The sequence below is a fragment of the Pseudophryne corroboree genome, chromosome 2 (genome assembly GCF_028390025.1).
Source record: "Pseudophryne corroboree isolate aPseCor3 chromosome 2, aPseCor3.hap2, whole genome shotgun sequence".
In the NCBI taxonomy this organism is placed as follows: domain Eukaryota; kingdom Metazoa; phylum Chordata; class Amphibia; order Anura; family Myobatrachidae; genus Pseudophryne; species Pseudophryne corroboree.
Genome location: NC_086445.1, coordinates 266,001,073 through 266,289,430, shown reverse-complemented (window position 1 = coordinate 266,289,430; position 288,358 = coordinate 266,001,073). Strand labels below are relative to the sequence as shown.

The following is a 288,358-nucleotide window of genomic DNA, read 5'->3' as shown; positions in this document are numbered from 1 at the left end:
CCATCTGACAGACCCATGGAGTCATCAGAGCATCTACTGCCACTGCCTGTGGGACTCTCAACCTGGAACAATACCGCTTGAGCTTCTTGTTGAGACGAGAGGCCATCATGTTGATTTGTGGATATCCCCACCGACTTGTCAAGCACCTGAACACTTCCGGGTGAAGGCCCCACTCCCCCGGGGTGCAGGTCGTGCCAGTTGTCTACTCCCGGAATGAAGACTGCTGACAACGCCACAGCATTTTTTTCTGCCCAGAGGAGAATTCTTGAAACCTCTGACATCGCTGCTCTGCTTTTTGTACTGCCCTGTTGGTTTATGTACGTTACTGCCATCACATTTTCCGACTGGACCTGAATGGCCCGATTGGGAAGAAGATATGAGGCCTGCAGAAGGGCGTTGTACATGGCCCTGAGTTCCAGAATGTTGATTGGAAGGATGAATTCCTGAATTTACCATCTTCCTTGAAACTGCACCCCCTGGGTGACTGCTCCCAAACCTCTGAGGCTTGTGTCCGTGATTAACAGGATCCAGTCCTGAAATCCGAACCTCCAACCCTCGACGAGGTGAGAAATCTGTAGCCACCACAGAAGGGAGATCCTGGCTTTCGGCGACAGACGGATCCTCTGGTGCATGTGAAGATGCGATCCGGACCATTTGTCCAACAGATCGAGCTGGAAGGGTATTGAAGCGCCTCGTAAAAGGCCACCATTTTCCCCAGAAGGCGAATGTATAGATGCACTGATATCCGGGTTGGCTTCAGGACATCCCGAAACATCGAAGGGATGCTCAATGCCTTTTCCAACGGAAGGAGCACTTTCTGCGATTCCATACCCAGAATCATTCCCAGGAATGGGAGCCTCCGTGTTGGCTCTAGGTGAGATTTCAGAAGGTTCAGAATCCACCTGTGATCCTGGAGAAGTTTGGTTGAGAGACCAATGCTGTCCAGCAACCTCTTCCTGGACGGCGCCTTTATCAGAAGATCGTCCAGGTATGGAATTATATTAACTCCCTGTTTGCGGAATATAAACATCATCTCTGCCATCACTTTGATGAATACCCTTGGTGCCGTGGAGAGACCAAATGGCAGGGCCTGGAACTGGTAGTAACAGTCCTGCAGTGCAAACTGTAGATAAGCCTGATGAGGCGGCCAGATCGGGATGTGGAGGTACGCATCCTTGATATCCAGAGACACTAGGAATTCCCCTTCCTCCAGACCTGAGATCAATTGCTTTCAGAGACTCCATCTTGAATTTGAACACTCTTCAAGGACTTGAGGTTCAAAATCAGTCGTACCGAACCGTCCGGTTTCGGTACTACAAACAAGTTCGAATAATACCCCTTGTTGTGCACATGAAGTGGAACTGGAACAATGATTTGAGTCTGTATCAGTTTTTGGATGGCATGCTGTAAAGTTATACTTGCCTCTTGTGAAGCTGTCAAGCCTGATTTGAAGAATCTGTGAGGTGAGAGCTCTTGGAACTCCAGTCTGCAGCCCTGGGAAATAAGATCTGTAACCCAGGGATCCAGGCACGAACTTGACCAGATGTGACTGAAGAATTTTTGTCGGACTCCCACCTGACAATCCTCTAGGCGTTGCGCTCCACCGTCATGCTGAAGGTTTTGAGGAAGCAGAGCCTGAGCTCTTTTCCTGAGTACCTGCAGTTGCTGGTTTGCGTGGTTTACCTCTTGCACCTCTGAATTTGCCCTTGGTCGTCCGAAAGGACTGTAAATTAGAAGCTGAATAAGCTTTCCTGGCTGGGGGAGCTGCGGAAGGAAGATGCGTAGACTTACCCGCAGTAGCTTTGGAGATACATTTGTCTAGTTCGTCTCCAAACAAGGCCTCTCCTGTGAATGGTAGGCTTTCCACGCCTTTCCTGGAGTCCACATCAGCAGTCCACTGGTGTAGCCACAAGCCCCTGCGTGCTGACACTGCATAGCGGTGGTGCGTGCATTAAGCAAACCAATCACTTTTATAGCTTCCACATGCAATAGTGGGTCTCTGGGCCACCCCAGCAGCTGTGTACAATGACTTGAGTGTAGTCTCAATTTTACTATCAGCCGTGTCTTTTAGGGAGGCTGCACCAGGAACAGGCAATACAATTTTTCGTGACAGCCTAGAGACTGATGCGTCCACTATCGGTGGATGAGAGCAATCTTTTACGGATTTGGAATTTCTTATCAGGATTAACCCATGGTTCTTCAAACAGGGTATTCAATTCCTTTGACGCAGGAAAAGTGACTGAGCACTTATTTTTTACATTAAAATAAGATTCCTCACACTGCTCTGACAGCTTTTCAGGAATTTGCAGAACATCTCTGATAGCCTCTATAAGAGCCTGTATTCCCTGTGACAGAGTAGTATCCCCCCCCCCCCTCCAAATCCACCTCACCCTCCTCTATGTCTGACCCGTCAGCGTCAGAGTCAGACTGCAGGATATGGGCCAGAGATCGTTTTTGCGGACAAATGGGAGGGGATTGAGACACTGGTTTGGGGACTGAGTCTCTATTCATAAACTCATCCACAGTCTGTCTTAAGTATTGCGTCTCTTTCTCATTGCGGGACAATTTTGTAGAAATATTTGAGATCATTCCCTTAATGGAATTAACCCACTCCGGTTCAGCTCCGCTATTCTGGGAAGGTGCACTGCCCTGAGTACCCAGTAGTGAGCCCCCTGGTGAAGAGGAACATTCCGCTGTACAAGAAACACACTCTTTGCCTGACAACGTAAATGTGACTACACACACACACACACACACACACACACGCATGCAAAGGTTAAGCACAATTAACCCACAAAGAGCCCTTCAGGGAGACACAGAGTTATTTGGAGCCAGCCCCCACTGCGCCCTTATCGCTAATGCCAAGCTTAATTTACTTTGGGCACCCCTCTTCCTCCTTATCCCAAGTTCACAATATGCCACATGGCTATCTGTGACAGGAGAGGCAGTGGGTGACGGAAAGGAGGATAAGGTGACCGGGACAGGCAGACAAGGACAGGGACAGGCAGAAAATGATGGGGAGGGGTGACAGATAAAGGGAGAGGGTTACAAGGAACGGCAGTGGATGATGGAAACAGTGACCTAGGCAGTAGGAAATAGGGAGAGGGTGACAAGGACTGGCAGCGGGTGACAAGGATAGGCAGAGGATTATGGGGAGTGGGTGACAGGTATAGGCAATGGATGACAAGCAGTGGGTGACAGGTAGAGGGTGAGAGGAGGAGGGATATAGTTACCATCCTAGCGGTCGGGATCCCGGCAGTCAGCATACCGATGCCAGGATCCCGACCACCAGAATGCTGACAGGTGGCCGAGGGCTATTCCTACTCATGGGTGTCCACGACACCCATAGAGTGGGAATAGAACCTGTGGCGAGTGCAGCGAGCTACCAAGAATGCAAGGGGCTTCGTTGCGCTCATCCGCCTGCCGGCATTCAGGTGGCCGGGATCCCGGCATCGATATGCTGACCGCCGGGATCCCAGCCGCCGGTCAGCCGTACCCAATGTGAGAAAGAGGGTGACAGGGAGAGGCAGTGGATGATGGTGGGAGTGACGTAGGCAGTAGGAAACAGGGAGAGGGTGCGGGTGACAGGGAGAGGGTTATAGGTATAGACAACGGGAGACAGGGAGAGGGTGACAGGTATACACAGTGGGTGACAGGAAGTGGGTGACAGGTATAGACAATGGGAGACAGGGAGACGGTGACAGGTATAGGCAGTGGGTGACAGGAAGAGGATGACAGGTATAGGCAGTGGGTGACAGGAAGCGGGTGACAGGTACAGTATATGGTAGTTGGTGACAGTTATAGGCAGTGGGTGACAGGGAGAGGGTTACAGATATAGACAATGGGAGACAGGTAGAGGGTGACAGGTATAGGCAGTGGGTGACAGGAAGAGGGTGACAGGTATAGGCAGTGGGTGACAGGAAGCGGGTGACAGGTACAGTACATGGTAGTTGGTGACAGTTATAGGCAGTGGGTGACAGGTAGAGGGTGACCGGTATAGACAATGGGAGACAGGGAGAGGGTGACAGGTATAGGCAGTGGGTGACAGGAAGAGGGTGACAGGTGTAGGCAGTGGGTGACAGGAAGAGGGTGACAGGTATAGGCAGTGTGTGACAGGAACTGGGTGACAGGTATAGGGAGTGGGTGACAGGAAGCGGGTGACAGGTACAGTACATGGTAGTTGGTGACAGTTATAGGCAGTGGGTGACAGGGAGAGGGTTACAGGTATAGACAATGGGAGACAGGTAGAGGGTGACAGGTATAGGCAGTGGGTGACAGGAAGAGGGTGACAGGTACAGGCAGTGGGTGACAGGAAGAGGGTGACAGGTATAGGCAGTGGGTGACAGGAAGCGGGTGACAGGTACAGTACATGGTAGTTGGTGACAGTTATAGGCAGTGGGTGACAGGGAGAGGGTTACAGGTATAGACAATGGGAGACAGGTAGAGGGTGACAGGTATAGGCAGTGGGTGACAGGAAGAGGGTGACAGGTATAGGCAGTGGGTGACAGGAAGAGGGTGACAGGTATAGGCAGTGGGTGACAGGAAGCGGGTGACAGGTACAGTACATGGTAGTTGGTGACAGTTATAGGCAGTGGGTGACAGGGAGAGGGTGACCGGTATAGACAATGGGAGACAGGGAGAGGGTGATAGGTATAGGCAGTGTGTGACAGGAAGTGGGTGACATGAAGAGGGTGACAGGTACAGTACATGGTAGTTGGTGACAGTTATAGGCAGTGGGTGACAGGGATAGGGTTACAGGTATAGACAATGGGAGACAGGTAGAGGGTGACAGGTATAGGCAGTGGGTGACAGGAAGAGGGTGACAGGTATAGGCAGTGGGTGACAGGAAGTGGGTGACAGGTATAGGCAGTGGGTGACAGGAAGAGGGTGACAGGTACAGTACATGGTAGTTGGTGACAGTTATAGGCAGTGGGTGACAGGGAGAGGGTGACCGGTATAGACAATGGGAGACAGGGAGAGGGTGACAGGTATAGGCAGTGGGTGACAGGAAGTGGATGACAGGTACAGGCAGTGTGTGACAGGAAGTGGGTGACAGGTATAGGCAGTGGGTGACAGGAGGCGGGTGACAGGTACAGTACATGGTAGTTGGTGACAGTTATAGGCAGTGGGTGACAGGGAGAGGGTTACAGGTATAGACAATGGGAGGCAGGAAGAGGGTGACAGGTATAGGCAGTGGGTGACAGGAAGAGGGTGACAGGTATAGGCAGTGGGTCACAGGAAGAGGGTGACAGGTACAGTACATGGTAGTTGGTGACAGTTATAGGCAATGGGAGACAGGGAGAGGGTCACCGGTAAACTACACACCTGTGTTGGCTTCAGCAACCAGCTGACAGATTTTCTCTATGGCTCCGCTCTCCGGTGATGTCACTGGTGAGCAGTGAAAACCGTACTGTCACAGCCTGACCCCGTTCTCTGCAGTAGCTCTATATGTGGCCGGATGCTCTCGGTGGTAGGTAAGGGTGTGTGTGTGTGTGTGTGTGTGTGTGTGTGTGGGGGGGGGGGGTGACGTAGGCAGCTTCAACTGCTTTCAGCTTCCGCTGCTCCAGAAGCCTAACAGGCGCTGGGCTCTCTGCAGCAGATGGCTGCTCCGCCTCTTCCCGGCTCTGTCGCTCCTTACCTCCAAAGACCCCAGCGCCCGCTCCATTCCTAGGGCTCCTTCCTCCCCTGTGGCAGCAAGCCTCAGATAGGAAGAGCCGGACTGGTCGGGAGGAAAGGGGAGGATTGGGAAGAGAGGGGATTGGCGCCCTTCCTCCTCTGGCCAGACTGTGGATCTCATCTTTCCACAGAAGCAGGCTCAATCTGTACTAGGACTGGGACGTACAGGAAGCGCGATGCAGCAACGCCAGATTATAAAGATTACTCATTATAATGGTGCCGGCTTCAGGTCCCTTAATTGCTGTGGGCCTCTGTGCTATGCAGCGTGTGCAACGGCGGAAGTTCTGTCTCTGACATACACATAGATACACACACACACACACACACACACACACACACACACACACACACACACGGGCCCTCATTCTGAGTTGATCGCTCGCTAGCTACTTTTAGCAGCCGTGCAAACGCATAGTCACCGCCCACTGGGAAGTGTATTTTCACTTTGCAAGTGTGCGAACGCCTGTGCAGCCGAGCTGTGCAAAAACATTTTGTGCAGTTTCTGAGTAGGTCTGGATTTACTCAGCCCTTGCGATCACTTCAGTCTTTTTGGTGCCGGAATTGACGTCAGACACCCACCCTGCAAACGCATGGACACGCCTGTGTTTTTCCAAACACTCCCAGAAAACGGTCAGTTGCCACCCACAAACGCCCTCTTCCTGTCAATCTCCTTGCGATCGCCCGTGTGAATGGATTTTTCATTAAATCCATAGCTCAGCAAAGATCCACTGTGTAACCGTACGACGCGCATGCACATTGCAGTGCATACGCAGTAGTGACCTGATCGCTGCGCTGTGAAAAACAGCAGCGAGCGATCAACTCGGAATGACCCCCATAGATACACACACATACAGACACACACACACACACGTACACAGACACACACACACACACACACACACACACACACACACACACACACACACACACACACTTTCTCACTCACTATCCCCCAATTTACCACCTGGCAGGCGGGATCTGTAGCAGTTTCTGTCTGTCCTCCTCTGCAGCCTGGTCCCGTGTAGCTCCGCCCGTGGGCGCCGGGTAGTCCCGGCCCCTTTTTGTGCTGTCAGGGGAAGGAGGAGACTTTGCTGAGCGGGTAGCGCCAGGCCTGCACACAACAGAAAGAGCTTCAGTTTGCGTTTGCTGCCGTTGCAGCAATCGGGTCTGAATTAGGCCATTAATTAGTACCTCAGTAAAGGTGCATACACACGGAGAGATTCGGGCTAGAAGATAGTCAAAATTGACTTGCCTGCACAGTCTATGTAGGCATGCGATGCCGACCGTGTGGGACCGCGCATCGGCATCGCATCGGGATCGCAAGGTGACTTTCACCTTGCGATCTGCACTAACTTTCTTTCGATTTTGACTATATAGTCAAAATTGCAAAGAAATATCTCACCGTGTGTACACTAGACTGCAAGGGCACAACATAGGGAAGACATCTTGTACCCTCAGAGAAAGGATGACCCAACACCGATCGGCCATACGGATGGCACTGGAAGGGAAGGCCATAGATCAGCCAGTGGCCCGACATTTCAAGGAAATGAAGCATTCGCTATCATCTTTAGTGTATAAATTAATTGACCATGTACCTGCCTCCATCCGTGGTGGTGACCGAGACAAAAAACTACTCCAGTTGGAGGCTAGGTGGATCCACAGAATGAACTCGGTCACACCGCATGGACTGAATGAGATGTTGTCTTTTTCCTGCTTTTTATAGTTTTGATATCTTTTGAGATTCCTGGACATCATTGAATCACACACGTATCATCTGTCAGTAAGATTATAGCGCAAGCTCAGGCGTTAGGTCCCTTAATTGTACCTGTCTAAAATCCACAGGAAATTATACCTCAAGAGTGTGGTTTTGGATTATTGTAGGTTTTTGAAGCACAGGATTGTAGACATTTGACAATCTGTGCTGCAGCAGTATTTTTCTGCATTAATCATATTTACACCCAGTGCTCCAGCATTAGTTTCATTTATCCAACTAATTAATTTAAAAAAATGTTTGCGTTCTAGCTTTTGCTAGTACATAATCTGATTACTTTAACAGTAAGTAGCACCAGGATTCGTGTATCTTTACATGACCTTTTTAATCACACTTTATTACATTCCCTCACCTGGCAGCGAGCTGCCGTTTTTTACCTTTTTCCTTTTTTCCATCATACCATTACAGGTGCGTTTATGTATATTTGGCCCGCTGTATCTTACATTGCTCGGTTGGTAGATTTCAATCACAACACTTCTACTTCCACATTTGCCCTTTTGTACGATTTAATGTTGTTAACATACGAGATTTATGCACTTGCATTGTATTTGAGCATGTCATGTTTAAATGTGTTGTTATTTTCCGTTTACAGGTCACCATAGTTACCACCAGGTTTCCTCTATCCTTCCAGATGGTGGGTCACGTGCTGCGTTTCAGGCAGCCAGCGCCGGAAGTGGTCACTAGGAGTGAGGAGGTCAGGTGACCGGGCTGAAGGCGGTGGTTAGCAAAAGTGACCAGCACGGTGACATCATCGGATGGGGACTCGAGGTGACCGGAAGGCGGGCATGGCGGCCTGGACGGCATTCACTACTTAAGGTAAGATTGCACATGTTGTTTTTTGTTCTTGAAAAAAGTCCATTAGACTGAAACGTTGAAACACAGACGCTGTCCGTCTCTTCATTCTTCTATTGAAAGTCTTGCGAGTGCCGCCTTCGTGGGTAGTATATTGGAGTCTATTTGACTTAAGGAGGGCACCGGAGCATTTTTGTGGGACAGTTAGTGAGTGCCGACCCATTTCTGCATATATATATATATATATATATATATATATATATTATATATACAGGTCTCCTCAAAAAAGCAGCGGCACTCAGAGATGTATTCAGTAGTAAAAATGCAAAAAAGTGCTGTCTATTTCATCACTACAACCCAAAGTGCCGCTGCTTGTTTGAGGAGACCCGTCTATTATCCACCAGAGGGCACCGGAGCAATTAACGTGGGACTTATGAGTGCCGAAGCATCCGGAAAGTATTCACAGCTCTTCACTTTTTCCACATTTTGTTATGTTACAGCCTTATTCCAAACTGGAATAAATACATTTTTCCCACAAAATTCTACACACAATGGGGGTCATTCCGACCTGATCGCTCACTGCAGTTTATCGCAGCGCAGCGATCAGGTTGGAATTGGGCATGCGCCGGCGAATGCCGGACGGCCAAAGGCCGTCATTTCCCTGCGATCGCCTCTGCCTGATTGGCAGGCAGAGGCAGTCGGTGGGCGGCACGGCGGCATTTGGGCGCGGTCCGGCCAATGCAGGCGTGGCCGGACCGTGCGGGGGGGGGGGGGCGTGCCACAGCTGCTGCGTGATGTCACATGCAGCAGCTCTGGGCCGGGGAGCGACGAATAGCTCCCGGCCAGCATGCTAAAGCTGTGCTGGCCGGGAGCTACTCCTAAAGTGCAAAAGCATCGCCTCTGTGTGATGCTTTCGCACTTCTGCGGGGGGAAGCCGGCACTGACATGCGGGGTGGGATAGCCCTGTGCTGGGCGCCCCCCCCCCCCCTGCATGTCTGTTGCCATGATCGTAGCCCTGCAAAATTTTGCAGGGCTACGATCAACTTGGAATGACCCCCAATACCCCATAATGACATGAAAAACAGGTTTTTTTGAGATTTTTGCTAATTTATTAAAAATAAAAAACTGAGAAAAAACATATACATAAGTATTCACAGCCTTTGCTCAATACTTTGTTGATGCACCTTTGGCAGCAACGACAGCCTCAAGTCTTTTTGAATATGAAGCTTGGCACACTTATCTTTGGGCAGTTTCGCCCTTTACTCTTTGCAGCACCTCTCAAGCTCCATCAGGTTGGATAAGATGCATCGGTGCACAGCCATTTTCAGATCTCTCCAGAGATGTTCAATCGGATTCAAGTCTGGGCTCTGGCTGGGCCACTCAAGGACATTCACAGAGTTGTCCTGAAGCCACTCCTTTGATATCTTGGCTGTGTGTTTTGGGTCGTTGTCCTGCTGAAAGATGAACTGTCACCCCAGTCTGAGGTCAAGAGCACTCTGGAGCAGGTTTTCATTCAGGATGTCTCTGTACATTGCTGCATTCATCTTTCCCTCTATCCTGACTAGTCTCCTAGTTCCCGACGCTGAAAAACATCCCCACAGCATGATGCTGCCACCACCATGCTTCACTGTAGGGATGGTATTGGCCTGGTGATGAGCGGTGCCTGGTTTCCTCCAAAGAGGACGCCTGGCATTCACACCAAAAAGTTCAATCTTTGTCTCATCAGACAAGAGAATTTTGTTTCTCATGGTCTGAGAGTCCTTCAGGTGCATTTTGGCAAACTCCAGGCGGGCTGCAATGTGCTTTTTTACTAAGGAGTGGCTTCCATCTGGCCACTCTACCATACAGGACTTATTGGTGGATTGCTGCAGAGATGGTTGTCCTTCTGGAAGGTTCTCCTCTCTCCACAGAGGAATGCTGTAGCTCTGACAGAGTGACCATTGGGTTCTTGGTCACCTCCCTGACTAGGGCCCTTCTCTCCCGATCGCTCAGTTTAGACGGACGTCCAGCTCTAGGAAGAGTCCTGGTGGATCTGAATTCTTCCATTTATGGATGATGGTGGCCACCTTGCTCATTGGCACCTTCAAAGCAGCAGATATTTTTCTGTACCCTTCCCAGATTTGTGCATCGAGACAATCCTTTCTTGTAGGTCTACAGGCAATTCCTTTGATTTCATGCTTCATGTCCAGTCAACTGAATTCACCACAGGTAGACTCCAATTAAGCTGTAGGAACATCTCAAAGATGGTCTGTGGAAACAGGATGCACCTGAGCTCAATTTTGAGCTTCATGACAAAGGCTGTGAATACTTATGTACATGTGATTTCTTAGTTTTTATTTTTAATAAATTAGCAAAAATCACAAAAAAAAAACTTTTTTCACATCACAAAATTTTTTATTCCATTTTGGAATAAGGCTGTAACATAGCAAAATGTGGAAAAAGAGAAGCGCTGTGAATACTTTCCGGATGCACTGTATCTCTAAAATGGAATTGTGCTTCAGCTTTGTGTATAGAAATATCAGTATGTATAAAAGATTTGAATAGGTTTTGTAATAAAATGTAATTACCATAATCTTTATGGATTTTAGTAATGTATATTTGACATTTCAATAAATGAAAAGTAATTGTAATACACATCCAGAATGAATACCTTGATTATAGTAGCTGAAGAATGTGTATGGAATTAAAGATTATTTTATTATGAGGGGGGATCGTTTATGAAGCAAACCTGAACTGAGTTTTACAGAATTGTGCCCTGTTATATTTCCACACATACCACAGAAGATAGTGGAAGATGCACTGATGCGTTGCAATAAATTGACACAATCGTTAATGGATTAAAGGATGGATGGGACAGGATGGGTGCATGAGGTGTATGAGTGCTATTGTGAAAGTACCAGTGTCCAAGACAGTATGGGTGTAGTAGGGTATGCCGGCGGCCGGGCTCCCGGCGACCAGCATACCGCCACCGGAAGCCCGACCGTTGGCATACCGACAGCGCGGTGAGCGCAAATGAGCCCCTTGCGGGCACGATGGCGCGCTATGTGCGCCACGCTGTTTATTCTCCCTCCAGGGGGGTCGTGGACCCCCAAGAGGGAGAAAAAGTGTCGGTATGCCGGCTGTCGGGATTCCGGCGCCAGTATACTGTGCGCCCGGATCCCGACAGCCGGCAACCTGAAGACCACCCAGACAATCTTCATTTCCTATCAGGATGATCGACGGCTGGTCTTAAGTAGGAAACTGGCAGTACTTGCCCAGCTGCTGACCAAATAACAAGAGTTGCCGAATTTCTGCCTGCCCCCCGTTGGAGAGGTCAGCACAGCATGGAGCAGTGTGTGTGTGTGTGTGTGTGTGGGGGGGGGCATGCGGAGTCATAGTGGGCAGGGCGGGGGCATGGCAAGTCAAAAGATGCTGTGCTGGAGGTGTGGTTTCTACAATCGCATCGTCATGGCCACCCTCCCCTAACTATACAATGCTGAAATTACGCCATTGCACACTAGGGTTTGTGGCTACCAGGGTAAGTGGTCGGGGCAGCCAGGTTCTTGGAGACTTCCCCACTTTTCCGGATGGACAGGAGGGCTACCTGAATATAGGAGCCTCCTGCCCGTTCTGGGAGCAGGCAAGTATGCCAAACCACAAATAAACTTTTCAGATCCATTCCTCTGAAAATGTCTCCTCCATAAATCAAAGGTTCATATTTTCTTAGTCTGTATTTTTATATGGGGGGAATTCAAATTTCTCTGGCTGGGTCCACAGGATTATCCACAGGATAACATTGGATATTGTCGAGCGACAGCGAAAATGGCACCAACACGGTCACAAGCTTTCTGGCCTCCCAGGATGCATTGGGGCCTCCACTATATAGTCCCGCCCACTGACTCAGTCAGATCAGTTTTTTGCTTGGTGCGGCAGGAAGCCACATGGTCACAGGGCTGCTGAGAAAGCAGCCTCAAGTTTTCATTACTTTATTTTTATAGACTTACTGTTTTGGTTTTTGAGCGACTTCTCTTAACAGCGTTTTAAACGCATATTAGAAAGAGTCGCTCCAACAACTCCCCACCGGGTCGCAACAACGCTTACCTTCGCGGTACAGTGCTGTCTCGACGGGCGTCTGTGTCGGATGTTCTAGCAGGTCCAGCAGACGTTACCAGGCTGTGGCCGGAGCATGGGGAGACGGTGAGTCTATGGACTTCCTCTTACTAGAGGGGTCAGGACACAGCTACACTGATTTGGTGGAGACTGCAAGCAGTGTGTTGATGCGCCGAACATCTCGAGTGTGACAGCGCTACGCTCTGGGGATCATAGGTGCCAGGACTAGGTGAGGCCGCGATCCTGGGAGTTTAAGTCAACAGGGGGTTTCAGACGCTCTCCTGGCCGTCCCTCCTCCGAGTTCATGGCCAGTTCCCGCGTGTCTCTCGTTTCATGAACTGAATGACCTCACTTCCGGTCAGACGCTACCACGAGGGTACTCGGTCGCAGCTTAGACGCTGCGGTTGTGTACACTGGATATAAACCCGCCCAGACCGAGTCGCAGGCCTTTAGCGTCTGCATGTACGTGGAGTCGCTCAGCGTCTGTGTCCGTTGGTGAGCATCCGTGTCCGTTATCAGTTACCAAAAGCGGCAGTGTACACCAGTAGCGTCTGAATCCACTCAGCGTCTTACGAGCGTCTTTGCTTGGATATGGAAGTGTGGTGAGTCTCCCTGTATCCCGCTCTCTGGAGGCAGGGAATACAGTACTAAAAATTCCTTCTACTTCTTAGTGTGCATTGTTAATTTTTAGTACCTATTGCATATGAGACCTGTATATTACTGTGTTTTCTGCATGTTATGTTGAAAAAAGAACCAGTTAAACAGAAGTACAATTTTCCTACTTATGTATAAGTTATTATGGAGGTTGTATTCTCATATGACAATGTCTAATGCTTTAACATGTGACTGACTGCTAGTATGCGTGCTGACTTTTCTGTGTAATGCCAGTCCTGTTCTGACCCTCAAATCAGGTGCACTGTGGTCAGATTGATTTCACCTCTATATACTGATTATAGGGTGTTTTTCAGTCACAAAATTGTGTAGTCAATATCAGAAAAAATATCTGTGAGCGGCAAAAGTGATGAGGAGAATTTGTCAAGCACTCCCATAGCCCTAACATGCTTATCTTGTAAGTCAGGGGTAATTGATATGAATCAATTGGTCACTTATGAGGGTTTGTGTGCAAACTGTTTCGCTTTTCAGCGAAGTAAAAAACAGGAGTTAGTTCAACCTCCAGTAGAGCCACCATGGAATATGTTCGCAAAGACTCTGTCTTCAATAGCGGACAGGTTAGCTCCAGTAGCACCACCTCAAGGGTTAGGTTACACTATGAACCCATACATGCAGTTCCCTTCCTATGGTTTGGTAGCCTCTACAAGCAACCAAGGGGCAGGTAAGACTAAGACAGATACATCTGTATGGCAGACTACACAAGAGGATACATCGGATGATGATGCGGAAACAATAGATTCAACTCCGTATGATGATCAGTCGCAGAGCTTTAGTTCAGATGATGTAGCTGAACTCATTAATGCAGTAAAGGCTGTGCTTTCTCTGGAAGAACCAGCCAAGACAGCGTTAAAAGCAAAAGCACCTGTATTCAAACGAACAAAGTCAGTGAAAGCTGAATTTCCAGAGTCAGAGGAGTTGACGGAAATGATGGATGAGTCTTGGGCAGCGCCCGGTAAAATATAAGATTCCTAGGAGATGGGATTCTTATTATCCATTTCCTACTGGAGATTGTTCGAAGAGAGAAGTTCCTCCAAAAGTAGATGCACATGTTCTGCGACTCGTGCATAAATCTGCTTTGCCACTGTCATCTACCTCTTTGAATGATGTCACAGACAGGAGGGTAGAGAGCCTATTGAAAAAAAATTTTTCTCTTGTGGGTGCAGTGGTAAGACCTGCTATGGCTTCGGCCTGGGTAGCAAAGGCAATGGGCGAATGGATAGAGGAACTAGAGAATGACATCCCCTCTCCTACTAGGGAGCAAGAGGATCGTCTTTGCCATTTAAGACAATCTGCCCAGTATTTAGAAGAAGCAGCCATTGATAGTAGGCACTGTTGCTTCTAAAGCTTCAGCCCTGGCAGTAGTCGCTCGCAGAGCAGTCTGGCTACGGATCTGGAAGGCAGATGCGGAGTCCAAGAAGGAATTGGAAGCATTGCCTTTCGTGGGTAATATATTATTTGGAAAACCTTTATCGGATATCCTAGAGTCAGAGGCTGAATTGAAGAAGGTCAGATTTCCGGCTACCTATAACCCTAAATCCAAGGGTTTAAAATTTTGCTCATTTCGCTGGCAAGGCAAAGCGAAAGGTAAAGAGGAGCCTAAACAACCCCAGTTTAAATCCAGGGGTAGGAAGCAGTGGGCTAGCAAAAAGCCAGCTTCCAAACCTGAACAGAAACCCTCAGCCTGAAGAGACGGGCCTCCGCCTGGAGGATTCCAGGGTTGGGGGCCGACTCCTGCAATTTGCACACATATGGCAACAGTCAACAGCAGATGCCTGGGTGCAGAAGGTAGTATCTCAGGGGTATGGGTTCCCATTCAGGAGGCAGCTTCCTCAAAGATTTTTTTGCACCAGCCCGTCTCGTATAGAGTCGAAGGCCAATGCCCTGCAAGAAGCAGTCCAAAAATTACTGCAGTCAGGTGTGATTGTCCCAGTACCTCCATCACAAAAGGGACAGGGGTATTACTCCAATCTGTTTCTAATCCAGAAACCAAATGGGTCATATCGACCAATTCTAAATCTGAAGATGTTGAACAACTACATATGGATCCCGAAGTTCCACATTGGAGACGTTACGCTCCATAATGTTGGCTATGGAACCGGGGGACTATATGGTATCTCTGGATGTACGGGATGCTTACCTGCATGTACCTATAGCACTATCACATCAGTGTTACCTCAGGTTTGCCATCCTCAAGGAACACTTCCAGTTCCAAGCTCTGCCCTTCGGGCTAGCTACAGCACCCAGGGTGTTTACCAAGATCATGGTGGTTATGGCAGCTTGTCTGCGCAAACAAGGGATAAGAATATTCCCATACCTAGACGACCTATTAATCTTAGCACAGTCGCAAGATTTACTGTTGAGCCATCTCCAACAGACGATAGTTTGTTTACAGAGACACGGGTGGCTCATAAATTGGGAGAAGTCGTCCCTGAATCCGTCACAGCGGATGGTTCATTTGGGAGCCATATTGGATTCAGACCTACAGAGAGTTCTCTTACCAGAGAAGAAAATAGTCAAGGTGCAGGTCATGGCTCAGGAAGCGTTGCAAGCCCAGACAATGTCAGTCCATGCAGCAATGCGACTGTTGGGTCTGATGGTATCAACGTTCGACATGGTGGAATATGCGCAATTCCACTCCAGACCGTTGCAGCATCTCATTTTGACCAAATGGAACGGAAATCATCAAACAATAAAGAAGCAGATGATAAAGATTCCAGTAAATGTAAAAAGGTCTCTAGCATGGTGGCTACAGACAGACCATTTAAACAAGGGGAGACCCTTTTGGATAAAAGAGTGGCAAGTCCTGACGACAGATGCCAGCCTACAAGGCTGGGTGGCGGTACTCGGAAGCCTATGGTTCCAGGGAAAATGGACCGCAAGGGAAAGTCGCCTGCCGATAAATCTGTTAGAAATAAGAGCCATTTACTTGGCCCTAGTTCAGGCAAAGGACAATTTACAAGGAAGACCAGTCCAGATCCGCTCAGACAATGCGACGGCAGTAGCATACCTCAATCATCAAGGAGGAACTCACAGAAAGAGTCTGATGGAGGAAGTAACTCCCATTCTAAAATGGGCGGAACTCCATCTCCCAGCATTGTCAGCAGTATTTGTCCCGGGTGTACTAAATTGGGAAGCGGATTTTCTCAGTTGGCACACCATTCAGGAAACCGAATGGGCACTACACCCAGAAGTGTTTCAGACACTGGTGAACAGATGGGGTCTACCGGAGATAGACCTTATGGCGTCACGTCTAAACAACAAAGTTCCGAGGTACGGATCAAGAACAAGGGACCCAGGAGCGATCCTGGTAGACGCACTGTCAGTAGAATGTAGGTTTCGGCTGGCATATCTGTTCCCTCCAATATCTCTGTTACCCAGAGTAGTGAGAAAGGTAAAACAGGCAAAAGGAGCAATCATTCTAATAGCTCCAGCTTGGCCAAGAAGGCACTGGTACACAGATCTGTTGAGAATGTCCGTGGAAGCACAGATACTGCTCCCTCAACATCCAGATCTGTTAATGCAGGGTCCTTGTTGTCACAGTCATCTGGATCGCCTGTCTTTGACGGCGTGGCTGTTGAAACCTCTATCTTAGAGGCTAAAGGATTTTCAAAGCAGGTAATCCAAACCATGCTTAGAGCAAGAAAGCCTTCTTCGGCCCGTGTATATCATAGAATATGGCAAGCCTATATTCATTGGTGTTCTGGAAAAAATTACAATCCGAGATCTTTTAAAGTAGCTAGAATTTTGGATTTTCTGCAGGCAGGATTGGATAAAGGGTTGAAGGTTGCTTCCTTGAGGGTGCAAGTCTCAGCGTTGACTGTATGGTTTCAGCAGAAGATTGCTGACCTACAGGATGTACGTACATTTTTCCAAGGAGTAGTACATATTCAACCTCCATTTGTTCCTCCTGCAGCTCCCTGGGATTTGAATTTAGTTCTTAAATTTCTCCAGGGTCCTTTGTTTGAACCACTTGAGAGCGGATCTTAAGTGGTTAACGGTTAAAGTTCTTTTTTTACTGGCAATGGCATCAGCCAGAAGAGTGTCAGATTTAGGAGCATTATCATGTAAGTCTCCTTTCCTAAGTTTTTTTCCAGACAGAGCAGTTCTCAGAACGAGATCTAGTTATCTTCCAAAGGTGGTGTCAAAGTTTCACCTGAATGAAGAGATGGTAGTCCCAGCTTTTCAGGTATCGGGACTATCTGCGGGAGATGCGTCACTGGACGTGGTCCGGGCTTTAAAAATCTACATAGATCGTACTAGTGCCATCAGGAAAACAGATTCCCTCTTCATCCTCTACGGATTCCATAGGAGAGGTTGGCCTGCTAGTAAACAGACGCTGGCGAGATGGCTCCGAATGGTAATATCAGAAGCTTATTCTCATGCAGATCTCCCTATTCCGGCTAATGTCTCTGCACACTCTACACGTAAGGTAGGTCCTTCTTGGGCAGCACAACAGGGTGCATCAGCAGAACAGATATGTAGGGCAGCCACATGGTCTTCCATAAACACATTTATCAGACATTATGCTTTGGATACTTTTGCCTCTCATGACGCAGACTTCGGGCGAAAGGTCCTCCTGTGCAATCAGGAGCGTCCCCACCACTAAAATGGCTTTGGGAATCCCAATGTTATCCTGTGGATAATCCTGTGGACCCAGCCAGAGAAATAAACGTTATGGTAAGAACTTACCGTTGATAACGTGATTTCTCTTATGTCCACAGGTATCCACAGGGATCCCACCCTGACGCATCTGATTTGAGGATCTAGACAAACACTAAAAACCTCTTCCTTCTTGTATGGAAGGGGCTGCATGTGTGTTCTTATCGCCTGTACAGGTCTCTACCTAATGTTCCTGCCTAAAATCGCTGTGGAAAGAACTGATCTGACTGAGTCAGTGGGCGGGACTATATAGTGGAGGCCCCAATGCATCCTGGGAGGCCAGAAAGCTCGTGACCGTGTTGGTGCCATTTTCGCTGTCGCTCGACTATATCCAATGTTATCCTGTGAATACCTGTGGACATAAGAGAAATTACGTTATCAAATGCAACAAGTTCTTACCATAACGTTTATTTTGAAAAGTCAGTTGGGTGTCTGTTTTTTCCTGTCTATTAGATAGGAAAAAACAGACACCCAACAGACTTTTCAAACATTTGAATTCCGCCCCTATTTGTTTTCTATTTAAAGTGTATTTTGTTGCATTTGTTTCCTTCCCAAAAACCTAAACAAAATACAAGTTGAGTATCCCTTATCCAAAATGCTTGGGACCAGAGGTATTTTGGATATGGGATTTTTCCGTATTTTGGAATAATTGCATACCATAATGAGATATCATGGTGATGGGACCTAAATCTAAGCACAGAATGCATTTATGTTACATATACACCTTATACACACAGCCTGAAGGTAATTTTGCCAATATTTTTTATAACTTTGTGCATTAAACAAAGTGTGTCTACATTCACACAATTCATTTATGTTTCATATACACCTTATACACACAGTCTGAAGGTCATTTAATACAATATTTTTAATAACTTTGTGTATTAAACAAAGTTTGTGTATATTGAGCCATCAAAAAACAAAGGTTTCACTATCTCACTATCACTCAAAAAAGTCCGTATTTCGGAATATTCCGTATTTCGGAATATTTGGATATGGGATACTCGACCTGTAATTTAATTCAAAGTACTATCTATCACTTTTTGGTAATTAGTAACACATTTTTTCCTCCTTAATATACTGCTTGTTGCAGTCTTCATTGTGTCTTAATATAGACATGTGAGTAAGGGAACTACAGGACTTACTTTACTTCGGGTTGGGTACGAAATCCCGGCAGTTTGGATCCCAACAGTCAGGAGACCGACAGCAAGAATACCGACACATGCCGGTATGTATTTTCTCCCTGCACCTAACCCATCCCTCCTGCAGCTTAACCCTAACCTCCCCATCCCCTGCAGCCTAACACTAACCATAGTGCCCTACCCTAAACACCCATACTTACCTCCCAATGTGTCGGGATTCTGGCCATCGGAATCCCGACTGCCAGCATTTTGACTACATCCCTTTATTTTACGTGTACTATTTAATGCATTGATTACAATGGGTTCTTAGTGAACAGAAATGAGCTTTTCTGTGTAATATTGCAGTGCTGTACATGCTTTCCAATCAATGTGTCCTGGTCTCTACCCATTTTTTTGTCCAGGTCAAAATTTGTACTCCCCTAAGGGGATGAAAAGGGGGTTGACATAATGACATCATTACCAGTGCTTGGCTTGCATTGGACAATTGGATCAAAATTTGGATTGCACCTCCCAGTATGTAGAATTTAATAAACTACAAAAATGATCCTGATACTTTTTACCGTATCTGCTACGGGTGCTCCTCGGGTAACGCCAAGAAACATGGATTAATATTTACTTACATTAAGACATCTCAAATTTACATCTCTATAGATTTACCAAATTTGTAACACTCATTTACAGTTGTGCTCATACGTTTACATACCCTAGCAGAATTTGTGATTTTCTGGCCATTTGTCAGAGAATATTAATGATAACTCACAAATGGTTAGTGGTTGGGTGAAGCCATTTATTGTCAAACAACTGTGTTTACTCTTTTTAAATCATAATGACAACAGAAACTACCCAAATGACCCTGATCAAAAGTTTACATACCCCAGTTCTTAATACCGTGTATTGCCCCCTTTAACATCAATGACAGCTTGAAGTCTTTTGTGGTAGTTGTGGATGAGGCTCTTGATTTTCTCAGATGGTAAAGCTGCCCATTCTTCTTGGCAAAAAGCGTCCAGTTCCTGTAAATTCTTGGGCTGTCTTGCATGAACTGCACGTTTGAGATCTCCGCAGAGTGGCTCAATGATATTGAGGTCAAGAGACTGAGATGGCACTCCAGAACCTTCACTTTATTCTGCTATAGCCAATGACAGGTCGACTTGGCCTTGCGTTTTGGCTCATTGTCATGTTGGAACATCCAAGTATGTCCCATGCGCAGCTTCCGGGCTGATGAGTGCAAATTTTCATCCAGTATTTTCTGATAACTTGCTGCATTCATCTTGCCATCAATTTTGACCAAGTTTTCAGTGCTTTTGTAGCTCACACATCCCCAAAACATCAGCGATCCACCTCCGTGTTTCACAGTAGAAATGGTGTACCTTCCATCATAGGTCTTGTTGACTCCTCTCCAAATGTAACGTTTATGGTTGTGGCCATAAAGTTACATTTTGGTCTCATCACTCCAAATGACTTTGTTCCAGAAGTTTTGAGGCTTGTCTCTGTGCTGTTTGGAGTATTGTAAGCGGGATGCTTTGTGGCATTTGCGTAGTAATGACTTTCTTCTGGCGACTCAACCATGCAGCCCATTTTTCTTCAAATGCCTCCTTATTGTGCATCTTGAAACAACCACACCACTTTTTTTCAGAGTCCTGTATTTCAGCTGAAGTTATTTGTGGATTTCTCTTACGTCCTAGAGGATGCTGGGGACTCCGTAAGGACCATGGGGTATAGACGGGCTCCGCAGGATAGGGCACCTAAAAGAACTTTGACTATGGGTGTGCACTGGCTCCTCCCTCTATGCCCCTCCTCCAGACCTCAGTTAGATTCTGTGCCCAGAGGAGAAAGGGTACAAAGCAGTGAGCTCTCAAGAGTTTGCTGTTTTAAAGAATTTTGTTAGGTTTTTTATTTTCAGGGAGTCCTGTTGGCAACAGGCTCCCTGCATCATGGGACTGAGGAGAGAGAAGCAGAGCTGGCTTGTAGGGTTGGGCACTGCTTCTAGGCTACTGGACATCATTAGCTCCAGAGGGAGTCGGAACACAGGCCTCACCTGGGGTTTGTCCCGGAGCCGCGCCGCCGTCCTCCTCACAGATGCCGAAGATAGAAGCCGGGTGAGTATTGAGGAAAAGACTTCAGGCGGCAGAAGACATAGGATCTTCATGAGGTAAGCTGCGCGCCATTGCTCCCAGTCACACACACACAAGAGGCACTGTAGGGTGCAGGGCGCAGGGGGGGCGCCTTGGGCAGCAATAAACCTCTATTTGGGCATAAATATGTTGGATTAGGCTGTGGGACAGTAAATCCACGGACCCCCGCCATTTTCTTACAATATCATGAGGGGACCGAAGCCCGCCGTCGGGTGGACAGGGCTTGATCCTCGGCACTAACCAGCGCCATTTTCTCCACAGAGGCTGCATGAGAAAACGCTGGCTCCCTGTTCTCGCCCCTGCTGAGCTTCACAGGCTGGAAAAAAGAGGAGGGGGGCACATTGGCGACGCAGTGAGTGGAGATTAACATTATAAATATATAAAAGCGCTATCTGGTCATATATTCCAGTGTTTGGGCGCTGGGTGTGTGCTGGCATTCTCTCTCTCTGTCTCCCGTAAGGGCCTGGTTGGGGTTTTGTCCCCTTATAGGTAACTCCCTGTGTGTGTGGGGTGTCGGTAAGTGTGTGTCGACATGTCTGAAGCGGAAGGCTTCTCCAAGGAGGAGGTGGAGCAAATGAGTGGTGTGTCCCCGTCGCTGGTGCCGACTCAGGATTGGATGAGCATGTGGCATAGGTTTAAATGCAAGTGTGACATCTTTACATGAGAGGCTTGATAAGGCTGAATTAAGGGGAACATCAGGGGGTCAATCCTCGGATTGGACCGATTCACAGGACCCGTCGGGGTCTCAAAAAGTCCCTTAGCACAAGACACTACTACCGACACGGACTCTGATTCCAGTGTCGATTATGACGAAGTAAAATTGCACCCTAGGGTGACTAAAACCATTCAGTGTATGATTGTGGCAATTAGGGATGTCTTGCATATTGTGGATGAACCCTCGGTCCCCGACACAAGGGTACACATGTTTAAGGAAAAGAAACAGATTATAAATTTTCCCACATCTCATGAATTAAATTAATTCTTTTTAAAAGCTTGGGAGACTCCGGAGAAGAGGCCGCAGATCCCCAAAAGAATTTATATGGCATACCCCTTCCCTAAACAGGACAGGGAGAGTTGGGAATCACCTCCCACTGTGGACAAGGCCCTGACGCGCTTGTCTAAGAAGGTGGCGCTACCGTCTCCTGATACAGCTGCCCTTAAGGACCCTGCAGATCGCAGGCAAGAAACTACCTTAAAGGGTATTTATTCTCATACGGGTGCTGTACTATGACCGACGATTGCGTCGGCATGGGTGTGTAGCGCAGTTGCAGCTTGGGCAGATGAGCTGACAGATAATTTTGATAGTATGGATAAGGATACTATATTCTTAACTATAGCCCATATAAAAGACGCAGTCTTATTTATGAGGGATGCTCAAAGAGACATTGGATTGCTGGCCTCTAGGGCCAATGCCATGTCGATCTCAGCGAGACGATCCTTATGGACTCGCCAATGGACGGGTGATGCGGATTCCAAAAAGCATATGGAAGTACTACCCTATAAGGGTGATGTATTGTTTGGGGATGGACTGACGGACCTGGTTTCCACAGCTACAGCAGGTAAATCAAATTTTTTACCATATATTCCCCAACAGCAAAAGAAAATGCCACCCTATCAGATGCAGTCCTTTCGGTCGCACAAGTCACGAAGAGGTCGGGATCCTCCTTCCTTGCCAGAGGTAAGGGCAGAGGCAAAAGAGCACCTGCTTCGGCAGGCGCCCAGGAACAAAAGTCCTCCCCGGCTACTCCAAAACCCACAGCATGACGCCGGGACTCCTCTGAGGGAGTCCGCACCGGTGGGCACATGTCTTCGACTTGAAAAATCGGCGCGGGGGCACCTCTTCGAATTCCAGTTTGTAACCCTGGGAAACTATTTCTAACATCCAGGGATTCAGGTCTGAGCTGACCCAGACCTGAATCCCTGGGTGTTAGAAATAGTTTCCCAGGGTTACAAACTGGAATTCGAAGAGGTGCCCCCGCGCCGATTTTTCAAGTCGGCCCTACCAGTTTCCACGTCGGAATGGGATGTAGTGTTAGCTGCAATTCAAACGCTGTGTATACAGCATGTGATAATCAGGGTTCCCATGAACCAGCAGGGAAGAGGTCATTACTCAACCCTCTTTGTGGTCCCGAAACCGGACGGTTCGGTCATACCTATCTTGAATCTGAAATCCCTAAATCTGTACATAAAAAGATTCAAATTCAAAATGGAATCGCTCAGAGCGATAATAGCCAATATGGAGGAGGGGGAGTTTATGGTGTCTCTGGATATAAAGGATGCGTACCTTCATGTCTCCATATATCCCCCCCATCAAGAATTCCTGAGATTCGCTGTACAGGATTGTCATTACCAATTTCAGACGTTGCCGTTTGGACTTTCCACGGCCCGAGGATTTTCACCAAGATAATGGCGGAAATGATGGTGGTCCTGCGCAAGCATGGAGTCACAATTATCCCATACTTGGACGATCTCCTGATAAAAGCGAGATCAAGGGAGAAATTGCTGAGCAGTGTGGCGCTCTCTCTGAGAGTGCTCCAGCAACACGGTTGAATTCTAAATCTACCGAAGTCACAGTTGATTCCGACAACTCGATTACCGTTCCTAGGTATGATACTGGATACGGAACAAATGAAGGTCTTCCTTCCAATGGAGAAAGCCCAGGACATCCAGAACATGGTCAGAAACCTGCTGAAACCGAAAAGGGTGTCTGTTCACCAGTGCACTCGAGTTCTGGCAAAGATGGTGACGGCCTACGAGGCCATTCCATTCGGAAGGTTCCATGCAAGGACTTTTCAATGGGACCTTCTGGACAAGTGGTCCGGGTACCATCTACACTTACATCGAAAAATAACTGTCCCCAGGGGCCAGGGTGTCTCTCCTGTGGTGGTTGCAAAGTGCTCACCTACTGGAGGGTCGCAGATTCGGAATTCAGGATTGGATCCTGGTTACCACGGACGCGAGCCTCCGAGGATGGGGAGCAGTCACACAAGGAAGAAATTTTCAGACTTTGGTCAGACCAGGAGTCATGTCTACACATCAATGTGTTGGAACTCAGGGCCATATACAACGGCCTTCGACAAGCGGAGAGTCTTCTTCGAAACCTACCGGTTCTGATTCAGTCAGACAATGTCACAGCAGTGGCTCATGTGAACCGCCAAGGCGGGACAAGAAGCAGAGTCGCGATGGCGGAAGCCACCAGGATTCTTTGCTGGGCGGAAAATCACGTGAGCGCTCTGTCGGCTGTCTTCATTCCGGGAGTGGACAACTGGGAAGCAGACTTCCTCAGCAGACACGATCTCCATCCACTAGAGTGGGGACTTCATCAAGAAGTCTTTGCAGACATAATACGTCTTTGGGGAACTCCTCAAATAGACATGATGGCGTCACGCCTCAACAAAAAACTTCGGAGGTATTGTGCCAGGTCTTGGGACCCTCAGGCAGTAGCAGTAGACGCTCTGATAACACCGTGGGTGTTCAAGTTGGTCTACGTGTTTCCTCCTCTTCCTCTCATCACAAAAGTGTTGAGGATCATAAGACGAAGAAGAGTACAGACGATACTCGTTGTCCCAGAAGGGCCTGGTACTCAGATCTACAAGAGATGCTCACGGGAGATCCCTGGCCTCTTCCGCTGAGGGAAGACCTGTTGCAACAGGGGCCCTGTGTATTTCAAGACTTACCGCGGTTACGTTTGACGGCATGGCGGTTGAACGCCAAATCCTAGCAAAAAAGGGGATTCCGGAAGAGGTCATCCCTACTTTAATAAAGGCTAGGAAGGAGGTGACGGTTAAGCATTATCACTGTATCTGGCGAAAGTATGTGTCTTGGTGTGAGACTAAGAATGCACCTACGGAAGATTTTCATCTGGGTCGTTTTCTCCACTTCCTACAGACAGGAGTGGATATGGGCCTGAAATTAGGCTCTGTTAAGGTTCAGATTTCGTCCCTCTCGATTTTCTTTCAGAAGGAATTGGCTTCTCTTCCAGAAGTCCAGACATTTGTAAAGGGAGTGCTGCACATCCAGCCCCCTTTTGTGCCTCCAGTGGCACCATGGGACCTCAACGTGGTGTTGCAGTTCCTAAAATCACACTGGTTTGAACCGCTTAACAAGGTTGAGTTGAAATTTCTTACTTGGAAGGTGGTCATGTTGTTGGCCTTGGCATCGGCAAGGCGAGTATCAGAATTGGCGGCTTTGTCACACAAAAGCCCCTACTTGATTTTTCATGTGGATCGAGCTGAATTGACACGTCCGCAATTTTTGCCTAAGGTGGTTTCTTCATTCCATGTGAATCAACCTATTGTGGTGCCTGTGGCTACAAGTGACCTGGAGGATTCCAGATCCCTGGACGTAGTCAGGGCCTTAAAGAATTATGTAGCCAGGACGGCTAGAATTAGGAAAACAGAGGCCCTGTTTGTCCTGTATGCGGCCAATAAGATTGGCGCACCTGCTTCGAAGCAGACTATTGCTCGCTGGATCTGTAATACGATTCAGCAGGCTCGCTCTACGGCTGGATTGCCGGTGCCAAATTCGGTTAAGGCCCATTCCACTAGGAAGGTGGGCTCTTCTTGGGCGGCTGCCCGAGGCGTCTCGGCATTACAACTTTGCCGAGCGGCGACTTGGTCGGGGTCAAACACTTTTGCTAAATTCTACAAGTTTGATACCCTTGCTGATGAGGACCTAGCGTTTGCTCAGTCGGTGCTGCAGAGTCATACGCACTCTCCCGCCCGATTGGATGCTTTGGTATAAACCCCATGGTCCTTACGGAGTCCCCAGCATCCTCTAGGACGTAAGAGAAAATAAGATTTTAAACCTACCGGTAAATCTATTTCTCCTAGTCCGTAGAGGATGCTGGGCGCCCGTCCCAGTGCGGAAACTCTGCAAGACTTGTATATAGTTGTTGATTACATAACGGTTATGTTACAGTTGGAATAGGTCTTGGACCGTTGCTGTTTTTTGTTCATACGGTTAACTGGTTATGTATGATCCAGGTTACATGGTATGGTTGGTGTGGGCTGGTATGAATCTTGCCCTTGGATTTCTAAATCCTGCCTTGTAGTGTCCATCTCTTCTGGGCACAGTTCTCTAACTGAGGTCTGGAGGAGGGGCATAGAGGGAGGAGCCAGTGCACACCCATAGTCAAAGTTCTTTTAGGTGCCCTATCTCCTGCGGAGCCCGTCTATACCCCATGGTCCTTATGGAGTCCCCAGCATCCTCTACGGACTAGGAGAAATAGATTTACCGGTAGGTTTAAAATCTTATTTTTTCTTTGCATCCCGGACAATTTTCCTGGCAGTTGTGGCTGAAATTTTTGTTGGTCTACCTGACCGTGATTTGGTTTCCACAGAATCCCTCATTTTCCACTTACCGTATATACTCGAGTATAAGACGACTTTTTCTGCACTTTTTTTTGTGCTGAAAAAGCCACCTCGGCTTATACTCGAGTCAGCGTTAGGAGGGACACGGAGAGCACAGCGCGTGGCTCTCCTGTGTCCCTCCTGCATCTCCGGCGGCAGCGGCGTGTGTGTGTTAAAGGAAGAGCATGAACCGGCACTTCCTTTAACACACGCCGCCGCTGCCGCCAGAGACGCAGGAGGGACACAGGAGAGCCGCGCTGTGCTCTCCGTGTCCCTCCTTCAGAAGACAGCGTGGGAGCGACGGAGGGTAAGTATCTAGCACTGTGGGGCATATCTGGCACACCTGGCACTGTGGGGCACATCTGGCACTATGAGGTCTGTGTACGGGTAGAGCTGCATTTCCCACCCTAGGCTTTTACTCGAGTCAATAAGTTTTCCAGGTTTTTGTGGTAAAATTAGGTGCCTCGGCTTATATTCGGGTCGACTTATACTCGAGTATATACGGTAATTAGAGTTTGAACACTGCTGATTGGCATTCTCAATTGCTTGGATATCTTTTTATATCCCTTTCCTGTTTTATACAGTTTAATTACCTTTTCCCACAGATCCTTTGACAATTCTTTTGCTTTCCCCATGACTCAGAATCCAGACACGTCAGTGCAGCACTGGATGAAAGATGCAAGGGTCTTTCAGGAGTCCAGAAACTCACTGACCTTTTATACACACACACTGCTTACAAGCAAACAGATCACAGGTGAGGATGGTTACCTTTAGTAGCCATTCAAACCCGTTTGTGTCAACTTGTGTGCATGTTATCAGGCCAAAATCTCCAGGGTATGTAAACTTTTGATCAAGGTCATTTGGGTAGTTTCTGTTGTCATTATGATTTAAAAAGAGTAAACACAGTTGTTTGACAATAAATTGCTTCACCCAACCACTAACCATGAGTGAAATAAAAGTTTGTGAGTTATCATTCATATTCTCTGACAAATGGACAGAAAATAACAAATTCTGCTAGGGTATGTAAACGTATGAGCACAACTGTTTATCTACAACCGTGAAAATCAGAAACTCCAGTGCAATGAACAGGTATAACAGCTAGTACATAATATGAAAGTCAACAAAACATAGTGCATGAAAAAAATACAAAGCTTAGATGATAATTTTAGAAGGGAAATTGTATCCTGATCACAAATAAAATCTGCTGTAATTAGAAAATAAATCTAATAAATTGAAATACTAATTGGCTATAGCCTTAAATTTACATTTATCTTCAGGACCTCAAGGATCAAATAGATTTGTCTGCTTATTGGGCCTCACAGATTTGCCATTTAAGATACTCCCATGTTAACTTCTTCCACTTCCCTAGTCCAAAAATGGGCCAAGTTCAACAGATTGTTTCCTTCAATATACTAAAGCTGCTGGACCTGCAATAATACCCTGTTGCCTTAGCTGACAGGTTACAGATTTTGGGCAATTAGCAGGCAGTAACGGATCTAGACTTTACTTTTAGGGGGCGGCTTAAGAATGAATATAGACTCCTCCTCTTTTTTTGTCAATATACAAAACACAGGGTCCCCCAAACACATTGTCTGCCACACAGTTGGCACAGATGGTTAAATCAAATTGACAGAGGTACTAATTAAGTCACCTGTTGCCAAGCCTGGATATACTTAAAACCTGGACAGCTAGGGTGCCTTGAGGAGTGTGTTTGAGAACCTCTGTACAATATAAGTTGGTCAACTTTTGCAATCCATGATGGATCGCACTGACCATAGTATAGTGTGTATCCTCAACTGCACCCAATTCGGGGTCGCATCTTCCCATTTGATGTGCTGCACATGACATGGGACAATGCCGCAGACGACATGGTGTAGTTACATTAAGCATGCAACAATATATTGCATCATTGTATGGTGGACCGTGAAGTGTGTACAGTGATGCAATATACTAATACATTACACTGACGTGTTGCTGGGAGGTGTGTACCCAGCTTTACAGTGGTACAAGTAATAGGAAATGTACTCTTCCCATCAACCAAACTGTGTTTTATTTAGTATTCTCTGCATGTACTAGGGTAATAGTTATATTATTTGTACCCATTATATACCTATATTGTTTATTTACCTGTTACGTTACTTATACAATTTTCAATAAAAAGTTAAACACAAACTCAATGTTTGGAGGATACACATGCACAATACGAATGCTAATATTCTATGTTATGTGGTTATGAAATGCAAAAAGTGTAAAATCACAATGCAATAATTTTTTTGTAACCTCACACTCCCACTTTAATACAATCGACTCATCTGTTGGAATTATATGTCTGCAGGAAATCACATTTCAAAGGTTACTTTTACTAATGTTCTAAAAAAAATAAAAACCTTAAAAATATAAAAAAATAAGAATTTACTCACCGGTAATTCTATTTCTCGTAGTCCGTAGTGGATGCTGGGACTCCGTAAGGACCATGGGGAATAGCGGCTCCTCAGGAGACTGGGCACAACTATAAAGAAAGCTTTAGGTCTAACTGGTGTGCACTGGCTCCTCCCACTATGACCCTCCTCCAGACTTCAGTTAGGATACTGTGCCCGGAAGAGCTGACACAAGAAGGAAGGATTTTGAATCCCGGGTAAGACTCATACCAGCCACACCAATCACACCGTATAACTCGTGATACAATACCCAGTTAACAGTATGATAACAACTGAGCCTCTCAACAGATGGCTCAACAATAACCCTTTAGTTAAGCAATAACTATATACAAGTATTGCAGACAATCCGCACTTGGGATGGGCGCCCAGCATCCACTACGGACTACGAGAAATAGAATTACCGGTGAGTAAATTCTTATTTTCTCTGCCGTCCTAAGTGGATGCTGGGACTCCGTAAGGACCATGGGGATTATACCAAAGCTCCCAAACGGGCGGGAGAGTGCGGATGACTCTGCAGCACCGAATGGGCAAACTCTAGGTCCTCCTCAGCCAGGGTGTCAAACTTGTAAAATTTAGCAAACGTGTTTGACCCCGACCAAGTAGCTGCTCGGCAAAGTTGAAGAGCCGAGACCCCTCGGGCAGCCGCCCAAGAAGAGCCCACCTTCCTCGTGGAATGGGCTTTCACTGATATAGGATGCGGCAGTCCAGCCGCAGAATGTGCAAGCTGAATCGTACTACAGATCCAGCGAGCAATAGTCTGCTTTGAAGCAGGTGCACCCAACTTGTTGGGCGCATACAGGATAAATAGCGAATCAGTCTTTCCGACTCCAGCTGTCCTGGAAACATATATTTTCAGGGCCCTGACTACGTCCAACAACTTGGAAGCCTCCAAGTCTTTTGTAGCCGCAGGCACCACAATAGGTTGGTTCAGATGAAACGCTGATACCACTTTAGGAAGAAACTGGGGACGAGTCCTCAATTCTGCCCTATCCATATGGAAAATCAGATAAGGGCTTTTACATGACAAAGCTGCAATTCTGATACACGCCTGGCCGAAGCCAAGGCCAACAACATGACCACTTTCCACGTGAGATATTTCAAATCCACGGTTTTCAGTGGCTCAAACCAATGTGACTTTAGGAAATCCAACACCACGTTGAGATCCCAAGGTGCCACTGGAGGCACAAAAGGGGGCTGAATATGCAGCACTCCCTTAACAAAAGTCTGAACTTCAGGTAGTGAAGCCAGTTCTCTCTGGAAGAAAATCGATAGAGCCGAAATCTGGACCTTAATGGAACCCAATTTTAGGCCCATAGTCATCCCTGACTGTAGGAAGTGCAGGAAACGGCCCAGCTGAAATTCCTCCGTTGGGGCCTTCCTGGCCTCACACCACGCAACATATTTTCGCCATATGCGGTGATAATGGTTTGCGGTTACTTCTTTCCTAGCCTTAATCAGCGTAGGAATGACTTCCTCCGGAATGCCCTTTTCCTTCAGGATCCGGTGTTCAACCGCCATGCCGTCAAACGCAGCCGCGGTAAGTCTTGGAACAGACAGGGCCCCTGCAGCAGCAGGTCTTGTCTGAGCGGTAGAGGCCATGGGTCCTCTGAGATCATTTCTTGAAGTTCCGGGTACCAAGCTCTTCTTGGCCAATCTGGAACAATGAGTATAGTTCTTACTCCTCTTCTCCGTATTATCCTCAGTACCTTTGGTATGAGAGGAAGAGGAGGGAACACATAAACCGACCGGTACACCCACGGTGTCACTAGAGCGTCCACAGCTATCGCCTGCGGGTCTCTTGACCTGGCGCAATACTTTTCTAGCTTTTTGTTTAGGTGGGACGCCATCATGTCCACCTGTGGCCTTTCCCAACGGTTTACAATCATTTGGAAGACTTCTGGATGAAGTCCCCACTCTCCCGGGTGGAGGTCGTGCCTGCTGAGGAAGTCTGCTTCCCAGTTGTCCACTCCCGGAATGAACACTGCTGACAGTGCTAACACGTGATTTTCCGCCCATCGGAGAATCCTTGTGGCTTCTGCCATTGCCGTCCTGCTTCTCGTGCCGCCCTGTCGGTTTACATGGGCGACCGCCGTGATGTTGTCTGACTGGATCAGTACCGGCTGGTTTTGAAGCAGGGGTTTTGCCTGACTTAGGGCATTGTAAATGGCCCTTAGTTCCAGAATATTTATGTGCAGGGAAGTCTCCTGACTTGACCATGGTCCTTGGAAGTTTCTTCCCTGTGTGACTGCCCCCCAGCCTCGAAGGCTGGCATCCGTGGTCACCAGGACCCAGTCCTGTATGCCGAATCTGCGGCCCTCTTGAAGATGAGCACTCTGCAGCCACCGCAGCAGAGACACCCTTGTCCTTGGAGACAGGGTTATCAGTCGATGCATCTGAAGATGCAATCCGGACCACTTGTCCAACCGGTCCCACTGAAAGGTTCTTGCATGAAACCTGCCGAATGGAATCGCTTCGTAGGAAGCTACCATTTTTCCCAGGATCCGCGTGCAGTGATGCACCGACACCTGTTTTGGTTTTAGGAGGCCTCTGACTAGAGATGACAGCTCCTTGGCCTTCTCCTCCGGGAGAAACACTTTTTTCTGTTCTGTGTCCAGAACCATCCCCAGGAACAGTAGACGTGTCGTAGGGACCAACTGTGACTTTGGAATGTTTAGAATCCAGCCGTGCTGTTGTAGCACTTCCCGAGATAGTGCTACCCCGACCAACAACTGCTCTCTGGACCTCGCCTTTATCAGGAGATCGTCCAAGTACGGGATAATTAAAACTCCCTTCTTTCGAAGGAGTATCATCATTTCGGCCATTACCTTGGTAAAGACCCTCGGAGCCGTGGATAGAACGAACGGCAACGTCTGGAATTGGTAATGACAATCCTGTACCACAAATCTGAAGTACTCCTGGTGAGGATGGTAAATGGGGACATGCAGGTAAGCATCCTTGATGTCCAGTGATACCATGTAATCCCCCTCGTCCCGGCTTGCAATAACCGCCCTGAGCGATTCCATCTTGAACTTGAATTTTTTTATATATGTGTTCAAGGATTTCAAATTTAAAATGGGTCTCACCGAACCGTCCGGTTTCGGTACCACAAACATTGTGGAATAGTAACCCCGTCCTTGTTGAAGTAGGGGTACCTTTACTATCACCTGTTGTGAATACAGCTTGTGAATTGCCTGTAACACTGCCTCCCTGCCTGAGGGAGTGGTTGGCAAGACAGATTTGATGAAACGGCGGGGAGGAGACGTCTCGAATTCCAGCTTGTACCCCTGAGATACGATCTGAAAAATCCAGGGATCCACCCGTGAGCGAGCTCACTGATTGCTGAAATATTTGAGACGGGCCCCCACCGTACCTGGCTCCGCCTGTGGAGCCCCAGCGTCATGCTGTGGACTTAGAGGAAGCGGGGGAGGACTTTTGCTCCTGGGAACTGGCTGTATGCTGCAGCTTCTTTCCCCTACCTTGGGCCGAAAGGACTGTACCTGATAATACGGTGCTTTCTTTGGTTGTGAGGGAACATGGGGTAAAAATGTAGACTTCCCAGCTGTTGCTGTGGAAACGAGGTCCGAGAGACCATCCCCGAACAACTCCTCACCCTTATAAGGCAGAACTTCCATGTGTCTTTTGGAATCTGCATCTCCTGTCCACTGCCGAGTCCATAACCCTCTCCTGGCAGAAATGGACATTGCACTAATTTTGGATGCCAGCCGGCAAATATCCCTCTGTGCATCCCTCATGTATAAAAGTGCGTCTTTTATATGCTCTACGGTTAGCAATATAGTGTCCCTGTCTAGGGTATCTATATTTTCTGACAGGGAATCTGACCATGCAGCAGCAGCACTGCACATCCAGGCTGAAGCAATAGCCGGTCTCAGTATAACACCTGTGTGTGTATATATAGATTTCAGGATAGCCTCCTGCTTTCTATCAGCAGATTCCTTCAGGGCGGCCGTATCCGGAGACGGTAGTGCCACCTTCTTTGACAAGCGTGTGAGCGCTTTATCCACCCTAGGGGATGTTTCCCAGCGTGACCTATCCTCTGGCGGGAAAGGGTACGCCATTAGTAACCTCTTAGAAATTACCAGGTTTTTATCAGGGGAAGCCCACGCTTCTTCACACACTTCATTTAACTCCTCAGATGGAGGAAAAGCTACTGGTAGTTTTTTCTCTTTTTTGTGGTACCGGGGGTAACATCAGAAATGTGCAACACATTTTTCATTGCCTCAATCATGTAACGTGTGGCGCTACTGGAAGTTACATTAGTCTCATCGTCGTCGACACTGGAGTCAGTATCGGTGTCGACATCTGTGTCTGCCATCTGAGGTAGCGGGCGTTTTAGAACCCCTGATGGCTTTTGAGACGCCTGGGCAGGCACAGGCTGAGAAGCCGGCTGTCCCACATTAGGTATGTCGTCAAACCTTTTATGCAAGGAGTCGACACTGTCACGTAATTCCTTCCACAGCACCATCCACTCAGGTGTCTACCCCGCAGGGGGTGACGTTACATTTACAGGCATCTGCTCCGCCTCCACATAAGCCTCCTCATCAAACATGTCGACACAGCCGTACCGACACACCGCAAACAGGGCCGGTTCAAGGGCGCAGAGCGCCCCGGGCAGGAAAGGGGCGTGGCCTAATACAGGGGGCGTGGTGAGTCACGCCCCCTGTACATTGAAAGCGCTGCTTGAATGCTGAGCGGTGCGCGATGACGTCATCGCGCACCGCACAGCAAAAGGTCCTCTCCACGAAGAGAAACTAGACGCTATGCGTCTAGTTCCCTTAGTGGAGAGGACCTTTGCTGTGCGGTGCGCGATGACGTCATCGCGCACCGCTCAGCAGTTACTCTCCACGAAGGGAAACTAGACGCATAGCGTCTAGTTCCCTTCACAGGAGGCGCCGAGGACGGGGACGGCAGCGGAGGCGGACGGGGGACACAGCGGGCAGCCGTGGCGGATCTTGCCACGGTGCGGCGCCCTCCGGATGGCGCCAGCGCCCTCCGGAAGGCGGCGCCCCGGGCAAAAGTCCTGCTTGCCCGTGGCAAGAACCGCCACTGACCGCAAACACACAGGGAATGCTCTGACAGAGGAAAGGACCCCACAAAGCCCTTTGGGGAGACAGAGAGAGAGTATGCCAGCACACACCAGAGCGCTATATAACACAGGGATCCCACTATAAAATATACTTTCTTTCTAGGAGCTCAGGAGAGCCCCTAGTGTGCATCCAACTCAGCCGCGCACAAGATTCTAACTGAAGTCTGGAGGAGGGTCATAGTGGGAGGAGCCAGTGCACACCAGTTAGACCTAAAGCTTTCTTTATAGTTGTGCCCAGTCTCCTGCGGAGCCGCTATTCCCCATGGTCCTTACGGAGTCCCAGCATCCACTTAGGACGTCAGAGAAAATACATGTGGGTGATACAAGTGGGTGAATATAAAGTCCTGTGCATCAAACGCTTTTAATTTTTTTTTCTTTTAAACTAATCTGTTAAGAAATTGTTGTTACATGAAAACTTAATTGGTTAGTAGGAATGCCTTACCCTATAACTTAAGACCCACTAAAATCTTGATATTTTGGGGAAGTTTGTTGTTTGAATTTGTGTAGCTGTCCCGTACATCACGGAAAATCGCCCATGGAAGACTGCCACAGTGTGCACTCAATCCTATGATTACTTTAAAATACAATTGAGGCTAAACCTATCCCTAAATTAGCAACAAAATGGAAAAGCTGAAATGAATAAATAGGGTGGCCCTACAGTGATAGTACTGCAGGTTGTTGTGTTTTTTATGTTTCCCTTTTGCAAATTTTCTTAAACATCTGCTAAAGCGGTAGTTTCCAAACAGTGAGCCACAGGGGCGCCAACGATGGGTGGTCTGTTCTCAGGTTTTCTGAGCCGAAACTTTGAAGATTTAGCTATGTGCTACCTGTAGTCTAGGGCTGGGTACACATCAGGTCGATATGTGTTCTGAGCCAAACCAGAAGACCCATAGAACGATATCATGCACGATCACATGTACAACAGTGCGATATCATCATAACCCAACTTCATCAAGCACATCTGACGTGCAGCACATCAGATGGGACGGCCCAATATTACCTTGAAAAAACGGATGAAGGTTTAGGGGATGTACCTTTAATGTGGTTGGCAGATAAGGAAACACATCTGCACACAGAAAGAAACAGTGTGGTTTTGTAGTGTTTGTAGTTTGTAAATAACAGTTGTGGTTTATGTATTGCTTTGCAAGTGTTAAAGCTAATCATTATTACCATTTATCAAAGCTCTGAGAGCTGCGACAACAATGGCTTTTCTCAGAATAAATGCAACTCAACATAAAAAAAAAAATGCCGTCGCACAATGTGATCTGTTGATAACAAGTATTGTAAAATAATATTTGTTGAAGGGAAAAAAAACAATCCTCCAAAATGTTCTGCAATATTTGCATTTGTTCTCTACAAGACACATACATAAGAAAAAATAAGATTTTACTCACCGGTAAATCTATTTCCCGTAGTCCGTAGTGGATGCTGGGACTCCGTAAGGACCATGGGGATTAGCGGCTCCGCAGGAGACTGGGCACAACTAAAGAAAGCTTTAGGACTACCTGGTGTGCACTGGCTCCTCCCACTAAGACCCTCCTCCAGACCTCAGTTAGGATACTGTGCCCGGAAGAGCTGACACAATAAGGAAGGATTTTGAATCCCGGGTAAGACTCATACCAGCCACACCAATCACACCATATAACTCGTGATACTATACCCAGTTAACAGCATGATAACAACTGAGCCTCTCAACAGATGGCTCAACAATAACCCTTTAGTTAGGCAATAACTATATACAAGTTTTGCAGACAATCCGCACTTGGGATGGGCGCCCAGCATCCACTACGGACTACGAGAAATAGATTTACCGGTGAGTAAAATCTTATTTTCTCTAACGTCCTAAGTGGATGCTGGGACTCCGTAAGGACCATGGGGATTATACCAAAGCTCCCAAACGGGCGGGAGAGTGCGGATTACTCTGCAGCACCGAATGAGCAAACTCTAGGTCCTCCTCAGCCAGGGTATCAAACTTGTAGACTCTTGCAAGAGTGTTTTAACCCGACCAAGTAACAGCTCGGCAAATTTGTAAAGCCGAGACCCCTCGGGTAGCCGCCCAAGAAGAGCCCACTTTCCTCGTGGAATGGGCTTTCACAGATTTAGGGTGCGGCATTCCAGCCGCAGAATGTGCAAGTTGAATCGTGCTACAGATCCAGCGAGCAATAGTCTGCTTAGAAGCAGGAGCACCCAGCTTGTTGGGTGCATACAGGATAAATAGCGAGTCAGTTTTCCTGACTCCAGCCGTCCTGGAAACATATACTTTTCAGGGCCCTGACTATGTCCAGAAAACTTGGAATCCTCCAAGTCCCAAGTAGCCGCAGGCACCACAATAGTTCACATGAAAAACTGATACCACCTTAGGAAGGAATTGGGAACGAGTCCTCAATTCCGTCTTATCCATATAGAATACAGATAAGGGCATTTGTATGACAAAGCCGCCAATTCTGATACACGCCTGGCCGACGCCACGGCCCACAGCATGACCACTTTCCACGTGAGGTATTGTAGCTCCACGGATTTAAGTGGCTCAACTCAATGCGACTTCAGGAAATCCAACACTACGTTGAGATCCCACGGTGCCACTGGAGGCACAAACGGGGGTTGACTATGCAGCACTCCCTTAACAAAAGTCTGAACTTCAGGCAGTGAAGCCAGTTCTATTTTGGAAGAAAATCGATAGAGCCGAAATCTGGACCTTAATGGAACCCAATTTTAGGCCCATAGTCACCTCTGACTTGTAGGAAGTGCAGAAAACGACCTAGCTGAAATTCCTCCTTTGGGGCCATACTGGCCTCACAGCACGCAACATATTTCCGCCATATGCGGTGATAATGGTTGCGTTCACTTCTTTCCTAGCCTTAAATAGCGTAGGGATAACTTCCTCCGGAATGCCCTTTTCCTTCAGGATCCGGCGTTCAACCGCCATGCCGTCAAACGCAGCCGCGGTACGTCTTGGAACAGACAGGCCCCCTGCTGCAGCAGGTCCTGTGAGCGGCAGAGGCCATGGGTCCTCTGAGATCATTTCTTGGAGTTCTGGGTACCAAGCTCTTCTTGGCCACCCGGAACAATGAGTATAGTTCTTACTCCTCTCCTTCTTATTATTCTCATTACCCTGGGTATGAGAGGCAGAGAAGGGAACACATACACCGACTGGTACACCCACGGTGTTACCAGAGCGTCCACAGCTATCGCCTGAGGGTCCCTTGACCTGGCGCAATATCTTTGTAGCTTTTTGTTGAGGCGGGACGCCATCCTGTCCACCTGTGGCCTTTCCCCACGGTGTACCATCATTTGGAAGACTTCTGGATGAAGTCCCCACTCTCTCGGGTGGAGGTCGTGTCTGCTGAGAAAGTCTGCTTCTCAGTTGTCCACTCCGGGAATGAACACTGCTGACAGTGCTAACACATGATTTTCCGCCCATCGGAGAATCCTTGTGGCTTCTGCCATCGCCATCCTGCTTCTTGTGCCGCCCTGTCGGTTTACATGAGCGACCGCCGTGATGTTGTCTGACTGGATCAGCACCGGCCGGTGTTGAAGCAGGGGTCTAGCCTGACTTAGGGCATTGTAAATGGCCCAAAGTTCCAGAACATTTATGTGTAGGGAAGTCTCCTGACTTTTCCATAGGCCTTGGAAGTTTCTTCCCTGTGTGACTGCCCCCCAGCCTTGAAGGCTGGCATCCGTGGTCACCAGGACCCAGTCCTGTATGCCGAATCTGCGGCCCCCTAGAAGATGTGCAGTCACCACCACAGCGACACCCTGGCCCTTGGAGACAGGGTTATCCGCCGATGCATCTGAGAATGCGACCCGGACCACTTGTCCAACAGATCCCACTGGAAGATCCTTGCATGGGACTTGGCGAATGGAAATTCTTCGTAAGAAGCTACCATCTTTCCCAAGGTTTGCGTGCATAGATGCACCGATACCTGTATTTGTATTAGGAGGTCTCCGTCTAGAGACGCCAACTCCTTGGACTTCTCCTCCGGGAGAAACCCTTTTTATCCTGTTCTGTGTCCAGAACCATACCCAGGAACAGCAGACGCGTCGTAGGAACCAGCTGTGACTTTGGAATATTCAGAATCCAGCCGTGCTGTTGTAGCACTTCCCGAGATAGTGCTACTCCGACGAACAACTGCTCCCTGGACCTCGCCTTTATAAGGAGATCGTCCAAGTACGGGATAAGTACTTCGGCCATTACCTTGGTAAATACCCTCGGTGCCGGGGACAGACCAACGGCAACGTCTGGAATTGGTAATGACAATCCTGTACCACAATTTTGAGGTACACCTGGTGACGAGGGTAAATAGGGACATGCAGGTAAGTATCCTTGATGTCCAGTGATACCCTGAAATTTTTCAGGCTTGCAATAATCGCCCTGAGCGATTCCATTTTGAACTTGAACCTTCGTATATAAGTGTTCAAGGATTTCAATTTTAGAATGGGTCTCACCGAACCGTCTGGTTTCGGTACCACAACATTTTGGAATAGTAACCCCGGCCTTGTTGAAAGAGGGGTACCTTGATTTCACCTGCTGGAAGTACAGCTTGTGAATTGCCGCCAGTACTACCTTTCTCCGAGGGCAGCAGGCAAGGCTGATGTGAGGCAACGGCGAGGGGGAGTCGTCTCGAACTCCAGCCTGTATCCCTGTGATACTACTTGCAGAACCTAGGGATCCACCTGTGGGCAAGCCCACTGATCCCTGCAGTTCCCGAGACGCGCCCCCACCGCACCTGTCTCCACCTGTGGAGCCCCAGCGTCATGCGGTGGACTCAGAGGAAGCGAGGGAAGATATTTGATCCTGGAACTGGCTGACTGGTGCAGCTTTTTCCTTCTTCCCTTGTCTCTGTGCAGAAAGGAAGCGCCTTTGACCCGCTTGCTTTTCTGAAGCCGAAAGGACTGTACCTGAAAATACGGTGCTTTCTTTAGGCTTTTGTGAGGAAACCTGAGGTAAAAATTTTTCTTCCCAGCTGTTGCTGTGGATACGAGGTCCCAGAGACCATCCCCAAACAGTTCCTCACCCTTATAAGGCAGACTCTCCATGTGCCTTTTAAATGCAGCATCACCTGTCCACTGCCGGGTTTCTACTACCCTCCTGGCAGAATGGACATTGCATTAATTCTGGATGCCAGCCGGCAAATATCCCTCTGTACATCCTTTATATATAAGACAACGTCTTAAATATGCTCAATGTTAGCAAATATTATTATCCCTGTCTTAGCGTTTATGCTGAGGCAATTGCAGGTTTCAGTATATAACCTGAGTGTGTAAATACAGACTTCAGGATCGCCTCCTGCTTTTTATCAGCAGGTTCCTTCAAGGTGGCCGTATCCTAAGACGGCAGTGCCACCTTTTGACAAACGTGTGAGCGCCTTATCCACCCTAAGGGATATCTCCCAACGTGACCTATCCTCTGGCGGGAAAGGGTACGCCATCAGTAACTTTTTAGAAATAACCAGTTTCTTATCGGGGGAAACCACGCTTCTTTACACACTTCATTCATTCATCTGATGGAGGAACAAAACAGTGGCTGTTTTTTCTCCCCAAAAATAAAACCCCTTTTATGTGGTACTTGGGTTTATGTCAGAAAATGCGTAACACATTTTTTATTGCCGAGATCATGTTACGGATGTTCCTAGTGGATTGTGTATATGTCTCAACCTCGTCGACACTGGAGTCAGACTCCGTGTCGACATCTGTGTCTGCCATCTGAGGTAACGGGCGTTGTTTTGAGCCCCTGATGGCCTTTGAGACGCCTGGGCAGACGCGGGCTGAGAAGCCGGCTGTCCCACAGCTGTTACGTCATCCAGCCTTTTATGTAAGGAGTTGACACTGTCGGTTAATACCTTCCACCTATCCATCCACTCTGGTGTCGGCCCCACAGGGGGCGACATCCCATTTATCGGCCTCTGCTCCGCCTCCACGTAACCTTCCTCATCCAACATGTCGACATAGCCGTACCGACACACACAGGGAATGCTCTGACTGAGGACAGGTCCCCACAAAGTCCTTTGGGGAGACCGAGAGAGAGTATGCCAGCACACACCAGAGCGCTATATAATGCAGGGATTAACACTATAACTGAGTGATTTTTCCCCAAATAGCTGCTTGTATACATATATTGCGCCTAAATTTAGTGCCCCCCCTCTCTTTTTAACCCTTTGAGCCTGAAAACTACAGGGGAGAGCCTGGGTAGCTGTCTTCCAGCTGCACTGTGAAGAGAAAATGGCGCCAGTGTGCTGAGGGAGAAGCCCCGCCCCCTTTTCGGTGGACTTTCTCCCGCTTTTTCTGTGATACTGGCAGGGGTAATTTTACATCTATATAGCCTCTGGGACTATATATGATGTATATTTTGCCAGCCAAGGTGTTATTTATTGCCCTCAGGGCGCCCCCCCCCCCCAGCGCCCTGCACCCATCAGTGACCGAAGTGTGAGGTGTACATGAGGAGCAATGGCGCACAGCTGCAGTGCTGTGCGCTACCTTGGTGAAGACCGAAGTCTTCTGCCGCCGATTTTCCGGACCTTCTTCGTGCTTCTGGCTCTGTAAGGGGGACGGCGGCGCGGCTCCGGGAACGAACACCAAGGTCGGGTCCTGTGGTCGATCCCTCTGGAGCTAATGGTGTCCAGTAGCCTAAGAAGCCCAAACTACCACCTGTTAGGTAGGTTCGCTTCTTCTCCCCTTAGTCCCTCGCTGCAGTGAGTCTGTTGCCAGCAGATCTCACTGAAAATAAAAAACCTAAATATACTTTCTTTCTAGGGGCTCAGGAGAGCCCCTAGTGTGCATCCAGCTCAGCCGGGCACAGAAATCTAACTGAGGTCTGGAGGAGGGTCTTAGTGGGAGGAGCCAGTGCACACCAGGTAGTCCTAAAGCTTTCTTTAGTTGTGCCCAGTCTCCTGCGGAGCCGCTAATCCCCATGGTCCTTACGGAGTCCCAGCATCCACTTAGGACGTTAGAGAAATGGGGATTGCCTTTTTGAATAAAGTTTTTCAAGTGTTTTCCTCAGGGCACACCAACAGTGCAGGTTTTAGTGATATCCAGGCTGCAGCACATATGGTTAAATCAAAATAACTGAGCTGCTAATTAAGGCACCTGTGCTGAAGCCTGGCTATCACTAATACCAGGACTGTTATAGGCCCTACACACTGGCCGATATTCCTCAAAGATATGAACGATATCGTTCATTATTGAACGAGATAACGTTCATATCTTTGCGTGTGGAGGCACCAGCGATGAACGATGCGCGGCCCCGCGCTCGTTAATCGCTGGTGCCCCATCGGCTGTACATGCAGGCCAATATGGACGATCTCGTCCATATTTGCTTGCACTTCAATGGAGCCGGGTGACGGGGGGAGTGAAGAGCATGTGTAATGCCCTTTAGTGCCTTGAGCATGTGTAATGCCCTTTAGTGTGCCTTGAGGGCCGTGGTTGGGAATGCCTGCTCTAGGGGTCTAGGCTTCTCCTATATGATTATATAATATATACACTAAATATAGAGTAGGATGCATTCCAAAATAATTGCCCTCAGATTATTAAAAAACAGGTGATTTATTTCCGCAACTCATTACTCACTGTGCCCTATGCGTGAGCCAAGGTTACTTAATGGACAATAACATTTGTTTCAATCTCACGCAAAACATTGATTTCTATTGTTAAATATGATTTAATTCGTTTCCCTTACACTTGAAAAAATAGGATTTTAATACCTACCGGTAAATCCTTTTCTCCTAGTCCGTAGAGGATGCTGGGGACTCCAAAAGGACCATGGGGTATAGACGGGATCCGCAGGAGCTTGGGCACACTAAAAAGGCTTTGACTGGGTGTGAACTGGCTTCTCCCCCAGACCTCAGTTATAGGAACTGTGCCCAGGAGAGACGGACATTTCGAGGAAAGGATTTTTGTTAAAAACATACCAGCCCACACCACAAACATACCGTACAACTGGAGTAGCATGAAACCAGATAACAGTATGAACTAACAATAGCAACAAGCTGAACATAACTGATACACAAACCACGTGTAACCGAAAATAACCAGGATCAACCTAACTGCAAGGAACAGTGCGCACTGGGATGGGCGCCCAGCATCCTCTACGGACTAGGAGAAAAGGATTTACCGGTAGGTATTCAAATCCTATTTTCTCTTACGTCCTAAAGGATGCTGGGGACTCCAAAAGGACCATGGGGTCTATACCAAAGCTCCAGACCGGGCGGGAGAGTGCGGACGACTCTGCAGCACCGATTTAGCAAACATGAGGTCCTTATCAGCCAGGTTATCAAACTTGTAGAACTTAGCAAAAGTGTTTGAACCCGACCACGTAGCTGCTCAGCAAAGTTGAAGTGCCGAGACCCCTCGGGCAGCCACCCAAGATGAGCCCACTTTCCTGGTAGAATGGGCCTTTACTGACTTCGGCAACGGTAGCCCAGCCGAAGAATGAGCTTGCTGAATCGTAGTACAAATCCAGTGTGCAATAGTTTGCTTAGAAGCAGGATTTCCGATCTTGTTGGAAGCATACAGGACAAATAGAGCCTCTGTCTTCCTTGTAAGAGACGTCCTGGCGACGTAAATTTTCAAAGCTCTTACAACATCAAGAGATTTTGGGACCGCCACAGCACAACAATAGGTTTTGGGACAGGCACAACAATAGGTTGGTTAATGTGAAACGAAGAAACCACCTTCGGCAGAAATTGTTGACCTGAAAATGTAGTCCTCAATTCCTCTCTATCCGAATGGAAAATCAAATATGGGCTCTTGTGAGACAATGCCGCCAACTCAGACACTCGCCTGGCAGACGCCAGAGCCAAAAGCATGACCACTTTCCAAGTGAGAAACTTTAACTCAACCTTACGCAAAGGCTCAAACCAGTGAGACATAAGAAACTGCAACACCACTTCCAGATCCCACGGCGCCACGGGTGGCACAAATAGAGGATGAATATGCAGCACTCCCTTCACGAAAGTCTGAACCTCAGGAAGGACGGCCAATTCCTTTTGAAAGAAAATAGATAAGGCCGAAATCTGCACTTTGATGGAACCCAATTTCAGGCCTGCATCCACGCCTGCCTGCAAAAAATGGAGGAACGACCCAAGTGAAACTCCTCCGCAGGAGCTGCTTTGGATTCACACCACGACACATTTTCTCCAAATACGGTGATAATGTTTCGCCGTGACCTCCTTCCTAGCCTTAAGGAGAGTGGGGATGACTTCCCCGGGAATACCCTTCCGAGCTAAAATCTGGCGTTCAACTTCCACGCCGTCAAACGCAGCCATGGTAAGCCTGGAAACAGGCAGGGCCCCTGCAGAAACAGGTCCTCTTAGAGGAAGCGACCAGGGATCTTCCACTAGTAATTCCTGAAGATCCGGATACCAGGCCCTCCGTGGCCAATCTGGAGCGACAAGTATTGCCTGAACCCTTGTTCGTCTTACGATCCTCAGCACCTTCAGAATGAGAGGAAGCGGAGGGAAACATACACCGACTGAAACACCCACGGAGTTATCAGGGCGCCCACCGCACAGGCTTGGGGATCCCTTGACCTGGAACAATACTTCGGAAGTTTCTTGTTGAGGCGAGACGCCATCATGTCTATCAGAGGAGTTCCCCAACGCCTTGTCACTTCTACAAATACTTCTTGATGAAGAGCACACTCTCCTGGATGGAGATAGTGTCTGCTGAGAAAGTCTGCTTCTCAGTTGTCCACGCCCGGGAGGAAGACTGCTGACAGAGTGCTCACGTGCTGTTCCGCCCAGCTGAGAATTCTTGTGGCTTCCGTCATTGCCGCCCTGCTCCTTGTTCCGCCTTGGCGGTTTACGTATGCCACCGCTGTGATGTTGTCCGACTGGATCAGGACAGGGAGACCCTGAAGAAAACTCTTTGCTTGTAGGAGGCCGTTGTAAATGGCTCTTAACTCGAGAACATTTTTGTGGAGAGAAGATTCCTGGCTTGACTATTTTCCCTGGAAACTTCTTCCCTGCGCGACTGCGCCCCAGCCTCGGAGACTTGCATCTGTGGTCAGCAGGACCCAGTCCTGGATTCCGAAACGGCATCCCTCTAGGAGGTGAGAGCTTTGCAGCCACCACAGGAGAGAGATCCTGGCCCTGGAAGATAGACTTATTTTCCGGTGCATGTGTAGGTGAGACCCGGACCATTTGTCCAACAGGTCCCACTGAAACACCCTGGCATGAAACCTGCCAAATGGAATGGCCTCGTAAGCCGCCACCATCTTCCCTAGCACTCGAGTGCATTGATGAATCGACACTCGTCGGTCTCAAAAGCTCCCTGACCATGGTCTGTATTTCTAGAGCTTTGTCCTCCGGAAGAAACACTCTCTGTGTCTAGGATCATGCCCAGGAAGGGCAGCCGCGTCGTCGGAATTAACTGAGACTTTGGCAAATTTAAAATGCAACCGTGATGTTGCAGAACTGTCAGGGAGAGTTCAACATTCTTTAACAATTGTTCCTTTGACCTCGCCTTTATCAGAAGATCGTCCAAGTACGGGATAATTGTGACCCCTCGCTTGCGAAGGAGTACCATCATTTCTGCCATAACCTTGGTGAAAACCCTCGGGGCCGTGGAAATCCCAAACGGCAACGTCTGAAATTGGTAATGACAATCCTGCACCGCAAATCTCAGGAAGGCCTGATGCGGAGGATAAATCGGGACGTGTAAGTAGGCATCCTTTATGACGACTGACGCCATAAAATCCCCCCCTTCTAGGCTGGAGATCACAGCTCGAAGAGATTCCATCTTGAACTTTAAAGTTTTCAAGTATGGATTGAGAGATTTTAGGTTCAGAATCGGTCTGACCGAACCGTCCGGCTTCGGTACGACAAAGAGGCTCGAATAGAACCCTTCCCCCCGTTGGGACGGGGGAACGGGAACAATGACCATCTGTTGACACAACTTTTGTATCGCAGCATTTACTACTTCTCTTTCTGGAAGAGAAACTGGCAAAGCCGATATGAAAAAGCGGCGGTGGGGGGGGGGGGGATCTCCGCGGAAACTCCAGCTTGTACCCTTGGGACACTATGTCTAAGACCCAAGGATCCAGGGCTGATTGAACCCAGACCTGACTGAAGATCCGAAGACGGCCCCCTCACCGGCACGGACTTCCGCAGGGGAGCCCCAGTGTCATGCGGTGGACTTGGTAGAGGCTGGGGGAGGACTTTTGGTCCTGGGTGCCTGATCCTGCAGGCGACTTCTTTCCCCTTCCTCTACCCTTTGAAGCGAGGAAGGACGAGCCTTTACCTCGTTTGTATTTATTAGGTCGAAAGGACTGCATCTGTTGATGGGGTGCCTTTTTCTGTTGTGTGGGAACATAAGGAAGAAAAAATGACTTACCCGCAGTAGCGGTAGACACCAGGTCACCCAGGCCGTCACCAAACAAGACACTACCTTTGAAGGGGAGAGCTTCCATATTTTTCTTGGAGTCGGCATCAGCATTCCATTGATGGATCCACAGCGCCCTCCTGGCTGAGACCGCCATGGCATTGGCTCTTGATCCCAAGAGGCCAACATCTCTCGCCGCATCCTTTAGGTAATCTGCAGCATCCTTGATATAACCAAGAGTCAAAAGAATATTATCTTTATCAAGGGTATCCATATCAGAAGCTAAATTATCAGCCCATTTAGCAATAGCACTACTCACCCATACCGACGCCACAGCAGGTCTGAGCAATGCACCAGTATTAACGAAAATGGCCTTCAAAGACGTCTCCAGCTTGCGATCCGCCAAATCCTTGAGAGCAGCCGTGTCAGGGGACGGAAGCGCCACCTTCTTGGACAAACGGGATAGAGCCTTGTCAACATTTGGAGACGACTCCCATTTCTCCCTGTCGTCAGAGGGGAAAGGATACGCCATAAAAATTCTCTTGGGAATCTGCCACCTCTTGTCCGGCGACTCCCAAGCTTTTTCACAAAGAGCATTCATTTCATGAGAGGGGGGAAACTTCACCTCAGTTTTTTTCCCTTTAAATAGGCAAATCCTTGTTTCCTGAACAGCAGGTTCGTCAGAGATACGCAAAACATCTTTAATAGCCACAATCATGTACTGAATACTCTTAACTACCCTTGGGTGTAAAGTAGCCTCATTAAAATCGACAACGGAATCAGTCCGTGTCGGCATCTGTATCTACCATCTGGGTAAATGAACGTTTTTGTGACCCTGAGGGGGTCTGCACCTGAGCCAAAGCATCCTCCATGGATTTTCTCCATGTTTGTGTCTGAGAATCAGATTTATCAAGCCTCTTAGACAACAAAGCCACATTGGCATTACGTGTATTCAACATAGCAACCCAATCAGCAGTCCCAATCAGTAGTCGGCCGTGCCGACAGAGCCATTTCCAGCTCCTTTTCTGCGCCCCCCAGTAACTTCCTCCGGGGAGGAACACTCAGCCTCAGACATGCCGACACGAAGTACCGACAACCAACACACACACTGGCCAAATAAAGGGGACAGCCTACAGGGAAACCTGGAGAGAGAAACACAGAGGGAGTATGCCAGCTCACACCCCAGCGCCCATATACTACACAACAATAATATATGTCAGCAGCGCTGTAATAAATAAGAATTTACTTACCGATAATTCTATTTCTTGTAGTCCGTAGTGGATGCTGGGAACTCCGTAAGGACCATGGGGAATAGCGGCTCCGCAGGAGACTGGGCACAAAAGTAAAGCTTTAGGACTACCTGGTGTGCACTGGCTCCTCCCCCTATGACCCTTCTCCAAGCCTCAGTTAGGATACTGTGCCCGGACGAGCGTACACAATAAGGAAGGATTTATGAATCCCGGGTAAGACTCATACCAGCCACACCAATCACACCGTACAACTTGTGATCTGAACCCAGTTAACAGCATGATAACAGAGGAGCCTCTGGATAGATGGCTCACAACAATAACCCGATTTAGTTAACAATAACTATGTACAAGTATTGCAGACAATCCGCACTTGGGATGGGCGCCCAGCATCCACTACGGACTACGAGAAATAGAATTATCGGTAAGTAAATTCTTATTTTCTCTGACGTCCTAGTGGATGCTGGGAACTCCGTAAGGACCATGGGGATTATACCAAAGCTCCCAAACGGGCGGGAGAGTGCGGATGACTCTGCAGCACCGAATGAGAGAACTCCAGGTCCTCCTCAGCCAGGGTATCAAATTTGTAGAATTTAGCAAACGTGTTTTCCCCTGACCAAGTAGCTGCTCGGCAAAGTTGTAAAGCCGAGACCCCTCGGGCAGCCGCCCAAGATGAGCCCACCTTCCTTGTGGAATGGGCTTTTACAGATTTTGGCTGTGGCAGGCCTGCCACAGAATGTGCAAGCTGAATTGTATTACAAATCCAACGAGCAATAGTCTGCTTAGAAGCAGGAGCACCCAGCTTGTTGGGTGCATACAGGATAAACAGCGAGTCAGATTTTCTGACTCCAGCCGTCCTGGAAACATATATTTTCAAGGCCCTGACTACGTCCAACAACTTGGAGTCCTCCAAGTCACTAGTAGCCGCAGGTACCACAATAGGTTGGTTCAGATGAAACACTGAAACCACCTTAGGGAGAAAATGAGGACGAGTCCTCAATTCCGCCCTGTCTGAATGGAAGATCAGATAAGGGCTTTTACAGGATAAAGCCCGCCAATTCTGACACGCGCCTGGCCGAGGCCAGGGCCAACAACATGACCACTTTCCATGTGAGATATTTTAACTCCACAGATTCAAGTGGTTCAAACCAATGTGACTTTAGGAACCCCAAAACTACATTGAGATCCCAAAGTGCCACTGGAGGCACAAAAGGAGGCTGTATATGCAGTACCCCTTTTACAAACGTCTGAACTTCAGGAACTGAAGCTAGTTCTTTCTGGAAGAAAATTGACAGGGCCGAAATTTGAACCTTAATGGACCCCAATTTTAGGCCCATAGACACTCCTGTTTACAGGAAATGCAGGAATCGACCTAGTTGAAATTCCTCCATCGGGGCCTTACTGGCCTCGCACCACGCAACATATTTTCGCCAAATGCGGTGATAATGTTTTGCGGTTACATCCTTCCTGGCTTGATCAGGGTAGGGATGACTTCATCCGGAATGCCTTTTTCCTTCAGGATCCGGCGTTCAACCACCCTGCCGTCAAACGCAGCCGCGGTAAGTCTTGGAATAGACAGGGTCATTGCTGGAGCAGGTCCCTTCTTAGAGGTAGAGGCCACGGGTCCTCCGTGAGCATCTCTTGAAGTTCCGGGTACCAAGTCCTTCTTGGCCAATCCGGAGCCACGAGTATAGTTCTTACTCCCCTCCGTCTTATAATTCTCAGTACTTTTGGTATGAGAGGAAGAGGAGGGAACACATACACTGACTGGTACACCCACGGTGTTACCAGAGCGTCCACAGCTATTGCCTGAGGGTCCCTTGACCTGGCGCAATACCTGTCCAATTTTTTGTTTAGGCGGGACGCCATCATGTCCACCTTTGGTTTTTCCCAACGGTTTACAATCATGTGGAAGACTTCTGGGTGAAGTCCCCACTCTCCCGGGTGGAGGTCGTGCCTGCTGAGGAAGTCTGCTTCCCAGTTGTCCACTCCCGGAATGAACACTGCTGACAATGCGATCACATGATTTTCCGCCCAGCGAAAAATCCTTGCAGCTTCTGCCATTGCCCTCCTGCTTCTTGTGCCGCCCTGTCTGTTTACGTGGGCGACTGCCGTGATGTTGTCCGACTGGATCAGCACCGGCTGACCTTGAAGCAGAGGTCTTGCTTGGCTTAGGGCATTGTAAATGGCCCTTAGCTCCAAAATATTTATGTGAAGTGATGTCTCCAGGCTTGACCACAAGCCCTGGAAATTTCTTCCCTGTGTGACTGCTCCCCAGCCTCGCAGGCTGGCATCCGTGGTCACCAGGACCCAGTCCTGAATGCCGAATCTGTGGCCCTCTAGAAGATGAGCACTCTGCAACCACCACAGGAGAGACACCCTTGTCTTTGGTGACAGGGTTATCCGCTGATGCATCTGAAGATGCGATCCGGACCATTTGTCCAGCAGGTCCCACTGGAAAGTTCTTGCGTGGAATCTGCCGAATGGAATTGCTTCGTAGGAAGCCACCATTTTTCCCAGGACCCTTGTGCACTGATGCACTGACACTTGGCCTGGTTTTAGGAGGTTTCTGACTAGTTCGGATAACTCCCTGGCTTTCTCCTCCGGGAGAAACACCTTTTTCTGGACTGTGTCCAGGATCATCCCTAGGAATAGAAGACGTGTCGTCGGGATCAGCTGCGATTTTGGAATATTGAGAATCCAACCGTGCTGCCGCAACACTACTTGAGATAGTGCTACCCCGACTACCAACTGTTCCCTGGATCTTGCCCTTATCAGGAGATCGTCCAAGTAAGGGATAACTAAAACTCCCTTCCTTCGAAGGAGTATCATCATTTCGGCCATTACTTTGGTAAAGACCCGGGGTGCCGTGGACAAACCAAACGGCAGCGTCTGAAACTGATAGTGACAGTTCTGTACCACAAACCTGAGGTACCCTTGGTGAGAAGGGTAAATTGGGACATGGAGATAAGCATCCTTGATGTCCAGAGACACCATATAATCCCCTTCTTCCAGGTTCGCAATCACCGCTCTGAGTGACTCCATCTTGAATTTGAACCTTTGTATGTAAGTGTTCAAGGATTTCAGATTTAAAATAAGTCTCACCGAGCCGTCCGGCTTCGGTACCACAAACAGCGTGGAATAATACCCCTTTCCCTGTTGTAGGAGGGGTACCTTGATTATCACCTGCTGGGAATACAGCTTGTGAATGGCTTCTGCTGCAGCCTTTTTCCTCTCCCTCTGCCACGGGGCAGAAATGAGGAGTCTTTTGCCCGCTTGCCCTTATGGGGCCTAAAGGACTGCGCCTGATAATACGGCGTCTTCTTATGTTGAGAGGCTACCTGGGGTAAAAATGTGGATTTCCCAGCCGTTGCCGTGGCCACCAGGTCTGTTAGACCTACCCCAAATAACTCCTCCCTTTTATAAGGCGATACTTCCATATGCCTTTTGGAATCAGCATCACCTGACCACTGTCTTGTCCATAACCCTCTTCTGGCAGAAATGGACAGCGCACTTACTCTTGATGCCAGTCGGCAAATATCCCTCTGTGCATCACGCATATATAGAAATGCATCTTTTAAATGCTCTATAGTCAGTAATATACTGTCCCTATCTAGGGTATCAATATTGTCAGTCAGGGAATCCGACCAAGCCACCCCAGCACTGCACATCCAGGCTCAGGCGATTGCTGGTCGCAGTATCACACCCGTGTGAGTGTATATACATTTTTAGGATATTTTCCTGCTTTCTGTCAGCAGGTTCCTTAAGGGCGGCCGTATCCGGGGACGGTAGTGCCACCTGTTTAGACAAGCGTGTGAGCGCTTTATCCACCCTAGGGGGTGTTTCCCAACGTGCCCTATCCTCTGGCGGGAAGGGGTATGATGCTAATAACTTTTTAGGAATTAACAGTTTTTATCGGGGGAAACCCACGCATCATCACACACTTCATTTAATTCCTCAGATGCAGGAAAAACTACCGGCAGTTTTTTCTCACCCAACAAAACCCTTTTTAGTGGTACTGGTATTATCAGAAATATGTAAAACATTTTCCATAGCCTCAATCATGTAACGTGTGGCCCTACTGGAAGTCACATTCGTCTCTTAATCGTAGACACTGGAGTCAGTATCCGTGTCGGCGTCTGTATCTGCCATCTGAGGTAACGGGCGTTTTAGAGCCCCTGATGGCTTTTGAGACACCTGGACAGGCACAGGCTGAGTAGCCGGCTGTCTCATGTCATCAATCTTTTGTAAAGAGCTGACACTGTCACGTAATTCCTTCCATAAGCTCAGCCACTCAGGTGTCGACTCCCTAGGGGGTGACATCTCCATTACAGGCAATTGCTCCGCCTCCACACCATTTTCCTCCTCATACATGTCAACACAATCGTACCGACACACAGCACACACACAGGGAATGCTCTGATAGAGGACAGGACCCCACTAGCCCTTTGGGGAGACAGAGGGAGAGTATGCCAGCACACACCAGAGCGCTATATATATATACAGGGATAACCTTATAGAAGTGTTTTTCCCCTTATAGCTGCTGTTTTATTAATACTGCGCCTAATTAGTGCCCCCCTCTCTTTTTTAACCCCTTTCTGTAGTGTAGTAACTGCAGGGGAGAGCCAGGGAGCTTCCCTCCAACGGAGCTGTGAGAGAAAATGGCGCCAGTGTGCTGAGGAGATAGGCTCCGCCCCTTTTTCGCTGACTTTTCTCCCGCATTTTTATGGATTCTGGCAGGGGTTAAAATACATCCATATAGCCCTGGGGGTTATATGTGATGTATGTTTGCCAGCCAAGGTGTTTTTATTGCTGCTCAGGGCGCCCCCCCCCCCCAGCGCCCTGCACCCTCAGTGACTGCAGTGTGAGGTGTGTATGAGGAGCAATGGCGCACAGCTGCAGTGCTGTGCGCTACCTTGGTGAAGACTGATGTCTTCTGCCGCCGATTTTCCGGACCTCTTCTTGCTTCTGGCTTTGTAAGGGGGCCGGCGGCGCGGCTCTGGGACCAGACTCCGAGGCTGGGCCTGTGTTCGGTCCCTCTGGAGCTAATGGTGTCCAGTAGCCAAGAAGCCCAAGCTGGCTGCAAGCAGGCAGGTTCGCTTCTTCTCCCCTTAGTCCCTCGATGCAGTGAGCCTGTTGCCAGCAGGTCTCACTGAAAATAAAAAACCTAGGGGGTCATTCCGAGTTGTTCGCTCGCAAGCTGCTTTTAGCAGCTTTGCACACGCTAAGCCGCCGCCTACTGGGAGTGAATCTTAGCTTAGCAAAATTGCGAACGAAAGATTCGCAATATTGCGAAAAGACTTCTCTGTGCAGTTTCTGAGTAGCTCGAGACTTACTCTGCCAGTGCGATCAGTTCAGTGCTTGTCGTTCCTGGTTTGACGTCACAAACACACCCAGCGTTCGCCCAGACACTCCTCTGTTTCTCCAGCCCCTCCCGCGTTTTTCCCAGAAACGGTAGCGTTTTTTCACACACTCCCATAAAACGGCCAGTTTCCGCCCAGAAACACCCACTTCCTGTCAATCACATTACGATCACCAGAACGAAGAAAAAACCTCGTAATGCCGTGAGTAAAATACCTACCTGCATAGCAAATTTACTTGGCGCAGTCGCACTGCGGACATTGCGCATGCGCATTAGCGACTAATCGCTCCGTTGCGAGAAAAAAATAACGAGCGAACAACTCGGAATGACCCCCACTGTACGCCCACTTTCACGCCCATGTCGGAGCATTGCGAAGTCTCGCCTCCGCCACGCCCACGCCACTCCTCGTTTTCGTTTGCCAGTTACGGCTTTTTTTTTTCAGAGTAATTTTGCACAGTTGTCGTACGTATGTACTCGCGCATGCGTAATCACGCATTTGCGCATGCGCAGATACTTACATTTCGTACATTTGCGTTGCGATGACTCTTAGCGATCAACTCGGAATGAGGGCCCTAAAACTAAACTTTCACTAAGAAGCTCAGGAGAGCCCCTAGTGTGCACCCTTCTCGGCCGGGCACAAAAATCTAACTGAGGCTTGGAGGAGGGTCATAGGGGGAGGAGCCAGTGCACACCAGGTAGTCCTAAAGCTTTACTTTTGTGCCCAGTCTCCTGCGGAGCCGCTATTCCCCATGGTCCTTACGGATTTCCCAGCATCCACTAGGACGTCAGAGAAATAAAAGCACCAAATTATTTGTGCCCCCCCGTTTAGCTCCCTTTTACTTGTGAGAAGCTTGGAGGTCCGGGCCAGCGTTCTCTGCAGCGGCTGTGGAGAGAAGAAAATGGCGCTGGTGAGCTGTGCGGCTAAGCCCCGCCCCTTCCCGGCGCGCTTCAGTACCGCTCAAATTTGAATTATTTATACTGGCGGGGGTCTTATATATGGTGCCCGGGCACCGAATATGGCTTTTACCAGTTCCAAAGACCTCAGTAACTGCTGCCCATGGTGCCCCCCCCCCCCAGCGCCCTGCACCCTGTAAGTGCCGTTGGTGGTGTGTGTGGGAGCATGGAGCTCCGTTACTGAAGTCTTCTGCCGTCTGAAGTCTTTGGTTCTTCTAATACTCACCCGGCTTCTGTCTTCTGTGAGGGGGGTGACGGCGCGGCTCCGGGAGCTAATGGTGTCCAGTAGCCTAAGAAGCAGAGCCCTTAACTAAGCAGAAGTAGGTCTGACTTCTCTACCCTCAGTCCCTCGATGCAGGGAGCCTGTAGCCAGCAGTTCTCCCTGAAAATAAAAAACCTAACAAAAGTATTTTTCCAGAGAAACTCAGTAGAGCTCCCCTAGTGTGTGTCCAGTCACTCCTGGGCACAAAGTCTAACTGAGGTCTGGGGGAGGGGCATAGAGGGAGGAGCCAGTTCACACCCAGTCAAAGTCTTTTTAGTGTGCCCAAGCTCCTGCGGATCCCATCTATACCCCATGGTCCTTTTGGAGTCCCCAGCATCCTCTAGGACGTAAGACAAACACCTAATAAATTCCTATGATTAAAAAATCTCTGTGCAGACGTGACCACCATGGATGTGATTCTGAGACGCACTCGCATACAACTTTTTATGCAGCCACATTTAGTGATCTTTCGTTTACTGCGCATGCGTTCTTGGCTACATACATATCTTTGCAAATATACGCACAGTTGCATGGATCATAACCATTTCTAAGGTATGAAATAAATGCCTTATAAATGGACATTAACAATATGAACACATGCAAGAGAACCGTCTCATGGCTGTGTGGCCAGTTACCCACTCCGCATCTCCTGCGCCTAGCGTAGAGTGGGTATAGGCCCAAATGATGATAATGACTGCTGTGCTCGCATACAGAAAAGTTTGCTGTGCGATTGTGTATAGCTGCATCAGCATTCCATTCACATTCAGAACGTGGCCATATTCTGGACTAAGTGCCACTCAGAATCAGTCCTCATACATCAGTCTCCCAACTTTCAATGCCCTTAGAAATGTCTATCTACAATCCAGTAGAATCTGCTTTGGCATTAATAAACAGTTTATAATAAGTGGATGGGGCAATCTGATGTTCTCCAGCTTTTGTAGAACTACAACTCCGAGCATGTCCTCCTTCATCATCACTGGTACACAGTATTTATTATTATCCTTTATTTATATGGCGCCACAAGGGTTCCGCAGCGCCCAATTACAGAGTACATAAACAAATAATCAAACAAGAAAACAGCAACTTACAGTTGACGACAATATAGGACAAGTACAGGGTAAATAAACATAGCTACATCAGCAGATGACACTGGAATAAGTATCAGGTGGCAGAAGACTGCTGGATTTGGTGCAGTTGAAGATTATTAAAGTAAGAAAAGGGTAAGCACATGAGGGAAGAGGGCCCTGCTCGTGAGAGCTTACATTCTAACGGGGAGGGGTAGACAGATGGGGTACATAGAGAGCGTGGAACAGAGGTTTAGGATGAGATTTGGCTGGGTTTGGTGTAGAAGTGGGTCTTGAGAGCCCGTTTGAAGTTTTGTAGAGAGGTGGAGAGTCTGAGGGGGAGAGGTAGGGAATTCCAGAGAAGTGGTGCAGCGCGTGAAAAATCTTGGAGGTAGGAGTGGGAGGAAGTAATCCGTAAGCAGGAGAGTCGGCGAGCATTAGCAGAGCGAAGAGGACGGGTGGGAGTGTAAAGCGAGATAAGATCAGAGATGTAGATGGGAGAGGAGTGGGTGAGGGCTTTGTAAGCAAGTGTGAGAAGCTTGAAATGGATTCTGAAAGGGAAGGGGAGCCAGTGAAGGTCTAGTAAGAGAGGAGAGGTGGACGTAGTACGTTTGGTGAGGAAAATGAGCCGGGCAGCAGCATTGAGGATAGATTGGAGTGGAGAGAGGTATTTGTCAGGAATGCCAGTCAGGAGGAGATTACAGTAGTCCAGTCTGGAGATGACCAGTGAGTGGATAAGAGTCTTAGTAGCATCCTGGGTCAGAAAGGGTCTGATCCTGGAAATATTTTTTAGATGAAAACGGCAGGTTTGTGAGAGGCGCTGAATGTGAGGTTTGAAGGAGAGGGAGAAGTCAAGGATTACTCCAAGACAGCGCACTTGGGGGGTAGAGGAGATAGTAGTGCCATCAATAGATAATGAGATTGTAGGAGGTGAGGTTATGCGGGAGGGTGGGAAGATAATCAGCTCAGTCTTAGATATGTTAAGTTTAAGGAAAGCGCTGGGACATCCAGGAAGAGATAGCAGAGAGACAGTTGGAGATACGAGTGAGGAGAGTAGGGGAGAGGTCTGGAGAGGAAAGATAGATTTGAGTGTCATCAGCATAAAGATGATATTGGAAACCAAAAGAACTAATGAGCTTACCTAGTGAGGACGTATAGAGAGAGAAGAGGACCAAGGACAGAACCTTGGGGTACCCCTACAGTTAGTGGAAGTGAGGGGGAGGTGGAGTCATGAGAGGAGACAGAGAATGAACGGTTAGAAAGTATCCGGAAAAGACATCATTCTAACATCACATATCTCCAAATTCCTCTCCAACCCAGAGGACTAGTGATGTGCAGCCCCTACTTGGTGGCACCCGGCCATTGCCTAGTAACAGCACCAGAGATCACCCCTCTGACAAGCACAGCAGTGGCCATGCTGCTCCCAGGCGGCTGCGTGACGGGATAAAGTTGCGGAGCAGCTAGAGAGAGCGGGGAACTCTGCATGACTGACTTCAGTGCTCTCCCTGAGGGTAGAGCGGCTCGTCGCTGCCATGGAGGGTGGCCTCAGGCGCCCCTGTGCAGGAGACTCGGGCATGTGTCTATTTGCATGCCAGGCCCAGACAGCCAGGCGCTCCGCTGAATGCCGGCAGACAGCCAGCGCCTCATGATGCGGGACGCGGCCCCTTTAAGGCGCGCGCCGCACTCCGACGAGCACGCGCGTCTCCCCGAGTCGAAACAAAAGATGCCTCGTGCGACGTCACTCGGGCACGTTCCGCCCACCGGTAGCGGGGGGTGTGGTGTGTCAGGTGACCAATCACTACATGCATGTTCCCCCTGTCGTGATGGGCGGGGCGCGGTGCTGGCGAGGCGTGGAACGCAGACTTTGCGTTCCACAGGGGGAAGGAGGCCGAGCCGTGCGGCGCGCTCCCGTAGTGCTGCTCTGTCTGGATCGCCTGTGGTCGCGCAGTTAGTGGTCGCTGTGCGCTGGGTTGCTATGGCGGGCGTGCTGGCCTTCTTCGTCGTCACCATCAACGTCCTTTTACTCGGTGGCGGCCCCGGTGTGACGAACGGTGAGTGATGTGGGCATTGTGCGCGACTCCGGGATACAGAGCAGTCTTGAATCCGGGGAGAACGGGAGGAGGAGCAGGGTGCAGAAAGCGAGGAAGGGGAGGTGGTTACCGACATACACACTGTGTTGTGTACAGTGCAGACAGGTGCGACTAAGCGGGCATAGGGGGGAGAGGGCAGTGCATGGGTGTGCTGGAGGGCATGGGGCAGTGCATGGTGGGGGTAGGGGGTGCAGGTTGTGTACTGTACTTGTTGTGTTCCAGTATTGCAAGGTGAGTGCTTGCAGCTGTGGGTGAGGGTAGTGTGTATGGGGAGGTGAGCACTCCATGCTCAGTGATAGGGATCAGTGTGTATGTATGTACTTCAGTAATTATAGGTAGCATTCAGTGTCTATGGGGAAGTGAAGAACCCATTATCTGTAGACAAGGATCAGTGTATATGTGCAGGTGAGCACTCCAGGCTTTGTTGTTAGGGATCTGTGTATATGTGCAGGTGAGCACTCCAGGCTTTGTTGTTAGGGATCTGTGTATATGGGAGGGTGAGCACTGCTGGTCTGGGTCAGCATGAGTGGAGAGATGGGTTAGTACCCCAGCTACCTGTGGCTAGGGACCAGTGTCTATTTACTGTAGAAGTGATCTGTCAAGGTTCTGGTGATAATGGGTCACTATGTATGGGTGAGTACTCCGGGTCCTGTTTGGGACCCGTGTGTAATGGGGACGTGAGTACTCCAGCCCGATGATGCACCAAATCTGTATACATTGTAGGTGGTTTAATGAAAACAGTGGGTGGTAAATAAAGTGTGATGTGCTCTTTGCCGTAACTGTGTTAAACGGGATCCGGTCTGAAGATCCACAGTATCTAGGTCGACAATGTTTAGGTCGACCACTATAGGTCGACAGTCACTAGGTCGACATGGATGGAAGGTCGACAGGGTCGACATGTGCTAGGTCGACAGGTCTAAAGGTCGACATGAGTTTTTCACATTTTTTTTTCTTTTTTTGAATTTTTTCATACTTAACGATCCACGTGGACTACGATTGGAACGGTAAAGTGTGCCGAGCGAAGGCACCATGCCCGAAGCATGGCGAGCGAAGCGGTGCACTAATTTGGGATCCCGGTCACTCTACGAAGAAAACGACACCAAAAAACCCCCAAAACCTCATGTCGACCTTTAGACCTGTTGACCTAGCACATGTCGACCTAGAAACCCTGTCGACCTTCCATCCATGTCGACCTAGTGACTGTCGACCTAGATACTGTCGATTTGATGAACCACACCCGTGTTAAACATGGACCTGTTTGCTTTTTGTAGAGAAGGCCAGGAGCTAACAGGGCAATCATATACGCCCGGGGCAGACAACCTCTGGTAGTCCTGCTGCTGTGGAACGAACATCCCAGCATGCTCTGCCACAGTTTTACCATGCCGTAATGCCAAAACTTTGCCTAGGCATGCTCGGATGTAGTGTCCCACAACAGCTGGAGTGCCTTAGGTTTTCTGTCACTGATATACACCATATAAACAAAATGTATTGGTTTCTGTTTGCAGAAATAAACTTGTGTTCTCTGCTTAGCACATTGGGGGTGATGTGGGTTTGGTTGCACATTAAGTAATCACGCAAAATACAGATGTTTGGTGCTTTGCATATCTGCCAGATCTATACTGCTCTTGTGATGTACGGCTCTTGGGTCATGGGATGCTTTATGGCTACAGTCTACAGCTGTTTGGGGGCAGGGAGGGAGCAGCGACACCTGCCATTTCACAAAATGGAGACTTATTGCCTCCATTTTGTGGGAGTGCCAGGGTCTCCGCCTTCTGACAGAGATTTCCTTACCTCAAGGATTGAACTATGGCAGCCAATCTGCGTGACCTTAATGTTCACTCAGCCAGCTGATGGTGTAGCAAGTGATCCGATGCTGCGTCCTCTAACGCAGCACCAGTGCAGGACGCAGCTACTGATACCAGACGCCTCCTGCTGCATTAACATCTGTGCATCACTGCTACTGCACCCGAAGCACCCCCATTGTCACTGTTGTTATATGGTAGATTGCTTATAGTTTCATTTTGTTAGACCATGGGGGGATTTCAATTGCAGGTGATAACTCGTTTTCTTGGAAAGTTTTCACTTGTTGTGCAAAGTGGTTATCGGCCACTTCGATTGCAGGTGAAGTTAATACGCGATAATTCTCCACCGATTTTAATGCAGTTTCATTTTCACGACTTGCAAGGTTGGGGGAAATCCCTATTTTAAGTTAAAAATGGTGGGACTTTGTTCAGAACCTCTGTGGCGTTGTATGAATGGGGCGGGTGGATGGGGTTGCTGTATGAATGGGGCAAGTGGATGGTGTTGCTGTATGGATGGGGTTGCTGTATGAATGGGGCAAGTGGATGGTGTTGCTGTATGGATGGGGTTGCTGTATGAATGGGGCGGGTGGATGGGGTTGCTGTATGAATGGGGCGGGTGGATGGGGTTGCTGTATGAATGGGGCGGGTGGATGGGGTTGCTGTATGAATGGGGCGGGTGGATGGGGTTGCTGTATGAATGGGACGGGTGGATGGGGTTGCTGTGTGAATGGGACGCCTGGGTGGGGGCGCTGTGTGAATGGGACGGGTGAATGGGGTTGCTGTATGAATGGGACTGGTGGGTGGGGGAGCTGTATGAATGGGACGGGTGTTTTTAAGAATGCAGGTGGGTGTTATGTGTCTTTTGAAGATTTTCTAAAAGTGGCTTAAAATTTATACTTATGGACACTTTTATGAACCCCTAATTTAAGTAGAACATTTATTTTGCAGGAAGCTCTTGTTTTCTGCAAAGTACATTTTTTTTTCTCATTTTTTAACTGTTTTAGAAAAATGCATGTAACGGCCATTTGACACAATTTGAGAAACCCAAATACTTTTTAAGTACAGTAATAGACTTCTATATTGTTATCCAATATTAGTCTTTTTTGGGGTACATTCAGATTTCCCCTTTTTCTCTTGTATACTTATATATTTACACATGTAAAACCAGCAAGAATTATCAGGTGAAATACTCAACACCCATTTTCTGATTGTATTGCATGATTAGTTAGCGCCAGTGAAAATCCCTATTGTCTGCAATTGACTTCCCCACACTATTGTTGCATATATCCATTTTTTAAATGGTTTTTATAATATTTTTATTTATCCGCCACACTAATTAGTTTTGTTGAGTTCTAAATACCACTTTAGGTTATGGTTAAGAAGTCTTTTAAATGATAAAATAAAATGGGATTCTCAAAATTACCCCCAAAAAGTGAATTTCTTACTGTAAATGAACATAGAGTGAATCCTTTCTCTCTTTCTGTGCTGTTCTTTACTTTTTTCAAGCAGAATTTGATTATTGGTTTCCGTATACTTCATGACCAGAATATGCTGGGTTGGTGAAGCTGCTAATGACGCGGCAGGGGCGGCGCTGGGAGATCACATGATCTCCCAGCGCCGCCCTCCCATAGACTGTGAACGGTAGCCATGTCGCCTCGATGCGGCTCCCGTTCACACTACACAGCTTACCGGGTTGAACACGTGTTCAACCCGGCAAGCTACCCAGGTAGGATTCCCGGATCACTTGATTCGGGAATTTGCAGGGGGACTCTTTTCCACTAGGGAAAAACACGGGTACATGCGTGCCCCCGCGCATTTACCCGTGTTTTAAAAGCTAGTGGAAAAGGGGTACTAGCTTTCCATTATGGTGTCTTTTACTAGTTGGGTCACTGCTGTATTTAGCATGAAATGCATTAAACAATGCACTAATGGGAAAGAAATGTGCACAGACAAATAAAACTACTATTTATTATGTACAGACACATACACAGTATTGCTTGCAAACATGTCAGTTTGTTATACTTTTGTATATATATGGCAGTGTGTAGTCATCAACCTCTGAAGGTATTTTTTTTTCTTCTTTTGGGCTTTATCAGTTTTTCCAACATTTAAGATATACAGCTAGCTAATAATATCAGTTTGACTAACTATTGTTGAGAGGGTTGATAGGTTTAGACTTATTTGCAAATGTATTTTTCTCTAACGTCCTAGAGGATGCTGGGACTCCGTAAGGACCATGCGGAATAGACGGGCTCTGCAGGAGGCATGGGCACTTTAAGAAAGACTTTGGACTCTGGGTGTGCACTGGCTCCTCCCTCTATGCCCCTCCTCCAGACCCCAGTTTTAGACTGTGCCCAGAGGACAATGGGTGCACTGCAGGGAGCTCTCCTGAGTTTCCTGCTTAGAAAGCCTTTTTGTTAAATTTTTTCTCTTTTTCAGGGAGCACTGCTGGCAACAGGCTCCCTGCATCGAGGGACTGAGGAGAGAGGAGCAGACCTACTTAAATGATAGGCTCTGCTTCCTCGGCTACTGGACACCATTAGCTCCAGAGGGAGTGAACACAGGTTCGTCCTGGGCGTTCACCCCAGAGCCGCGCCGCCGTTCTCCTCACAGAGCCAGAAGAAACGAAGACAGAAGACGTCTCAGGCGGCAGAAGCCTCCGGTGCTTCACTAAGTTAACGCACAGCACCACAGCTGTGCGTCATTGCTCCCATACACCTCACACACTCCGGTCACTGTAAGGGTGCAGTGCGTAGGGGGGGCGCCCTGGGCAGCAATAAAACACATCTCCTATGGCAAAAGTCTATATACATGTACAGGTGGGCACTGTACATGTATATAAAAGAGCCCCCGCCATTTTTTAGTAAGTTTGAGCGGGACAGAAGCCCGCCGCTGAGGGGGCGGGGCTTCTCCCTCAGCCCTCACCAGCGCCATTTTCTCTCCACAGCACCGCTGAGAGGAAGCTCCCCGGACTCTCCCCTGCTTGACACACGGTGAAAGGGGGTTTTAAAGTAGAGGGGGGGGGGGGGCACATTATTGGCGTTTATACATTAAGCAGCGCTACTGGGTAAACAATCTGTGTTTTTCTCCAGGGTTATATAGCGCTGGGGTGTGTGCTGGCATACTCTCTCTCTGTCTCTCCAAGGGGCCTCAGGGGGGAACCTGTCTTCAGAAAAGAGATTCCCTGTGTGTGTGAAGTGTGTCGGTACGTGTGTGTCGACATGTTTGACGAGGAAGGCTCACCTAAGGAGGAGGGGGAGTGCATGATGGTCAGGTTGCCGTCGGCAACGCCGACACCGGACTGGGTGGATATGTGGAATGTCTTGAATGCAAATGTAAAGTTACTGTATAAACGATTTGACAAGGCTGAAGCTAGTGATCAGTCAGGTAGTCAGACCATGCCTGTCCCTGTGGCACCAGGACCTTCGGGGTCTCAAAAACGCACCATATCCCAGATCACTGACACAGATACCGACACAGATACTGACTCTAGTGTCGACTATGAGGATGCAAAATTACAGCCAAAGGTGGCGAAAGGTATTCGTTACATGATTATTGCCATTAAAGAGGTTTTGCATATCACTGAGGAACCCCCTGTCCCTGACACGAGGGTACACATGTATAAAGGGAAAAAGCCTGAGGTCACTTTTCCGTCCTCATTTGAACTAAGCGACTTGTGCGAAAAGGCTTGGGAATCTCCAGATAGGAGACTACAAGTTCCCAAAAGGACTCTTATGGCGTATCCCTTTCCACAAAAGGACAGGATACGATGGGAATCTTCTCCGAAGGTAGACAAGGCGCTGACACGCTTATCCAAGAAGGTGGCACTGCCTTCTCAGGATACAGCTTCCCTCAAGGATCCTGCTGATCGTAAGCAGGAGGTTACCATGAAGCACATTTACACACATTCCGGTACTATCCTTAGACCGGCTATGGCATCGGCCTGGGTGTGTAGTGCTGTCGCAGCATGGACAGATTCCTTATCTACGGAACTTGACACCCTAGATAAGGATGCCATTCTAATGACCCTAGAGCAGAGGTTCTCAAACTCGGTCCTCGGGGGCACACACAGTGCATGTTTTGCAGGTAACCCAGCAGGTGCACAGGTGTATTAATTACTCACTGACACATTTTAAAAGGTCCACAGGTGGAGCTAATTATTTCACTTGCGATTCTGTGAGGAGACCTGCAAAACATGCACTGTGTGTGCCCCCGAGGACCGAGTTTGAGAACCTCTGCCCTAGAGCATATCAAAGATGCTGCTTTATATATGAGGGATGCTCAAAGAGACATTTGTTTACTAAGCTCCAGAATAAATGCTATGTCTATTTATGCTAGGCGACTTCTGTGGACCCGACAGTGGACGGGGGATGTCGACTCAAAGCGGCATATGGAGTCGTTGCCTTACAAGGGGGAGGAGTTGTTTGGAGAAGGCCTCTCGGACCTTGTCTCTACTTCTACGGCCGGTAAATCGAATTTCTTACCTTATTGTCCCCCGCAGCATACTAAAAAGGCACCTCATTATCAAATGCAGTCCTTTCGTTCCAATAAAAGCAAGAAGGTACGGGGGTCGTCCTTCCTTGCCAGAGGAAAAGGCAAGGGAAAAAAGCTGCATGCAGCTAGTTCCCAGGAGCAGAAGTCCTCCCCTACATCTGCAAAGTCCACCGCATGACGCTGGGGCTTCCCGGGGGGAGTCAGCTCAAGTGGGGGCACGTCTTCGATTTTTCAGCCAGGTCTGGGTTCACTCATAGGTGGATCCCTGGGCTATAGAGATTGTTTCTCAGGGATACAGGCTGGAATTCGAAGACGTGCCTCCTCGCCGATTTTTCAAATCTGCTCTGCCAGCTTCCCCGTCAGAGAGGGAGTTAGTGTTGACTGCACTTCAAAAATTGTATCTTCAACAGGTGATGGTCAAAGTTCCTCTTCTCCAGCAAGGAAAGGGTTAAAGGGGTATTAATCAACCCTGTTTGTGGTCCCGAAACCGGACGGTTCGGTCAGGCCCATTTTGAATCTAAAATCCCTGAACTGGTACTTGAAAAAGTTCAAGTTCAAGATGGAATCGCTCAGAGCGGTCATCGCCAGCCTGGAGGGAGGGGGGGGGGGGAATTGGATGGTGTCCCTGGACATAAAGGATGCATACCTTCATGTTCCGATTTTCCCTCCTCACCTGGCGTTCCTGAGATTTGCAGTACAGGACTGTCATTACCAATTTCAGACGTTGCCGTTTGGGCTTTCCACAGCCCCGAGAATTTTCACCAAGGTAATGGTGGAAATTATGGTGCTCCTGCGCAAGCAGGGTGTCACAATTATCCCATACTTGGATGATCTCCTCATAAAGGCGAGATCTCGGGAGAAGTTGCTGGACAGTGTGTCGCTGTCAGTGAGGATGTTGCAGGGGCACGGCTGGATTCTCAATATACCGAAGTCCCAGCTAGTCCCTACAACGCGCCTGACCTTTCTGGGTCTGATTCTAGACACAGACCAGAAAAAGGTTTTTCTTCCGATGGAAAAGGTTCAGGAGCTCATAGCCCTGGTCAGGAACCTATTAAAGCTAAAAAAGGTTTCAGTGCATCACTGCACGCGTGTCCTGGGGAAGATGGTGGCATCGTACGAGGCCATCCCCTTCGGAAAGTTCCATGCGAGGACCTTTCAATGGGATCTACTGGACAAATGGTCCCGGTCCCATTTACAAATGCATCAGAGGATCACCCTGTCTCCCAGAGCCAGGGTATCTCTTCTGTGGTGGCTGCACAGTGCTCACCTCCTAGAAGGCCGCAGGTTCGGAATTCAGGACTGGATCCGGGTGACCTCGGAAGCAAGCCTCCGAGGTTTTGGAGCAGTCTCACTGGGAAGAAATTTCCAAGGTCTCTGGTGGAATCTAGAGACTTGTCTCCACATCAACGTCCTAGAGTTGAGGGCCATATACAACGCCCTACACCAGGCGGAGGCATTGTTTCGGGACAAACCGGTTCTGATTCAGTCAGACAATGTCACAGCAGTGGCTCATGTAAACCGCCAAGGCGGCATAAGGAGCAGAGCGGCCATGGCAGAAGCGACCAGGATTCTTCGCTGGGCGGAAGGCCATGTAAGCGCCCTATCAGCTGTATTCATCCCAGGGGTGGACAACTGGGAAGCGGACTTCCTCAGCAGGCACGACCTGCATCCGGAAGAGTGAGGACTTCATCAAGAAGTCTTCGCACAGATCGTGGGTCGGTGGGGACTGCCTCAGATAGACATGATGGCGTCCCGTCTCAACAAAATGCTAAAGCAGTATTGCGCCAGGTCAAGAGACCCTCAGGCGGTAGCGGTGGACGCTCTAGTGACACCTTGGGTGTTCAGATCGGTCTATATGTTCCCTCCTCTACCTCTCATACCCAAGGTGTTGCGAATAATAAGACTAAGAAGAGTAAGAACAATCCTCATTGTTCCAGATTGGCCACGAAGGACTTGGTATCCGGATCTGCAAGAGTTGCTCACAGAAGATCCGTGGCCTCTTCCTCTAAGACAGGACCTGCTGCAGCAGGGGCCCTGTCTGTTCCAAGACTTACCGCGGCTGCGTTTGACGGCATGGCGGTTGAACGCCGGATCCTAGCGAAAAAAGGTATTCCGGAGGAGGTCATTCCTACCCTGATCAAGGCTAGGAAGGACGTGACATTGAAACATTATCACCGTATATGGCGAAAATATGTTTCTTGGTGTGAGGCCAGGACTGCTCCTACGGAGGAATTCCATTTGGGTCGTCTGCTTCACTTCCTGCAAACAGGAGTGACTTTGGGCCTAAAATTAGGGTCCATATAGGTCCAAATTTCGGCCTTATCCATTTTCTTTCAAAAGGAATTGGCTTCTCTTCCTGAAGTACAGACATTCGTGAAGGGGGTGCTGCATATTCAGCCTCCTTTTGTACCTCCGGTGGCGCCGTGGGATCTTAATGTGGTATTAAGTTTCCTCAAGTCACCTTGGTTTGAACCACTCACAACAGTGGAGTTGAAATATCTCACTTGGAAAGTGGTCATGTTGTTGGCCTTGGCTTCTGCGAGGAGTGTTTCGGAAGTAGCGGCTTTGTCACATAAAAGCCCCTATCTGGTTTTCCACGTGGATAGGGCAGAATTGAGGACTCGTCTTCAATTTCTGCCTAAAGTGGTCTCTTCTTTTCATATGAATCAACCTATTGTCGTGCCTGTGGCTACACGGGACTTGGAGGATTCCGAGTCCCTTGATGTGGTCAGGGCTTAGAAGATTTATGTGGCCAGAACAGCGAGGGTTAGTAAAACTGAAGCGCTGTTTGTTCTGTATGCAGCCAACAAAGTTGGCGCGCCTGCTTCAAAGCAGACTATTGCTCGCTGGATCTGTAACACGATTCAGCAAGCGCATTCTACGGCAGGATTGCCATTGCCTAAATCGGTTAAGGCCCATTCCACTAGGAAGGTGGGCTCGTCTTGGGCGGCTGCCCGATGGGTCTCTGCATTACAGTTGGGCCGAGCAGCTACTTGGTCGGGGTCAAACACCTTTGCAAAGTTCTATAAATTTGATACCCTGGCTGAGGAGGATCTCTTGTTTGCTCAATCGGTGCTGCAGAGTCATCCGCACTCTCCCGCCCGTTTGGGAGCTTTGGTATAATCCCCATGGTCCTTACGGAGTCCCAGCATCCTCTAGGACATTAGAGAAAATAAGATTTTACACTTACCGGTAAATCTATTTCTCGTAGTCCGTAGAGGATGCTGGGCGCCCGTCCCAAGTGCGGACTTCTTCTGCAAGACTTGTATATAGTTTTTGCTTACATAAGGGTTATGTTATAGTTTCATCGGTTTAGACCGAGACTATGTTGTTTGTTCATACTATTAACTGGGTAGTTATCACAAGTTATATGGTGTGATTGGTGTGGCTGGTATGAATCTTGCCCTGGGATTCCCAAAAATCCTTTGCTCGTACTGTCCATCTCCTCTGGGCACAGTTTCTCTAACTGGGGTCTGGAGGAGGGGCATAGAGGGAGGAGCCAGTGCACACCCAGAGTCCAAAGTCTTTCTTAAAGTGCCCATGCCTCCTGCGGAGCCCGTCTATTCCCCATGGTCCTTACGGAGTCCCAGCATCCTCTACGGACTACGAGAAATAGATTTACCGGTAAGTGTAAAATCTTATTATTTTTGCTTGTGTTTTTTTTTTTTTCCATGTGGTTTTTTTTTTTTTTGTTTTTAGATTTTAGAGAGCTAATGCTTGTGGTTGTTATTCAATATCCCCTTTAAACAGCACAAATGCCACTTCAAGACTCTACAATGGCTGACCATGAGGTCAGGGTGCCTTGAGCAATGTAAGACTTAATTTTGGTGATGGATCCCAGCTAAAGGATAGACTAGACACAAGTTTTTACAGCTGTCATACAAGGATTTTAAGATATCACAGTTTCACTTTTTTATTATTTTTATCTATACGCTTAAAGCCTGTGATACTGCTGGGGTTTTCCCTGTGGACATACTGTCTGCTATTCCCCTACTGAAACTAGATACTGTATAATGGTATTTGTTTCATGATTGTGTTCCTTGTATACAAAGCAAGCTCATAGTATAGTTTTACCATCATATCTAACTTTTTACTATAATTCTAAACTGATGCATAGAAGGCCTCACACTTAAAACTATTATATTTTTATCTGCTGCTAAAATATATTAAGCTTGTAATTGAGTTTAGTAAACAGCCAATAAAGTGCTATCAGTTCGGCATTGTAAAACCTTTAAATAGACATTATTGTAGACTTTTGGAGTTGTGTAGGAGTTTACCTACCATAGGCGTATTTTCTCACACAGGAATTGGAGAGCGATGTTGTCGGTTATTAGGGAAAATAACCTTGCCAGTAATAATATTTTAGGTTCCCAGTCTACCTCATCTTGTTTATTGTCCAGGCTTTCTTTATCCTGCATGTGCCCATTTGTGGAATGGCAAAATTGTGTTTGCAAAGCTTGTGAGGAGTTCTTTCATTGAGATCCTTCCCAAATATCCTGATAATTATGGTACAAGCAGTTACATCTTAAGGCCCATACACACTAGCCGATTTTGAGCTCTATGTAGCTGACTTTTGGTGTTTTGAACTACTTTGAGCTGAAACTCGCCCAGTGTGTATGCACCTTTACAGTTGGTGGTGGTAGGCCTACTTTCATTACCACTATTAAAGAGTTACAAAAGTAAATATGAGGTTGTGCAATATATTTGCATTATTAAAAACAAATGCCGTGCTTCATAAAGCCATAATATTGACTCAAAGATCAGTTTGGCAAGGGACAAGAGTGTGTCCACAACATGAGCAGGACCTGACCGGAATTGTGAATCAAACTGTTTCTGCAATGCCTACTGTGCTGTCTCAATATTGATGGAAGGCTGGCTTGGTCTATCCACAATGTAATGGAGTGATTGGAACTGTTAAGGTTTATGCAAATATTGTAGATAGTTTCACCATAGCTTTAGCATAGCTTAGCACCAAATACATAATGTCATGTTTAACTGGTGACCAAGTTATCATTTGTAGACTTGTTTGGAGGTGTGAATTATTTGTAAGGTAATTAAGATGGTGCCGTACTATGAAAGCTTTGGCGGGGATTACATTGCAGAAAGCCAGTATATGAATGACTATACCACATCTGTGTTCTATTTACTACGTTTCGTATTTTTCATAAAAGCACCACAGCAAGGCAAAACAATCGTTCATTTTCTTAATTTGCTTTACTATTTCTCATTTTACGGAGCATTTAGGGTCATTTGCGGTGCACCTGCAGTCATCAGGTTTAATTAAGCTGCCTATCTCTGGTGTGGAGACTGAAGCAGCACCTGTGTTTCTTCCACACTGAGTTGCTGAGGGCAATATTCGCTTTGCCATAAATACCATACACCGCAACTGTACAGAACAAAGCTCCCATTCTTCGTCTGGAAAGCTAACGTTTAAACGTGTCAAAACAGGTCGTTGAATCTTGTTTCATACACTGAGCAGACACGCAGCCATGATCTATTTACTAAAAGTTGGCTAGATTTTGCGAGACAGATGTTTTTGTTTTTTTAATGTATTTTGCTTTGTCCTAGCACAGTAAGAATAGACGTGTGCTCTGGATGCTGTGTGATTGCAGACTCTGTTCTATTTGAGTGATGTCTATGTGATCTGCTTTCTTTAAGCTTCTCTGTGCATACCAAGCTCATTCTTCTGTCTGCTACATAATGTCCCGCTAACATGTCTGGATAGACTTCTCCCCAGTGCATAAGAGGACAAGGAGGAAGGTTCTTCCCTTGGCGTATCCATTTCAGTCATTGATCAGAGCTGATGGATTGGTTTTTGCTGATATGTGGATGGAGCATAAAATAACAATCATGCAAACTAAGGCAGCCTAATTTCCTATGGCAGAATAGACTTTTAAACATAGTCTCTGCCGCAATGTCAGCAGTACTATGTAAGAACAATAAGATTATGGATCGCGCTAGGCAAAAGCTACACTGCTATATGCAATGGTTTATTTATGTTTTGCTGAGAGTATTGGAACTGATGCATTAGGGCAAGTTGAGGCTTTGACTAGCAGTTTGTATTAATCCCTTATTTTATTATAATACATTTCCAGATTTTCTTTATTACAATGTTCCAAATATTGCATTGGGCACAAAGCTTTTGTATTTTTTGCATCCCTAGGTTTTTAACATGTATTGGTGTGTTGACTCTGTATTTGCTACACATTTGTAAAATACAACAAGGCTCTCATGAATGGTATCCACATAATATGTTCATATCATCATCGACTAAATGTCCTAAATAGTTCTAGGCCAGGTAACTACGTTTCTATTACTGTAAAAATGCAGGAAAGTCAGACCTTATTATGTTACCATTGTTTGTAATTATGCATATAACATATTAGCTGTGAGGGGGAATAAAAAAAGACAGATGTGCCCCAATCATATTGAACTGTCAGAGGGGGGGATTCAATTGGGCACAAGGTTTAATGAAGTAAAAAACCTTGCAGACCTCGCGGCCAATTTTAGATTACTGCGGATCACTCACTCGCACGCACCTGATACTACAGATGACAAAATCCTGATGCTAGTGGAGAAGACACGCTTCAGAAGGTATTTACTGACAAAGCTAATTGGAAACTTCTAATTACTCAGTTAGTCCTTTGGGGGGTGCCGCAAGTGTGCCAGAACAAGTCCCTGTGAGTTTTGCTAAAATTAATGATTTGGGGAAAAATCAGACTTGCTTTGGGGGTGCGTTAATAAAATACAATGATTACTACAGAAACCACCTTGTCTTGTTTTCTATCCTGCAATTGAATAGCAAAATCCTGCAGTTGTATGAAAACCCTGTGCTGCGGGGTTTTTGTGTTTCTCGAGACGTATTCTGAATTCCCCACAGAGTGAATTCCTTTCTCTCTCCCTTCTGCTCCACCAGATCCAGAGGCTTTTGCAACTTTCAGCACTGCACCTATGATCTGACTATATAATCTGTGGTCAGCTAGAGGTACAGTACGTTCCACTTTGAAACGCAAGTGCTGTTTAGTAAGTCTGTTGCTGTGCAGACAATAGTTGCATTTTTCTAAAGTGTCCTCCTCTGGCATATAAGTTCTTGGATGATGCAATTGTTGTATCTGTGAGAAGGTTTCCTCAGGGTTAGTACTCATCAGTCTATTAACTAAATGCATGGGGGCATGTGGAGGATGTTTAATGCCTAAAGGGCATGTGAGCTGTATGGCATTATAAGGGCATGTGGGGGGAATCTGCTGGACATGTTAGTTGGTGTGGAGGTCCGTGGAGCATTTTAGTGGCATGTGAGGAGATTTTAAGGGGCATGTTAATGTTCTAGGTGGCATTTGAGGAGACCTTTAAGGGTCATGTGGGAGGTCTGGGGGCATTGGCGGATCCAGGGGGGGCACTCGGGCCCGTGCCACCCCAGTCATTTGTGGCCTTCTGTCCCCCCCCCCCCGGCGCCGCACAGGGAGATGACGGGCGCCCTCTGAGATTGTGTTACCAGCGGGCACCCGTCTCCCTGCACAGCGGCAGCCGGAGCTCAGTACTGAGCTCCGGCTTCCGGCGCTGTCACTGTGCGGCGTGTGCTATGGGAGAGACGTCAGTCATGACGTCTCTCTCATAGTACTGAGGAGCAGACGCCAAGAGGAGGACTGCAGCGGTCTGGAAGCGGGAACGGGGCTCGGTAAGTATGATGTTTTTTTCTTCCTTAGTGCAGCTGGGGCATCTACTGGGGGCAAACTACGGGGGGACATTACTACTGGGGGGGCATCAACAAGGGGCATTACTACTGGAGGGGGCATCTACTGGGGGCATTACTACTGGGGGGTCATGTATTGGGGGCATTACTACTGGGGGCAGCTACTGGGGGACATTTTTACTGGGGGCATTATTACTGGGGGGCATCTATTGTGGGAAAACTACGGGGGGCATCTACTGGGGGACATCATTACTGGGGGGCATCTACTGGGGGCAAACTACTGGGGGACATTATTACTGGGGGCCAACTACAAAGGGGCTAACTACTGGGGGCATACTACAGGAGGGCATTACTACTGGCGGCGTAACTACAGGGACATTACTACTGGCGGCTTAACTACAGGGACATTACTACTGGCGGCTTAACTACAGGGACATTACTACTGGCGGCTTAACTACTGGGACATTACTACTGGCGGCTTAACTACAAGGGCATTACTACTTGGGGGCTAAACTACAGGGGGGCCAAACTACTGGGGGCATTACTACTGGGTGCTAAACAACAAGGGGGGCATAACTACAGGGGCTAAACTACAATGGGCCAAACTACAGGGGGGCATTACTACTGGTGGATAAACTACAAGCAGGCAAACTACTGGGGGCATTACCACTGAGAGGCTAAACCTAAAGGGGGGGGGGGGTAAACTACTGGGGTCATAACTGCAGGGGCATTACCACTGAGGGAATAACTACTAGGGTGCTAAATGACTGGGGGCATTACTACAGGCAACATTACTACTGGGGGCAGTACGGGCATTGCATAAGGGGCACCACTAATATGGGGTCTATATAAGGGGCACTACCAGTACAGTGGACATTGCATAATGAGCGCTACAACTGTGGGCATTGTATAAGAAGCGCCACCTCACATGCACCGAAGCCGCACGCAAATGTACTTGCCCCTTCCATGGTGCCCCCCTATCTGGGGGGACATTTTAAGGGTCATGTTGGGAGGTTGAAATTAAAAATTGTGATTGCACCCAGAAACAGCAAAGTAGGACCCCACTACATTTTCAGATGTTTCCTAGGGACCCTCAAAAACATGAACTTGGAGCGATCACTGATAACATTTTAGTTCCAGAACTTCTCTAGTTCATTCTGTACTTGTCGTATTTCCACAGCTGCACTTATAAGCGTATTTCAGTCGTGTTCAGTTTAACTCCACAATTGAACATAAAAGCACATGGTGTTTGAAGGAATGTACTAGTTGTAAGTTATCCATAGATCTTGTTTTGTCTGGGGTTCCATAAGGATAGGATCAAAAGGCTCTAGATCATGTCTGCCTGAGAAGTGGGCTGTAGCTGTTCTTCATAATGATCCTTTGTGTCGAATGTCATTTCTCATTTCATAAATACTTTAAACATAATGGGTACAGAGTATTGTCTGGAGTAAGGTTGTAAACTCTTTAGTATTTAGTTGTGCTACTGTTTCAGGCTCTGAACAAGTGTTTATGAAAGGACAGAACAGTTACTTTTCCAGATAGAATCATTATTTTTATTTTGTTTGTTAAGAAACACGGCTCAAAATGTACAATTTTCTGCTTTCATTAATTGAAGTCAGGACTGTAGGAACACACTTCTCCCCTTGTTCTTTTTGTGTGTGCAGGGGGCCTCTATAGCCTTGGTGATTAGTATGTTAATCAGGCAGTCTAGCATTCACATTAATCTGGCTAATATGCTAATTGCAGCCCCTACCGCTAGGGGTACCAGTAGATCACGGTGTGGCATTTTATTGGCATTTTGAAGTACCCTCATTTCCCATATCCCTCCCTTCCTATTGTCCCTCTCCAATTCATACTGGTGAGAATGAGGGACATATTTTTTTTTTTCCCTTTCTTTTGAACATGACCTTTACATTATGTTAAGATGCTTACAAGCTACGCAATGGTGCAAAATCTGTCCACAAAGAGAGACAAAATAGACAGCGAGTAGTGGGGATTACTGCCTGGACAGGATCATTAGTTCATAGCTATTTCTGGTAGGTTACTATTCACAATCGTAGTCCACGTGGATCGTAAAGTATGAAAGGTTAAAAAAAAATATGTGAAAAACTCCAGTCGACCTTTGTCATAGTGGTCAACCTGATGACCGGATACCGTAGAGAGGTAGATACAGTTTTCACATGCGTTGTTGGCTATGGGGATACACCAAAAGTATGCGTAGGCCATTTGCACACAAATAGATGGAATGGTTTTTGGGGGACGTTCTAGGAATTCCTCTGTCCCATTCCTCATTGCATCCTATTAAATGAAGAGTAGAAACACTAGACTGCCTCAACTAATTGCAAGTTGCCACAATTCAGAGAATGTTTGTTTAAATCAACTTTACAGTGTTAAATGTTTTTCCCTTACGTCCTAGAGGATGCTGGGGACTCCGTAAGGACCATGGGGGTATAGACGGGCTCCGCAGGAGACATGGGCACTATAAAGTACTTTAGAATGGGTGTGCACTGGCTCCTCCCTCTATGCCCCTCCTCCAGACCTCGGTTAGATCCTGTGCCCAGAGGAGATAGGGTGCACTACAGGGGAGCTCTCCTGAGTTTCTCTGAAAAAGAATTTTGTTAGGTTTTTTATTTTCAAGGAGCACTGCTGGCAACAGGCTCCCTGCATCGTGGGACTGAGGAGAGAGAAGCAGCCCTACTTCACTGATAGGCTCTGCTTCTTAGGCTACTGGACACCATTAGCTCCAGAGGGAGTCGGAACGCGGGTCTCCCCCCGCCGTTCGTCCCAGAGCCGCGCCTCCGTCCTCCTCGCAGAGCCGGAAGATAGAAGTCGGGTGAAAATAAGAAGAAAAGAAGGCTTCAAGGCGGCAGAAGACTTCGGATCTTCCCTGAGGGGTGCAGGGGAGGCGCCCTAGGCAGAAATAAAAACTCTGTTTCTGGCATAGACACTGCGGAGGCAGTAATTCTTTAAACCCCCGCCAGTTTGAGATATTTTGAGCGGGACCGAAGCCCGCCGCCGGAGGGGGTGGAGCTTGGTCCCTCAGCACTAACCAGCGCACTAACTAGCTTCTCTGCAGATCTCCACAGAGATCTGCAGAGAAGCTGACTCCTCGGTCTCTCCCCTGCTGAACACAGTGACACAGGACTGAAAAGAGGAGGGGGGCACTTGTAAGGCGCAGTGAGTGTATTACACAGTAATATAATATAAAAGCGCTATTATCTGGGACATTATCTTCCAGTGTCAGTTGGCGCTGGGTGTGTGCTGGCATACTCTCTCTCTGTCTCTCCAAAGGGCATTATTGGGGAACGGTCTCATTATAACTATATCCCTGTGTGTGTGGGGGTGTCGGTACAAGTGTCGGCATGTCTGATGCGGAAGGCTCAGCTAAGGAGGAGGTGGAGCAGATGATTGTGGTGTCGCCGTCGGCAACGCCGACTCATGATTGGATGGACATGTGGAATGTTTTAAATGCAAATGTGACCTTATTACATAAGAGATTGGACAAAGCAGAGTCCAGCGAAAAAGCAGGGAGTCAATCCACAGCTTCGGCTGGGTCACCGGGCCCTTCTGGGTCTCTAAAACGTCCCCTATCCCAAATAGACACTGATACCGACACGGACTCTGACTCGTGTCGACTACGATGAAACGGGGTTACACCCAAGGGTGGCAAAAAGTATTCATTATATGATTGTTGCAATAAAAAAAGTTTTGCATATCGCAAATGACCCCTCTGTCCCCGACACGAGGGTGCGCATGTATAAGGAAAAGAAACCTGAGGTAACCTTTCCCCCATCTCATGAGCTGAACGAGTTATTTGAAAAAGCTTGGGAAACTCCAGACAAAAAACTGCAGATTCCCAAGAGGATTCTTATGGCATATCCTTTCCCTGCACAGGACAGGGTACGTTGGGAATCTTCTCCCAGGGTGGACAAGGCTTTAACGCGCCTGTCCAAGAAGGTGGCGCTACCGTCTCCAGACACGGCAGCCCTCAGGGATCCTGCTGATCGCAGACAGGAAACCACTTTAAAATCTATTTATGCGCATACGGGTGCTTTACTCAGACCGGCAATTGCATCGGCATGGGTGTGTATCGCAGTTGCAGCTTGGACAGATACCTTGTCAGCTGACCTTGATACCCTAGACAGGGATATTATTTTATTGACCTTAGGTCACATTAAAGACGCAGTTTTATATATGAGGGACGCTCAAAGAGACGTTGGGCTGCTAGGTTCAAGAGCCAACGCCATGGCGATTTCTGCTAGGCGAGCCCTGTGGACCCGCCAATGGACGGGTGATGCCGACTCAAAGAAGCATATGGAGGTTTTGCCATACAAAGGTGAAGTTTTATTTGGGGAAGGTCTCGCGGACCTGGTTGCCACAGCTACCGTGGGTAAATCTACCTTTTTGCCTTTCGTTCCCCCACAGCAAAAAAAAACTCCACACTATCAGATGCAGTCCTTTCGGTCGCATAAGTCCAGAAGAGGTTGGGGCTCATCTTTCCTCGCCAGTGGGAAGTGTAGAGGGAAGAGAGCACCTGCTCTGGCTAGTTCCCAGGAGCAGAAGTCCTTCCCGGCTTCTATTAAATCCACCGCATGACGCTGGGGCTCCACTGAGGGAGTCCGCACCGGTGGGGGCACGTCTTCGACTCTTCAGCCAGGTCTGGGTTCTGTCAGACGTGGATCCTTGGGCGATGGATATCGTATCCCAAGGCTACAAACTGGAATTCGAAGAGGTGCCCCCTCGCCGATTTTTCAAGTCGGCCTTGCCAACTTCTTCCCCAGAGAGGGAAGTAGTGTTAGCTGCAATTCAAAAGCTGTGTCAACAGCAGGTGATTGTCAAGGTTCCCCTAGTCCAACAGGGGAAAGGGAACTATTCGACCCTGTTCGTGGTCCCGAAGCCGGATGGTTCGGTCAGACCCATTTTAAATCTAAAATCCCTAAACCTGTACTTGAAAAAGTTCACATTCAAGATGGACTCGCTCCGGGCGGTGATCTCCAGTCTGGAAGGGGGGGATTTTATGGTGTCACTCGACATAAAGGATGTATACCTTCATGTCCCCATATATCCTCCTCATCAGGCGTACCTGAGATTCGCTGTACGGGACTGTCATTACCAGTTTCAGACGTTGGCCGTTTGGGCTTTCCACGGCCCCGAGGATTTTCACCAAGGTGATGGCGGAGATGATGGTGCTCCTGCGCAGGCAGGGAGTCACAATTATCTCATACTTGGATGATCTCCTGATAAAAGCAAGATCGAGAGATCAATTGCAGAAGAGCGTGTCGCTCTCCCTGAGAGTGCTACAACAACACGGTTGGATTCTCAATCTGCCAAAGGCACAATTGATTCCAACGACTCGACTATCATTCCTAGGCATGATTCTGGACACTGAACAGAAGAGGGTCTTTCTCCCGATGGAAAAAGCCCAGGACCTCCAGAACATGGTCAGAGACTTGCTAAAACCAAAAAGAGTGTCTGTTCATCAATGTACACGAGTTCTGGGAAAAATGGTGGCAGACTACGAGGCCATCCCCTTCGGCAGGTTTCATGCAAGGACGTTTCAGTGGGACCTCCTGGACAAGTGGTCCGGGTCCCATTTACTAATACATCAGAAGATAAGCCTGTCCCCCCGGGCCAGGGTGTCTCTTCTGTGGTGGCTGCAGAGTGCTCACCTTCTAGAGCATGGGTCTTCAACCTGTGGCCCTCCAGCTGCTGTGAAACTACACATCCCAGCATGCCCTGACACAGTTTTGCTATTAAGGTATGCTAAAACTGAGGCAGGGCATGCTGGGATGTGTAGTTCCACAGCAGCTGGAGGGCCGCAGGTTGAAGACCCATGTTCTAGAGGGTCGCAGGTCCGGCATTCAAAACTGGATTCTGGTGACCACGGACGCGAGCCTCCGAGGATGGGGAGCAGTCACACAAGGAAGACATTTTCAGGGGCTATGGTCAAGCCAGGAGGCTTGTCTACACATCAACGTACTGGAATTGAAGGCCATATACAACGGCCTACGACAAGCGGAGAATCTTCTTCACGACCTACCGGTTCTGATTCAATCAGACAGCGTCACAGCCGTGGCTCATGTAAACCGCCAAGGCGGGACAAGGAGCAGAGTGGCGATGGCGGAAGCCACCAGGATTCTTCGCTGGGCGGAAAATCACGTAAGCGCTCTGTCAGCGGTCTTCATTCCGGGAGTGGACAACTGGGAAGCAGACTTCCTCAGTAGACACTATCTCCATCCAGGAGAGTGGGGACTTCATCAGGACGTTTTTACAGAGATAACAAGTCTTTGGGGAATTCCTCACATAGACATGATGGCGTCACGCCTCAACAAGAAGCTTCGGAGGTATTGTGCCAGGTCAAGGGACCCTCAGGCAGTAGCGGTGGACGCCCTGGTAACACCGTGGGTGTTTCCGTCGGTCTATGTGTTCCCCCCTCTTCCTCTCATCTCAAAAATATTGAGAATCATAAGACAAAAAAGAGTGAAAACAATCCTCATTGTTCCAGATTGGCTTCGAAGGGCCTGGTATTCAGATCTTCAGAAGATGCTCACAGAAGATCCATGGCCTCTTCCTCTCAGGGAGGACCTGTTCCAACAGGGGCCCTGCGTGTTCCAAGACTTACCGCGGTTACGTTTGACGGCATGGCGGTTGAACACCGAATCCTAGCTGGGAAGGTATTCCGGAGGAAGTCATCCCTACTCTGATAAAGGCTAGGAAGGAGGTGACGGAAAAACATTATCACCGTATCTGGAGAAAATATGTTTCTTGGTGATAAGCCAAGAATGCTCCTACGGAAGATTTCCATCTGGGCCGTTTTCTCCACTTTCTACAGACAGGAGTGGATATGGGCCTAAAATTAGGCTCCATTAAGGTACAGATTTTGGCCCTGTCTATTTTCTTTCAGAAGGAATTGGCTTCTCTCCCAGAAGTCCAAACTTTTGTAAAGGGAGTGCTGCACATCCAGCCTCCTTTTGTGCCCCCAGTGGCACCTTGGGACCTTAACGTGGTGTTACGGTTCCTGAAGTCTCACTGGTTTGAACCTCTTCAAACGGTTGAATTTAAATTTCTCACTTGGAAGGTGGTCATGTTGTTGGCCTTGGCATCTGCAAGGCGGGTGTCCGAATTGGCGGCCTTGTCTCACAAGAGCCCCTATTTGACCTTCCATGTGGATAGAGCAGAGTTGAGGACTCGTCCTCAGTTTTTGCCTAAGGTGGTTTCTTCATTTCATATGAACCAACCTATTGTGGTGCCTGTGTCTACGGGTGACTTGGAGGATTCCAAGTCCCTGGATGTAGTCAGGGCCTTAAAAATCTATGTAGCCAGGACGGCTTGGGTTAGGAAAACAGAAGCACTGTTTGTCCTGTATGCAGCCAACAAAGTTGGCGCTCCTGCTTCGAAGCAGACAATTGCTCGCTGGATCTGTAACACGATTCAGCAGGCTCATTCTACGGCAGGATTGCCGTTAACAAATTCGGTAAAGGCCCATTCCACTAGGAAGGTGGCCTCTTCTTGGGCGGCTGCCCGAGGCGTCTCTGCTTTACAACTTTGCAGAGCGGCTACCTGGTCAGGTTCAAACACTTTTGCAAAGTTCTATAAGTTTGATACCCTGGCTGATGAGGACCTTGCGTTTGCTCAGTCGGTGCTGCAGAGTCGTCCGCACTCTCCTGCCCGGTCTGGAGCTTTGGTATAAACCCCATGGTCCTTACGGAGTCCCCAGCATCCTCTAGGACGTAAAAGAGAAAATAAGAATTTAAACCTACCGGTAAATCTTTTTCTCCTAGTCCGTAGAGGATGCTGGGCGCCCGTCCCAGTGCGGACAAAATCTGCAAGGCTTGTATATAGTTGTTGCTTACATAAGGGTTATGTTACAGTTGAGATCAGTCTTTAGCTGATACTGTTTTGTTCATACTGTTAACTGGTTGCGTATATTCCAGGTTGTACGGTGTGGGCTGGTATGAATCTTGCCCTTAGATTAACAAAATCCTTTCCTCGTACTGTCAGTCTCCTCTGGGCACAGTTTCTCTAACTGAGGTCTGTAGGAGGGGCATAGAGGGAGGAGCCAGTGCACACCCATTCTAAAGTTCTTTATAGTGCCCATGTCTCCTGCGGAGCCCGTCTATACCCCATGGTCCTTAAGGAGTCCCCAGCATCCTCTACGGACTAGGAGAAAAAGATTTACCGGTAGGTTTAAAATCTTATTTTTCTAGACTCATTTTTGCCCAAAACCTGTCCGCTATAATCATCTTAATATCACAGACACACTTTAGTATATGTTTCTATTATTACAGTGTTGCTCATCAGAGGGAGAATACAGGAGATTTTCCTGAGTGGAGATGCATTGTGCAATCTTACAGCAAAGGTATGGGGTGAGGTTATAAAAGGAATGCACAGACAATATGTAGATAGAATAAAATGTTCTCAGCCAGCCAAAAGGTTGAAAAGACTATTCTGTAAATCGTGAACAATCATTTTGTATTGTATGTTTGGAAGCAGCATAAATCATCTTGGCCGCTCTTAGCAGTTCAGGGGCAACACTCATTTAGCCTTTGCTTGCTGGTCATCTGACAGCAGCAGATTCATTAATGCCCTGTCTTTAGATAGCTTGCCCACGGTGCCAACTCACTCAACATATTCAAAGCAGCTGCCACGTTGAATATCTTTTGAAGCAGGAGAACGAATGTGTGTGCTGTGAAAATGTGGATGTTTTTCACCTTCAGCATATTCCTGTTCTAAGTAGTCTTTCATAAGAGATCAGCTGTATCATGTGGACACAGGAGCAGCATGGGAACTGTACATGGTGAAAGATCCCCAAGTTACACTACATCTACAGAGCAAGGAAACTAAAGACTGGTAATAATCAGACCTCTTCTTGTGTTTACCCAGCCGACTGTAGAACATTGTCCTGAGCTGTGTTCATGGACCGAAATTGTGGCACAAATTACAGTCAGACTAGAGATGATTACTTTTACTTCTAATAATTGGAATATTGTCTATATTTTCCCGGGACTGCCCCAGAGTTAGAGATCTTTCTCTGTGCGTTTGGCTGTACAGGTAGTTAACTGTGGTTACAGTTAACACAACTTTTAATTGTCCCTTCAAGGAACTGTGAGTGACACAATGTGCTGTTGCAACGACATGGCAAATACAGCAACAGCACATAAACTTGCCCTGAACTTGCAGATTGTTATATGCAGCATTGGGTTCAGGGATTCCATCGTGAGGCCTAAGGGCCTATTTCATGTTTCTACACAATGCTATTGTCAGCAGACTGCACATGTTCTGGGACTGCACTGTGCACATAAGGTACCTTTGCGCTTAATTTTTGTGGCAATGGAAATGTCCTGACCTCTTATCTGAGATGCAAAGGCAGCTGTGGCACAGCCTATATGACTTGTGATGTCGCTTGTAGCGGCTATCTGTTGACCATTGATAGTTGAACCCAGTTATTTAAGGGAATCTACTTGTTCAGTGATTTTTCCATCTAGATTTAGCTGCACAGGCGTAGTTCCACTAAAAATGTTCTTGATTTCCCCCTCCACTCCACTTATTTATTTGTAAGCCAAGCTTTGCTGCATTTGTTCAGAACTTATTTAGGAGGGTTTGGGAAGGCGATATCATAGGTGCAGACTAGATCTGTGGTGGCTGTATGTTCAGCAGTAATTGGGCTCACTTCACACGGCGGCAGCATTTCACCAGGCAGGCAGTTTTAGCAGGGTGTCGCTAAAAGGGTTGGTACATTTTGCCATTTAAAAATTGGGCGCGGTGCACTGCTAAAACAACCTATTGTAAAACAAATCTAAAATATTGTCAAATAACCACTTAAACACAACAAAGACCTATTTTGTGGTTCTTGCTATTGTATTTACAGTAGTCATAGGCTTGCGTAGAAGAGAATCAGCAAGTCTGAGCTCAGATGAGGTGCTGTTGCCAACTTTGTGGACCCCATAGCAACATACTGGAGGGGGCCCTGTCCCAGTGCTTCTTGAGAGACACACCTCTGCAGCAGTTATTTCTTTTATGCCCCATAGAAGTGCCCTAGTTAATTCTGTGAAGCATTGTAGTGCCATAATTTCCATGATGTCTGCCAGTGCCCTTCAGTTCATATTATGATACATTACAGTGTCCCCTTACCATTATAAAATCCGTTACACACTCACTAATGTCACACAATTCAGGCTGGACAGTGGATCCGACCCAATTGCTTAGCAGGCAAATCTGGGAAATTGGTATTTAACTTTATAACCTGGGTCCAGGAGCCCTAAGCCTCTGGGCCTCATAGCAATGGCACCCCTTGCACCCACTATAGTTATGCCCATGGTTACCATGGCACTCTGTCTCACTTTACTGTAATTGAATTGAACTCAATGGGGGATATTCAATTGTTAGGAAAAAATAGACACCCAACTGACTTTCAAACATTTGAATTCCCCCCAATGTGTCCAAATAATATGGTAGCACAACAAGGCAAATTAATGCTATAAACACACACAGAGCGCTGCGCACACAGACACGCCCATCTCTGGAATATGTCATTGTTTATGTAGAGCACGGGGCTTCAACCTGCGGCCCTCCAGTTGCCGTGAAACTACACATTAGCATGCCTTAATAGCAAAACTGTGGAAGGGCATGCTGGGATGTGTAGTTACACAGCAGCTGGAGGGCCACAGGTTGAAGACCTATGATGTAGAGTAAGGTGTAATTGTCTGGCAATTACCAGAGAATATCTATTAGGGGTCATATCATCTAATAAAAAGGGACCCCCTTCTTTCAAATAAGGGTTCCCCCACATGTGTTTGTGCAGTGTGAGGGATGTAGGGTGTATAAAAATGCTCTACTCCCATCTATGGAAAACTTATGTGTGTGGTCTAAATTAATAAAATCTTTTCCCCCATCTCTGGACTTCCTTTGTTTTCCGCATTGTAAGGTGTTCTTGTCTGGTGATCCTAGTTTGAAAGCTGGCTCTCCCATCTTTAAGCAACGCTACCCTGCGCTTTGTGTATAAAGATGGTGGTGGTGTGGGACTTTTATATCATTTTATAAAAGAAGAGCAAAATGAGCCTGGTTTTCAGAAGAAAGACCTCCTCCTTCCCCCACAGTCGTAATAAAGCTACAGCTACAGTACAATAACATCCTTGTTTGAACAATATACACCTTCAGCTCTCGTGGATGCCATGCAGTGACTGTGCAAGACTACATAAGTTAACACTTAAGCATTATTTTTTCCTTTCATTTACTAGCCACAGAAGAAAAATAGTTCCGTTTTGCTTTATGGCAAATGTACAGTGTTTTCCTCCTCTTCAGCATGCTTTTTTAGTAATGTGTGTGGAAGCTCTCTCTGCTCCTTGTAATTGGCTGAGCGATAGTCTCTGGTGCTGTGAATGACTGAGTATGCAAGCCTGCCTTCTTGCTATTGTTTGCTCATCGCACAGCTACAGTTGGATGAGTAAAACATAATGCAGCATTTTATTAGCCTGTTTTCAAAACCTCCTCGCTTTCCATTCTGAGTGCATATTTTTCTACAGTGTTCTATTAAAAGGTTTCTGATTTTTTTTTTTTTTTTTTCTTCTTCTTTGTCCACCATGGTTATATAAGAAGTGCCATATTGGTGTATATCATTTTATAATAGTACCCGTTTTTGTAGTTATTTGTTTTTGTAACCACATTTGTTTGTCCTTGTTAAAATAACTTTTTTCTGTGTAAAGTTTATAAGGAGAGTTTATAGAGTTAGTATTACGGCAGTGGGATCTGCCCCTTTCTTATGTCATTATTTATTTACAGTTTCTTATATAGCGCAGCAAATTCCGTTGCGCTTTACAATTTGAAATAACAACAACAAACTGGGTGATAACAAACAGTCATAGAGGTAGGAAGGCCCTGCTTGCAAGCTTACAGTCTATAGGGATATAGGCATGTGTACACAAGGAAAGGTGCTATCGCATAAAATGAGAAGACATGTGAGGATATGTGTGGACTGTACAGAGTGGATGCAACTTGATAGGAAGATTTATGAAAGTTATGTGAGCGGTTCTGGAATTTGATACGCTCGCCTAAAGAGGTGAGTTTTCAGGGAATGTTTGAAGGTTTGGAGACTAGAGGAGAGTCTTATTGTGCGTGGTAGGGCATTCCACAGAGTGGGTGCAGCCTGATGAAAGTCCTGCAATCGTGAGTGGGAGTGAGTAATGAGTGTGGATGAGAGACGCAGGTCTTGTGAAGAGCGAAGAGGTCAGGTGGGGAGATATTTTGAGATAAGTTAAGTGATGTACATTGGTGTAGTTTGGTTAATGGCCTTGTGTGTGAGTAAAAGTATTTTATATTGAATGCGGTAAAGTACAGGTAACCAATGGAGGGACTGACAGTGGATCTGCAGATGATGAACATCTAGCGAGAAAGATAAGCCTCGCCGCTGCATTCAGAATGGATTGTAGTGGTGAGAGTCTCGTTTTGGGAAGACCAGTTAGGAGACTATTGCAATAATCAATGCGGGAGATAATGAGAGCGTGGATTAGAGTTTTAGCAGTGTCTTGTGTAAGGTATGGTCGTATTTTGGATAGGTTTTTCTCATATGTCCTAGAGGATGCTGGGGATGCTTCAAGAACCGTGGGGTATAGATGGGATCCGCAGGAGACATGGGCACACTATAAGACTTTGAATGGGTGTGAACTGGCTCCTCCCTCTATGCCCTCCCCCAGACCCCAGTTAGATTCTGTGCCCAGCAAGACTGGATGCACACTGAGGAGCTCTCCTGAGTTTCTCAGAAAAAGACTTTATTTAGGTTTTTTATATTCAGGGAGACCTGCTGGCTACAGGCTCCCTGCATCGTGGGAGTGAGGGGAGAGAAGCAGACCTACTTCTTAAGAGTTCAAGGGCTCTGCTTCTTAGGCTACTGGACACCATTGGCTCCAGAGGGTTCGATCACTACGGTACGCCTAGCTGCTTGTTGCCGGAGCCACGCCATCCACCCCCCTCACAAAGCCAGAAGATAGAAGCCTGGTGAGTATAAGAAGATCAGAAGACTTCAGTGACGGCAGAAGACGGCTTGAGGTACCGCGCAGCGCGCCATGCTCCCACACTGATCACGGCACTGCAGGGCGCAGGGGGGGCGCCCTGGGCAGCATGGGGGGCCGCAAATACCACAGCCATGCAATATAACAGTGCCCAGGCACTTGTTCAGGGACCCCCGCCAGTATAAAGAATTTTGAGCGGGACTGAAGCGCGCCATGTCGGGGGGCGGGACTTAGCCGTATAGCTCTCACCAGCGCCATTTCTCTCTTCACAGAAGGCTGCAGAGACGCTGGCCCTGATCCTCCACACTGCTGTGCAAGTAACGGTGCAAAACGGGGGGGGGGGGCACTAGTAATTGGTGAATTATATTATTTGATAAAAGCGCTATCAGGTCTGGGCAGTATTGTTACTGACTTCAGAACCGGGATAGGCGCTGGGTGTGAGCTGGCTGAACTCTCTCTCTGTGTCTTTCTAACAGGCTCTGCTGTGGGTCTGTCCCCTATAGCCCAGTGTGTTTGTGGCTGTCGGTACGTGTGTGTGTGTGTGTCGACATGTCTGAGACTGAATGCTCTTCCCAGGAGGAGGCTGGCGTGGGGACTGGACAGTTCTGTGAGAGTGGCAGTGTCGGCACCGCCGACGGATGAGTGGGTCAATATGCTGAGTGTTTTAAATACAAATGTGACTAAGTTGGCTAAGAAGTTTGATAAATCTGAGTCTAAGAACCAGACATAGAGGAAATCCATGGAAGATGCTTTGTCACAGGTCCAGACCCCTTTGGGGTCGCAGAAACGTGCATTTGCCCAAATAGCAGATACAGATACCGACACAGACTCTGATTCCAGTGTCGACTATAGTGATGCCAGATTACATCCAAAACTGGCTAAGAGTATTCAGTACATGATTGTGGCGATAAAATACGTTTTACATATCACTGAGGACCCTGCTGTTCCTGATACGAGGGTCTGTATGTTTAAAGGCAAGAAACCTGAGGTAACGTTTCATCCCTCTCATGAACTGAATGCACTTTTTGAAAAAGCTTGGGAAAATCACGACAAAGATACAGGTTCCCAAAAGAATTCCAATGGCATATCCGTTTCCCTCTGGGGACAGGGACAGCTGGGAGTCAATCCTCACAGTAGACAAAGCTTTGTCGCGTCTGTCCAAAAAGGTAGCGCTTCCGTCCCCTGACACGGCAGCCCTGAAGGATCCTGCGGATCGTAAGCAGGAAAATATCCTGAAATCCATTTATGTCACTACAGGGTCGCTACTCAGGCCTGCTGTTGCTGCGGCATGGGTGACTAGCGCTATTGAAAAGTGGGCGGATAACTTGTCATCTGAGAGAGATTCCCTAGATAGGGATAATGTGCTTTTGACCTTGGGTCATATCAAGGACGCTGCAGCGTATTTAAAAGAAGCGGTAAGGGATATTGGCCTTTTGGGATCAAGGGCCAGTGCCATGGCAGTCTCTGCTAGGAGAGCATTGTGGATTCATCAATTGAATGCTGATTTTAAGAAGACGATGGAGTCTTTACCGTTTAACGGTAAGGTTCTGTTTGGTGACTGCCTCACTGACCTGGTCTCTACGGCTACCGTGGGTAAGTCATCTTTTTTAGCTTATGTTCCTGCACAGCAGAAGAAATCGCCTCACTATCAGATGTAGTCCTTTCGGCCCAACAAATTCAAAAAAGGACGTGCGAGGGGGAGAGGAAGGGGAAAAAGGTCACAGGCTGTGGCAAGTTCCCAGGAGCAGAAGTCCTCTCCGGCTTCTACCAAATCCACCGCATGACGCTGGGGCTTCTCTGCGGGAGTCCGCTCCAGTGGGGGCACGTCTCAGACTCTTCAGACAGGTCTGGATGCACTCGGACCTGGATCCTTGGATAGTAGAAATAGTAACCCAAGGGTACAAGCTAGGGTTTCAAGACGTGCCCCCTCACCGATTTTTCAAATCGGCCTTGCCAGCTTCTCTGCCAGAAAGGGAGGTAGTAAGCGCTGCGATACTAAAGTTTCTGTCAAAATCAAGTGATTGTCACGGTACCCCCGTCTCAACGGGGGGAAGGTTTTTATTCAAGCCTGTTCGTGGTCCCGAAGCCGGATGGTTCAGTCAGACAGATTCTAAACCTGAAATCCCTCAATTTCTTTCTAAAGAGATTCAAGTTCAAGATGGAGTCTCTACGAGCAGTGATCTCCAGTCTGGAGAAGGGGGATTTTATGGTGTCAGTCGACATAAAAGATGCCTACTTACATGTCCCCATATATCCTCCACATCAGGCTTACCTGAGATTTGCTGTGCAGGATTGTCATTACCAATTTCAGACGTTGCCGTTTGGTCTGTCCACGGCTCCGAGGATTTTCACCAAAGTAATGGCGGAAATGATGGTTCTCCTGCGCAAGCAGGGAATCACAATTATCCCGTACTTGGACGATCTCCTCATAAAGGCGAGGGCCAAGGAGAAATTGTTGAAGAATTTTGCTCTTTTTCGCTGACGATTCTGCAACAACACGGTTGGCTCCTAAATTTGCCGAAATCACAGTTGGATCCAACTGTCGTTTCTGGGTATGATTCTGGATACAGAATTACAGAGAGTTTCTCTTCCCGTGGAAAAAGCTTTGGAAATACAGAACATGGTAAAACAGATTCTGGAACCGGCAAAGGTGTCGGTTCTCACTGCACTCGGTTGCTGGGGAAGATGGTGGAGGCCATTCCGTATGGCAGGTTCCATGCCAGGGTGTTTCAGTGGAACCTGCTGGACCAGTGGTCCGGGTCTCACCTGGACATGCGCCAGAAAATAATTCTATCTCCCAGGACAAGAATTTCCCTTCTGTGGTGGGTGCACAGTTCTCACCTCCTAGAGGGACGCAGGTTCGGGATCCAGGACTGGATCCTGGTGACCACGGATGCGAGTCTCTGATGCTGGTGAGCAGTCACACCGGGAAGAAACTTTCAGTGAAAGTGGTCAAGTCAGGAAGCTTGTCTACACATAAACATTCTGGAATTATGAGCCATCCACAACGGCATACTGCAAGCAGTCCATCTTCTTCGAGGTCTGCCGGTCTTGATTCAATCAGATAACGTGACAGCAGTGGCGTATATAAACCGCCAAGGCGGAACGAAGAGCAGAGCGGCGATGGCCGAGGCCACGAAGATTCTTCGCTGGGCGGAAAGACATGCCAGCGCTCTGGCAGTGGTCTTTATTCCAGGAGTGGACAACTGGGAAGCAGATTTCCTCAGTAGACATGATCTCCATCCAGGAGAGTGGGGTCTTCATCAAGAGGTCTTTGCAGAAGTGACAAATCGTTGGGGAGTTCCTCAAGTGGACATGATGGCGTCCCGCCTCAACAAGAAACTTCAGAAATATTGTTCCAGGTCAATGGACCCTCAAGCGATAGCAGTTGATGCCCTAGTGACACCGTGGGTGTTTCAGTCGGTCTGTGTGTTCCCTCCACTTCCACTCATTTCAAGGGTGATAAAAATTATAAGAAGAACAAGGGTTCCGACGATTCTCATTGTTCCGGATTGGCCAAAAAGGGCCTGGTATCCAGATCTTCAGGAGTTGCTCATAGAAGATCCCTGGCCTCTTCCTCTTCGGGAGGACTTGTTACAACAGGGGCCGTGCGTGTATCAGGACTTACCGCGGCTGCGTTTGACGGCGTGGCGGTTGAACGCCAAATCCTAGCCCGAAAGGGTATTCCCAGTGAAATCATTTTTACACTTCTTCAGGATAGAAAAGAAGTAACGGCAAAGCATTTACCACCGTATTTGGAGAAAATATGTGTCTTGGTGTGAATCCAAGAAGGCTCCTACTGAAGAATTTCACCTGGGGCGGTTGCTCCATTTCCTACAAGCAGGTGTGGATGCGGGCTTAAAGTTAGGCTCTATTAAGGTACAGATTTCGGCCTTATCGATCTTTTTTCAAAAAGAATTGGCCTCCCTTCCAGAAGTTCAGACCTTCGTAAAAGGCGTGCTGCACATCCAACCTCCCTTTGTTCCCCCAGTGGCACCATGGGCCCTTAATGTGGTGTTTCAATTCTTGCAATCACACTGGTTTGAACCTTTGCGCAAGGTTGAGTTAAAATTCCTTACTTGGAAGGTGGTCATGTTGTTGGCCTTGGCGTCTGCAAGGCGAGTATCTGAGTTGGCGTCTTTATCTCACAAAAGCCCCTATTTGATTTTCCATGCTGATAGAGCGGAGTTGAGAACTCGTCAGTAATTTCTGCCAAAAGTGATTTCATCATTTCATGTTAACCAGCCAATTGTGGTGCCAGTGGCTACTGACGCCTTGGCGGAGTCTAAGTCTCTCGATGTGGTCAGAGCTTTGAAGATCTATGTCGCCAGAACGGCGCAGATTAGGAAAACAGAGGCTCTGTTTGGCCTGTGGGCTCCCAACAAGATTGGGGCTCCTGCTTCTAAGCAGACTATTGCGCGCTGGATTTGTAATACGATTCAGCAGGCTCATTCTACGGCAGGATTGCCGTTACCGAAATCGGTGAAAGCCCATTCTACCAGAAAGGTGGGCTCATCCTGGGCGGCTGCCCGGGGAGTCTCGGCGTTACAACTTTGCCGAGCTGCTACTTGGTCGGGTTCAAACACCTTTGCAAAGTTTTACAAGTTTGATACCCTGGCTGAGGAGGACCTCTTGTTTGGTCAATCGGTGCTGCAGAGTCATCCACACTCTCCCGCCCGTTCTAAAGCTTTGGTATAAACCCCATGGTTCTTGAAGCATCCCCAGCATCCTCTAGGACGTATGAGAAAATAGGATTTTAATACCTACCGGTAAATCCTTTTCTCTTAGTCCGTAGAGGATGCTGGGCGCCCGTCACAGTGCGGGCTGTGTCTGCAGTTTGCTATAGTTACGCTCATGTTGCGTTGAGTTTGGTCACTCTGTGACTGTTGTTGGTCATGCCGTTGCATGCGTTTTTGCTGAATGCCATGTTGTACGGCGTGTTAGTGGTGTGAGCTGGTATGTATCTCACCTTAGTTTAAAGTAGATAAATAAATACTTTCCTCGAAATGTCCGTCTCCCTGGGCACAGTTCCTATGACTGTGGTCTGGGGGAGGGGCATAGAGGAAGGAGCCAGTTCACACTCATTCAAAGTCTTATAGTGTGCCCATGTCTCCTGCGGATCCCGTCTATACCCCATGGTTCTTGAAGCATCCCCAGCATCCTCTACGGGTTAAGAGAAAAGGATTTACCGGTAGGTATTAAAATCCTATTTTTAGATGCATGTAACATGATCTTGAGACGGATTGAATGTGGGGAACAAAGGACCGATCAGAGTCAAGGATGACACCTAGGCAGCGAGCTTGTGGGGTAGGGTAGATTGTCGAGTTTTCAACAGTGATAGAGATATCAGGTTGGTACCTACTATTGGCCGGTGGAAATAAAATTAACTCTGTCTTTGAAATATTCAGTTTGAGGTGGCGAGATGTCATCCAGGATGAAATGGCAGAAAGGCATTCAGTGACACGGTCCAGTACAGATAGGGACAAGTCAGGGGAGGATAGGTAGATAGTGTTCACTCTAGGCTGTTTTAGCAGGGCGCCGCGCCCTGCCCGTTTTTTAACAGGCAAAACCCACCCTGCCCCTTTTGCGGCGCCCTGCTAGAACAGCCGCCCGCTCCCTGCCCTCCCGGCGTGTATAGATGCCGTGCGCATACGCGCGGCATCCATTCACGCATTGGGAGAGGGCTGGGGGAAGCCCAGCACCGACGGAGGTGCTGGGCACGCCCCCAACAGTGACGTCGCCGGCCACAGACGCTCTCTATAGTAGCGTCTGTGGGCCGCACCGCCCCCTAAAATGACGGAGGCATGGCCACGCCCCCTAATTTGCGTGACCGCGCCCCCCATTTCGGGCGCACGCGCCGCTTCGCCGCGCGCGCGCACATGTGCCCCCGGGCTCCGGCGCCCTGCCCCATTTCACTCCTAGAGTGAACACTAGGTAGATTTGAGTATCATCTGTGTACAGATGATACTGAAAACCAAAGGAGCGGATTAGTTTACCAAGAGATGAGGTATAGATAGAGAAAAGCAGAGGACCCAAGACTGAGCCCTGCGGTACTCCAACTGAAAGAGGTAGCGAAGAGGAGGTAGATTCAGAGAAGCGAACACTGAAGGAGCGATTTAGAGGAGTAGGATAGGAACCAAGAAAGGACTGTGTCTTTAAGACCTAAGGATTGTAGTGTCTGTATGAGAAGAGAGTGGTCTACAGTGTCAAATGCAGCAGATAGATCTAGAAGAATAAGTAGTGAGTAGTGGCCTTTAGACTTCGTAGTGACCAATGTTATTACACTGGAATTGGCTCCGACACTTGTTTCACAGCAAAGTGTCAGGGCTGAGCCAATAAAATACAAATAAGAAACCCACAGACATTGTTTAGGGAACATTTTATCCTGGCAGGTCAGTGAGCGAGGTTCTGTGTATTTAATTCCCCATCACCCCTCTTCACCCCCGATATGACATCCATAGAGGGGGAATAGAGCACGCAAGGGTCTTCTTTGCGCTCGCCCCCCTGCCCGCATCATAGCGGCCGGGATCTTGGCATGTGTATGCTGACCGCCAGGATCCCAACTGACTGTCAAACGACCCCAACCCCCACAGAAGTGTAGAGGAAATATTTAATTTTCATGGATTTAATGTTTTAATATGTTGATTTTTACGCATCATCAAATCTGAATTCTTATGAAATGTTGGATTTGAAGCTCTTTGACAATATCTTATAAATGTGTCTTCTTATGCAGATCTCTCTCTCAGTCCAGTCTGGACAATCTTTAAATAGTGTGCACATTCCACATATTGTACTTTTTACACTCTAGTGCCAGACTTGTACCCCTTTCACACCGTGTGAGGTGGGTCGCACTCGGGAGCCTGACACGGTAGCTCCCAGAGTGCGACTCGCCTCGGCTGCCACTGTCTGCAACCCGGCATATTCATCACATGATCCCCAAGCGTATGTACACACACAGTGAACGGGAAATGGGTCTTATCAACCTGGCTCCCATTCACACCGCACAGCGAGCCGGGTTGAAATACAGGGTCACTCAACCCGGTATTTTACCCCTGGCACCTTTCAGACTGCACATGAACACATAGGTTCATAGCTGGCAGTCTGAAAGGGGTATGAGCAACTAGAGGCATGTGATCTTGTTTAAGTAAAATGTTTTGTTTAGTTTACTTTGAATTCTAGTGGACTTTTCACAGAAATGTTTGAGTCAGTTGTTTTATTCACAGCTGCCACTAGATGATGTCCAATGGCAGCAGTTCAATTGTTCTGTCCAGGGCTGGTGCCAGGGTGTTCGGTGCCCTCCTGCAAACTCTACATTTTGCACCCTCCTACAAATAGATATAGCCGCTCTCATCCTACTCACAAGCAGCCATATCGTGCTTGCGACTAGCTGCATCCGGTTCGTGGGAGTGCACACACCATGCGATCGTATGGATTGCGGGTGCATGCCCACCTACGCATACCCGCATGCAAGCTTATCGTGGCAAACAAGTGTCATTTGCCACGATTAGCCTTCAAGCTGAGAGAGGACACATCTGTTTGTCCTTTTGACATGTTTCTGTACAATGTTTCATAGTTTGAAATGTGAAAAGAGTGAGAGAATGACAGGGAAAGGGTGAGAGTCAGTTGGCGACAGAGTATGGCAGGAGAGAGGGTGACTTGTAGAGGGTGAGAGTCAGTGGGTAACAGGAGAGTCAGTGGGTGACATAGTAACTGCAGGGAGAGAGAGTGTGAGACGGGCAGAGTGAAGCTAGGGAGAGGCTGTGGGTAACAGTGAGAGGCGGAATGTGACAATGAGAGGTAGAGGGTGAAAAAAAAGAATGATGCAGAGATGGTGAGAGTCAGTGGGTTACGGGAGAGAGAGGTGATGGGGAAAGGGTGAGAATCCGTGGGTGACAGTGAGAGTTTGACAGGAGAAAGAGAGGTGATGAGTAGAGGGGTGGGTGACAGGAGAGAGGGGTGACGGGGAGAGGATGAGAGAGTGGGTGACAGGAGAGAGAGACGACGGCTGCGGAAAGCAGCGGGTGGCAGGCAGTGGAAAAAGTGTACTTGACCTAAAAATAAAATTAGGAACATAACAAGTCCGGACTGACAGTCCCATGGTGAGAGAGAAAAGAAAAGGGAAAGGGTTCGAAATGCCCTATGGTGGTGCACACAATTTTATCTTGATGTTACACTGACCCTAGAAGAGGATGGCCACATTTCCTCAGATCTATTTCGTAAGAAAACCGCAACAAACCGTATACTACATCATGAGAGCTCCCACCACCCGTCGGTGATTAAAGGACTACCGAAAGGGGAGTTCTTACGTATGAAGAGGAATTGCTCTGAAAAGGACACCTTCCAACTGAGGGCTCAGCAGTTGGGCGACAGACTCAGATCCCGTGGATATAGTAGGAGATCAACCAAACAGGCCTATCAGGAAACCAAAACATACACTAGGGATCAGCTACTTATACCCAAGATCAAAAAGAAGGAAGAGGAGAAAGTTAGATTTATCGGCACATTCTGCCAGGAGTGGCAGGATGTCCGGGGGATTCTACAGAAACACTACGAAATTCTCCGTACTGACCCTGATTTGGAAACCATTCTGGGGGAGGACATTGCGGTTAATTGGAGGAGGTCTAAAAATCTTAGGGACATATTAGTCCAAAGCCATCTGGAAACCGTTAAAAAATCATTGTATAATAAAAAAGGATCTAGCAAATGCGGCTCATGCAAAGCCTGTTCCATTATGGTTAATACAACGGAATACACTGATAAATTTAACAGGGTCTGGCCAATCGGAGAATACATTAACTGTGAAACCTCTGCTGTGGTATACAACTTGAGATGCCCATGTAATAAAAATTATATAGGGAAAACCAAAAGACCTCTGAAGAAAAGACTACTTGAACACCTGGGAAGTATAAGAAATGCGAAAAGGGATAAAGAACTGATGAAGACACTAACACCAGTGGCTCGTCATTTCCGAAGATATCACCAAGGCATTTCTAGAGGGCTGACAGCTTTTGGAATGAAGAAAATCACCTTGAACATTAGAGGAGGAGACATAGATCGGGAGCTCCTCAAACAAGAAACTAGTTTGAGTTTCCTAATGGATACCCTGACACCAATAGGACTAAATGAAGAGAATAATTATACATCTTTTCTATGATTCAGGAACTGTTTAATAGCCTATACACAACCATTATACATCTAAGATGACTTTGATCATATGCTTTCAGGCCTATACATTATTAGTAATGGACTTTAAATATATATTTTTAATCTATACTCAGGATCTCTCTCTCGCATTTTGCATATAATTTATATACACCAAGGATGATGTGAAAATAAATACACTTGGAGGATTTAAAAAAAAGAGATCAATAGTATCTGTAATCAATCTTATTTCTCTGACGTCCTAGTGGATGCTGGGAACTCCGTAAGGACCATGGGGAATAGCGGCTCCGCATGAGACTGGGCACAACTAAAGAAAGCTTTAGGTCACCTGGTGTGCACTGGCTCCTCCCACTATGACCCTCCTCCAAGCCTCAGTTAGATTTTGTGCCCGGCCGAGGTTGGATGCACACTAGGGGCTCTCCTGAGCTTCTAGAAAGAAAGTATAGAATTAGGTTTTTTATTTTCAGTGAGACCTGCTGGCAACAGGCTCACTGCAGCGAGGGACTAAGGGGAGAAGAAGCGAACTCGCCTGCTTGCAGCCGGATTGGGCTTCTTAGGCTACTGGACACCATTAGCTCCAGAGGGATCGACCGCAGGCCCAGTCCTTGGTGTTCGGTCCCGGAGCCGCGCCGCCGTCCCCCTTACAGAGCCAGAAGCAAGAAGAGGTCCGGAAAATCGGCGGCAGAAGACATCAGTCTTCACCAAGGTAGCGCACAGCACTGCAGCTGTGCGCCATTGCTCCTCATACACACTTCACACTCCTGTCACTGAGGGTGCAGGGCGCTTGGGGGGGGGGGGCGCCCTGAGCAGCAATAAAAACACCTTGGCTGGCAAAAATACCACAATATATAGCCCCAGAGGCTATATATGTGGTAAATACCCCTGCCAGAATCCAGAAAAAAGCGGGAGATAAGTCCGCGATAAAGGTGCGGAGCTATCTCCCTCAGACACACTGGCGCCATTTTCTCTTCACAGTGCAACTGGAAGAAAGCTCCCCAGGCTCTCCCCTGTAGTTTTCAGGCTCAAAGGGTTAAAAAGAGGGGGGGGGGGGCACTAAATTTAGGCGCAATATTATATATACAAGCAGCTATTGGGGAAATTTCACTCAGTTATAGTGTTAATCCCCATATTATATAGCGCTCTGGTGTGTGCTGGCATACTCTCTCTCTGTCTCCCCAAAGGGCTTTGTGGGGTCCTGTCCTCAGTCAGAGCATTCCCTGTGTGTGTGCGCTGTGTCGGTACGGCTGTGTCGACATGTTTAATGAGGAGGCTTATATGGTGACGGAGCAGATGTCGATAAATGTGATGTCGCCTCCTGTGGGGCCGACACCAGAGTGGATGGTTAGGTGAAAGGTATTAACCGACAGTGTCAACTCCTTACATAAAAGGGTGGATGACGTAACAGCTGTGGGACAGCCGGCTTCTCAGTCCGCGCCTGCCCAGGCGTCTCAAAGGCCATCAGGGGCTCAAAAACGCCCGCTCACTCAGATGGCAGACACAGATGTCGACACGGAGTCTGACTCCAGTGTCGACAAGGTTGAGACATATACACAATCCACTAGGAACATCCGTGACTTGATCCCGGCAATAAAAAAATGGGTTTTTATGTTGGGGAGAAAAAGCAGGCAGTGTTTTGTTCCCCCATCAGATGAATGAATGAAGTGTGTGAAAAGCGTGGGTTCCCCCCGATAAGAAACTGGTAATTTCTAAAAAGTTACTGATGGCGTACCCTTTCCCGCCAGAGGATAAGTTACGCTGGGAGATATCCCCTAGGGTGGATAAGGCGCTCACACGGTTGTCAAAAAAGGTGGCACTGCCGTTTTAGGAACGGCCACTTTGAAGGTACCTGTTGATAAAAAGCAGGAGGCTATCCTGAAGTCTGTATTTACACACTCAGGTACTAGACTGAGACCTGCAGATCGTGCTGCTGCAGCGTGGTCGGTGACCCTGTCAAACATAAGAACATATTGAAGACGTCGTCTTATATATGAGGGATGCACAGAGGGATATTTTGCCGGCTGGCATCCAAAATGAATGTAATGTCCATTCTGTCAGGAGGGTATTAGAGACCTGTCACTGGACAGGTGATGCTGACTTTAAAAGGCGCATAGAGATTATGCCTTATAAGGGTGAGAAATTATTTGGGGATGGTCTCTGGGACCTCGTATCCACAGCAACAGCTGGGAAGAAATATTTTTACCTCAGGTTTCCTCACAGACTAAGAAAGCACTGTATTATCAGGTACAGTCCTTTCGGCTTCAGAAAAGCAAGCGGGTCAAAGGCGCTTCCTTTCTGTACAGAGACATGGGAAGAGGGAAAAAGCTGCACCAGTCAGCCTGTTCCCAGAATCAAAATTCTTCTCTCGCTTCCTCTGAGTCCACAGCATGACGCGGGGGCTCCACAGGTGTAGCCAGGTACGGTGGGGGGCCGCCTCAAAAATTTCAGCGATCAGTGGGCTCGCTCACAGGTGGATCCCTGTTTCATTCAAGTAGTATTTCAGGGGTACGAGCTGGAATTCGAGATGTCTTCCCCCCGCCGTTTCCTCAAATATGCCTTGCCGACAACTCCCTCAGGCAGGGAGGCTGCGTTAGAGGCAATTAATAAGCTGTATTCCCAGCAGGTAATACTCAAGGTGCCCCTACTTCAACAAGGACGGGGTTACTATTCCACACGGTTTGGGGTACCGAAACCGCATGGTTCGGTGTGACCCATTTTATATTTAAAATCCTTGAACACATACATAAAAAAAATTCAAGTTCAAGATGGAATCGCTCAGGGCGGTTATGGCAAGCCTGGACGAGGGGGATTACATGGGATCCCGGGACATCAAGGATGCTTACCTGCATGTCCCCATTTACCATCCTCGCCAGGAGTACCTCAGATTTGTGGTACAGGATTACCATTACCAAGTCCAGACACTGCCGTTTGGACTGTACATGGCACCGAGGGTGTTTACCAAGGTAATGGCCGAAATGATGATACTCCTTCGAAAAAAGGGAGTTTTAATTATCCCGTACTTGGACAATCTCCTTATAAGGGCAAGGTCCAAGGAGCAGTTGCTAGTCGGGGTAGCACTATTTTGGAAAGTGCTACAACAGCACGGTTGGATTCTAAACAGTCCAAAGTCACAGCTGGTTCCTACGACAAGTCTGTTCCTGGGGATGGTTCTGGACACAGAACAGAAATAAATGTTTCTCCCGGAGGAACAGCCAAGGAGCTGTCATCTCTAGTACAGGACTAGGTCCTAGTGACCATGGATGCCAGCCTTTGAGGCTGGGGGGCAGTCACACAGGGAAGAAACTTCCAGAGACTTTGGTCAAGTCAGGTGACTTCCCTACACATAAATATTCTGGAACTGAGGGCCATTTACAATGCCCTGAGTCAGGCAAGGCCTCTGCTTCAAAACCAGCCGGTACTGATCCAATCAGACAACATCACGGCAGTCGCCAATGTAAACCAACGGGGCGGCACAAGAAGCAGGATGGCGATGGCAGAAGCCACAAGGATTCTCCGATGGGCGGAAAATCATGTGTTAACACTGTCAGCAGTGTTCATTCCCGGAGTGGACGACTGGGAAGAAGATCTTCTCAGCAGACACGACTTCCACCCGGGAGAGTGGGGATTTCATCCAGCAGTCTTCCAAAGGATTGTACACCATTGGGAAAGGCCACAGGTGGACATGATGGCGTCCCGCCTCAACAAAAAGCTATAAAAGATATTGCGCCAGGTCAAGGGACCCTCAGGCGATAGCTGTGGACGCTCTGGTAACACCGTGGGTGTACCAGTCGGTTTATGTGTTCCCCCCTCTGCCTCTCATACTGAGAATAATAGGAAGGCGAGGAGTAAGAACGATACTCGTGGTTCCGGATTGGCCAAGAAGAGCTTGGTACCCAGAACTTCAAGAAATTATATCAGAGGACCCATGGCCTCTGCCGCTCAGACAGGACCTGCGGCAGCAGGGGCCCTGTCTGTTCCAAGACTTACCGCGGCTACGTTTTGACGGCATGGCGGTTGAATGCCGGATCCTAAAGGAAAAGGGCATTCCGGAGGAAGTCATTCCTACGCTGATTCAAGCCAGGAAAGATGTAACTGCAAAACATTATCACCGCATATGGCGAAAATATGTTGCTTGGTGTGAGGCCAAAAAAGGCCCCAACAGAGGAATTTCAACTAGGTCGATTTCTGCATTTCCTACAAGCAGGAGTGTCTATGGGCCTAAAATTAGGCTCCATTAAGGTACAGATCTCGGCTCTGTCGATTTTCTTCCAGAAAGAACTAGCTTCAGTACCTGAAGTTCAGACATTGTAAAATGAGTGCTGCATATTCAGCCCCCGGTTGTGCCTCCAGTGGCACTTTGGGTTCTCAACGTGGTGTTGAGTTTCTTAAAATCACATTGGTGTGAGCCACTAAAAACCGTGGATCTAAAATATCTCACGCGGAAAGTGGTCATGTTATTGGCCTTGGCTTCGGCCAGGCGTGTATCAGAATTGGCGGCTTTGTCATATAAAAGTCCTTATCTGATTTTCCATATGGATAGGGCAGAATTGAGGACTCGTCCCCAGTTTCTCCCTAAGGTGGTATCAGCTTTTCACTTGAACCAACCTATTGTAGTGCCTGCGGCTACTAGGGACTTGGAGGATTCCAAGTTACTGGACGTAGTCAGGGCCTTAAAAAATTATGTTTCCAGGACGACTAGAGTCAGGAGAACTGACTCGCTATTTATCCTGTATGCACCCAACAGGCTGGGTGCTCCTGCTTCTAAGCAGTCTATTGCTCGCTGGATTTGTAGCACAATTCAGCTGGCGCATTCTGCGGCTGGACTACCGCAGCCAAAATCTGTAAAAGCCCATTCCACAAGGAAGGTGGGCTCATCTTGGGCAGCTGCCCGAGGGGTCTCGGCTTTCCAACTTTGCCGAGCTGCAACTTGGTCGGGGGCAAACACGTTTGCTAAATTCTACAAAATTGATACCCTGGCTGAGGAGGACCTGGAGTTCTCTCATTCGGTGCTGCAGAGTCATCCGCACTCTCCCGCCCGTTTGGGAGCTTTGGTATAATCCCCATGGTCCTTACGGAGTTCCCAGCATCCACTAGGACGTTAGAGAAAATAAGATTTTACTCACCGGTAAATCTATTTCTCGTAGTCCGTAGTGGATGCTGGGCGCCCATCCCAAGTGCGGATTGTCTGCAATACTTGTATATAGTTATTGCCTAACTAAAGGGTTATTGTTGAGCCATCTGTTCAGAGGCTCAGTTATATTCATACTGTTAACTGGGTATAGTATCACGAGTTATACGGTGTGATTGGTGTGGCTGGTATGAGTCTTACCCGGGATTCAAAATCCTTCCTTATTATGTCAGCTCGTCCGGGCACAGTGTCCTAACTGAGGCTTGGATGAGGGTCATAGTGGGAGGAGCCAGTGCACACCAGGTGACCTAAAGCTTTCTTTAGTTGTGCCCAGTCTCCTGCGGAGCCGCTATTCCCCATGGTCCTTACGGAGTTCCCAGCATCCACTACGGACTACGAGAAATAGATTTACCGGTGAGTAAAATCTTATTTTTTTGTTTTTCACCTCACTTTAGTGTGTTGTATTCACCATCACTGTTATGTTTTATTTCACCTTAGATCATATACACGAATTTGGACTGACAAGGTTGTTACATACGATTACACTTCTCACTGTTACTCTCATTTTGAAGGGAAAGAATTTCTCTAGAGATATGAGAGATCAATTCTGTACACTATTCATATTTTTCAGGATCCACGATTTGTCCCTTATCAGGGAACACTCACTTTATATTTTTATCTCATTTCATGAATCACATATTTCTTATTAACTACTTATTCACACATCTTGACGGGAAGAAATAAATAAATAATATTAAACTAAAATGTATATGGTTCTTTCTTAGAGATCTATATGATCCAATAATAATGATCTTCCTACCAACCACTTCCTGTTCATCACTTCACATTCGCATTCCCCCCCCCCTCCCCCCTTTTTGGATATCCTGTGGATTGTTTTAATTTAATTTACCTTAGTCCAAGGGTATTACTCCCTATATAATTAGGGTACTATATAACTATATAAAAACAATCATATATGAAACGATTACTTCAAGTGTATTTTGATTTCATAATTTAACCCATGGAGCCATGAGTATGGAAGGTTGTTTTCTGACTCCACTGATATCATTAGGGAATTATCATATTTCATAAATAATTATACCTATTCAATATCCCGGGTATATTTGTATATTTCTGTTCACGTTATGATTAATTTAAATATAACGTTGGATATACATATTCATTCACTTGATGAATTTGTTCCTGAACAGATCCTGACTCAATCATTCAATTATTTTTGTGTTTTATTAATTATATTATAAAAACATAGAGAAGTGTCTGGATTTTATATAAAAAAAAATTTGAAAAATATCCGATTATTGGTTCATTAATTTGGTTTATATATGGTTTGCCAATATGAGACCAAATATTTATAAGATAAGTATTAATGAAGAATAAATATGACAAATATCTAATTATAGATTTATTAATAAGTTCGGTCCATGTATAGAGGTAACGAATATAAGATCAAGATAATGATAAAAATAAATGTTTGATATAGACTATTAACATGAAGAATTTCAGTGCCTAACAGATATACTAATTACATGCAAACATTAAGACGGAGGTTTCTATTACAGATAGGTATTTGGATAGTCCAGTCTGAATCTAGTCTATCAGACTTGAGATCGACTGAGACTACCTGAGATGATGTCACGGGAAAACCCAGTGAGGGCCGATCACGTGATCGGAGTGTCAGCAGATGAGGTGGCAACATGCTATGGGTAATTTTGAAACAGTTAATCCCATTGGCGGACCACGGCAATTGCCGGTATTTAAGGGTGAACCAGGAAACAATCTGGTTCTGCCTCTGATGAAGTGAACAGCGAAGCGTGCGTCAGGCTAGCTGCGCACGTTAGGTAGTCACCGGACCATGTATATCCAGCTAGAATAGGATAGTTATCTCAGTTGAAAGTGCTCTAACCCCGGCGAGCTGCGGGAAATATAGGAGGAAATAATTAGATGTTATACTGTGTATGTGAGAGTGCTGAGTGTGGAGAATTGTATCAAACAGTGTTCACAAGGCTATTTATTAAAGCCTCGAGATGTACAGTACCTGATTAATTTACATACGTGTCTAGACTAGAAAGCATCTGGTCGTGTACTTTAACCCCTGCAAGTCGTCAGGGATTATAGGAAAGAAGTAGTGGAACTAGATGTTAAATATCTCACTGTGCAAAAAATACACTGGGCATAGTGAACGGTATCAAATAAATGTCTATAAGGCTGTATAATAAAGCTGAATAAACGCACAGCATCAGACATTAAATGACATCTAATAGACGTATGAGCCCGTATCAATGAATTATATTAAAAAACATCTATAAGGCTGCACAATAAAGCCTGAATATGTCCACTATCAGTCTCTCTCTCTCTCTCTCTTTCTCTCTCTCTCTCTCTCTCTCTCTCTCTCTATATCTATATATATATATATATATATATATATATATATATATATCTCAGCAACTATTAAATAACAAAATAACACTGAATGTGTGAAACCTTTCTGAGTAATAAGGAATCATAGGGTGCCTAATATGTCCAGACCCCAGGTGTGAGATTTAAATAATACTATATATAAATTTTTTCGGTTCAGTAAAATATAGAAATGAACTATGTATAAATCAGTTTATTAACTCACACCTAGACAAGATCCCTGGTAAGGGATTACTGGTTATTTCACTGCCAGTATCATTTGTTTAACTCAATGATACTACATTACAACTGGGACAACGGTGTTTATTATTTGTGGCAATTCAAAAGCTTGATATTATCAGAGCCTAATCTTTGAATTAACAACAGCCGTTTCTCTTTAAGTGGACACATTTGTTTCCTTATGCTCGTATGTTGCCATTTCAGTGGACACAATATGGCTCATGAAACTTAGAGAAACACACAGGTGCTACTGAGATCTTATAAATAGAGTCTGTACATTACTCTGAGAAATAAGTGAATATATAACACATATCTTTGTTTGATCACTTTATTGTATATTATCTCAGCACTACACACAGCCAGTTATTATAACTATATCATTACTACATCAGATATGATGACATCGGGTAATCCTGCCTGAATAATCCTATATTTACAATCCTGGGAGGGATTTGGAAAAATTTTGGAAACTTTCAACTATCTATAAATTTCGATAGCAAGATATAAGCCAATCCGGTGACATCCAGTGCGCAGCATTTTCATTTTTAATCACTATTTTCTACCTATTTACACCATTCTCTATTTTTTCTTAATATTCGTTGGTTTTAATACATATCATAATAAAAGTTATATTTTATATAAAATTGTGTGCACCACCATAGGGCATTTCGAACCCTTTCCCTTTTCTTTTGTTGCATATTTACTGTGCCTGTGGTAGCACCCCTCAAATACTTTGGAACAACACTAACGTGAATTGGATAACAAAAATGGGGGTCACTCTGTAAATCTATAACCTGTGCGACTAGCATTATAGCCATGGTGAGAAAGCACTTCCCCCTTGGACTGCCTGTCTGGCTGTGATTAACAGGGTGTGCTTCCTATGGCAGTCTCTGCAGGTGGCAGATTTTACTGTGGGGATGCAGCCCTGTAGCCCATAAGTAAAATCTGTCACTCCTAGTGAACTTTACACAACATATGGCAGTATCCTATTACCCACGGCCATTGATCGTAGGTGATTGTGTCTCCAGGGGTCTATTCAATTAGCCCTGATAAGCCTTTGCCTATCAGGGATTTTGTTTCATCTGCATCCCCCCAATGACTACATTATATGCCACTTTATCCACCCCACCCCCACCTGAACACACATTAATATGCCACTTTATCCCCCCCCCCCCACCCCGACACACATTAATATGCCACTTTATACCCCCCACCCCAGCACACATTAATATGCCACCTAACCCCCCTCCTCCCCAGCACACAGTAATATGCCACTTTATACCTCCCTCCCACCCCAGCACACAGTAATATACCAAGTTATACTCCCTCACCACAGCACACAGTAATATGCCCTTTCTAGAGCTGGCACTGGTTCTGCCGTTTGGGCGTCCAGCAGCCAGAGAGGACAATTTACTTGTAGGCTCCTGAGGAATGAAAAAAAAAACGTGTGCTAACGCTGCATTTTGGGCATCCAAATGGTAGTTTACGCCCAAAGCATGAGTAGCATTTTTAGGCAGCTAAACCCGGACTGTTTGGGCGTGATTTTCATGTACGCACATACAGCAATTGAATAGTGGCAATTGTTTGGGTGTCTAAAAAGTCCAGTTTAGATGGGAAAATTAGGTGCCTAGAACAATTTAATCCCCCCCCCCCCCATAGGTGTCAGTCCAATTGTGTGTGAGTTTCTCACAGCTGCACTGTATGGCAGCTCGGACAATTTTGGGCAGAAATCAAGCCACAAGAGGTGCAAGTTTAAGCGCCATGGCATTTCCTACCCTTTACAAATTAGTACTGGATTGACTCCATAGGGGGAATTCAGTTGTTTTTTGCGCCCAGTCTCCTATCTAAAGTGACATGGCTATAGTCAATCGTTTGTTCTAGTATGCAGAAGTTACTGGGTTGCCATTACTTATTACTCATGTTGCACCCGAATGCATCGGGTTTAGATGCGAAAAGCTGCTAAACCCATGCAGAGTACTGGGTGTGCTGCGTTTGGGCACCAAAAGCCTGACTTTCTGCAGTGGGGTACACTGGTATTCCACAGGGAATAACATCGGGGTGTACAGTTGGCTCTTGATCTGAGGCACCAACAGGCTAAAGCTTTGACTGTTCTCAAGATGCACTGCACAGTCTCCTCTATATCCCCGCCTCCAGTCACTGGAGCTCAGTTTGTAAGTTGGTGCCTGCAGTGCAGGCAGCTAACAGGGAGGGCTGCGCTAGAAAGCCCTGAAAAGAGCTTTTCTGACATGAAAGAAGACTTCAAGGGCTGCAGCATAGGCACTTGGTGCTATATGTCATACTGACATATCGTGCTGCGGCTCCCTCACCTCCCCCAGCGGCGCTGTATACTCCCACACCCTGGTTGCCGGGTACTTACAGCGGAGGCGCTCCGGTCTCATCAGGCACACATACCACCACTGCTCTCCAGGATCGTGTGGCCGCACGATAGGAGGGAATAGGGTCCCACAGGCGGGACCTGCCGAAATCGCGATCCGGTCGCGGTCTCCGGAGACGGACCGTGCTGCTGGCGTGGACACTGTGGCCGTGCAGGGACCCCACTATATCCACCAGGGCAAGGAGCACAGGTCGGATTTACTAAAATCCGTTTATTACAGGCTCCATAGTACCTGGTGGTGAAGTCCAGCAGAGGGGATAAGGCTCTGACCTGTAGCCCCTCCCCCAGCCAGGTACCATCTACAGCAGATGTTCCCTCCCTGGAGCTGCATCTCTCTCCCTCACTCCCTGTCAGCGTTTGGGCGCCGTTACACAGAGCTGCGCTGATTCTGGGCCTGCTGGGCACGGTCTCCTCTGTAAAGCCACCTGCCTCATCAGCGTTGTGCATTTACAGGACACTTAAGTATCAAAGGGTCATCTAAGCTGGCCATTTCTTCCTCACAATCCATGTATGTTTTCAGACACTTCATCCGATGAAGATGGCGTATATACTGAACCATCAGACACTGATGCAAATGATTCTGATGGGGAATCTACAACACAGGTTGATGTTCCTGATCTCTTGGAGGCTATCAAACTGATTCTTCAGATCGATGATGAAACTGAACCTCCAGATACGTCTAAGAAACCTGATAAGTTCAAACGTCAGAAGGATACTAAATTAGTTTTGCCACATTCTGACCATTTAGTTGACATACGTCAGGAATCCTGGGAGTCTCCAGGAAATAAATTCTACCTGTCTAAAAAGATGTTAGCTCGTTATCCCCTCGCTGCAGAGTTGAGTAAAAATTGGGAAACTCTCAAACTCTCCTCCGGTGGACTCGCATGTTGCACGTTTGGTGGTGTCTTCTACTCTGCCTGTCGCTACCGTCGCCTCTCTGAAGGAACTGACGGATAAGCGTGTTGCTTGAAGTCTATTTACACTCTTGCAGGTGCTGTGCCTAGACCTACCATAGCGGCTTCATGGGCTGCAAAAGCTATTGAAGCCTGGGTTCAAGAAGTTGAAGCGGAGCTACCTTCTAATTTTTCTGAAAATGCTAGACAGTGTCTTTCATATATTACCACAGCCTCTCATTACATACAGGAGGCGGCCTCTGATGCCGGTGTGCTGGCAGCCAAAGCGCCTACTACGTCCATTCTGGCTCGCCGGATTCTGGAGTTGCGGTCCTGGTCTGTTGATCTCGACTCTAAAAAGACCTTGGAGGTGATCCCTTTTAAGGAAAACATCCTTTTTGGGGAAGATCTGAACAAGATTGTTGCTGACTTAGTGTCTGCTAAAACGACATGTTTGCCTAGTACTAATCCTTTGGCTCCGAAAGCTAAAAGTACCACCTTTCGTTATTTCGTCCTCCAAGTAAAGCAGAGGGTCAGGCGTACCCGAAACAGGCTCGCACTTCCAAAACCTCTAAGCCCAAACCTTAACGTTCCTGAGCTGCTTGTCAGCCTGCTTCCAAACCAGACAAGCCTGCTGCATGACGGGGCGGGCCTCCCCCTGGGGGGCCCCACGGTGGGAGGCCGACTTCTGCAATTCGCCCAGGTATGGTTATAGACCACTTCAGACACCTGGGTGAGGAAGTCGCCACTCACGGATACTCCATCTCTTTCAAGAAATGTCCCTCTCGCCAGTTTTGCTCTGCAAATATCCCTTCGGATCCGATAAAAGCAAAAACTCTATTTGGTGGTACAATCCGTCCTGGACACAGGAGTGATAGTGCCGGTACCTCTGGCTCAGAGAGGCAGGGGGTACTATTCAGCGCTGTTCCTAGTTCCGAAAACTAATGAAACCTCACGGCCCATTCACAACCTCAAGTCTTTGAACAAATTTGTGAAGGTTTCCAAATTCCGTATGGAAACTCTTTGCTCTATTGTTCTGGTCTTGGAGCCCAAGGACTATATGGTATCCCTTGACATTTAGGATGCTTACCTACATATACCTATTGCCATGTCGCATCAGCAATATCTGCGGTTTGCTATTGGCAACCTACATTATCAATTCCAGGCCTTGCCTTTTGGACTGACCATGGCTCTGCGAATCTTCACCAAGGTCATGGCGGTCATGACGGCCCTTCTACGCCATCAGTGTATCAGGATCCTGCCGTATCTGGACGACTTGTTGATCCTGGTGAACTCCCCAGAGGCTCTCCTCCGTCATCTGGAACTGACTGTCCAATTCCTGCAGGCCCACGGGCGGCTCATTAACTGTAAGAAATCCTTGCTGGATTTCTGCTCAGAGCATGGTACACCTGTGGATGTTACTCGACACATACAACCAACGGTTGTTTTGGTCTCCGGAGAAGGTCCTGAAACTTCAGGACAGGACACAATGCTTCCTCTCTCGCCCTTGTGTATCGATACACTCGGCGATGCAAGTACTAGGCCTCATGGTGTCGGCTTCTGACATGGTAGAATACGCTCAATTTCATTCTCGCCCTCTGCAGAGGTTAATCCTTTCTAAGTGGGACGGCCTGCCTCACCGGTTCAGGTCTCACATGATTTCCTTGACTCCGGAAGTTCGTCTGTCTCTGAGCTGGTGGCTCCAGGACAAACGATTGAGCAGGGGTCGTCCCTTCAGAATCTCTAACTTGGTCTTCCTAACGACTGATGCCAGTCTGCGGGGTTGGGGCGCGGTATTGGAGCAACACTCTCTTCAGGGCCGGAGGAATCTCTCCTTACGATTAAACATTCTGGAGTTGCGGGCAGGGTTCAATGCTCTGAACCTGGCCCTGCCTCTGGTACAGAAATGGCCTTTTTAAGTACCACGGTGGCGTACATAAATCATCAAGGCGGCACTCGAAGCCGCATGGCAATGATGGAAGTGTCAAAGATTCTTCTATGGATGGAACGCCATCTGACAGCCATATCAGCGGTGTTCATTCCGGGGGTCCTCAACTGGGAAGCGGACTTCCTCAGTCGTCAGGACGTACATGCCGGAGAGTGGAGCCTTCATCCGGAAGTCTTTCAACTCCTAGTGGACGAGCGGAGCCTACCAGATGTAGACCTGATGGCGTCTCGAAACAATCACAGGGTTCCAGTCTTCGGAGCAAGCACAAGAGATCTTCAAGCAGCGTTTGTGGACGCTCTGGCAATTCCATGGAACTTTCGGCTGCCATATGTGTTCCCTCTCGTGTCACTCCTGCCCAGGGTAATAAGGAAGTTCAAGCAAGAAGGAGGTTTACTACTTCTAATCGCTCCAGCGTGGCCCAGACGGCATTGGTGATCAGACCTGCAGGGTCTCTCGATAGAGCGTCCTCTTCTACTTCCGCAGCGCCCAGACCTCCTCGTTCAGGGCCCTTGTGTCTACCAGGATCTGGCCCGACTGGCTTTGACGGCGTAGCTCTTGAAGCTTCAGTTTTGAGCGCCAAAGGTTTTTCTGAGGCGGTGGTTCAAACTATGTTGAAAGCTTGTAAACCGGCTTCGGCTCGGATTTACTATAGGGTCTGGAATTCTTACTTCACCTGGTGTGCGGCTAAGAATTATGATGCATTCAAGTTCAGTACTGCCAAACTTTTGGCTTTTCTGCAACAGGTCCTGAACTTAGGCCTTCGTCTGGCCTCTCTCTCAAGGTTCATATTTCAGCCTTGTCGGTATGGTTTCAGAGAGAAATTGCGACTTTGCCTGACGTTCATACTTTAACTCAGGGTGTTTTACGGATTCATCCTCCCTATGTTCCTCCTATGGCTCCTTGGGATTTGCTGGTTGTTCTGGATGCCCTACAAGAGTCTCCGTGTGAACCTCTTGAGTCTGTGGGCCTTAAATGGCTTACGCTTAAGCTTTTATTTTTGTTGGCTATTGCCTCTGCTAGAAGGGTTTCAGACTTGGGTGCCTTATCCTGTCGGTCACCCTTTCTGATTTTTCACCGTGACCGTGCGGTTCTTAGAACTCGCCCAGGTTATCTGCCTAAGGTGGTGTCGTCTTTCCACCTTAACCAAGAGATTGTGGTTCCGGGCCTTTGCCTCTCCTGGTTTATCCTCCAAAGAATGGTCTTTGGATGTGGTATGGGCTCTCCATATATATGTGAAGAGAACCACCTCTCTTAGGAAATCTGATTCTCTTTTTGTCCTTTTTGGTTTTCACAAACGTGGCTGGCCTTCAAATAAGCAGACCTTGGCCAGATGGATTAGAATGGTGATTTCATAAGCTTATGTACAGGCTCCTGCTATTATCAAGGCCTATTCTACGCTGTCTGTTGGGCCTTCTTAGGTGGCCCGCCGTGGCGCGTCCCTAGAACAGTTGTGCAAGGCGGCTGCCTGGTCCTCAGTGAACATGTTCATCAGGTTCTATGCCCTTGATACTTCCACATCCCAGGATGCTTCTTTTGGACGCCGGGTTCTTGTGCCCGCTACAGTGCGTCCCCCCTCATGAGGAACTGCTTTAGGACATCCCTGATGTTATTCCCTGTGGAATACCAGTGTTACCCCGCTGCAGAAAAGGAGATATATGGTAAGACTTACCATTGTTAAATATCTTTCTGCGAGGTACACTGGATTCCACAGGGTGCCCACCCTGTCGCAACTTGGCTTCTTTGGGTTTGTATTGCATTAGCCGCTGGTACCTTCTCCTGCCGTGAGAATGTGGTTATATGTGGCTACTAACTACTGTCGTCTTTTACCTGCTACTGCATTGGACTGGTTAACAAAACTGAGCTCCAGTGCCTGAAGGCGGGGATAGAGAGGAGGCAGTGCATTGCATCTTGGGAACAGCCAAAGCTTTTAGCCTATTGGTGCCTCGGATCAAGATCCTACTCTACACCCCGATGTTATTCCCTGTGGAATCCAGTGTACCTCGCAGAAAGATTTAACAATGGTAAGTCTTACTATAAATCTTTTTTTCGTGGATTTCTGCTTGCCACTTCAGGAGGTGCGAGTAGAAATAATGGGCGCTCGCATACATCTACACAAACAATTTCACATGAGACCTATTGGGCTTCTATGAGGCAAATGTAAGTTTTGTTCAATATTAAGGGATAGACCGTAGCCAATGCTATGTTCAATAAACTTTCATTTGTAGTATATACTGTAGCTAAAATTCAGATCGGTTACTTTCACACTTTCAGAAAATGCTAGAGAAGACTTATGCTAGTTATATAATAGCTAAAATAGCTGTAAGGTAATATGTCACAGAGACCCTTTCATGATCTAATTACATTATACAAATAATGCCATCATATTGTGTCATGCTGTACTGCAGCATGAGTGAGAGTCGGCTCTGAAGATCAGAGGTTGGAGACTACATTCATGTTAGGGCAGAGATGTAAGGGGGCTTGGTTTTGCCAAGCGCTTTTTAGGCTAAAGGTGGGTACACACTGGCCGATATATCACGGGGTGTGGTATGGTATGCCGGCGGCCGGGCTCCCGGCGACCAGCATACCGGCGCCAGAAGCCCGACCGCCAGCATACCGACAGCGTTGGGGAGCGCAAATGAGCCCCTTACGGGCGCGCTACGCGCGCCACGCCATTTATTCTCCCTCCAGGGGGGGTCGTGGACCCCCACGAGGGAGAACAACTGTCGGGATTCCAGCGTCGGGATCCCGACAGTCGGCAACCTGAAGACCACCCGTATCACGGGTCAGTCGGCCAGTGTGCACGGTCGATATGTCTGTGAACTCCGTCGTTCAGACATATTGCGTCGGCCCTGCAGCACAGCTGACGGCAAATGTATCTACCGATATCTTGGCGCATCGCTGTGTGTGTACGGGCGACCAGCCGGCCGCCTGTACACATGCTGCGGCGGCCATCGGTGATTGACAGCTGAACTGGGCGGCCGCGTGTACACTCCCGCCCAGTCCATGACGTCTGTCCCCGATGGATCAGGCAGTGTGTATGCACAGCACACTACCCGATCCAACCATAGATATATCTGCAGATCAATTGATCGGCAGATATATCTATCAGTGTGTACCCACCTTAAGGCTAAGGTTTGGAACAGTGTTTTGTTTGTGTTGGAGATCTAGCATAGAGACTTATACAGAGGAGTAATACTTGGAGTGCAAGGAATTGTGTAGAATCTGTACAATTTCTAACAATTTGGCATGTAGTCTTTTCTATGGTAGACCACAGAGACGAGTGTTGCAATAGTTCAGCCGGGATATGATTAGCCCATGTTAAAAATATTTTGGTTGTATCATGTGTGAGAAATGGATGAATGTGAGAGATGTTTGTAACTATAGATGGAAGGCAGCTTACTGTGAATGCTGAGTCAAAAATGAAACCTAAGCAACAGGCATGGGGAACAAGAGATTAAAATGTTACTCACAGTGATTGATTTGTCTGGAAAAGAGCAGATTTAGAAGCTGAAAAATAACTAGCTCAGTTTTAAGGATTGAGTAGACATGGAAAGGTAGATGGCAGCAATTGTATTTTACTATAGTAGCGAATAAGCTAACACAGTATTTCTAGATATTTATAGATGGAGAAGGTAGAGGATCCAACGACAACATTTTGTGGTGTAAAAAGGACAGGGTGGTACGATTTTGCTGCTATGGGGGAAGAAACTTTGGGGGTGATTCAGTTGTTGTGTGCGAACCCTGTTGGGCATCTGTTGGAGCTTTTCAATTGTTGCTCTGATCAGACGCCCATTAGGACTTAACAGCTAATCCCGTCTAAAGAGCTTGATTGGGTGTCCAACGTCCGGGATTTGGCACTTTGGACTTCCAAGCTATGGACTATTTAACACCTTTTTTTCTCGCACCTCCGGAGGCTGTGAGAAAATTTTTTGACTGCCGTGGCTAATGGGCATTTGAGCGGAGTAACAATTGAATAGCTCTGATAGGCGCCCATTCCTACAGACCAACAATTGAATAGACTCCTTGGAGTACATTTACTAAGGAGTGGTTTATTAAAGCTGCTGATCATTGGCAGCTTTGACTGATACTTTTAAAATGGCAATAGATAGAACTGCTGAACCTGGCTAGCTTGGCATTCATTTCTTTTGCCATTTTTAATCCATCAGTCAAATACCCTGATCGACAGCTTTGACAACCATCTGTTTGGTCAATGTGCCTTCTCTGATAAGAGGTTGAGATAAGAGGATACCAAAGATAATGCTAAATCCTGGATTCCCAGTGAGTTTGGAGTGGCAAAGAGTAATCATTTGTGTCCAAGGCTGCAGACACACCAACTACTGGAGTCACTTTCTTCTTTAGTAAGATCTGCTTATGAGCATTCATGTTCTATCAGGTATAGTTTGGAAATGGAGGAAGATGAGTCTGTGGCTCTAATGGAACATACTTTTCAGATAGTGGGCGAGTGACTGGAGCAGGGTGTAGGGCCCAGGAAGGGTTTTACATTTTTCAATGGTGGATTGATGATGTAATGTTTATAATGTACGAGGTTGGTTCAGTAAATAAGGTAACGAGACCTCTCATTGCGTAAATTTATTCAACTCATACATACATGTATAATCAATAGTATGTCCTTGGTGCAGATTATTTTTCCATATAGTCTCTATACTTATCTAAGCATTTGCTTCAACGGTGCACCAAGGCATCTATCCCAGCATAGAAGAAATCAGTGTCAAGCTCCTGAATTTTACCGTCTGTCGCGAATTGCCTTCCACCCATGTGCTTCTTCAATGGCCCAAAGAGATGGAAATCACTCTGTGTCAGAGCATGGCTGTAGGGAGGATGGTTCAGTGCCTCTCAATAGTAGCGCTGCTCATCTTGAATGTCTGTCCTGTCTTTATCAAAGGCAAACCCAAACTTGTTTCCATGACATGACTTTATCACCGTAACCTCCTCGACAAGTTGGTGATAAATTTTAGCTGCTGATGTGCGCTTTAGATGCAGAAATCTGATAACACAATGCACCTCCGTGTTTGACCAGGTTTCCGCCAGCCCTGCCATCTTACGACTGTCAGGACAGCATGACTGATATGATATGGCCGTGAGGGGAAGAGTTGGTCTGTCTGCTCTGGCCTGGTGGGAAATAAGAATGAGAGAACATTACACCCATGAGAGTTCTAGGTACCTTACTTATTAAGCCACCCTTGTATAAAGATGGCGGTGGAAGGAGATGGCAACCAGAGATGTTCATTTTGGGATAAATGTTGATAAAAGAGCAGAGAGATGAGAAGCACTGTGGTCAGTAAAGCTGGTTTCTGTTGTTGAATTTATATATTTAGTAACCGTTTCTTATATAGCGTAGCAAATTCCGTTGCACTATACAATTGGAAACAACAGTGATAAACCAAAACTGGGTATTACTACAGTCATAGAGGTAGGAATTTATGGAGGAGACAGCTGTTTTGGTGGTGGGGAATGAAGGAGAATATTTGTAAGGTAATGGGGTTGAATGTGAAAACCATATCTCCTTTTATTAGCCTTTCATTTTGTTCATAATGTGAGGTGCAGTCCTAACTTATAGAATTCACCTTCTATGAAGAGTTCTCCTTTAAGAGCAGTTTGGACACATTGATGGGAAAGTTAGTTAAGCTTATTCCCGTCAAACTGTCAAATGACTCATTGTTATGCAATCCTTTTTCATAATGATAAAGGTATTTCAAAAGTTAACAACATTTTATTTAATTACTTCATTGTACTTACATAGGAAGTGCCACGTTATTTAAAAAAAAAAAAAAAAAAATCACTAGACCAGTAGTTCATGAACCCAATGGCCTGGTAGTATGCCAATCTGCTCATATGTTCTCGGATGGTGCTGGCTCTTTTCAGTAAAACATGACTAAATCTGCAAATATTTGGAATCTGTTAGATGATCAGTGTAATGATTTATCCAGATTTGGACACTGTATGTGTTTTGGCAGTTGCTGTACTTTGTCGTTACTGGCATTATGCAACATGGAGGCAGATTTTTTGTGGCCTAAACTAGTATTCAGAAAGTGGGTTCCGTTAAATTAGGAGCAATGCAAAATCTACCATGATGTACGGGCAATGTGCAGTGCACACAAGATAAGTACATACAATACATTCATTTTAATACACACTCCTGTGGGACATAATACATACGTATTCCTGACAGCGGTATCCCATCCGCCAGAATGCCGGGCTCGCTGCGCTCACCACAGGATCTATTCCCACTCTTTGGTTGTCGTGGATATCCACGAGTTGGAATAGCCCCTGTCAGCCGTTATACGGTCCGCCGGGATCACAACAGCCGGCAAATTGATTGCCTCCCCTGTGGGACAGTTGTAAACTAAATGTACAGGTGATGTATCTGAGATTTAGGGGCAGTATAGCTAGCCATTGCCAGCGTTCTAATGGCACATCGCCAGCATCTCTCCTAATTGTTTTTAGTCAAATGAATTAGAAACTACTGACATGACTAACGGTAAGTACACACTAGACAATTCGCTCCGTGAGCAGTATCGCCTAGTGTTTCCCCTACCCTCCCGGGCGGCCGATATAATGTGTACACACTGAACTATATCAATACCAATATCGTTCAGTGACCTCACACCGCAGTTGGCTCTAACGTGCAATTTTGGACGATATGTCTAAATTGACCTGTATGTACACGCAACAGAGGGGCAGGTAACGGGTTACGTGAGAGCGCACATCGTTCATTGGTCGTAGCATAAAAACACTGGGCAATATTTTAAACAATATTGCTCAGAAGGGTGAAAATTAGCAATATTGTCTAAAATATCACCTAGTGTGTATGCACCTTAAACCATGGAGCTCACTGTGCCTTAGTGCAGTGGTTCTCAACCTCTGTCCTCAAGTACCCCCAACAGTTCATAATTTTCCAGGATTGCAAGTGAAATAATTAGCTCCACCTGTGGGTCTTTTATAATGTGTCAGTGAGTAATGAATACACCTGTACAACTGCTAGGTGACCTGGAAAACATGAACTGTTGGGGGTACTTGAGGACCGAGGTGGAGAACCACTGCCTTAGTGGTATATTTTGTTCCTAGTGAATTCATAGGCTACTTTCTTATTAGTACTCATTCAGTCCACACGTTTGTTGCCTCAAGGTATTATATAGCACAAGTTTTTATTCTTTTTAAGTTTGATGTAAATTAATAAAAAATTAAGTGAAAACAAAATACAATTCTATTAATTAGAAATATTGTGTTCTATGAGTAGAATTTCTATATGGGGGAAAAAAAAGTTGTTTTATTGTATATAATTTATTTAAATGGAAATAGATTATAATTACCTCTTCTCCATGTGTTGCAGTTTTAAGATACATATAACAAATTTCTACATTCCACATTAGGCTTCTACACATACATTTTTCAAGTCTAGTAGTATAAAACCAAAAGTACAAAGGTTTTTTTTTTTTTTTCCCATACCATTTAGTTATTGCACTTACGATCATTGTATTTTTTTATAAACACACACCCATAACGAATGGCTTACTTGCTGTTACTAGAAGCTTCAACCATACTAAAAATGTCACCTAGAACTGCATAGTCCTAGCCGGGATCCGATCTCTTGGTCGACCACTATTGGTCAACAATAGCTAGGTCGACAGGATCTCTAGGTCGCCATGTTCTAGGCCGACAGGTCAAAAGGTCGACATGAGTTTTTCACTATTTTTTTTTTTTTTTTTACCTTTTCATACGTAACGATCCACGTGGACTACAATTGGAACGGTTATCTGTGCCGAGCGAAGCATGGCGAGCGAAGCGGTGCACTAATTGGGGTTCCCGTCACGCTACGAAGGAAACGACACCAAAAAAGCGCAATAAACTCATGTCGACCTAGAGACCCTGTCGACCTAGTTACTATCTACCTTCTATACCACACCCATCCTAGCAATGCCCACCCATGTCTGGATTGGTATGGATGACCGGCGGACAGGATGCCAGCTGTCAATATCCCAACGGCAGAATCCCGTCCACCGAATGCCGGCAGCGGAGCGAGCACTAAGAGTCTCAGTGCGCTTGCCACAGGATCTATTCCTACTGTATGGGTGTTATGGACACCCACAAGTGGGAATAGCCCTGTTGCACCAGGATTCCGTCTGGCGTCATTGTCGGCTGGAAGAATTTTAGCATTTGTATCCTAACTGCCGGGATCCTGACAGCCGGTAAATTAAACGCATTCCCTTGTGGCATAAGAGGTAGAAAACTGAGCAAGTAGCGCAAAACCTCAATATACACGTGCTTCACTATATATATTTTAGAGAAAAATACATTAATAACAGCGCTAAAATATCAGGCACACACTTGGCCAATGGATCCAGCGACCATGTGACTGGTTTTTGTAAGCATACACACCAATCTGCCGTACGATATGTCTGGCTAGATGTCAAAAAAGGGCGAGCATTTCAAGGTGGGAACGATACGTCTTTCAGGTATATTGCATCTGCCGTGCAGCATATATATCTGTGACAGACGTTGTTCAGAGATGTATCATGTACACACAAGCCAGTGCACTTAGCGGTAGAACATTCATTGGCTGAACGAGCGATGTATCATATCATGTGTAGACAAAAGGGTGGAGAGGATATGGCTCTCGGCGCTATATAACACTATTTAACACTTTACATGTGCATATATATTAAACTTTACACAATACGTTCCTCTGAATGGGTCTCCAGGTGATTCCTTTTTTCCTTCCAATATTCATCCAGTGTTATATCCCAGTGATATGATTCATATGCAAAAAATAAAAATAATAATGTTATTATTATAAAACCAAGCATCCCACAATATAGGAACGTATCCTATTAATATGTGTAATAGATCAGTGTGTGGGCTGGGGCAGGATTTAAAATAGACGTACCCCACCTACACAACATAGGTGAGGTAATATACACATAGCAGTTTCTTTATATCAAGTGAAGAAAAAGGAATTCCAATAGGCGTACCCCACTCACAATCTAGCTGGTTCCAGCCATGCGCATCAAGGAACCAGCTAGATTGTGAGTGGGGTACGCCTATTGGATACGTTCCTATATTGTGGGATACATCACATTCATATATACCTTTTTTGAGGAATTTTTTTAAAGAATTAAAACCCTTTTTAGGATATATTCCTCTGAAACATGTGGAGAGAGGTCTCCATATTTTTATAAAAAAATAAAAAAAGGTTTTTTTGCAGTTATTCACTAGTTCAGTCTACACATTGTTTTTTTCTTTTTATACATATTTTTCTACATATCTGGTTCCGAATCCTTGGTGGAGACCTAGAGGAAAATACCAGTCACATTCACCAAGAAAACCAAGGGAAAAAAGAAACCTTGATGTGCATGTGATCACTTTCGACCCTGTAAGTAGGGTACGCATTTGGATATATTATTGAAGATAAAGATACCTTTATGAGCTTTCTCCACTCTACTAATTCATTGAGTGGGGTACGCCAATTTAAACACGGTACAATTGGGGGTTTGGTGGCGGCAAAAAGATACCTTTATACGTATAGCTTCACGTTGAATTGTGTGAGTTGGGGTACGCCCACATCACATTTATTTGTTTATCTGAAGGACATTGTATGGTGTTCTAAAGAAAGAGACTTTCTTGAGAAATTGAGACGGTTCTACACATATATTATTTTTATTTTTTGCATATAAATCATATCACTGGGATATAACACTGGATGAATATTGGAAGGCGAAAAGGAATCACCTGGAGACCCATTCAGAGGAACGTATTGTGTAAAGTTTAATATATATGCACATGTAAAGTGTTAAATAGTGTTATATAGCGCCGAGAGCCATATCCTTTCCACCCTTTTGTCTATATTGTTGATTTGTTGAAAGTGTGGTGACTCTTTCAGGAAGGGACGTAGCTCAGGGCAGCTTAAAGGCGCCATTTGATAGGAGCCCCCTCTTTCTTCTTTTATCATATGATGTGTACCCAGCATAAAATATTCAGCAAGTGTTAAGCAAAATTGGACAAAGCTAGGTTGAAAGAAGTCTTATCGATCAGCCTGAATAGCTATATATTATCTCCGTGCATAGATCTTTTATTATGTTTTGTTTATTTTAATTCTATCATATATTTTTTTCTCTCCAGCCCTTCTATGTCTGTGCTCTAACTGCGTCAAAACCAACTATACCTGTGACACAGATGGTGCATGTATGGTCTCTGTTGCCAACATAGATGGCGTGAAACATCATACGCGAACATGCATTACTAAAACTGAACTTGTTCCTGTTGGAAAACCATTTTACTGTCTCAGTTCAGAGGACATCCGTAACACTGAATGCTGCTACACAGACTACTGCAACAACATTAACCTCTCGGTGCCAAGTGGTATGTATTAACCATCCTCACTTCTGAAAATACATTGGGCCGATTCAATTGTTTTTCCTCTGCGGCCACCACCAGGGGACGCAAAATGGAGCAATTCAGTTGTTGCTCCCTTTAGACGCCCAGTGGCCGTGTGGGACATTTTGACCTCACCAGGGAGAGCCATGCTGTTGCCGATATCGCTGGGTACCCAGCTTTATGCTCATGGAACTAGGAGATAAGTCAGATGACCTCAAACAGTTATTAACCATTAATGTAAACATACATGGCTATCTAGAAACTGTGCAACACTTCAAACTTCTGGATCTTTGCTGTACATGATTACCACACCAGGTGCGATCATAGTTGTAGAACAAGCACAGAAAATGGAATTCTTGAAAACAAATTCTGGATCTATCTCTAGCCTGCTGATAATGTTGCATTTCTTGATTTAGACATATGAAATATGAAAGTGAAATGCCGTTGATTTTTCAAAACTTCTCACAAATGGTGTCCTACTGTAGCAGTGTAAAGAGTATAGAGAAGTGTTCACCATTATCTAAGTTTCATGATAATGTTTGCATTGGCTTGCATAGTGAAACTAAAAAAACAATGGGCCTAAATACTTATAAGCCACATGGTGGCTATACCATATGCCAACCACATATGGCCCGGAACATTGATTAGACAAGGGTACTCCCGATTGCAACATGATGTTTCCTTGTAGCAGCCAAAGGTACACCTTACCACATAGTTACAAAGAAGCTTACTGTTTTGTGTAAAGGAAATAGGGACACGGCAGAGACCTTACCCTTCTTAGATGTACATCAATCACCCTCCATAATGTATGGATTGGTGCTTATCCTCTCTTCTGTAATAAAATGCAGCATTCAGCTAGCAAATCAAAGTTGAAAAGTGAAATCCACAAGTTACCTGCACTTCTTTCCTTGAGAATAGGACTGGGACATGGCTAGAGCACAACACTCGCCCAGCTTAATATATGCCAACTATTAAGTTGCCTGTCAAATTAGTTGCCCTCCTGTAATATGTTAGTTTGTGAAACATTATGCTCTCTTTAGCAGGCCCTATTTGCCCAGTACCTTAGATAAGCTTAGTGTTTTCTTTCATACTTGAACATCGTTCTGATAGCTTGAGAGCCCCATTTGAATTGGTTCCAGCAGAAATGATCTAAATATAATTGCGCAGATATATGTAAAGCCACTGAGAAAGTCTTAGCAGTGGGGATTACATCCAATGGTTTGTTCTTACTTAGCGTATTGTGCCAGGGTGACACTTTTACTACTTCTATTTCTCTGACGTCCTAGTGGATGCTGGGAACTCCGTAAGGACCATGGGGAATAGCGGCTCCGCAGGAGACTGGGCACAAAAGTAAAGCTTTAGGACTACCTGGTGTGCACTGGCTCCTCCCCCTATGACCCTCCTCCAAGCCTCAGTTAGATTTTTGTGCCCGGCCGAGAAGGGTGCATTCTAGGAGGCTCTCCTGAGTTTCTTAAAAAAAGTTTAGTTTTAGGTTTTTTATTTTCAGTGAGACCTGCTGGCAACAGGCTCACTGCATCGAGGGACTAAGGGGAGAAGAAGCGAACCTGCCTGCTTGCAGCCAGCTTGGGCTTCTTGGCTACTGGACACCATTAGCTCCAGAGGGACCGAACACAGGCCCAGCCTCGGAGTCCGGTCCCAGAGCCGCGCCTCCGGCCCCCTTACAGAGCCAGAAACAAGAAGAGGTCCGGAAAAATCGGCGGCAGAAGACATCCAGTCTTCACCAAGGTAGCGCACAGCACTGCAGCTGTGCGCCATTGCTCCTCAGGCACACTTCACACTCTGGTCACTGAGGGTGCAGGGCGCTGGGGGGGGGCGCCCTGAGCAGCAATAAAAACACCTTGGCTGGCGAAAATACATCACATATAACCCCCAGGGCTATATGGATGTATTTTAACCCCTGCCAGAATATAGCAAAAAGCGGGAGAAAAGTCCGCCGAGAAGGGGGCGGAGCCTATCTCCTCAGCACACTGGCGCCATTTTCCCTCACAGCTCCGCTGGAAGGACGTCTCCCTGACTCTCCCCTGCAGTCCTGCACTACAGAAAAGGGTAAAACAAGAGAGGGGGGCACTAATTAGGCGCAGTATTAACATAACAGCAGCTATAAGGGGAAAAACACTTCTATAAGGTTAATTCCTGTTTATATATAGCGCTCTGGTGTGTGCTGGCATACTCTCCCTCTGTCTCCCCAAAGGGCTAGTGGGGTCCTGTCCTCTATCAGAGCATTCCCTGTGTGTGTGCTGTGTGTCGGTACGATTGTGTCGACATGTTTGAGGAGAAAAATGATGTGGAGGCGGAGCAATTGCCTGTAATAGAAATGTCACCCCCTAGGGAGTCGACACCTGAGTGGATGGGCTTATGGAAGGAATTACGTGACAGTGTCAGCTCTTTACAAAAGACGGTTGATGACATGAGGCAGCCGGCTACTCAGCTTGTGCCTGTCCAGGCGTCTCAAAGGCCATCAGGGGCTCTAAAACGCCCGTTACCTCAGATGGCAGATACAGACGCCGACACGGATACTGACTCCAGTGTCAACGATGAAGAGACGAATGTGACTTCCAGTAGGGCCACACGTTACATGATTGAGGCAATGAAAAATGTTTTACATATTTCTGATAATACAAGTACCACTAAAAAGGGTATTATGTTTGGTGAGAAAAAACTGCCTGTAGTTTTTCCTGCTTCTGAGGAATTAAATGAAGTGTGTGATGAAGCGTGGGTTTCCCCCGATAAAAAACTGATAATTCCTAAAAGGTTATTGGCATCATACCCTTTCCCGCCAGAGGATAGGGCACGTTGGGAAACACCCCCTAGGGTGGATAAAGCGCTCACACGCTTGTCTAAACAGGTGGCACTACCCTCTCCTGAGACGGCCGCCCTTAAGGAACCTGCTGACAGAAAGCAGGAGAATATCCTAAAATGTATATACACTCATACGGGAGTTATACTGCGACCAGCAATCGCCTCCGCCTGGATGTGCAGTGCTGGGGTGGCTTGGTCGGATTCCCTGACGGACAATATTGATACCCTAGACAGGGACAGTATATTACTGACTATAGAGCATTTAAAAGATGCATTTCTATATATGCGTGATGCACAGAGGGATATCTGCCGACTAGCATCAAGAGTAAGTGCGCTGTCCATTTCTGCCAGAAGAGGGTTATGGACGCCGCAGTGGTCAGGTGATGCGGATTCCAAAAGGCATATGGAAGTATTGCCTTATAAAGGGGAGGAGTTATTTGGGGTAGGTCTATCAGACCTGGTAGCCACGGCAACTGCTGGGAAATCCACATTTTTACCCCAGGTAGCCTCTCAACATAAGAAGACGCCATATTATCAGGCGCAGTCCTTTCGGACCCATAAGGGCAAGCGGGCAAAGGGCTCCTCTTTTCTGCCCCGTGGCAGAGGGAGAGGGAAAAGGCTGCAGCAAACAGCCAGTTCCCAGGAACAGAAGCCCTCTCCCGCCTCTGCCAAGTCCTCAGCATGACGCTGGGGCGTTACAAGCGGACTCAGGCACGGTGGGGGCCCGTCTCAAGAATTTCAGCGCGCAGTGGGCTCACTCACAAGTGGACCCCTGGATCCTTCAGGTGGTATCTCAGGGGTACAAATTGGAATTCGAGACGTCTCCCCCTCGCCGTTTCCTAAAGTCTGCTTTACCGACGTCTCCCTCCGACAGGGAGGCGGTATTGGAAGCCATTCACAAGCTGTATTCTTAGCAGGTGATAATCAAGGTACCCCTCCTGCAACAGGGAAAGGGGTATTATTCCACGCTGTTTGTGGTACCGAAGCCGGACGGCTCGGTGAGACCTATTTTAAATCTAAAATCCTTGAACACTTACATACAGAGGTTCAAGTTCAAGATGGAGTCACTCAGAGCGGTGATTGCGAACCTGGAAGAAGGGGATTATATGGTGTCTCTGGACATCAAGGATGCTTACCTCCATGTCCCAATTTACCCTTCTCACCAAGGGTACCTCAGGTTTGTGGTACAGAACTGTCACTATCCGTTTCAGACGCTGCCGTTTGGATTGTCCACGGCACCCCGGGTCTTTACCAAAGTAATGGCCGAAATGATGATACTCCTTCGAAGGAAGGGAGTTTTAGTTATCCCTTACTTGGACAATCTCCTGATAAGGGCAAGATCCAGGGAACAGTTGGAAGTCGGGGTAGCACTATCTCAGGTAGTGTTGCGGCAGCACGGTTGGATTCTCAATATTCCAAAATCGCAGCTGATCCCGACGACACGTCTTCTATTCCTAGGGATGATCCTGGACACAGTCCAGAAAAAGGTGTTTCTCCCGGAGGAGAAAGCCAGGGAGTTATCCGAGCTAGTCAGAAACCTCCTAAAACCAGGCCAAGTCTCAGTGCATCAATGCACAAGGGTCCTGGGAAAAATGGTGGCTTCCTACGAAGCAATCCCATTCGGCAGATTCCACGCAAGAACTTTTCAGTGGGACCTGCTGGACAAATGGTCCGGATCGCATCTTCAGATGCATCAGCGGATAACCCTGTCACCAAAGACAAGGGTGTCTCTCCTGTGGTGGTTACAGAGTGCTCATCTTCTAGAGGGCCGCAGATTCGGCATTCAGGACTGGGTCCTGGTGACCACGGATGCCAGCCTGCGAGGCTGGGGAGCAGTCACACAGGGAAGGAATTTCCAGGGCTTGTGGTCAAGCCTGGAGACATCACTTCACATAAATATCCTGGAGCTAAGGGCCATTTACAATGCTCTAAGCCTAGCAAGACCTCTGCTTCAAGGTCAGCCGGTGCTGATCCAGTCAGACAACATCACGGCAGTCGCCCACGTAAACAGACAGGGCGGCACAAGAAGCAGGAGGGCAATGGCAGAAGCTGCAAGGATTCTTCGCTGGGCGGAAAATCATGTGATAGCACTGTCAGCAGTGTTCATTCCGGGAGTGGACAACTGGGAAGCAGACTTCCTCAGCAGGCACGACCTCCACCCGGGAGAGTGGGGACTTCATCCAGAAGTCTTCCACATGATTGTGAACCGTTGGGAAAAACCAAAGGTGGACATGATGGCGTCCCGCCTCAACAAAAAACTAGACAGGTATTGCGCCAGGTCAAGGGACCCTCAGGCAATAGCTGTGGACGCTCTGGTAACACCGTGGGTGTACCAGTCAGTGTATGTGTTCCCTCCTCTGCCTCTCATATCCAAGGTACTGAGAATTATAAGACGGAGAGGAGTAAAAACTATACTCGTAGCTCCGGATTGGCCAAGAAGGACTTGGTACCCGGAACTTCAAGAGATGCTCACAGAGGACCCGTGGCCTCTACCTCTAAGAAGGGACCTGCTCCAGCAAGGACCCTGTCTTACCGCGGCTGCGTTTGACGGCATGGCGGTTGAACGCCGGATCCTGAAGGAAAAAGGCATTCCGGATGAAGTCATCCCTACCCTGATCAAAGCCAGGAAGGATGTAACCGCAAAGCATTATCACCGTATTTGGCGTAAATATGTTGCGTGGTGCGAGGCCAGGAAGGCCCCTACAGAGGAATTTCAACTGGGTCGATTCCTGCATTTCCTGCAAACAGGAGTGTCTATGGGCCTAAAATTGGGGTCCATTAAGGTTCAAATTTCGGCCCTGTCGATTTTCTTCCAGAAAGAACTGGCTTCAGTTCCTGAAGTTCAGACGTTTGTCAAGGGGGTGCTGCATATACAGCCTCCTTTTGTGCCTCCAGTGGCACCTTGGGATCTCAATGTAGTTTTGGGGTTCCTAAAATCACATTGGTTTGAACCACTCACCACTGTGGACTTAAAATATCTCACATGGAAAGTGGTAATGCTGTTGGCCCTGGCTTCGGCCAGGCGTGTGTCAGAATTAGCGGCTTTATCCTATAAAAGCCCTTACCTGATTTTTCATACGGACAGGGCAGAATTGAGGACTCGTCCTCAATTTCTCCCTAAGGTGGTTTCAGCGTTTCACCTGAACCAGCCTATTGTGGTACCTGCGGCTACTAGGGACTTGGAGGACTCCAAGTTGCTAGACGTAGTCAGGGCCCTGAAAATATGTTTCCAGGACGGCTGGAGTCAGAAAATCTGACTCGCTGTTTATCCTGTATGCACCCAACAAGCTGGGTGCTCCTGCTTCTAAGCAGACTATTGCTCGTTGGATTTGTAGTACAATTCAGCTTGCACATTCTGTGGCAGGCCTGCCACAGCCAAAATCTGTAAAAGCCCATTCCACAAGGAAGGTGGGCTCATCTTGGGCGGCTGCCCGAGGGGTCTCGGCATTACAACTTTGCCGAGCAGCTACTTGGTCAGGGGCAAACACGTTTGCTAAATTCTACAAATTTGATACCCTGGCTGAGGAGGACCTGGAGTTCTCTCATTCGGTCCAGCAGAGTCATCCGCACACTCCCGCCCGTTTGGGAGCTTTGGTATAATCCCCATGGTCCTTACGGAGTTCCCAGCATCCACTAGGACGTCAGAGAAAATAAGAATTTACTTACCGATAATTCTATTTCTCGTAGTCCGTAGTGGATGCTGGGCGCCCATCCCAAGTGCGGATTGTCTGCAATACTTGTACATAGTTATTGTTAACTAAATCGGGTTATTGTTGTTGTGAGCCATCTTTCCAAAGTCTCCTCTGTTATCATGCTGTTAACTGGGTTCAGATCACAGGTTGTACGGTGTGATTGGTGTGGCTGGTATGAGTCTTACCCGGGATTCATGAATCCTTCCTTATTGTGTACGCTCGTCCGGGCACAGTATCCTAACTGAGGCTTGGAGGAGGGTCATAGGGGGAGGAGCCAGTGCACACCAGGTAGTCCTAAAGCTTTACTTTTGTGCCCAGTCTCCTGCGGAGCCGCTATTCCCCATGGTCCTTACGGAGTTCCCAGCATCCACTACGGACTACGAGAAATAGAATTATCGGTAAGTAAATTCTTATTTTCTTCTGTCATTCTGTCATAGAACCTTTGCTGATGCTTAGTAACAATCTGTGAATATTCCTGAGAATTACTATTGGCTTATAACTATAAACCACTTTATCTGAGGCCAAAGTGTTGCCAGATATTTGTAAACCCCAAACTATTTGGATCCCCAGTGGGATTTAAGGTAACGGTAAAAAACATTTTTGAGGCAGCGGCAATAGTATATGGGCTTGTTCTATTGCAGAAGACCTATGTATCCCAGTAACCTAAAATCTATTACATATTTCTCTAACGTCCTAAGTGGATGCTGGGGACTCCGTAAGGACCATGGGGAATAGCGGCTCCGCAGGAGACTGGGCACATCTAAAGAAAGCTTTAGGACTATCTGGTGTGCACTGGCTCCTCCCCCTATGACCCTCCTCCAAGCCTCAGTTAGATCTCTGTGCCCGAACGAGAAGGGTGCACACTAGGGGCTCTCCTGAGCTTCTTAGTGAAAGTTTTAGATTAGGTTTTTTATTTTCAGTGAGACATCACTGAGAAAGCTGCAGGTTCTGCAGCGAAACGCGTCAGATGTTTTGAATTCTGGATCACCTTCATCAACTGGGAGCTACACTTACCATATCCGGATCTTTAGTGGACTTATACGAACTACGCCAAAAGGAACAGGTGAACAACTTGCCAATTGGTAACACAGCCCTACTACTCAGCATTGAGGACTCCGCACACTGGTGAGGATATAAGAGTGTTTTGGTTCTACCCACTAAAAGGGACGCTATCCAGAGAACCCCCTCCTCCAGCGGTAATATACTGTGGCATTGCAGCCATCAGGACTGTGCTAAAAAGTTTACCTAATTCCAATATCAACAATAAGTCCACATAAATTAAGAAATACGGATAAGTGTAATTAAGGTAGCTCCATGGTGATTCTGTTCTGCTGCAATTTTATCATTTTCATTTGTTATTAATTTTATCTATACATTACATGTATTTTAATAAATTATTATCTTTTTTCACCTAATCCATTCAGCTCCACGTGTTCCTATCTCCACCATAGTTAATGATTATAACTGCCGAATTCTTTATAACACACAGCGCTGCTATCTTTGTTTGTTGTCTATCGTCTACAGTGTTCACAGGATTGACTATACCTGTTATATAGCAGCTGCTACAATTAGAACACCAGCCCAACTTGCGCCCGATTCTTTAACTTCGGTTAAAGTTTTCCCATTCCTGCTGGCAACAGGCTCACTGCATCGAGGGACTAAGGGGAGAAGAAGCGAACTCACCTGCGTGCAGAGTGGATTGGGCTTCTTAGGCTACTGGACATTAGCTCCAGAGGGACGATCACAGGCCCAGCTTGGATGGGTCCCAGAGCCGCGCCGCCGGCCCCCTTACAGAGCCAGAAGGCAGAAGAGGTCCGGAAAATCGGCGGCAGAAGACGTCCTGTCTTCAACAAGGTAGCGCACAGCACTGCAGCTGTGCGCCATTGCTCTCAGCACACTTCACACTTCGGTCACTGAGGGTGCAGGGCGCTGGGGGGGGGCGCCCTGAGACGCAATAAAAACACCTTGGATGGGGGCTATATGGATGCATTTAACCCCTGCCAGAATCCATAAAAAAGCAGGAGAAAAGTCTGCGAAAAAGGGGCGGAGCCTATCTCCTCAGCACACTGGCGCCATTTTCCCTCACAGCTCCGTTGGAGGGAAGCTCCCTGTCTCTCCCCTGCAGTCACTACACTACAGAAAGGGTTAAAAAAAAGAGAGGGGGGCACTAATTAGGCGCAGTATTAACTATACAGCAGCTATAAGGGGAAAAACACTTATATAAGGTTATCCCTGTATATATATATAGCGCTCTGGTGTGTGCTGGCAAACTCTCCCTCTGTCTCCCCAAAGGGCTAGTGGGGTCCTGTCCTCTATCAGAGCATTCCCTGTGTGTGTGCTGTATGTCGGTACTTTTGTGTCGACATGTATGAGGAGAAAAATGATGTGGAGACGGAGCAGATTGCCTGTAATAGTGATGTCACCCCCTAGGGGGTCGACACCTGAGTGGATGAACTGTTGGAAGGAATTACGTGACAGTGTCAGCTCTGTATAAAAGACAGTGGTTGACATGAGACAGCCGGCTACTCAGCTTGTGCCTGTCCAGACGTCTCATAGGCCGTCAGGGGCTCTAAAGCGCCCGTTACCTCAGATGGCAGATATAGATGCCGACACGGATACTGACTCCAGTGTCGACGGTGAAGAGACGAATGTGACTTCCAGTAGGGCCACACGTTACATGATTGAGGCAATGAAAAATGTTTTACACATTTCTGATAATACGAGTACCACCAAAAAAGGGGTATTATGTTCGGTGAGGAAAAACTACCTGTAGTTTTCCTGAATCTGAGAAATTAAATGAGGTGTGTGATGATGCGTGGGTTTCCCCCGATAACAACGGATAATTTCTAAAATGTTATTGGCATTATATCCTTTCCCGCCAGAGGTTAGGGTGCGTTGGGAAACACCCCCTAGGGGGGATAAAGCGCTCACACGCTTGTAAGGGCTCTACCTTCGGCTGAGATGGCCGCCCTTAAGGATCCTGCTGATAGAAAGCAGGAGGGTATCCTAAAAGGTATTTACACACATACTGGTGTTATACTGCGACCAGCAATCGCCTCAGCCTGGATGTGCAGTGCTGGGTTGGCGTGGTCGGATTCCCTGACTGAAAATATTGATACCCTAGATAGGGACAGTATATTTTTGCCTATAGAGCATTTAAAAGATGCATTTCTATATATGCGTGATGCACAGCGGAATATTTGCCGACTGGCATCAAGTCTAAGCGCGTTGTCCATTTCTACCAGTAGAGGGTTATGGACACGTCAGTGGTCAGGTGATGCGTATTCCAAACGGCATTTGGAAGTATTGCTTTATTAAGGGAGGAGTTGTTATTTGGGGTCGGTCTTTCAGACCTGGTGGCCACGGCAAAAGCTGGGAATTCCACGTTTGTACCCCAGGTCGCCTCTCAACATGAGAAGACGCCGTATTATCAGGCGCAGTCTTTTCGTGGACAAGCGGGCAAAAGGTTCCTCATTTCTGCCCCGTGACAGAGGGAGAGGAAAAAGGCTGCAGAAATCAGCCAGTTCCCAGGAACAGAAACCCTCTCCCGCCTCTGCCAAGCCCTCAGTATACGCTGGGGCTTTACAAGCAGAATCGGGCACGGTGGGGGGCCCGTCTCAATGAATTTCAGCGCGCAGTGGGCTCACTCGCAAGTAGACCCCTGGATCCTTCAGGTGATATCTCAGGGGTACAAATTAGAATTCGAGACGTCTCCCCCTCGCCGTTTCCTAAAGTCGGCTTTACCGATGTCTCCTTCTGACAGGGAGATAGTTTTGGAAGCCATTCACAAGCTGTATTCCCAGCAGGTGATAATCAAGATACCCCTCCTGCAACAGGGAACGGGGTATTATTCCACACTGTTGTGGTACCGAAGCCGGACGGCTCGGTGAGACCGATTCTAAATCTAAAATCTTTGAACACTTACATACAGAGGTTCAAATTCAAGATTGAGTCACTCAGAGCAGTGATTGCGAACCTGGAAGAAGGGGACTACATGATGTCTCGGGACATCAAGGATGCTTACCTTCATGTCAAAATTTACCCTTCTCACCAAGGGTAGCTCAGGTTTATGGTACAGAACTGTCACTATCAGTTCAGACGCTGCCGTATGGATGGTACACGGCACCCCGGGTCTTTACCAAGGTAATGGCCGAAATGATGATATTCCTTCGAAGGAAGTGAATTTTAGTTATCCCTTCCTTGGACAATTCCCTGATAAGGGTAAGATCCAGGGAACAGTTGGAGGTCGGTGTAGCACTATCTCAGGTAGTGTTGCGGCAGCACGATTGGATTCTCAATATTCCAAAATCGCACCTGGTTCCGACGACGTGTCTTCTGTTCCTAGGGATGATCCTGGACACAGTCCAGAAAAAGGTGTTTCTCCCGGAGGAGAAAGCCAGGGAGTTATCCGAGCTAGTCAGGAACCTCCTAAAACCGAGCCAAGTCTCAGTGCATCAATGCACAAGGGTTCTGGGTAAAATGGTGGCTTCCTACGAAGCAATCCCATTCGGCAGATTCCACGCAAGAACTTTCCAGTGGGACCTGCTGGACAAATGGTCCGGATCGCATCTTCAGATGCATCAGCGGATAACCCTGTCACCAAGGACAAGGGTGTCCCTCCTGTGGTGGTTGCAGAGTGCTCATCTTCTAGAGGGCCGCAGATTAGGCATTCAGGACTGGGTCCTGGTGACTACGGATGCCAGCCTGCGAGGCTGGGGAGCAGTCACACAGGGAAGGAATATCCAGGGCTTATGGTCAAGCCTGGAGACATCACTTCACATAAACATCCTGAAGCTAAGGGACATTTACAATGCTCTAAGCTTAGCAAGACCTCTGCTTCAAGGTCAGCCGGTGTTGATCCAGTCGGACAACATCACGGCAGTCACCCACGTAAACAGACAGGGTGGCACAAGAAGCAGGAGGGCAATGGCAGAAGCTGCAAGGATTCTTCGCTGGGCGGAAAATCATGTGATAGCACTGTCAGCAGTATTCATTCCGGGAGTGGACAACTGGGAAGCAGACTTCCTCAGCACGACCTCCACCCGGGAGAGTGGGGACTTCACCCAGAAGTCTTCCACATGATTAAAAACTCGACAGGTATTGCGCCAGGTCCAGGGACCCTCAGGCAATAAGCTGTAGACGCTCTGGTAACACCGTGGGTGTACCAGTCAGGGTATGTGTTCCCTCCTCTGCCTCTCATACCCAAGGTACTGAGATTGATAAGATGGAGAGGAGTAAGCACTATATTCGTGGTTCCGGATTGGCCAAGAAGGACTTGGTAACCGGAACTTCAAGAGATGCTCACGGAGGATCCGTGGCCTCTACCTCTAAGAAGGGACCTGCTCCAGCAAGGACCCTGTCTGTTCCAAGACTTACCGTGGCTGCGTTTGACGGCATGGCGGTTGAACGCCGGATCCTGAAGGAAAAAAGGCATTCCGGATGAAGTCATCCCTATCCTGATCAAAGCCAGGAAGAATGTAACCGCAAAAACATTATCACCGCAATTGGCGAAAATATGTTGCGTGGTGCGAGGCCAGTAAGGCCCGACGGAGGAAATTCAACTGGGTCGATTCCTACATTTCCTGCAAACAGGAGTGTCTATGGGCCTGAAATTGGGGTCCATTAAGGTTCAAATTTCGGCCCTGTCAATTTTCTTCCAAAAAGAACTAGCTTCAGTCCCTGAAGTTCAGACGTTTGTAAAAGGGGTACTGCATATACAGCCTCCTTTTGTGTCTCCAGTGGCACTTGGGATCTCAATGTAGTTTTGGGTTCCAAAAGTCACATTGGTTTGAACCACTTAAATCTGTGGAGTTAAAATATCTCACATGGAAAGTGGTCATGCTGTTGGCCCTGGCCTGGGCCAGGCGCGTGTCAGAATTGGCGGCTTTATCCTGAAAAAGCCCTTATCTGATTTTCCATTCGGACAGGGCGGAATTGAGGACTCGTCCTCAGTTTCTCCCCAAGGTGGTTTCAGCGTCTCACCTGAACCAACCTATTGGTGGTGCCTGCGGCTACTAGGGACTTGGAGGCCTCCAAGTTGCTAGACGTTGTCAGTGCCCTGAAAATATATGTTTCCAGGACGGCTGGAGTCAGGAAATCTGACTCGCTGTTTATCCTGTGTGCACCCAACAAGCTGGGTGCTCCTGCTTCTAAGCAGACTATTGCTCGTTGGATTTGTAGTACAATTCAGCTTGCACATTCTGTGGCAGGCCTGCCACAGCCAAAAATCTGTAAATGCCCACTCCACAAGGAAGGTGGGCTCATCTTGGGCGGCTGCCCGAGGGGTCTCGGCTTTACAACTTTGCCGAGCAGCTACTTGGTCAGGAGCAAATACGTTTGTAAAATTCTACAAAATTGATATCCTGGCTGAGGAGGACCTGGAGTTCTCTCATTTGGTGCTGCAGAGTCATCCGCACTCTCCCGCCCGTTTGGGAGCTTTGGTATAATCCCCATGGTCCTTACGGAGTCCCCAGCATCCACTTAGGACGTTAGAGAAAATAAGAATTTACTTACCGATAATTCTATTTCTCGTAGTCCGTAGTGGATGCTGGGCGCCCATCCCAAGTGCGGATTGTCTGCAATACTTGTACATAGTTATTGTTACAAAAATCGGGTTATTATTGTTGTGAGCCATCTTTCAGAGGCTCCTCTGTTATCATGCTGTTAACTGGGTTTAGATCACAGGTTGTACAGTGTGATTGGTGTGGCTGGTATGAGTCTTACCCGGGATTCAAAATCCTTCCTTATTGTGTACGCTCGTCCGGGCACAGTATCCTAACTGAGGCTTGGAGGAGGGTCATAGGGGGAGGAGCCAGTGCACACCAGATAGTCCTAAAGCTTTCTTTAGATGTGCCCAGTCTCCTGCGGAGCCGCTATTCCCCATGGTCCTTACGGAGTCCCCAGCATCCACTACGGACTACGAGAAATAGAATTATCGGTAAGTAAATTCTTATTTTTCCTAGGTGAAATATCCACTCACACCTCTTCTTTCTTTGCTAATTGTTTTAGGCTGTGTGAAGGATCAGAATTACATTTCCCTGTAGTGTCTAACCCCTGGAGGTTTTTGGGTGTAGGCTATTGTGGGAAAGTGTATGCTATGCCTGAGAGGCACAGTATGAAGGCCAAATAAAGTGGTATAATTTGCTATCAAGTTTGCATATGCCATACTTTGTGCTTTTTGCTATCTCTAGTTTCAAACATATTTAGGTTTAGATGTGGCTTGTAACACCAAGTCAGATTGTTCAAGGTAGCTAACAATTTGACCACAAGTATTTTGCGAAAAGTTCAGTGAAAAGTGCTTCATCTGGGGTTTCATTCTTCGTGATGTCTGCGATGTGAGGGGGATGTCTCATCTTGCAAAATATGCATTCGGTTTTTAGGCTGCTGGGATACATAGATATTCAGGAACAGAGCAAGCCCCTATCCTATTGCCATTGCCACAAACGGTTTCATTTAAATTCTGGGAATGTTGGTTCCAAAATATTGCAGTAATTTTGTCAAAGTTTCTTTTCTGCCCACTACAGTGACTCTCAAAAACATAATTACTCTGCATCATTTGCCACTAGGTGTTACATACACAATCTGCTTTTATAATAGGTTTAAGTCTCCTAGCTCATTGGCTTAAAGAGACAGAACCTCATCCATGCGTGTCCATTAATGAGCACCTGGGGAATGAACCGTCAAGAATTGGCTTGCCTATATGGGTGTGGTCGTTGGGTCGACTCAACTTAGGTCGACAGTCATTAGGTCGACCATGGAAGGTCGACATGGTCTAGGTTGACAGGTCAAAAGGTCGACATGAATTTTTTAATCTTTCTTGGTGTCTTTTTCGCCATACAGTGACCAGGAACCCCAATTAGTGCACCACGTCCCATTGCATGGCTCGCCATGCTTCGGGCAAGGTGCCTCGCTACGCTTGGTACAGGTTACCGTTCCCAATTGTAGTCCACGTGGATCGTCAAGTATGAAAAAGTCCAAAAAATTATAGATAAAATAATTCATGTCGACCTTTTGACCATGCCGACCTAAGCTGTGTCGACCTAACGACCATATCCTGCATATATGTTTCAGTTGAATGACTGAATTCATTTGGTGTCTGGATTAGTTTTTCTGATACCCATTGTTTTAGAATTTCTGAGATGTGGTGAAACCTCTTGATTATTCTTAGACTGCCTCTTGCACACTTTAGAGTAAACCAGTTGTTGTTTGTCCTTAGAACAGCATGAATTCTGAATGACATGTTTTCAGTTTTTCTTAGAGACTCTGGTTCATGTTGACATGATAGCATCACTTAGGTGCTGCAGACTTTTTGGCTGCACCTTAATGCTACAAAGCTCCTTTGCACCACACTTTCAAACTTGTTCTGTTGGATTGAGTTATGGTGACTGTGATAGCCATTGTAGAACACGGAGTCCATTGTCATGTTCATGGAACCAGTTAAATATGATACGTGCTTTCTCCTGCAGGGTCCACAGTAGTATCCACAGGATATACATTGGAACATGAGGTAGCGTCAGCGGAATGGCACCAACGATTAAATCTTTCGGCCTCCCAGAATGCAAAGGGCCAGTCTCTATCCCCGCATCCTGGCACAGGCAGGCAATTCAGTTTTTTGTTTGGTGCGGCAGGAGCCGGACTACGGTCTAGGACTGCTGATTTTTTGGCAGCCATAAGCTTTTTTTTTTTTTTTTTATAGTCTTATTCTTTTTGGGTGATCTTTCTAAAATGCGTCTTATACGCACCTTCGAGTCACTCCATCAACTGTCCCCCGGGTCGCGACAACTCTTACCCACATGTACATTGCTGTTTCGGTGGGCATCAGTACTAGCAAGTCCAGCTGACGTTACCAGGCTGTGGCCGGAGAACGGGGAGAAGGTAAGGCGTCAGTTCCGCTTATTGGGTTAAGACGTGAGACACAGCCACACTGTTTTTGGTAGGAGACTACCAAACAGTCGCTGACGCGGCTGCCACCTAGGGTGCACCAACGCTAGGCCTCAGGGATCATAGGCTCCAGGGATTAGTAAGAGGCTGGGATTCATGGGGTTGATGTCAGCAGTGGAGAGTAAGGCACTCCCCTGGTCGCCCCCCCCCCCCCCCCCCCTGTTTAAGAGCAGTTTCCTCTGAGTTTCCCGCCTTGAACTGATTTCCTGCTTTTGTCTGAGACGCTAGATATCTAACTGACCCAGTCACAGCATAGGTGGCTGTGTTACTGGTGTGTCTGTGTTCATTTGGGCGTCTGTGTTCACTATTTGCGTCTGGATCCACTCAGCGTTTCATAGCGTATTGATCATCCTGGAAGCTGGGTTAAGTCTCCCTGTATACCGCTCTCCTGAGGCAAGTGATACAACACTAAGGGGGAGATTCAATTGTTTGAAAAGTCAGTTGGCTGTCTGTTTTTTCCAATCTCATAGGAAAAAAACAGACACCCAACCGACTTTTCAAACATATGAATTCCCCCCCTAAGTCTCTACCTACCACTAGGGTACGAGTAGCGGATAAGTGTCTGATGCATATGAGTTTGGTAAACTGTTACTGCTGTTTTCTTTCGCTGTGCGACTGAATACGTTAAAAGTCCTATATAAGTTAATGAAGTAATTTGTTTCTCCTACATACCTGAAATGTATTTGTAGTTGAATATATGCTTATTATACTAAAGTATAACTTCTGACTGATTGCTAGTGTGGCTGCTGACCTTGACTATACTATACTATACTATACATCTGTCAGTATTGCTGTCCTGGTATACCCGGTCCTCAATGCTGGTGCAAGGCAGGGAGGGGATCTGATTGTATATCACTTTAGCAAGTGAATTTGGTCACAAATTGTGTAGTTAACACCATACAGGAGTGCGATTTGTTTACCATGTCTAAGAGGCAAGGTGAGGATACACTACACGGGTGTGGTATGGTTTGCCAGCGGTCGGGGTCCCGGCGACCAGCATACCGGCGCCGGAATACCGACAGCTGGGCGAGCGCAAATGAGCCTCTTTCGGGCACGGTCGCGCTACGCTATCCTCCCTCCAGGGGGGTCGTGGACCTCCAAGAGAGAGAAAAGATGTCTGTATGCCGGCCGTTGGGATTTCGGCGCCGGTATGGTGGTCGCCAGGAGGCCGGCCGCCGGCAACCTGAAGACCACCCCTCTACACAGCAGCACCAACATTGATTTCATGTTTGTAATGCAAAGCAGTGTTAACCTCTCAAGATCTGGTGCAAAATGGATTATGTGCAAATTGTTATAGCTTTCACCAAAGTCTCCTAAATAATCCAAGGCAGGCACAGGTTCAGTCATAACCTCCTTGGGCTTCGTTTGCACAAATATTATCCAGTATAGATGAGCAAATAATGCCAGCTCCCATACCAGGGATAGGTTACCCAGTTAACCCTTACATGCAACATTCCCCTGGGTTTTATCACATCCAGTTCTGGAATCTGCAACCTTTCAACAAAAACAGGCTGAAAGGCCTGTGGAAGGTAAATCGCATAGACATGAGACAACTTCTTCACAGTCTACACATGTTTCAGAAGGGTACACTTCTGAGGATGGTTCCTCGCATTCTGGGAACAGAGATGAGGATGAAGATCCCAGCTCAGTAAATATACCTGAGCTAATTAATGCCATGAAAGGCATTCTATCTTAGAGGAGGCAGCAGAGCATTTGTTAAAATCCACGGTACCTGTGTTTAAACTTCCCTAGACGGTCAGAACTGAATTTCCAGAGTTGGAACAGCCGGAAATCATGTAAAAGGCTTGGGTCACACCCAGTAAGAAGTTCAGAATTCCTAAAAAAAAAATTAATTCTCATTATCCTCCGGCTGGGGATTGTTTGAAAAGGGAGGTTGCTCCCAAAGTAGACACGCATGTCATTCGATTGGTGCATAAATCTACGTTACCTCTGCCTTCAACATCATTACATGATGTAATAGATAGAAAAATAGATACTTTTCTAAAAACTTTTTCTCATAGGTCCTAGATGATACTGGTGTTCTATTTAGTACCATGGGGTATAGACGGGTCCACTAGGAGCTATGGGCACTTTAAGAATTTGATAGTGTGGGCTGGCTCCTCCCTCTATGCCCCTCCTACAAGATTCAGTTTATCAGTGGGCTTAGTCTGCGACCCGGCTAAGCTTGGCATTAGCGATAAGGGCGCAGTGGGGGCTGGCTCCAAATAACTCTGTGTCTCCCTGAAGGGCTTTTTGTGGGTTAATTGTGCTTAACCTTTTCGTGTGTGTGTGTGCAGTCACATTTACGTTGTCAGGCAAAGAGTGTTTTTTGTACAGCGGAATGTTCCTCTTCACCAGGGGGCTCACTACTGGGTACTCAGGGCAGTGCACCTTCCCAGAATAGCGGGGCTGAACCAGAGTGGGTTAATTCCATTAAGGGAATGATCTCAAATATTTCTACAAAACTATCCCGCAATGAGAAAGAGAAGCAATACTTAAGACAGACTGTGGATGAGTTTATGAATAGAGACTCAGTCCCGAAACCAGCGTCTCAATCCCCTCCCATTTGTCCGCAAAAACGATCTCTGGCCCATATCCTACAGTCTGACGCTGACGGGTCAGACATGGAGGAGGGTGAGGTGGATTTGGAGAGGGGGATGCTACTCTGTCAAAGGGAATAGAGGCTTTTCTAGAAGCTATCAGAGATGTTCTGCATATTCCTGATAAGGTGTCAGCGACGTGTGAGGACTCTTATTTTATTGTAAAAAAGAAGTCCTCAGTCACTTTTCCTGAGTTTTAAGGATTTGAATACCCTGTTTGAAGAACCGTGGGTTAATCCTGATAAGAAATTTCAAATCCGTAAAAAGGTTGCTCTCATCTTTTCCTTTTCCTCTGGAGGATAGGAAAAAATGGGAAAATCCACCGATAGTGGACGCATCAGTCTCTAGGCTGTCACGAAAAATTGTATTGCCTGTACCTGGTGCATCCTCCCTAAAAGATACGGCTGATCGTAAAATTGAGACCCTCAAATCATTGTACACAGCTGCTGGGGTGGCCCAGAGACCCACTATTGCATGTGCGCTGATCACAAATGCCATTGCTAAATGGTCAGGTAACCTAATTGCAAGGTTAGATTCCTAGTCTAGGGGGGGATGTAGTTTTACTCCTGCAGCATATACCGGACTCTGCGAACTCTATGGTGGAAGCCGCTATGACAGTGTCAGCACGCAGGAGTTTGTGGCTACGCCAGTGGACTGCTGATGCGGACTCCAGGAAAGGCGTGGAAGGCCTACCATTCGCAGGAGAGGCCTTGTTTGGAGATGAACTAGACAAATGGATCTCCAAAGCTACTTGCGGGTAAGTCTTTGTATCTTCCTTCCGTAGCTTCCCCAGCCAGGACAGCTTATTCAGCTTCAAATTTACAATCCTTTTGGACGGCCAAGTTTAAGGGAAAATCCAGACAGCTTATTCAGCTTCAAATTTACAATCCTTTTGGACGGCCAAGTTTAAGGGAAAATCCAGAAGTGCTTCTACGGCCTCCAGAGGCGCAAGAGGTAAACCACGCAAACCAGCAACTGCTGGTGCTCAGGAACAGAGCTCAGCATGATGGTGGACCGCGATGCCTGGAGGACTCACGTGGGAGCCTGACTAAAATTCTTCAGTCACATCTGGTCAAGTTCGCCCTCCTTTTCTGATTTTTCATCCAGATAGAGCAGTTATCAGAACCAAATCTGGATATCTTCCTAAGGTGGTTTCTAAGTTCCACCTTAACTAAGAAATTGTAGTTCCGGAATTCCAAGGGCAAGATCTTTCTGCAGGAGATGTATCTTTAGACGTAGTCCGGGCTTTAAGGATCTATGTGGATCATACCAGTGCCATCAGAAAGACAGACACTCTCCGTTCTCTATGGGTTCCACAAGAGTAGATGGCCTGCTGACAAGCAAACACTGGAAAGGTGACTTTGGATGACTATTTCGGAAGTTTATTCTCAAGCTGATCTCCATGTTTCGGCTAATGTCTCTGCTCATTCTTGGACAGCACGCCGTGATGCCTCTGCGAAACAGATATGTAAGGCAGCCACATGGACTTCCATTAACACATTCATTAGACATTAGGGGGGTCATTCCGACCCGATTGCACGCTTCGCAGCTGTGCGATCAGGTCGGAACTACGCATGCGCAATGGCCGCATTGCGCAGGTGCGTCGTTACCCGGCGACGGCTGTCGCCAGGCAGCGACGCAGCTAGCGAAGAAAGTGGTTGCAGCGGCGACTGCAAGAAGATTGACGGGAGGAAGGCGGATCCGGGAGGCAACTCACCGTTTTCGGGAAATGGTGAGTCAACGCAGGCGTTTGGAGGGCGGATGTCTGACGTCAATTCCGGGACCTGCATCGCTGGATCGATCGCACAGGGTAAGTAAGTCTTACCCTGGTCTTCTTTAACAGGAAACTTTTTTTGCATAGCAGGGCTGCACAAGCGTACGCAGCCCTGCTATGCAGAAATATACTCTCACATAGGTGGAGTCTTGTTGAACGCACTGGCAACAAAAAGTTGCTATGTGCGATCAACTCTGAATGACCCCCTATGCCTTTGATACCTTTGCCTTTCAGGACGCTGCGTTCGGGTGAACGATTCTCCTGTCCAATCAGGAGCGTCCCTTCCACTAAATTTGCTTTGTGACATCCCAATGTATATCCTGTGGATACTTCTGTGGACCCTGCAGGAGAAATATGTAGTTATGGTAGACCTACTGTCGATAACTCTATTTCTCCTAAGTCCACAGTATCCATAGGGATCCCACTTTGACACACCTGATTCGAGGATCCGTACACTTACACAGTTCCATACAAGAAGGAAGAGGTTAGTTTGTATGTTGTTCTCGCCTGATTAGGGCTCTCTATGATGCTCCTGCCTTGAGCTTTGGAAAATAACTGAATTGCCTGAGCCATTAGGCTGGGATATAGGAGACTGTCCCTTTGCATTCTGGGAGGCCGAAAGCTTTGCTCTTTGGTGCCATTCCGCTGACGCTACCTCATATCCCAATGTATAACCTATGGATACTGTGGACTTAGGATAAAAAGTTATCGACTGTAAGTCTACCGTAACTACATATTTACATGCATACATGTCAACTTGCTGGAAGTAGCAATTCAAAGACTAGGTTATACTGTGGCTATAAAGGGATGCACATGGTCAGCAACAATACTCAAGTAGTCTGTGGCATTTAAACAATACTCAGTATCAATATGTGTTCCAAGAAAACATTCCCGCATCATTACATCACCACCAGTGTGAGCTGGACGGATCCATGGATCTTTTATTCATTCTAAATTCTGAACCTATCTGCATGTCGCTATAGAAATTGAGAATCCTTAGACCAGGTGACATTTTTCCAATCTTAAGGCCCATACACATTAGACGATGTCGCTCCGGTCGGCGGCCGCCTGTACGCACTGAGCGATATGACCGCTCATATCGCTCAGTGACGTCACGCCCCCGCCAGCCCTGCATGAAGGTCCTGGACGACAGTCCACATCCTTCATGCATGCCCTACCGACAGCGACGATCGTTGCCGACCCGCGGGGCCGCGCATCGGTCGTCGCTGGCGGCATACACACTTGATGATATAATGAGCGATGTTGCTCAAGGAGGGGGAAAATGAGCGACGTCGCTCATTTTATCGTTAAGTGTGTATGGACCTTTAAACTGTTCAGTTTTGGTGAGCATGTGCCACTCTATCCTACTTTTAGCTGACAGGAGTGAAATCTGTTGTGATCATCTTTGCTGTTGCCCATCTGATTCAAGGCTGGATGTACTGTTGTATGTTCAGAGATGATCTTCTGCATACCCATGTTGTGATGCATTGCTATTTTAATTACCGTACTGTTACCTTCCTGTCAGAATGAACTAGTCTGGCCATTCTCCTCTTACATCATCATTAGCAAGGCATTTTCAACTACAAAACTTGGATGTTTGTTTTTTTTGCACATCATTTCTTCTAAACTGTAGAGATTGTAGCACATTAAAATACCAGATCAGCAGTTTCTGAGGTAACCAGCAATCACTCCACACTTAAAAGCCTTTAGATCTTTTTTTTTCTTCCTTGTCTGGTGTGTGGAACCTTTTGTCCATGTCTGCATGCTTTTGTGCATTGAGATGCACCTCGTGATTTTGGCTGATTACATATCTGCTTTAACGAGCAGGTGTACCAAAGAAAGTAGCCATGTATCTCCTACCTTTTATATACACGGTATAAAAGTTCCCTTTGTGATTCTAATTAATCTGATGAATAATATTGTGAAGTGATCTGTTTTTATGGCTTTCTTTTTCTAGGTTACACAAAAGATGAAACTCCATCAGGCTGGGGCCCTGTGGAACTTGTGGCTGTCATTGCTGGCCCAGTGTTTCTCCTTGGCGTTATCCTCATTGTGGTGGTATTGTTCCACTACCATCAGCGAGTTTACCACAACCGCCAGAGACTTGACTTGGAGGACCCATCCTGTGAAATGTATCTGGCAAAAGATAAAACTCTTCCAGACCTGATCTATGACCTATCTACATCAGGTTCTGGCTCAGGTAAAGTTCTTAGTATTTATTATTATGATCAAATTTGTGAGCATATGTTTATAGATGGTTGTGTACTGTAATTTCAAAGAGAACTTGACCTGGAATTTATTGTAATATTGCTGGTCGTGCAATCAAATCCAGTGCTGGCTGTGATGGTGGCAATTACAAAGGATTTCAAGTGCCAAGTATGTGATGATATTTATGGTGTAGAGCCGCTGTATCCGGGACTGCACGCAGGTATCTTGGGAACATTTATAGGCTTTATCGGTTGATAATATCTTTTTCTTTGTTCTACATTGTGAGCTTGTAGTTGTGACTTGTTAACTTTAAATAAAACTTGATAGGTGCTTGTGTAAATGGCTAAGTACAGTTTGTATTCTGAAGATTAGGAAAAGCTGATGAACAGAGCCTGGTAGGAGGTGTTTGTAATGTTCCCAAACATCTAATATGTAAAAATGTAATGCTGAGAAATGTAACGAATTTCCCATGGACCTGTGAGAGTTCTGGGATCCACAACACTTCGTAGTTGCTGTTTGTGCATGGTCATTGTGCTACAGCATGTTAATATAAAGGGTCAAAACATTTCTTTTGTGCCTATTAATAAAACATGTAGCATTTAGGGAAGCCAATCCCGGCCATTTTTTCAATCCCGGGTATCGGGATTGAAAAATGGCCAATCCCGGGATACCCGGGATAGGCTTTTACCTAGGTGGCCGCCCCCTCGCCCCACCCCACCCCTGTCCGCCCCGCACATATAACTCACCATATACCGGGGGCGGGCAGGAGGGAAACACCGTGTGAACACTGCTGCCGTCTCCCAGCAGCAGCTAACCGAGCAGCGTGACCTCTCACGCTGCGCTGGGGACCCAGAAGCAGGAAGCCGGGCAGCGTTTGAGCATCCTGTGGACGCTCAACGCTAATCCCTCAATCCCCGGGATTGGAGCTTCCAATCCCGGGATTGAATCCCGGCCATTTTTGGGCCTAAATCCCGGGATCCCGCCGATCCCTAACCCCTGGCTTGGCCACCATAGTAGCATTTACTGCAGGACAAAAAAACTCTACTTGCAGTCATAACATTGTTTAAAAAAAGGTCCACATGGTGACATAATTGTACGTGGTCCGTGTCACCATAGGATACATGGCCATTGGACTTAGTGTATGTGGTTCCCTGCATACATCCCCCCTAACCTCTGTGGTAACATCCCGTGCCCCCCCCCCCCTCGCCACCATCACTACACAACACCCACCCTTGACTTCCCCATCCTATTCCTGGATGTGTTGCTACAGGGTTAAGAAGCTGAGAAATATCGGTGTAGTATGTCTCTCCAGGGTCTCAACTGTATCTGTATTTCCTGGGAGCCACAAAAAAAGGAGCCTTCCAGAGGATGTATTATGTATCACTTGTTAAGTTTTATCACTTTAATAATCTTCAGCTCTCCTAATTTATCAAGCACTGTTAGCATCAAATGACATATCTCACTATTCAAAAGTGAGTAACACTCTGTGGCACTGATTTGGACAAATTCCTGCTTCTATACAATCGGGTGCCACCTGCCATTATTTCTCCAGAATACAGCTATTTATGCTATAAAGTGCTTGGTAGCAGTTGTTTTGTGCAGACTTTTGCCCTATCTGGCAAGTAGAAAAGCTTGTAAATTTTATTCTTTACATTACAGTTCTCATTCTTTGTGCATCCAAGTTTCTGTTATAGTGAATATCTTTATTGAAGAGGATGACAGATTTTTTTTTTTTTTGCGACTAGAAACTTATTGACTTAATATCCGAATCGTTAACTAAGGTTGATAGTGTCTTGACCATTTGGTCTATAGAGGTAAGTGGTATTAGCTAGGGAGTGTGGTGCTGCTGTCATCATCTTTAGCGTAACCATGTTCCACAACAAATACATTAGTGAAACAATAGTTAATACACAACAGAATAGGTCATAAAGACTGTATCACAGGGGTGTTCTCAACTAGACTGTTGTGATATGAAAATTATTTATAGGCTTGTGGGCACAAGAAAAAAAAATCTTTTTTCTCTAACGTCCTAGTGGATGCTGGGGACTCCGTCAGGACCATGGGGAATAGCGGGCTCCGCAGGAGACAGGGCACATCTAAAAAAGCTTTTAGGTCACATGGTGCGTACTGGCTCCTCCCCCTATGACCCTCCTCCAAGCCTCAGTTAGGTTTTTGTGCCCGTCCGAGAGGGTGCAATCTAGGTGGCTCTCTTAAAGAGCTAGTTAGAAAAGTTTTTTTTTAGGTTTCTAATCAGTGTCTCCTGCTGGCGACAGGAGCACTGCAACGAGGGACTTAGGGGAGAGACTTGCAACTCACCTGCCTGCAGGAGGATTGAAGTCTTAGGCTACTGGACACTGAGCTCCAGAGGGAGTCGGAACACAGGTCAGCCTGGGGTTCGTCCCGGAGCCGCGCCGCCGATCCCCCTTACAGACGCTGAAGAACGGCAGAACGGAGGTCCGGAAACAGGCGGCAGAAGACTTCAGTCTTCATAGAGGTAGCGCACAGCACTGCAGCTGTGCGCCATTGTTGCTACACGGCTCACGGATCTCGGTCACGGAGGGTGCAGGGCGCTGCTGGGGGCGCCCTGGGCAGCAATATAGAGTACCTTAGAGGCAAATAAATACATCACATATAGCCATTAAGGCTATATGTATGTATTTAACCCAGGCCAGTTTATTAGAAAAACCGGGAGAAAAGCCCGCCGGAAAAGGGGCGGAGCTTATTCTCCTCAGCACTCGGCGCCATTTTCCTGCACGGCTCCGCTGGTGAGGAAGGCTCCCACGACTCTCCCCTGCACTGCACTACAGAAACAGGGTAACAAAGAGAGGGGGGGCAAAAATTGGCGATATAAATATATATTGAGAGCGCATATATAAAAACAACACCTTCTAGGGTTGTTATATACTGTATAGCGCTTTTGGTGTGTGCTGGCAAACTCTCCCTCTGTCTCCCCAAAGGGCTAGGAGGGTCCTGTCTTCAATAGAGCATTCACTGTGTGGCTGCTGTGTGTGTCGGTACGTGTGTGTCGACATGTATGAGGACGAAGTTGGTGTGGAGGCAGAGCAATTGCCGATGATGGTAATGTCACCCCCTAGGGAGTCGACACCGGAATGGATGGCTTTGGTTATGGAATTACGTGATAATGTCAGCACATTACAAAAGTCAGTTGACGAAATGAGACGCCCGGCAAACCAGTTAGTACCGGTTCAGGCATCTCAGACACCGTCAGGGGCTGTAAAACGTCCCTTACCTCAGTCAGTCGACACGGGTACCGACACAGATGAATCTAGTGTCGACGGTGAGGAAGTAAACGTATTTTCCAATAGGGCCACACGTTATATGATCACGGCAATGAAGGAGGCTTTGCAGCTCTCTGATACTACTGGTACCTCAAAAAGGGGTATTATGTGGGGGGTGAAAAAACTACCTGTATTTTTCCCAGAATCAGAGGAATTGAATGATGTGTGTGATGAAGCGTGGGTTACCCCCGATAGAAAAATGCTAATTTCAAAGAAGTTGTTGGCATTATACCCTTTCCCACCAGAGGTTAGGGCGCGCTGGGAATCACCCCCTAAGGTGGATAAGGCGCTCACACGTTTATCAAAGCAAGTGGCGTTGCCGTCTCCTGATACGGCCGCCCTCAAGGATCCAGCAGATAGGAGGCTGGAAACTACACTGAAGAGTATATACACACATACGGGTGTTATACTGCGACCGGCAATAGCCTCAGCCTGGATGTGCAGTGCTGGGGTAGTGTGGTTGGATTCTCTGACTGAAAATATTGAGACCCTGGATAGGGACAGTATTTTATTGACTCTAGAGCAATTAAAGGATGCTTTTCTTTATATGCGAGATGCTCAGAGGGATGTTTGTACTCTAGCATCAAGAGTAAGCGCGATGTCCATATCTGCTAGAAGAAGTTTATGGACGCGACAGTGGTCAGGTGATGCGGATTCCAAGAGGCATATGGAAGTATTGCCATATAAAGGAGAGGAATTGTTTGGGGTCGGTCTTTCGGACCTGGTGACCACGGCAACTGCCGGCAAATCCACCTTTTTACCTCAGACCCCTTCACAACAGAAAAAGACACCGTCTTTTCAGCCGCAGTCCTTTCGCTCCTATAAAAAGCGACCAAAAGGACAGTCTTATCTGCCGAGAGGCAGAGGAAAGGGTAAGAAAGGGCAGCACGCAGCCCCTGCCCAGGAACAGAAGCCCGCCCCGGCTTCTACAAAGCCATCAGCATGACGCTGGGGCTTTACAAGCGGACCCAGGAACGGTGGGGGGTCGACTCAAGATTTTCAGCAATCAATGGGCTCACTCACAAGTGGACCCGTGGGTCCTGCAGATAATATCTCAGGGTTACATGCTGGAGTTCGAAAGGTTTCCCCCTCGCCGGTTCCTAAAGTCTGCTTTACCAACGTCTCCCTCAGAAAGGACGTCGGTTTTGGAAGCCATTCACAAGCTGTATTCTCAGCAGGTGATAGTCAAGGTACCCCTCCTACAACAGGGAAAGGGGTATTATTCCACACTATTTGTGGTACCGAAGCCGGACGGTTCGGTAAGACCTATTCTAAATCTGAAATCCTTGAACCTGTACATACAGAAATTCAAGTTCAAAATGGAGTCACTCAGAGCAGTGATAGCGAATCTGGAAGACGGGGACTTCATGGTGTCCCTGGACATAAAGGATGCTTATCTGCATGTCCCAATTTACCCCTCACACCAAGGGTATCTCAGGTTCGTGATACAAGACTGTCATTATCAGTTTCAAACGATGCCGTTTGGTTTGTCTACGGCCCCTCGGGTCTTTACCAAGGTAATGACCGAAATGATGGTTCTTCTACGAAGAAAAGGCGTATTAATTATCCCTTACTTGGACGATCTCCTGATAAGGGCAAAGTCCAGAGAACAGCTGGAAGTCGGTGTAGCACTAACCCAGGTAGTGCTCCAGCAACACGGGTGGATTCTGAATCTTCCAAAATCTCAATTGACCCCGACAACTCGTCTGCTGTTCCTGGGAATGATTCTGGACACGGTTCAGAAAAAGGTGTTTCTCCCGGAGGAAAAAGCAAGGGAGTTATCCGAACTTGTCAGGAACCTCCTAAAACCAGGAACGGTGTCAGTACATCAATGCACAAGAGTCCTGGGAAAGATGGTGGCTTCGTACGAAGCGATTCCATTCGGCAGATTCCATGCACGGACATTTCAGTGGGATCTGCTGGACAAATGGTCCGGATCGCATCTGCACATGCATCAGCGGATAGCACTGTCACCAAGAACAAGGTTGTCTCTCCTGTGGTGGCTGCAGACTGCCCATCTGTTAGTGGGCCGCAGATTCGGCATACAGGACTGGGTCCTGGTGACTACGGATGCCAGCCTACGAGGTTGGGGAGCAGTCACAAAGGGAAGAAATTTCCAGGGCGTGTGGTCAAGCCTGGAGACGTCTCTTCACATAAATATACTGGAGCTAAGAGCGATCTACAATGCTCTAAGTCTGGCAAAACCGCTGCTTCAGGGTCAGCCGGTGTTGATCCAGTCCGACAACATCACGGCAGTCGCCCACGTAAACCGACAAGGCGGCACGAGAAGCAGGAGTGCAATGGCAGAAGCGGCAAGGATTCTGCGCTGGGCGGAGAATCATGTCATAGCACTGTCAGCAGTGTTCATCCCGGGAGTGGACAACTGGGAAGCAGATTTCCTCAGCAGACACGACCTTCACCCGGGAGAGTGGGGACTTCATCCAGAAGTTTTCCACATGATTGTGAACCGTTGGGAAAAACCAAAGGTAGACATGATGGCGTCTCGCCTCAACAAAAAATTGGACAGGTATTGCGCCAGGTCAAGAGACCCTCAGGCAATAGCTGTGGACGCTCTGGTAACACCGTGGGTGTACCAATCAGTGTATGTGTTCCCTCCTCTGCCTCTCATACCAAAGGTGCTGAGAATTATACGGAAAAGAGGAGTAAGAACGATACTGGTGGCTCCGGACTGGCCAAGGAGAACTTGGTATCCGGAACTTCAAGAGATGCTCACGGAGGATCCGTGGCCTCTACCTCTGAGAAGGGATCTGCTTCAGCAGGGACCTTTGTATGTTCCAAGACTTACCGCGTCTGCGTTTGACGGCATGGCGGTTGAACGCCGGATTCTAAAAGAAAAGGGCATTCCAGAGGAAGTTATTCCTACCTTGATTAAGGCTAGGAAGGAAGTGACTGTACAACATTATCACCGCATTTGGCGAAAATATGTTGCGTGGTGTGAGGCCAAGAAGGCTCCAACGGAAGAATTTCAATTGGGTCGATTCTTACATTTCCTGCAAGCAGGATTGTCTATGGGCCTAAAATTGGGGTCTATTAAAGTTCAAATTTCGGCCTTATCAATTTTCTTCCAGAAGGAATTGGCGTCAGTGCCTGAAGTATAAACTTTTGTCAAAGGTGTACTACATATACAACCCCCAATAGTGCCTCCAGTGGCACCGTGGGATTTGAACGTGGTTCTAAATTTTCTCAAATCTCATTGGTTTGAGCCGTTAAAATCGGTAGAATTAAAATACCTTACATGGAAGGTAACCATGCTGTTGGCCCTGGCTTCTGCCAGGAGAGTTTCAGAGTTGGCAGCTTTGTCATACAAGAGCCCATATCTGATATTCCATTCGGACAGGGCAGAATTGAGGACGCGTCCTCAATTTCTCCCTAAGGTGGTTTCGGCATTTCACTTAAACCAGCCTATTGTGGTGCCTGCGGCTACTAGCGACTTGGAGGACTCCAAGTTACTGGACGTTGTCAGAGCATTAAAAATATATATTTCAAGGACAGCTGGAGTCAGAAAAACTGACTCGTTGTTTACATTGTATGCACCCAACAAGATGGGTGCTCCTGCGTCTAAACAGACGATTGCACGTTGGATCTGTAGCACAATCCAACTTGCACATTCTGTGGCAGGCGTGCCACAGCCTAAATCTGTAAAGGCCCACTCCACAAGGAAGGTGGGCTCATCTTGGGCGGCTGCCCGAGGAGTCTCGGCATTACAACTTTGCCGAGCAGCTACGTGGTCAGGGGAGAACACGTTTGTAAAATTTTACAAATTTGATACTCTGGCTACAGAGGACCTGGAGTTTTCTCATTCGGTGCTGCAGAGTCATCCGCACTCTCCCGCCCGTTTGGGAGCTTTGGTATAATCCCCATGGTCCTGACGGAGTCCCCAGCATCCACTAGGACGTTAGAGAAAATAAGAATTTACTTACCGATAATTCCATTTCTCATAGTCCGTAGTGGATGCTGGGCGCCCATCCCAAGTGCGGATTGTCTGCAATACTTGTACATAGTTATTGTTACAAAAATCGGGTTATTATTGTTGTGAGCCATCTTTTTAGAGGCTACTTCATTTTGTTATCATACTGTTAACTGGGTTCAGATCACAAGTTGTATGGTGTGATTGGTGTGGCTGGTATGAGTCTTACCCGGGATTCAAGATCCTTCCTTATTGTGTACGCTCGTCCGGGCACAGTACCTAACTGAGGCTTGGAGGAGGGTCATAGGGGGAGGAGCCAGTACGCACCATGTGACCTAAAAGCTTTTTTAGATGTGCCCTGTCTCCTGCGGAGCCCGCTATTCCCCATGGTCCTGACGGAGTCCCCAGCATCCACTACGGACTATGAGAAATAGAATTATCGGTAAGTAAATTCTTATTTTTGTTTTGTTTGTGTTGCTAAATATATTTCTCTAACGTCCTAGTGGATGCTGGGGACTCCGAAAGGACCATGGGGAATAGCGGCTCCGCAGGAGACTGGGCACAAAAGTAAAAAGCTTTAGGACTACCTGGTGTGCACTGGCTCCTCCCCCTATGACCCTCCTCCAAGCCTCAGTTAAGATTTTGTGCCCGAACGAGAAGGGTGCAATCTAGGTGGCTCTCCTGAGCTGCTTAGAGTAAAAGTTTAAAGTAGGTTTTTTATTTTCAGTGAGACCTGCTGGCAACAGGCTCACTGCATCGAGGGACTAAGGGGAGAAGAAGCGAACTCACCTGCGTGCAGCGTGGATTGGGCTTCTTAGGCTACTGGACATTAGCTCCAGAGGGACGATCACAGGCCCAGCCATGGTTGGGTCCCGGAGCCGCGCCGCCGGCCCCCTTACAGAGCCAGAAGAGTGAAGAGGTCCGGAAAATCGGCGGCAGAAGACGTCCTGTCTTCAATAAGGTAGCGCACAGCACCGCAGCTGTGCGCCATTGCTCTCAGCACACTTCACACTCCGGTCACTGAGGGTGCAGGGCGCTGGGGGGGGGCGCCCTGGGACGCAATGAAAATACCTTAAATGGCTAAAAATACATCACATATAGCTCCTGGGCTATATGGATGTATTTAACCCCTGCCAGTTTTCCACAAAAAAGCGGGAGAAAGGCCGCCGAAAAAGGGGCGGAGCCTATATCCTCAGCACACAAGCGCCATTTTTTCCTCACAGCTCCGTTGGAGGAAGGCTCCCTGACTCTCCCCTGCAGTCCTGCACTACAGAAACAATGTAAAACAAGAGAGGGGGGGCACTAAATTGGCATATTAATATATACAGCAGCTATATTAGGGAAAAACACTTATATAAGATTATCCATATATATATATATATATATATATATATATATATATATATAGCGCTCTGGTGTGTGCTGGCAAACTCTCCCTCTGTCTCCCCAAAGGGCTAGTGGGGTCCTGTCCTCTATCAGAGCATTCCCTGTGTGTCGGTACGCTGTGTCGACATGTATGAGGAGGAAAATGGTGTGGAGGCGGAGCAATTGCCTGTGTTAGTGATGTCAACCCCTAGGGAGTCGACACCTGACTGGATGGTCTTATGGAAAGAATTACGTGATAGTGTCGGCACTTTACAAAAGACTGTTGACGACATGAGACAGCCGGCAAATCAGTTAATACCTGTACAGGCGTCTCAAACACCGTCAGGGGCTATAAAACGCCCGTTACCTCAGGTCGATACAGACACTGACACGGACACTGACTCCAGTGTCGACGGTGAGGAAACTAACGTATTTTCCAGTAGGGCCACACGTTACATGATCACGGCAATGAAGGAGGTTTTGAACATTTCTGATACTACAAGTACCACAAAAAAGGGTATTATGTGGGGTGTGAAAAAACTACCCGTAGTTTTTCCTGAATCAGATGAATTAAATGAGGTGTGTGATGAAGCGTGGGTTTCCCCCGATAAAAAACTGCTAATTTCTAAAAAGTTATTGGCATTATACCCTTTCCCGCCAGAGGTTAGGGCGCGTTGGGAAACACCCCCTAGCGTAGATAAGGCGCTCACACGCTTATCAAAACAAGTGGCGTTACCGTCCCCTGATACGGCCGCCCTCAAGGAACCAGCTGATAGGAAGCTGGAAAATATCCTTAAAAGTATATACACACATACTGGTATTATACTGCGACCTGCAATCGCCTCAGCCTGGATGTGCAGTGCTGGGGTGGCTTGGTCGGATTCCCTGACTGAAAATATTGATACCCTGGACAGGGACAATATATTATTGACTATAGAGCATTTAAAGGATGCATTTCTATATATGCGAGATGCACAGAGGGATATTTGCACTCTGGCATCAAGAGTAAGTGCGATGTCCATTTCTGCCAGAAGAGGATTATGGACGCGACAGTGGTCAGGGGATGCGGATTCCAAACGGCATATGGAAGTATTGCCGTATAAAGGGGAGGAGTTATTTGGGGTCGGTCTATCGGACCTGCTGGCCACGGCAACGGCTGGAAAATCCACCTTTTTACCCCAAGTCACCTCGCAGCAGAAAAAGATACCGTCTTTTCAGGCTCAGTCCTTTCGTCCCCATAAGGGCAAGCGGGCAAAAGGCCACTCATATCTGCCCCGGGGCAGAGGAAGGGGAAAAAGACTGCAGCAGACAGCCTCTTCCCACGAACAGAAGCCCTCCCCCGCTTCTGCCAAGTCCTCAGCATGACGCTGGGGCCTTACAAGCGGACTCAGGCACGGTGGGGGCCCGTCTCAAGAATTTCAGCGCGCAGTGGGCTCACTCGCAAGTGGACCCCTGGATCCTGCAGGTAGTATCTCAGGGGTACAAATTGGAATTCGAGACGTCTCCCCCTCGCCGGTTCCTGAAGTCTGCTTTACCAACGTCTCCCCCCGACAGGGAGGCGGTATTGGAAGCCATTCACAAGCTGTATTCCCAGCAGGTGATAATCAAGGTACCCCTCCTGCAACAGGGAAAGGGGTATTATTCCACGCTGTTTGTGGTACCGAAGCCGGACGGCTCGGTGAGACCCATTTTAAATCTGAAATCCTTGAACACTTACATAAAAAGGTTCAAGTTCAAGATGGAGTCACTCAGAGCAGTGATAGCGAACCTGGAAGAAGGGGACTATATGGTGTCTCTGGACATCAAGGATGCCTACCTCCATGTCCCAATTTGCCCTTCTCACCAAGGGTACCTCAGGTTTGTGGTACAGAACTGTCACTATCAGTTTCAGACGCTGCCGTTTGGATTGTCCACGGCACCCCGGGTCTTTACTAAGGTAATGGCCGAAATGATGATTCTTCTTCGAAGAAAAGGCGTCTTAATTATCCCTTACTTGGACGATCTCCTGATAAGGGCAAGGTCCAGAGAACAGTTAGAGGTCGGAGTAGCACTATCTCAAGTAGTACTACGACAGCACGGATGGATTCTAAATATTCCAAAATCGCAGCTGATTCCGACGACACGTCTGCTGTTCCTAGGGATGATTCTGGACACAGTACAGAAAAATGTGTTTCTCCCGGAGGAGAAGGCCAAGGAGTTATCCGACCTAGTCAGGAACCTCCTAAGACCAGGCCAAGTGTCAGTACATCAATGCACAAGGGTCCTGGGAAAGATGGTGGCTTCTTACGAAGCGATTCCATTCGGCAGATTCCACGCAAGAACTTTCCAGTGGGATCTGCTGGACAAATGGTCCGGATCGCATCTTCAAATGCATCAGCGGATAACCCTGTCTCCAAGGACAAGGGTGTCTCTCCTGTGGTGGTTACAGAGTGCTCATCTCCTAGAGGGCCGCAGATTCGGCATTCAGGATTGGGTCCTGGTGACCACGGATGCCAGCCTGAGAGGCTGGGGAGCAGTCACACAGGGAAAAAATTTCCAGGGCTTGTGGTCAAGCATGGAAACGTCAATTCACATAAATATCCTGGAACTAAGGGCCATTTACAATGCCCTAAGTCAGGCAAGACCTCTGCTTCAGGGTCAGCAGGTGTTGATCCAGTCGGACAACATCACGGCAGTCGCCCACGTAAACAGACAGGGCGGCACAAGAAGCAGGAGGGCAATGATGGAAGTGGCAAGGATTCTTCGCTGGGCGGAGAATCATGTGATAGCACTGTCAGCAGTGTTCATTCCAGGAGTGGACAACTGGGAAGCAGACTTCCTCAGCAGACACGAGATTGTGAACCGTTGGGAAAAACCAAAGGTGGACATGATGGCGTCCCGCCTCAACAAAAAACTAGACAGATATTGCGCCAGGTCAAGGGACCCTCAGGCAATAGCTGTGGACGCTCTGGTAACACCGTGGGTGTACCAGTCAGTGTATGTGTTCCCTCCTCTTCCTCTCATACCAAAAGTACTGAGAATCATAGGAAGGAGAGGAGTAAAGACTATACTCGTGGCTCCGGATTGGCCAAGAAGGACTTGGTACCCGGAAATTCAAGAGATGCTCACGGAAGACCCGTGGCCTCTACCTCTAAGAAAGGACCTGCTCCAGCAGGGACCATGTCTGTTCCAAGACTTACCGCGGCTGCGTTTGACGGCATGGCGGTTGAACGCCGGATCCTGAAGGAAAAAGGCATTCCGGATGAAGTCATCCCTACCCTGATCAAAGCCAGGAAGGATGTAACCGTACAACATTATCACCGTATTTGGCGTAAATATGTTGCGTGGTGCGAGGCCAGGAAGGCCCCTACAGAGGAATTTCAACTGGGTCGTTTCCTGCATTTCCTGCAAACAGGACTGTCTATGGGTCTCAAATTGGGGTCCATTAAGGTTCAAATTTCGGCCCTGTCAATATTCTTCCAAAAAGAACTGGCTTCTGTTCCTGAAGTTCAGACGTTTGTCAAGGGAGTACTGCATATACAGCCTCCTTTTGTGCCTCCAGTGGCACCTTGGGATCTCAATGTAGTTTTGGGATTCCTAAAATCACATTGGTTTGAACCACTCACCACTGTGGACTTAAAATATCTCACATGGAAAGTGGTAATGCTGTTTGCCCTGGCTTCAGCCAGGCGTGTCTCAGAATTGGCGGCTTTATCCTATAAAAGCCCTTACCTAATTTTTCATACGGACAGTGCAGAATTGAGGACTCGTCCTCAATTTCTCCCTAAGGTGGTTTCAGCTTTTCACTTAAACCAGCCTGTGGCTACTAGGGACTTGGAGGATTCCAAGTTGCTGGACGTAGTCAGGGCCCTGAAAATATATGTTTCCAGGACGGCTGGAGTCAGAAAATCTGATTCGCTGTTTATCCTGTATGCACCCAACAAGCTGGGTGCTCCTGCTTCTAAGCAGACGATTGCTCGTTAGATTTGTAGTACAATTCAGCTTGCACATTCTGTGGCAGGCCTGCCACAGCCAAAATCTGTAAAAGCCCATTCCACACGGAAAGTGGGCTCATCTTGGGCGGCTGCCCGAGGGGTCTCGGCTTTACAACTTTGCCGAGCAGCTACTTGGTCAGGGGCAAACACGTTTGCTAAATTCTACAAATTTGATACCCTGGCTGAGGAGGACCTGGAGTTCTCTCATTCGGTGCTGCAGAGTCATCCGCACTCTCCCGCCCGTTTGGGAGCTTTGGTATAATCCCCATGGTCCTTTCGGAGTCCCCAGCATCCACTAGGACGTTAGAGAAAATAAGAATTTACTTACCGATAATTCTATTTCTCATAGTCCGTAGTGGATGCTGGGCGCCAATCCCAAGTGCGGATTGTCTGCATTACTTGTACATAGTTATTGTTACAAAAATCGGGTTATTGTTGTTGTGAGCCATCTTTTCAGAGGCTCCTTCTGTTATCATACTGTTAACTGGGTTCAGATCACAAGTTGTACGGTGTGATTGGTGTGGCTGGTATGAGTCTTACCCGGGATTTCAAAATCCTTCCTTATTGTGTACGCTCGTCCGGGCACAGTATCCTAACTGAGGCTTGGAGGAGGGTCATAGGGGGAGGAGCCAGTGCACACCAGGTAGTCCTAAAGCTTTTTACTTTTGTGCCCAGTCTCCTGCGGAGCCGCTATTCCCCATGGTCCTTTCGGAGTCCCCAGCATCCACTACGGACTATGAGAAATAGAATTATCGGTAAGTAAATTCTTATTATTTTATTCACAGGACTCCCGCTTTTCGTTCAGCGCACTGTAGCAAGGACCATTGTCCTGCAGGAGATCATTGGTAAGGGACGTTTTGGTGAGGTTTGGCGTGGGAAATGGAGAGGAGGCGATGTGGCAGTCAAGATCTTCTCCTCTCGGGAAGAGAGATCGTGGTTTAGAGAGGCAGAGATCTACCAGACTGTGATGCTTCGTCACGAAAACATTTTGGGATTTATTGCAGCAGACAACAAAGGTATAGTGTGTTTATGATTTTGCGATTGCATTGTACATTTGGCTTTATTAACCTCAAACTTGCCATCCATTTTTTGTTTTGTTTTTGAACACAGTTGTCATTCTTACATTGTGTGTGACCCGTATTGTACTATCCCTCCTGTGTCACTGAATGTGATGGTGCAGGATAGTCTCTCTCGATGTGTGATTGGTGAGGCATGGAGATCTGTGTTTGATCTCCCTGTACATAAGTATGAGACTCACAGGGCCCTAATCCTAGTGTGTTTTTTCAACCAGAACTTAAAGTAGACCAATCATACAGTTTTGATAAATATAATACAGGTTGAGTATCCCTTATCCAAAATGCTTGGGACCAGAAGTATTTTGGATATCGGATTTTCCGTATATTTTGGAATAAATGCATACCATAATGAGATATCATTAGTGTCCTCTCTAGGCTGTTTTAGCAAGGCGCCGCACCCTGCCCGTTTTTTAGCAGGCAAAACCTGCCCTCCCGGCGTGTATAGATGCCGTGCGCATGCGCGCGGCATCCATTCACGCATTGGGAGAGAGCTGGGGGAAGCCCAGCACCGACGGAGGTGCTGGGCACGCCCCCAACAGTGACGTCGCCGGCCACAGACGCTCTCTATAGTAGCGTCTGTGGGCCGCACTGCCCCCTAAAATGACGTAGATGTGGCCACGCCCCCTAATTTGCGTGGCCGCACCCCCGTTTCGGACGCGCGTGCAGCAAATGTGCCCCCGGAGTCCGGCGCCCTGCCCCTTTTCACTCCTAGAGTGAACACTATATCATGGCAATATGACCTAAGTCTAAGCACAGAATACATTTATGCTACATATACACCTTATACACACAGCCTGACGGTAATTTTAGCCAATATTTTTAATACTTTTGTGCATTAAACAAAGTGTGTGTACATTCACACAATTCATTTATGTTTCATATACACCATATACATACAGCCTGAATGTCATTTAATACAATATTTTTAATAACTTTGTGTATTAAACAAAGTTTGTGTATATTGAGCCATCAGAAAACAAAAGTTTCGCTATCTCACTCAAAAAATTCCATATTTCGGAATAATCCGTATTCGGAATATTTGGATATGGGATACTCAACCTGTAATGATGTGGCGAAAGAGCCTAATAATAATATACAGCTATTTACACACCTGCAGTTGTTAGGAATAATCTTCTATAAAACGTTACCCCCTTTGGTTTCATAAATGCTTTATGCATTATTTAAACTAGTGGCTGGTGTGGTTCCTTTTACACTGATCTCCTATGATCATTCAGACTCTGAATGCTGGTTGCTTGATGATCGTACGTTGTCCTTGGGTGCACCATGTGCATGTTCCTGCTAGCACATGGTGCGTTCACACTCATTAATACTCATGAATATTCATATCTGTCTAAAAAAATTAACAACTTCATGCTGTCATCTAAAAAAAAGACTATATAAAAAACTTTACACGCAGCAAATGTACCATATTTATGTGCTGTCTAAAGAGTTTTCTGTTTTGTTATATATTTATTATGCTATTTATACAATGCGCACATATTGTGCAGCACAGCACTGTGCAACCAAACTTGCCCCATGATGCAGTGTGTAGGGAGCAGGTGCATTTACATTTCCAACGACCTTTTAAATTGTAAATCTGATTATTTATCTGCTTAAAATTGTTTTTCAATGTTACAAATCCACCGATAAATGATTGAATGGACTGATGTTTCTCTATCGTCCTAAGTGGATGCTGGGGTTCCTGAAAGGACCATGGGGAATAGCGGCTCCGCAGGAGACAGGGCACAAAAGTAAAGCTTTTACAGGTCAGGTGGTGTGTACTGGCTCCTCCCCCTATGACCCTCCTCCAGACTCCAGTTAGATTTTTGTGCCCGGCCGAGAAGGGTGCAATTCTAGGTGGCTCTCATAAAGAGCTGCTTAGAGAGTTTAGCTTAGGTTTTTTTATTTTACAGTGATTCCTGCTGGCAACAGGATCACTGCAACGAGGGACAGAGGGGAGAAGAAGTGAACTCACCTGCGTGCAGGATGGATTGGCTTCTTGGCTACTGGACATGAAGCTCCAGAGGGACGATCACAGGTACAGCCTGGATGGTCACCGGAGCCACGCCGCCGGCCCCCTCACAGATGCTGAAGCAAGAAGAGGTCCAGAATCGGCGGCTGAAGACTCCTGCAGTCTTCTTAAGGTAGCGCACAGCACTGCAGCTGTGCGCCATTTTCCTCTCAGCACACTTCACACGGCAGTCACTGAGGGTGCAGGGCGCTGGGGGGGGGGCGCCCTGGGAGGCAAATGAAAACCTTTAAAAAGGCTAAAAATACCTCACATATAGCCCCAGAGGCTATATGGAGATATTTACCCCTGCCTAAATGTACTAAATAGCGGGAGACGAGCCCGCCGGAAAAGGGGCGGGGCCTATCTCCTCAGCACACGGCGCCATTTTCTGTCACAGCTCCGCTGGTCAGGAAGGCTCCCAGGTCTCTCCCCTGCACTGCACTACAGAAACAGGGTATAACAGAGAGGGGGGGCAAAATAAATGGCAATATATTAATATAAAAGCAGCTATAAGGGAGCACTTAATCATAAGGCTATCCCTGTCATATATAGCGCTTTTTGATGTGTGCTGGCAGACTCTCCCTCTGTCTCCCCAAAGGGCTAGTGGGTCCTGTCTTCGTATAGAGCATTCCCTGTGTGTCTGCTGTGTGTCGGTACGTGTGTGTCGACATGTATGAGGACGTTATTGGTGTGGAGGCGGAGCAATTGCCAAATATGAGGATGTCACCTCCTAGGGGGTCGACACCAGAATGGATGCCTTTATTTGTGGAATTACGGGATAGCGTCAACTCGCTTAAGCAGTCGTTGCCGACATGAGGCGGCCGGACACTCAATTAGTGCCTGTCCAGGCGCCTCAAACACCGTCAGGGGCTGTAAAACGTCCCTTGCCTCAGTCGGTCGACACAGACCCAGACACAGGCACTGATTCCGGTGGTGAAGGTGACGAATCAACCGTATTTTCCAGTAGGGCCACACGTTATATGATTTTGGCAATAAAGGAGATGTTACATTTAGCTGATACTACAGGTACCACTAAACAGGGTATTATATGGGGTGTGAAAAAACTACCAGTAGTTTTTACCGAATCAGAAGAATTAAATGACGTGTGTGATGAAGCGTGGGGTGCCCCGATAAAAAACTGCTAATTTCAAAGAAGTTATTGGCTTTATACCCTTTCCCGCCAGAGGTTAGGGAGCGCTGGGAAACACCTCCTAGGGTGGACAAAGCGCTAACACGCTTATCAAAACAAGTGGCGTTACCCTCTCCTGAGACGGCCGCACTTAAAGATCCATCAGATAGGAGGATGGAAAATATCCAAAAAGGTATATACACACATGCAGGTGTTATACTACGACCAGCTATTGCGACTGCCTGGATGTGCAGTGCTGGGGTAGTTTGGTCAGAGTCCCTGATCGAAAATATTGATACCCTGGACAGGGACAATATTTTACTGTCGTTAGAACAAATAAAGGATGCATTTCTTTATATGCGTGATGCACAGAGAGATATCTGCACACTGGCATCACGGGTAAGTGCTATGTCCATTTCGGCCAGAAGAGCTTTATGGACACGACAGTGGACAGGCGATGCGTAGAGGAGTTATTTGGGGTCGGTCTATCGGATTGGGTGGCCACGGCTACGGCCGGGAAATCCACCTTTCTACCTCAAGTCACTCCCCAACAGAAAAAGGCACCGACCTTTCAACCGCAGCCCTTTCGTTCCTTTAAAAATAAGAGAGCAAAGGGCTATTCATATCTGCCACGAGGCAGAGGACGAGGGAAGAGACAGCAACAGGCAGCTCCTTCCCAGGAACAGAAGCCCTCCCCGGCTTCTACAAAAGCCTCAGCATGACGCTGGGGCTTCGCAAGCGGACTCGGGGGCGGTAGGCGGTCGTCTCAAGAATTACAGCGCGCAGTGGGCTCACTCGCAGGTAAATCCCTGGATCCTGCAGATAATATCTCAGGGGTACAGGTTGAAATTAGAGACAGAGCCACCTCGCCGTTTCCTGAAGTCTGCTTTACCAACGTCCCCCTCAGAAAGGGAGACGGTTTTGGAAGCCATTCACAAGCTGTATTCTCAGCAGGTGATAGTCAAGGTACCTCTTCTACAACAAGGGAAGGGGTATTATTCCACTCTTTTTGTGGTACCGAAGCCGGATGGCTCGGTAAGGCCTATTCTAAATCTGAAGTCCTTGAACCTGTACATAAAGAAGTTCAAGTTCAAGATGGAGTCACTCAGAGCAGTGATAGCGAACCTGGAAGAAGGGGACTTTATGGTATCCTTGGACATCACGGATGCGTATCTCCACGTTCCAATTACCCCTCACACCAGGGGTACCTCAGGTTCGTTGTACAAAACTGTCACTATCAGTTTCAGACGCTGCCGTTTGGTTTGTCCACGGCACCTCGGGTCTTTACAAAGGTAATGGCCGAGATAATATTTCTTCTTCGAAGAAAAGGCGTATTAATTATCCCATACTTGGACGATCTCCTAATAAGGGCAAGGTCCAGAGAACAGCTAGAGATGGGTTTAGCACTATCTCAAGAGGTGCTAAAGCAGCACGGATGGATTCTGAATATTCCAAAATCCAAATTAATGCCGACAACTCGTCTGCTGTTCCTGGGGATGATTCTGGACATAGTTCAGAAAAAGGTTTTTCTTCCCGAAGAAAAAGCCAAGGAGTTATCTGACCTGGTCAGGAACCTCCTAAAACCAGGAAAGGTGTCTGTACATCAATGCACAAGAGTCCTGGGAAAAAATGGTAGCTTCTTACGAAGCAATCCCTTTCGGCAGATTCCATGCAAAGGGATCTGTTGGACAAATGGTCAGGGTCGCATCTTCAGATGCACCTGCGGATAACCCTGTCGCCGAGGACAAGGGTATCCCTTCTGTGGTGGTTGCAGGAGGCTCATCTATTGGAGGGCCGCAGATTCGGCATGCAGGATTGGATCCTGGTGACCACGGATGCCAGCCTGAGAGGCTGGGGAGCAGTCACACAGGGAAGAAATTTCCAGGGAGTGTGGTCGAGCCTGAAAAAGTCTCTTCACATAAGCATTCTGGAACTAAGAGCAATCTACAATGCTCTAAGCCAGGCGGAACCTCTGCTTCAAGGAAGACCGGTGTTGATCCAGTCGGACAACATCACGGCAGTCGCCCATGTAAACAGACAGGGCGGCACAAGAAGCAGGAGGGCAATGGCAGAAGCTGCCAGGATCCTTCGCTGGGCGGAGAATCACGTGATAGCACTGTCCGCAGTATTCATCCCGGGCGTGGACAACTGGGAAGCAGACTTCCTCAGCAGACACGACCTTCACCCGGGAGAGTGGGGACTTCATCCAGAAGTTTTCCACATGCTATTAAACCGTTGGGTAAAACCAATGGTGGACATGATGGCGTCTCGCCTCAACAAAACACTGGACAGGTATTGCGCCAGGTCAAGAGATCCGCAGGCAATAGCTGTGGACGCGCTGGTAACACCTTGGGTGTACCAGTCGGTATATGTGTTTCCTCCTCTGCCTCTCATACCAAAGGTATTGAGGACTATACGGCAAAGAGGAGTAAGACTAGTGGCTCCGGATTGGCCAAGAAGGACTTGGTACCCGGAACTTCAAGAGATGGTCACGGACGATCCGTGGCCTCTACTTCTGAGAAGGGACCTGCTTCAGCAGGGTCCTTGTCTTTTTCAAGACTTACCGCGGCTGCGTTTGACGGCATGGCGTTTGAATGCCAGATCCTAAAAGGAAAAGGCATTCCAGAAGAAGTCATTCCTACCTTGATAAAGGCAAGGAAGGAAGTCACCGCGAAGCATTATCGCCGTATTTGGCGAAAATATGTTGCGTGGTGCGAGCAGCGGAGTGCTCCGATGGAGGAATTTCAACTGGGTCGTTTTCCTACATTTCCTGCAATCAGGATTGTCTATGGGTCTCAAATTGGGATCTATTAAGGTTCAAATTTCGGCCCTATCAATATTCTTCCAAAAAGAATTGGCCTCAGTCCCTGAGGTCCAGATTTTTATCAAAGGAGTACTGCATATACAGCCTCCTGTGGTGCCTAAGGTGGCACCGTGGGATCTAAATGTAGTTTTAGATTTCCTCAAATCCAATTGGTTTGAACCACTAAGGAATGTGGATTTGAAATATCTCACATGGAAAGTGACTATGTTACTGGCCCTGGCTTCGGCCGGGAGAGTATCTGAACTGGCGGCTTTGTTTTATAAAAGCCCTTATTTAATTTTCCATTCGACATAGGGCAGAGCTGCGGACGCGTCCGCATTTTCTCCCTAAGGTGGTATCAGCGTTTCACCTGAACCAGCCTATTGCAGTGCCTGCGGCTACAGACGACTTGAAGGACTCCAAGTTGTTGGACGTTGTCAGAGCCTTAAAAATATACATTTAAAGGACGGCTGGAGTCAGAAAATCTGACTCGCTGTTTATACTGTATGCACCCAACAAGTTGGGTGCACCTGCTTCTAAGCAGTCGATTGCTCGTTGGATTTGTAACAAAATTCAACTTGTACATTCTGTGGCAGGCCTGCCACAGCCTAAATCTGTTAAGGCCCATTCCGCAAGGAAGGTGGGCTCATCTTGGGCGGCTGCCCGAGGGGTCTCGGCGTTACAACTCTGCCGAGCAGCTACGTGGTCAGGGGAGAACACGTTTGTAAATTTTTACAAATTTGATACCCTGGCAAAGGAGGACCTGGAGTTCTCTCATTCGGTGCTGCAGAGTCATCCGCACTCTCCCGCCCGTTTGGGAGCTTTGGTATAATCCCCATGGTCCTTTCAGGAACCCCAGCATCCACTTAGGACGATAGAGAAAATAAGAATTTACTTACCGATAATTCTATTTCTCGGAGTCCGTAGTGGATGCTGGGCGCCCATCCCAAGTGCGGATTATCTGCAATACTTGTACATAGTTATTGTTAACTAATTCGGGTTATTGTTTAGGAAGCCATCTTTCAGAGGCTCCTCTGTTATCATACTGTTAACTGGGTTTAGATCACAAGTTGTACGGTGTGATTGGTGTGGCTGGTATGAGTCTTACCCGGGATTCAAAATCCTCCCTTATTGTGTACGCTCGTCCGGGCACAGTACCTAACTGGAGTCTGGAGGAGGGTCATAGGGGGAGGAGCCAGTACACACCACCTGACCTGTAAAAGCTTTACTTTTGTGCCCTGTCTCCTGCGGAGCCGCTATTCCCCATGGTCCTTTCAGGAACCCCAGCATCCACTACGGACTCCGAGAAATAGAATTATCGGTAAGTAAATTCTTATTTTTGCAGACAATGGAACATGGACTCAGTTGTGGCTTGTCTCCGATTATCATGAACATGGTTCATTGTTTGACTATTTGAACCGATACCCAGTAAACATTGAGGGGATGATAAAGCTTGCCCTGTCAGCAGCCAGTGGCCTTGCTCATTTGCATATGGAGATTGTTGGAACTCAGGGTAGGTTGAAAAAGTTTGTGTTTTTATTTCCATTAGTCCATATTGAGGGTATATATAGCATCATTTAATGTCTGCCTTGTTTTATAGGAAAGCCTGGTATTGCTCACCGGGACCTTAAGTCCAAAAATATACTTGTAAAGAAGAACGGCTTGTGTGCCATTGCTGACTTGGGTCTTGCTGTGCGCCATGATTCTCTTACGGACACTATAGACATCGCTCCAAACCAGAGAGTTGGGACAAAACGGTGAGTCAATTCTCGTCGTCCATCTGCGTTCTTTGTGGGAAATGTTTCTATTTGTAAATGTTAACATAATCCAAAACCAGTGGCATTAACACACATCGATAATAACATTTGTGTATATAGTACAATAAATAATAATGTTAGTGAACAAACTGTGGATACATACCTCCCAACATGACCCTCTCCAGGAGGGACAAACTGCTCTTTTCCTGGACTTCCCTTTTAATGTATGATTGCTGTTGAACTAGTTAATTTATAAGAAAGGTGTTTCATCAAAGGCGACGGCAATCATATTAAGAGGGAAGTCCAGGAACAGAGCATGCTGTCCCTCCTGGAGAGGGTCATGTTTGGAGGTATGTGGATATTCCAAATGGCTCCTAACGTAACCCCAGACCTCCCCCCAAGCTATTGCCTGGCCACCTGCTGGCAAGAGGAACAATGATCTACTGAACAAAACACATTTTTAAAGACTGCAGACAAGGTGAAGTGATCAGCCCAGCTGTGGCTTACATCAGACCTGTTGCTACTGTTCCAATCTGCAAAAGCCTACCGTTCCACATTAACCTCTATATAATAAAACACTCTCTGACCCCTTTCCAGCAGCAGTTCCAACTACCAATGGGATAGATGAATTATACCTGCACGAATCGTGCAGATATAGTGCGTCCTGCTTTGACACCAACAAGATGTATAAACATCTTTGCTGAAGTAGAGGAGTGAAAACTCACCTCTCCGGCGATCCCTGCTAGATCCTATAGCGCATCAGTCTAGTGCTGATGTGCTGTGTCTCATTCCTGGTCGGCTACATTGGGCATACGTGAGATCTCCTATGCAGCCCAGCAGCCGCCGCAGCCAGGGACAGAGCTGTCCCTGCTGTGGTGATGGTACAGCGACAACTGCAGCTGTCAAAATCAATAGCTGCAGTAATTTAATACATGAGAGATAAGCAAAATCAGCGCACAAAACGCACGCTGATACCACTTCTACCCAATAATGTCTTTTAATACATCTACCCTAATGTGTAACCTAATTTGAATCAAAAGGGCGCTTTCCTGGGCAGTGTGATGGCTACATCTTAGTTAAATCGCATATGTGATGAAGTAAGTGGTAGCCATCACATTGTCTACCAAAATGCCTGTTTGATTGAAATTAGGTTTTTACATACATAAATACATACATACATACTCACTCAATCAGCCATAACATTAAAACTACCTACCTGATATTGTTTAGGTCCCCGTCGTGTTAATAAAATAACTGACTTGTTGAGGCATGGACTCCACATGACCTCTTAAAGTGTCCTGTGGTGTCTGGCACCAAGATGTTAGCAGCAGGTCCTTTAAGTCCTGTAAGTGGCGAGGTGGGGCTTCCATGGCATGGACTTTATTCATCACATTCCACATATTCTCGATCAGATTGGAGTCTGGGGAATTTGGAGGCTAAATCAACACCTTGAACTCTTTGTCATGTTCATCAAACCATTCCTGAACTATATTTGCAGTGTGGCAGGGCACACTATCCTGCTGAAAGAGGCCACTGCCATCAGGGAATACCATTGCCATGAAGGGGTGTACTTTGGTGTTCAAGAATGTTTGTTTAGGTAGGTGGTACATGTAGAGTAACATCCCCATGAATGCCAGGAACCACGGTACCCCAGCAGAACATTGCCCAGTTAATCACATTGCCTCCACTGGCTTGCCTTCTGTCCATAGTGCATTCTGGTACCATCGCTTCCCCATGTAAATGACACAAGCTCCCGGCTGTCCACATGATGCAAAAGAAAATGTTATTCATCAGACTAGACCTCCTTCTTCCATTGCTCCATGGTCCAGATATGATGTTTATTTGTCCATTGTAGGTGCTTTTGGCGATGGACAGTGGTCAGCATGGGTACTCTGACTGGTCTGTGGCTACACAGCAGCCTGTGTTGCACTGTGTGCTGTGACCCCTTTGTGTAATTCCAGAAAATTTAGAAAAAGATGAACCCTAGCGTAATATAGGCCCACCACCAGCAGCTGGTCTTGATAAAGGTTATACCCATATAACCAAAATAGCACACACAAATATAGACAAAAAACCAGGGAAGTGTGCTTGGGGCCCAAACAAGTATACACAGAAGTCAAGAATAATACCTTCCAGATGATTGGATGGTCCTTAACGTTGTTTCCATTGGCTCCTCTAAAAAGTTTTCCCCAAGATGCATAATAGTCTAATATATAGAGAAAAAAACAGATATAAAGAATAGTGTAAATCTGTCACACACAATTTATTTTCATTTCTGACAATAGATAATTGAAATAAAAACAAGTTGGGTAATTACAGTCCAAGTGTCCACAAAAGGCCTATAAGGTGTTCATGCAAATAAAGGCTCCGGATCCTCTACCTTGGTCTCCCCACCACCAAGGTCCCAAATCAACTCTTATCAGTATGGAACAGCGCTCCTGTCACCTGCTGCCAATGCATTTCCAGAGCTTGTCTCTTTGGCAAGGCAGAGATGTCCAGAAGTGAAAAGCAATTGTCCAGACCCTGTCACCAGTTGTCTTTCTTTATACCATTTTTGGTAGGTACTAACCACTGCAAACCGGGAACACCCCGCAAGACCTGCCATTTTAGAGATGCTCTGATCCCGTCATCTAGCCATCAACAATTTGGCCCTTGTCAGATTCTTACATTTACCCATTTTTTTTTGACTTCCAACACATCAACTTCAAGAACTGAAGGGGTTTTTCAGATGTGGAGGCAAACGAAGAAAGCAAGCAACTAGGCAAAGCCATGTGCACTGCAGGTGGGGCAGATGTAACGTGCAGAGAGATTTACATTTAGGAGGGTTATATTATTTCTGTGCAGGGTAAATACTGGCTGCTTTATTTTTAAACTGCAGTTTAGATTTCAGTTTGAATACACCCCACCCAAATCTAAATCTCTCTGCACATGTTACATCTGCCCCACCTGCAGTGCAGCATGTTTTCGCCCAGTTGCATGCTTTTTTGATTTGCTTACAAACCGGAGTAAGGCCCTGAGTGTTCACTTGGTGCCAGATATATCCTACCCCTTGACTGGTGCCATTGTAATAAGATAATCAATGAATCAATGTAATTCACTTCACCTGTCAATTGTTTTAATGTTATGGCTGATCTGTGTGTATGTGTGTGATATTTAATGACACAACCACATACACAAATATCTAAAGTATATACATAGTACAGAGATTCCCACGTATGGGAATGATAGCACTCTCCAGACCTTCAGTTTATCAAAAAGCAATAACGTGATAATTTATTCACAAAATAGAGAAAATGCTCTTCAAATACCAATAGAACCAACCGGGACCTTCCTCAAGGTGTACAGCCAATGTAGCAAGGCAACAAGGTATTTACTAATTAGTAGCAGTAAGAGCAGAGGAGAAACAGCGACTTGAGCATTTACTCAATTGGGTGAGAGTGTGGGATTTTCTATATATAAAATATATACATATATATTAAAGAAGGTGTAATTCTTAGTTACTACTTAAGGGTGTACCGTAAGGGAAAGTTTACCATCTAAAGCGGTTTCTTTATTTCCATAATGCAGGTATATGGCTCCTGAAGTGCTGGATGAATCTATAAATATGAAGCATTTTGACTCCTTTAAATGTGCAGACATTTATGCTCTTGGATTGGTGTACTGGGAAATCGCACGTAGATGCAATGCTGGAGGTATGTTTTAATGATCATATATGAAAACACTGCTTATGCTTCATCTGATAATACACATTTCAGTAAGGATAAAGTACCCTTGTTATACAGGTCATTACAACACCTTTTATTTTTATTTCTTTTAGCTGAACTATAAAATATGTGTGAGAGAATATCCATTTGAATGTAAAATTGATCATTTATCGTAATCATTCTTCCAATTTCTTATTAAATCGTTTAGGACATACAAACAGTACTGCTTGTATAAAGCACCAGCAATACTAATATACTCCCAACAGGTCATGTTTTGCGAGTTTCCCTCTACATTTTCCTACAAACGCAATGAATCGCCTTAAATGATTAAGGATATTCTAAAAACCCGGCTTGTTTGAGTTATTTGAGGACTGGAATTGAGAAACAGTGATCTATTATTGGGATTGATTAACATTTGCTGCACATGTCTAGCCTTGTTCTCACAAAACACTTATGCCGCACTGTAGATTGGAACATGTTGAATCAAACGTTTTCGGAGCTTCTGCCCCGTCCTCAGGACAACATCTACAGCTGGACATCATCTACAGAGGACGGGGCAGAAGCTCTGAAAACATTTTGATTCAACATCCAATACAGATGTCATTATCAGACTATGTTGCTACTGGATATTACTGTTTACTGATGGGCACCTGAGCAGTTGGGGTATTTAGAGTGAGTGCCGGCAGACACTGGAGTGGTATGTATGTGTGTGTGTGTGTATATATGTATATAGCGCGACTTAAAGGGCTGTTTAGCGTGTCTGCAGCAAGGATGACACACCTATATCAAGGTATCTTTGATTTCAATAGGAAAGACTGCAAGGGATATACAGCCAGGTCCATAAATATTGGGACATCGACACAATTCTCATATTTTGGGCTCTGTGCACCACCACAATGGATTTGAAATGAAACAAACAAGATCTGCTTTAACTGCAGACTTTCCACTTTCATTTGAGGGTATTTACATCCAAATCAGGTGAATGGTGTAGGAATTACAACGGTTTCTATATGTGCCTCCCACTTTTTAAGGACCAAAAGTAATGAGACAAACTAAACAATCCTAAATCAAACTTTCACTTTTTAATACTTTGTTGCAAATCCTTAACAGTCAATTACAGCCTGAAGTCTGGAACGCATAGACATCACCAGACGCTGGGTTTCATCCCTGGTGATGCTCTGCCAGGCCTCTACTGCAAATGTCTTCAGTTCCTGCTTGTTCTTGGGGCATTTTCCCCTCCGTTTTGTCTTCATCAAGTGAAATGCATGCTCAATCGGATTCAGGTCAGGTGATTGACTTGGCCATTGCATAACATTCCACTTATTTGCCTTAAAATATTCTTTGGTTGTTTTCGCAGTATGCTTTGGGTCATTGGGGTCAATTCAATTCAGCAACAGTTGAATAGCGCCGGGAATTAGCTCCCGACGCTATTCAATACAGCGACTAGGTACCCTCAATTGTCGGGAATTCTTCTCAGTCCCGGGGGGTGAGAGAAGAAAACCGACAAAAGAGCTGCCGCGAGGCTGATTCTGTCGGGAATCAGCATCACCGCGGGTAGTTAAGTCAGAGAGTGCTCGTTCTCCTGACAAAACAACCAGTTAAGTCGGCGAGAACGGGCGTTCTCCGACTTAACTTTAGCTGAATTGAATAGCGTCGGGAGCTAATTCCCGGCGCTATTCAACTGTTGCTGAATTGAATCGACCCCATTGTCCATCTGCACTGTGAAGCGCCGTCCAATGAGTTCTGGAGCATTTGACTGAACATGAGCAGATAATAATTCCCGAAACACTTCAGAATTCATCCTGCTGCTTTTGTCAGCAGTCACATTATCAATAAATACAAGGGATCCAGTTCCATTGGCAGCCATACATGCCTACGCCATGACACTACCACCACCATGCTTCACTGATGAGGTGGTATGTTTTGGATCATGAGCAGTTCCTTTCCTGCTTTTCTCTACCCATCACTCTGGTACAAGTTGATCTTTGTCTCATCTGTCCATAGGATGTTGTTCCAGAACTTTAAAGGCTCTTTTAGATGTTGTTTGGCAAACTCTAATCTGGTCTTCCTGTTTTTGTGGCTCACCAATGGTTTACATCTTGTGGTGAACCCTCTATACTCACTCTTGTGAAGTCTTCTCTTGATTGTTGACTTTGACACATATACACCTACCTCATGGAGAGTGGTGTTGATCTGGGCAACTGTTGTGAAGGGGTTTTTCTTCACCAGGGATATAATTCTTCTGTCATCCACCACAGTTGTTTTCCGTGGTCTTCTGGTGTTGCTGAGCTCTCCGGTGCGTTCTTTCTTTTTAAGAATGTTCCAAACAGTTGATTTGGCCACACCTAATGTTTCTCTAACATCCTAGTGGATGCTGGGGACTCCGTAAGGACCATGGGGAATAGACGGGCTCCGCAGGAGACTGGGCACTCTAAATAAAGATTTAGTACTACCTGGTGTGCACTGGCTCCTCCCTCTATGCCCCTCCTCCAGACCTCAGTTAGAATCTGTGCCCGGCCAGAGCTGGGTGCTTTTAGTGAGCTCTCCTGAGCTTGCTAATAAGAAAGTATTTTAGTTAGGTTTTTTATTTTCAGAGAGCTTCTGCTGGCAACAGACTCTCTGCTACGAGGGACTGAGGGCAGAGAAGCAAACCTACTAACTGCGGCTAGGTTGTGCTTCTTAGGCTACTGGACACCATTAGCTCCAGAGGTTTCGAACACAGGATCTTAACCTTGGTCGTCCGTTCCCGGAGCCGTGCCGCCGCCCCCCTCGCAGAGCCAGAAGACAGAAGCCGGCGGAAGCAAGAAGACATCGAAATCGGCGGCAGAAGACTCCTGTCTTTACATGAGGTAGCGCACAGCACTGCAGCTGTGCGCCATTGCGCCCACACTACCCACACACTCCGGTCACTGTAGGGCGCAGGGGGGGGGCGCCCTGGGCAGCAATTAGGATACCTCTTGGCAAAAAGACACATATATACAGCTGAGCACTGTATATATGTACGAGCCCCCGCCATTTTATTTACACAGACCCGGGACAGAAGCCCGCCGCTGAGGGGGCGGAGCATTCTTCCTCAGCACTAACCGGCGCCATTTTCTCTCCACAGCTCCGCTGAGAGGAAGCTCCCCAGGCTCTCCCCTGCAGTATCAAGGTAGAAAAAGGGTAAAAAGAGAGGGGGGGCACATAAATTTAGGCGCAAATTATCATAAACAGCAGCTACTGGGTAAACACTAAGTTACTGTGTAATCCCTGAGTTATATAGCGCGGGGGTGTGTGCTGGCATACTCTCTCTCTGTCTCCCCAAAAGGCCTTGTGGGGCCCTGCCCTCAATTAGAGCATTCCCTGTGTGTGTGCGGTGTGTCGGTACGTTTGTGTCGACATGTTTGATGAGGACGGTTACGTGGAGGCAGAACAAGTGCAAGTGAGTGTGGTGTCGCCGCCGACACCTGATTGGATGGATATGTGGAAGGTGTTAAATGATAACGTAAGCTCCTTGCATAAAAGGTTGGATAATCAGTCAGGGTCTCAACCCATGTCTGATTCTACAGCTCAGGGGCCGTCAGGGTCTCAAAAGCACCCACTATCCCAGTTGGTTGATACAGATGTCGACACGGATTCTGACTCCAGTGTCGATGACGATGATGCAAAATTGCAGCCTAAAATGACTATACATGATTATAGCAATGAAGGATGTATTGCACATATCGGAGGAAAACCCTGTCCCTGACAAGAGGGTTTATATGTTTGGGGAGAAAAAGCAAGAAGTGACTTTTCCCCCTTCACATGAATTAAATGAGTTATGTGAAAAAGCGTGGGATTCCCCTGATAGGAAAGTACTGGTTTCCAAAAGATTACTTATGGCGTATCCTTTCCCGGCAACGGATAGGTTACGCTGGGAATCCTCCCCTAGGGTAGACAAAGCGTTGACACGCTTATCTAAGAAGGTGGCCCTGCCGTCACAGGATACGGCCGCCCTAAAGGATCCTGCGGATAGAAAGCAGGAAGGTATCCTGAAGTCTGTTTATACACATTCTGGTACTCTTCTGAGGCCAGCAATTGCTTCGGCCTGGATGTGTAGTGCTGCAGCAGTATGGACAGATAATCTGTCTGAGGAGATAGATACCCTGGACAGGGAGACTATTTTACTGACCCTAGGGCATATCAAAGACGCTGTCCTATATATGCGGGATGCCCAGAGGGACATTTGCCTGCTGGGCTCTAGAATAAACGCAATGTCGATTTCTGCCAGAAGGGTCCTATGGACTCTGCAATGGACAGGTGATGCCGACTCTAAAAAACACATGGAGGTGTTACCTTATAAGAGTGAGGAATTGTTTGGGGACGGTCTCTCGGACCTAGTTTCCACAGCTACGGCTGGGAAGTCAAATTTCTTGCCATATATTCCCTCACAGCCAAAGAAAGCACCGTATTACCAAATGCAGTCCTTTCGTTCACAAAAAAGCAAGAAGGTCAGAGGTGCATCCTTTCTTGCCAGAGGCAGGGGTAGAGGAAAAAAACTGCACCATGCAGCTAGTTCCCAGGAACAAAAGTCCTCCCCGGCTTTCACTAAATCCACCGCATGACGCTGGGGCTCCGGAGCCAGGAGCGGTGGGGGCGCGTCTCCGAAATTTCAGCCACCAGTGGGTTCGCGCCACGGGTGGATCCTTGGCCTATACAAATTGTGTCTCAGGGATACAAGCTGGAATTTGAGGTGACGCCCCCTCACCGTTACCTAAAATCGGCCTTGCCAGCTTCCCCCATGGAAAGGGAGGTAGTGTTGGCAGCAATTCACAAGCTATATCTCCAGCAGGTGGTAGTGAAGGTACCCCTCCTTCAACAGGGAAGGGGTTACTATTCCACTATGTTTGTGGTACCGAAACCGGACGGTTCGGTCAGACCTATTTTGAATTTAAAATCCCTGAACATTTATCTGAAGAAATTAAAGTTCAAGATGGAATCGCTCAGAGCGGTCATTGCAAGCCTGGAGGAAGGGGATTTTATGTTGTCTCTGGACATCAAGGATGCGTACTTGCATGTCCCCATTTATCCACCTTATCAGGAGTACCTCAGGTTTGTGGTACAGGACTGTCATTACCAATTCCAGACGTTGCCGTTGGGCCTGTCCACGGCACCGAGAATATTTACCAAGGTGATGGCGGAAATTATGGTGCTCCTTCGGAAGCAAGGGGTTACGATTATCCCATACTTGGACGATCTCCTCATAAAGGCGAGGTCCAGGGAGCGGTTGCTGATCAGCGTAGCACACTCTCAGGAAGTGTTGCGACAGCACGGCTGGATTCTGAATATTCCAAAGTCGCAGCTGATTCCTACGACGCGTCTGCCCTTCCTGGGCATGATTCTGGACACTAGCCAGAAAAAGGTGTTTCTCCCGGAGGAAAAGGCTCAGGAGCTCGTGACTCTGGTCAGAGACCTCCTAAAACCAAAACAGGTATCGGTGCATCAGTGCACGCGAGTCCTGGGAAAGATGGTGGCGTCATACGAAGCCATTCCCTTCGGCAGGTTCCATGCGAGGATCTTTCAGTGGGATCTGTTGGACAAGTGGTCCGGATCGCATCTTCAGATACATCGGCTGATCACCCTGTCCCCCAGGGCCAGGGAGTCTCTTCTGTGGTGGCTGCAAAGTGCTCACCTCCTTGAGGGCCGCAGGTTCGGCATACAGGACTGGGTCCTGGTGACCACGGATGCAAGCCTCCGAGGATGGGGGGCAGTCACTCAGGGAAGAAACTTCCAGGGGCTGTGGTCAAGTCAGGAGACTTGTCTGCACATCAATATCCTGGAATTAAGGGCCGTATACAACGCCCTGAGTCAAGCGGAGCCTCTGCTTCGAAACCAACCAGTGCTGATTCAGTCAGACAACATTACTGCAGTGGCCCATGTAAACCGCCAGGGCGGCACAAGAAGCAGGGTGGCAATGGCAGAAGCCACAAGGATTCTTCGTTGGGCGGAGAATCACGTACTAGCACTGTCAGCAGTGTTCATTCCGGGAGTGGACAACTGGGAAGCAGACTTCCTCAGCAGGCACGACCTCCACCCGGGAGAGTGGGGACTTCATCAAGAAGTCTTCACGCAAATTGCAAATCGATGGGAACTGCCACAGGTGGACATGATGGCGTCCCGTCTCAACATAAAGCTAAAAAGGTATTGCGCCAGGTCAAGAGACCCTCAGGCGATAGCTGTGGACGCACTTGTAACACCGTGGGTGTTCCAGTCGGTCTATGTGTTTCCTCCTCTTCCTCTCATACCAAAGGTGCTGAGAATTGTGAGAAAAAGAGGAGTGAGAACAATACTCATTGTTCCGGATTGGCCAAGAAGGACTTGGTACCCGGAATTGCAAGAAATGCTCACAGAGGACCCATGGCCTCTGCCTCTCAGACATGACCTGTTGCAACAAGGGCCCTGTCTGTTCCAAGACTTACCGCTGCTGCGTTTGACGGCATGGCGGTTGAACGCCGGATCCTAGCGTAAAAAGGCATTCCGGATGAAGTTATTCCTACGCTGATAAAGGCTAGGAAGGACGTGACAGCAAAGCGTTATCACCGTATATGGCGAAAATATGTTGCTTGGTGTGAGGCCAGGAAGGCTCCTACAGAGGAATTCCAGCTGGGCCGGTTCCTGCACTTCCTACAGTCAGGAGTGACTATGGGCTTAAAATTAGGATCCATAAAGGTCCAGATTTCAGCCCTATCCATTTTCTTTCAAAAGGAACTGGCTTCGCTTCCTGAAGTTCAGACGTTTGTAAAGGGAGTGCTGCATATTCAGCCCCCTTTTGTGCCTCCAGTGGCACCTTGGGATCTTAACGTGGTGTTGAGTTTCCTGAAATCTCACTGGTTTGAGCCACTTAAGACCGTGGAGCTAAAGTATCTCACGTGGAAAGTGGTCATGCTATTGGCCTTAGCTTCGGCTAGGCGTGTGTCAGAATTGGCGGCTTTGTCATGTAAAAGCCCCTATCTGGTTTTCCATACGGACAGGGCAGAATTACGGACTCGTCCGCAATTTCTGCCGAAGGTGGTGTCATCTTTTCATTTGAACGAACCTATTGTGGTGCCTGCGGCTACTCGTGACTTGGAGGACTCCAAGTTGCTTGATGTAGTCAGGGCTTTGAAGATTTATGTAGCCAGGACGGCTGGAGTCAGAAAAACTGACTCGCTGTTTATCCTGTATGCATCCAACAAGCTGGGTGCTCCTGCTTCAAAGCAGACTATTGCTCGCTGGATCTGTAACACGATTCAGCAGGCTCATTCTGCGGCTGGTTTGCCGCATCCAAAATCAGTGAAAGCCCATTCCACAAGGAAAGTGGGCTCTTCTTGGGCGGCTGCCCGAGGGGTCTCGGCATTACAACTTTGCCGAGCAGCTACTTGGTCGGGTTCAAACACCTTTGCAAAGTTGTATAAGTTTGATACCCTGGCTGAGGAGGACCTTGTGTTTGCCCATTCGGTGCTGCAGAGTCATCCGCACTCTCCCGCCCGTTTGGAAGCTTTGGTATAATCCCCATGGTCTTTATGGAGTCCCCATCATCCACTAGGACGTTAGAGAAAATAAGATTTTACTCACCGGTAAGTCTATTTCTCGTAGTCCGTAGTGGATGCTGGGCGCCCGTTCCAAGTGCGGACTTTCTGCAATACGTGTATATAGTTATTGCTTAATAAAAGGGTTATGTTGGCATCTGTTGTTTGATGCTCTGTTGTTGTTCATACTGTTAACTGGGTAAGTTTATCACGAGTTATACGGTGTGATTGGTGTGGCTGGTATGAGTCTTACCCTGGATTCCAAAATCCTTTCCTTGTAATGTCGGCTCTTCCGGGCACAGTTTCCTTAACTGAGGCCTGGAGGAGAGGCATAGAGGGAGGAGCCAGTGCACACCAGGTAGAACTAAATCTTTCTTTAGAGTGCCCAGTCTCCTGCGGAGCCCGTCTATTCCCCATGTTCCTTACGGAGTCCCCAGCATCCACTACGAGAAATAGATTTACCGGTGAGTAAAATCTTATTTCTCTGACGTCCTAGTGGATGCTGGGAACTCCGTAAGGACCATGGGGGATAGCGGGCTCCGAAGGAGGCTGGGCACTCTAGAAAGATCTTAGACTACCTGGTGTGCACTGGCTCCTCCCACTATGACCCTCCTCCAAGCCTCAGTTAGATTTCGTGCCCGGCCGAGGTTGGATGCACACTAGGGGCTCTCCTGAGCTCTTAGAAAGTAATAGTCTTAGATTTTTTTATTTTCAGTGAGACCTGCTGGCAACAGGCTCACTGCAGCGAGGGACTGAGGGACTAAGGGGAGAAGAAGCGAACTCGCCTGCTTGCAGCCGGATTGGGCTTCTTAGGCTACTGGACACCATTAGCTCCAGAGGGATCGACCGCAGGCCCAGCCTTGATGTTCGGTCCCGGAGCCGCGCCGCCGTCCCCATTACAGAGCCAGAAGCAAGAAGATGGTCCGGAAAATCGGCGGCATGAAGACATCAGTCTTCACCAAGGTAGCGCACAGCACTGCAGCTGTGCGCCATTGCTCCTCTCACACACTTCACACTCCGGTCACTGAGGGTGCAGGGCGCTGGGGGGGGCGCCCTGAGGCAGCAATAAAAACACCTTGGCTGGCTAAAATACCTCAATATATAGCCCCAGGGGCTATATATGAGGTAAATACCCCTGCCAGAATTCCATAAAAAACGGGAGAATAGGCCGCAAAAAAGGGGCGGAGCCTATCTCCTCAGCACACTGGCGCCATTTTCCCTCACAGCTCCGCTGGAAGGAAGCTCCCTAGCTCTCCCCTGCAGTCTACACTACAGAAAAGGGTTAATAAAGAGAGGGGGGGCACTAAATTTAGGCGCAGTATACATTATATATAAAAACAGCAGCTATAGGGGACATAACTCAGTTAGTCCCTGCATTATATAGCGCTCTGGTGTGTGCTGGCATACTCTCACTCTGTCCCCCCAAAGGGCTTTTGTGGGTCCTGTCCTCGTTTAGAGCATTCCCTATGTGTCTGCGGTGTGTCGGTACGGCTGTGTCGACATGTTGAATGAGGAGGCTTATAAAAAAGCTGCACCAGTCAGCCTGTTCCCAGAATCAAGATTCTTCCCCCGCCTCCTGTGAGTCCACACCATGACGCGGGTACTCCACAGGTGTAGCCAGGAACGGTGGGGGGCCGTCTCAAAAATTTCAGCAATTAGTGGGCTCGCTCACAGGTGGATCCCTGTTTCTTTCAAGTAGTATTTCAGGGGTACAAGCTGGAATTCGAGATGTCTCCCCCCAGCCGTTTCCTAAAATATGCCTTGCTGACAACTCCCTCAGGCAGGGAGGCTGTGCTAGAGGCATTTAATAAGCGGTATTCCCAGCAGGTAATACTCAAGGTGCCCCTACTTCAACAAGGACGGGGTTACTATTCCACACGGGTTGGGGTACCGAAACCGCAAGGTTCGGTGTGACCCATTTTATATTTAAAATCCTTGAACACATACATAAAAAAATTCAAGTTCAAGATGGAATCGCTCAGGGCGGTTATTGCAAGCCTGGACGAGGGGGATTACATGGTACCCCGGGACATCAAGGATGCTTACCTGCATGTCCCCATTTACCATCCTCGCCAGGAGTACCTCAGATTTGTGGTACAGGATTACCATTACCAAGTCCAGACACTGCCGTTTGGACTGTACATGGCACCGAGGCTGTTTTATCAAGGTAATGGCCGAAATGATGATACTCCTTCGAAAAAAGGGAGTTGTAATTATCCCGTACTTGGACAATCTCGTTATAAGGGCGAGGTCCAAGGAGCAGTTGGTAGTCGGGGTAGCACTATTTTGGAAAGTGCTACAACAGCATGGTTGGATTCTAAACAGTCCAAAGTCACAGCTGGTTCCTATGACACGTCTACTGTTCCTGGGGATGGTTCTGGACATAAACCAGAAAGTGTTTCTCCCGGAGGAGAAAGCCAAGGAGTTGTCATCTCTAGTCAGAGACCTCCTGAAGCCAAAATAGGTAGCGGTGCATCATTGCACGCGAGTCCTGGGAAAAATGATAGCTTCCTACGAAGCAATCCCATTAGGCAGGTTCCATACAAGAACTTTTCAGAGGGACCTGTTGGACAAGTGGTCCGGATCGCATCTTCCGATGCATAGGCTGATAACCCTGTCTCCAAGGACCAGGGTATCTCTACTGTGGTGGCTGCAGAGTGCCCATCTTCAAGAGGGCCGCAGGTTCGGCATACAGGACTAGGTCCTAGTGACCATGGATTCCAGCCTTTGAGGCTGGGGGGCAGTCGCACAGGGAAGAAACTTCCAGGGACTTTGGTCAAGTCAGGTTATTTCCCTACACATAAATATTCTGGACCTGAGGGCCATTTACAATGCCCTGAGGCCGGCAAGGCCTCTGCTTCAAAACCAGCCGGTACTGATCCAATCAGACAACATCACGGCAGTCGCCCATGTAAACCAACAGGGCGGCACAAGAAGCAGGATGGCGATGGCAGAAGCCACAAGGATTCTCCGATAGGCGGAAATTCATGTGTTAGCACTGTCAGCGGTGTTCATTCCCGGAGTGGACAACTGGGAAGCAGATCTTCTCAACAGACACGATCTCCACCCGGGAGAATGGGGACTTCCTCCAGAAGTCTTCCAATAGGATTGTACACCATTGGGAAAGGCCACAGGTGGACATGATGGCGTCCCGCCTCAACAAAAAGCTATAAAAGATATTGCACCAGGTCAAGGGACCCTCAGGCGATAGCTATGGACGCTCTGGTAACACCGTGGGTGTACCAGTCGGTTTATGTGTTCTCCCCTCTGCCTCTCATACCAAAGGTACTGAGAATAATAAGAAGGCGAGGAGTAAGAACGATACTCGTGGATGGCCAAGAAGAGCTTGGTACCCAGAACTTCAAGAATTTATATCAGAGGACCCATGGCCTCTGCCACTCAGACAGGACCTGCAGCAGCAGGGGCCCTGTCTGTTCCAAGACTTACCGCGGCTGCGTTTGACGGCATGGCGGTTGAACGCCGGATCCTGAAGGAAAAGGGCATTCCGGAGGAAGTCATTCCTACGCTTACTAAAGCCAGGAAAGAGGTTACAGCAACTCATTATCACCGCATATGGCGAAAATATGTTGCATGGTGTGAGGCCGAAAGGGCCCCAACAGAGGAATTTCAACTAGGTCGATTTCTGCATTTCCTGCAAGCAGGAGTGACTATGGGCCTTAAATTGGGTTCCATTAAGGTACAGATCTTGGCTCTGTCGATTTTCTTTCAAAAAGAACTAGCTTCAGTACCTGAAGTTCAGACATTTATAAAAGGAGTGCTGCATAGTCAGCCCCCGTTTGTGCCTCCTGTGGCACCTTGGGATCTCAACGTCGTGTTGAGTTTCTTAAAGTCACATTGGTTTGAGCCACTAAAAACCGTGGATCTGAAATATCTCACGTGGAAGGTGGTCATGTTATTGGCCTTGGCTTCGGCCAGGCAAGTATCAGAATTGGCGGCTTTATCATGTAAAAGCCCTTATCTGATTTTCCATATGGATAGGGCAGAATTGAGGACTCGTCCCCAGTTCTCCCTAAGGTGGTGTCAGCGTTTCACCTGAACCAGCCTATGGTGGTGCCTACGGCTACTAGGGACTTGGAGGACTCCAAGTTGTTAGACGTGGTCAGGGCCCTGAAAATATATGTTTCCAGAACGGCTGGAGTCAGAAAATCTGACTCGCTGTTTATCCTATATGCACCCAACAAGCTGGGTGCTCCTGCTTCTACACAGACTATTGCTCGTTGGATTTGTAGTACAATTCAGCTTGCACATTCTGTGGCAGGCCTGCCACAGCCAAAAATCTGTCAATGCCCATTCCACAAGGAAGGTGGGCTCATCTTGGGCGGCTGCCCGAGGGGTCTCGGCTTTACAACTTTGCCGAGCTGCTACTTGGTCAGGGGCAAACACGTTTGCAAAATTATATAAATTTGATACCCTGGCTGAGGAGGACCTGGAGTTCTCTCATTCGGTGTTGCAGAGTCATCCGCACTCTCCCGCCCGTTTGGGAGCTTTGGTATAATCCCCATGGTCCTTACGGAGTTCCCAGCATCCACTAGGACGTCAGAGAAAATAAGAATTTACTCACCGGTAATTCTATTTCTCGTAGTCCGTAGTGGATGCTGGGCGCCCATCCCAAGTGCGGTTTATCTGCAATACTTGTACATAGTTATTGTTAACTAAATCGGGTTATTGTTGAGCCATTTGTTGAGAGGCTCAGTTGTTTCATACTGTTAACTGGGTTTCATATCACGAGTTATACGGTGTGATTGGTGTGGCTGGTATGAGTCTTACCCGGGATTCAAAATCCTTCCTTATTGTGTACGCTCGTCCGGGCACGGTGTCCTAACTGAGGCTTGGAGGAGGGTCATAGTGGGAGGAGCCAGTGCACACCAGGTAGTCTAAGATCTTTCTAAAGTGCCCAGCCTCCTTCGGAGCCCGCTATCCCCCATGGTCCTTACGGAGTTCCCAGCATCCACTACGGACTACGAGAAATAGAATTACCGGTGAGTAAATTCTTATTTTTTTGCTATGTCTCTGATGGGTTTGTTTTGATTTTTCATTTTTGATGGCTTGCTTCACTGATAGTGGCAGCTCTTTGGATCTCATATTGAGAGTCGACAGCAACAGATTCCAAATGCAAATGTCACACTTGGAATCTACTCCAGACCTTTTACCTGCTTAATTGATGATGAAATAACGAGGGAATAGCCCACTCCTGTCCATGAAATAGCTTTTGAGTCGATTGTCCCCATTACTTTTGGTCCCTTAAAAAGTGAGTCACATATAGAAACCGTTGTAATTCCTACACCGTTCACCTGATTTGGATGTAAATACCCTCAAATTAAAGCGGAAAGTCTACAGTTAAAGCACATCTTGTTTGTTTCATTTCAAATCCATTGTGGTGTTGTATAGAGCCCAAAATATGAGAATTGTCGATGTCCCAATATTTTTGGACCTAACTATCTCAGATTGTAAAGTGGGGTACACACGGAGCGATAATCTAAGCAATCTGACTAGATTACTTAGATTTTCAGCAAGATCGCTCTGTGTGTAGCCCTAACAGCGATAGCGATGCGCAGCCCCACGCATCGCTATCGCTGTTAAAGCTACACACGGAGGGTGAAATGAGCGCCCCCCCCCCCCCCCCCGCACGCTCAGCACAGATCGCGATGTGCTGAGCGCCGGGAGGGATGTGTGCTGAGCGGTTCGCTCAGCACTCATCTCTCCCGCATCGGGCCGTGAGTACTGGCCTTAACATCACTCATCCCCAACTTGATAAGGATTCCTTAACGGCTGCATACCCCAACTCTCAGTATAAACAATCACATCAAGGTTTGTTTAGACCCCCTTCTGGTCAACATAGTATTGTATACAAGTACTCACGATAACTGGTTATGTGTGTGTGTGTGTATAAAGGTATCTTTTCCTTGGTTGATGAATCATATTCAGTGGTAGCATAAAAGTAGATTTATTCATACAGAAAAAAATAGCTAAAAAGTTAAAATGGATACATATACAGAAAAAAGTGGGTGTATATCTATTTTAACTTTGACCAGAAGGGGGTCTAAAGATACCTTGATGTGATTTGTTTATACTGTGAGTTGGGGTACACACCCATTAAGGAATCCTCATCAACTTGGAGATGAGTGATGGTACAATCTGAGATATATCCTTCGCAGTGTTTCCTATTGAAATCAAAGATACCTTTGTATATTTGAACTTACTCCTATTGCTGTGAGTTGGGGGGCACATCCCCCCCCCTTATCTGATTCCTCACATTGGGAAAACTAGAGCATTCCACTGTCCTTTGCATGGATTCTCTGACAGTCAGACATTATTACACATTGTTGGAATTTCTGTCTTTATCTACCCTGGTACATTCCGACCACCCTTGGGAGGAATATTTAGAACGATACACTCTCCATTGCAGGATCATCATTACCTAACAGCAGCATATAGTTTTATTTATACTTTATACATTTCTAATTGTTTTCTGTCTTCCTTCATACTTGCATCAAACAGGGGAGCACCAGGGTGCATACACCATTTGTACATTTGTATATATCTATATTTGGAACTCAATATAGCTGGCCCATCCTTGCCCCGTTACCCTCTACAGTGTACAAATCCAAGCAGTATTGTTGTCATATGATGCATAGATGGCAACACTTGGGGAGGTGTTTGTGCCTATTTCTCTGACGTCCTAGTGGATGCTGGGAACTCCGAAAGGACCATGGGGAATAGCGGCTCCGCAGGAGACTGGGCACAACTAAAGAAAGCTTTTAGGTCACCTGGTGTGCACTGGCTCCTCCCACTATGACCCTCCTCCAAGCCTCAGTTAGATTTTGTGCCCGGCCGAGGTTGGATGCACACTAGGGGCTCTCCTGAGCTTCTAAAAAGAAAGTATATAATTAGGTTTTTTATTTTACAGTGAGACCTGCTGGCAACAGGCTCACTGCAGCGAGGGACTAAGGGGAGAAGAAGCGAACCTACCTGCTTGCAGCTAGCTTGGGCTTCTTAGGCTACTGGACACCATTAGCTCCAGAGGGATCGACCGCATGGAACTGGCCTTGGTGTTCGGTCCCGGAGCCGCGCCGCCGTCCCCCTTTACAGAGCCAGAAGCAAGAAGAGGTCCGGAAAATCGGCGGCAGAAGACATCAGTCTTCACCAAGGTAGCGCACAGCACTGCAGCTGTGCGCCATTGCTCCTCATGCACACTTTACACTCCGGTCACTGAGGGTGCAGGGCGCTAGGGGGGGGCGCCCTGAGCAGCAATAAAAACACCTTGGCTGGCAAAAATACCACAATATATAGCCCCAGAGGCTATATATGTGATAATTACCCCTGCCAGAATCCATAAAAAAGCGGGAGAATAGTCCGCGAAAAAGGGGCGGAGCTATCTCCTTCAGCACACTGGCGCCATTTCTCCCTCACAGCTCCGCTGGAAGGAAGCTCCCTGGCTCTCCCCTGCAGTCTACACTACAGAAAAGGGTAAAAAAGAGAGGGGGGGCACTAAATTTTGGCGCAGTATATATAACAGCAGCTATAGGGGACATAATTCAGTTAGTCCCTGCATTATATAGCGCTCTGGTGTGTGCTGGCATACTCTCACTCTGTCTCCCCAAAGGGCTTTTGTGGGTCCTGTCCTCTGTTAGAGCATTCCCTCGGTGTGTGCGGTGTGTCGGTACGGCTGTGTCGACATGTTTGATGAGGATAATGATGTGGAGGCGGAGCAGATGCCTATAGAAGGGATGTCACACCCTGCGGGGCAGACACCTGAGTGGATGGACTTATGGAAGGAATTGCGTGCACGTGTCGACTCCTTACACACAAAATTTGACGACATGCCAGATGCGGGACAGCCGGCTTCTCAGCTCGTGCCTGTCCAGGCGTCTCAAAGGCCATCGGGGGCTCTAAAACGCCCGCTACCTCAGATGGCAGACGCGGATGTCGACACGGATACTGACACCAGTGTCGACGGCGATGAGTCTAGTCTAATGTCCACTAAGGCCATTCGTTGCATGATTGAAGCAATGAAAGAGGTGTTACAAATTTCTGATATAAACCCAGGTACCACTAAAAAGGGTATTATGTTTGGGGAGAAAAAACTACCCGTAGTTTTTCCCCCATCAGAAGAATTAAATGAAGTGTGTGAAGAAGCGTGGGCTTTCCCTGATAAAAGATTGGTAATCTCTAAGAAGTTACTAATGGCGTTCCCTTTCCCGCCAGAGGATAGGTCACGTTGGGAGACACCCCCTAGGGTGGATAAAGCGCTCACAAGTTTGTCTAAAAAGGTGGCACTACCGTCTCCGGATACGGCCGCCCTCAAGGAACCTGCTGATAGAAAGCAGGAGGCGATCCTGAAGTCTGTATATACACACTCAGGCATTATACTTAGACCAGCTATTGCGTCAGCATGGATGTGCAGTGCTGCCGCTGCGTGGTCAGATTCCCTGTCGGAAAATATTGACACCCTAGACAGGGACACTATTCTGCTAACCATAGAGCATATAAAAGACTCAGTCTTATACATGAGAGATGCACAGAGGGAGATCTGCCGGCTGGCATCTAAAATAAGTGCATTGTCCATTTCTACTAGGAGAGGCTTATGGACTCGCCAGTGGACAGGGGATGCAGATTCAAAAAGGCACATGGAAGTTTTGCCTTATAAGGGTGAGGAGTTATTTGGGGATGGTCTCTCGGACCTAGTTTCCACAGCAACTGCTGGGAAGTCAACATTTTTACCCCATGTTCCCTCACAGCCTAAAAAGGCGCCGTTTTATCAGGTACAGTCCTTTCGGACTCAGAAAAACAGGCGTGGAAAAGGCGGGTCCTTTCTGTCCAGAGGCAGAGGTAGGGGAAAAAGGCTGCAACAAACAGCAGGTTCCCAGGAGCAAAAGTCCTCCCCCGCTTCTTCCAAGTCCGCCGCATGACGGTGGGGCTCCACAGGCGGAGCCAGGTACGGTGGGGGGCCGCCTCAAAAATTTCAGCGATCAGTGGGCTCGCTCACAGGTGGATCCCTGGATCCTGCAAATAGTATCTCAAGGGTACAAACTGGAATTCGAGGCGTCTCCACCCCACCGGTTCCTAAAATCTGCCTTGCCGATTACTCCTTCAGACAGGGAGGCTGTGCTAGCGGCAATTCACAAGCTGTATTCCCAGCAGGTGATAATCAAGGTGCCCCTACTTCAACAAGGACGGGGTTACTATTCCACACTGTTTGTGGTACCGAAACCGGACGGTTCGGTGAGACCCATTTTAAATTTGAAATCCTTGAACACATACATAAAAAAATTCAAGTTCAAGATGGAATCGCTCAGGGCGGTTATTGCAAGCCTGGACGAGGGGGATTACATGGTATCCCTGGACATCAAGGATGCTTACCTGCATGTCCCCATTTACTATCCTCACCAGGAGTACCTCAGATTTGTGGTATAGGATTGCCATTACCAATTCCAGACGCTGCCGTTTGGACTCTCCACGGCACCGAGGGTGTTTACCAAGGTAATGGCGGAAATGATGATACTCCTTCGAAGAAAGGGAGTTTTAATTATCCCGTACTTGGACGATCTCCTAATAAAGGCGAGGTCCAAGGAGCAGTTGTTGGTGGGAGTAACACTATCTCAGGAGGTGCTACACCAGCACGGTTGGATTCTGAATATTCCAAAATCACAGCTGGTTCCGACGACACGTCTACTGTTCCTGGGTATGATTCTGGATACAGTCCAGAAAAGTGTTTCTCCCGGAGGAAAAAGCCAAGGAGCTGTCATCTCTAGTCAGAGACCTCCTGAAACCAAAACAGGTATCGGTGCATCACTGCACGCGGGTCCTGGGAAAGATGGTGGCTTCTTACGAAGCAATTCCTTTCGGCAGGTTCCATGCCAGAATCTTTCAGTGGGACCTGTTGGACCAATGGTCCGGATCGCATCTTCAGATGCATCGCCTAACAACCCTGTCTCCAAGAACCAGGGTGTCTCTGCTGTGGTGGCTGCAGAGTGCTCATCTTCTAGAGGGCCGCAGATTCGGCATACAGGACTGGGTCCTGGTGACTACGGATGCCAGCCTTCGAGGCTGGGGGGCAGTCACACAGGGAAGAAACTTCCAAGGACTATGGTCGAGTCAGGAGACTTCCCTACACATAAATATTCTGGAACTAAGGGCCATTTACAATGCCCGAAGTCAGGCAAAATCCCTGCTTCTACACCAGCCGGTACTGATCCAGTCAGACAACATCACGGCAGTCGCCCATGTAAATCGACAGGGCGGCACAAGAAGCAGGATGGCAATGGCAGAAGCCACAAGGATTCTCCGATGGGCGGAAAATCACGTACTAGCACTGTCAGCAGTGTTCATTCCGGGAGTGGACAACTGGGAAGCAGACTTTCTCAGCAGGCACGACCTCCACCCGGGAGAGTGGGGACTTCATCCAGAAGTCTTCACGCTGATTGTAAATCGATGGGAACGGCCACAGGTGGACATGATGGCGTCCCGCCTAAACAAAAAACTAGAGAGATATTGCGCCAGGTCAAGGGACCCTCAGGCGATAGCTGTGGACGCTCTAGTGACACCGTGGGTGTACCAGTCAGTTTATGTGTTCCCTCCTCTGCCTCTCATACCAAGGGTACTGAGAATAATAAGAAAACGAGGAGTAAGAACAATACTCGTGGTTCCGGATTGGCCAAGACGAGCGTGGTACCCGGAACTTCAAGAGATGATCTCAGAAGACCCATGGCCTCTGCCGCTCAGACAGGACCTGCTGCAGCAGGGGCCCTGTCTGTTCCAAGACTTACCGCGGCTGCGTTTGACGGCATGGCGGTTGAACGACGGATCCTGAAGGAAAAGGGCATTCCGGAGGAAGTCATTCCTACGCTGATTAAAGCCAGGAAAGATGTAACTGCAAAGCATTATCACCGCATATGGCGGAAATATGTTGCTTGGTGTGAGGCCAAAAAGGCCCCAACAGAGGAATTTCAACTAGGTCGATTTCTGCATTTCCTACAAGCAGGAGTGACTATGGGCCTGAAATTAGGCTCCATTAAGGTACAGATCTCGGCTCTGTCGATTTTCTTCCAGAAAGAACTAGCTTCACTACCTGAAGTTCAGACGTTTGTGAAAGGAGTGCTGCATATTCAGCCCCCGTTTGTGCCTCCAGTGGCACCTTGGGATCTCAACGTGGTGTTGAGTTTCTTAAAATCACATTGGTTTGAGCCACTTAAAACCGTGGATCTAAAATATCTCACGTGGAAAGTGGTCATGTTATTGGCCTTGGCTTCGGCCAGGCGTGTGTCAGAATTGGCAGCTTTGTCATGTAAAAGCCCTTATCTGATTTTCCATATGGATAGGGCGGAATTGAGGACTCGTCCCCAGTTTCTCCCTAAGGTGGTATCAGCTTGTCACTTGAACCAACCTATTGTGGTGCCTGCGGCTACTAGGGACTTGGAGGATTCCAAGTTACTGGACGTAGTCAGGGCCTTGAAAATTTATGTTTCCAGGATGGCTAGAGTCAGGAAAACTGACTCGCTATTTATACTGTATGCACCCAACAAACTGGGTGCTCCTGCTTCTAAGCAGACTATTGCTCGCTGGATTTGTAGCACAATTCAGCTGGCGCATTCTGCGGCTGGACTGCCGCATCCTAAATCAGTAAAAGCCCATTCCACAAGGAAGGTGGGCTCATCTTGGGCGGCTGCCCGAGGGGTCTCGGCTTTACAACTTTGCCGAGCTGCAACTTGGTCAGGGGCAAACACGTTTGCAAAATTCTACAAATTTGATACCCTGGCTGAGGAGGACCTTGAGTTCTCTCATTCGATGCTGCAGAGTCATCCGCACTCTCCCGCCCGTTTGGGAGCTTTGGTATGATCCCCATGGTCCTTTCGGAGTTCCCAGCATCCACTAGGACGTCAGAGAAAATAAGATTTTACTCACCGGTAAATCTATTTCTCGTAGTCCGTAGTGGATGCTGGGCGCCCATCCCAAGTGCGGATTGTCTGCAATACTTGTACATAGTTATTGTTAACTAAAGGGTTATTGTTGAGCCATCTGTTGAGAGGCTCAGTTGTTTTCATACTGTTAAACTAGGTATAGTATCACGAGTTATACGGTGTGGCTGGTAAGAGTCTTACCCGGGATTCAAAATCCTTCCTTATTATGTCAGCTCGTCCGGGCACAGTGTCCTGAGGCTTGGAGGAGGGTCATAGTGGGAGGAGCCAGTGCACACCAGGTGACCTAAAAGCTTTCTTTAGTTGTGCCCAGTCTCCTGCGGAGCCGCTATTCCCCATGGTCCTTTCGGAGTTCCCAGCATCCACTACGGACTACGAGAAATAGATTTACCGGTGAGTAAAATCTTATTTTTCCATCCCTGAGTTCTGTCGTCTATGCAGTGTGTTCTCTGTCTTCGTGAGGCAGACCAGACCACACATTTAGTTTTGCAGTGTGTTTTTTAAAATTATAATTAACAACTTTGGGGTATATTCAATAAGAGTCGGATCCATTCCGACATGCAGTTGTCGGAATAGATCATGCAGTTGATGGGTGGGGATGGGAGGCGCTGCAGGGAGAGAGGTGCCTGGCCGGGGGGTGGCCAGGTACCTCTCTCCCTGCAGCGCATCCCCGTCGCCACTGCAGACATGTCCCCCCGCAGCCTGCCGATCTGTGCTCTCCCCGCAGCACCCACTTGTCTTCTCACCTCAATCCGACTTGTTTTCAAGTCGGATTGAGTTTGTCGGAAAAGGGACGAAAACCTGTCTGATTTGGCCCCGTTTCCGACAGAAGCACGTGGCGTTGTTGGGTGGCGTTGCGGGGGTGGCAACACGTTGTTGGGTGGGAATGTCACCTGAAACGGGCGGGTTTGTGGCGGCCATGTGACGTCACTTTCGGCAGCTACGACCCACATAATGGTGGCACTGCGTCTGTCTTCGCAGGCTGGCTGCGGGGGCATACACAATTCAGCAATGCTGTCACAATTGCATTGCGATCGCCTCGCTGCCATGTATTTGCATGCTGGGCGGCCTTGCCCTGTGCTGGGCGGCCCCTAACATGCGATCGCAGCCAGTTGCAGTTTTGCTAAACTAGCAAAACTGAAGCCGAATAAGTTCCTATGACCTCTAATTGTTACGGATTTCATGCAGGCACATTAAGTTTAGGGCACTCTGATCACACATGTGCTACTTTCAAAGCGATCTGTGTCATGTTAGTATGGCTTTTGTGACTTGGTAGTTTTTTGTTTTTTTCAGGATTCCATGAGGAGTATCAGCTTCCATATTATGATCTTGTACCATCTGATCCATCTATTGAGGAAATGCGAAAAGTAGTGTGCGACCAGAAGTTACGACCTAACATACCCAACTGGTGGCAAAGTTATGAGGTAAAAACTTGTCCATGTGAACGGATGCAATTCTCTGTACCATGGATTTCCAGTCCTTTCAGAATTCTCTCTGACCACAATTTTGGCTTTTGCGGAACTGCCAACCTCAGAATGCCTGTTAGACAGCTATCATTACCTGGACACCGTTGTATAGGTGGCTGAGAGTACAGTGCTGCAGGGTTAAGTGGATTATTAGTAAACCATACAGTAATTTCTGTTAGTCTCCTTTATCCTGTTTTGAAGCATTTTATTCAAGATGCAGGGGGATATTCAATTTGGCCCGGGGTGCCGGGTGATAAGTATCGGCCGGTGGGGGCTATTTAATTGGCCCCGATAAGCCGGCGCATGCCGCGGCTTATCGGGGTTTTTGCTTCACCTGCCTCCAGCAGGCGAAGCAAAATGCCCGATAACAGCCCCGTTTTCAACCGAAAACGGGGCTGTTTCACCCGAAAACACACAGGTTTCACTGAACCTGTGTGTTTTCGGGTGTAAGAGGACTTGTTACCGGCCGAGCAAATTAAAAAGCCCGACCGCAGCACCCGAAGAAACATCGGGGGTTTTTACTCCCGATGTCTCTTCGGACCAAATTGAATATCCCCCGCAGTCTTTTCACACAATATATAGAGGTTATGGTCTATAGAGGAGTCTTCTTTAGCTAAAGCAATATCTCATACAGTACTAGTACATGTCCCATATATAAATTAACAGCAAAATGTGGTTGTGAAATAAAAACTGTTTGTTTTTCTGACCAGGCTCTTCGGGTGATGGGGAAGATGATGAGAGAGTGCTGGTACTCCAATGGGGCAGCTCGCTTGACAGCTCTGCGCATTAAGAAAACACTGTCACAGCTGAGCATACAGGAAGATGTGAAGATCTAACGCCGCTACCAATGCTCCTGAGAAAATGTGGAAAAATTCATACAAGCTGCCATGATGTAGTACATAAGTATGAGGCCTACCTCAACGTTTCTTCCCAGACTTACTGCCAGTTGAACAATGGGACCTTTTTGGTCACAATGGAAGAGAACAGCACACTAAATTAATTCTAGGTTTGGGTCTGAAACAGAAACCTTTTTTTATTATTTTTATCTTTTTTCCTTACTATTTTCCTTTTTCTCAGCATGAAGATATGGAATCCGATTCAGGTGATTGCCGCATTGCCTGGTCACCAGGTTGGCTCCCCCTTTCCATCTGTGTAGGGTAAAGTCCCCGTCACATACCTTGTCCCAAGTGGTCCAGTGCACCAGTCCATGCTCATCTACTGGTTCAGGTTGTAGTGAGCAAACTGAGCTGTCTCTTGGATTTACCTTAAACACAAACAAGGAGACTCCCATTCAAAGGATTGTGGTTTCACGATTCAGGCTTTGTACAGATTGACATTGGAGCTTGGAAGCAAACGCTACTATCCGCATAGACCTGCGTCCATGCATGTGCAGGGGTGTGTGTAGCTATTTTTTGACATGTGTTTTTGTAGGTGCATACGTGTACATGTAAGCTTGTCTGCATGCGCCAGTGTTAAGCTCCATGTTTTTGAGGTGTCGGTATGTTCGATCACCTGAGTGACACTTCATTGTAAAGTTTGCATACAGGGCCACTTGTCACCTTAGTTTTTTTGCGAAAACAAAGCCCAAAATTTTCAGCTTGTTTGATCATAACACTAACCATCCGCTTTCCTGAAAGAATAGATTCATGCTGGCAAAACCTATTGGCAATAGAATTATTTCAATAACAGACCCTCAGCTTGCGCTGTCCGAGTGGATGTGAAGCGAGGAGGACAACCTGCAAAAACCCATCATCGTTTGTAAATGAATCTCAGGTGTCAAGCATTTGCCAACAGCAGGGATTTTAGATGTTTGTGCTCATTAACTAGTCCGGCATTGGATGGTGTCGATCCTTTCTTGCCTGCCTCCTGGAGGAACTGAAAAGGAAGCGAGAGCTTTGTCTGCTGGCGCAGACGGCGAGGACTGCTCTGGTATCACAAGCCAGGCTCCAGCATACGGCAGGTTGGAAGCAAGGTTTGAAGTTGAGTGACACATCACATTTTAATACAGGATCTTAGTTGAATGGGAGAATTATTTTGGTTCAGCATCTACAGTACAATAACTCTGAAGCCATAACTTTTAACTGGAGTGTTTGTTTTGTTTCCTTTATACTTATTGTTTTACTATGTATGGGGAGGGGCCGGGAGAGTAGGGATTTTAACTTTTTTTAAGTATTTTAATTCTTTGTAAAAAAGAGAAACAAAAAAAAAAATCTGAATCTCTATATATAAATATATACACACATACATAAGTATAAATATTACCTCTCAGTTTATTGTTTGTATGGAGATCACAACAAAACCAAATGCGCCAAGCTATATTTACACTGGAACTATTTGTACTTGTACATGAAATTTTCTTCTAGACGCTGGATTGGTCCTCATGGTCACATGTCACGTTTTTATAATGCCATGTTGTCGTTGTCTGTTTCTTCAGGTGTACACCATTTTTCTGTGTGTATCCTTCAGGGGTTTTAGTGACGTGTCCAAAGTTATATAAATATATATATATATATATATTCTTTTTCTGCTTTCTGTGCAGAACTGTTAAAACTCCCAGTTATCTTGTCCGAGGTGCTTCTCAGCCTCACGCAGCTCACTAACATACTAATGTGGAGCTGGCTTGTGCATTAATGGGGTGTATGTAAACATAAAAGTGTTTTGGGGGAGGGGGTTGGTCTGTGTCAGTTGAGCTGTTGTATTTGTGTAAAGCATTTGCCATTCTAATACTGCTGTGCAATTTCTAGATGAAACATTTTACACACATATATGCAACATACCATGTTCCTCAGTTTTGTTTGGTAAAGATTGAGTGACGCTCTTTGGGAGCATCTATTGAGAGGTACTTTGGAAGCCATTTTGATTACAGCAGGGAAATGTTTTTATTTATCCTCTGGCATGTAGGCTTATTTATTAATATAATGCAGTGTGCTGTAACCCGTAGCAACCAGTCAGAGACTATTTTCCTAGCAGTTTATCAAATGAAAATGGACACCTGACTAATTACTACACGTTTGCACACATTGCACTGTATTCCTAAATATGGCCCGTTGACTTTAATGTAGATGAATGATTACACTCTTTAGGGAGGCATATTACGAGTGTGATGAAGGTAAAACAAATCTTGCTGCAAAGCTTTCATAACATAACACTATGTATTGTGCAATGTGTTCTAGTCCTGTCAGTAGCACAGGGGCATCAAACTCAAGACTGGTAAATGCCAACCAAAGTAGATGCTCTGTAGATATACACTTGCACAGTAGTAGCACCTAATGCATTACATGACAGAAGAGTTGTGCCCGGCCACATTGTTGTGGCTCCAGTTTGGCATTAAAGAAAGAACACATGTTCTGTACCTTCTTTTATTTTTTATTTTATTTTTATATAGATGACTGAATGTTCTCTGCCGACTTAACTTCTTTATTGGTTGAATCTTCCTTGACGTGGAGGTCTGAGATGCATAACAAAGGCTGCTTGTGTTTGCTCTCTTTAGGCCAACTTTCTGTGCCAACCCTCCTGTCAGCAAGAGTTCTAGCCACCATATTACAGTGTCTTATGCCATAAGCAGGTTCCTTATCACCTTTAGATTTTTTCATTTTACCTTTGAAATCTCAGTGGATATGCTAAACTTACATTATCAATCAGAAGGCCACTTAGCCACTTGGAAGGTGAAGGCCACCATATAAACATTTCTTCATTGCTTGGTCACGTTCATTCAGTGCCTGTATCGTAAGCTAGACCATACTGGGCAATGCAACCATCCAGCTACGTTTGAGGTATATTGTTTTGCCTTTTGCTGACAAAATCTTCACTTTTCTAAGTAACAGGCACTTATCATCTTGGACAGTATTCGAGGTATTTATCTTTTATTTTTAATTTTATTTGTCCAATGGATACGTGCCTTTGTCATCTATTCAAAATCATCTCACCTGCACCCATATGGGCTTTCATTTGATCACAAAATGCATTAACTTGTATAACCACTACATTAATTATTGAGAGGTAATCTCAGCTTTTTTTTTTCCTGTTTAATATCAATGTGGAATTATTCATCTCAGACTGCTGTGGATTTTTTAAAGCAAAATATTGATTTGTTAAATCACCTTTCATTGTAATAAGGGCCCTTTTTATTTTATGTACATATGGTGACTATTTTCTAGCTTTCGGCTGATTGGTAGTTTTAGGCCATAAGCACATAATTTAGTGGTGGTAGAATCACATTTTTTAAGTTGAATTGTAGCATGTATTCTAATCATTTCTCAGGATGTCCGAAAAAATGTTTTACAGTAATCAGAAGAAGATAGGTACATAATCAACAGGGACAGCAAAGCTTCTCATGATTTGTATTGTCTGCTCTGTAACAAAAGGGGTTTACACATAACTTCCCTTTTTCTGAAGCAGTTGGGTATACACTGAATTTTATGATTGATTGGACCGGTTTATATACTGGACAGGTATGGAGTCTTTTATCCAGTCACCCGCTAGTCAGAAAGTTCCAGAAACCAAAAAAGGATGAGGGAAAACGGAAGACTTACAATCATAACTGCTGCTGGGAGATGATATACATATTTATATTTAATACAGTCACTGGGAGAAGCACTACAGAAGGGCTGGGTAATTGTGGAATAAGATGAGCTTTTTGAATGTAATTAATGGATTTTAGATATGGTGCTCAGAAGGGGTAATGATATACAGAAAACCTCAATTCCCAAATCTTCTGGATAAAAGATTCCACACGTGTATTATGAAAGTGAACATGTTAATCTTGAAAGTTGACCCATTACTTAGATTCAGTTGTGGGCAGTACGAATGCTCTTAAGAATTTAGCCAGTCATACGTTAGAAACTAGTGACATTACAGGGTTCCTAGTAAATTGATAGGCTTACGAAAATGGCTGCCTTCAATGTGTCTAGCCGAGTGGCACACTGAAATCTTAATTGCATGACCTTCATAACAAACATCTGAATTGATGTCCAAGTTTTGGGTTAATATTTTTGGGAGCCATCAGAGGTCTTCCACAGTTTTGCTGCCCTTGATCTTAAAGATAGTAATATCATCTGCGGTGCAAAATCGTTATCCCTTACAGCCTAAAACAGAAGTTTATGTAGCTGGATGGCCTTTTCATATATTTTTTATTTCAACTGATATATGTGGCTCATACGTTATCTTTTCATTTTTATAATTTCAGCTCAATTCAAATGAAATTATGTTCTGAAGGTAACACAAGCATGTTCCTTTTCTGGTATAGATAGCCAATATCAATCATAAAATGCAGTGAAGAGCTATTGGTTTTTAAAGCAATCCTTCCAGAGCCGGATGAATGCCGTGATGAATTGTAGTCAGGTGCAGACATTACCCGCCAGTGTGGCTTGGCAGTGTTGGCTCTAGAAGAGATGAGTTTGGTACTGCTCTTATCTACCAGGTTTTCATTGTATTGGAAAAGGACTGTAAAAGAACCACTTAGACACTTTACCTCCTCAGTATGCAAATGTAAATACTTGTATGATAGAAATTTTTTTGTTAATATAAAAAAAGCTGTCCAATTTCTGCTGTACATTAAAAATTTTGTTTTATTCATGTTACCTCTGTGTGCTTTCTTGTTATCTATTCTACATATGTTTCTAGCATTCCATAAACCTCTAAAGGGGGAGATGTACTAAGCAGTGACAAGTTTGAGAAGTGAGCCAGTGGAGAAGTTGCCCATAGCAACCAATCAGCATTGACGTAATATTTGTCATTTGCATACTACAAAAGTGTACAAAGCAGCTGATTGGTTGCCATGGGCAACTTCTCCACTTTTATCACTGCTTAGTACGTGTCCCCCTAAGCCTTGGATGGAGATAAAGTACATGTCCCCCTAAGTTTTCAGTGTATTTGGAACCACACGGAGCCCAGACATGCAGCTCTTCTATCCCACTTGGGTAGGCTGTTTTCAAACTGCTGCAGTTTTATTAGCCACTTAAAAAAAGCTTCTTCTTTTTTTTAAATGATTTGAATTAGGTGAAGAAAATCTATTTTCTCTAACGTCCTAGTGGATGCTGGGGACTCCGAAAGGACCATGGGGAATAGCGGCTCCGCAGGAGACTGGGCACAAAAGTAAAAGCTTTAGGACTACCTGGTGTGCACTGGCTCCTCCCCCTATGACCCTCCTCCAAGCCTCAGTTAGATTTTTGTGCCCGAACGAGAAGGGTGCATACTAAGGGGCTCTCCTGAGCTGCTTAGAGTAAAAGTTTAAAGTAGGTTTTTTATTTTCAGTGAGACCTGCTGGCAACAGGCTCACTGCACCGAGGGACTAAGGGGAGAAGAAGCGAACTCACCTGCGTGCAGAGTGGATTGGGCTTCTTAGGCTACTGGACATTAGCTCCAGAGGGACGATCACAGGCCCAGCCATGGATGGGTCCCAGAGCCGCGCCGCCGGCCCCCTTACAGAGCCAGAAGACTGAAGAGGTCCGGAAAATCGGCGGCAGAAGACGTCCTGTCTTCAATAAGGTAGCGCACAGCACCGCAGCTGTGCGCCATTGCTCTCAGCACACTTCACACTCCGGTCACTGAGGGTGCAGGGCGCTGGGGGGGGCGCCCTGAGACGCAATAAAAATACCTTTTTTGGCAAAAAATACATCACCTATAGCTCCTGGGCTATATGGATGCATTTAACCCCTGCCAATTTTTCCATAAAAAAGCGGGAGAAAGGCCGCCGAGAAGGGGGCGGAGCCTATCTCCTCAGCACACTGGCGCCATTTTTTCCTCACAGCTCCGTTGGAGGAAGGCTCCCTGACTCTCCCCTGCAGTCCTGCACTACAGAAACAGGGTAAAACAAGAGAGGGGGGGCACTAATTTGGCAGCTATATCAGGGAAAAACACTTATATAAGGTTATCCCTATATATATATATAGCGCTCTGGTGTGTGCTGGCAAACTCTCCCTCTGTCTCCCCAAAGGGCTAGTGGGGTTCTGTCCTCTATCAGAGCATTCCCTGTGGGTGTGCTGTGTGTCGGTACGTTGTGTCGACATGTATGAGGAGGAAAATGGTGTGGAGGCGGAGCAATTGCCTGTGTTAGTGATGTCACCCCCTAGGGAGTCGACACCTGACTGGATGGTCTTATGGAAAGAATTACGTGATAGTGTCAGCACTTTACAAAAGACTGTTGACGACATGAGACAAATCAGTTAATACCTGTACAGGCGTCTCAAACACCGTCAGGGGCTATAAAACGCCCGTTACCTCAGGTCGATACAGACACTGACACGGACACTGACTCCAGTGTCGACGGTGAGGAAACAAACGTATTTTCCAGTAGGGCCACACGTTACATGATCACGGCAATGAAGGAGGTTTTGAATATTTCTGATACTACAAGTACCACAAAAAAGGGTATTATGTGGGGTGTGAAAAAACTACCCGTAGTTTTTCCTGAATCAGATGAATTAAATGAGGTGTGTGATGAAGCGTGGGTTTCCCCCGATAAAAAACTGCTAATTTCTAAAAAATTATTGGCATTATACCCTTTCCCGCCAGAGGTTAGGGCACGTTGGGAAACACCCCCTAGGGTAGATAAGGCGCTCACACGCTTATCAAAACAAGTGGCGTTACGGTCTCCTGATACGGCCGCCCTCAAGGAACCAGCTGATAGGAAGCTGGAAAATATCCTAAAAAGTATATACACACATACTGGTATTATACTGCGACCAGCAATCGCCTCAGCCTGGATGTGCAGTGCTGGGGTGGCTTGGTCGGATTCCCTGACTGAAAATATTGATACCCTGGACAGGGACAATATATTATTGACTATAGAGCATTTAAAGGATGCATTTCTATATATGCGTGATGCACAGAGGGATATTTGCACTCTGGCATCAAGAGTAAGTGCGATGTCCATTTCTGCCAGAAGAGGGTTATGGACGCGACAGTGGTCAGGTGATGCGGATTCCAAACGGCATATGGAAGTATTGCCGTATAAAGGGGAGGAGTTATTTGGGGTCGGTCTATCGGACCTGGTGGCCACGGCAACGGCTGGGAAATCCACCTTTTTACCCCAGGTCACCTCTCAGCAGAAAAAGATACCGTCTTTTCAGGCTCAGTCCTTTCGTCCCCATAAGGGCAAGCGGGCAAAAGGCCACTCATATCTGCCCCGGGGCAGAGGAAGGGGGAAAAGACTGCAGCAGACAGCCTCTTCCCACGAACAGAAGCCCTCCCCCGCTTCTGCCAAGTCCTCAGCATGACGCTGGGGCCTTACAAGCGGACTCAGGCACGGTGGGGGCCCGTCTCAAGAATTTCAGCGCGCAGTGGGCTCACTCGCAAGTGGACCCCTGGATCCTGCAGGTAGTATCTCAGGGGTACAAATTGGAATTCGAGACGTCTCCCCCTCGCCGGTTCCTGAAGTCTGCTTTACCAACGTCTCCCCCCGACAGGGAGGCGGTATTGGAAGCCATTCACAAGCTGTATTCCCAGCAGGTGATAATCAAGGTACCCCTCCTACAACAGGGAAAGGGGTATTATTCCACGCTGTTTGTGGTACCGAAGCCGGACGGCTCGGTGAGACCCATTTTAAATCTGAAATCCTTGAACACTTACATAAAAAGGTTCAAGTTCAAGATGGAGTCACTCAGAGCAGTGATAGCGAACCTGGAAGAAGGGGACTATATGGTGTCTCTGGACATCAAGGATGCTTACCTCCATGTCCCAATTTGCCCTTCTCACCAAGGGTACCTCAGGTTTGTGGTACAGAACTGTCACTATCAGTTTCAGACGCTGCCGTTTGGATTGTCCACGGCACCCCGGGTCTTTACCAAGGTAATGGCCGAAATGATGATTCTTCTTCGAAGAAAAGGCGTCTTAATTATCCCTTACTTGGACGATCTCCTGATAAGGGCAAGGTCCAGGGAACAGTTGGAGGTCGGAGTAGCACTATCTCAAGTAGTACTACGACAGCACGGATGGATTCTAAATATTCCAAAATCGCAGCTGATTCCGACGACACGTCTGCTGTTCCTAGGGATGATTCTGGACACAGTACAGAAAAAGGTGTTTCTCCCGGAGGAGAAAGCCAGGGAGTTATCCGACCTAGTCAGGAACCTCCTAAGACCAGGCCAAGTGTCAGTGCATCAATGCACAAGGGTCCTGGGAAAGATGGTGGCTTCTTACGAAGCGATTCCATTCGGCAGATTCCACGCAAGAACTTTTCAGTGGGATCTGCTGGACAAATGGTCCGGATCGCATCTTCAAATGCATCAGCGGATAACCCTGTCTCCAAGGACAAGGGTGTCTCTCCTGTGGTGGTTACAGAGTGCTCATCTCCTAGAGGGCCGCAGATTCGGCATTCAGGATTGGGTCCTGGTGACCACGGATGCCAGCCTGAGAGGCTGGGGAGCAGTCACACAGGGAAAAAATTTCCAGGGCTTGTGGTCAAGCATGGAAACGTCACTTCACATAAATATCCTGGAACTAAGGGCCATTTACAATGCCCTAAGTCAGGCAAGGCCTCTGCTTCAGGGTCAGCCGGTGTTGATCCAGTCGGACAACATCACGGCAGTCGCCCACGTAAACAGACAGGGCGGCACAAGAAGCAGGAGGGCAATGACGGAAGTTGCAAGGATTCTTCGCTGGGCGGAAAATCATGTGATAGCACGGTCAGCAGTGTTCATTCCGGGAGTGGACAACTGGGAAGCAGACACGATCTTCACCCGGGGGAGTGGGGACTTCACCCAGAAGTCTTCCACATGATTGTGAACCGTTGGGAAAAACCAAAGGTGGACATGATGGCGTCCCGCCTCAACAAAAAACTGGACAGATATTGCGCCAGGTCAAGGGACCCTCAGGCAATAGCTGTGGACGCTCTGGTAACACCGTGGGTGTACCAGTCAGTATATGTGTTCCCTCCTCTGCCTCTCATACCCAAGGTACTGAGAATCATAAGAAGGAGAGGTGTAAAGACTATACTCGTGGCTCCGGATTGGCCAAGAAGGACTTGGTACCCGGAAATTCAAGAGATGCTCACGGAAGACCCGTGGCCTCTACCTCTAAGAAAGGACCTGCTCCAGCAGGGACCATGTCTGTTCCAAGACTTACCGCGGCTGCGTTTGACGGCATGGCGGTTGAACGCCGGATTCTGAAGGAAAAAGGCATTCCAGATGAAGTCATCCCTACCCTGATCAAAGCCAGGAAGGATGTAACTGTGCAACATTATCACCGTATTTGGCGTAAATATGTTGCGTGGTGTGAGGCCAGGAAGGCCCCTACAGAGGAATTTCAACTGGGTCGATTCCTGCATTTCCTGCAAACAGGACTGTCTATGGGCCTCAAATTAGGGTCCATTAAGGTTCAAATTTCGGCCCTGTCAATATTCTTCCAAAAAGAACTAGCTTCAGTTCCTGAAGTTCAGACGTTTGTCAAGGGGGTACTGCATATACAGCCTCCTTTTGTGCCTCCAGTGGCACCTTGGGATCTCAATGTAGTTTTGGGATTCCTAAAATCACATTGGTTTGAACCACTCACCACTGTGGACTTAAAATATCTCACATGGAAAGTGGTAATGCTGTTAGCCCTGGCTTCAGCCAGGCGTGTATCAGAATTGGCGGCTTTATCCTATAAAAGCCCTTACCTAATTTTTCATACGGACAGGGCAGAATTGAGGACTCGTCCTCAATTTCTCCCGAAGGTGGTTTCAGCATTTCACTTAAACCAGCCTATTGTGGTGCCTGCGGCTACTAGGGACTTGGAGGATTCCAAGTTGCTGGACGTAGTCAGGGCCCTGAAAATATATGTTTCCAGGACGGCTGGAGTCAGAAAATCTGACTCGCTGTTTATCCTGTATGCACCCAACAAGCTGGGTGCTCCTGCTTCTAAGCAGACGATTGCTCGTTGGATTTGTAGTACAATTCAGCTTGCCCATTCTGTGGCAGGCCTGCCACAGCCAAAATCTGTAAAAGCCCATTCCACACGGAAAGTGGGCTCATCTTGGGCGGCTGCCCGAGGGGTCTCGGCTTTACAACTTTGCCGAGCAGCTACTTGGTCAGGGGCAAATACGTTTGCAAAATTCTACAAATTTGATACCCTGGCTGAGGAGGACCTGGAGTTCTCTCATTCGGTGCTGCAGAGTCATCCGCACTCTCCCGCCCGTTTGGGAGCTTTGGTATAATCCCCATGGTCCTTTCGGAGTCCCCAGCATCCACTAGGACGTTAGAGAAAATAAGAATTTACTTACCGATAATTCTATTTCTCATAGTCCGTAGTGGATGCTGGGCGCCCATCCCAAGTGCGGATTGTCTGCAATACTTGTACATAGTTATTGTTACAAAAATCGGGTTATTATTGTTGTGAGCCATCTTTTCAGAGGCTCCTCTGTTATCATGCTGTTAACTGGGTTCAAATCACAAGTTGTACGGTGTGATTGGTGTGGCTGGTATGAGTCTTACCCGGGATTCATAATCCTTCCTTATTGTGTACGCTCGTCCGGGCACAGTATCCTAACTGAGGCTTGGAGGAGGGTCATAGGGGGAGGAGCCAGTGCACACCAGGTAGTCCTAAAGCTTTTACTTTTGTGCCCAGTCTCCTGCGGAGCCGCTATTCCCCATGGTCCTTTCGGAGTCCCCAGCATCCACTACGGACTATGAGAAATAGAATTATCGGTAAGTAAATTCTTATTTTCTTTGAACTGGACCATAAAAATAGCAATAATTATGGTATGCTGTGCATGAACTAGAACTTTAAACACTTTTTGTAACTATTTAACCATCCCTAACCGGCGGCCCTGTAGCTATAGTCGTGGTCGATACGGAATTGCAGTAATCAAAAGGACACTTTGAATCAGAAATAATGATTTTTAGAAACAACCTTTTCTGATCTATCGGGTGAGGGGGAAAATTAATCGGAAAACGCGACCAGTGACTGTACAGATTTCTGCCATTGCTTCTCTCAGCATCAGCTGCCAGTCTGCCCAGTCAACAGTGATTGGTTGCGTGGCAGACACTGGTGGAGTGTACAAGGATGTAGATGGGCCAAGAGGTCCCTCTGAGGTTGTCTTCAGCAGCTGCCCAGTGGGCTTTTCTGACTGGTTGCATAAGATGCCAACTTGTCAAGGAATTTGATGCTGCAATGCCAGGCAAGTGGTTAGGGAGCTTTTATTTTATTATAATTTTTTTGTGGGTGGAGTTATAGTTTTAAAAATAAAGACAAGGCTTTGTGACCAGGTAAAATATACAGGCCACAGAACGATTACTTCATCTAATATCATTACTTAGGAGTAGAGATGAGTGGGTTTGGATTTACTGGGATCTCAAAACAGCATCTTATTTGCTTACAGATGTCACGTGTTTTGGATAGCCAATAAAAAAAATCCGGATGAAACCGAATTGGCGTTAATTCTGGTGTTAAATCCGAACCCGCTCATCTTTACTTAGGAGGCATGTGTATTATTTCTTACAATACTCAACTTGCACATACATGAACACTGCTATATGCTGATATTATCTCATGAGCAGGACCCTGTCTGGCAGCATAATCCCCATAAAATAATTTTTATGTATGATTGGTTATACTGATCACTCTGGTGTCTGCCTTTTTTTTTTTTTGAAAGCACACTGGTAATGAAACAAGGGCAGATTCAATACGCCACAAACTTAGTAGTGCAGGGTGAAACCTGTGGTCATGAGTTTCTGCTATTCAATTAGAAATCTGCGTTAATGGGGTCTTAGTGGGAGAAATTGCTGCTTTTAGGTTGCACATACAGACTAGGTGAGAACTATGGAAAAGTCCTTATTAATGTAAAATTGCCGGAAAATAGTGCAATACTTCTGATATGGCTTTCACAATGAATAATGGTTTTAGAAGTTTAAATAGCAAAAGATGGGCAACACAGCCAGGTAATTTTTCATGTACTTTTCTCTAAAAGCAGGGTTTAGTGGTGTGGGCATGTATTTTCAGGTGTTTTTATTAATGGGAAATGGGTTTCACTCCCTTTTTAGTACTTGTGTACACCCTCAAAATATGTACCCTAAACGCTTACTTGCTAAAATACACATGCTGGCTGTCATTTGTACTTCATTATTAAAGTTGTAAAGTTCAACCTTGTGACACCTTATTACATCCCCCTATGCTTTGCTAATGACCACTAACCGCCTCCTACTCTATACTGCTATCTCATGTGCACTCTTTCATTAACTTCATGTAGTTGACACACTGCAGACTGAACACACAACATCCTCACGATGCCCACATTTCGTTATTGCCAATTGAAATCCTGGAGCGATATGAACTGAAAACAGAACTTGCCACATACAAACATTTTACCTTCAGTTAACAAGGAAGTGGAAGTTACAACAAATTGTGTGCACTAGATGCCAATGAGACAGGTAATGTACTGTAAATGTTACTGTACATATCTTACAAGTTACTTGATTGCTATGGGTATTGTAATGGAATCATTTTAATGTATTTTTGTCCTGACAATATATCTGTCAGTAGTAGGGAGTATTCTAATGGTGCCATGTCTGTATCATGTAATGAACTTTCATATATCATCTGGTGCTGTACTGAGAGTACATCATGAAAAGTGCATGCTGATGGTTATTGTAGGGTGTAAATACTATTATTGACCATTGCCCTCCACATGTGTAAGGCCTTCTTTGGCACAACATCAGACATTTTTGCGCAATATAAACCTATGTTTGGACTCTCATCTATTTCAAACCTCTGGTTTGTTGTCCTGTTCAGGGCTGTGTTAACAAGTCTGTGTCAAAACATAAATGAGATCCAGCCGACCATTTTCCCCCATAAAATAATGTGGCTGGATGTTAAAGTTTGACATAAGCACAATTGCTTAATTAGGGGCTGGTATGAAATGGCAACAGTTCTTATGTAGACTGTGATAAAATGTCGACCATTTTCTGGTCGCCAAGCGGTCACTTATCTTCCGGCGGCTCCAGTGGCATCTTAGGGGTTCTGGCGGTTATGTGACAGTCACTTACAGGTCAGATCTCCAATCCTCTTGTATTTGGGAGAGCATTTCTCTGCCATCTCTAACCTCTCTACTGTCATTGTAGAGCCTAACCCGCCCTCCCGTAGCCTAACCCTAATGTCGACAATCTGGGAATGCCAACATGTTGCCTGGCGACATTTTAACAAGGTCAACATTGTTCTTGTGTGCCTTGTGACTACTATCTATTCCAGGGGTGGGCAACATGCGGCCCGCGAACCTATCCTGCCTGGCCCGCTGTCCCCCACCAGTGCCCAATGACAAGCGGCCCGACTGGCTGAGCCGCTTGTCATTGCACTACAGCAGCTCCAGAGAGAGGTGAGCACCCTGGGAGCCCTGTACCCACCTACCCCCCCCCCCCCTTGTGTGAATCACTGTACCTCATATCTCTGTGTGTGACCCCCCCACTACCCCCCTCACCCCTGGTGTGTGTCCCAGTACCCTCCTACCCCTGTGTGTGTGTTACACACCTTGTACTCTCCTCCCATGTTTGATACCCAGAACCCCCTACCTCTGTGTATATGGCACCCTGTACCCCTACCTTCCCGACGTTTTTGACAGTGTACACCCCCTGACGCTTTGCGTCACACCCTGTACCCACCTACACCTGTGTGTGTGTGTTTGTGATGCCTAGTACCTGTGTGTGCACAAGGAGAGGGGGGAGCTGGCAACTGTACCCACGGAGGGAGGGGATATTTTGTGTGTGGCCCTCGAATATTCGCTGGAATGTGTTATGTGGCCCCCTAGCTGAAGTAATTGCCCACCCCTGATCTATTAACTCACAATGCCTAGGAGTGCAGAATTGTAAGCACAGCCCTTCTGTTGTAGTGTGCGTAGTCCTTGTGCACAGAGTTACCATAGTGGTGGCTTTTTTTTTGAATAGTTGTGTTGCCCACCACATATGTAACTTTCTTTCTGCAGCGGGGTACACTGTGTTCCACAGGGAATACATTGGGGTGTAGAGATGGATCTTGATCCAATGGCACCACAGGCTAAAGCTTTAGACTGTCCCAGAATGCATTGCGGGGCCTCCTCTATAACCCCGCCTCCAGGCACGGTGAGCTCCGTTTTTAGAGTTGGTGCCTGCATGAAGCAGGTTAGCGCAGCCCTGAAAAAGCTTTTTAGAAGACTTCAAGGGCTGCAGCGCTTCATATGTCAGTGTGACATACTGTGCTGCGGCTCCATCACCTCCCCAGCGGCATCGCATACTCCCGCTGGCTCTGTTCCCGGGTACTTGCGGCTTAGGCGCTCCGGTTCCCAGGCACGCCACTGCAGACGCTCTCCTGGTTCGTGTGGCTGCTACTAAGGTGGTAGGTAAGAGGGTCCCCCAGGTGGGACCGCCATTAAATCGCGTTCCGGTCGCGTTTTAAGGAGACGAACCGTGATGCTGACATGGACACTGTGACAGAGCAGGGACCCCACTGTATCTACCAGGGCATGGGAACACAGGTCAGATAGTAAAATATCCTCTTTAATAAAGCTCCATAGTACCCGGTGGTGAGGAGCAGCATAGGGGAAAAGGCGCTTGACCTGTAGCCCTTCCCCCAGCTCCGGGCGCCATCTACTGCTGGTGTTCCCGCCCTGGAGCTGCCACACACTCTCCCTCCCTGACTGAGATGCTGGGTGCCATTTTCTAAAATATTTTAGATTTGGGTGGGTTATTTTGTAAATACTGCCTGCTTAATTTTTACACTGCAATTTAGATTTCAGTTTGAACGCACCTCACCCAAATCTAACTCTCTCTGCACATGTTATATCTGCCCAACCTGCTGTGCACATGGTTTTGCCCAACTGCTAACAATTTTGCTGCTACGATCAGGTACCCCCCTAATTACTCTGCTGGGACACAGCTTGGTTACTCTACAGCTCAGAGGTGTCAGATCTTCTTTGATGCAGGGGCCCAGAGTTTGCTTGGAGAATGCACGAAGTGCCATGGGGGAATCCCTCAGAGATACTATGGCCAGCAGGGTGTGAACTGCCCTTCCTGGGACCATATTGTAAAAACCAGTATAGGCTGATTACCAGAACAGGTCCAGAGCTTCGAAGCCATCAAGATAAGGCCATCCGCCCCTGCCAGAATGGCTGAGAAGCCCCAGCGTAAGTTGAGAATCAATCCACTCTGGTTTTGGGAAGGTTAAAATGTTTCCGGGGTAAAGGGAGGGGGGGATGCAGTGGGTTTAAGTATGAGACACTCTGGCTGCAAGTTGTTTATTGTCGTAAAGGGATCTAGATGATCATGATGAAACATACCTACCAGAGGAGATTTCACCTCAATCAGCGTTCAGCCCTGGCTAGGTGAAATGAACATTATCCCTTTTTTCCCTTATTTTATTTCTTGAAATTGTAATTACTTGGGGGACTATTTAAACTACTATATTCTTGTAAATTTTCCTTTTTCTGTAACTATAAAGCTATGAAGTTTTGATTTGGATTACAAAATCTTAGTTCTGGATTCTGTTTCACACTAAAACCCAGAGAGGCTTATGTTACCTAATTTTACTCATTAATAATTGTGTTTGGGGGCGAGAGCAGGAGTTCACCCTGGGCTTTACCCAAAAGGTACTTCTGCTGGTGGCAGTTACCGCGTTGATTTACGACATGCGCTGAGGTAATGTTAGCCACTTAGAACCACATTCTCACGACAGGAGATGAGACGAGCAGCTAATGCCATACAAACCCAAAGAAGCCAAGTGCATCAGGGTGGGAGCCCTGTGGAACCCAGCGTACCTCAGAAAAAGAGATTTAACCATGGTAAGTCTACCATAAATCTCCTTTTCTGCAGCAGGGTACACTGTGTTCCACTGCAAATACATCGGGGATGTCCTAAAGCAGTTCCTCAAGGGAGGGGGCGCACCTTAGTTGGTATGAGCTGGACGTCCAAAGGAAGCATCCTGGGAGGCAGAAGTATCAAAGGCATAGACCCTAATTAACGTATTCCCTGAGGACCACGTAGCCACCTTGCACAATTGTTCTGCAGACGTGACGCGACGGGCCGCCCAAGAGGCTTTTATGCTGTGACGACCATCCATCAGCTGCGGGACGTGTGTTGCAGTATTTGTGTGTTTTTATGCTTCATGAATAAATTTGTGTACATTTTTAAGCACTACCGTCTGCCTGTCTCCTGTCTGCAGTGAGTGGAGAAATAAAAAGAAACCTTTCAGTGCACTCGAGACTGAACTTCAATGTAAGTGTCATTCTTATGGTTCACTGTGATTGAAAAGAGCACCAGCTATTTCCTATAGCCATAAAGATACCCTTATAGGAACGCAAGGCTGAATATTGATGTGAGTGTCTTTCTAAATACGTGGAGCCATTTGAGGGCAGATTGTGGATGAAGCATTTCGTTTCTAAAACTCCCCCATCAGATGTTTTATTGTGAAAATTCTACTGTTTTAATGTTTTAATAATTTATAAAACATCAGCAGCGCTAGTTTTTTATCGTTTATTTGTTTGCATGAGTCCATATTTGGGAATTTTTGAAGGGTAAATTCCATTGATTTTAAACCAGCAGCTTTTCATTGCAGCGCAGGGCTACATCTAGTATATTTGTTGCGGGATATGTTCACACGTCAGAGGGTAATTAAAAAAACTCTTACCACAATCTGACCATTAAGTCTACATCAGACAAGACTATTGGTCTAATCCTGGGAAGACATTCCCCCTGTCTACAACGGGCATTAGCTCAATATCCTCCCCCTGCAGAGTTAAGGTGCACTACACACTGAGCGCTTTTCCCCCCTGGCCAGCGATGTAAGCGGGGGTGAGCGGCTCTCCATAGCAGGACGCTATGGAAAGTCGCTCACCCTGCCGTTCATCGACTGGTAATACCAGTAGATGAATGGCGGCCGCTGGCGATGAAGCGGGAGCGCGCATCAGCGCTCATCGCTTGTGCATATACACACTGGGCGGTTTTGAGCTGAAAGCAGACCAAAACAGCAAAAGTGAGCTGCTTTCAGCTCAAAATCGCCCAGTGTGTATGGGCCTTAATATAACAAGTAGGTAATTCACTGCTAGTGAACTCGTGTCACCCATCGGGTGTCGTCCACTCTGTCTCTCACCACTGCCCCCTCACTGTAGGAACTGACAGGTAAGCGTGTGGAGGGATGCCTTAAGTGTATTACTCCCTTACGGGTGTTGTACATAGACCACGATTGCGTCCTCTTGGGTCTGCAAAATAGATTGATGACTGGATCAGGCATTAGAGGAAGAGCTGCCCGAGGATATATCTGACAATGTGAGACATTCCCTGTCTCACAATACCACCGCCACTTTTTTATTTTCTGCCAAGGCGTCTAATACATCTGTACTGGCTCGCTGTATTCTGTGGTTGAGGTCGTGGATGGTGGACCTGGACTCCAAAAGTCCTTAAGATGTCCCCATTAAAAGGGGAATACATCTATTTGGAGAAGACCGAATTAAAAATGGGGTCTGAATCGGCGGCTACTATGACTGCTTTCTCCCAAATGCTACTCCTTCTGCACAGAAGGCAAAAGGTACCACTTTTCTCTGCTTTCAGCCTTAGGGGAATGTGAAGGCATACCCGAGATTGTCTTGTGCTCCCAATAACCACTAAGCCCAAGGCCTAATGTTCCTGGGCTGCTCGTCACCCTGCTTCTCATGACAAGCCTGCTGCATGACTGGACAGGCCACCCTCTGGAGGATCCCAGGGTGGGGGGGGCAACTTCTATGATTCATCCAGGTCTGGTTAATGACCACTTCAGACGCATGGGTGCGAGAAGTTGTTTCTCACGAGTATGCAGTCTCTTCCCAGAGACGTCCCCTTCGGATCCATTAAAGGCGCAAGCTCTACTGATGGTTGTGCGTTCCCTCCTGGATACAGGAGTGGTAGTGCCGGTACCTCTGTCCCAGAGAGGGAGAGGATACGACTTGACCCTGTTTCTAGTTCCGAAACTTGATGGGTCTTTCTGGCTTATTCTCAACCTCAAATCACTGAACAAGTTTGTGAGAGTGTCCAAGTTCCGTATGGAAACACTGTGCTCAATTGTACTGGCCATGGACCCAGAGACTTTATGGTATCCCTGGTTATACAAGATGCTTACCTGCATATGCCTATTGCCATATTGCATCCGCAATGTCTGCGGTTTGCTATTGGCAACCTTCACTATCAATTCCAGGCTCTGCCGTTAGGACTGGCCACAGCCCCTCGGGTCTTCACCAAGGTCATGGCCGTGATGACGGCTCATCTCCGTCTCCAGGGAGTCAGGTTCCTGCCGTATCTGGACAATTTGCTGATTCTGGCTCCCACGATATCCTCCTCAGTCATCCACAACTGACTGTAAACTTCCTACAAGCCCACGGGTGGCTCATCAACTGGAAGAAGTCCCCGCTGGTCCCTGCGTGGCGCATGGTGCACCTGGGGGCACTACCGGACATACAGTCAACAGCTGTTTCTGTCTCCAGAGAAGGTAGATACTTCCTTTCTCGCCCAAGAGTGTCAGTACAGTCTGTGATGCAAGTACTAGGCCTTATGTCGGCTTTCGACATGGTAGAGTACGCTCAATTCCATTCCCGCCCTCTAAGAGGTTAATACTTAAGTGGGACGGCCTGCCCCATTGGATCAGGTCTCGCATGACCTTCTTGACTCCGGAGGTTCGCCTGTCGCTGACCTGGTGGCTACAGGACCAGCAGTTGAGCATGGGCCGTCCCTTCTGGACCCCCAACTGGGTCCTACTTGCTACGGATGCCAGTCTGAAGGGTTAGGGGTGCGGTGTTGGAGCAACACTCTTTCCAGGGTCGGTGAACCATGGAGGAATCTCTCCTCCCGATAACCATTCTGGAATTCTCTCGCCCGGCCTCTGATACAGAACAGGTCTGTTCAAGTACGGTCAGGGCACGCCATCACAGTGGCATACATAAACAATCAGGGTGACACTCGAAGTCGCATGGCAATGATGGAAGTGTCAAAAAACCTTCGTTGAGCGGAACGCCTTTTGCCGGCAATATCGGCAGTGTTCATTCCGGGAGTCCTCAACTGGGAAGGTGATTTCTTCAGTCTTCAGTACATGCACGCCGGAGAGTGGAGTCTTCATTATGAAGTCTTTCAACTCCTAGTGAACAAGTGGGTCCTACCAGATGTAGACCTGATGGCATCTCAACACTATCACAAAGTTACGGTCTTTAGATCAAGAACCAGTGATCCTCAAGCAGAGTTCGTGGACGCTATGGCAATTCCATGGAACTTTTGGCTGCCGTACGTGTTCCCTCCAGTGTCACTCCTGCCCAGGGTACTACAAAAGTTCAAACAAGAAGGAGGAATACTACTTCTAGTCGCTCCAGCATGGCCCAGACGGCATTTGTTCTCAGACCTGCAGGGTCTATCGATAGAGCGTCCTCTTCTACTTCCTCAAAGCCCAGACCTCCTTGTTCAGGGCCCTTGTGTCTATCCAGACCTGGCCAGACTGGCTTTCACGGCATGGCTCTTGAAGTTTTACTCCTGGGGGTCAAAGGATTCTCCGAGGCGGTCATCTAAACGATGTTGAAGGCCCGCAAACCGGCATCTGTGCGGATTTATTATAGGGTCTGGAATTCTTACTTCACCTGGTGTGCTGCTAAGAATTGCGATGCTTACAAATTCAGTACTTCCAGATTTCTGTCTTTTTTGCAACAAGGCCTGGTTTTAGGACTTCATCTGGCCTCCCTCAAGGTTCACATATCTGCCTTGTCAGTGTGGTTTCAGAGAAAAATTGCATCTATACCTGACGTTCGTACATTCACTCAGGGCAAACTGCGAATTTAACCTCCGGTGGCTACATGGGATTTGTCTGTTGTCCTGAATGCCCTGCAAGAGTCTGCATTTGAACCTCTTGAGTCAGTGGACCTTAAATGGCTCACAGCCAAGGTCCTGTTTCTGATGGCTATTGCCTCTGCTAGAAGGGTGTCCGACTTCGGTGCTTTTTCCTGTCGTCCACCTTTTTTGATATTTTATTGTGACTGAGCAGTTCGTAGAACTCGCCCTGGTTATTTACCTAAGGTGGTGTCATCTTTCAAAATTAATCAAGAGATTGTTGTTCCAGCCTTCATCTCTTCCAAATTGTCCTCCAAACAACAGTCTTTGGATGTGGTACTGGCTCTCCGTATATATATGGAGAGGACTCCCTCTATCAGGAGGTCAGATACCCTCTTTGTACTGTTTGGTTTCCACAAACGTGGCTGGCCTGCGAATAAGCAAACCTTGGCCAGATGGATTAGAATGGTGATTGCAAAAGCTTATACGCAGGCTGGACTCCCAGCTCCTGCTGCTATTAAAGCCCATTCTACTCTGTCTGTTGGACCCTCTTGGGCGGCCCGTCGCGGCGCGTCTGCAGAACAATTGTGCAAGGTGGCTACGTGGTCCTCAGGGAATACGTTTCTTAGGGTTATGCCTTTGATACTTCTGCCTCCCAGGATGCTTCCTTTGGACGCCCAGCTCATACCAACTAAGGGGCGCCCCCTCCCTTGAGGAACTGCTTTAGGACATCCCCGATGTATTTGCTGTGGAACACAGTGTACCCTGCTGCAGAAAAGGAGATTTATGGTAGACTTACCATGGTTAAATCTCTTTTTCTGAGGTACGCTGGGTTCCACAGGGCTCCCACCCTGATGCACTTGGCTTCTTTGGGTTTGTATGGCATTAGCTGCTCATCTCATCTCCTGTCGTGAGAATGTGGTTCTAAGTGGCTAACATTACCTCAGCGCATGTCGTAAATCAACGAGGTAACTGCCGCCAGCAGAAGTACCTTTTGGGTCAAGCCCAGGGTGAACTCCTGCTCTCGCCCCCAAACACAATTATTAATGCGTAAAATTAGGTAACATAAGCCTCTCTGGGCTTTAGTGTGAAACAGAATCCAGAACTAAGATTTTGTAATCCAAATCAAAACTTCATAGCTTTATAGTTACAGAAAAAGGAAAATTTACAAGAATATAGTAGTTTAAATAGTCCCCCAAGTAATTACAATTTCAAGAAATAAAATAAGGGAAAAAAGGGATAATGTTCATATCACCTAGCCAAGGCTGAACGCTGATTGAGGTGAAATCTCCTCTGGTAGGTATGTTTCATCATGATCATCTAGATCCCTTTACGACAATAAACAACTTGCAGCCAGAGTGTCTCATACTTAAACCCACTGCATCCCCCCCCTCCCTTTACCCCGGAAACATTTTAACCCTCCCAAAACCAGAGTGGATTGATTCTCAACTTACACTGGGGCTTCTCAGCCATTCTGGCAGGGGCGGATGGCCTTATCTTGATGGCTTCGAAGCTCTGGACCTGTTCTGGTAATCAGCCTATACTGGTTTTTACAATATGGTCCTAGGAAGGGCAGTTCACACCCTGCTGGCCATAGTATCTCTGAGGGATTCCCCCATGGCACTTCGTGCATTCTCCAAGCAAACTCTGGTCCCCTGCATCAAAGAAGATCTGACACCTCTGAGCTGTAGAGTAACCAAGCTGTGTTCCAGCAGAGTAATTAGGGGGGTACCTGATCGTAGCAGCAAAATTGTTAGCAGTTGGGCAAAACCATGTGCACAGCAGGTTGGGCAGATATAACATGTGCAGAGAGAGTTAGATTTGGGTGAGGTGCGTTCAAACTGAAATCTAAATTGCAGTGTAAAAATTAAGCAGGCAGTATTTACTCTTTACAGAAACAAAATAACCCACCCAAATCTAAATCTCTCTGCAAATGTTATATCTGCCCCACCTGCAGTGCACATGGTTTTGCCCAACTGCTAACAAATTTGCTGCTACGATCAGGTCTGAATTACCCCATAGGTTTTTACCAGTTGTCAGGCTAATACATGGTCCACAAAATATACATTGACAAATCACCCAATGCGAATAATAATTTCTCTAACGTCCTAGTGGATGCTGGGGACTCCGTCAGGACCATGGGGAATAGCGGGCTCCGCAGGAGACAGGGCACATCTAAAAAAGCTTTTAGGTCACATGGTGCGTACTGGCTCCTCCCCCTATGACCCTCCTCCAAGCCTCAGTTAGGTTTTTGTGCCCGTCCGAGAGGGTGCAATCTAGGTGGCTCTCTTAAAGAGCTAGTTAGAAAAGTTTTTTTTTAGGTTTCTAATCAGTGTCTCCTGCTGGCGACAGGAGCACTGCAACGAGGGACTTAGGGGAGAGACTTGCAACTCACCTGCCTGCAGGAGGATTGAAGTCTTAGGCTACTGGACACTGAGCTCCAGAGGGAGTCGGAACACAGGTCAGCCTGGGGTTCGTCCCGGAGCCGCGCCGCCGATCCCCCTTACAGACGCTGAAGAACGGCAGAACGGAGGTCCGGAAACAGGCGGCAGAAGACTTCAGTCTTCATAGAGGTAGCGCACAGCACTGCAGCTGTGCGCCATTGTTGCTACACGGCTCACGGATCTCGGTCACGGAGGGTGCAGGGCGCTGCTGGGGGCGCCCTGGGCAGCAATATAGAGTACCTTAGAGGCAAATAAATACATCACATATAGCCATTAAGGCTATATGTATGTATTTAACCCAGGCCAGTTTATTAGAAAAACCGGGAGAAAAGTCCGCCGGAAAAGGGGCGGAGCTTATTCTCCTCAGCACTCGGCGCCATTTTCCTGCACGGCTCCGCTGGTGAGGAAGGCTCCCACGACTCTCCCCTGCACTGCACTACAGAAACAGGGTAACAAAGAGAGGGGGGGCATAAATTGGCGATATAAATATATATTGAGAGCGCATATATAAAAACAACACCTTCTAGGGTTGTTATATACTGTATAGCGCTTTTGGTGTGTGCTGGCAAACTCTCCCTCTGTCTCCCCAAAGGGCTAGGAGGGTCCTGTCTTCAATAGAGCATTCACTGTGTGGCTGCTGTGTGTGTCGGTACGTGTGTGTCGACATGTATGAGGACGAAGTTGGTGTGGAGGCAGAGCAATTGCCGATGATGGTAATGTCACCCCCTAGGGAGTCGACACCGGAATGGATGGCTTTGGTTATGGAATTACGTGATAATGTCAGCACATTACAAAAGTCAGTTGACGAAATGAGACGCCCGGCAAACCAGTTAGTACCGGTTCAGGCATCTCAGACACCGTCAGGGGCTGTAAAACGTCCCTTACCTCAGTCAGTCGACACGGGTACCGACACAGATGAATCTAGTGTCGACGGTGAGGAAGTAAACGTATTTTCCAATAGGGCCACACGTTATATGATCACGGCAATGAAGGAGGCTTTGCAGCTCTCTGATACTACTGGTACCTCAAAAAGGGGTATTATGTGGGGGGTGAAAAAACTACCTGTATTTTTCCCAGAATCAGAGGAATTGAATGATGTGTGTGATGAAGCGTGGGTTACCCCCGATAGAAAAATGCTAATTTCAAAGAAGTTGTTGGCATTATACCCTTTCCCACCAGAGGTTAGGGCGCGCTGGGAATCACCCCCTAAGGTGGATAAGGCGCTCACACGTTTATCAAAGCAAGTGGCGTTGCCGTCTCCTGATACGGCCGCCCTCAAGGATCCAGCAGATAGGAGGCTGGAAACTACACTGAAGAGTATATACACACATAGAGCAATTAAAGGATGCTTTTCTTTATATGCGAGATGCTCAGAGGGATGTTTGTACTCTAGCATCAAGAGTAAGCGCGATGTCCATATCTGCTAGAAGAAGTTTATGGACGCGACAGTGGTCAGGTGATGCGGATTCCAAGAGGCATATGGAAGTATTGCCATATAAAGGAGAGGAATTGTTTGGGGTCGGTCTTTCGGACCTGGTGACCACGGCAACTGCCGGCAAATCCACCTTTTTACCTCAGACCCCTTCACAACAGAAAAAGACACCGTCTTTTCAGCCGCAGTCCTTTCGCTCCTATAAAAAGCGACCAAAAGGACAGTCTTATCTGCCGAGAGGCAGAGGAAAGGGTAAGAAAGGGCAGCACGCAGCCCCTGCCCAGGAACAGAAGCCCGCCCCGGCTTCTACAAAGCCATCAGCATGACGCTGGGGCTTTACAAGCGGACCCAGGAACGGTGGGGGGTCGACTCAAGATTTTCAGCAATCAATGGGCTCACTCACAAGTGGACCCGTGGGTCCTGCAGATAATATCTCAGGGTTACATGCTGGAGTTCGAAAGGTTTCCCCCTCGCCGGTTCCTAAAGTCTGCTTTACCAACGTCTCCCTCAGAAAGGACGTCGGTTTTGGAAGCCATTCACAAGCTGTATTCTCAGCAGGTGATAGTCAAGGTACCCCTCCTACAACAGGGAAAGGGGTATTATTCCACACTATTTGTGGTACCGAAGCCGGACGGTTCGGTAAGACCTATTCTAAATCTGAAATCCTTGAACCTGTACATACAGAAATTCAAGTTCAAAATGGAGTCACTCAGAGCAGTGATAGCGAATCTGGAAGACGGGGACTTCATGGTGTCCCTGGACATAAAGGATGCTTATCTGCATGTCCCAATTTACCCTTCACACCAAGGGTATCTCAGGTTCGTGATACAAGACTGTCATTATCAGTTTCAAACGATGCCGTTTGGTTTGTCTACGGCCCCTCGGGTCTTTACCAAGGTAATGACCGAAATGATGGTTCTTCTACGAAGAAAAGGCGTATTAATTATCCCTTACTTGGACGATCTCCTGATAAGGGCAAAGTCCAGAGAACAGCTGGAAGTCGGTGTAGCACTAACCCAGGTAGTGCTCCAGCAACACGGGTGGATTCTGAATCTTCCAAAATCTCAATTGACCCCGACAACTCGTCTGCTGTTCCTGGGAATGATTCTGGACACGGTTCAGAAAAAGGTGTTTCTCCCGGAGGAAAAAGCAAGGGAGTTATCCGAACTTGTCAGGAACCTCCTAAAACCAGGAACGGTGTCAGTACATCAATGCACAAGAGTCCTGGGAAAGATGGTGGCTTCGTACGAAGCGATTCCATTCGGCAGATTCCATGCACGGACATTTCAGTGGGATCTGCTGGACAAATGGTCCGGATCGCATCTGCACATGCATCAGCGGATAGCACTGTCACCAAGAACAAGGTTGTCTCTCCTGTGGTGGCTGCAGACTGCCCATCTGTTAGTGGGCCGCAGATTCGGCATACAGGACTGGGTCCTGGTGACTACGGATGCCAGCCTACGAGGTTGGGGAGCAGTCACAAAGGGAAGAAATTTCCAGGGCGTGTGGTCAAGCCTGGAGACGTCTCTTCACATAAATATACTGGAGCTAAGAGCGATCTACAATGCTCTAAGTCTGGCAAAACCGCTGCTTCAGGGTCAGCCGGTGTTGATCCAGTCCGACAACATCACGGCAGTCGCCCACGTAAACCGACAAGGCGGCACGAGAAGCAGGAGTGCAATGGCAGAAGCGGCAAGGATTCTGCGCTGGGCGGAGAATCATGTCATAGCACTGTCAGCAGTGTTCATCCCGGGAGTGGACAACTGGGAAGCAGATTTCCTCAGCAGACACGACCTTCACCCGGGAGAGTGGGGACTTCATCCAGAAGTTTTCCACATGATTGTGAACCGTTGGGAAAAACCAAAGGTAGACATGATGGCGTCTCGCCTCAACAAAAAATTGGACAGGTATTGCGCCAGGTCAAGAGACCCTCAGGCAATAGCTGTGGACGCTCTGGTAACACCGTGGGTGTACCAATCAGTGTATGTGTTCCCTCCTCTGCCTCTCATACCAAAGGTGCTGAGAATTATACGGAAAAGAGGAGTAAGAACGATACTGGTGGCTCCGGACTGGCCAAGGAGAACTTGGTATCCGGAACTTCAAGAGATGCTCACGGAGGATCCGTGGCCTCTACCTCTGAGAAAGGGATCTGCTTCAGCAGGGACCTTGTATGTTCCAAGACTTACCGCGTCTGCGTTTGACGGCATGGCGGTTGAACGCCGGATTCTAAAAGAAAAGGGCATTCCAGAGGAAGTTATTCCTACCTTGATTAAGGCTAGGAAGGAAGTGACTGTACAACATTATCACAGCATTTGGCGAAAATATGTTGCGTGGTGTGAGGCCAAGAAGGCTCCAACGGAAGAATTTCAATTGGGTCGATTCTTACATTTCCTGCAAGCAGGATTGTCTATGGGCCTAAAATTGGGGTCTATTAAAGTTCAAATTTCGGCCTTATCAATTTTCTTCCAGAAGGAATTGGCGTCAGTGCCTGAAGTACAAACTTTTGTCAAAGGTGTACTACATATACAACCCCCAATAGTGCCTCCAGTGGCACCGTGGGATTTGAACGTGGTTCTAAATTTTCTCAAATCTCATTGGTTTGAGCCGTTAAAATCGGTAGAATTAAAATACCTTACATGGAAGGTAACCATGCTGTTGGCCCTGGCTTCTGCCAGGAGAGTTTCAGAGTTGGCAGCTTTGTCATACAAGAGCCCATATCTGATATTCCATTCGGACAGGGCAGAATTGAGGACGCGTCCTCAATTTCTCCCTAAGGTGGTTTCGGCATTTCACTTAAACCAGCCTATTGTGGTGCCTGCGGCTACTAGCGACTTGGAGGACTCCAAGTTACTGGACGTTGTCAGAGCATTAAAAATATATATTTCAAGGACAGCTGGAGTCAGAAAAAACTGACTCGTTGTTTACATTGTATGCACCCAACAAGATGGGTGCTCCTGCGTCTAAACAGACGATTGCACGTTGGATCTGTAGCACAATCCAACTTGCACATTCTGTGGCAGGCGTGCCACAGCCTAAATCTGTAAAGGCCCACTCCACAAGGAAGGTGGGCTCATCTTGGGCGGCTGCCCGAGGAGTCTCGGCATTACAACTTTGCCGAGCAGCTACGTGGTCAGGGGAGAACACGTTTGTAAAATTTTACAAATTTGATACTCTGGCTACAGAGGACCTGGAGTTTTCTCATTCGGTGCTGCAGAGTCATCCGCACTCTCCCGCCCGTTTGGGAGCTTTGGTATAATCCCCATGGTCCTGACGGAGTCCCCAGCATCCACTAGGACGTTAGAGAAAATAAGAATTTACTTACCGATAATTCTATTTCTCATAGTCCGTAGTGGATGCTGGGCGCCCATCCCAAGTGCGGATTGTCTGCAATACTTGTACATAGTTATTGTTACAAAAATCGGGTTATTATTGTTGTGAGCCATCTTTTTAGAGGCTACTTCGTTTTGTTATCATACTGTTAACTGGGTTCAGATCACAAGTTGTATGGTGTGATTGGTGTGGCTGGTATGAGTCTTACCCGGGATTCAAGATCCTTCCTTATTGTGTACGCTCGTCCGGGCACAGTACCTAACTGAGGCTTGGAGGAGGGTCATAGGGGGAGGAGCCAGTACGCACCATGTGACCTAAAAGCTTTTTTAGATGTGCCCTGTCTCCTGCGGAGCCCGCTATTCCCCATGGTCCTGACGGAGTCCCCAGCATCCACTACGGACTATGAGAAATAGAATTATCGGTAAGTAAATTCTTATTTTTTTTTTAATCATGCCATTCTCCGATATACCCAGGGCCGAAACTAGGATTTTCGGCAGCTGGGGCAAGGCAGTAATTTAGCGCCTCCCCCAAAAAAATGCATAAATAAATAATATAAAAAATAAAACCTTTTTTATAAAGTAAATAAATACATAAATAAAATAAAAAAATAGATAAATAAAAATGAATAAGATGAAAATAAATTAAATAACTAAAAATACAGACTATGCCACACATTAGAGTGGACCGACCCTTAATTTCTTAACACTGCACAACAGTATCCCTCACTAACTATATATATATATATATATATATATATATATATTGTGACAAGAACACTGGGATAGTGTTTGGGGGCAGGTATATTTGTCCCAGGTTCTTGTCTTACATGTTTTAGAAAATGTTAACTTCTAGGAAAAATGCTTTTTGTTTTGTCTGAACCTTTTCAGTTTGCTGTAAAAGCTGGGTAAAGGCTCTGAGAGAGAGATAAGGCGAGTTCTAGACATTGGGCCCAGTTCGGGTCTTTGGCCTCACAGAGGGCTAATCAGGGTTTCAGCTGTGTAAGAGTGATATAGTGCTTCTAACCTGATTAGTATGGGCAGACTGCCTGGGAAGGCTGCAGGATCTGTGTGTGAGAGACACGCTTTCTGATGCAAGTAAGCTATACAGTATGTACTGAAGAACTCTGTGTTTTGTTTAGTGACAGTTAGGAACATCTTATGTTTAGTTAGTGCCGGACAGGCAAGGTATTTTTATTTTGGGGTTTGTTTTATTTTCTGTTTCAATAAAACTGGCCGGGGTCAGTTGTACCAGAAACTGGACTTGTGTTGTTCCTCAGCTGCTGCGTGCTGCCATATTCCCCAGGAAAAGGCACCTTGCACCCCTACAGTGTTACAACTTGGTGGAGAATGCGAGCAGGCCGTTCTGCGCATAAGTGAAAGCAGCAGCTTTGTGAGGCCTGCAGAAAACGGTGGTTTATGCAGATACAGCCCAGTGTGAAGTTACTGAGACTCACCCCTGAGGGTTTGATATATGTCCTGGGTGAAAGCAGCTGCAAAGCCGCCTGAAAAATCTGTTGACGTGGAGGATCTGCTTAAAGCCTTGCTGCAAGCTACAGCGGCTCAGCAGGAGGCCAACCGACAGCAGCAGGTGGCAATGGAGGAAAATTGGAGACTACAGCAGGAGGCCAACAGACAGCAGCAGGTGGCAATGGAGGAAAATAAGAGACAACAGCAGGCAGTTGTTGATGAACTTTACAGGCAACAGCGTCAGGATAGAGAGGCCTTAGCAGAAGTGGTGCAGAGACTTGCAGCTCGGGTTGGAGATGTGGCCGTCAGTGCTCCAACCAGCTCTAGTTCTATACGAGCCAGTCACTTCCTGCAGAAAATGACAGAGGCTGATGATGTGGAGGCCTATCTGACCACGTTTGAAAGGACTGCCGAGCGTGAGAACTGGCCGAAAGCACAGTGGGCCAGTCTGCTGGCACCTTTCCTGTCAGGTGAGCCCCAAAAAGCTTACTTTGATTTAAGCCCTGCTGAGGCTCGGGACTATGATAAACTAAAGACTGAGATCCTGACCCGCCTGGGAGTCACGCTGTCAGTACGAGCACAACGGGTGCACCGTTGGCTGTACGCCATGGAGAAGCCTCCGCGCTCCCAGATGCACGACCTTATTCAGCTAACAAAAAAATGGCTGCAGCCAGAGACATTAACTGGTCCCCAGATGGTGGAAAGAGTCGTCATGGACCGCTACTTGAGATCTTTGCCCATGGTCCTGCGCAAGTGGGTGAGCCATGGAAACCCGGGTACTGCTGACCAATTAGTGGACATGGTAGAGAGGTATTTGGCAGCAGAGGAACTACTGATGACCACCCAGCAACCCATAGATCCTCGACAGCGCCCTTCAGTAAAGACTGGTAAGACTGTTCCGTGGGAAAACGTTGCTGGGCGGTTAAGAGAACGCAAGGCTGGAGAGACTGTAAACACTGGCCCTGGAAACAGGCCAATGGGGCTAGAACGGTCTATGCTGCCCAAATGGGTTGATAATCGTGTGGTTAAATGTTTTAGGTGTGGTATGCCAGGTCATGTTATTGCCAATTGCCCAGTCACGCAAGAACCCATGCAATGTGATGCTGCCTTTGAATGTCGCAGAATGTCTTTCTTTGCTAGGTTAGCCTGTACTGTGGTACCTTCACCTGAGCTGGAAAAACAAATGTGTGATGTGTTCTTAGAAGGTAACCGGGTAGAGGCCTTGCTAGATTCAGGAAGTTTAGTTACCCTCGTGAAAGCTGGGTTAGTGAACCCCTTAAAGGTCCAGCAAATACCTATTGGGGTAACTTGCATACATGGGGATACCCAACATTATGCCACTGCTGAGGTGAATATAGAAACTTGTTGTGGGTCAGCAATGGTTAAAGTGGGACTGGTCCCTACCTTGGTGCATGAGGCCATAATAGGGAGGGATTTTCCTCATTTTTGGAAACTGTGGGAATCACGGTTATCAACAGATGTGAGAAGTAAAAAGCCAGTTGATAATACCGGTGATTTTATGGATGTACGTGGGTCTTCGGAACTTTCTGGCCCTTTGCCTTTTGCTAGTTTGGCTGGGGAAGTGACAGATGGGGAGTCCAGTGAGGACCCTCTTGCCGGGAACAGAGACATAGTAGTTAGAACTGAAAGCGTGCCTGACCTGGAGGTAAAGAAGGATCTGTTTGCGTCTGAACAGTTAAAGGATCCTACCTTAATAAAGGCTAGAGAGAATGTTAAGATTGTTAATGGGGAACCTGTGGTACCAGGTGACAGGGTTACGTATCCCCACATGGCCATCTGTAATGAGCTCTTGTACCACATTGTCAAAAGGGGTGAGGATGTGGTGGAACAGCTGGTAGTTCCCCAGCCTTATCGGAGAACGGTACTAGATTTAGCTCATAGTCACGTTACCGCAGGACATTTAGGGGCAGAAGAAACCACTGAAAGAGTTTTACAAAGGTTCTTTTGGCCAGGGGTTTATAAAGAAGTGTCTGAATATTGTTCTTCCTGTCCTGAATGCCAGTATCATGCCCCTAGACCCCATTTCAGGAGCCCACTAGTTCCCATGCCTATTATAGAGGTCCCGTTTGACAGAATAGCCATGGATCTCGTGGGGCCCTTGTTAAAGTCTGCTTGGGGCCATCAGTATATCCTGGTAATTATGGACTATGCCACTCGATATCCTGAGGCTGTCCCTTTACGCACTATCACAACCAAGGCGATAGCTAGGGAGCTGGTGCAGGTATTTAGTAGAGTGGGAATACCAAAAGAAATTTTGACTGACCAAGGTACTCCATTTATGTCAAGGATCATGAAAGAATTGTGCAAGTTATTTAAGGTCACTCACCTCAGGACGTCCATCTACCATCCCCAAACTGACGGGTTGGTGGAAAGGTTTAATAAAACATTAAAAAGTATGTTAAAAAAGGTTGTTGAGAGAGATGGGAAAAACTGGGATTGTTTGTTGCCCTACTTGTTAATGGCCATCAGAGAAGTTCCTCAGTCCTCTACGGGGTTTTCTCCATTTGATTTGTTGTATGGTAGACACCCCAGAGGGCTGTTGGATGTTGCCAAAGAGACGTGGGAAGGACAGCCCACTCCTTATAGAAGCGTTATTGAGCATGTAACACAAATGCAGGATAGGATTGCAGCCGTGGTACCTGTTGTCAGAGAGCACATGGAACAGGCCCAAAGTGCTCAACAGAGGGTCTATAACCGGAGTGCCAAGATACGGGAATTTGCTCCTGGAGATAGAGTTCTTGTTTTGGTACCCACTGTGGAAAGCAAATTCCTAGCTAAATGGCAGGGTCCATTTGAGATTAGGGAAAAGTGAATGAGGTTAATTACAAAGTATACCAGCCGGGAAAGAGAAAACCCGAACAGATCTACCATGTTAACTTAATCAAACCCTGGAAAGATAGGTTGTCTCTGTCAGCGGAGCCTTGCCCTTCGGTGTCTTCACCCCGGTTGCTTCCCGCAGTGAAGGTGTCAGAGACATTATCAGCTGATCAGAACAATCAGGTTAAAGAATTTCTCATCCAAAATAGGGAGGTATTTTCAGAGCTGCCTGGCCGAACGACCATAATAAAACATGACATTGTCACAGAACCAGGGGTCAGGGTTCATTTAAAGCCATATAGGATTCCTGAAGCTCAGCGAGAAGCTATTTCTAAGGAAGTTAAAACCATGTTAGAACTTGGAGTCATAGAGGAGTCTAACAGTGAGTGGTCCAGTCCCATAGTGCTCATCCCGAAGCCCGACGGTAGCATACGCTTCTGTAATGACTTTCGTAAGTTAAATGAGGTGTCCAAGTTTGACGCATACCCCATGCCCCGTGTGGATGAGCTTGTAGAAAGGCTGGGAACAGCCAGGTTTCTCACCACATTGGACCTGACCAAAGGTTACTGGCAAATACCTTTATCTGATAGCGCCAAAGAAAAAACAGCCTTTTCGGTTCCGGAGGGGCTGTACCAGTATAAGATGTTACCCTTTGGGTTGCATGGGGCTCCAGCAACCTTTCAACGGGCGATGGATAAAATTTTGAGGCCCCATAGAAAATATGCAGCTGCCTATTTGGATGATGTGGTAATTCACAGTACAGACTGGGGGTCACATTTGGTTAAAGTACAAGCAGTACTGGACTCAATCAGAGAGGCAGGGTTAACTGCTAACCCAAAGAAGTGCTGCCTCGCAATGGAGGAGGTCAAATACTTGGGCTTCACCATAGGCAGAGGTCTGATTAGGCCCCAATTGAATAAAGTTGATGCTATTCAAAACTGGCCTCGTCCAGTGAATAAAAAACAGGTAAGGGCTTTTTTGGGAATTACTGGGTACTATAGACGGTTTATTCCTAATTTTGCGACAACAGCGGTGCCGTTGTCAGACCTTACCAAAGGGAAGCAGTCAAATGTGGTGAAATGGAACCCTGATGCAGAAAAGGCGTTCCAAGCGTTAAAAGTGGCTTTGTGTTCACAACCGGTGTTGATAACACCAGATTTTTCAAAAGAATTTGTGGTACAGACAGATGCCTCAGAGGTAGGGATAGGTGCTGTGCTGTCCCAAACCAGAGATGGGGACGAACACCCTATCATTTATTTGAGTAGGAAACTCAATGAGCATGAAAAAAGGTATGCCATTGTGGAAAAGGAGGCTTTGGCCATTAAGTGGGCACTAGATACCTTGAGATATTACCTCTTGGGTAGACAATTCAGACTAGTGACAGACCATGCCCCTTTAAAATGGATGTATGTAAATAGAGGCAAGAATGCTCGTGTAACTAGATGGTTTCTAGCGTTGCAGGACTTTAAGTTTACTGTCGAACATAGACCGGGAACACAATTGGCCAACGCAGATGCATTGTCTCGCATCTTCTGTTTGGGGGCTACAAGTGTTCCGGCCCCTAGGTCGAAACAGGGGAGGGGGATATGTGACAAGAACACTGGGATAGTGTTTGGGGGCAGGTATATTTGTCCCAGGTTCTTGTCTTACATGTTTTAGAAAATGTTAACTTCTAGGAAAAATGCTTTTTGTTTTGTCTGAACCTTTTCAGTTTGCTGTAAAAGCTGAGTAAAGGCTCTGAGAGAGAGATAAGGCGAGTTCTAGACATTGGGCCCAGTTCGGGTCTTTGGCCTCACAGAGGGCTAATCAGGGTTTCAGCTGTGTAAGAGTAATATAGTGCTTCTAACCTGATTAGTATGGGCAGACTGCCTGGGAAGGCTGCAGGATCTGTGTGTGAGAGACACGCTTTCTGATGCAAGTAAGCTATACAGTATGTACTGAAGAACTCTGTGTTTTGTTTAGTGACAGTTAGGAACATCTTATGTTTAGTTAGTGCCGGACAGGCAAGGTATTTTTATTTTGGGGTTTGTTTTATTTTCTGTTTCAATAAAACTGGCCGGGGTCAGTTGTACCAGAAACTGGACTTGTGTTGTTCCTCAGCTGCTGCGTGCTGCCATATTCCCCAGGAAAAGGCACCTTGCACCCCTACAGTGTTACAATATATATATATATATATATATATATATATATATATATATATATAGAATTGAAGACCTCGGCGCTCGGGTGCAATTTATGTGGTAATAGTGCACAGTAAAAAAGTATTATATATTAAAACGTAGTAAATATAATAAAAAAATTTTTAAAAAAGGATACGTGAGGTAAAAAATCCCTATTTCATATAAAAGCACTTCTCATTAGATTATTAGAGCGGCAGCTTGTAATACATATAAATATGCTTGGCATGCATATAAAATTTGTTACAGGAATTGGAAGAACAAGCGCCCAAGAGTGAAATTATTAGGGTTAGGGAAAATGAAGGTATAACAAAATATATGATAAGAATCGATTAAAAAACTTATCTGGCAGGTAGAGACTTGACTCAAGTAGTGGTCTTTTTGAGGATTAAGAACATGCGGATAAAACAGAAAAAACTAACATAGTGTGTACCGTTTATGTTGCATATTATGTTACTGTTTAGTTTCACAGGCCTTATTAGGGAACTTAGCTTATTCCCACAAAGCAACAATTTGTAGCCTGAGTAGTATACGGTTTAAAAATACAAACAGGTTTTTAATAACATAATCACATAAAAACACACATGAAAATAGCTGTATAACATGCGTACAGGATAAAAATTAAATCAGGCTTATCTGTCCATGAAATGATTAAAATGCATGCGTACAGGATTTAAAATAGTTTTAGGCTTATCTGTCCATCAAGAGGGGGTGTCTGCAGGTACTCCCAACGCGTTTCGTCCGTCAGCAACAGGACTTCATCAAGGGGATAACCACACTGAGCAACCTTTGCTCTATTTATGCCCAGAGGGAGGAAATTGACCATGACATCACTTCCTGTGATAGTCATTAATTTAGTTAAAAAATTCGTATAACTACAATCTAATATGCACTCAAAACAGTAGGACATAATTAGAGTTGTAGTGAGGTAAGAAAGAACCAAAACTTTAATGTAGAACATGAATCAGTAGTGAAAAGGGTGAAGGATTATATATTTTCCGTCGGAAATGATGGTGGAACGCATGTGGAACGCATGCGTCATTTCCGGTCCGGCGTGATATGGATTTATATAGTGAGTTAGTTATACTATTTATAATAGCCCAGTGGAGTGCTAAATCACAGGGAGAAGAAGAGGTGGTGATTGGCGGTGTGTACCGCTACAGCAGCCACCCCTTATCCGTGAGAAGCACGGAGAGGAGCGCAGTGCGGCGGTGGAACGCACCGCCATTAAATGAAGATAGCGGTGGAACGCACCGCTATGACGATACACGGAAGTGGGCTCAGTCGGACGGTGGAACGCACCGCCATTGTAAAAGAAGGAAATATGACATCGCGATGGAACGCTATGCCGCTGACGTCACTTCCGTGAGCGGCGCGATGCGGAAGTGATATACTATGGAACGCACCTAAATCTAGTGGCGTTAATAGGTGCATAATTTTAATAGGGTACATTTATCAGTGAACAAGATGTGAAAGATTCTATGCATGTATATATATACACACATTTCATGTATGCACATATATACATACAAGTGGATACATACACATATCTAACATATGTGATAATTACTAAAGGTGACAGTGCCCTGGAATAATTTATATTTAAGGTGCAAGTGTTGTGCTAATTTATTTTGAGTGCAATTGGATGTTTAAAATTAATATAAAAATTTTTTTTTTTTTTTTAAAATAAATGTGTGTAATTTTTATGCTTCATAAAAAATAGTTTTTTTTATAAAAAATATTTTTTTTTATAAAAAATAAAGAGAAAGAAGAAAAATTCTTCTATATCCGGGACAGTCATGTGGATTAATTCTTCTTCAGTCTTTATAGAAGATGTCCATAATTTTTGTTGTATCAATAAACTCAGTCTTATTCATCGCTTGTTTAAGTCTTGTGGTGCTTTTCATATTTATTAGCGGAATTGTCCATTGAATACTTCAACTGGAAAAGACCATAAAAATGGCTTATGTCTTAAATCAATACCGATATACAAGAACCAATTTCATAAATCAAGAAAGGTATATTAAGAAAGGTATATTAAGAATTATATAGATATAATGTGATAAAAGGTGATAAAAAAAGGGGGTAAGACTAATGTGATAAGAGAATACAAGGATGAATTATCAGAGGAAAGGGGCAATTTCAAACGCCTCATTAAGTCCTAGTGGGGATAGGGTCTTGAGTTCATATATCCAAAACATTTCCCGTCTCGACAACTTGTTTAGGACATCACCTCCTCTTTCTCCAAGTTTAACCAATTCAATAGCTTTGAACGAGATGTCTTCAGGGTTGGATTTATGTTTTTCTGTGAAGTGTTTGGAGACGGTGTGGTTGTCTACCTTATTTTTAATATTTCTGATGTGTTCTTGGATTCGTAGCTTAAGAGCTCGTTTTGTCTTTCCGACGTATTTTAATCCACATGTACACTCCAACAAGTATACTACCATGGTTGAGTTACAATTAAGGAAATCCTTAATGCTGTAGTCTTTGGTGCCGTCGTGGTTACTGAATTTCTTCCTATTCGGGTGAAGAAATTTGCAGATGTTGCAGCTACCACATTTGTAACATCCTTTGCAATTAATGAATGTGTTATTCCCGGATTTATTCTTACTCTGTAAATGACTTGGAGCCAGAATGTCTTTCAGGCTGCTAGTTTTTCGAAATACAATGTCTGGTTTTGATGGAAGAATGTCTTTCAGTATTGGATCCATTAGTAGGATGTTCCAGTGTTTGTTAATGGATTTTTTAATGATGCGTTCTTGGTTACTAAATGTAGTGATGAACGGAATGAACTTGTCAGATTTCTTTTGTGTTTGTTTTTTGAATAAATCCGTTCTTTGTACATTAGCCGTCTTCTCCAACGCTTCACTTATCACGTGTTCCGGGTATCTCCTTTCCTTGAATCTTGTAGCATAGGTTGATAGTTGGTTCTTGCAATCCTGTTCGTTACTACAATTGCGTTTAATGCGATGGAACTGAGAGTAAGGAATGTTTGTTTTCCAATTCCGAGCATGGCAACTTTTGAAATGAAGGTAGCTGTTAGTGTCTACTTCTTTTATGTGATTACTGGTTATGACCTTTGAATCGGCACTTGAAAGGGTAAGATCCAAGTAATGCACACTGTCTTTACTGATCTCGTAGGTGAATTTCAAGTTATATTGGTTTGCAGTAAGTATTTCAAAGAAGTTTTTGAATGTTTCTTCGTCTCCTTCCCAGATGATCAATATATCATCTATATACCGTTTATAGATGATCAGATTTTTCAAGAATGGATTGTTGTTGTAGATGCACTCATCTTCCCATGAGCCCATTAGTAAATTAGCAAAACTGGGAGCAAATGATGTGCCCATGGCTGTTCCACAGATTTGTAAATAAAAAGTCCGCTGGAATGTGAAGTAGTTGTGACTTAAAATAAATTTTATAAAGTCACAAATTGCATTCCTATGATTTATTGATAGTTCAAGATCTTTATCCAGGAATCTTCTGCAGGCTTCTATTCCTTTATCATGGATAATGGAAGTATATAAGCTTTGCACATCAATCGTAATCCATAGGTAGGAATCTTTCCATTCCACTGTGGACAGTATGTTGATCGCGCTGTTAGTATCCTTCAGAAATGATGGTAAATTGGTCACATATTTACACAAAAATATGTCAACGTATTCTGATAGGTGGCTGGTGAGGGAATCAATCCCTGCGATGATAGGTCTGCCAGGGGGTTTGGAGAGATTCTTGTGTATCTTTGGTAAGTGATAGAAAGTTGGTATTACCGGTGTTGTTGTCATAAGATACTGGAATTCATTCTTATCAAGGGTATTTTTTTGGAAGTAGTGTACCAGTAGTATTCTGAGTTCTTCTACAAAAGGATTAGTAGGATCTTGTGGAAGCTGTTTATAGGATGAGGCATCATGTAGAAGACGTAAGGCTTCGCATTCGTATGCCTCTCTGTCGAGGATGACAATACCACCTCCTTTATCTGCTTGTTTTATGATAATATCATTGTTGTCTTGTAATTTTTTAAGAGCTTCTTTTTCTTTATTCTTTAAATTTGAGAAGGTGGATTTTTTAAACTCGACATCACAAAGGTCCTTTCTTACTAATTCCTGAAACACATTTATGTGATTCCCTTTCGATTCAAGAGGATAGTACTTCGATTTCCTTTTTAGTCCTGATTTTGATGGTTCCATTAGATCCGGTTGTTGTTCTTTCTTTGCAAAGTGTCTCTTTAAGGTGAGTGCCCTTGAGAACTTGTTAAGGTCTATGAATGTATCGAATTTATTCATCTGTTTGTCAGGTGCAAATTTTAATCCTTTGCTTAAAAGTGATATCTCTGCTTCATTAAGGATGTAGCCCGAAAGGTTAAATATCCCTTGTTCCATCGGGTTCTTTATGGTTGATAGCGTCTTTTGTTTGTTCTTCCTGTGCCCGCCCCTTGTCCCTCTTCTTCTTGGAGGCTTCTTTTCATGGGGGAATTCCCTTTCAGTCTCTCTCTGAAGAATGTTTTCCTTGTGGAGAAGATGTTGTCTGTTGTCGGGTCCGGGGATAAAAAATCTGAGTCACTATTTGATTCTAATCTTTGTAGTGCTGAAAATCTGTTGTATGTGGCCGTAGTTTTTGAAGTTGTAGGATAAGTTCTTTCTTTTTCGTGGTGTATTTGTTGTCGATTTTGATTATGATAATTTTTATTCCTATATGGTGTCTTTTTCCATTTTCTCGCTCCTGGGTCCTGATATACAGGAATGTGCTGGTATTGCTTGTCTTGGAATCTGCTCCAGTTTTGTATTTTGTTGTGCAGATAATCATGCTTATCTCTTAAAAATTTCTTTTGTTTACCTTTAATGACATCCTCCTCAATGTGTTCAAGTTTCTTTGTTAATGTAAGATCATTTGCCTTAAATTCCTCCTTGTCTTTATGTAAGACTAATTGTTGTTCCTTCACTTTGAGTTCGTCCTCAATTTTAGCCAGAATTTTTTGTTTTTCTAGGATTATGAGATTCATCAGGTTAATTGAGCAATTGTGCAGAATCTCATCCCACTTCCCTCAAAGTGAAGGAACAACAATTAGTCTTACATAAAGACAAGGAGGAATTTAAGGCAAATGATCTTACATTAACAAAGAAACTTGAACACATTGAGGAGGATGTCATTAAAGGTAAACAAAAGAAATTTTTAAGAGATAAGCATGATTATCTGCACAACAAAATACAAAACTGGAGCAGATTCCAAGACAAGCAATACCAGCACATTCCTGTATATCAGGACCCAGGAGCGAGAAAATGGAAAAAGACACCATATAGGAATAAAAATTATCATAATCAAAATCGACAACAAATACACCACGAAAAAGAAAGAACTTATCCTACAACTTCAAAAACTACGGCCACATACAACAGATTTTCAGCACTACAAAGATTAGAATCAAATAGTGACTCAGATTTTTTATCCCCGGACCCGACAACAGACAACATCTTCTCCACAAGGAAAACATTCTTCAGAGAGAGACTGAAAGGGAATTCCCCCATGAAAAGAAGCCTCCAAGAAGAAGAGGGACAAGGGGCGGGCACAGGAAGAACAAACAAAAGACGCTATCAACCATAAAGAACCCGATGGAACAAGGGATATTTAACCTTTCGGGCTACATCCTTAATGAAGCAGAGATATCACTTTTAAGCAAAGGATTAAAATTTGCACCTGACAAACAGATGAATAAATTCGATACATTCATAGACCTTAACAAGTTCTCAAGGGCACTCACCTTAAAGAGACACTTTGCAAAGAAAGAACAACAACCGGATCTAATGGAACCATCAAAATCAGGACTAAAAAGGAAATCGAAGTACTATCCTCTTGAATCGAAAGGGAATCACATAAATGTGTTTCAGGAATTAGTAAGAAAGGACCTTTGTGATGTCGAGTTTAAAAAATCCACCTTCTCAAATTTAAAGAATAAAGAAAAAGAAGCTCTTAAAAAATTACAAGACAACAATGATATTATCATAAAACAAGCAGATAAAGGAGGTGGTATTGTCATCCTCGACAGAGAGGCATACGAATGCGAAGCCTTACGTCTTCTACATGATGCCTCATCCTATAAACAGCTTCCACAAGATCCTACTAATCCTTTTGTAGAAGAACTCAGAATACTACTGGTACACTACTTCCAAAAAAATACCCTTGATAAGAATGAATTCCAGTATCTTATGACAACAACACCGGTAATACCAACTTTCTATCACTTACCAAAGATACACAAGAATCTCTCCAAACCCCCTGGCAGACCTATCATCGCAGGGATTGATTCCCTCACCAGCCACCTATCAGAATACGTTGACATATTTTTGTGTAAATATGTGACCAATTTACCATCATTTCTGAAGGATACTAACAGCGCGATCAACATACTGTCCACAGTGGAATGGAAAGATTCCTACCTATGGATTACGATTGATGTGCAAAGCTTATATACTTCCATTATCCATGATAAAGGAATAGAAGCCTGCAGAAGATTCCTGGATAAAGATCTTGAACTATCAATAAATCATAGGAATGCAATTTGTGACTTTATAAAATTTATTTTAAGTCACAACTACTTCACATTCCAGCGGACTTTTTATTTACAAATCTGTGGAACAGCCATGGGCACATCATTTGCTCCCAGTTTTGCTAATTTACTAATGGGCTCATGGGAAGATGAGTGCATCTACAACAACAATCCATTCTTGAAAAATCTGATCATCTATAAACGGTATATAGATGATATATTGATCATCTGGGAAGGAGACGAAGAAACATTCAAAAACTTCTTTGAAATACTTACTGCAAACCAATATAACTTGAAATTCACCTACGAGATCAGTAAAGACAGTGTGCATTACTTGGATCTTACCCTTTCAAGTGCCGATTCAAAGGTCATAACCAGTAATCACATAAAAGAAGTAGACACTAACAGCTACCTTCATTTCAAAAGTTGCCATGCTCGGAATTGGAAAACAAACATTCCTTACTCTCAGTTCCATCGCATTAAACGCAATTGTAGTAACGAACAGGATTGCAAGAACCAACTATCAACCTATGCTACAAGATTCAAGGAAAGGAGATACCCGGAACACGTGATAAGTGAAGCGTTGGAGAAGACGGCTAATGTACAAAGAACGGATTTATTCAAAAAACAAACACAAAAGAAATCTGACAAGTTCATTCCGTTCATCACTACATTTAGTAACCAAGAACGCATCATTAAAAAATCCATTAACAAACACTGGAACATCCTACTAATGGATCCAATACTGAAAGACATTCTTCCATCAAAACCAGACATTGTATTTCGAAAAACTAGCAGCCTGAAAGACATTCTGGCTCCAAGTCATTTACAGAGTAAGAATAAATCCGGGAATAACACATTCATTAATTGCAAAGGATGTTACAAATGTGGTAGCTGCAACATCTGCAAATTTCTTCACCCGAATAGGAAGAAATTCAGTAACCACGACGGCACCAAAGACTACAGCATTAAGGATTTCCTTAATTGTAACTCAACCATGGTAGTATACTTGTTGGAGTGTACATGTGGATTAAAATACGTCGGAAAGACAAAACGAGCTCTTAAGCTACGAATCCAAGAACACATCAGAAATATTAAAAATAAGGTAGACAACCACACCGTCTCCAAACACTTCACAGAAAAACATAAATCCAACCCTGAAGACATCTCGTTCAAAGCTATTGAATTGGTTAAACTTGGAGAAAGAGGAGGTGATGTCCTAAACAAGTTGTCGAGACGGGAAATGTTTTGGATATATGAACTCAAGACCCTATCCCCACTAGGACTTAATGAGGCGTTTGAAATTGCCCCTTTCCTCTGATAATTCATCCTTGTATTCTCTTATCACATTAGTCTTACCCCCTTTTTTTATCACCTTTTATCACATTATATCTATATAATTCTTAATATACCTTTCTTAATATACCTTTCTTGATTTATGAAATTGGTTCTTGTATATCGGTATTGATTTAAGACATAAGCCATTTTTATGGTCTTTTCCAGTTGAAGTATTCAATGGACAATTCCGCTAATAAATATGAAAAGCACCACAAGACTTAAACAAGCGATGAATAAGACTGAGTTTATTGATACAACAAAAATTATGGACATCTTCTATAAAGACTGAAGAAGAATTAATCCACATGACTGTCCCGGATATAGAAGAATTTTTCTTCTTTCTCTTTATTTTTTATAAAAAAAAAAAATATTTTTTATAAAAAAAACTATTTTTTATGAAGCATAAAAATTACACACATTTATTTTTTTTAAAAAATTTTTTTATATTAATTTTAAACATCCAATTGCACTCAAAATAAATTAGCACAACACTTGCACCTTAAATATAAATTATTCCAGGGCACTGTCACCTTTAGTAATTATCACATATGTTAGATATGTGTATGTATCCACTTGTATGTATATATGTGCATACATGAAATGTGTGTATATATATATACATGCATAGAATCTTTCACATCTTGTTCACTGATAAATGTACCCTATTAAAATTATGCACCTATTAACGCCACTAGATTTAGGTGCGTTCCATAGTATATCACTTCCGCATCGCGCCGCTCACGGAAGTGACGTCAGCGGCATAGCGTTCCATCGCGATGTCATATTTCCTTCTTTTACAATGGCGGTGCGTTCCACCGTCCGACTGAGCCCACTTCCGTGTATCGTCATAGCGGTGCGTTCCACCGCTATCTTCATTTAATGGCGGTGCGTTCCACCGCCGCACTGCGCTCCTCTCCGTGCTTCTCACGGATAAGGGGTGGCTGCTGTAGCGGTACACACCGCCAATCACCACCTCTTCTTCTCCCTGTGATTTAGCACTCCACTGGGCTATTATAAATAGTATAACTAACTCACTATATAAATCCATATCACGCCGGACCGGAAATGACGCATGCGTTCCACATGCGTTCCACCATCATTTCCGACGGAAAATATATAATCCTTCACCCTTTTCACTACTGATTCATGTTCTACATTAAAGTTTTGGTTCTTTCTTACCTCACTACAACTCTAATTATGTCCTACTGTTTTGAGTGCATATTAGATTGTAGTTATACGAATTTTTTAACTAAATTAATGACTATCACAGGAAGTGATGTCATGGTCAATTTCCTCCCTCTGGGCATAAATAGAGCAAAGGTTGCTCAGTGTGGTTATCCCCTTGATGAAGTCCTGTTGCTGACGGACGAAACGCGTTGGGAGTACCTGCAGACACCCCCTCTTGATGGACAGATAAGCCTAAAACTATTTTAAATCCTGTACGCATGCATTTTAATCATTTCATGGACAGATAAGCCTGATTTAATTTTTATCCTGTACGCATGTTATACAGCTATTTTCATGTGTGTTTTTATGTGATTATGTTATTAAAAACCTGTTTGTATTTTTAAACCGTATACTACTCAGGCTACAAATTGTTGCTTTGTGGGAATAAGCTAAGTTCCCTAATAAGGCCTGTGAAACTAAACAGTAACATAATATGCAACATAAACGGTACACACTATGTTAGTTTTTTCTGTTTTATCCGCATGTTCTTAATCCTCAAAAAGACCACTACTTGAGTCAAGTCTCTACCTGCCAGATAAGTTTTTTAATCGATTCTTATCATATATTTTGTTATACCTTCATTTTCCCTAACCCTAATAATTTCACTCTTGGGCGCTTGTTCTTCCAATTCCTGTAATATATATATATATATATATATATATATATATATATATATATATATATATATATATATATATATATATATATATATATATATATATATATATATATATATATATACACACACACACACACACACACACACACACACACACACACACAGTCCATCATACGAGGTGCGGCACTCACGGTTTCCGATTAAAACCTGCTACATTCTGCTTACATCAGAAACCGTGAGTGCCGCACCTCGTATGATGGACTATATGCACTACATTTGATGGCAACCGGGTACACTTCTAGTTTAACTACAGTGAGTGCCGGCACTCCATGCATAATATATAAATATATATTGGAAAAAGCAAATAAGATCAGAGCGACCATAGGTGGTAAATACTCTAGGAGACTAAAAAGATGTTTTTTTTAAAAACAATGCGGGGTTTATTTACAACGAACGTTTAAAAAAATTGGACATCAAAAGGCAACATATAAGAATGCCTTTTTTTAAAAAGCTGTTACAAAGTCATTAAAAAGCATTCCAAAGGACATGAAGACAATAATAAAAAAATGACAGCGATAAAAATGGTGCTAAAAATTCACGTACTTAGAAAATAAGAACCATTAGAAACAACTGTGTATCTAAAATTATGTAAAAAATATAAATATGTATATAAAAAGTTCCGTAAATAGAAAAAGCAGCTTAACTGAGGATTTCAATAGTAGCAGGAATCACCCAACGCGTTTCGTCTGGTCTGACTTCATCAAGGGGTAATGAGCACAGTGGGACACATCATCTATATATACCCCTGTGGGTAAGGAAGTGATTAATGACATCACTTCCTGTAATTGATTGACATTTTTGGAACCAGGATTCAAGAATACATGTATAATTCAGGAACACATAATGAGTGTGGCCAATAGTGAGGGAGGCTGTAGATATAGTAAAGCGCTTGATTTGCGCTTAGAAACTGTGCAGGGAGTCTTTGTAAACCATAAAAGTCTTTTAAGCTCGTTTATTCCGATGTATGACGCTAATCGCGTCATTTCCGCCCCACATCCGGTGTCCGTGGCTTCCTTCTGCGCATGCGCCGGCCAATGTGAAGGGAAGTGCGGTGGCCATCTTCTTGGAGTCCGTAAGGCAGGACAATTACTTGTGCTGGAAGCTGGTGCCGGCGGCCATATTTTCATAGATAATGTTCATTTAGTTAAATAGGTCGGACACATTCGCATCGTCTCCACACAGGAAGCCGCATATGTAAAAAGGATGAGAGCAAGAATCAGTGCATATATACGATTTAGGAGTCATATATATTCCGTATTAGATATACACATTCTACAGACTAGGTGTAAAGTATGTTATGCTGTGGTTCATCATCTTAATCTGATAGACATAAATACAGTATTTCTCCTATGAAAATGACATCCATATAAAATGGTATTTCTCAAAGACATCAAGGGATTTCAATTGGAGTACATAGGTTATACATGTATTTGATAAAATTACTAAAATTAGTAAATAAATGGAGAGTGGATGTGGCAGTCAGGGTCATATTAATAAATATATAGGCATATACCGTCATAGATAGAGAAGAGATTTGAATTAATTTGAATGTAGAGATAAAAGAAAGAGAGATGTGTAGAGAGATATGAAAAGATATAAGAATAGCACGCCCCTGATCCAGTTGTTATTACAGCACCCGGTCTTCTTGGGAAGTTTCCTTACCCAGTACTGGCCGGGCCAACACTGCTTGGCTTCCAAGATCGGACGAATTTGGGCATATCCAGTGTGGTATGACTGTAATCTAAGATCTGGGTGGTGGGAGAGGGGGTCCAGAGGTTGGGGAGCCTCCGCTCCGCATTCCAACCTGGACCTAGCTAGGAAAAGGCAAGTGGATGATGTCAGGAATGGAGGATTGGGAATAACAGGCTTACGTTTATAAAAAAGGAGCTATTTCGTAGCCTTCATTCAGTCCGTCCGGATGAAGAGATTTCATTTTGTGTATCCAGAACATTTCTCTCCTTGATAGAAGGTTGGAGAGGTCCCCCCCTCTTTCTCCAAGTGTCACTAGTTCTAGACCCTTGAACGTGAGTTCCTCCGGGTTAGAGCCGTGGTATTGTAGGAAGTGTCTGGATACGGCATGTGTTTGGACCCGGTTTTTTATGTTTCTTACATGCTCCTGTATACGGATTTTCAGTGGCCTCTTTGTCTTGCCGATATACTTCATCTTGCAAGGGCATTCCAGGAGGTAGATAACTGAAGATGTGTTGCAGTTGATAAAGTGCTTAATCTTGTACTCCTTAGTTTCACCTGTGTTCTTGAATGTCTTTCTATTTGGGTTTACGTACTTGCAGATGTTGCAATGGCCACATTTGAAACATCCCACACACTTCGGTAGTGTACTCTTGGGAGTATCACGGTTTCTTAGCATACTTGGTGCAAGGAGGTCCTTTAAATTCTGGGATTTCTTAAACACCACATGAGGTCCCCAACCTCTGGACCCCCTCTCCCACCACCCAGATCTTAGATTACAGTCATACCACACTGGATATGCCCAAATTCGTCCGATCTTGGAAGCCAAGCAGTGTTGGCCCGGCCAGTACTGGGTAAGGAAACTTCCCAAGAAGACCGGGTGCTGTAATAACAACTGGATCAGGGGCGTGCTATTCTTATATCTTTTCATATCTCTCTACACATCTCTTTCTTTTATCTCTACATTCAAATTAATTAAAATCTCTTCTCTATCTATGACGGTATATGCCTATATATTTATAAATATGACCCTGACTGCCACATCCACTCTCCATTTATTTACTAATTTTAGTAATTTTATCAAATACATGTATAACCTATGTACTCCAATTGAAATCTCTTGATGTCTTTGAGAAATACCATTTTATATGGATGTCATTTTCATAGGAGAAATACTGTATTTATGTCTATCAGATTAAGATGATGAACCACAGCATAACATACTTTACACCTAGTCTGTAGAATGTGTATATCTAATACGGAATATATATGACTCCTAAATCGTATATATATGCACTGATTCTTGCTCTCATCCTTTTTACATATGCGGCTTCCTGTGTGGAGACGATGCGAATGTGTCCGACCTATTTAACTAAATGAACATTATCTATGAAAATATGGCCGCCGGCACCAGCTTCCAGCACAAGTAATTGTCCTGCCTTACGGACTCCAAGAAGATGGCCACCGCACTTCCCTTCACATTGGCCGGCGCATGCGCAGAAGGAAGCCACGGACACCGGATGTGGGGCGGAAATGACGCGATTAGCGTCATACATCGGAATAAACGAGCTTAAAAGACTTTTATGGTTTACAAAGACTCCCTGCACAGTTTCTAAGCGCAAATCAAGCGCTTTACTATATCTACAGCCTCCCTCACTATTGGCCACACTCATTATGTGTTCCTGAATTATACATGTATTCTTGAATCCTGGTTCCAAAAATGTCAATCAATTACAGGAAGTGATGTCATTAATCACTTCCTTACCCACAGGGGTATATATAGATGATGTGTCCCACTGTGCTCATTACCCCTTGATGAAGTCAGACCAGACGAAACGCGTTGGGTGATTCCTGCTACTATTGAAATCCTCAGTTAAGCTGCTTTTTCTATTTACGGAACTTTTAATATACATATTTACATTTTTTACATAATTTTAGATACACAGTTGTTTCTAATGGTTCTTATTTTCTAAGTACGTGAATTTTTAGCACCATTTTTATCGCTGTCATTTTTTTATTATTGTCTTCATGTCCTTTGGAATGCTTTTTAATGACTTTGTAACAGCTTTTTAAAAAAAGGCATTCTTTTATGTTGCCTTTTGATGTCCAATTTTTTTAAACGTTCGTTGTAAATAAACCCCGCATTGTTTTTAAAAAAAACATCTTTTTAGTCTCCTAGAGTATTTACCACCTATGGTCGCTCTGATCTTATTTGCTTTTTCCAATTTTCTTCTATCCTGCACACGTACAAGTGTAGGTTCTACTTAAGATCTAGCAGACGCCCCATAAAGAAAGGGGAGTGGCATATAGAGACTAGATATTTTGCTGGGGTACATTATAGACATACTGTGAAAAAATTATTTTCTACTGTATTTTTTGGCGCTGTTAGCTCACCCTATATATATATAGAACCGAAGAAATCAGTTGGCACTCGCAGACTTGTAGCTTGTAGTGAAAACAAACTTCACTCCGTGAAGATATTTATTGTGAGACAGGTAACGTTTCGGGGACGTATCCCCTTCCTCAGACAATTCAACAATGCAAAATACAGTGTATAAATACCATAAAATGACCCCACTTACCCCCACCATCACGACTCCCAGCTGCGTGGACCACGGCGTGTCTCGGCGTCTCCCGGCCCGCACTTCCGGCTTCGACGTCACCGCCCGACCGGAAGTGACTCGTTCAGGCTTCGCCGGTCACCATGGCAACGCGCTGGGAGCACTGTGAATACAATCAAAACACGGCGCGAGTCCATTAGTATTAGAAAACTGAACATGTGTAAAAAGTGACACACTTCTCAAAGGCGCTCACTTGGAGCTAGAGTGTGTCAATAAAAGCGTGCATATAATGATCAAACATACCACAATAAGACATAAACATCTAAAATACTTTAGAATTATTTAAAACCAACTTAACAACACCCAGTCTAGTGCAGATGGACCTGCTATATAAACAACACTCACGTGTAACAAATTCATAAATAAAAACAACATTCACTGGGGGTCACAGGACATGGATGGCTCTATTAATGGGGGAACCATGATGGCTATCAATAAGCTATTCTCCTAAATATTACCCCACCGAGTGAATTGATTATACCAGAACCATGTGATCAGACTGCGCAGGGCATTCTCGCTCTAGGACCTAATTCATTGGCAGGGGCTGATTTTTTTGTTCAGAACATTTTTTAAAAAAAACATTTTTCTAAAAAAATGTGAATTGGTGTATGGACTCACATATGTCTTTGATGACCTAGAGGAAATTGATTAGTCCTAGGGACTCGTTTAGTCCTCTGGGGGCTAGACAATCCAGGCGAAAAATCCACCTGGATTCTAGCTGTAACAATTTTTTCCCCCGGTCACCACCCCTTATGGCCGCTGAAACGTGATCAATGGCCCTATACCTTAAGCTTGCCAACGTATGGGGCTGTATGGCAAAATGCCTAGCCACAGGTTGGTCACTAGTCCCTGCTAATAGGGCTGCCTGTATGGCAGACCTATGTTGGGTTAATCGGACCTTCAATTGGCATTCAGTTTTGCCCACATAATAGAGCCCACAAGGGCACACTATTATGTAGACCACGAATCGGGAAGTGCAGGTGAGTGGCCACCTAATTTTCAGTCGTTGGCCCGTATGTGGATGAGGAAAGGTCTCGCCAACTAAGAAGAATGAACAAGTCGTGCACCCCAGACATTTAAAACAACCGTTTTTCTTACTTAAAAAATGCTTGGGTGCACTCTTGGCGTCAAAGCCCGTGATATCGGTCATGACAACTAGGTCCTTCATGTTTTTCCCTCTCGCAAAGCTCGCCATGAGTCTGCTATTTTGGAAACATTTTAAGTCGGGGTCAGTGGTGACCATTTGCCACATACCCCTGACTTGCTTAACCAGAGCAGGACTATTGGCGTTATACTCTGTCACCCATGGAATAGTCTCCCTGGGCAGTGTTTTATGGCGCTGCTTGGTGTGTTTCTGAAAATTATTAAGAGCTCTATCTCGTGCTTTTTTAAGTTCTGGTAATGCATACCCTCTCTCACTGAATTTCATTATCTCCTCTGGCTGCACCTCCCGTATGGTGGGATTAGTGTTATTCCTACAAACCCTAAGCAGTTGAGAATAGGGCAAACTGCGGATCATCGCTTTGGGGTGGGAGCTCTCTGCCCGAAGCACGGTATTCCGATCCGTGTTTTTTTTTTTATAAAGGGCTGTCTCAACCCGCCCCTCTACCAGCTGAATCCGAACATCTAGATAGCAGATGTCAGTTTTGCTCAATGTCCAAGTCAATTTAATGGGACCATTAGTGTTATTATGTTTCATAATGATCTCTCTTAATTTTTGTATGTCATCATTCCACAGGATCAGGAGGTCGTCGATGTAGCGGAAATATAGTAAAATTTTACTTGAAATACTCACATCTACATAGAACAAATCCCTCTCCACCTCCCACATGAAACAGTTGGCAAACGATGGGGCCACCGGGGACCCCATCGAGCAGCCCGTTAGTTGTCTGTAAAACTTCCCGTTAAACAAAAAGAAATTATGCGTCAATGTGAAGGTAAGCAGCTCAATAAACAGATCAATGTCAGGACCCAAGTAGAGGCCATTGCCCGTAATCAGCCGTCTAACCGCCTCCAACCCAGCCTCATGGGGGATACATGTATAGAGGCTGGTCACGTCCAACGTCACCATGGTGGTTTCACTAGGGACTAATCCCAACCCTGCTAATCTCTCTAACAACATGAGTGTTGTTTATATACCAGGTCCATCTGCACTAGACTGGGTGTTGTTAAGTTGGTTTTAAATAATTCTAAAGTATTTTAGATGTTTATGTCTTATTGTGGTATGTTTGATCATTATATGCACGCTTTTATTGACACACTCTAGCTCCAAGTGAGCGCCTTTGAGAAGTGTGTCACTTTTTACACATGTTCAGTTTTCTAATACTAATGGACTCGCGCCGTGTTTTGATTGTACTCACAGTGCTCCCAGCGCGTTGCCATGGTGACCGGCGAAGCCTGAACGAGTCACTTCCGGTCGGGCGGTGACGTCGAAGCCGGAAGTGCGGGCCGGGAGACGCCGAGACACGCCGTGGTCCACGCAGCTGGGAGTCGTGATGGTGGGGGTAGGTGGGGTCATTTTATGGTATTTATACACTGTATTTTGCATTGTTGAATTGTCTGAGGAAGGGGATACGTCCCCGAAACGTTACCTGTTTCACAATAAATATCTTCACGGAGTGAAGTTTGTTTTCACTACAAGCTACAAGTCTGTGAATGCCACCTGATTTCTTCAGTTCTACATTGGTGGGCCGGCTGGTCCACAAGGAAGGGCACCACAGCCAGCTGCTTTGGAGGAGTGACGGGGCAATCTTGGGAAATATTTGGTTCCACGCCCTGCTGCGGTGGATAAGTTCGTCGAACCAGCCCATGGCACCCTCCCACAAGACCTCCTCCCTCAGAGTTTTAAACTGATTTTATTAATTCACTTGGAGCACTTTATTTGCACGTATTGGGCACGTCGGTGACACTTATAACATATACTCGGTCTGGTGCAGCATCTGGACGGTCACAGAGGCAAAGGATGGCCACTTCAGAAGGTGAAGGAGACTTCATCATTCCTACTAGAATGTGACAACTATGAGACTCTAAGTTTCTCAGATATAGATGCTGAGAAAATTTTACACAAAGACAGGGCTTTGTCTGAAGATTATGTGGATTCTTGTGCTGACGTGTACCGTGAATTATTTAAAATAAAAAAAAAAGAGAATTGGATTTTCTCTACCACAGTCGCACCTTATCTGATTACTACCGGGCAAAACAAATACTCCGGGGGTTCAGGGTCCATAATATACCAACGATTGGTCGATACAACACCATCTTTTGCAAGCGCTGGATATAAATTCTCAATAAATGCTCCATGGACCTCATGTTGCTGGTCATTGAGGAATCCACGAGGGAGCTAAGATCAACAACAGAGAAGAGCAGCGCATTCAAAAAGGAACATCTGACCACCATGACATCTGATAAATCCACAGATTGGGTATCCAAATTACAGACCCAACTGGACGAATACAAAAATAACTTGGTGAAATACAAGAAAGAAAAACACAGGAAGGTGGTCACTGATTATGCTCAACACCGAGTTTACACCTGGCTTGGGCAGGGCAATCAGACCCGTGGACGCGGCCGGGGTGCCGGCAACCTGAGAAGACCACAACGGGTCCGCTTCTCGAGCACCTCTGCAAGCGATAATGATGAAATTGGAGTCACGGGTACTGAAGCTAGACATACCGCGACCCCTTTAGCGGCAAACACCCGGGCGGTGGCCTCTACCCGGGGAAGACCAAAACAAGACGGGGAGGCCAAACGAGGAGGCAGAACAGTGGGAAGACCACCCAAGAACAGAGCCACTGAATCTTTAATCTGTCCTCATATACCCTTCAGGACTCTGAACAACGACTGCTCAGTAAGGGACTCACTTTTATTCCCACCAACTATATGGATCCATTTAAATGGAAGGTGGAATCGTTTAAATTGGCACGCTCACTAAAAATCAAAGAACACTTCTTCAAACATCCCATGGTGAATACTGAACCAGCACTACCTAGCCGCATCTCCAAACTGGGGAATCGTTCCAGATTTGACCCACAGTCCAACAACGCCACCCTGAAAACCTTCCATAGATTAATGGATGGCGCTACTGGAATTAGAGCACCAGCGGTGAAGCATAATTTGTCCAGTGATGAACGACAAGCATTGAAAAATCTACAACAGAGGACTGACATCATCATCAGGGCCGCCGATAAAGGCGGCTCAGTAGTCATTCAGGACACGTCCTCATATGTTGCAGAATGTGATAGATTACTCAGTGACAGCAAGACATACTGTCGGCTTGATCATGACCCCACACCGGTCTTTAAACAGAAGCTTGATTTGTTATTGAAACGAGCGGTTGATGAGGGGTTGTTATCACAGGTAATTTGTGACAAGTTATCCACAAAATGGCCAGTGGTGCCATTATTCTATACCCTGCCTAAGATCCACAAGGAAGCACAGAGACCACCGGGGAGACCCATCATCTCTGCCCGGGGGTCTCTGTGCGAGCCAGTGGCTGTGTTTCTTGACACATTCCTGCAGCCATGTATTCAAGCCACCTTCTCTTATTTAAAGGATACGAACATGTTGTTAGAGAGATTAGCAGGGTTGGGATTAGTCCCTAGTGAAACCACCATGGTGACGTTGGACGTGACCAGCCTCTATACATGTATCCCCCATGAGACTGGGTTGGAGGCGGTTAGACGGCTGATTACGGGCAATGGCCTCTATTTGGGTCCTGACATTGATCTGTTTATTGAGCTGCTTACCTTCACATTGACGCATAATTTCTTTTTGTTTAACGGGAAGTTTTACAGACAACTAACGGGCTGCTCGATGGGGTCCCCGGTGGCCCCATCGTTTGCCAACTGTTTCATGTGGGAGGTGGAGAGGGATTTGTTCTATGTAGACGTGAGTATTTCAAGTAAAATTCTACTATATTTCCGCTACATCGACGACCTCCTGATCCTGTGGAATGATGACATACAAAAATTAATAGAGATCATTATGAAACATAATAACACTAATGGTCCCATTAAATTGACTTGGACATTGAGCAAAACTGACATCTGCTATCTAGATGTTCGGATTCAGCTGGTAGAGGGGCGGGTTGAGACAGCCCTTTATAAAAAAAACCACGGATCGGAATACCGTGCTTCGGGCAGAGAGCTCCCACCCCAAAGCGATGATCCGCAGTTTGCCCTATTCTCAACTGCTTAGGGTTTGTAGGAATAACACTAATCCCACCATACGGGAGGTGCAGCTAGAGGAGATGATAATGAAATTCAGTGAGAGAAGGGTATGCATTACCAGAACTTAAAAAAGCACGAGATAGAGCTCTTAATAATTTTCAGAAACACACCAAGCAGCGCCATAAAACACTGCCCAGGGAGACTATTCCATGGGTGACAGAGTATAACGCCAATAGTCCTGCTCTGGTTAAGCAAGTCAGGGGTACGTGGCAAATGGTCACCACTGACCCCGACTTAAAATGTTTCCAAAATAGCAGACTCATGGCGAGCTTTGCGAGAGGGAAAAACATGAAGGACCTAGTTGTCAAGACCGATATCACGGGCTTTGATGCCAAGAGTGCACCCAAGCATTTTTTAAGTAAGAAAAACGGTTGTTTTAAATGTCTGGGGTGCACGACTTGTTCATTATTCTTGGTTGGCGAGACCTTTCCTCATCCACATACGGACCAACGACTGAAAATTAGGTGGCCACTCACCTGCACTTCCCGATTCGTGGTCTACATAATAGTGTGCCCTTGTGGGCTCTATTATGTGGGCAAAACTGAATGCCAATTGAAGGTCTGATTAACCCAACATAGGTCTGCCATACGGGCAGCCCTATTAGCAGGGACTAGTGACCAACCTGTGGCTAGGCATTTTGCCATACAGCACCATACGTTGGCAAGCTTAAGGTATAGGGCCATTGATCACGTTCCAGCGGCCATAAGGGGTGGTGAACGGGGGAAAAAATTGTTACAGCTAGAATCCAGGTGGATTTTTCGCCTGGATTGTCTAGCCCCCAGAGGACTAAACGAGTCCCTAGGACTAATCAATTTCCTCTAGGTCATCAAAGACATATGTGAGTCCATACACCAATTCACATTTTTTTAGAAAAATGTTTTTTTTTTTAAATGTTCTTAACAAAAAAATCAGCCCCTGCCAATGAATTAGGTCCTAGAGCGAGAATGCCCTGCGCAGGCGCAGTCTGATCATATGGTTCTGGTATAATCATTACACTCGGTGGGGTAATATTTAGGAGAATAGCTTATTGATAGCCATCATGGTTCCCCCATTAATAGAGCCATCCATGTCCTGTGACCCCCAGTGAATGTTGTTTTAATTTATGAATTTGTTACACGTGAGTGTTGTTTATATAGCAGGTCCATCTGCACTAGACTGGGTGTTGTTAAGTTGGTTTTAAATAATTCTAAAGTATTTTAGATGTTTATGTCTTATTGTGGTATGTTTGATCATTATATGCACGCTTTTATTGACACACTCTAGCTCCAAGTGAGCGCCTTTGAGAAGTGTGTCACTTTTTACACATGTTCAGTTTTCTAATACTAATGGACTCGCGCCGTGTTTTGATTGTATTCACAGTGCTCCCAGCGCGTTGCCATGGTGACCGGCGAAGCCTGAACGAGTCACTTTCGGTCGGGCGGTGACGTCGAAGCCGGAAGTGCGGGCCGGGAGACGCCGAGACACGCCGTGGTCCACGCAGCTGGGAGTCGTGATGGTGAGGGTAAGTGGGGTCATTTTATGGTATTTATACACTGTATTTTGCATTGTTGAATTGTCTGAGGAAGGGGATACGTCCCCGAAACGTTACCTGTTTCACAATAAATATCTTCACGGAGTGAAGTTTGTTTTCACTACAAGCTACAAGTCTGTGAGTGCCACCTGATTTCTTCGGTTCTACATTGGTGGGCCGGCTGGTCCACAAGGAAGGGCACCACAGCCAGCTGCTTTGGAGGAGTGACGGGGCAATCTTGGGGGATATATATATATATATATATATATATATATATATATATATATCTCTATCTATACCTGTAGAGTTGTTTAGAAATTAATATTTTACTGCATGATAATTACGAAGTTTTGGGATTGCACACCCTGTCTTCAGGAAGCATACGTTTGTACAATCCCAGAAACGTTATAATTAGCATGAATTAAAAAAAAAAAAAAAAAGATGCGGGCGGGGAGGAGGCGCTACTTGGCGGGCGGGTGGGCAGGCAGGCAGAGGGAGACACAGAGACGCAGCCGCGGTGGGTCCATGACTGCGCCATTTGCGGCTGCGGGTAGCAATCGCGGTGGGGTGAAGGAGCAGCTGTCGGAGACAGAGTTCCCTGCGCCCCCTCGACTCCTGCGCCTGGGGCACGTGACCCATTAGCCCCCCCCCCCCCCCTTAGTTACGGCTCTGATATACCCTCTCTATCCCTTACACTAACCATTACGCCATCTGTGCTGCCCCAATGCATCTTTATCCCAAATACAGCCACCTTATTTTCTACCCATTACAACCACAATCTGTTTTACCGAATTACAGTTACATAATTGCAGCTTTTGCTTCATATATTAAATCACATTAATCTTGGACCTTAAGTACAGGATCAGGCGAAAAAAATTCTCAGATTTTAGAGGTTAACAAAAAAGTCATAGTAAATGCTATTTCAAATTTTTGGACATAATCTAAAAGTTCATGGAATGCAGTTTATTTTCAATTGGTTTTTAAACTTTGGACTGAAGACAGCAATTTTGCTGCATATCTACTGCATGCTTGGTGAGAGTGAAGAGGTGTCTAATATATGGTCTACCTGGGGTATGAAGGAAGACAGAGATGCAATATGCTAAAATCTAACTGTAGGACAAACCCTTACTTAGAGAATCAGTGATGTTCCTTTGTATATCCCTTGTGGCGCCATATAAATAAAGGATAATAATAGTATACAGGGCAGTCCCGATGCATATGCAGAGTGTGCGGCCGCGTAGAGCGCTAGACAGAGAAGGACGCTCCTGCAGACAGCGAGTACAAGTCACTCACTCCCTACTATGGTGGCCAATCCTGGGATTTATGCCAAAAATTGTCCGGGATTCAATCCCGGGTTTGGACTCCCAATCACAGGGATTTTGGGATTAGGAAGCCCCTTGTTTTTTCAATGTCGGGCAGCGTTGAGCGTCCTCATGAGGCTCAGAGGCTGCCCGGATCCCCCTGCTGCCGGCTGTGCGCATTGAGCAGCATGATGTGAAGTCAGAGGTCACACTGCGCAGCCAACCGCCCACCGCTCGGACCTCAGCGCCTGCACTGGAATCCAGATGAGTGTAAATTATGTAGACTGGGCAGGGACGGACAGATGGACACTGTAAAGGATCCAATCCCAAGTATCCCGGGATTGATAATATTCAATCCCGATTCCCGGGATTTTTCTCGTCGCGCACACAAATATATATATTTATATTAGATAATTACATAATTTTGGTTTAATTGGGTTACTCTTTGTATATTGTTCAGATTATAATATATATAATTAGTAAGTGCATTTTAAAGGAATTACTTTGACTTGTATATTAATATAAATCTAATATGTTATTTCAGTAAGCGAATTAGCCACTCCCATCTCTGAGAACAGCGTGCTCCAATTAATCTCGCCTACTACCGTGTGAAGTGCACTGCTGGGGTTTATTTGTGTAGAATAATTTGCTGAGATCAAGCAGCATGCCTCAAAAATTAAAGACTCACCCAGACAAGTTCTGTTATGTAACAATCAGAATACATCTCTAAGATATTGCCTAAGGTTGTTCATAAATAATAATTCATAAAAGGAAAGCACACTTTCAACGCCTTTAAGATCTTGTCATAATAAAAAAAAGTGATACAACAATTGTGATAATGACTTGTGATAATCAAATTAATTTTTATTTTTTTAAAACATATGTGCTAGAAAAAAAAAAATTTTTTGAAAAGATTTGGAATCGGATCCAAAAATGCATTCAGAAAAGTCTATATCTTCATTATAAAAACTATATGTGCTAGAGAAAATCTAATTAGCATTTTTGACCTTGGTTCCAAAACTGTTTTCTGTCTAACCTAAAATTATCTCTCATCTCTGATTTTTCCTCGTTGACCAGTGTAATTTACGGAGTGCTACTATTCTTTTTCTCCCCATTTCATTCTTTTTCTTTAATTGACTTCATTTGTAATAACAAAAAAGAACAAAAACCAAAACGGTTTTAGTTTAGCCATTGATTATCTTAGTTAATAATTCACAGGCCTGTGTAAGTCATTGATTTTAATGTCTAATAGAAACACCAGAGGAGAAGAAATACAGGCAGATGGCGCCAGCTCACTATACAATGGGTATCTATAACAATCACTGAGTAAATCCTTGTGGCCAGTTAATCTCTGTGATATTATTGTAGGGGTTTTATACAAAACTCCCGCATGAACAAAAGTTGACTATGGGGGTCATTCCGACCCGATCGGACGCTGTGCTTCTTCGCAGCCGTGCGATCGGGTCGGAACTGCGCATGTGCTGCAGCCGCATTGCGCAGGCGTGTTGTTGTGACAGCGCTAACGTGCGACCGCAAGAAGATTGACAGGAGGAAGGCCGAACCGGGCGTCAACTCACCGTTTTCTGGGCATGGAGATCCAAACGCAGGCGCACAGGGTAAGTAACTTTTACCCTGGTCTTGTTCTACAGAAAACTTTTTTTTGCATAGCAGGGCTGCACAAGTGATCGCAGCCTTGCTATGAAAAAATGCACTCCCCCCATAGGCGGCGTCTAGTTGGTCGCACGGGCTGCAAAAAGTGGCAGCGTGCGATCAACTCGGAATGAGGACCTATGGTCATAACACCCACGTGTTACATATTTTTGAGTGCCAAAAAAGGTAAAATATTTATAAGAACCTATTTCGGTAAAGGGGAAGATCTAGTAGCACCCAGGCAATGATGTAACTTCCGCCCATCCACATACAGCATAAATGTACATCCCCCTTTTCCAACATGATGAACAATAAACAGGTGTGTGGGTGTAATAGGCCCTACACACTGGCCGATTTTCTGAAAGATATGAACGATCTCGTTCATAAATGAACGAGAACTCGTTCATATCTTTCAGTGTGGAGACTCCAGCGATGAACGATGCGCGGCCCCGCGCTCGTTCATCGCTGGTCTCCCGTCGGCTGTGCATGCAGGCCAATATGGACGATCTCGTCCATATTTGCCTGCACTTCAATGCAGCCGCGTGACGGGGGGAGTGAAGAAACTTCACTCCCCCCGTCACTGCCCCCCCGCCGCCGGGTCGCTCGTCGGCCGTATCCGCCGTCGGGCAGCTCGGCGGCGGGTCGGCCAGTGAGTAGGGCCCTTAAGACAGTGTGACAGATGTTTGATGTGGGGACAGTGTGCAACAAAGAACAAACAAAATAAAAAATGGGAGATTAAGTAACAGAGGGCCTGATTCCGATTTATTTGGAGTTTCCTGTGGCTGTGCAATTACGTACAAAAAATGCAAATGCAGCAGGAGGGGTCTGTAGTAGATAGACGCCTCCTAACAGCATCTGCAAGATCGAAGTGCTGCGTCTGAGGATGCAACATTGGAGCACCATTGTGACCATCGGTCGCTGCTCGCGATGTTAGCAGACCTTGGGTATACGTATATAGTTATGGTGGTCAAATAACATGAAATATACCAGATTTTGTCCAAAAATTCATAAAAATACATGTCGACCTTTTCAACCTGTTGACCTTCAGCAATGTTGACCTTTTTACCTGTCAGTCCAATGCATGTGGACCATTTGGCATTGACCCTATTGACTGTCGACCAAAACATTGTCGATCTATTAATCCACACCCAATTGTAACAGACAGGATATAACTGCAACTGCTTATTTTAATTAGCAGTTCTGTTTCTGTATTGCCATGCACCCTGGATGCTTGAGATCACATTCCCTTTATACGTTGCGTATTCCTTTGCGCCATACAGGCAAAGATTCTTGCTGTCTCAGTAGGCCCCAGTGGCGGAAGTCTGGGAGGCAATGGAGTCGGATGCCGCCGGGCTCCAGCAATGAAGGGGGCACCTTCTCCATTGCCTCCGACAGTGTGGTTGTCCGCTTGTGGCTCCCATCTCCTGAATGACACCCCGGCTCCCGCCCCCTGAGAAGTGCGGCTGCCCGGCTCCAGGATGATACCGCTCTTTAGCTCTCAGCGTCTCAGCTCTTCAGCGTCTCTTGAGCTCCCGCCCGATAGCGCAGCTACCCAGCTCCGGCTTCAGCCTGAGAACATCACGGCTGGCCGGCTCCCGCCTCACAGTGCCGCTACCCGGCTCCGGCTCCTGCACCACCACAGCACAGCTTCCCGGCTTCAGCTCCTGCCGCACAACGCCGCTGCCTGGATTCAGCTTCTGCCCCAGAACACCGCTGACCAGCTCCTGCATGCTGACACTGAGGCAGGTGAGATGCGATATCTGATGGAGGAAAGTGTCAGGGTGGGGGACAGTGTGTGTGTCAATGTGGCTGTGTGTGTGTGTATTTGTATAGATGTGTATGTGACTGTGAGTATGTAGATATGTGTGTGTACATATGTGGCTATGTGTGTATAAGTGGTATAATCTGTGTGTATATGTGGTTGGGTGTGTATTTGTATATATGTGAGTGTATACCTGGACTGGGGCGCGTGGCGCGCGGGGGGAGGGAATATAAACTTTTTCGCCTCCGGGCGTCCTATAATAACTTACGCCTCTGGTAGGCCTAGTTTCTTTTAATTTTCCATGGACTCACCTCACACTCCACCTATTTTGCATAACTTTTTCCTCTGAAAAAGCTGGGCCCATGGGTTGATTTGACCTGTTTTCATCCGGCGCCGATGGATCAGAGGAAAACTGGCCAAATCGTCTGTGTTTTGACATGAGGTCGAATACGATGCGTGTTCCTGTGTGCTTCGGATCGGAGTCGGAGAACGGATGTGCTGCACGTCAGACCACAGACTTGGGACAGGCTCCGGCAGCGGAGAATGAGATCGCATGCGATATATAGCTTCCCGGGCGGCTCAAGGGGCTTCTGCTGCGATTTCTCACGTAGGCGTAATCGCACCTGATCGCACCTTTAGGCTGGCTCACAGACTGTGTACGTAAATGATACATTGTTACTCTTAGAGTGATGAAAAAGGGTGCTTTCCTCATTTATTTGTAAACTGCAAGAAGTCTTGCCCTCCTGCCCCTCCTATTGTGCCTGTCTGCATAATGAACACAGATCTTGACAGTGATTTTAAGCACACTGTAATTCTACATTATTCATTAGTGGGCAGAGCATAATAAGAGAAAAGGGGTCCCATGTGCAGCCTGTGGGCCCCTTCCTCTTACCAGCAGTGTAGTCTGTGTGAGTGGTGAGTGCTAGTAGACTCTAGTACTGCGCTAGATTTTACTACGCAGGTCCCTGGAAAATGGTGCAGCAGCAATTTTCTCTTGGGTTTCCCTACTGCGCATGCGCAAAACAGTGGGAAAATGGTAGTCCCATTGATTGTGCAGTGCTGACATGGGCCTCTGGAGAGGTAAGTACTGAAGATATGGGTGCAGCATGTGTACACACTACACCCATCTGATAGATACACCGCTACTAGCGGCTAAAGAAGTGGGGAATGCTGGTCCCCATGTGCCTGCAAGAGAGAGCTCAGTACGGGTGGTATTTCATTTGCTGGTTGTTGGGATCCCTGCGCACAGTATACCGGCGCCGGAATCCCGACACCTTTTCTCCCTCTTGGAGGTCCATGACCCCCTGGAGCGAGAATAGATAGCGTGGTGCACACAGCGAGCCTGCAAGGGGCTCATTTGCGCTCGCCCATCTGTCGGGATTCCGGTGCCAGTATGCTGCCCGCCGGGAGCCCGGCTGCCGGCATACCAACTACACCCCTAAGTACAAAGAATAGTGGACTGGGCTGCACTGCTCTATCTGCCTTTGTATAATTTGACACTATAGCAAGCCTCCAGTCTCACCCAATGTAAGGTATGGATGGCTACAGTCATATGTAGTGGTGGAGGAAACATGAGCATAGCCTGGATATTTGTCATTTTATTTTTTTCAGAAGTAGCCATATGCACATATGCATGTGGAATAGGCATAGATCAACTCGTGTACAATGTGAACAGTAAAGCAAATGACTGACTTTAACAGCAGCGGCGGGTCCCTAACTCATTCTTTCATTGATAATGTGGGATTTGTAGATTATAAATTAGATAGATAAAAATAAATGAATAACAGACAAGACAGCAAGTTAACCAAGGCTGGTCATATTGGGGATTTGTGTTATCATTCAGTGCCCGCCTACTGGTCACGGAGAAGGAGCTGGCAGTGTGGGAAGAGACTCTGGGGGCAGCGAGTGCTGGGCACTGCCAAAGTAATGAAACGGGTAGGGCTATCTTAACATATGGGCCCACTGGGCAGCTGCCCAGGGCCTCACAATTCTAGGGCACTTGGAGCTGGAGTGGGCTGGGCCTGGGGGAATCTGTTACCTGGGCTGGTGCCTCCAGAGCTTCCTGAGAGAAAGGTAGAGAATGCAGCTCTGAAATGGCTACAGCCATCCACCAGCGTAATGATATGTATATGTATATGTATTCCTGTGATTGAGAAGTTAGGTGCCCCAGTGCATTGCTTTGCTCAAGGCCTACAATGCTGTTAAGTGGTGTCCCACCACTTACCACAATGCCACTCCCCTTTTGCGTCTATTTGGTGCACTAGGTGACTCCGTCTCCAACTCAGTGATACCACTGCACTAGTTTCTGGATAATTTATAGGCTACTGTCAAGAATTTTACTTCAGGATCTTTAACCCACAAATTGGCTGACTCCTCTAGACACTTTAATATATATTTACAGTGCATCCAGAAAGTATTCACAGCGCTTTGCTTTTTCCACATTTTGTTATGTTACAGCCTTATTCCAAAATGCAATAAATTCATTGTTTCCCTCAAAATTCTACACACAATACCCCATAATGACGTGAAAAGTTTTTTTGATTTTTGTAAATGTATTAAAATCACATGTACATAAGTATTCACAGCCTTTGCGCAATAGTTTGTTGATGCACCTTTGGCAGTAATTACAGCTTCAAGTCTTTTTGAATATGTTGCCACAAGCTTGGCACACCTATCTTTGGCCAGTTTCGCCCATTCCTCTTTGCAGCACCTCTCAAGCTCCATCAGGTTTGATGGGAAGCATTGGTGCACAACCATTTTCAGATCTCTCCAGAGATGTTCAATCGGATTCAAGTCTGTGCTCTGGCTGGGCCACTCAAGGACATTCACAGAGTTGTCCTAAAGCCACTCCGTTGATATCTTGGCTGTGTGCTTAGGGTCGTTGTCCTGCTGAAAGATAAACCGTCGCCCCAGTCTGAGGTCAAGAGCGCTCTGGAGCAGGTTTTCATCAAGGATGTCACTGTACATTGCTGCATTCATCGTTCCTTCTAACCTGACTAGTCTCCCAGTTCCTGTCTCTGAAAAACATCCCCACAGCATGATGCTGCCACCTCCATGCTTCACTATAGGGATGGTATTGGCCTGGTGATGAGTGGTGCCTGGCTTCCTCCAAACGTGACGCCTGGCATTCACGCCAAAGAGTTCAATCTTTGTCTCATCAGACCAGAGAATTTTGTTTCTCATGGTCTGAGAGTCCTTCAGGTGCATTTTGACCAACTCCAGGCAGGCTGCCATATGCTTTTTACTAAGGAGTGGCTTCCATCCGGCCACTCTACCATACAGGCCTGATTGGTGGATTGCTGCAGAGATAGTTGTCCTTCTGGAAGGTTCTCCTCTCTCCACAGAGGAATGCTGTTGCTCTGACAGAGTGACCATTGGTTTTTTGGTCACCTCCCTGACTAGGGCCCTTGTCTCCCGATCACTCAATTTAGATGGCCGGCCAGCTCTAGGAAGAGTCCTGGTGGTTCCGAACTTCTTCCATTTACAGATGATGGTGGCCACCATGCTCATTGGCACCTTCAAAGCAGCAGATATTTTTCTGTACCCTTCCCCAGATTTGTGCCTCGAGACAATCCTGTCTCGGAGGTCTACAGACAATTCCTTTGACTTCATGCTTGGTTTGTGCTCAGACATGCACTGTCACGTGTGGGACCTTATTTAGACAGGTGTGTGTGCCTTTCCAAATCATGTCCAATCAACTGAATTTACCACAGGTGGACTCCAATTAAGCTGTAGGAACATCTCAAGGATGATCAGTGGAAACAGGATGCAGCTGAGCTCAATTTTGAGCTTCATGGCAAAGGCTGTGAATACTTATGTACATGTGATTTCTTCGTTTTTTTATTTTTAATAAATTTGCAGAAATCACAAAAAACTTTAACATTGTTATTATGGGGTATTGTGTGTAGAATTTTGAGGGGGGGGGGGGGAATGTATTCCATTTTGGAATAAGGCTGTACCACAACAAAATGTGGAAAAAGTGAAGCGCTGTGAATACTTTCCGGATGCACTGTATTTCTTGGACATAGTGGTTGAGATGTATTATAGCAGCACTGTTGTGGCGCTATAGCAATTCCTGCTTCGCCTCATTACCAAGGTGAAGCAAAAAGCTACACCGACAAGATGTATTAACTTGTCTGCTGAAGCAGGGGAGTGAAATCCTCCCCTCTGGTGATCCCTGCCAGAGCACAGAGCGCATCAGCTTAGTGCTGATGCAATGTGTCTCCTCCCAGCTGGCTCCTATGGGTATGTGCGAGATCTCGTTATCGTGAGATCTCCTGGGCAGCTGTCATCTGCTGCAGCCAGGGACATCGCTGTCCCTTACTGTGGTGTGTGGGCAACGACACCTGCAGCTGTTGAAATCAATAGCTGCAGGTGTTGTACATACATTGCCCTGAATATCAGCGTGCTATCCTGCATAGCACCACTGTCATAGAGCACACACCACCAGAGTCATACATGGGGGAGGAGCAGTATCAGTGCACATAACGTGCTGATACTACTTCACCCCATATCATACTTGCCTACTCTCCCGGAATAGCCAGGAGGCTCCCGAAAATCGGGTGACCCTCCCAGCCCCCCGGAAGAGCAGACAAGTCTCCCGATTTTGCTGTTCCCCCCTGCCTGGCCGTCCTCTTTGAGAGTAAAGTGGGCGGTCTGGACAGTCGATGATGCAATTCTTGCTGAATCGCGTCATCACGGTTGTAGCAGCATTACAGAGAAGGGGGCGTGGCTTAAATGTTGTGCCGAGGTAACCACACCCTCATCCTGCCTACGTCCCGCCCTGTTCTCCCTCCACCCCGTCCCCTCTTGTCATTGTCTCGCCCCGGCCCTCCACTGAGCTATATTGACTAATCTTACATCTACCCCTGTGTTTTTTGTACAAGATACCCAAACATGATAGCATAACTAAACAACAAATAACAAGTGGCGCTTGACAATCAGATAAATTAAAAAAACATTTATTGGTATACAGTGTATAAAAGTTACAACAAACTCCCGGGAGAATAAAATAATGATACAAATTCCACAACAATAAAATTATTCACTGTTTTAGAGCTTAATGATCAATTCCTCAGAAAACCATTAATAATAGATGAACTTATATGCATATGCTTATTAAGTAACTGCACCTGGGTGATTTTCAACCGGATTGAATTAACTTAATACACACAAAGTTATGATAAAAAGATGTATGTTGCTAATAAATAGGGTATTTAAACATGAGTCACTCACGGCTTAGTATGTCAGAAGGTACTGCATACATCACAAATCCATTGCAGTAGATTAATGGTTTAAAGGTGAATAGAAGAATTACCTCCGCTGGGCAGGAGCCTGTTCTATCCTTGCTCCCTGGTGTCGTCTCACTGGTTTGTCAGAGACACACACCAGAGCCTCAGCGGGTACGATTGATGCTGCACCGTGCAGGGAGCCCCAACGAGCCGTTCCAGATGGTTAGTAATGCCTCCGGTACCTCCGCACTTGCAGACAGGAGGCTGTTGAGCTGGTTTTCCGGAGTTTACCGGTCTGCGCCGGGCTGAGAGGGAACGGCACCCGCTGTATACGCTTCCCCGGATTGCGTTGTCGGCTCTGGCCACGGGGACTGGAGCTGCAATTCAAGTGCTCCTGATAGCGGTGCTGAATTAACGGGCTCCTTTGCACGGATGAGAAGTTGTAGCAGCAGCTGATGTTTGGAAGGGGGATTCTGCATCAGTTACTGACTTCGTCAGGGATTTAAATAACAACACTTATGGTTTAACCCTCACGTGCACTCACCATCCCTCACAAATTAATTTTCTAGATGTAACGGTGGAGGTGGTAGAGGACATCGTCACAGTATCACCTTTTAAAAAGTCAGTAGATGTATGCAACTACATCCCTTACTCTAGTAACCATAATAAAAACTGGCTTAAGAATGTACCAAAAAGCCAGGTACATAGAATTAGGAGAAATTGTACTTCTGATAAAAAATTTCATGAACAGGTTAATGAATTGGTGGCTACATTCAAGGGTTGTGACTACCCACAGGTGGTGTTAGATGAGGCCTTGGTTTATGCCTCCAAACTTGCGAGAAAAGAAACGCTTGCCATACATAATGAGAACTGTACCAATACACAGGAATTCGGCCATCAAAGTGATGAAAGTATGGAGGTTACAAATAAAAATAAAAATAATAACAAAAATAAAAATAAAAACAAAAATAAAAACGAAATAATGAAGACGAACAAAGATAAATATAGTTTGGTATTTAAGTCAAAATTTAATATAGCAGCCAGTAAGATTAAGGGTATAATCAATAAAAATTACAGATTATTATTTACCGATTCGATCCTTAAGGAACATCTAGATAAAACACCTATGATTGTCTTTAAGAAAGCCAAAAATCTGCGCAACATTCTAGCTCCCAGTTTTTTTAAAGGACAGCCAGAACGACCCCTAAAAAATACACAAAGAACACTTATTGGACCAGAGGTTACAGGCTTTTTCTGTTGCAATCACAGGCGGTGCACAACGTGTTCGTTTGCTTTGAATAAAACCAAAAGAGTGTTATCAAGTGTCTCGAAAAAAGAGCACACAATTGATACTTTTATCAATTGTAGTACTCAATACGTTATTTATTTACTGATATGTCCCTGTCAATTATATTATGTGGGTAGAACGATACGGTCCCTGAAGCTCAGATTTATGGAACATCGAAGGAATATCCTTAATAACATCATGAACCATAGCGTACCCCGACATTTTTCTGAGCTTCATGGTGGCGATCCAACAGGACTTCTGCTGATTGGGCTGGAACATATTCCAGCAACCAGCAGAGGTGGTGATCGCTTCAGAACCTTATGCAGACAGGAGGCAGCATGGATTCTAAAATTACAGACACTAAACCCCCAGGGTTTGAATGAAACAATCGATCTGGAGTTCATTTGAAGAATCTGGTTGAATGCCTGCACCTCATGTTAGCCCTCTAGAACTGAGCCACACATACGTATCTGCATGCCTATGCGGGTACATATGTGTGGACTGATCCATGATTATTTCTTTATCCAAACCACTTTATAGGAATATTTGGATCTGGTTGTACAATCTCACTATGAAAGTTACTCCTTTAAAAAACATACAGCACAGATTGCACTCAGTTATTTAGCATCTATGGAATGGTTCTACAGAATTTGGACCATTACTAAAGTAGGACATGGATATCTGTGCCTATGTGGATGTGTGTGGGTGCGCACAGTTTATATGTGCGCGTGTACTTATACACGTTGACATACACTCATGCTTCTGTCTACCTTATATTAAAAAACCTCTCAAAGTGATCTTATAAGATCTATTAAATAAAAATATATATATATTTTTATATTTTTTTATTTATTAATTAATCTTTTTATTTAAAGATATATATGTTTTTTGTTTTTAAAAAAAGTTTTCATTTTTTAATATCTCATTTTGCATTTTGCAAATTGGTCCTATTGTCTCTCTTTACACATTCCTCTTTTTCCCTTTTTTTGCTTCCTGTGGCCCAAAACAATACAACAAGTAGGGCCACTGGGGTGTTTCCACGTTTAAAATATTTGAAATGTTTAAAATATTTAAAATATTTTCAACCTGTACTGGTATTAGCACAGATTTTAAGTATAAATATAAGTAAAGAATATACATAAGAAAACCATTTCTTCTCATTAAAGCCATGTAAATTAATACCATGACAATTTTAGAAAATACATCCATCTTAATTTATATATGGAAAAATATGAAATTAGCATGATATCTTTATATAGCACTAGCAATTCTTTAAAGTAAAGATTAGTATTCCCAGTCTCATATATCAGTATTTATCTTGATTTTATTATAATTATCTAATTGGTTATGGATTCAATGCGATTTATGTTGTGATAATATTTTTAGATCAAGGCACTCAAACGATACCAATATGGTGATGTCCTTTTTAAATATATTCATCTGTTTCATAATGTCAGGAGTTCATTATACTATATACCAATTAATGACACAAGAGACGGCTGAATTTAACTGTTGAAAAATAGCTACACCTGGGGAACAGGTATAAGAATAGACCACTCCTATCCCCAGGTATACCTGCCTTTCGAAAAAGACGCCCTGCTGGCGTTGAAACGCGTTAAGGACACAGGCTTTTCTCCCTGCAAAGATCCACACTGTCATCAGCTGCTGCTACAACTTCTCATCCGTGCAAAGGAGCCCGTTAATTCAGCACCGCTATCAGGAGCACTTGAATTGCAGCTCCAGTCCCCGTGGCCAGAGCCGACAACGCAATCCGGGGAAGCGTATACAGCGGGTGCCGTTCCCTCTCAGCCCGGTGCAGACCGGTAAACTCCGGAAAACCAGCTCAACAGCCTCCTGTCTGCAAGTGCGGAGGTACCGGAGGCATTACTAACCATCTGGAACGGCTCGTTGGGGCTCCCTGCACGGTGCAGCATCAATCGTACCCGCTGAGGCTCTGGTGTGTGTCTCTGACAAACCAGTGAGACGACACCAGGGAGCAAGGATAGAACAGGCTCCTGCCCAGCGGAGGTAATTCTTCTATTCACCTTTAAACCATTAATCTACTGCAATGGATTTGTGATGTATGCAGTACCTTCTGACATACTAAGCCGTGAGTGACTCATGTTTAAATACCCTATTTATTAGCAACATACATCTTTTTATCATAACTTTGTGTGTATTAAGTTAATTCAATCCGGTTGAAAATCACCCAGGTGCAGTTACTTAATAAGCATATGCATATAAGTTCATCTATTATTAATGGTTTTCTGAGGAATTGATCATTAAGCTCTAAAACAGTGAATAATTTTATTGTTGTGGAATTTGTATCATTATTTTATTCTCCCGGGAGTTTGTTGTAACTTTTATACACTGTATACCAATAAATGTTTTTTTAATTTATCTGATTGTCAAGCGCCACTTGTTATTTGTTGTTTAGTTTCTGTTCTCAAGGGACTGGCAATTCCCTTTATCAGGAGGCTGCTGACAATCAAAGTGCAGTGCTTCTCACCTAAGCGCTTAGTTTTTTCCTTTTCTATGATAGCATAACTGCCTACTGCTGAAATTTCTGGGAGACTTCTGAATTTGGAGGCATTCTCCAGGGATTCTGGGAAAGCAGACAATCCTATTAGATCCCGAAATGAAAGGAAAAAGGGAAAAGGAATGAAGGATATACTGGAAAGAAAGATTGATTCTAAAAAAAATAACTAATCATTGGGGGCATTGGTGATGGTCTTTATTGCTTAAACAAAGTTTTTTATTTGTTATTGCACTATTCCGATTATTACTAAGTGCCAACACATTTTTAATAACCAGAATAAAGAACAAGGTTTATGAGGCCAAGAAAATGAATAGCTAGATAACAGAGCTGCAGTGCAAATATTCCAAAATTCACCAACAAACAGCCCATAAAGAAAAGGAAAGCAGTGCAAGATGGAATTGTCCTTTGGACCCCTCAGTCAATTGTTTTGTTAAACTACTACAAGTAGTCTTCCTGGTCCCCTTCTGGGATGTAAGTACGGATCAATACCGTATATACTCGAGTATAAGCCGACTTTTTCAGCACTTTTTTTTGTGCTGAAAAAGCCACCTCGGCTTATACTCGAGTCAGTGACAGGCAGAGGCAGAGCAGTGTGAAGGAGGGACACGAAGCGCACAGCGTGCGGCTCTCCTGTGTCCCTCCTGCATCTCCGGCGGCAGCAGCGGCGGTTCTATTACAGGAAGTACCCGTTCGTGACCTCTGATCACGAACCGGCACTTCCTTTAATAGACCTGCCGCGGCCGCCGAAGATGCAGGAGGGACACAGGAGAGGCGCGTGCTGTGCGCTTCGTGTCCCTCCAGAAGACAGCGCGGGATCGACGGAGGGGTAAGTAACAACACTGTGGGGCATACCTGGCACTTGGGGAGGGAGCATATCTGGCAGCATGAGGGGGTATATGTGGCAGCATGAGGGGACGTATCTGGCAGCATGAGGGGACATATCTGGCAGCATGAGGGGGCATATGTGGCATCATGAGGGGACATATCTGGCAGCATGAGGGGACATATCTGGCAGCATGAGGGGACATATCTGGCAGCATGAGGGGGCATATCTGGCAGCATGAGGGGGCATATCTGGCAGCATGAGGGGGCATATGTGGCATCATGAGGGGACATATCTGGCAGCATGAGGGGACGTATCTGGCAGCATGAGGGGGCGTATCTGGCAGCATGAGGGGGCATATCTGGCAGCATGAGGGGCATATGTGGCAGCATGAGGGGCATATGTGGCAGCATGAGGGTCATATGTGGCAGCATGAGGGACATATGTGGCAGCATGAGGGCATATCTGGCACATCAGGCACTGTGGGGCATATCTGGCAGTGTGGGGGCATATCTGGCAGTGTGGGGGCATATCTGGCAGTGTGGGGGCATATCTGGCACTGTGGGGGCATATCTGGCACTGTGGGGGCATATCTGGCAGTATGAGGGCATATCTGGCAGTATGAGGGCATATCTGGCACTGAGGGCTGTGTACGGCTAGAGCTGCATTTCCCACCCTAGGCTTATACTCGAGTCAATAAGTTTTCCCAGGTTTTTGTGGTAGAATTAGGTGCCTCGGCTTATATTCGGGTCGACTTATACTCGAGTATATATGGTAATTTTAATATACCCCTATGGTGAAGGAGGTACCAATTCTGGGAATATTATCCTGGTTATTTGAATTATTCGCCTGTCTGGATCTACACTATATTCCGTTTTTTCCATTTTTATATCTCGAAAACACTCTTCATCTGAAGATTTATGAATAGTTAAATACTGAAAGAGAAGACAAAGGGGGGTATTCAGTTAGCTCCGATCATTTCGGAGCTGTTGAATTAGAATCCATGGGTATTCAATTGCGGGCCATTTTCACCCGTTTTTAAGGCATTTTTTTTCAATGCCTTTTCACCTTTCTTATTTTAAATGAAAAGGCATTAGCGGAAAATGCCTCAAAATTGGCAAAAGCCGCCCGCGTTTTCGCCAGCGCAGCTGCAAAAACACGTGAATCCGCGAATCCACATGTTTTACACTCCTTCCGAATGTTTTGCTTAAGCTAAAAACCAGCCCTGTTATTGCATAGGGCGAATCCCCATTTTCCCCCAAAATAGCAAAAAGTTCAGTTTTTCCGCCTAGGCGTAAAAAACGGAGCTCATTGAATACCCCCCACAGACTGGGACTCAGTACAGTTCAAGGGAGAATTCTTGATATGAACTTTTAAACTCACGTATTGTATATTAATTTTTTATGTTACTGTGAGAGCTATTATTGACTGTTCCCACTTTTTTATTGCACGTTTATGTATGTTGGCGCACATACTATGTACACGGTTATAATTGCTGCTTCTAGTGTGCGCAATGTTTGATACCCTTTTCTACTTTAGTAAAATATCATATCATGTCTGACACAGATATGACTGCTGCCCATTGCTGATGTTTATCTAGTGCATTCTATTAAGTGATAGCTACAGTCTGATTGGTTGCTGTGGACAACATATCCACCTATCCTCTTTAGAAGGCTTGCTAAGATATGTTTGTAACAATGGGGGTAATTCCAAGTTGATCGCAGCAGGATTTTTGTTAGCAATTGGGCAAAACCATGTGCACTGCAGGGGAGGCAGATATAACATGTGCAGAGAGAGTTAGATTTGGGTGGGGTGTGTCCAATCTGCAATCTAAATTGCAGTGTAAAAATAAAGCAGCCAGTATTTACCCTGCACAGAAATAAAATAACCCACCCAAATCTAACTCTCTCTGCACATGTTATATATGCCTCCCCTGCAGTGCACATGGTTTTGCCCAATTGCTATCAAAAATCCTGCTGCGATCAACTTGGAATTACCCCCAATGAGCAGGCATATTTCATCATGTTAGGCAAACAATAGAATAATAGCGCTAATTGGTCATAGATGAGATAGATAGGTCAAATTACATGTTTTAATTCATAATAAAAATCAATATAACATCCATATGGTATAACAATAAATGATGTATGAAAGTGTTAAGAAAAACCCTAATATAGGGATTATGGAATAAAAACTCCCATATATTTCAGCATGTTATCTATATTTTGGCCACTATGGGGCACTAAAGTATTTGATATGTGTCCTCATGATGAGCAAGGAAACAGCGTGGCATCTTTCTCACTTATTAATTGAAGTATGCAGTACAAATTATGATCATATATTTTACTGAACGTTATACTCTATATGGGATATGTGGCGAGATGTAATGGAGTCTAAGAATGCCTGAGGTGTGAGAAGCCACCCGATCTCAGACATTTTTTGGAAATGGGCAAACACTTACAAGGCAAAACCATGCCTTGTAAGTGACTGCTCCTTTCAAAACACATCCGAGATCGGCCGGCACCTCGCACCTCAGGTGATCTCGGACTCCATTAGATCCTGCCAAAAGTATCTGCTATTGTAGATAATTGGAATATTACAAATCATTGAGGCTACTTGTAATATCTGTAGCAGTGACGTGCGGTGAGGTGTTTGGCTGGGGGGGCACTATATATATATATATATATATATATATATATATATATATATATATATATAAAATCACAATGCACTGTTGCACCTCACTGCAGCTGCCCCCCTCTCTAACCTGGGATGATACTGCCGCTGCTGCTGGCTGGGAGGGCGGACACGGCGGAGGAACGAGATGGGAGAGTGCTGGCCACTACCGCAGCCGCATGAACTCCTTCTCTGGGCTTCCGAGGCCACCGCTGCTGTAGTGACCCGGGACAGCTCCAAAAGTAGTAATTGCGGGGTCCCGCCGCCGTGTATGGGTGATTGGACCAGTGCATCCAGCACTGGATCCGCTGTCCAATCACAGCTGTCTCGCTGACAGGGGCATGCCTGAAAGCCCATCACTGTCAGCAAGGCACTTGTATAAGTGCCACTTTTCCCTCTTTTACTAATGGGCTTTTACAGCCCAGCACTTGGCCCCACCCCCCGCTTCATCCCCATTCCCACTTTCTACGGGAGTCACTTGCTATCAGTGCCTCCCAAACTAGATTGCTAGACTAAAATGATCAGAATAATATAAAGAGGATACCAAGGGTGTAGCCAGAATTTTGTGGGCCCCATAGCAACATTTTGAAGGGGTCCCGTCCCAATGCTTCTAGAGAGACACACTTCTCTGCAGCAGTTGTTAGTTTTATGCTCTATAATAGTGCCCTAGTTCCTTTTCTGGACCATAGTAGAGCCTTAATTAATGTTATGCCCCATAGTAGTTTCTTAGTTTCTTTTATGAATCGCAGTAGTGCTTAAGTTCACCCTATGTCACATTTCAGAGCTGCCAGTTCACATCATGCCGCGAAATACCCCCAATTCACATTATGATATATTGTGCCTCATTACAGTGCACCGGTTCATATTATATAACATTAAAATGCCCTCCAGTTAATTTTATACCACACTACAATGAGCAGATCCAGGGGCATACCTAGATATATTGCAGGCCTCAATGAAAAAGTTTGAAAAGACCTCTACGTACCACCCAATGGCGAAAAATGTATTTAACGCATGTAACTTTGACAGGGAAGGTGGCCCCCTCTCAGCTCTGGGCCCCATAGCAGCTGCACTGCCTGCATCTATGGTAGCTACGCCCTTGGAGGATACATATGGCACAGAATAGGTGTCTTATGTATCGTCTTTGTATTATTTTAGTCATTAATGACTGCCTTCCCTGACTGCACGTCCCTGAGTAGTCATTTACATCAGGGGGTGCCTAGTTCCTTCTAATAAAAGTTTGCAAAATGAACAGTTCTGTGACATACTGGACCTCATTCAGACGGGGGGAGTTTCTTCACTTCCCCTGTCACCTGGCTCCATAACAGTTCATGCTAATATGGACGAGATTGTCCATATTGGCCTGCATGTTTAAACAAGCCGGCACCAGCGATGAACGAGCGCGGGGCCGTGCATCATTTATAGCTGGTGCCTACACACTTAAAGATATGAACAGTATATTGTTCATATCTTAGAATTTGACATAGAAACATAGAATTTGACGGCAGATAAGAACCACTTGGCCCATCTAGTCTGCCCCTTAATCTTTCACTGGTATCGACCAGTGTGTAGGGCCCATTACTGTTAGATTGCAGCCACAGCAGTTTTACTAGAAATACATATTTGGGTGCGTCTTAGATGCAGTCAGCGAATCAGACGCAGTCAGCATCATCTTCAGCTTGCACCAGGGTTTGATCCCTCTGCAGATGCATTTGCACCTTTTAGGTGGCCATCTTGTGCGCGTTTCACACTGATATCCCCTTACTGTAATTTGAAAATATCTACTGTACATGGCGTATGGAGTCAGTGCAACGAGCGGCCAGGTTACCAGGTAAATAAGATGCGCATTGCAAAAAGCCTTGCATGAGCAAGCGATGTTTATGTTAAATTCTGAATGAGAGCCATTATGTACAGGAATATCTATAGAATATATATATATATATATATATATATATATATATAACCAGAGCAAGGACTGGCACTCCTATATTCCATCCGGTATGTAGTGCCCAGGTGCCAGTAAACAATAAGACAGTCCAAAAGAAAGATACGGCACTCCAGGACTAATATAACATGCCTTCAGGCAGCAAAAAGCAAAGCTGACGGCGCAGCATAGTTGTGTCAACGTTTCATTTAATTACTTAAATTTCGTCAGGACAGTATCAGAGAACAAAACAAAAACGCTTACCTTAAATACATACACCACATACAGACTGATCAATGCAGCACGTGCGGGTCCTAGACGGGGACTAATTAAATGAAACGTTGACACAACTATGCTGCGCCGTCAGCTTTGCTTTTTGCTGCCTGAAGGCATGTTATATTAGTCCTGGAGTGCCGTCTCTTTCTTTTGGACTGTCTTATTGTTCACTGGCACCTGGGCACTACATACCGGATGGAATATAGGAGTGCAAGTCCTTGCTCTGGTTTGTGTACTGTGAGGGGTAAGTGCAGTGGTCCGTTTTGTAAGCGACGGACACCCCCACCTCCACTTTTTTTGACAAGGCACCCTAAGAATTATTTCCAGGATACAGATTGTCTCCATTTTTCCTTTTTTCTTTTCACACATTTTTTATTACAAAGTTTCTTTTGGTGAAATCTCCAATATGGCAACGGGCACTGAGCAACCAAGCACTAGTGGCTATAGGAATGTGCCTCTACCCCCTGGAGAAATGCTCTCTCTCTCAGAAAGTGAAGCTGAGGGTATTTTGTTTCCTGAAATTACTGACACCCCTGATATCACCATGCCCAATGGGCAACTGTTCTTTAAATTATTAAAACTCAAAAAGAAGGAAATAGACTATTCTCTCCATGGTTCCACTTTGAGTGATTACTACCGCAAGAAGTTGATCCCTAGGGGCTTCAGGATCAAGAACACCCCCACCATCGGTAAATTCAATCCGGAGTTTTGCCGACGGTGGGTGGCTGTTCTGAACAAATGCAGTTTTGATCTACTTTTATTAGTGATTGAAGAGTCCCAACGTGAACTAACTCGCATTAAGGCTAACATCCTTGAAGTTGAGAAAAATATCGATGACACGTTCAGCAAGGATCCAGAAACCGACTGGATAAGCAAACTACAACAACAGACTGACAAATACCGCCAGGACCTTCTCAGATTTAAACGGGAGAAACTCTCTACGGTCCAGAGGGACTATCAACAATGCACTGTTTATCCCTGGGTCAACAATCCGGGAATTTCTTCCAAACCGAATAGATCTTCAAGATGGCGTCAACCACGTGACCGCACCAACGACTCATCTGGTACTCAATCTTCCCAGAGTGAGCGGGACAGTGATTCAAATAAAACCTGTGGTAAGCCCCCTTTAGGAGTGCGTACCCGCGCTCAGCGCGGTATCCCCCCAAAAAAAGCAGGCGAGGCGGCCAGTGGAAAAGGATCTTCAAACAAGAAGCGTGCAACAAAAAAACGATCATAGTGTTCAATTTGTCCAATAGAACTCTAACAGATGAAGAAATTAGCGTACTCGAAAAGGGACTTTCGTTTATCCCAACATCTGAATTTGATCTATTCAATTGGACAGTGGACCTCCATAAATTCTCTCGACAGATACGTCTGAAAGAATTTTTTGATAAACAACCGGTCCAACTCCCATCTTCACAGATACAAAGGTTCAGACCTAAATCATCCCTCTTCATCAAATAACTCCCTAAAAGTATTTACAAGAACTCTCCACCAATTTGTTACTGAACATGTGAGTAATTCTCCACCACCTAGAAATAACCTCACGAAGGCAGAGCGTATAGCTTTAAGGAATTTACAAAGCTATAGGGACATAGTCATTCGCCCCGCCGATAAAGGTGGGGGGGTCGTGGTCTTGGACCTAGAATATTACCGACAGGACATTCTTCAACAACTGAATGACACCGAGGTCTATAAACTACTAAGGTCGGATCCAACTGTTACTTTCAAGAAAGAACTGGATGCAGTTTTACAAGAAGCAACTCAAAGTGGTTTCATTACAGACAAGGTCTGTCAAGCATTATCCACAGACCACCCAAAAACTCCAGTTTTATATTCAATCCCAAAGCTACATAAGAACTCCACACATCCACCTGGACGTCCTATCATCAGTGCCCGGGACTCCATTTACTACATCATTCCACAATACCTGGATAGCTTTTTACAAGAACTCATCCAGAATCAACCAACTTATCTTAAGGATTCGTCAACTTTTCTCAGGAAACTGGCAGATTTACCAACCTTGCCTAAGGGATGCTTTCTATGCACGTTGGATGTTATATCATTATACACCAACATCCCCCACAACCGAGGGGTACAAGCAGTACGCAGATTCCTTACGGGGAACGTGGCCTACAGAGGTCCTGACATCAATTTCTTCTGTGAGCTGTTAATGCTGTCCCTCACAAGGAATTATTTCCTATTCGACCGACAGTGGTATGTCCAACAACGAGGCTGTGCGATGGGGTCTTGTGTCGGGCCTTCCCTAGCCAACATCTTTATGTTCGAGCTGGACAAGGATCTCTTTCTCTTAAACCCAAGTATGCAATCCAAAATCCTGTACTTAACCCGGTATATAGATGACTTATTCATCATCTGGTCAGGTACCAGCCCAGAATTCAAACTGGCGATGCAGCAAATAAATGAGATGGATGCTGACATACAATTCACTTACCAAATAAGTGACACAGTGGTCCAATATTTGGATGTAGAAGTGTCCCTACAAGATGGGCATGTGACCACAGACCTCTACAAAAAACCTACGGATCGCAACACAATTTTGAGGGCAGACAGCCAACACCCTGGTTTTGTTACAGGTAGCCTACCGAAATCCCAGTTTCTACGAGCTGTCCGCACTTGTGACACTCTGGCGAAGGCGGAAAAGCGCATTGACATGATGATACAGGACTTTGTGGTCCGTGGGTATGATATTGCTCAGCTACAGACAACTAAGGAGCATGTACTAGATATTCCGAGACAAGAACTTCTTGCTATCAAGACATCAAGTCACACTAACGACAATAGAATACCTTTTGTACAGGAATATCATCCTTTCAATCATATAAATATGCAGATGGGCAAAAGTCTATGGCCCGTACTCACCGCTGACCCTGATCTTAAATCCATCAAACATTGCAAGCTTATGCCCAGTTATAAACGTAAACGCAATCTTCGGGACATCTTAGTCAGAAATGACATTTCTCTTATGGAAAACACCACTCAAAGGACGTTTTTGTCTCGGCAGCCGGGGTGCTACAAGTGCTTGGGCTGCACTACCTGTAGGTCCATGGAATGTGGTTCGACCTTTAGTCATCCACATTCTGGCAAGAAAATACGTATTAAACACATCTTGTCCTGTCAAAGTACGTTTGTAATCTATTACATCAAGTGTCCATGTGGACTACTGTACATCGGCAAGACCATCCGCCAATTTAGGGAAAGAATGGCACTACACCGCCAAGCCATCCGCGCCGCATTGGAGGGTACCCATCAAGAACAGCCGGTAGCTCGACACTTCCGCGAGGCCAAACATTCTTTGGCCAGTTTGCGACACAAAGTCATCGACCACGTCCCCTGCGACATCCGAGGGGGCGACCGAGGAGCAGTGTTACTTCGCAAGGAAGCTCGTTGGATTTTTGAATTGCGTACTTTGGCCCCATATGGGCTTAATGAATCCAATAATTTAGGTTGTTTCCTGTAATTCCTTTTTCTACATTGAGGGATTTTTTGTCTTTTTTGTCTTTTCTGTTTTTCATATATTTCTCTGGATACTGTATTTTACGATTTAATATTACGTTCAGGCTTGGAGTTCTGTAACAGGAATCTGGAACCAGTGGTTACATCAATTCCACTTCATCTATGGGTTCTGTTTTATACTGGGATTATCTCTTGATATCTCCAGCTTCTGCTCATTGTATGAGTTTGGGGACCGTTTGGCCTCTGGACACATACAATTATCCGGCTGTTAAATGATCAGTAGGTTGTGTGCAAATGTTTCCAAAATGTGGCAAAATGTTACTGTTATTCTCATGGCTTTGTGAGATTCTGATTGTATTTTCATTGACCTTTTCGTTGTCGATTTTGTTAATGACAAATAAAGTATATTATTATTATTATTATTATTATTAGTATGACAATTTCTAGGGGCATTATTCTATATTGATTACTTATTTATTTACTCTAGGCTCAGTTCTCATCATATTGTTGATGTTGTTAACTTTCTTCTTTTAGGTGTTGGTTATATGACTGCACTGTTTTTTTATGTGTGATTATCATTTATTATTCTCTCACTCTCAGCATTGGTGCGGCTAACCCTGACTGGTTGCTATGACTACGGCGCCGGAGGGCGCACGTCGCTTGACCGTGACGTCATCAGTCCCCGTCTAGGACCCGCACGTGCTGCATTGATCAGTCTGTATGTGGTGTATGTATTTAAGGTAAGCGTTTTTGTTTTGTTCTCTGATACTGTCCTGACGAAATTTAAGTAATTAAATGAAACGTTGACACAACTATGCTGCGCCGTCAGCTTTGCTTTTTGCTGCCTGAAGGCATGTTATATTAGTCCTGGAGTGCCGTATCTTTCTTTTGGACTATATATATATATATATATATATATATACATACATACATACATACATACATACATACATACATACATACATACATACATACAAACAAACAAACAAACAAACAAACAAACAAATGTCTGCACTCAGCAGTCTACTAATAATCAAGCAGGTAAGTTTTTGCTTTTGCAAAAGCACACTACTTGATTATTAGACTGCTGAGTGCCAACATTTGGATATATGCAATTTTATTACACACGGAGCACCGCAGCATTTACTAGATTGGAAGAGCGATATTCGGTTTCTATAATATATGTATATATACATATATTTTATATATATATATATATATATATATATATACATACACACACACACACACACACACACACACACACACACACACACACACACACACACACGATGTATTGGTTAGTATTGCTGCCTCTGAGGTCATGGGTTCTATTCCCACCAGGGCTCTAACTGTGTGGAGTTTGTATATTCTCCCCATGCTTGCGTGGGTTTCCTCTAGGTACTCCGGTTTCCTCCCACGATCCAAAAATATACTGGTAGGTTAATTGGATCCCTACAAAATTAACCCTAACATAAATGTGTGTGTGTGTGCGTTCCTGTGGTAGGAAATATAGATTGTAAACTAAACTGGGGCAGGGACTGATGTGAATGACCGAATATTTTTAGTTATGCGCTGCGGAATATGTGTGCACTAGGTAACTAACTGGTAATCCAGTTGTATTTGATCAATAGTAGAGCAGAACACGTACAGACGTAGTCCATGCGTACAATTAGCAGACACAAGGCGGCTTTTGTAGGAGACCTAAGTGTAATGAATCTTTAATGTTGTCCACTGGGATTCTGTGTGGAAAATAAAGCTGATACCCACTGGGAGGCAGAGTTCACACAATAGTCAAGGAAGTAATGACGACAAAACAAGGGACTAATAGGAAGAATGGGAATATTCAGGAGATAGGTCTCCTAACACAATAGTACAATTTTACATTTGAAAGGTAAAAAACTTGGGTTTGTTTACATTGGTCCATAACTAGACTGATATCTTTTCTCTCCTGAGTCAGAAGAACTGAGGGTTTTCCTCCTGTTACACAAACATTGTGATTGATTACATTTCAGAGAGGCAACCCCAACACAAATATCTCACAGCTTACCTTGGATCATATAACACAGCAGGGTGGGAGGCGGGGGTGTGCCAGTGGTCATTGTGCATGGCCATAGCAACCAAATAACAAAAGCATCAGGGACAAGCATGAAAAGAAGCAAAAATAGAAACTTCAGCTGACATTATCAAGCATGTTACATTACAGTTCTGGTTCTTTCCTCAAAAGTGGATAACTGCAGATTGCATAGGTTAAAAAACATTTTTTATAAAAACACATAAAAAAATCCCACATTTCTGCAGCAAAATACATTGGTTTCCACAGGAAAACATTGGGGTGTAGAGGGGATCTTGATCCACAGGCACCAAAAGGTTAAAGCTTTAGGCTGTCCCAGGATGTATTGGGGCCTCTATAATTCCCGCCTCCAGGCACTGGAGCTCAGTTTTCGAGTTGGTGCCTGCAGCACATGGTTCGTGTGGCTGCTATGGGGAGGAGGTAAGGGGCTTCCCCAGGCGGGACCCACCATTAAATCGCGTTCTGTCTGCGACCTAGGGAGACGGGTCGTGGCGCTGGTGTGGACACTGTCTCCGAGCAGGGATCCCACTAGACCACCAGGGTGTCTGAGTACAGGTCGGGTGTACTAACACCCCATTTAATAAGACTCACAGTACCTGGGGTGGAAGTCCAGAATAGGGGAGGTGGTGCTTGACCTGTAGCCCCTCCCCTGGCCCAAGGTGCCATCTCTGAGCAGATTTTCCCGCCCTGGTGCTGCCTCACACTATCCCTCACTCCGTGACTGAGACGCTGGGCCCATCTTCTGAGCATAGTTGCGGCTGGTCTCCGGGACTGCAGGGCAAGGTCTCCTTTGTAAAGCCATCTGTATACAGCGCTGTGACTTTACAAACACGTGAGTATTCTACATGTCTTCATACAGACAGCATTAGTTAAGAAAAAGTGTACCTGTTATAGAATATATTGTACGAGTATTCTAATGTATACCTCCGGTCTAGTACCGCTGTGAGATATATATATATATATATATTCTAGTCCAGTGCAGCCTTATTGTTTAATAATATCTGCATTGCCTGTGACTGTGTGTGCCTGTATCTGCTGTGTGGTTTTACTTTCAGCGTTTCCCAGACATAACTGTCACTATATTCTGCACCCTAAGAGTCTAGGTGCATCTGGGTCCGCTAATATAGTGCGTCACAGTATTTATCCTATATGCATATTCCACTGTGTACTCAGTCACATAATACCAGATTTATTCGCAGGGTATTGTATTTTGTCTGGCTTTATCATACTGAGTGGCTCTGATGTTGCATTTATTTATATATATATATATATATAAATATATATATATATAATATCTATATCTAACAAAAAGGGCAGTAAATCAGTGGAAGCTCCTGCATCATGCAGAGCATGCTCCAGGGATTTACCAGAAGGGGAAGTTTTGTATGATGGTCTATGTACTATATGTCATACACCTCCTAGTCAGTCCACAGCTCCTGGGACTACTCAGGAGCCACCCTGGGCTGCGTTCAATAACCTACTGGGTACTCTGGTAGAATGCCTTACGCCCCCTATAGGACCTCCTGTGCCACTACAGCCACATATTGTCCCTATGGTTAATCCGCCTTGTGTGGAAAATGTATCTAACCAGCTGCAACAATTAAATCAGTCCTTGGTTAGAGAGAAATCCAACCCAGGTCACTCCCGTGCCTCTGGGTCATCTAAGCAGGATACTTCCTCCTCACAGTCCACATACCTCTCTGATGTTTCATCTGAAGTGGAGGGCGAGCATACGGTTCAGACATTGAATCTGGTGTTACTGATGAGGATTCTCCCTTGCAGACTGATGTCCCTGCCTTAGTGGTTGCTATTAAACAAACCCTACAAATCTCTGATGATGAGGATTCCACTACTGTGGCAAAGAAAACTGATATGTTTAAACGGCAGAAGGTGGTTAAAACGCTGTTACCCCATTCTGACCATTTAGTGGACATCAGACTGAAACCCTGGTCTACTCCAGGGAAGAAATTCCCTCTGCCCAGTGCCAGATTAAGGTCCACATGGGCCTGGAGCTAAAAATCAGGAAAGGCCTATTGCATGACGCAATGTGACTAACGCTGTGGCAGTATGACTAGTGATGTGGAGGTGTGGTCTATATAGGGGGTGTGGCCTGTGCCATGGGTATCTCCATACTTCTATTAGTGTTCATCCCTCATACCTAGCCACAAAAGTAAATTAACTAAATTAATAATGCAGAGATCATTGCAGTGACCGCCATATAAATTAGAGAGCATTGCAGTCAATGCCATATAATACAGAGCTCATTACAGTAATGGCTAGATAATATAGAGAACATTACAGTGACATTCAAATTATTTAGAGAGCATCCAAGTGACCGCCATACAATGCAAAGAACATTGTAATGAGTACCATATAAAATAGAGAACTCCAACTACCACCACAAAATACATAAGACGTCACAGCCACACACTATTGCCTGTGATCTGGAATTAAATAAATCAGACTGCAAGTATATCTACCGTGTCTATCTATAATAGGAAATTATTGGAATTCTCACTTTTTAGCATTGGGCACTGGCAGTGGCTTTGGTCAGACACCTCACTGGAAGAATGCTTGGATAAACAAGGCACACCAGGCACAGTCCCGCCTCCCTTCTCTGGTCTTTACTCCCGCCTCTGTCCTCCTGGCTCCCTTTATACTGTGTGCTCCAGAGACAGTGGGGGAGATAAATTATCCTGACATGGATCGTGCAGGTATGGGATGCAGTTAAAATGCCGGCTGTTGAGATCCCAGCGTTCAGGATACCGACGTTGAAATGCCGACAGCTGGAATACTGGTGCACCAGGGCTATTCCCACTCGTGTGTGTCCACAACAGATCCTGTGGCGAGCGCAACACACATCTCCACAGTAATACATGGGGGAGAAGCAGAGTCAGCGTGCATAACATGCCCTGATACCACTTCTCCCCCATAACGACTAATCTTACATCTACTCCAGTGTGTCAGCACAAACACACCGAGCCTGCGCTGTAGTAAAGCAGAGCCAAGGCAGGACCAGCCGCGGTCCACGTCACCTATACGCCGCAGCTCACTCCCAGCCACCCTGTTCTCCGTCACCTGGGTGACATGCTCCACCCGTCCTGTACACCCCAGTATATATATATATATATATATATATATATATATATATACATAAAAACATATGAAAAAAAGGCATAAATATAAATACATTAATCTACCCTCCAGACACCACATATTATAATGACAAAAAAAACTTGACTAGGATTCAGATTATTTACCTCAGCTTCAACTCTATGAGGTGACAGGTCTCAGTCAGTCAGTCACGAGGTACTCTGCCTCTGTGCTGGGTGGAGTGGTGTGTAACATCACACAGCGCAGAGGAAGTGCCCAGGTGCTCTATATGGTGTTTGGAGGGCTTCTGACGCCTTCCATACTGTCCACCCTCCTTTACACTTGTGTGCCTCAAGCTCCTGTACCCTTCCAATTGTGGGTCTATGTATGTATGTGAGTATTTAAACAATGTGGTAACACACCGTGCTGCACCCCAAATCTAGGAATAGGTGAGTGCCGTGGATTAGTGCTTTATATGGGATGTGGTTATGTTACCAGCAGTCAGCATGCCAACGCCGGAATCCCGAATGCTAAAAATGCCGGCAGACGGAATGACCCACAGGAACTATTCCCACTAATGGATATCCATGACACCCATAACGTGGGAATAGAATCTGTGGCGAGCGCAGCGAGCCTGTAAGGGGCTTTGCTGCACTCACCTGTCCCCCCTTCCCCCCCACCGGAATTCTGATGCCTGGATCCCGTGCCGGTATGATGACCGCTGGGATTCTGGCAGCCGGCAATGCATACCCAACGCCTATATATATATATATATATATATATATATATACATATATACATACATATAGTGCATCCGGAAAGTATTCACAGCGCTTCACTTTTTCCACATTTTGATATGTTACAGCCTTATTCCAAAGTGGAATAAATCAATTTTTTCCCTCAAAATTCTACACACAATGCCCCATAATGACAACGTGAATAACGTTTTTTTGAGATTTTTTGCAAATCGCTGTGAATACTTTCCGGATGCACTGTATATGTATCAATGTCCTGGCGAAAGAGGAGTAAAGCCCCTCCGAAACGTTGACCATATATATATATATATATATATATATATATATATATATATATATATATATTGTCTTACACACAATAGGCGAGATGCAGAAAGTGGAAAATTGCAGCCACACCTCAGAAAATGCAGTTTCTGGAGGTTTGGGCGTGTGCTGCATATGCACCAAGCCCCGGAATGCTTGGATGTGGTGGGCAACGCCATCTTCAGATGAGTGGAATCAAACTGGACACCCCACGGCATGCGTCACTCAACACATACGCAGATAGGACTCCGGGTCCTAAACCCAGAATTCCTATCATCACAAAGGGCAGCTCTTACAGTAAGAGCTGTCCATTGTAATTTTCTTCATGCATACAGTGTTTGTAAAAGCCGATATGCATAAATGCTGCATCCCGTCCATATATCTCTATATATACACAGTTTACACACACACTGTATTGTATATAAACGTCAGGGCTTTAAGAAGGGCAGAGCCAACCATACTCACTCGCAGTGGCGTAACTAGAAACTTTTCTCCCTCAAGCCAAAGTGAAGAATTTGCGCGCGCCGAAGCCAAAAGGGGTGTGGCTTCGCCCAAATGGGTGTGGCTTCACTGAAAGGGGCGTGGCGTTGCAGGAAAAGACTACCTTATACCCCAGTTTTGCAACCTGCACGCCGAGACATTGGCGACCACAGGAAAAAATAATAATCCTGATTCATGCCCCTTACATTATTTGTCATTTTTCCTCCTTATAGTAATGCCCAGTATACATTATGCCACATACTGCAATGGCCCGTAGACATTATGCCACACACAATAATGCACATGACACAATATGCACACACCGCAATGCCCCCGACACATTATGCCACACACCGTAATGCCTGTGACACATTATGCCACACCGCAATGCCCGTTATACATTATGCCATACACTGCAGTGTCCCTGAGACATTATACCACACACCATAATGCCGGTGACACATTACGCCATGCATCACAATGCCCATTATACATTATGCTACACACAATGCCCTTGAGTTATTATACCACATACAATGCCCGTGATACAGTATACCACACACTGTCATGCCTGTGATACATTATGAGGGTAATTCCAAGTTGATCGCAGCAGGAATTTTGTTAGCAGTTGGGCAAAACCATGGGGGTAATTCCAAGTTGATCGCAGCAGGATTTTTGATAGCAATTGGGCAAAACCATGTGCACTGCAGGGGAGGCAGATATAACATGTGCAGAAAGAGTTAGATTTGGGTGGGTTATTTTATTTCTGTGCAGGGTAAATACTGGCTGCTTTATTTTTACACTGTAAATTAGATTGCAGATTGAACACACCCCACCCAAATCTAACTCTCTGCACATGTTATATCTGCCTCCCCTGCAGTGCACATGGGTGGTCATTCCGAGTTGTTCGCTCGCAAGCTGCTTTTAGCAGCATTGCACACGCTAAGCCGCCGCCTACTGGGAGTGTATCTTAGCATCTTAAAATTGCGAACGAAAGATTCGCAATATTGCGATAAGACATCTCTGTGCAGTTTCTGAGTAGCTCGAGACTTACTCTGCCAGTGCGATCAGTTCAGTGCTTGTCGTTCCTGGTTTGACGTCACAAACACTCCCAGCGTTCGCCCAGACACTCCCCCGTTTCTTCAGCCACTCCTGCGTTTTTTTCCGGAAACGGTAGCGTTTTTCCCCACACGCCCATAAAACGGCGTGTTTCCGCCCAGTAACACCCATTTCCTGTCAATCACATTACGATCGCCTGAACGAAGAAAAAGCCGTGAGTAAAATTCCTAACTTCTTAGCAAATTTACTTGGCGCAGTCGCAGTGCGAACATTGCGCATGCGCACTAAGCGGAAAATCGCTGCGATGCGATGAAATTTACCGAGCGAACAACTCGGAATGACCACCATGGTTTTGCCCAATTGCTAACAAAAATCCTGCTGCAATCAACTTGGAATTACCCCCCATGTGCACTGCAGGGGGGGGGGCAGATATAACATGTGCAAAGAGAGTTAGATTTGGGTGGGGTGTGTTCAATCTGCAATCTAAATTGCAGTGTAAAAATAAAGCAGCCAGTATTTACCCTGCACAGAAACAAAATAACTCACCCAAATCTTACTCTCTCTACACATGTTATATCTGCCCCCCTGCAGTGTACATGGTTTTGCCCAATTGCTAACAAATTTGATGCTGCGATCAACTCAGAATTAGGCCCTATGACACACACCGCAATGCCCGTAATACATTATACCACACACCACAATGTCCGTGATACATTATGCCACACATCGCAATGCCCGTTATATATTATGCCACACACCGCAATGTCCATTACACATTAAGCCCTACAGTAAGGCTTCTAATTACTTTTAAATTACCTGATCGTTGCCAAGGGTTTCATAATCTTGGTTCCATGCACGGTGCCAGGGGTTTTCATGCTCAGAGTGTCATGCTCGTTGCCAGGTGTTTCATGCGCTGGGTGTCAAGCTCGTTGCCAGGGGGTAATGCTTGTTGCTAGGGATTTCATGCACTGGGTGTATGCTTGTTAGTTGTTGCTAGGGAGTAATGCTGCCCAAACAGCTCCCCGCTGTTTAGTGAGCCGCTGAAGGTTGTAGTGAGCCATGGGCCATTTTGGAAGGGACATTTAGCAGATTGACTCGATGCCACAACACCTGCACCCTAGAAGGCACTTTCACCCACCCCATGGGGCACAGATTTAAGGGTGCCGCTCAGGGGGCGTGTGCTGCACAGGACGCACTGATGCCTTGTTATGGGGCAGATACGGTACATGCAAATACATAGACGGGGCGAGACCTTACACTGACCTGTGGGAAGGTAGTTCAGGCATGCCTGCTGGTTTCTGCACAGCCAGTGACAGCTGGATTTCCTCCTGTGCTCCACCCACAGCAGCATTTACTATCACACCATTAGTGCCTTGTTGCTAACTAAACCCAGAGGCTGAGGTCTGGAGGGGCCGTGAATGGGATTCAGCCAACTGAGGCACGTCACAGCCTCAGGCAAGGGGGACAGAGTTTCAGACAGCCAAGGGGTGGAGCTACGGACGACCAGGGGGCGGAGCTTCGGACGACCAGGGTGCGGAGCTTCAGACTGCTCCGTGTGTAGATGGGAGTGACATCTCCTGCTGATCGTGGGGTACGTGGGGTGGCTGGGAGGTGAGCAGGGCTGTTGCTGGTGACAGGATTTTTCTTCTGTCAATACTGGCTGCACAGCACTGCAGGGAGTCCTGTGGGCCTAATTTCATGGGAGGGCCTGGAGCTGCAGTTCCACCCGCCCCATTGTTAATCCGGCCCTGCCTCTGCCTAAATGCGCATTGGCTCGCTATCCTCTCCCTGCAGAGTTATGTAGCAAGTGGGTAAATTCACCGCCTGTGGATTCTCACGTCACCTGCCTTGTGGTGTCCACTCTGCTGTCACCACTGTCAGCTCACTGAAGGTACCAACAGATAAGCGTGTGGAGGGATGCCTGAAGTCTATTTACTCCCTTACATGAGCTTTGCATAGGCCCACTATTGCTGCCTCCTGGGCTGCAAAAGGTATTGAAGCGCGGGTTCAGGCATTAGAGGAAGAGGTGCCTAAGGATATTTCTGACAGTGCCAGACAATATCTGTCTCACATTACCACCGCTGCCTATTACATTCAGGAGGCGTCCTCCTGAGGTGGGTGTGTTGGCCGCCACAGAATATGGCATGCCAGGACAGACGTAGTCGACGTCTGTCCTGGCACGCCATATTCTGTGGTTGAGGTCATGGAAAGTGGACCTAGACTCCAAAAAGATGTTGGTGGTACTCCCCTTTACTGGGGACATTTTTGTTTGAGGAAGACTTGAACAAAATTGTGTCTGAGTTAGCAGCTGCTAAGACTGCTTTTCTCCCAAATACTAATCCTTCTGCACAGAAGGCAAAAGGTACCACTTTTCGTTCCTTTTGGCCTCAAGGGAAAGCAAAAGGTCAGGCATACCCGAGACAGTCTCGTACTCCCAAAACCACTAAGCCCAAGGTCAAACAATTCTGGGCAGCCCATCAGCTTGCTTCTAAACAAGACAAGCCTGCTGCATGACGGGGCAGGCCTCCCCAGGGGGATCCCAGGGTAGGAGGCCGACTTCAACAGTTCACCCAGGTCTGGTTAAAGACCACTTCAGACGCATGGGTGCTGGAAGTTGTCTCTCACGGGTACACTGTCTCTTTCAAGAGACGTCCCCTCGCAAGTTTTGCACCACGGTTCTACCTTCGGATCCGTTAAATGCGCAAGCTTTGCAAACAAGTGTCAGTTCTCTCCTGAGTACAGGAGTGGTTGTGCCAGTACCTCAGTCCCAAGGAGGCAGAGGTTATTACTAGACCATGTTTCTAGTCCCGAAACCAAATGGGTCATTCCGGCCTATTCTCAACCTCAAATCCCTGAACAAGTTTGTGAGAGTGCCCAGGTTTCGTATGCAAACACTGCGCTCAATTATACTGGCTATGGAACCAGGAGACTATATGGTATCCCTGGATATATAATTGGAAGAATACTATCTGCGCAACTCCTTATGTAGAAAGAGGGAAGAAAGTAAAAGTAGATGTGCAGCCATTGAATGAACTAGTACCCTCACTAGTTTAGTTTGTATAGGTGAATAAGGCTCTTGGCACAACGTCAGTATAGAAAACAGTTATAGATAAGAAATTCAGAAAAAAGAGAAAAGATGTCAAACTGAATAAAATAAAAAAACACATTTATTCTCACCAACTTTGGGTTAAAATCACAAGCTCAAGCTCAATAAAAATTATTCAATGCACAGTGTCAAAATATACAAATTAATATTCCATATAATATATAAAATGCTGCTTGGAAAGGAAAGCCTAATCGGCTGTTATTGTCCCGGGACCTGATATCCCACGCCAGATAGGGCTCTTACAGCGTTTGTCCTCCCCTCGCCAGGTTCACCCCAAGCTTCCGTCTTCGGCTGGAGCCGGCCGCCTCCCAGAGCAGTGATGGTCCTCAGCACTGCTTGACACGCAGGCTTGGAACGCAGACCTACTGCTTCCGGTTTTGCGGTTTCCAACTTCTGGGGGCGGGGTCAGCGTAAAATGTGAGCTTGGTATACGATGTGTGATGCTTGCAAAGCGTTTCCCCCCTTCAGGGGCTTCGTCAGGGATAGCTGTCACACAAGATACTCTATCCCACAGGTTCTCAAACTCAGTCCTCAGGACCCCACACGGTGCATGTTTTACAGGTCTCCTCACAGAATCACAAGTAACACAATTAGCTCCACCTGTGGACCTTTTAAAATGTGTCCGTGAGTAATTAATACACCTGTGCACTTACTAGGTTACCTGCAAAACATGCACTGTGTGGGGTCCTGAGGACCGAGTTTGAGAACCACTGCTCTATCCTATATAGGCTGAACCTTTCCATGATTGGTCCTAGCTGTGGGTTGATAGTTTTAACCCCTTACGGTCGCATTTCAATTGTAATTCTAAAAAGCTCTATTTAAGCTCTTAAAAATTGTAAAAAAAATGTGTTTTTCCATTTAATATATGTATTTAATACAGTCTGACATGAAAAAAGGTGAAGTAAAAAGAAGAGGCGAGAAAAGTGAACAAATAATTTTTTATATATACTAATCAAGACAATGAATAAGGTTTTTTTTTCCTTTCTGGGGCAGCTGTATCTCTGTTCTTCTCAGAGAAAGACGGCTAGATCAAAATCTATGTTTAGACCTTTTGGGGTGATTGTATCAATCTGATATATCCATTTTGCTTCCTCTTTACATATTTCTACTATTTTGTATCCGCCCCTTTAGTTGTTTCTTATCCTTTTAATGCCTTCAAATTTTAAACCTGTAGGGTCACTGTTGTGATGATTCTTAAAATGTACCGGAATGCTGTGGGGAGCTCCCACACTCGGCCTCCTATAGAGCCTTTACTGTCCCTATTCCCGCACCTATATAGCTCTACCTGCTCCCTACATTCCGCCCCTATCCCCCCTGTACATGGTGTGTGGGGTCCCGGAGCCGGAGGGGGCCTCCTGCCTCCTTGCAGGTTGGGGCCTGCACACCCCCCAGAGGCCGGGGGCTCAATTTTGAAGACGGCCGGCACCGGGAGTTCCCCGCCGCGGGAACCACTGATCTGTCCGGCATCCGATCTCCTGCTGTGCCCGGCTCCCTCCACCGCCGCGCTGCTCTGTTCGTCCCCTCTGTGAGCTCCTGGAGGAGCGGGTAGGCGAACTCCATCCCCAACGTCCGTCCCGGGGCCTACTTCCGCCCGCCGAGCCGGGGCCTGTAGTGACGGAGGCAGCCGCCGAGTGCTCCTGTAAGCCCGCAACTGTGCCGGACACCTCCGTGGTGGGTCGTGAGGCGCTCAGTCCTGCAGCACATACCGGGCGCCTCCGGGTCCTCCACCTTCTGCACCTGGGGAGCTCGTCCTGCTGGGCTGGTGGGGTGCTGGGCCCTGGAGGCTCTGTCCTCTCCGGACGCCGACGGCCATCTTTGATGAGGGCACCGTGGTGCTCCTGCCTCTCCCTCTGGCTGGTGTCCACAGTGGGGTTCCCTGGCCTGTAGCTGGTCCGTGGCTGGGGCCCCTTACCTGGTTGGGAGCACTTGAGGAGGAGTGGGGGTGTAAAAAGGGAGATCTCCATCCCCCATCACATATTTCCCTATCCTGGCTCCGTCCATCCTGAACCCCTCCTATACATTCACCTACGCTGGGGACTGGACCGCACTGCACTGCAGGGCTGGCTACAAGTGGTGTTCACCCTGTAGAGCCTCCATTGCTACTACTGTAAAAAAATATATATATATATTTTTACTTTTGCTCTGACACAGCTGCCTTGCTATTTATGATATTTGACTTTGGAGCTCCATCTACTGGTGGCTTTTTTGTTTGATTCCAGCTGCCTGAGAGAGCCGACTCTTCCAACAATGTGATTCGCAGAATTCTGCCCTGAGTCTGGGGACCTTCTATACCATAATTTTTGCAAGTATATTGTTTCTACTACCGGGACTTTTCTAACTCTGTAATGCAGTGATCTTTTAAAGCTGTTCTACACGCACGTTCCAACATGCCCAGAGGTAACAAAAAGCAACACGGGGGGATCTGAGCCAAAGCCTGAAAAAATTTGCTTACTCAAATGATAAATCTACGGGGCATGGGGCTCCCTCGCTACCTGATGTATCGGATTCGGAGGACTCGGATCATTCCCCATTGACCCGGAAAGACCTGCAAAGGCTTTTCCGTGAAATTCAGGAGACAAGGAAATCAGTACAAGCGGTGCAGGCAGAGGTACATTCGGCCATTGCCTCTCTTAAGGCTTATGTTACCGACCTTGGAGACAGAACGGACCACTTAGAGTCTAAAATAGATGAAGTGGTTGCCTTCCAGCAGGGAGTAGAGGATGAAATCCACGGTCTAAAGCAGGAAATGCAATTACTCCTAGAAAGCCAAGAAGACCAGGATAATAGGGCGCTACGAAATAATCTTCGCATCCGAGGGGTCCCTGAGGACGTTGATATGACCTCCCTACACGATTACCTTAAGAAACTGTTTGTACACCTGTCGCCCTCAACTCCGGTAGACCAACTCTTGTTGGACAGGGCACATAGGGCTCTCCGCCCTCGCTCTCAAGATGCAGCCCAGCCCAGAGATGTTATCCTGCGGTGCCATTACTATACGACTAAAGAGGACATGCTCAGGGAGGCTAGGAAGCTCTCCAAGCTGGAATTCCTGGGAATTCTCTCCAAATATTTCAAGATATTGCACCTAGCACCCTGCTTAAATGGAAAGAATTCCGACCCATCACCTCGACTCTTCAGGACAGTGGCATCCGTTATAGATGGGGTTTCCCCTATCGTATTCTGGTGTGGCACCATAACCGACTCCACTCGGCTAGAGATCTTGCCGAAGCTAAAGGACTCTTACGTGACCTGGGTCTTTCTCCGCCTACGGCATTGTCCGAGTCTCCACGGCGGACAGGCGAGGCCTCTTCCATAGAGTCAACTGCCACTCCGAGACGTTCTCTGAATCGAGACTGGTCGCGAGTACCGTCTGCACGGAAATCAGCCTCGGCCGCCCCCCCCCCCCCCCCACCTGATGCCTTACGTGTCTAATTATTATTCAATTTCTGTAATGTGTTACTTCAATGCATGTTTATTTTGTGGAGATGTACTTTCTCTCTTCTTCCATTCCAGTGCTGGACCGACTTCCCTTGTACCCGGCATATGCAGCTAGCTGTTTTGCTTCTATTAGCGTAGCCGTGTATACAGGGAGGTTGTAGGGATGAGGCTCCCCCTCTAGGAAATACATCCCCCAGCGCTGGAACTGACACCTTTTGTTCTATTTACTGTTTGTTAGTGCTATCCTCCACATATGGTTGTAGTTGTCTCAGTTTTGGATAGTCACTATTATTTTACTAGTTGCTCTGTATGGTAGTAGGATTTAGGGAATGTTCTTTAATTTCTTATACCCTTAACACTGGTCCCTAGACTCGGGACACACAAATGTTTAAACACTGTTCCATTTATATAATCTGTTACTTCTACGTATGCCTATTTTGGGGTGATGTAATTTTTCCCTGTTTCTATTTCACTACTCGCCCAGCTCCCCCTGTACATGGTATAACCAACTAGCCAACTAGCTCTTATCACCGTAGCCACATGTTCGGAGAGAATATAGAGCAGAGGCTCCCCTTATGGGAAATGTATCCCTCTGTGCTGGAACTGCCATCTACTGTTTAAATATGTGTTAGTGCTATCCCCCGCTCAAGGTAATGTTTGTTTCAGCCTTGGATAGCCACCTTTATATTACTAGTTACCCCATATGATAGTGGGGATTGGGAACTGTTGCTTACTCCTGTATTCCTTTAATACTGGTTCCCAGACTTGGGGCACCATGGTGAGTGCCCGTCACCCTTGATGCACCTATCCCGGCCAGGCCGCGTCCCCACAGCTGGGTCTTATACCCTAGTCCGGTCGTTGTCACTTAGTGACCCCTTTTGGTTGTCCCCTGACCGGCACGCTAGGCCAGATGTAGTTTCTTCTGGTCTCCAACCTTCCCCTCTTCCCTATTTTTCCCGTGTTTTGCTCCCCCTGTTTCTGTGCTCTTTTCTTTTTTTTGTCCAAACTTGTAAAGATGTTTGCCGATTGCCACATATACTTACACTGTTTTTGTTCTGGTTTCTTATAGGGTTGCGGTGTCCGGAGGGAGGCGATGAGGCGTTTCGAAAACTAGCTGGCCATGGCTCTTAAAGTTTATTCACATAACGTCAAAGGTTTGAACAGCCCTAACAAACGCACCAAGCTATTCCTTTCTCTTAAACAGGCCAAAGGTGACTTGGTTTTCCTACAAGAAACCCACTTTAAGAAATCCTTTCACCCTGATTTAAAATCCAAAGCTTACCCTCTTACATTTCATGCATGTGATGCTACACAAAAGAAAAGGGGGGTCTCCATCTTGATAGCTGCTCACCTTACGTTTGAATTGTTGGACAGTCATGCGGATAAATCAGGTAGATGGCTTATTCTTGTTGGGAAGCTAAATGATAGCCTGAGTACCCTTGTTGATATCTACGCCGCGAACCAAAACCAAGCTACATTCTTTAGGAGGCTGAGTGCACATTTGACTAGACTCAGTAGAGGAGAGGTCATCGTTGCAGGAGATTTTAATGAGGTGCTTGATGCCTCGTTGGATAGGTCCTCCCCTCCTTTTTCTCGCTCTTCTAACCACCCCCGCCCGACCTCTGCATCTCTTGCTCTGCTAGATCTTCTGAAATTCCACTTGCTATTTGACTCTTTTAGGCTAACTAAACCTCTGACCAGGGACTATACTTTTTTTTTCCTCTGTACATAAGTCCTACTCTAGGATTGACATGATCCTACTCAGCCAGGATCTATCCTCTAAACTGAAATCTGCTAACATACTCCCTATGATTTGGTCTGACCATTGCCCGATCACTGCTGATCTCCAATCCATTGCCCCACGCCCCCCTCCTGTTTCCTGGCGTCTGAACGATTCCATACTGCATAGCCAGGAAGTTACCAACCAGATTAAAAGCCTCCTTGCTGACTACTTTCTTCTTAATGACCTCCCGGAGACTTCTCCTGTTACTCTATGGGAGGCGCATAAAGCTGTGCTACGCGGCCATCTGATTAGCCAGGCATCTAGGCTTAAAAAATCCCGGGAACTTAGCTTCCTTTCCCTCTCTACTAAACTCCAAGCCCTTGAGCGCCAACATAAACTCTCTCCTACCCCATCTAACCTAGAGCCCCTGCTGGAAGCTAGAACTGCAATGTCACTCTCTCTGTCGGAACGTACGGCGAAGACTCTTCAGAGGCTTAACCAGACCTTCTATGAGAAAGGTGACAAAGCTGATAGAATCCTGGCTTCCCGCCTTAGAGCACAACGATCACGAAATAATATCCTGGCGGTGCACGCCGAATCTGGTGAGGTCACATATGACCCAGGGGGTATAAACAGGGTGTTCCGGGACTATTACACTAAACTCTATAATTTAAACTCCACTAATCCAGATCCCGGCCCCCCCCGACGCTTTAATTTCAGAATTCTTGCGTCGGGCCGATCTCCCTCGACTATCTGACACCGACTCTGCGGAGCTGAATAAAGATATCATGAGGAAGAAATAACTGCCGTCTTGAGAAATCTTAAATCTTCTAAAGCCCCGGGCCCTGATGGCTTCTCGGCCTCATACTATAAAAAATCTGCCCCCTTGTTGGTCCCCCATCTCAGGGTACTGTTCAACGCTGTACTACATGGCACCCCATTCCCAAGTAATATGCTGGAGGCTAGAGTTATAGTCATCCACAAAGAGGGCAGAGATCCACGAAATTGCGCTAACTATCGCCCGATATCCTTATTGAATCTAGATATCAAAATTTACGCAAAGATCTTGGCTACCCGCCTCAATGGTGTGCTCCCTGGTCTGATACATTATGACCAAGTGGGATTTATCCCTGGACGCCAGGCCAGGGACAACACTAGAAGAGCGATTGATATTATCCAATTGTTGAATAGCAGGCAAACTCCATCTATTATCCTTTCCCTCGACGCCGAGAAGGCGTTTGATCGTATCTCTTTGCCATTCTTATTTCAGACTCTACAGGTATTTGGGATATCAGCGGAATTTCTGACTGGGGTCTCTGCCCTCTACTCCTCTCCTATAGCTAAGGTTCTCACTAACGGAATACTGTCCCCCTCCTTCCCGCTATCCAATGGGACCAGGCAGGGGTGTCCTCTCTCCCCCCTGGTTTTTGCCATGGTCATTGAGCCACTAGCTGCTATGATAAGAAACTCCGGTGTAATTCGGGGAGTGAAGGTGGGCTCGCAGGAGTCTAAGATTTCGCTCTTCGCCGACGATGTACTGCTATCTCTTACTCAGCCGCAGTCTTCCCTCCCCGCCTTGTATCAGATTATAGAGGAATATGGTTCCCTGTCGGGCTATAAAATAAATTTTATTAAATCTGAAGCCATGTTACTACATGTACCTGGAGATCTCAAACGCTCCCTGCAGTCCTCCTACGACCTTCGGTGGCAGACCAATAAGATTAAGTACCTAGGTGTTTATATTACTTCTCATTATAATGCCCTGTATTCTGAAAATTACCCGCGGTTACTGACCAAGATCAAATCTGATTTGACAAGATGGAGAACATATATCATATCCTGGCTGGGTAGGATTATTGCCCTTAAAATGACAGTTATGCCACAACTCCTCTACCTTTTCCAAACTCTACCTGTGAGGGTACCGGAGAAGGTTCTTAGGGATGCCCAGGCCTCATTCGTGAAGTTTGTCTGGAACGACAAACCCCCACGGATAGCCTTTACTCTGCTCCGGCTCCCCCGCATAGAAGGGGGTTGAGGATTTCCTGATGTCAAATTTTATTATCTGGCTAGCCATCTAAGTCAAATGGTGGCCTCCTTTGTGCCCCGCGGCTCTATTGCCTGGGTCGATTTTGCTGCGCTTTCTTTGGGAATTCGTTCACTGGCTTCGCTGTGGGGCCTGGGCAAATCACATCTGCTGGCACTAAAAAACACCTCTCCGGGGGGCGTGGCTAGTGGCCTGACTGAGAGGACGTGTCCCTGGAGAGCTCCTGCTGGACCCAGCCATAATACACCATTAAACTAGCCCTCACATTGCCTAAACCCCCTCTATATCGTCTTACACCATCTCCTACGCCTAGAGGCACTTGGGGAGCGAGTTGCGGAGCCGGAGCACAGGCCTGCCCTGTGCTTGCAGGTTGCGGCCCTCCCTCTGCAGCGAAGCCGGGACCTCGATTAGCCTCCACCCCCGCCCGAGAACGATCGACCCCCGGCCGCTTTAAAACACAAGCTGGAACTTACCCCGCTGCCCGGCTGTGTGCCCCTTACCTGGGGAGGACGAGACGTGTGGCTGGAGTGAGTCCGGGTGCCGCGGAAACTGCAGGGCCGGAGCCGGGCTGCGGAGACCCGGTGGCCATCTTGGATGTGGCGTCTGACGGGAATCAGACGCTGCATCACTGTGATCAGCCGGCGGGCCGCAAAAACAGCTGGGGCGAGCTAACTGGGGGCGCTGGGGAGACCAGGAACATCAAGTTACCACAATCCCAAGGAGGCAAAACTGTGAAACCCCGTAGGGACACACCTCACACATTGTTGACGGCGGCCATCTTGGAGGTGGCAGGACAGGCCCCTCTTCTTTGAGTTGTGCTGCCCCTGCTGGAACTGAATGGAAACGAGCTCATAGCACTATCAGGCTTATTTTAATGGCTTTATAAGTTCAGAACCTGAACCCTGCAGCTGAGGATATACCTTTCCATATACTCAGGGACAGACGTGTGATAAATCAGGTCACTCTCCTGGTGATCCCTCTCACTGATTTAACGGATAAATAGGACCCAGATCCTGTAAATGATGTAATACTACGGATGCCTGACTTCCCCCTCACCCGGACCTACTGTTGAACACGTAACATCCAAGCGGATCATTCTTGTCACCACTCCTTAAACGGTCGGTTTAATCCTACCAGATATTATGAGCAGAGCGAACACCAGAGCAAAAAAAACGGGAGCTTCACAAGATATCTCGCAACACTTCTCACGCCGAGAAAAACTGTCTGACACTTCATCTCCACCCTCACCGATGCCTACCCCCATTATGGATCAGACGGATGCACCCTCAACTAAGGCGGACATTCAATCCCTTCAGAATATGATCTTAGACCTTAAGAACTCCTTCACGACAGCCCTCCAGTCAGCGATCGGAGAATTAAAATCTGATATGGCGGCTTTAGACTCCCGCACAACCGCGCTGGAATCTCGGGAAGACCACCAACAAAATTTCCGCAAGCAAGTGGGTGAGGACATGAGCTACCTATCCAGCGAGCTGGAACTCCTTAAAGATAAAGTTGAGGACAGCGAAAATCGCGAGAGACGGAATAATTTACGCATCCGCAATATCCCCGAATCTGTCTCTGCCTCCGAACTGGAATCATACCTTCGACGCTTGTTTCTTCACTTGGTCCCGTTGCTCTCGGATTCTGCCATCTCGATAGAGAGAGCACACCGCGCCCTGAGACCTAAACCGAAGGACTCGGACCCTCCCCGCGATGTTATCCTCCGGTTTCTGTCCTTCAAGATTAAAAACAGCATCACACTGGCGTGCAGGAATTCAACCACAATTTTATTCGAAGATTCCCGGATTCAGATTTACCAAGACTTGTCGCCGGTGACCATTGCCAAACGGCGTGATCTCCGTTCCGTTACCTCAACACTGCGCGACAATGGTTACAAGTACCGCTGGGGTTTTCCTTTTCGCCTCATTGTGGAGATTGACGGCAAAGTTCACACCATCCGCTCTCCTGATGAAGGGGACAAGCTTCTTCGAAAGTTGCAGCTATCTCCAGCTGCCACTTCATAGATGTGATGCTCCCTATAGTTACGTTTAAATTCTGTGTTTTTGGAACGTTTAGTATACCTGATTTTGTTCTCTACTTTGCTCAACTGCTACGTAATTCATGTTTTAGATACCGTTTTTGTACACTAACAACCTTTTAACTTTTTTCCCACAATGTTCTTGTTGGCGGACCATTATAGCTCACGATTTGCAGTGTTGTTGTTTCGCGGGTCGGGGGCACGGCCTTATGGTTGGGGTTTTGGAATGACTCCTTTGCCGCTGCCGTGGGGCCTGTCCCAGGCCGCCGGCCTGTTCAGCGACTTTACTGTATGCTCTAGTGTTATTATTTAATTGATGCTAGCTGTAATATGATCACTTTTTCTATAGCGTTCTGTATCTAGAATGTTCCGCCCCAGTGCTAGGTCTCAATTAGATGCAAGACGGTCCATTCTTTTTGTTTATTAATGGTTACGGGTGGGGGCGTCAGTGCCCTGTCTTGATACATCCTCCCCCGATTCATAGGGATCAAAGATACATTCAAATATAGCGGGTCAATACCCTCTTTTGCTATAGTGCATTTGTATCCCACCAGTGAGCTCTTTTTTTTTTCTACTAGAGCTCAATCTTGACAGCCGAGTATCCTGCATATTGGATACTACGTCTATTTTTTTTTTCTTCTTTTTATTTTGTTTCTCTTTTTTCTATTCTCTTCCTCTCTTAGGCCCCTGTTACAGTACACCTGCGAGTGGACATCTCTGTATTCACAGACAGATAGACCAAGTTATTGAATATTGATCGTATATAGTAATATACATTTCCATTTTTTCCTTTCTATTCTTCCTTTCTGTTTTTCTCGTCCACCCTAGCAGAGTCCGGGACCCTAGAGATTTCCAGCGAACCACTCCTTCTCTTGCTTCAACCATGCCGTTGACATGCCTGTCCATTAATGCCAAGGGACTGAATACTCCCCAGAAGCGTTCTCATCTCCACAGGTCTCTTAAAACATTAAAAGGTGACGTAATTTTCTTACAGGAAACACACCTGAAATCAGACTCCCATCCCTCCCTGGCATCTAAACAATTTCCCATGGCCTGGTACTCCAATCACACAGCAAAAAGACATGGAGTGGCCATCTTGGTAAGGGGGTCGGTCCCTTTCCAACTCCTAGACTGTAAATGCGACAATGAAGGTGGCTATATAATGGAAAGAGGCAAAATTGGACACGAGGAGGTGACCTTAGCTAATCTGTACGCTCCAAACACTGCCCAGTCCAAATTCTTCCGCAAATTTTTCCACGACCTTTATTCATATAGACGAGGCAAAACACTTGTTGGCGGAGACTTCAATATGGCTCTCACGAACCTGGACAGATCCGGCCCCTTGCGCAGCAGTCAAACCCTAAACTCCTCAGTATTACACAGGAGCATGGCCGAGGCTGGTTTGTTCGATGTATGGCGTTTCCTTAATCCGACCACCAGGGACTACACTTTTTATTCCAACCCACACGATGTGCTTGCTCTTCCTCGATAACTCCGCTTACCTGGACTGACCACGCAGCATTAGCTGCGACATTTGACATTTTTGATATCCCTGACGGTAGACCGTCATGGAGACTTAACGAGACATTATTGAAGATCCCTAAGTTCCAAGACCTAATTAAAAATGAGCTTCGGGAATATTTTGAGGTTAATGTAGAAAGTGACTGCAGTATAGCCACTATATGGGAAGCCCATAAGGCGGTCATCAGAGGATCCATTATCCAATTCGCATCCCGCCGTAAGAGAAATCGGGAAAACCAAATTACTCAGTTAACAAATGACATTGCAACATTGGATCAGGAACACAAACGTACACGCTCCAAAAATTTTTTAGCCGAACTTTCTAAAGCACGTGATGGCCTACAATCACTATTGGCGGAAAATATCGAGCGCTCGCTTCGATGGGCTAATCAATTGTTTTATGACAAAAGTAACAAAGCACACACATTGTTGGCCAATCGCTTACGTGCCAAAAAGGCTAACCAATGCATCCATTCTATAAGACAATCCTCAGGTAACATTACCTACGACCCTAAAAAAATTAACAGTGTCTTTTCTGATTACTATAAGACACTCTATAACCTTGAACCCCCGCCTGACCCTTTAGCACAAGCCGACCAAGCAAAACAATATCTAGACTCGTGCGCTCTCCCTCGGTTAGACGAGGAGACTAATTCAGCTCTCAATGCTGAAATCTCTGTTGAGGAAATTGAGGCGGCACTAAAAACCCAGAAGCCTTCTAAAGCACCTGGCCCAGATGGCTATCCGATGGTATACTATAAAACCTTCACCCCTCAACTCATTCCTCACATGGCTTCTCTGTTTAATGAAATACTACAGGGTACACCTTTTCACACCGACTCCACGACGTCCCGCATTATAGTAATCCCGAAACCCGGAAAGGATCCCTCGCATTGCTCAAATTATAGACCCATATCTTTGATAAATACCGATCTCAAACTTTTTGCCAAAATTTTGGCATCACGTCTAAACACTGTGCTGCCATCATTAATAGATCCTGATCAAGTAGGATTTGTTCCTGGCAGTCAGGCCTCGGACAACACCAGACGCATAGTTAAATTGATACATCAAATAAAATTGACGAAAACACCAGCGATTGCTTTGGCACTAGACGTCGAAAAGGCATTTGATCGCATCTCTTGGCCCTTTTTGTTTTCTACCTTGTCTACATTTGGCTTCCATGGTAATTTCATCACTGCAATAGCGGCTCTCTATTCTAACCCCTCATCTGCGGTCTTGACCAATGGCTTAAGCTCACCTCGATTTAGCCTGAAGAATGGTACTCGGCAGGGTTGCCCCCTCTCGCCCCTACTTTTTGCCCTATGCATTGAACCTCTTGCGGCCCGAATTAGACTTAATACTGACATTGGAGGTGTTACAGAGGGACAGAACTCGTATAAAATTTCTTTGTTTGCAGATGACGTGTTCTTGACTCTCTCTAACCCTCTGATCTCTCTCCCTAATCTACAGAAAGAATTACTCTTATATGGTTCCCTATCTGGTTACAAAATAAACCACACCAAATCTGAGGCCCTTACATTTAATGTTCCATCCCATACCCGTTTGATCTTAACTTCCTCCTTCCCCTTTCTTTGGAGACCTTCGGCTATTAAATACCTTGGCATATTTATTACTAAATCCTACACCAGCCTATACCAGGCTAATTATGTTCCTATGATTAAAACTCTCACTCAAGATCTAGATAAATGGGACCGTTTATTTGTTTCATGGATAGGACGGATCAATACCCTAAAAATGAATCTTCTGCCACGTATTCTCTACCTGTTTCAGACCATTCCAATAATGGTACCCCGAGTTACTATGGCTTCCCTACAATCAATGTGCAACAAATTTATTTGGGCTCATCGTAAACCTCGATTGAGACGAACACTGCTGACTAAGAATGCCACCTTAGGTGGTTTGGGATACCCTGACTTTCAGGCTTACTTTAACGCCTGTCACCTCAACCATATAGTGTCCTGGCATTCCCCCCAAGGGAACAGAAAATGGTTAGATATTGAAAACTCCATATATCAGGGTATACCCCTCGACTCTCTTCCATGGCTCCCCGGATCCTGCAGACCAGCCTCGGCCTACTCAGTCCCCACGATTAAATTCACCCTTGGACTGTGGGACAAACTCCGCAGTACTCACAATCTATCTTCATACCCCTCACCTTTATCGCCCATTTGGGGACACCCTGCCTTCCCCCCAGGCTGCGAACACAGAATAGCGGCCCCATGGCAATCCCAGGGCGTCACGAGATTTATCCATGTTAAAGGCCACTCAGCACCGACCTCTTTTGGAGATTTTCAAGAGCGCTTTGGTATCCCTTCCTCGTGTCAATACCAATATGTCCAAATTCTTAGCTTCCTCAAATCTCAGCTTAAAACTACCCCTCTGAAATCACCCACCTCCTTTGAACATATGTGTCTACGTTCAATTGGCAAAAATATCTCAACAATATACAACTCAGTCTTGGCTCCAGATCCCCCGACCCGTGAACCCCATGAATTAGCTTGGGAATCAGATCTCTCCCATCCGTTGGAAGATGATCAATGGGAGGAAATCAGAACGCGCATAGCGAAAGCTTCTATTAGTGTGGCACTTAGGGAAACATGTTATAAGGTCTACACCAGATGGTATCTGGTTCCCTCCAGACTTCACTCCATTTTCCCTACAACATCAAACTTGTGTTGGAGACTCTGTGGAGAGGAGGGCACCTTTTTTCACATATGGTGGACATGCCCCTCTGTCCGCACCTTCTGGAACACGGTTGGAGCACTTATTGCTCAAACCTGCGGGCATAACCTAGCCCTCTCCCCTGAAATCGCTTTGCTTCACGCCCCCACACCGTCACTACCCAAAACCCAAGACAAGCTTACCATGCAAATTTGCATGGTGGCTAAATCACTGATTGCTAAATGCTGGAAAGATCATAAACCACCCTCCAAGGCTGTACTGTTGACCAAGATTAACCATATAGCTAATATGGAATACATTACAAGCCTAAGGAATAACACTGTGGCTCAGTTCCACAACGTTTGGTCTCCTTGGTTCCTCGCACGCTCTTTATTGATGCCCGGACTCTGCTAAATCCGCTAACACTGCTAACATTGCCAACACTGCTCACAATACGATTTCCTCTAGCACTTCAATTGTCCCTCCCTCTGTTATCAATACAGAGGACTGTTCCCAACCTCTTACTTCCCTATAGAACGGCTCTGTTGTTCCTTTTCTCTCTCTCTCTCTCTGTCTCCCCCCCCCCTCCCCCCTCTCTCATTATTCCCCGATGTTCCTGTTTTCTTCATGTTTATGCTCCCCGCTTGGGGAGAAATTTTTGTATATCTGTTTAAATATGCACAAAATTATTTGAAAAATTACCACCATGGAGACTGATTTTCACATTTTATTATGCAATTGAATCTGTATTGTATATTTCTCTGTCTCTCCTGGTGTAAATAAAAAGTAAAAAAAAAAAAAAAAAATGTACCGGAATGCTGTGTGATCTACATTATTTTTTATATTCCGTATGTGTTCTGAAATATGGCATTTCAGTGGTCGTATGGTCCGTCCCACATACTGGAGTCCACACGGGCATTCCAAAAGGTAGATAATTCCTCTTGTATCACAAGTTATCTCTTCCTTTATCTTGAATTCCTTTATATTTGTATTTGAGCAGAAGGTCTCGATGTTCTTAGTACTGGTTTGTTTAGTGTTTTTACAATTTTGACACCTTAAACAGTAATGAAAACCATTCTTCTTTACACTATTTAACCATGTTTGTTTTTCCTCTTTCTTGGCTTCAATAGGTAGGCCACTCTTCACTAGTGTTGATCTTACATTTCTTGCCTTTTGATATATCATGCGTGGTTTCTTCAGGTGTATTTCACTCAGAGGCGTAACTATGGTTTTTGGAGCCCAGGGCAGATGAAGAGTGGCGCTCCGCCCCCCCCCCCCCCCCAAAAAAAAAAAAAAAAAAAAAACACAACAAAAGAAGTATGTGCGCCAGAAAAAATGGGCTTGGCCACGCACCAGAAGGGGTGTGGCCACTGAAAATGGGGCGTACCAACATGACTATCACCTACCCCCTGTGTCGCCTCTCAGCACACTATCACCTACCCCTTGTGTCGTCACTCAGCACACCTTCATTCAATTTTTGCACAGTACGCATGCAGAGTCCCCTTTTTACACAGTGCCAGATACACAATTGCCCCACAGTGCCAGATACACAGTGCCCCACAGTGCCAGATGCACAGTGCCCCACAGTGCCAGATGCACAGTGCCCCACAGTGTCAGATCCACAGTGACAGATACAGCGCCCCACAGCGCCAGATACAATGCCCCACAGCGCCAGATACAATGCCCCACAGTGCCAGTTACAATGCCCCACAGTGCCAGTTACATGCCCCACAGTGCCAGTTACATTGCCCCACAGTGCCAGTTACAATGCCCAACGGTGCCAGTTACAATGCCCCACAGTGCCAGTTACAATGCCCAACAGTGCCAGTTACAATGCCCAACAGTGCCAGTTACATTGCCCCACAGTGCCAGATACATGCCCCACAGTGCCAGTTACATTGCCCCACAGTGCCAGATACATGCCCCACAGTGCCGGTTACATCCCCCTCCCCCCCCCCCGGTCACTCACCGCTTCCTTCCCGTTCCCTCTGTGGCTGTGCTATGTGAGGGGAGGAGAGCGCAGCACAGCGCCTCTCCTGGCCCCTCCAGGTCTCCGGCGGCGGCTATGTGGCGCCGGTTCGTTAACCAATCAGAGCTCACGGACCGGCAGCCAATCAGGAGCCAGTCCACAAGCTCTGATTGGCTAACGCCGCCGGAGCCCGGACACACGCA

The 288,358-nt window shown here is 46.4% G+C and overlaps 1 protein-coding gene and 2 pseudogenes across 2 annotated transcripts; 2 read left to right on the top strand and 1 right to left on the bottom strand.

Moving 5' to 3' along the window:
* Positions 1 to 55,885: 55,885 nt before the first annotated feature.
* ACVR1B (activin A receptor type 1B) lies at positions 55,886 to 189,268 on the top strand. Of its 2 annotated transcripts, none has more exons than XM_063952783.1 (9): positions 55,886 to 56,082; positions 115,427 to 115,666; positions 137,465 to 137,707; positions 151,067 to 151,297; positions 158,646 to 158,813; positions 158,901 to 159,057; positions 162,625 to 162,749; positions 183,517 to 183,647; positions 184,400 to 189,268. In XM_063952783.1, the coding sequence occupies exons 1-9, from the start codon at positions 56,007 to 56,009 to the stop codon at positions 184,523 to 184,525; spliced, it is 1,497 nt and encodes a 498-aa protein (XP_063808853.1). In that variant the 5' UTR covers positions 55,886 to 56,006; the 3' UTR covers positions 184,526 to 189,268. The 2 variants fall into 2 exon arrangements, with proteins under 2 accessions (XP_063808853.1, XP_063808854.1); XM_063952784.1 differs by lacking the exon at positions 55,886 to 56,082 and adding an exon at positions 56,207 to 56,226.
* Positions 189,269 to 229,496: 40,228 nt separating this feature from the next.
* LOC135052572 (5S ribosomal RNA) lies at positions 229,497 to 229,614 on the bottom strand (annotated as a pseudogene).
* A 721-nt stretch (positions 229,615 to 230,335) lies between these two features.
* Positions 230,336 to 230,453, top strand: LOC135052570 (5S ribosomal RNA; annotated as a pseudogene).
* The last annotated feature ends 57,905 nt before the right edge of the window (positions 230,454 to 288,358 follow it).

Coding starts and splice junctions, on each gene's coding strand:
- ACVR1B (XM_063952783.1), top strand. CDS start 56,007: ATGGCGGGCGTGCTGGCCTTCTTCGTCGTCACCATCAACGTCCTTTTA. Junction 137,708..151,066: donor TACATCAGGTTCTGGCTCAG/GTAAAGTTCTTA, acceptor TTTTATTCACAG/GACTCCCGCTTTTCGTTCAG. Junction 162,750..183,516: donor ACGTAGATGCAATGCTGGAG/GTATGTTTTAAT, acceptor TGTTTTTTTCAG/GATTCCATGAGGAGTATCAG.